Here is a 285,544-nt window from a genome sequence, read left to right as displayed (position 1 = left end):
GTGTGGCCAAAAAGAAAAGAAAAGAATATTTTCTCATTGTTCCTGGTGAATAGAAACACTACTTACTTTTAGGTATTGATTTAGTTTCTGGAAAACTTGAAAACTTGCTACTTGCTAAGTACTAAACTCTACTACTAATGCTGATAATTTATCTTTAGACTCTTTCAAATCTGTGATGTCTTAAAAACATTTCATCAGATTGTAATGATAATAGCTGTGGTGGTTTTAATGTGTCCACAAATTCCTTGCTATTTCCCTTGTTGAGTGGTGGAACTTTTTTTTTCTGGCCATGCCATGCAGCTTGTGGGATCTTAGTTCCCTGACCAGGGATTGAACCCCGGCCCACAGTAATGGAAGCACTGAGTCCTAACCATTGGACCACAAGGGAATTCCTCAGAGGTGAAACTTGATTCCCCTTTCCTTGGAATGTGGTTCTGGCCTGTTGCTGACAGAGCAAAGCAGAACCGATGGTATATTTCACTTGTGATATTGAGTTGTCTAAAGACTGCAGCTCTTGGGGAATTGCCTGGCAGTCCAGGGGTTAGGACTCTGCGCTCTGACTGCTCAGGTGTTTTTGCTGTTCTGTCGCTAAGACCTGTTTGATTCTTTGCCACCCCATGGACTGCAGCACGCCAGGCTCCCCTGTCCTTCACCATCTCCTGGAGTTTACTCATATTCACATCCACTGAGTTGATGATGCCATCCAACCGTGTCATCCATCCTCCTTCTCCTCCTGCCCTCAATCTTTCCCAGCATCAGGGTCTTTTCCAATGAATTGGCTCTTCGCATCAGGTGGACAAAGGATTGGAGCTTCAGCATCAGCATCAGTCCTTCTAATGAATATTCAGGGTTGATTTCCTTTAGGATGGACTGGTTTGATCTCCTTGGGTTCCATCCCTGATTGGGGAACTAAGATCCCAGGAGTTCCTGAGGTGCTGTTACAAAAAAAAAAAAAAAAGACTGCAACTTTCACCTGGGCTTTCTCCATGTCTCTCGGATCACACCCTTTGGGGGAAACCTGCTGCCTCGGAGTTGGTAAAAGACCACTGATTACAAGTTCCATTCAGAAAAGGGAAGAACGGTCAGCACACAGCCACCAGAGTCCACAGGCGGAGGGCAAAGCCCGGCTCAGCCATCAAGCGCCCCCTGCTTTGCTGTGTAAGAGGGCCTATGCAGGGAGGCTCTTCCTTGTCTCTCACCTTCTCAGGCCACAGATGAAATATGCCGTGGGGAGTGCACCCTTTTGGCGCTAATGTAGCTTTGGAAGCCTGCTACTTGCCACTACAAGTGCCAGACTCAGGAGTTCCTCCAGGGTTTAACACACCTGGTCTGGAGTTTCTTTGGCGATGTCATTTCTTCAATACCCAGGGATACTTCCTGTTTACTTCTGGTCAGGTCAATTCTAATGGGAAGGTAATCACAGACAAAAATCTCATGAAGACTCCTGGGTTTTGTTCAGTGGTCTCTGTGCCCTGTCCCTCCCAACTCTTTCAGCCCCGTGATGTCCGAGTGAAGCAGTGGCTTCGATAGGAAGGTGACAGTTATCCTTTGGTCTTTGTTGCTTGGCTGGCATTCACCATCTGGGGAAGCACCTTTAAGGGAGACACTTGAAACAAAATCTTGGGGCCTTGGTCTCATCTCATTGGGAAGACAACTTCTGGAACCATCTCTTATAGCTGTTTCAGGTTGGGGTGCAGAAATCCTTGCCATTGTCCACCCCAAATGACAGTGGTGGTGGCCTCCTAGACCTCCTTCAAGGCAGCTACTCAGAAAACACAGTTGGGTGTCAACCTTCAGCCACAGTTTCTTTTGTTCCACCATACTGTTCATGGGGTTTCCCCGGTGGCTCAGTGGTAAAGAATCCACCTGCCAAGCAGGAGACTCAAGTTCGATCTCTGGGCTGGGAAGATTCCTGGAGGAGGAAGTGACAACCCATTCCATTATTATTATTTTCTTTAACTTTTAAAACATTTTATTTATTTTTAATTGGAGGATAATTGGGGCTTCCATGGTGGCTCAGATGGTAAGGAATCTGCCTGCAGTACAGGAGACTGGGGTTCAATTCCTGGGTTGGAAAGATCCCCTGGAGAAGGGAATGGCTACCCATTCCAATATTGCTGCCTGGAGAATCCCACGGACAGAGGAACCTGGCTACAGTCCATGAGGTCACAAAGAGTCAGACCTGACTGAGCAACTAACACTTTTACTTTCTGCTTTACCATAATCTGTTGGCTTCTGCCATACATCAACATGCATCAGCCACAGGTGTAGGTATGTCCGCTCCCTCTTGAACCTCCCTCCTACTTCCCACCCCAACCCACGCCAGTATTCTTGCCTGGGAAATCCCACGGACAGAAGAGCCTGGCAGGTTACAGTCCATGGGGTCCCAAAGAGTGGGGCCTGACTTAGTGACTAAACAGCAACAATAGTGTTCACACCAAGGGCAGACCCTTCTCCCTCAGGGAGATGGAGTTCAGGACTGCCTGTTACCCTGTTTCTCCCGTGGATGATGCAAGTAGATGTCAGCCTCAGGTGCTATTCTTCTGACAAGTTTCCCATAAAGCTCTCCTCCTCCAAACCCTCTCCTGGGCTTGTTGGAGCTGTGCCTGGCTCACCCACCCCCATCTTGCCCCTGGCTGGACTGTCCATGGAGAAATATGCCAACTTTGTGCTCAGGCCTGTGGAGGGAAAGCTGCTCAGTTCCCTGTGTTCCTAGTGCGTGCTCCTCCCCTCCTTCCCCAGCAGTGGAAGACACTGCTGCTATCTTCCCCGTTGTCTAATGGGACAGACATGCCTTTGGAATGTGCTTGCTGCTCATCTGAGAGTCCTCTTCCTTTGTCATCCTCCAAGCCCCCTCCCCCACTGCACTGGATCCCCCACTCACTGCAGGTTTCCCACCTGGCTCCTGGCCCTCGTCCCCACCCCATACCCTGCCACCATCATCCTAGCTGAGTTCCGTGCTCACACGGCCACCATCCCACACGTGGGGCCCCAGGTCCTCAGTCTCTTTGTATCCAATAAGCGGTTCCCACTAGCTCAGGGCATTGTAAAAAAAAAAAAAAAAAAAAATATATATATATATATATATATATATATCTCTTTCTCTTTCTTCCCTTTGTAGCTGTTTGCTCTACTCTGCCCTCTAATGACCCCAAGGCAAATCTATCCTCCCACTTCCAGGCAGCAGATAAACATATTTTCACCATCTTCCAAAAACAAGCAGGGATTTGTTATCTGCTTAACGCTGTGGCCAGAAAAATCTAAGTCCAAACAGGGCTTGTTTCTGTCACTCACTCCTAAGCATGACTTAAGTCTTGTTACTGCCCCCAAACCTGCTTAGTACCTGCTCAGTCCTCTTTTCTGATCACAACCCCATCCTTTCCACCATTTTCACTATAGTCTCTAGCACCGTTTTACTTTATTTATTTGACTGCGTTGGGTCTTAGTTGGGACACTTGGGATCTTGGTTGCCTCAGGCAGGATATTTCGTTGTGGTGCATGGACTCTAGTTGTGGTGCAAGGACTCAGTGGTTGCGGTGAGCAGGCACTTGGGATTTCAGTTCCCTGACCAGAGATCGAACCCATGTCCCCTGCACTGCAAGGCAGATTCTTAATCACTGGACCACCAGGGAAGTCCCCACTAGCACCCTTTTTAGACCCCACAGGCCCTCAGCTGACTTGAACAGCTTTCTCCCCTGCTCATCCACTTGGTGTGCATGGCCATGGTTGAAACAACACCCTTGTCGTAACCCCAACCTCTTACTCCTCTTTTCTTCTTTTGCCCTTCACTCCTCTCTGTTGAAAAATGCAGCCCTTGATTGATTGGGTGTTGGAACCATCACCAGTGGGGCTCCTGAAAAGCCCAAAGCTTGGGGGGAGTCCAGTCTCAGCTGTTACATGTGGTAAAGAAACTTTCTTTGAAGAGTCAAGGAATATGGATGAGTCTGGGAATAACGGAATGGAGGATTTTATGAGTCACGGAGAGCTTGAAGGAAGAAGGAATGGGGATATAAATCAGGAGAAAAGAACTACAGAGAAAGGGAAATAGAAGGGATCATGGGTGGGGCTTACTTCCAGCAGCAGCAGAAGCAAGCCCTGTTTGGACTTGGATTTTTCTGGTCACAGCATTAAGCAGATAACAAATCCCCACTTGTTTCTGGAAGTGGGGATAAACTCATGTTTATCTGCTGCCTTGAAGGGGGAGGATGGATTTTCCTTGAGAGAAGAGAGGAGAGAGCAGAGGAGAGAAAACAGCTACAAAGGAAAGAAAGAGAAAGATAATTTTTTTTTTTGGACAATGCCCTGAGCTAGTGGGAGATGTGAGGATAAGTGAATATACAGGCCTCAGAGAGAAGGACAAGGCTTTCATCAAAACACAGGAAAGGAAAAGAATGAAAATATCAGTCATCTCAGTTTAGAGTGTGTCATCCTAACAATTTCCAAATCTCAGTGGTTTAAAACAAGCAAAGTTTTTCCTTGTTTGTGCGACATGTTCATCATTGGTCAGCAAGGAACACAGGCCAACAGTCAACCACCATCTGGAAAGTTGTGTCCCTGAGCCAGAAGAAAGAGCTCTGGAGGGTCTCATGTTGGAGAATGTGGCTTGGATGTTTCCCTCACAACTCTCTCTCTCTCTCTCAGACACACACACACACACACACACACACACAGCACTACCATAACTGCCAGGGGCCAGATGCATGCAAGGTGAAGAATTGGAATTTATTTGAACAGTACTCAGGACCTCTATGGTATTTTTATCTCAGATGAGCTTTATGCCAAAGAATTGATGTTTTCTCTTTGTGGTGCTGGAGAAGACTCTTGAGAGTCCCTCGGACAACAAGGAGATCAAAACAGTCAATCCTAAAGGAAATCAACCCTGAATATTTATTGGAAGGACTGATGCTGAAGCTGAAACTCCAATACTTTGGCCACCTGATGTGAAGAGCCGATTCACTGGAAAAGACCCTGCTGTCGGGAAAGGGTGAGGGTAAAAGGAGAAGAGGGCAGCAGAGGATGAGATAGCATCACTGACTCAATGAACATGAATCTGAACAAACTCTGGGAGACAGTGGAGGACAGGGGATCTTGGAGTGCTGCTGTCCATGGGGTCGCGGAGTTGGACATGACTGAGCAATTGAACAACAAAAAGAAGTCACACAGAAACCCAGGGCTGGAAACCTCAGAGACAAGCCAATACTTGCCCAAGATCACAGAGAGTGGTAGTGGGCCACTGGGAGCCAGGTCTCCTGTCCTCCAGCCCCTGGATTCTGAGCTTTTATTTTTGGCAAGGTTAGAAACACTTGACTCACCTCCCTTCACCTGGAGTCAGACTTTCACTCATGCTCCCCACACACCCTGCCTCAGAGTTGAATGTGTCCTTGGCTATTGCCAGTACTTCTGTTGTGTCCACTAGAATTAAATTTTCTTTCTTCCCCGGGGCCATCTCAGCTGATGAAACCAGATGTCAAGGCCTCTGTAGCATGACTTTTTGATCTCCCTAGCCTGATTGTGATCAAGTAGGACCAGTAGACTTTGAACATTCTGCACCTCTCATCAGATGTTCTGTTACGAAATACCATGTTTATCTCCTCCTGAATGCTTCTCCAGACCTCCATGTTCCCACAGCTGTCATGCTTCTTTCTGTAATAGCGCTTTGATAAAAAAGATCACTTTTCACATCTGAGCAAAGATAGGTCCTAGCTTCAGGGGTCTTCTAGCAGAAACCTGTTCAAGGACCCCAACAAGCCTTTTTGCACAGCCGTCCATGACCTACCTCTGAACAGCCTGGGGCCGAGGAGGGACATATGGATCCATGGTAAAAATTCTGGCAACCCTAGTTAGACTTAATCTAACATACAGCCCTATCAAGACTGCCTCTCAGGATGGCTTCTTACCATTCTTTGCTTAGAAAAAGCAAGATTGAATTGCTCCAGTTGCTAGCAAGCCAGGACTGATTTCAGCAAACAGAGAAATTGGGCGGGGGGGGGGGGGGAATTATTGGCTGCACTGTAACTGTTAGTGAAACCACAAGAAAGATGAAGTAAGGAGTGAAAATAATCTAGGACAATTCTCAAACTTCTGGGTATGTAAGAAACCACCTCTGACTTCATAGTTCAGTAAATAAAATTCAGTCTTTAAAAAAAAAATGCCAGCCTGGACGTTGGCTAGGGTTAACTCCCAAACTATAGTTTTAGGTGGAAAAAAAAGTCAAAGGAGTCATAGATCAGTGTGCTCCTATTTATGCAAAATAAAAAGGTTGGAGAGAGCTATATATGTGTATGTTCAGACACACACATTTGGAAAGCTATACAAGGCTGGGAAAGACTGAAGGCAGAAGGGGATGACAGAGGATGAGATGGTTGGATGGTATCACTGACTCAATGGACATGAGTTTGAGCAAGCTCTGGGATTTGGTGGACAGGGAAGCCTGGCGTGCTGCAGTCCATGGGGTTGCAAAGAGTCAGACATGACTGAGCGACTGAACTGAACTGAATTGACTGATAAAAGACACTGGTGAATGGTCATCTTCGAGGGGGACTGGGAAGTTAAGGAGAGGGTCACTTTTCTTCTGAATTCTGTTCCATTTATATCACCTCCTTTAAAAATAAGTCACCAAATGCAATGTGATGTCCTGGCAGAAAAAAAGTGTTACTGGGAAACCAGTCAAATTAGAAGAAGGGGTCGTCTAGTTAGTAGTAACTGTACAGCATTCATGTCCTAGTTTCGGCAAATGTTACCAAATACAGCTTTTTGGGGGGCTCTTTTTCCTGGTTCTTTACTCATCATGACCATGCTTCCCCACTCCTAGAACTCTGGCTTTTTCTCATGCTATTTCCTGTGTGTGGGATGTTCTCATTCTCTCCTGCTCAGAGCTGCACCGATCCTTCAAGGCCAAATTCACCAGTTACTTGTTCTGAAGTGCTTTCCTCGCCTTCCTTCCCTCGGTGCTCTAAGGCACCGAATCTGGCTGTGACACTTGGTTTACTATCTTTTCATACTTGCCATCAACTGGATTCCTCGGGAATTGGACTTTAAGGTGAAGACTGGAGTGCATTTAGGTTCTGCAGGATGCAGAATCGTGGGTGCTGAGGGTTAGAGGGCCGACAGTGCTGTCATCTAACAAGGACCTTGAGTAGCCCTGGATTTGGGCCTGTGGGAAGGTGGGGGTCCTAGAACCACCCCCTCCACCCCCTAGAGTGACAACTGCACTCTTCTCAGTCACATGCAGCAACGAACCTTCCCTACGAACCAGGCTTACTGAGAGCCTCAAAAACCGTAAGCAATGATAACATGAAATTTCATTCTTAAAGAAACAAAACTTATTAGTCAATAAAATCTTGCAAGTCTTTTGTCTTTCCAAGCAAATGAATACTTTTATTAACATGGTAAATTTTTTTTTTTAAACACACGGTAGGGTTTTTGACCTCAAATGCTTGTCAGGTCTGCTATTGAAATGAACTTACAGCTAGACAATTTACGATTCTTGAAGATACCTAGTCCCTGTCCAGTTTAGGGTCCAAAACAGCCCTTGCTTTTCTTCTCCAGACCTTTAAGAGCCTTTGCAAATATCGCTTTCATTTCATGTCCAGAACCCCCTGAAATGTATCAGGGTATCACAACCATTACATAGAATATGGAGACCTAGCTTGTGTCCTATTCTAGGTTCCGTGTCATATAAAGCTGAGTTACCTTTTTCAAACGAGCTGACCAGACAGGTTACATTGGACAGTGTGCCGCATAAAATTTAAAACTTTGAACAAAATACATTTCTCCTCCTTTGGTCTCACACATAAATCAAAGTCCCCAAACAATAATATCATCCTCCAGCCCTTCTTCTGGTTCATCAGTCCCAGCCAGATCAGCTCCAGTCATAGTCCCAGTTGAAGTCTGGTCCCTTCTTCAGCTTCTTTAGCGATCACTGCATGGAGTCATCTTCCAGAAATAATGTAGTTCCTTCAGGACCTTCAGAGCTGGAGAACCCCAACTCTGAGTCTCATTTGTCACACACAGACCCAAAGTTCCAGGGAGCTATCAGGTCACACAAGAAAGATCAAAGCACCTCAAAACTTAGGAACAACGAAAGCCCAGGAACAAATGTGGCTGCTGCAAGAGCTTACAATCTAGGCCCTAACTCTTGTGAGTGCATTTTCCAAATAAAAGTTACCTCCCCAAACAAAAACATTTAACAGTCAAAACTGAAATTGAGGTCATTAACCACAGACCATAGCAGAAACGTAGTGTGAGAACAGAGTGTAGACAGAAGGCGGGGTGGGGGGGGGGGAGGGGGGAGAAAGAAAGAGAAAACAAAAGGCTCTCTGGTTTCAGCTTCTCCAGGGTGTCAGCCAATCTCCATCAGTTGACCAGAATCCATTGGCTGTAAACCTAAAGTGAAAGTGGGAGAAGCTCATCATTAACAGGTCAGTCTGGAGTGGAAAAAAAAAACAACCCAGTAACATTACGAATTCAGCCTCGCAGGAAACCATCTCTTCCGGAGGCTCCTTCCAGCAAAATCTGGGACCGTCCAATAACGGCCTTCTCTCTGCTATTTCTGTTATTTCTATCCCCCTCTGCTTAATGGCCTATATTGTGATTTTTGTTGTTTATTATCCTAGTAGTTACCCTAATGATCGCGATTTTAGCTTTCAATCACTTACTAAGTCAAAACCAACCAACCGGCTTTCCCCCTAATTGCCAGTTTAAGAGTAAACAAACGGTACGCCCTAACACCTCCTCACGTAAAAACTTGAGTAGGATTCTATTTTCCTCTCCCAACTCCCACCCGCCGGGCATCCCCTGTAAACAAACGTCGCAGAGGCCGACCCCCACCCCCGGGCTTACCGCCGACCCTCCTTCAGGACGACTCGCTCTTCTCTATCCGCCGCACCAGCTCCACCAGCATCTCTGCCATCTTCGCGATCTCCTTGGCCTTCTCCTCCGCCTTCTCGCACCTTTTGGTCCCCCGGCCCTCGACTCCGTCGTCCGGATTCTGCAGATGGTTGAGCGCGCTCTCCTCCGAGGCCTCCACCTGCGTCTTTATCTGGATGAGCATATTGTCCATCTCCCACAGCTTGCTCCGGTTCCGCAGGTAGGCCCGCCCGTGCTCGCGGGACAGCGCCGCGATGTCCTCGCGCATCTCGTTGATGACCGGCAGCAGGAACTGTTCGAAGTCCTCCTCAGGCTCCAGCACCTCCACCTCCTCCGGCTCCGCCAGCTCCACGATGTCCAAGGGCCGCATCTTCCCCGCTCTTCCCGAACCACAGGACGCGAGGCGGCTGCAGAGAGAAAATGGAGACCCGCGGGGCTTACCAACACACTTCAAGAATATTCTTTAAAACTTTCACCCCCTTTAAACTTTTCGCCTCACAGAAGCCACGGAAGACGAGCGACTTACGAGCAGAGAAGCGGAGGACAAAATGGAGGCTCAGCCGTCAACCAGCGCCCTGAGTGTTGCTGCCCCTTTCACGACACCGCCGTGCCTCTTTACGGCCGTGCCGCTGGGGGAACTAGCTGCGGGCTCGCGCACGTCAGTAGAGGGCGACGCAATCCGCTTTAGCGCGGCCGCAAGCGCGCACGCCCAAGCTCTCTCTCCCGCTTCGCCTCCCGGCTGCGTCCTTCTGTCACACACGCACGCGCAGATGCGCACGCACGACTCCCTTCTCTCCCTCCCCCATCACCCCCCCCCCCCCCGCCCCGTGCCTCCCGCCGCTGCTAACCCACGCAACGTGCACGTGCGCTCTCGTCTTCTCCCCGCCATTACCCTCGTGCTGCGCTCGCCTCCGCAACCCACGCAGGGGCAGGCAACACTCCCTCTTGGCTCGCTCCGTTTTCATCCCCAAACCTCCATCCCGCTGCTACGCTGGCTTTGGGCCTGGGTCCAAAGTGTGTCTCCTGAAGGACTTTGTGTGTGTGTGTGTGTGTGTGTGTGTGTATGTGTGTGTGTGTGTGTGTGTGGTTGTTATTGTTTAGTCCATATATTGTATTCAACTCTTTCGTGACCCCCCACATTGGACTGTAGCCCGCCAGGCTCCTCTGTCCATGGGATTGTCCAGGCAAGAATACTGGAGTGGGTTGCGATTCCCTTCTCCAGAGGATCCTCCTGACCTGGGGCTTGAAACTCGGTCTCCTGCATTGCAGGCCGATTCTTTACTGTCTGAGCCACCAGGAAGCCCCTTTTATTCATAATTGCTAAAATTTGGAAGCGACCAAGATAGCCTTCAAAAGGTGGATGGAAAAGTGTGGTACATCCAGAGGCATTTAAGTTCAGTTCAGTCACTCAGTCGTGTCAGACCCTTTATGACCCCATGAACTGCAACACGCTAGGCTCTGTCCATCACCAACTCCTGGAGTTCACCCAAACCCATGTCCATCGAGTCGGTGATGCCATCCAACCATCTCATCCTCTGTCGTCCCCTTCTCCTCCTGCCCTCAATCTTTCCCAGCATCAGGGTCTTTTTCCAATGAGTCAGCTCGTCACATCAGGTGGCCAAAGTATTGGAGTTTCAGATTCAGCATCAGTCCTTCCAATGAACACTCAGGACTGATTTCCTTTAGGATGGACTGGTTGGATCTCCGTGCAATCCAAGGGACTTGAATCTTCTTCAGCTCCACAGTTCAAACGCATAAATTCTTTGGCGCTCAGCTTTCTTCACAGTCCAACATGTCACATCCATACATGACCACTGGAAAAACCATAGCCTTGACTAGATGGACCTTTGTTGGCAAAGTAATGTCTCTGCTTTTCAATATGCTAAGTTGGTCATAACTTTCCTTCCAAGGAGTAAGCATCTTTTAATTTCATGGCTGCAATCATCATCTGCAGTGATTTTGGAGCCCAGAAAAATAAAGTCAGCCACTGTTTCCCCATCTATTTGACATGAAGTGATGGGACCAGATGCCATGATCTTTGTTTTTTGAATGTTGAGCTTTAAGCCTTTTTCACTCTCCTCTTTCACCTTCATCTAGAGGCTCTTTAGTTCGTCTTCACTTTCTGTCATAAGGGTGGTGTCATCTGCATATATGAGGTTACTGATATTTCTCCCAGCAATCTTGACTCCAGCCTGTGCTTCCTCCAGCCCAGCATTTCTCTTGTGCTCTGCATAAAAGTTAAATAAGCAGGGTGACAGTATACAGTCCTGATGTACTCCTTTTCCTATTTGGAACCAGTCTGTTGTTCCATGTCCAGTTCTAACTGTTGCTTCCTGACCTGCACATGGGTTTCTCAAGAGGCAGTTCAGGTGATGTGGTATTTCCATCTCTTTCAGGATTTTCCACAGTTTATTGTGACCCACAGAGTTAAAGGCTTTGGCATAGTCAATAAAACAGAAGTAGATGTTTTTCTGGACTCTCTTGCTTTTTTGATGATCCAGTGGATGTTGGCAATTTGATCTCTGATTCCTCTGCCTTTCTAAAACCAGCTTGAACATGTGGAAGTCCATGGTTCACGTATTGCTGAAGCCTGGCTTGGATAACTTTAAGCATTACTTTATTTTTAAAAAATATTTAAAATTATTTATTTATTTTACTTTACAACATTGTATTGGTTTTGCTATACATTGACTTGAATCTGCCATGGGTATACATGTGTTCCCCATCCTGATCCCCCCTCCCAACTCCCTCCCCATCTCATCCTTCTGGGTCATCCCAGTGCACCAGCCCTGAGCATCCTGTATCATGCATCAAACCTGGACTGGCAATTCGTTTCACATGTGATAATTTACATGTTTCAATGTCATTCTCCTATATCATCCTACCCTTGCCCTCTCCCACAGAGTCCAAAAGACTGTTCAATACATCTGTGTCTCTCTTGCTGTCTCGCATACAGGGTTATTGTTACCATCTTTCTAAATTCCATATATATGCATTAGTATACTGTATTGGTGTTTTTCTTTCTGACTTACTTCACTCTGTATAATAGGCTCCAGTTTCATTCACCTCATTAGAACTGATTCAAATGTATTCTTTTTAATGGCTGAGTAATATTCCATTGCGTATATATACTACAGCTTTCTTATCCATTCGCCTGCTGATGGGCATCTAGGTTGCTTCCATGTCCTGGCTATTATAAACAGTGCTGCAATGAACATTGGAGTACACATGTCTCTTTCAATTCTGGTTTCCTCAGTGTGTATGCCCAGCAGTGGGATTGCTGGGTCATATGGCAGTTCTATTTCCAGTTTTTTAAGGAATCTCCACAGTGTTCTCCATAGCGGCTGTACTACTTTGCATTCCCACCAACAGTGTAAGAGGGTTCCCTTTTCTCCACACCCTCTCCAGCATTTATTGCTTGTAGGCTTTTTGATAGCAGCCATTCTGACTGGCGTGTAATGGTACCTCATTGTGGTTTTGATTTATATTTCTCTGCTAATGAGTGATGTTGAGCACCTTTTCATGTGTTTGTTAGCCATCTGTATGTCTTCTTTGGAGAAATGTCTGTTTAGTTCTTTGGCCCACTTTTTGATTGGGTCTTTTATTTTTCTGGAATTGAGCTGCAGGAGTTGTTTCTATATTTTTGAGATTAATTATTTGTCTGCTGCTTCATTTGCTGTTATTTTCTCCCATGCTGAAGGTTGTCTTTTCACTTTGCTTATAGTTTCCTTTGTGCAGAAGCTTTAAATTTTAATTAGGTCCCATTTGTTTATTCTTGAAGCATTACTTTACTAGTGTATGAGATGAGTGCAATTGTGCAGTAGTTTGAGCATTCTTTTGCACTGCCTTTCTTTGGGATTGGAATGAAAACTGACCTTTTCCAGTCCTGTGGCCACTGCTGAGTTTTCCAAATTTGCTGGCATATTGAGTGTGGCACTTTCACAGCATCATTTTTCAGGATTTGAAATAGCTCAACTGGAATTCCATCACCTCCACTAGCTTTGTTCATAGTGATGCTACTTCACATTCCAGGATGTTTGGCTCTAGGTGAGTGATCACACCATGGTGATTATCTCATTCTGCACTAAATGGAAATGAACTATCCGTGGAGGAAATGCAATTACACATCACAAAGTAAGGAAGCCAATCTGAAAAGGCTACATACTGTGTGATTCCAACTATATGACATTCTGGAAAGAAAGCAATGGAGACAGTAAAAAGAGCATTAGCTGTCAGGGGCTTGGAGTCCAGGGTAAGGAATAGGTGCAGCACAGAGGAGTTTTTAGGGCAGTGGGAAAGGAAAATGAGAAAATTTATTCTGTGGGAAAGTGGACAATGAGAAAAATGATGAAGTAAAATATAAACAGAAGAGAGAAGAAGTAAAGGCCAATCAGTGAGCATGCTGACTTTCCTTAAAAGATAGAATTTGGCATTTGGAGTCAAACTTAAAATCCAGGTGTGTGTTATTTACAAGAATCACACCAATGATGAAATGCAATGAAAGTATAAAAATGAAGGAATAAAGTAAAATTGAAGCTCCAAAGTGTGAAAGAGAAACAAAAGACATTGTGCACTGATAAAAGGTGTCTTGTGGCTCAGATGGTAAAGAATCTGCCTGCAATGCAGGAGACCCAGGTTTGATCCCTGGATTAGGAAGATACCCTGAAGAATGGAATGGCTACCCATTCCAGTATTCTTGCCTGGAGAATTCCATGGACAGAGGAACCGGCTACAGCCCGTGGGGTCTCAAAGAGTTGGACATCACTGAGGTACTAACACTTTCACTTTCACTCTATATTTCAGTCATCTACTGCTGTGTTGTAAAGACTCCAAAACACGATGGCCTAGAACCCTAAGGATCACTTGTCAAAATTCTGGAATTCAGGAATCTGGGCAGGGCTCGCTGGTTGCTTCTTCTGTTTCTTGTAGTGTTGCCTGGAGCCACTTCCTCAGCTGCATTGTCGTGCTGGCTGGATGGGCCAGGAGGCCCCCAAAGGTCTCACTGGTTTCTCTGATTACAGTGGTGAGGTTTTATAGGCAGCCTTTGGATGTCACAGAAGCTGGGAAAGGTCTCTGGCTGTGGAGTGTGGAGGGGAAGAATGTATTTTGGTAGAGAGCTGGCCATCTTTGCCACAACAAAAGCATCTTCATCTTGTTTAATATTGGAATGGGTTGCCGTGCCCTCTTCCAGGGGATCTTCCCAACCCAGGGATTGAACCCAGGTCTCCTGCATTGCAGGCAGATTCTTTAATGTCTGAGCCACTAGGGAAGCCCAAGAATACTGTACTGGGTAGTATATACCTTCTCCAGGGGATCTTCCTGACGCAGAGATTGAACCGGGGTCTCCTGCATTGCAGGCGGATTCTTTACTGCTGAGCTACTGGGGGAGCCCAGTTCATACCGTGGAGGGGAAGAATGGACTTTGCTAGAGAGCTGACCATCTTTGCCACAACCAAAGCATCTCCATCTTGTTTAAGTTGGTTTGTGTTAGGCCTGTGTGGTCTGGGTTATGTGAAAAAACCTGTTAGAGGTAAGGTGTGAATTTGGACAATTTTTCTTCTTTTTTCACTTTGACATTGATTATTTTTCACATATTTGTACTTTGAAACATTTTAAATATTTTTCTGTGACAACGACATGTATGTAAATATGTAATATATGTCATATATTTATATAGGGACTACTTTATTACATATATTTGTATATTTACTATAATATGAAGTTTTAAAGGACATGCGGATGTAAACATCAACCAGGTCAGGAAGAAACCATGCCAACAGTCCCAGACATTCTGGGATGTCTCTTCTATTTATTCATTTATTTAATTTTTGGCTGAGCGGGGTCTTCATTGCTGTTCACAGGCTTTCCCTAGTTGTGGCAAGTGAGGGCCACTCTTTTAAAATAAAATTTATTTTAATTGGAGGCTAATTACTTTACAATATTGTAGTGATTTTTGCCATATTTGACATGAATCAGCCATGGGTGTACATCTGTTCCCCATCATGAACCCCTCCTCTCTCCCTCCCCATCCCATTCCTCAGGGTCATCCCAGTGAACCAGCCCTGAGCAGCCTGTCTCATGCATCAAACCTGGACTGGCAATCTGTTTCACATATGATAATATACATGTTTCAATGCTATTCTCTCAAATCATCCCACCCTTGCCTTCTCCCACAGAGTCCAAAAGAGTGTTCTACATACCCTTGTCTCTTTTGCTGTCTTGCATATAGGGTCATCATTACCATCTTTCTAAATTCCATACATATGCATTAGTATACTGTATGGGTGTTTATCTTTCTGGCTTACTTCACTCTGTATCATAGGCTCCAGTTTCATCCACCTCATTAGAACTGATTCAAATGTATTCTTTTTAATGGCTGAGTAATATTCCATTGTGTATATGTACTACAGCTTTCTTATCCATTCGCCTGTTGATGGGCATCTAGGTTGCTTCCATGTCCTGGCTATTATAAACAGTGCTGTGATGAACATTGGAGTACACGTGTCTCTTTCAATTCTGGTTTCCTCAGTGTGTATGCCCAGCAGTGGGATTGCTGGGTCATATGGCAGTTCTAGTTCTTTTTTAAGGAATCTCCACACTGTTCTCCATAGTGGCTGTACTACTTTGCATTCCCACCAGCAGTGTAAGAGGGTTCCCTTTTCTCCACACCCTCTCTGGCATTTATTGTTTATAGGCTTTTGGATAGCAGCCATTCTGATTGGCATGAGATGATACCTCATTGTGGTTTTGATTTGCATTTCTCTGATAATGAGTAATGCTGAGGATATTTTCATGTGTTTGTTAGCCATCTGTATGTCTTCTTTGGAGAAATGTCTGTTTAGTTCCTTGGCCCATTTTTGGATTGGGTCATTTATTTTTCTGGAACTGAGCTGCAGGAGCTTCTTACATATTTTTGAGATTAATTCTTTGTCAGTTGCTTCGTTTGCTATTATTTTCTCCCATGCTAGAGGCTGTCTTTTCACTTTGCTTATAGTTTCCTCCATTGTGCAAAAGATTCTAAGTTTAATTAGGTCCCATTTGTTTATTTTTGCTTTTATTTCCATTACTCTGGGAGGTGGATCATAGAAGATCCTGCTGTGATTTATGTTGGAGAGTGTTTTGCCTATGTCTACCTCTAGGAGTTTTACAGTTTCTGGTCTTACGTTTAGATCTTGAATCCATTTAGAGTTTATTTTTGTGTGTGGTGTTAGAAAGTGTTCTAGTTTCATTCTTTTACAAGTGGTTGACCAGTTTTCCCAGCACCACTTGTTAAAGAGATTGTCTTTTCTCCATTGTATATTCTTGCCTCCTTTGTCAAGGATAAGTTGTCCATAGGTGTGTGGATTTATCTCTGGGCTTTCTATTTTGTTCCATTGATCTGTATTTCTGTCTTTGTGCCAGCACCATACTGTCTTGATGACTCTGGCTTTGTAGTAGAGACTGAAGTTAGGCAGGTTGATTCCTCCAGTTCTATTCTTCTTTCTCAAGATTGCTTTGGCTATTCGAGATATTTTGTGTTTCCACACAAATTGTGAAATTATTTGTTCTAGTTCTCTGGAAAATACCGTTGGTAGCTTGATAGGGATTGCATTGAATCTATAGATTGCTTTGGGTAGTATCCTCATTTTCACTATATTGATTCTTCCGATCCATGAACACGGTATATTTCTCCATCTATTTGTGTCCTCTTTGATTTCTTTCACCAGTGTTTTATAGTTTTCTATATATAGGTCTTTTGTTTCTTTAGGTAGATATATTCCTAAGTATTTTATTCTTTTCGTTGAGATGGTGATTGCAATTGTTTCCTTAATTTCTCTTGCTGTTTCCTCATTGTTAGTGTATAGGAATGCAAGGGATTTCTGTGTGTTAATTTTATATCCTGCAACTTTACTATATTCATTGATTAGCTCTAGTAATTTTCTGGTGGAGTCTTTAGGGTTTTCTATGTAGAGGATCATGTGTTCTGCAAACAGTGAGAGTTTTACTTCTCCTTTTCTAATCTGTATTCCTTTTATTTCTTTTTTTTCTCTGATTGCTGTGGCCAAAACTTCCAAAACTATGTTGAATAGTAGTGGTGAGAGTGGGCACCCTTATCTTGTTCCTGACTTTAGGGGAAATGCTTTCAATATTTCACTGAGGATAATGTTTGCTGAGGGTTTGTCATATATAGCTTTTATTATGTTGGGGTATGGTCCTTCTATTCCTGCTTTCTGGAGGGTTTTTTTTTTTTTAAATCATGAATGTTGAATTTTGTCAAAGGCTTTCTCTGCATCTACTGAGATAATCATATGGTTTTTATCCTTCAATTTGTTAATGTGGTGTATTACTTTGATTGATTTGCAGATATTAAAGAATCCCTGCATCCCTGGGATAAAGCCCACTTGGTCATGATGCATGATCTTTTTAATATGTTGTTGGATTCTGTTTGCTAGGATTTTGTTAAGGATTTTTGCATCTATGTTCAGCAGTGATATTGGCCTGTAGTCTTCTTTTTTTCTGGTATCTTTGTCTGGTTTTGGAATTAGGGTGATGGGGGCCTCATAGAATGAGTTTGGAAGTTTACCTTCCTCTGCAATTTTCTGGAAGAGTTTGAGTGTGATAGGTGTTAGCTCTTCTCTAAATTTTTGGTAACATTTAGCTGTGAAGCTGTCTGGTCCTGAGCTTCTGTTTGCTGGAAGATTTCTGATTACAGTTTCAATTTCCGTGCTTGTGATGGGTCTGTTGAGATTTTCTATTTCTTCCTGGTTCAGTCTTGGAAAGTTTTACTTTTATAAGAATTTGTCCATTTGTTTCAAGTTGTCCATTTTATTTGTATATTGTTGCTGATAATAGTCTCTTATGATCTTTTTATTTTTTTAATCTTTTTATCTCTTTTTATTTCTGTGTTGTCTGTTGCAATCTCTCCATTTTCATTTCTAATTTTGTTGATTTGATTTTTCTCCCTTTGTTTCTTGATGAGTCTGGCTAATGGTTTGTCAGTTTTATTTACCTTCTCAAAGAACCAGGTTTTGGTTTTGTTAATTTTTGCTATGGCCTCTTTTGCTTCTGTTGCATTTATTTCTGCTCTAATTTTAAAGATTCTTTTCCTTCTACTAACCCTGTGGTTCATAATTTCTTCCTTTTCAAGTTGCTTTAGGTGTAGAGTTAGGTTATTTATTTGGCTTTTTTCTTGTTTCTTGAGGTAAGCCTGTAATGTTATAAACCTTCCCTTTAGCACTGCTTTTACAGTGTCCCATAGGTTTTGGGTTGTTATGTTTTCATTTTCATTCGTTTCTATGCATATTTTGATTTCTTTTTTGATTTCTTCTGTGATTTGTTGGTTATTCAGCAGTGTGTTGTTCAGCCTACATATGTTGGAATTTTTAATAGTTTTTTTCCTGTAATTGACATCTAATCTTACCTCACTATGATCAGAAAAGATGCCTGGAGTGATTTCATTTATTTTTTTGAATTTACCAAGGCTAGATTTATGGCCCAGGATGTGATCTATCCTGGAGAAGGTTCGGTGTGCCCTTGAGAAAAAGGTGAAATTCATTGTTTTGGGGTGAACTGTCCTATAGATATGAATTAGGTCTAACTGGTTGTATCATTTAAAGTTCGTATTTCCTTGTTAATTTTCTGTTTAGTTGATCTATCCATGGGTGTGAGTGGGGTATTAAAGTCTCCCATTATTATTGTGTTACTGTTAATTTCCCCTTTCATATTTGTTAGCATTTGTGTTCCATATTGTGGTGTTCCTATGTTGTGTGCATATATATTTATAATTGTTATATCTTCTTCTTGGACTGATCCTTTGATCATTATGTTGTATCCATCTTTGTCTCTTTTCACAGCCTTTGTTTCAAGGTCTATTTTATCTGATATGAGTATTGCTACTCCTGCTTTTTTTTGGTCTCCATTTGCATGGAATATTTTTTTCCAGCCCTTCCCTTTCAGTCTGTATGTGTCCCTTGTTTTGAGGTGGGTCTCTTGTAGACAGCTTATATAGGGGTCTTGTTTTTGTATTCATTCAGCCAGTCTTTGTCTTTTGGTTGGGGCATTCAACCCATTTACATTTAAGGTAATTATTGATAAGTATGATCCCATTGCCATTTACTTTATTGTTTTGGGTTCGAGTTTATACACCCTTTCTGTGTTTCCCGTCTATAGAAGATCCTTTAGCATTTGTTGAAGAGCTGGTTTGGTGGTGCTGAATTCTCTCAGCTTTTGCTTGTCTGTAAAGCTTTTGATTTCTCCTTCATATTTGAATGAGATCCTTGCTGGATACAGTAATCTCGGTTGTAGGTTTTTCTCTTTGATCACTTAAGTATGTCCTTCCATTCTCTTCTGGCCTGAAGAGTTTCTATTGAAATATTGGCTGTTATCCTTATGAGAATCCCCTCGTGTGTTATTTGTTGTTTTTCCCTTGCTGCTTTTAATAATTGTTCTTTGTGTTTGGTCTTTGTTAATTTGATTAATATGTGTCTTTGGGTGTTTCCCCTTGGGTTTATCCTGTTTGGGACTCTCTGGGTTTTTTGGACTTGGGTGATTATTTCCTTCCCCATTTTAGGGAAGTTTTCAACTATTATCTCCTCAAGTATTTTCTCATGGTCTTTCTTTTTGTCTTATTCTTCTGGGACTCCTATGATTCAAATGTTGGGGCGTTTAACGTTGTCCCAGCGGTCTCTGAGATTGTCCTCATTTCTTTTAATTCTTTTTTCTTTTTTCCTCTCTGTTTCATTTATTTCTACCATTCTATCTTCTACCTCACTTATCCTATCTTCTGACTCCTTTATTCTACTGTTGGTTTCCTCCAGAGTGTTTTTGATTTGATCTCATTTATTGCATTATTCATTATATGTTGACTCTTTTTTATTTCTTCTAGGTCCTTGTTAAACCTTTCTTGCATCTTCTCGATCCTTGTCTCCAGGCTATTTATCTGTAACTCCATTTTGTTTTCAAGATTTTGGATCATTTTCACTATCATTATTTGGAATTCTTTATCAGGTATATTCCCTATCTCCTCCTCTTCTGTTTAGTTTCATGGGCATTTTATCTGTTCCTTTACTTGCTGGGTAGTTCTCTGACTTTTCATCTTGTTTATGTTGCTGTGTTTGGGGTGGCCTTTCTGTGTTCTGGCAGTTTGTGGTTCCTCTTTATTGTGGAGGTTCCTCTTTGTGGGTGGAGTTAGATGGGTGGCTTGTCAAGGTTTTCTGGTTAGGGAAGCTTGTATTGGTGTTCTGGTGGGGGTGAGCTGGATCTCTTCTCTCTGGAGTGCAATGACGTGTCCAGTAATGAGTTTTGAGATGTCTATGGGTTTGGTGTGACTTTGGGCAGCTTGTATATATATATATAATTTTTTATTTATGTATTTATTTATTTTTCATTTATTTTTGGGCAGCTTGTATATTAAAGCTCAGGGCTATGTTCCTGTGTTGCTGGAGAATTTGCATGGTATGTCTTGCTCTGGAGCTTTTTGGCCCTTGGGTGGTGCTTGATTTCAGTGTAGGTATGGAGGCGTTTGATGAGCTCCTATTGATTAATGTTCCCTGGAGTCAGGAGTTCTCTGGTGTTCTCAGGATTTGGACTTAAACCTCCTGCCTCTGGTTTTCAGTGTTATTCTTACAGTAGCCTCAAGACTTCTCCATCTATACAGCACCATTGAGAAAACATCTAGGTTAATGATGAAAAGTTTCTTCACAGTGAGGGACACCTGGAGAGGTACACAGAGTTACATAGAGAAGAGAAGAGGGAGGAGGGAGATAGAGGTGACCAGGAGAAGAGGGGGAATCAAAAGAGGAGAGAGCAAGCTAGCCAGTAATCACTTCCCTATGTGCTCTCCACAGTCTGGACCCCTTGGAGAGGTTCACAGAGTTACACAGAGAAGAGAAGAGGGAGAAAGGAGACAGAGCTGGCTAGGAGGATAAAAGGGGGAATCAAAAGGAGAGAGACAGATCCAGCCAGTAATCAGTTTCTAAGTGTTCTCCACAGCCCGGAACACACAAAGAGGTTCACAGAGTTGGGTAGAGAAGAAAAGTGGGAGGGGGCAGATAGAAGCGACCTGGTGGAGAAAAAGGAGAGTCAAAAGGGGGAGAGAGCAATCAGGCCAGTGATCTTGCTCCCAAGTAAAAATGGGTACTGAAGATTGGGTTCTTAAAGGTACAAAGTTAATAACAAATACCAAAAAGCAAAGATTAAAAATCTAGATTAGAGGTTAGATTCTCACAAATACAATATTAAAAAAAAAACACAAAGTCACAAAAATTATAAAATATATATATGAAGTTTGCTTTAAAAATAAGGTCTTTCCTTTTCTTTTTTTTGCAAGGTAATAGTAGGTTATAAAATTGAAAAAGGGTTAATGGGGACTTAAGAATAAAAAAATAAAATAACAAAAAATTTTTTTAATTAAAAAAATGATAATAGTAAAAATATAACTAAGACTTTCTCTGGAGCTGTTGCAGACAGTGTGGGGTAAGTTCATTTTCAGATAGTTCCTTGGTCTGGCCTGTACTTCTCAAGGTCTATAGTCCCCTTCCTATGTAGTAGGTGCTAACTCCACAGTTTTAATCTATTGCACCTGTCACTTCCAAAGCAGTTCCCTCTATTTTAGCTTCTTCTGTTTACTGGTCTCTTCAGTGTCTAATTTCTGCCCTGACACAAGGGGTGCGGTGGCGGTCAATTTTTTTTAGGCTCCCTTGTTCAGTCGTGCTTTGGGGAGGGAGGAACACTGCGAACAAATATCACTGGTGTGTGCTCATAATGATTCAGCTACACTGGGTTTGCCTCCACTCACGGCGTGTGTGCTTTCCCAGTCTACACTGCTCAGACTCTAGGTTGCTCTGCCGTGAACTGTCTGATGCGGGCCTTGGTTTGCATGCACTTTCCAGGTCTAAGCCGCTCAGGTTCAGGGTCTTGGGTACTCCAGAAAGGTGCAGACTTGGTTGGGCCTGCGTTTTTCGCCCGTCCCATGCCCGAGCAGCTCAGGTGACCAGGTACTTGGCGCGTGTAGTTGCCCCCAGTTGGAGGCTGCAACTCATCCCCTCCCTCGTCCCAGCCGCTCAGTTTTCTGGGTGTACAACGGGCGCGCCTTCTCAGGTTTGCCGTGTGTCTATTCTGGGGAGCGGGTCTCTGGCTGTGACCCTCCTGGCGGATGTCAACTGTCCAGAATCCCAAGAAGTCTTGGTTAGCAACGAAGTCTGCTTGCAGTTTGGTATAGGATGCCTCTCTGGGGTCGTGATTGCCCCCTTCCGGCTCTGGCTGCCCTTGTCTGCTTGTGTCCGGTGGGGGACCGGCTGGTCCGCAGCTGGCTAGCTCTGCTCAGTCCTTTGTTCTGTGAGTGGGCCTGGGAGTGTCTTAGGTTAGGGCTTTTCGCGGGATAGCTATCCCACAGTCTGGGTTACTATCTCAAGCTAGTTCCCTCAGATTGCCCTCAGGTCATTCATGCCCAGTCCTTACCCTAAGCAATGCAGCCTGCTCCTCCCTGTCCTGCCACCGCTTGCTAGTGGGGGATGAGAGCGTCTGGGCTGCTGCTCCACTGGGAGTTGCTGTTAGGCACGTAATCTGTGGGTTTTAATTATTTATTTATTTTTCCTCCCAGTTATTTTGCCCTCTGAGATTCCAAGGCTTGCCACACACCCTCTGGAGAGAGTGTTTCCTGGTGTTTGGAGACTTCTCTCTTTTTTAAGACTCCCTTCCCAGGGCGGATCTCTGTCCCTACCTCTTTTGTCTCTCTTTTTCTTTTATATTTTGTCCTACCTCCTTTCGAAGACAATGGGTTGCCTTTCTGGGTGTCTGATGTCCTCTGCCAGCATTCAGAAGTTGTTCTGTGGAATTTGCTCGGTGTTCAAATGTACTTTTGATGAATTTGTGGGGGGAGAAAGTGGTCTCCTGTCCTATTCCTCCACCATATTAGGACTTTCCCCTAGGTAAGTTTTCAACTATTATCTCCTCAAGTATTTTCTCATGGCCTTTCTTTTTGTCTTCTTCTTCTGGGACTCCTATGATTCAAATGTTGCAGCATTTGACATTGTCCCAGAGGTCTCTGAGGTTGTCCTCATTTCTTTTAATTCTTTTTTCTTTTTTCCTCTCTGTTTCATTTATTTCTACCATTCTATCTTCTACCTCACTTATCCTATCTTCTGCCTCCTTTATTCTACTGTTGGTTTCCTCCAGAGTGTTTTTGATCTCATTAATTGCATTATTCATTATTGATTGATTGACTCTTTTATCTTCTAGGTCCTTGTTAAACCTTTCTTGCATCTTCTCAATCCTTGTCTCCAGGCTATTTATCTGTAACTCCATTTCGTTTTCAAGATTTTGGATCATTTTTACTATCATTATTTTGAATTCTTTTTCAGGTAGATGCCCTATCTCCTCCTCTTTTATTTGGTTTGGGGCATTTGTCGTGTTCCTTTACCTGCTGAATATTTTGCTGCCTTTTCATCTTGTTTAGATTGCTGTGTATGGGGTGGCCTTTCTGTGTTCTGGCAGTTTGTGGTTCCTCTTTATTGTGGAGGTTCCTCTCTGTGGGCGGGGTTGGACGAGTGGCTTGTCAAGGTTTCCTGGTTAGGGAAGCTCGCGTTGGTATTCTGGTGGGTGGAGCTGGATTTCTTCTCTCTGGAGTGCAATGAAGTGTCCAGCAGTGAGTTTTGAGATGTCTATGGTTTGGTGTGACTTTGGGCAGCCTGTATATTAAAGCTCAGGGCTATGTCCCTGCATTGCTGGAGAATCTGTGTGGTATGTTTTTGCTCTGGAACTTGTTGGCTCTTGGGTGAAGCTTGGTTTCAGTGTAGGGCTTCCCTGGTGGCTCAGATGGTAAAGTGTCTGCCTGCAGTGCAGGAGACCCAGGTTTGATCCCTGAGTTGGGAAGATCCCTGGAGAAGGAAATGGCAACCCACTCCAGTACTCTTGCCTGACAAATTCCATGGACAGAGGAGCCTGGTAGGCTACAGTCCAAGGGGTCACAAAGAGTCAGACACGACTGAGTGACTTCACTATGGAGGCTTTTGGATGAGCTGTTGTCGATTAATGTTCCCTTGAGTCAGGAGTTCTCTGGTGTTCTCAGGTTTTGGCTTTAAGCCTCCTACCTCTGGTTTTCAGTCTTATTCTTACAGTAGCCTCAAGACTTCTCCATCCATACAGCACCAATGATAAAACATCTAGGTTAATGGTGAAAAGATTCTCCACAGTGAGGGACACCCAGAAAGGTTCGCTGAGTTACATGGAGAAGAGAAGAGGGAGGAGGGAGATAGAGGTGACCAGGAGGAGAAGGGGGCGGGGGTGGCTCAAAAGGACAGAGACAGATATAGCCAGTAATCAGTTCCCTAAGTGTTCTCCACAGCCTGGAATACCCAAAGAGATTCACAGAGTTGGGTAGAGAAGAGAAGGGGGAGGGAGGAGATAGAGGTGACCTGGGGGAGAAAAAGAGTCAAAAGGGGGAGAGAGCACTCAAGCCAATAATCACACTCCTAAGTAAAAATGGGTACTGAAGATTGGATTTTTAAAGGTACAAAATTGATAGCAAATACCAAAAAGCAAAGATTAAAAATCTAGAGTGGAGGTTAGACTCTCAAAAATATAATATTGAAAAAAAATCCAAAAATTATTAAAAATATGTATGAAATTTGCTTTAAAAATACCCTTTTCTTGCAAGGTAATAGTAGGTTATAAAAATGAAAATTAAAGGAGTAATAAAGGACTTAAAATAAAAAAATTAAAAATTAAAAATGATAGTAGAAGTATATCTAGGAATTTCTCTGGAGTGTTGTGGGCAGTGTGCGGTCAGTTCAGCTTCAGATAGTTCCTTGTTTCAGCTTACACTTCTTCTCAAGGTCTATAGGCCCCTTCCAATGTAGTCATTGCTAACTACAGGGTTTTAATCTGTTGCACCTGTCACTTCCAAAGCGGTTCCCTCTGTTTATTTTGGCTTCTTCTGTTTGCAAGTCTCTTCCGTGTCTTAATTTCCGCCCTGACACAAGGGGGTGAAGGTGGTCATTTATTTAGGCTAACTTGTTCAATTGTGCTGTGGGGAGGGAGAAACACTGCAAACAAATGTCACTGGCGTGTGTGGGGAGTGCTCGCACTGTCTGGGCCACAATGGGTTTGCCCCTGCTCATGGTATGTGTGCTTTCCCAGTCTACACTGCTCAGGCTCAAGATTGCTCTGCAGGGGAACTGTCTAAAGTGGGCCCTGGGTTGCGTGCACTTCCCAGGTCTAAGCTGCTCAGGTTCAGGTTCTCGGGTACTCCACAAAGGCACAGACTCAGTTGGACCTGCGTTTTGTACCCTTCCCAGATCCAAGCAGCTCAGGTGACCAGGTGCTTGGTGAGTGCACTCTCCTCATATGGGGCGGTGCGTCTTATCACCTCCCTGGTCCCAGCCCCTCGGTTTCCTGGATGCGCAGTGGGAGCGCTGTCTCAGGTGTGGCATGTGTCTCCTCTGGGGAACTGATCTCTGGCTGCGACCCTCCTGGTGGATGTCAACCATCCAGGATCCCAGGAAGACTTGGTTAGCAACTGGGAGCCTGCTCGCAGCTTGGTAAAGAATGCTGTCTCTGGGGCCAAGATTGCCCCTTTCTGGCTCTGGCTGTTGCCCGCCTGCCTCTCTGCCTCCTGCGGGGGATGGGCTGGCCCGCAGCTAGATAGCTCTTCTCTGGTATTCACTCAGTCCTTTGTTCTGTGAGCAGGCCCAGCAGTGCCTTAGTTTATAGCTTTTCGCGGGAAAGTTCTCTCTCTCTCCTCTATCTCTGTCTCTGGCTATCCCCTAGTTTAGGTTGCTATCTCATCTTAGCTCCCTCAGATTGCCCTCAGGGCATTCAGGCCCAGTCCCTACCCTAAGCAATGCAGCCTGCGCCTCCCTGTTCAGCCCCTGCTTGCTGGTGGCGGATACGAGCGTCTGGGCTACTTCTCCGCTGGGAGTTGCCTTAGGCACGTGATCTGTGGGTTATATTTATTTATCCTCCTGGTTATGTTGCCCTCTGAGATTCCCAAACTCCCCATAGACCTGCCAGTGAGAGGATTTCCTGGTGTTTGGAAACGTCTCCTCTTTTATGACTCCCTCCCCGGGACGGGTCCCTGTCCCTAACTATTTTTTTTTCTAACTCTTTTGTCTCTCTTTTTATCTTCTATTTTTTGTCCTACCGCCTTTTGAAGACAATGGGCTGCCTTTCTGGGTGTCTGGTGTCTTCTGCCAGCGTTCAGAAGTTGTTTCGTGGAATTTGCTCAGTGTTCAAATGATCTTTTGATGAATTTCTGGGGGAGAAAGTGGTCTCCCCATCCTATTCCTCTGCCATCTTAGGACTGCCCCCCGAGGGTGACTCTTTTTTGCAGCACAGACTTCTCAGTGCAGTGGCTTATTTTGTTGCCAAGCATGGATTTTAGAGTGGGAGGGCTTCAGTAGTTGTGGTGCACAGGTTTAGCTGCTCTGAGGCATGTGGGATCTTCCTGGATCAAGGATTGAACACATGTCTCCTGCACTCTCAACCACTGGGCCACCAGGGAAGTCATGAGACATCTCTTCTTAATCCAGCCCTCCCACTCCCCATTAGAGGTAACCCCTTTTGTGACTTTTGGTTATTTATTTATTTTTGGCTTTTCTTTATTGTTTTATCAGCTATAAACGTAATATGGTATAGTTTTCCCCCAACTTTTGAACTTTATATAAGTGGAATCATAATTAGTTTGTATCTTGCTTATTTTACCAGTTTTATATATGAGACTCACCTATGTTGATGTGGGTAGGTATGTGTGTGCGTGCATGTGCGCTAAGTCAATTCAGTTGTGTCTGATTCTTTGTGATCCTTTGGACTCTAGCTCACCAGGCTCCTCTGTCCATGGGATTCTTCAGACAAGAACACTTGAGTGGGTTGCCATGCCCGTCTCCAGGAGATCTTCCTGACCCAGGGATCCAACTCGAGTCTCTTATGTCTCCTGCACTGACAGGGGAATTCTTTACCACTAGCACCACCATGGTAGGGAGTGTTCTCTGGCAGTAGTTCTCAAATTTGAGTGTGCATCAGAAAAACCTGTAGAACTTGCTGAAACACATATTTCTGGGCCCAAACCCTAGAGTTTTGGATTTATTTGATCTGGGGTAGGGTCTGATGGTTTGTATTTCTCACAGCTTCCCAGGCAATGCTGGTTCTGCTGGTCTTGGGGTCACACTTTGAGACTGACTGCACACTTTCCTCATCTGGTTGACAAGGGATCTTTGGATTATTCACAATTTACAGCTGTCATGAACAATGCCACAACTTGCTCAAAAACAAATACCATGATCTGTTAGTCCCATGTGTTCCTGAAAAACAGGTCTTGGGCAGGTCTTAGAAATTTTCGCTGGGCTCTCCCAGAACATTTTGGTGCTTGGAAATCTCTCCACACCCACAGGGACACAAACTATACAATGTAGGGTTGCAGTCCATTAAATTGTATCTCCCCAGAGATTTGCTGGAGCTCTAATGCTCTGGATATGTGAACAGCACCATATCTGGGAATAGAATCTTTGCAGATGTAATCGAGTTAAAATGAGGTCCTGATGGCACAGGGCGGGGCCCTAATCCAATATGACTGTTTTTATGTCCTTAAAAGAAGGAGGGGGGGCGCAAAGGGAAGATGCTGCTGCTGCTGCTAAGTCACTTCAGTCGTATCTGACTCTGTGCGACCCCATAGACGGCAGTCCACCAGGCTTCCGTGTCCCTGGGATTCTCCAGGCAAGAACACTGGAGTGGGTTGCCATTTACTTCTCCAATGTGTGAAAGTGAAGTCTTTCAGTCGTGTCTGACTCGTAGTGACCCCATGGCCTGCAGCCTACCAGGCTCCTCCATCCATGGGATTTTCCAGGCAAGGGTACTGGAGTGGGGTGCCATTGCCATCGCCAAGGGAAGATGGCTATGTGAAAATAGGAGAAGAATGGGAACTGACGTAAGAATTGCTGGGAGTCACCAGACGCTGAAATTGGTGAGAAACAACCTTTCCCACGAACCTCAGAGAATCTGGCTCTGCTGACACTGTAATTTCAGACTTCTGGCCTCCAGAACTGTGATAGAATAAATTACATTTTTTTTTTTTTTTTTAAAACTACCTAGCTTGTAGTACTCTGCTGTGGTAGCCCCAAGAAAACTAATGTGAGGGTGTTCTTGACATGGAGCCAGGGCCTATGGTTCCCTTCCCCCCATGTCCTCTCTTTCCCTTTTGTCTGTGGAAACACTTAGCCAAAACTTAATCACAGAAGTGAGAAAATGCAGAAACAAAGGAAGATAGTCCAATAAGACTAAGTAATTATAGTTTTGTCATTAAGCAGAGCCAGGGACCTTTAGTTCCTTCTTAAAGACTAATATTTTGAGCCATATACTGTGAGCGTTCTCATAGATCCTGAAACCCCCACCGGGTGGAAGAAGGTAACTACATGAAGACCAGACTGTAGCTATGGCATAGGCGGCCACCGTTCTGAGAACTGGCCTCAAGGAAATGGGAACAAACTGCTGCGAGAACTGAAGATTAACTGTGCTTAAAACAATCAAGCTGATGCTAATGAATGAATTTCAAGATGATGGTCAGAGCTGACTGTGTTGTTTCTTCATGTAGCCCCTTCCCTCTGTCTATAAAAGCTTTTGCCCACTGATTGTCAATGGCAGGGAGTCAGCCTTTGGACAGGCATCTGTCCTCCCCCTACCCCTCTGTTTGTGGGGCTCCAAAATAAAGCAAGTTTTACTTTCCACCATCCTTGCTTCTTTATTGGCTTTTGAGCATTGAGCAGCTGGACCTTTGCTTTCGGTTACATCGGATTCGCTTTTTCCTTCAATGATGTGTCAAGCACGTTTTTCTAAGCCAATCAGTGGGTTCCTCCCCACAGGGTCCATCAGAGCCTGATGCTCAGAATACCCTCCCAGCTCTTCCCCTGGAGATTTGTCATGGGTATGAATAAGTTCAAGGACCCTGTGTCACTCTGGTGTCTACCCTTCCTCGGTGATACTTGGAGGAGTTTGTTAACTAAATCCTCTAAAAATTATATAAGTAGAAACTGAGAATTGACTTTAGGTTAATAAGTACATTTTATGATCTATCAGTTACTCTAAATTGGTTATGAATTTACAGTGCTCCGCACCCACTCAGCTGTAATTCTGAAACCTAAAAAGCTCTGAAAATGAAACATTGCTTTTTAACCTCTTTACAGGTAAACATGGCCTGATGGATGTGAGGGCATTTTTAGTACTTATTCAAGCTACTTCCTGTGTATATCATATCCTCACTGTGTAAATGTAAGTGTTTGTGTGACTTTGTCAGGGTCAACATAACAAAGTATCAGGGACTGGGTGGGCCAGCCAACAGAATTTTGTTATCTCACAGTCTGGAGGCTGGAAGTCCAAGACCAAGATGCAGACAGAGTTGGTTTCCTTCTGAGGCCTCTCTCCTGGACGTGTAGATGACCATCTTCTCCCTGGGTCCTCACACGGCCATCCCTCTGTGAGTCTGTGTCCTAGTCTTCTCTTCTCATGAGAACACCAGTCAGCCTGGATTAGGACCCACCCTAATATCTCATTGAAAGAGCTGACTCATTGTACAAGACCCTGATGCTGGGAAAGATTGAAGGCAAAAAGGAGAAGGGGTGGCAGAGGATGAGATGATTGGACGGCATCACCGATTCAATGGACACGAACTTGGGCAAACTCTGGAAGATGGTGAGGGGCAGAGAGACCTGGAGTGCTGCAGTCCATGGGGTCGCAAAGAATTGGACATAATTTAGCGACTGACAACAACAACAACATAAGTTGTTTTATGTTAATTGCCTCTTTGAAGACCATATCTCCAAGTATAACCACATTCTGAGGTGCGAGGGGTTAGGACTTCAGCATACAAATTTTGGGGAGACACATTGCAGCCTGTGATAACGGGTGCTGTCTTAGAGCCACTGTTGGGTGGCTCTGTGATGCAGGACAGGGACTGTTTATCTCTTTCTAAGATCCGAAGAAGCTCTAGGAGCTGGGACACCTGGCTGATCCCAGGCTTGGTGTGAGGACCTCTGTTGCAAGCAGATCCTGACAGCCTGGAGGCTGTGATCTGGTGTCACCCCCAGGTGGTTCTCCAAGGGTCCAGGTGAGGTGTCCTGTTAGAAGTGACCTGGTTAGATATCTCCTGAGAGCCCCCTACAAGCCTGACATTCCCTGCACCCAGGAGTCTGGCTCCACCAACAGCCCAGATGGGAGTTTGGGGTTTTTTCTTGGTATGACTCCCAAAGGCTCTACTTGGCCACCCCACCTCTTGCCACTCCAGGTCAAGGCAGCAAAAGATCAGAGGGTCCCCTTGACCTCAGCCAGCCCCATGAGTGCTCATGGATACCACCCTTCCCAACACTTCATGGTGCTGGAACTGGCTTAGCATCCATCCCAGCTGCCTGCCTCACCTCCCAGAAGACGGTGCCCAGCGGTCTCTTTTCTCAACCATCCTCTGACTTTTTCAAGACTCCTCCAGAAGAGGAGACTGGATGCACCTTCCTGCATGTAGCTGCTGCATTTGCCTGGTTCTGTTTTGGGAAAGACATCCAGCCTGAGAGAGCAGTGGAGCCACCACAAGAAGCCATCTGCTGGGTGCCTGCATCACCCTGAGTGGACTCCTCAATATGTCTGCCCCAGGTCAATGATAGACTTCCTCTCTGCATTTCTTTTTTGCAGGGAGCACAGATGAAATTTCCCAGTGCAGGATCCGGGGGACTCTGTAGGAAGAGGGGGCCTCAAGCTGTGTCTGTGAGGTGTTTCTACAGCTCCAACCAGGAATAACCTTTCCACAGCTTTCCCCAAACAGAAACCATAGGCTGTGAAGTCCTCTTCTCCCCACCGTGCTGGGTCCTGGCACCCCAGGCCACTAGTCATGCAGCAGGGCCACTGGTAACACTGATGGACTTGCTGAGATCTGGCAAGGCTGCAGGCATTTTGGTATCACTGGGGATTATTTCCTTCTGTCTTTGGGAGAACTTCCTGGCTTTGACTCTTGCAAGTGAAGCAGGAGTGTGAGCGTGTGTGAAGCTACCATCTGTGACAGGAGAGGAGAGAGAGGGCCGGCTCCAGTGGGCAGGGTAAGACACAGGTCCTTAATGTGATTTTATTTAAGAAGTCAGAACACCCTCATCCATCCATTTCCTGCCTTTAGCCCACCAGCTTGGCAGCTGTTCCCCTCACCCTCTAGGCTGCCTTTCAGTGTCCTGGGACCAAGAATCTGCCAAGGGCTCACTGCTCCTGAAAGTGAATGAAGAACGTCCGGATCTCCTTCGGGTAGATGGTGATGTTGGGGCCTCCCAGGGGTGGTGAGGGTTGATTGAATTTGCCTGGGAGCAGAGAGGTTCTGTCCAGCACGGCCCCTGGACCACCTGCTTCCTTAGGTCCCCTCATCCCAGCATCCCCCTCACAACACAGCTCCTGCTGTGTCTGTGGCTCCCACTGTGATCAGAGCCCTCAGCTGCCCCTCTTGACAGGACTGCACTGCCAGGGGGCTTCTTTCATTTCTGGCCTCCCCTGAGGGACAGCACAGTGAAGGCATGTACAGGGGGTCCTGGCCTCACTTGGCCTTGTATCTCTATGGGTTGTGGCCCTGTATATGTTCCTAAGAGTCTTCTCACTGAGGCCATGAGGGGGCCCTGGTCCCTCTTGGCCTCCTATTCTCATAGAGTGTGGAACTCAATTCCTAAGAGCTTTCTCAGTGAGGCCATTAGTGGGCCCTGCCCTTGATCTCAATGGACTCTGCTGAGGGGTCACACCCTGGGGTTTAGGCTTCCTCTTTGGGTTGAAACATGCTCATCCATCCATCCTTCCATCCATGCATCCATCTATCCATCAAAACAGTCATCATTTAATCATCCATCCATTCACCATCTACTCCACAATCCATCTTCTATCTTCCTTCCTTCCTTCCATCTTTCCTTTCCTCATCCACCCATCCACCCATCCATTACCCATCCATCTTCTTTTCTTCCTTCTTTTCATCTTCCAACCATCTATCATCCAATCACCCACCTGTCCAGCTTACCTTCCATCCTTCTTTTTATCCTTTTTTCCACAACTAACCAGCTTTCTATCAATCCATCTGTCAAGACTGACAAAGTGTCTACCTACGTAGCCAGAATATGCCATGTGCAATAGACAAAGAGGAGATAAATGGGTCAGAGCAAACTGAAGGAGAGGGGAGAGCAGAGGAGGCCCCAGATTCAGTCCTGGACCTGGAAGAGCCCCATTAGGAGATGCCCAGATAAAGGGGGCAGGGCATTCCAGGGAGAGGGACAGCAGAGATAGAGTTGTAAAGCAGGCTGTGGTTTGCAGGAGCTAACTGTGTGTCACAGTGCAATGCACAGCAGGGAAAATGTCAGAACCCCTGAGGGTATGCTTGCAAGATGAGGCTCACGTAAAGAAAAAGATGAGACTCACCCAAGGCAGGGAGAGAGTGTGTGGTCTGGGACTCATGCACACACAACCTACATACATAGTCTGTGTGATGACTGACTTGAAGACTTTGTGAACCTCCTGCGGTGGATTCAGGAAGACCTAGACTTGGGGCAGGAGGGCACCACTTCCAGGTCACACAGGCCTTAGGGGCAGAGCTGGGGTCTCGATGGGGGTCAGGACCAGGGCGTCTGAACCTCTGTGGCGGTGAGGGTTCTGCGTGCTCCAGGTCCAGCGATGCATCTCGCTCACGTCCCAGGTCCCTGTGAGCGAGCGCTCCTCCATGGACACCACGGAACCCAGTCCCCGCAGCACAGACTGCAGGACAGAGCAAGGGAGGGGTGAGCACCCGGACCCCAGACCTGAGCAGAGACCCCGACGCAGCAGGGCGGCCGCACCAGGGCCCAGGGCCCAGCATCCTCCACATTCATTGTAGAGCAAGTCCCTGCGGGAGAAGGGACAGCCCCATTTTACAGGTGAGGATCTGAGACTGGAGGGAGCTGACCACCCAGGGCTGAGCTGGATTAGCACACCCAGCAGGTGGCAGGCAGGTGGGGCTGCCCCAGCCTCGAGTCCCTGTCTCCCTGCAATGCTCGGTGGAGCCCTGTGTGGTCCTGGGGTGACGAGAGTCTTGGTGTGCATCCCCTTTTTCTGACTGAGTGTGGACCCAGCCTCCAGGCCGAGAGGGGAGGTGGGTGAACACTCTTCCTGGGAAGGAAGGACAGGTGGCTGCCCCAAGAGCGGGGGTTGTTCTGCACGAGCTTCCCTGAGCTGGGGGAGGGGAAGGCGTGGAGGGCAGGCTCCCTGTGCTGCTCCCATCTGCCCTCTGCTTTTACATCTGCTCCTGAGGGCCGTGCCAACATGGGAGGGCAGAGGTCGGGGTCAGGACACAGACACCCATCAGGTGTGCTAGGTGCCAGGCACCTGTGTGCACACAGTCCCACCGCAGCCTCTCAGCATCCCTGTGGGCAAAGACTCTCTCCTCCCCATTTACAGGTGAGGAGACTGAGGCCCAGAACCCAGGGGCCCACGAAGCCCAGAGGAGGCACCCAGACTCGCCCCTGGGCTGTGTGATCACCCACTAGGGAGTCTGAGAGAATCTGTTCACTTTCTTATTATGCATGTAACTTCTGTGTAGTGTAAGAAGATGTGCTACAAGAAAAAATGATAAACAAAATACATCTGTGTTACATGATGGTAAATTCAGAAGACCATCGTGACGGAGGGTGAGGGACCCCCAGGTTCCTTTGTGAGACCACCCTGATGTGGTATTTGCCAGGTGCCATCTGAGTCTGGGTAGTCACACCAGGGTTTGTCTCCCAAGGGTGTGTCCTCCTGGGGGCCTGACTCTGTGATGTCGGAGCAGGCCATGGGAGGGCGGCTTACCTGCAGGTTCAGCGTCACAGGCTGAGACAGCACGGGGTCCTGGTCCACCTCGTACAGGTGCTGGAGCCGCAGCAGGACACGGCGCAGGTCTGCCTTGGCCTCGCGGTTTTGGTCTTAGGGACGGAAGGAAGGTGGCCGTGAGGACAACAGTCTCTGCCTGGCACTTTACACTCTCACCTCCATTTCACAACTTCAACCTCCCTCGGAGGCAGCTAACACAGCCCAACTTTGCAGATGAGCCAAACAAGGCTCAGAGAGGGGCGGACACTTGCCCAGACACACAGCTGATGTGCATCAAGAAGGAGCGGGGTGTGTGGGGGGGGGTGGTATTCCAAGCCAGGTGCACCCAAAGCGACCTCCTCCCACCACCCACACTGAAGCCGGCACTGATTCTTGTTCACTGGTGGGGTCTTCACTGGGCTCATCCTTCCACCTCCCAGTTCTCTGGAAGATTCTCTTTGGCTTGGCCCCTGTGAAGGGTGGTATGGCCTCGTAACCCTGCAGACGAGGTGCCATCGCAGAGCGGATGTGTCAGGTCACTGCCACCAAGACCTAGGAAATATGTTGCGATACAGCTTCCACCTGCTGGGTCCTTGGTGACCAAATGAGATGACCCGTGCTGCCAACCCCACAGAGCACAGAAACATAATGACCTGTGCTGTGTGAGGAAAGAGGGCATGTGGGCTCCTAGTTACTGTAGCCTAAGAGGTCTGCAATGTCTCTTATCTCTATTCAAGGGCTGAGGTTAGGGACTAGAGCTCTAGAATCAGGGAAGGACTTCGTAGAGCAGAACATGAAGTTGACCAGGATAATGGTGATGAAGATGGTGATGTTCGTGATGATGGTGGTGGTGATGATGGTGATGGCGGTCATGGTCGTGATGGTGATGGCCGTGATGGTGATGGTGGTGGTGATAATGGTGATGATGATGGTGGTGATGGTGATTATGTTGGTGATGGTGGTGATGATGATGGTGATAATGGTGATGATGACGGTGATGATGGTGGTGATGGTGATGATGATTTTCATGGTGATGATGGTAGTGATGGTGATCATGTTGTTGATGGTGATGATGGTGGTGATGGTGGTGATGATGGTGTGGTGATGATGATAATAATGGTGGTGATGACGGTGATGGTGATGACGATGTTGATGGTGATGATGGCAGTGATGTAATGGTGATGATGATGGTGATAATGGTGATGATGGTGGTGATCGTGGTGTGGTGATTATGACTGTGATGCTGATGGCAATAATGGTGAAGACAATGGTAATGATGGCAATGATCATGCTGGTGGAGATTCCTTGAGGACTCAAGCATCATGAGAGGCAGCAGGCCTCACGCCATCCCCTGTGGCTCCCCTGATTCAGTCTCTACCAATGTCTCTCTAGGAGGATGGACTTTCCCAGCCCAGCCCCCTTCGCCTCCTCTTTGGTACAAGCTGCCCCTGGAAGATGCGCTCTCAATGCACTTAGCCTGACACATAACAGTAGAGGAGGCTCTATCACTGCAGGTGAGGCTCCCCCATCTCACCTTCTGTGACAAGTGGGCAGGCTGTGGTTCAGTGATGGAATTCTTATGTCTACAGAGTTGAGCCACAGTTGGCAACACCCCTCTATCAGGTACAAAGATGACCTTTGGCCTCTGCCCTTTTCCACCTTCTCCTCATTTCACAGACACTTGGAGTGTGCCTGCCCTAGGTGGGTCTCTTGGAGCAGGGCAGTGGCTGAGGCACAGTCAGTCCATCCTCTGAGAAGCATGGAGTTAAGGGAGCAGATAAGGGGCAGCAGCCCCAATATGAACAATGTGTTCCTGGCAGTTGTTACCTCCTCCAGAAAGCCCTCCCTGATCCCCTGCTGGGGGCTCCCCTCTGTACACAGTCACAGCGTCTGACGACATCCAGACCCACCTTGTTTCTGCTTGCTGAGTGACCTGCCTCCCCGAGGGCCTCACATCCCTCCTTGGACAGTTAAGGGAACCAGGTGACCTCACAGAGCCTGGAGGACTCTGAAGAATGTCCTTCGTCTGCTGAAGGGCTGGGGACCAGGCTGACATGTGGAGGCAAGAGTGAATGTGGACACCTGGCACCTGCGCACCTTTCCGGAGAGTCTGCAGGTGCTCTGTGTGGTTGGAGCTGTACTTCCAGCTGGGGATGCTGAGGATCTGTAGATGGACACTGGAGGGGAGCATCACAGCCTTTTGCTTCCAAGAACCGTTCCAACTGCCTCTGTGGGCAGTTTCTGTAAGGCAGATGAACAACAAGGAGAGGCTTTGGGCCAAACTCTCCTCTCGGCATTCTTAGCTCTCCATACTAAGGCCCCCATTTAGTCTGATCTCTTTCCCTCGACCACACCGCAGGCAGGCTGAAGCCCCTGCTGGTGCAAGTGCCCCAGACTGCCTTGAGTCTCTAGTCCAGCCCTTACAAAACTGCAGACTGGGAGATGGGACCAGAGAGAAGACGCCATTTCCTCCAGAAAATGCAGCGAGTTCACACAGAGACCTGCTGTGTGAACAGTTCTGTGAAGCCAGCTCCCGCGCTGTCATCTGTGGCTGCCTCTGCCCAGAGGGACTCAGCCCTCCACTTCCAGGAGATGCTCTTTTCAGCCCTGGGCTCCAGCTGGAGCCGCCATCCCTCACAGCTCCCAGGCCTCAGTGATTGGTCAGGCCTGGGTCACGTGATTTGATCAGGGCCAATCAGAACCTTTCTCTGGGATCTCTGCCCTTGAAAGAGGAGTTTCAATTCCTCCTACTGGCTGAATGACCTTAAGCAAGTCACTTAAAACTCTTTAACCTCAGGATGCCCACGTTTACAAGGAGGGGCTTAGATCTGAGGTCCCTGGTCACTTTCTGCCCCATAGGAGCCCAGATCCCTGCAGGCACCAGCTCAGCCGCATCCCTAGACAGGGCGGCTCACCCGGGGGCAGTGATGACAGGTGCACTGAAAGGACCCCCCACCTCACCATTCATCTCTCTGAGCATCACGACGGGCCGGTGCTGCAGCGCCAGCCCACTCCTCTGGTGCAGGCCACTGGTGAGGGTCCAGGGTCCCATCAGGAGCCAGAGCACCTGGTGGACGACCGAGGAGCCGTTCAGTGTGAGGTCGTTGTCCAGGGCCCACTTGTCACTGTTCCACAGCCGCCGGTGGAGCATGACCTGCAAAGGACAACTGCCTGACCGGGTCTGCCTGGACCATGGGCTGCTTGTGAGTGACCAGAGGGGCCTCCTACCTCCACCTGCCCGTTCCCTTGGCTGGAGACGCCGTGAGCCTGCTCGGACAGCAGCACCAGCCTGCTTCGTCTGTCCTGAATGAAGGCTGACTGCACCATGGGGTAGTAATTCTGTGGACAGAAACATTGGCAGACTGGTGGTGGGAGCAGTGGGCCAGGTCAGCCAGCAGGTCCAGGGTCTCCCTATGGCCCCAGGCGGCCCCCTACATGGGCGCAGCAGCAGCCCAGGGTGGCATGGTAGATAGGGGGAGGGGCTCTGAGTTCTGAGATGGACACACTGGGATTCAAAGCCAGCTCCACTGCTTCCTGACCTTATGCCCTGGGGGACCCAGCCCACCCAAGCCTCCATTTCCCCATCTGTAAAATGTGCCCAAAAGGTCCCTCTGCTGCAGGGAGACAATTAGGCATTTGTGCCCATCCAGCCTGGGATGCCCTCCAGCCAGGGGTTCCCAAATAGAAAGGGGCTGGTATCTGGGCTGGAAAGCACTCACACAGCCCTGCCCTTTGCTCTGTTGGAGCAAGATGTCCTGGGCTGATGGTCCTGGACCCTTGGAGCTCAGACCACAGTGGGTGTGGACCAGTCACAGAGATGAAGGGACAAAAGCTCATGGAAGACAGAGGAGGGAGGAACCACACCCCTTCTCAGGGCCCCCGTGGAAGGAGAGGGAACTAACATGGATGGTGGCTCAGGAGGTGCCCAGCACCAGACTGCCCCTGAATCATCCCAGCACTCAGCACAGCTCTGGGGCAGGTCACTGTCTTCCCAGGAGAGCACCGAGGCCTAGGGACACCCAGGGACTCGCCTGAGGTCATACTGATGGAGGGAGAGGCCTTGGGAGCCGATTGATTTTGGAGTTCAGCCCCTGCTCAGCCCTACCTGGCAACCAGGCTGTGGCTCAGCAAAGAGAAACTGAGGAGGTCACACCCCATTCAGGCCTAGCCAGGTACCACGTGCTTAATCCTCAAGCAACCCCCAGTGGGTCATGCATTGACTGAGGAGGACCCACGGTGCACACAGGATACCTCAGGGACATGCCTCACAAACGGCGGCCCCAGACTCTGAGACCAGGTATGAACACACCTGGGCTGCAGCCCCTGGGGCAGACAAAGGGCAGAGGGGCTCTGGGAGATGCTCTGGACCTAATGGGTCACTCCTGCCTTCTGGAAAAAGGCCATCAAGACTGGATCTACAGCAGCCACACCCCGGGACAGCTCAAGGCGTACCTGAGCGATGGTGTTCCACGTGTCCTGCCGGTAGGGCCTGCGCTGCATCTGGTAGCCATTGTTGTCAGAGTAGAGGACCTGTCCCGTGTTCAGGTCGGTGCTTGTCCTCAGGATGGCCTCACGGTTCAGCTCCAAGGGGCCCACCCGGTACTCCTGCTCTATGCGATGGCAGAGCAGCTCCCCGTCAGAGCTCTGGGGCCCGTGGGCCAGCCGGGAGTAGATGGTGAACGTGGGCTCACTGTCATCCACCTCCCTGGAGGAGAAGCAGTGCAGGTAGGTCAAGCCCAGGGAGCCTTCTGGTCACCCCGCTCCCCCCTTATTCTTTCCTTCGTCTCCTTCTGTTTCCCTCCCTCCATCCTTCCTGAAGCCAGGGGGATGGGGAGCCTGCTTGGAATAGAAAACAGGAGGGACCCTGTCCTCTGAAGACTTTGGATACCCAGCCATGCCTGGGGGCTCTGTCTGTCCTGCTGATGGAAACACAAGAACTGCTCTCGTGGGTTGGTCACTGTCACCGTGGGCTCCTGTCCCGCCTCTGGACTCAGATGCCCCCAGGGTGACACAGCGCAGGCCAGAGAGCAGGCCTGCAGAGACTGGAGCAGCTCATGACGTCATGGGGCTTCCAGGGAGGAAGGACCGTGCGCCAAGCCCAGGTCCAGGAGCTGGGTGTCTGCAGCAAGGACAGGCCCCCATTGCCTCAGTCACCTGCCTGTGAGCACCTCCACATGCTGAGCACAGCCAGGGGGCCGCCCTCACCTGTAGAAGTACTGCCGGATCTCAGTCACCAGCGGCCCTGCCACGATCTCCATCCTCACAGCCTCCCACGCGGGCTCTGCTCTACCGTCGGGTCTAAACACATAATTGTCTGAAATCTGGTCTTGATTGAAGTGGCTGTTCACGTGATACTCCATGAACTGCTGGGTCACCTGTACCTTTTGGTTACTCTGCCTGCACAGAGAGAAGAGAGAAAACAGTGTCATCATGATGGACAACATGTCATCCTCATGCTGGAACCAGGCTCACAAAGCCTCTATGGAGATGCCAGCCTGGAGCCGGGGGTCAACAGCAGTGGACTCTCCAGAACTAAAGCAATGTACATGTACAACGGAATATTACTGAGTGCTCAAGGGGAATCGGAGAAGGCCATCGCAGCCCACTCCAGTACTCTTGCCTGGAAAATTCCATGGACGGAGGAGCCTGGTGGGTTGCAGTTGGTGGGGTCGTGAAGAGTCGGACATGACTGAGCGACTTCACTTTCACTTTTCACTTTCATGCATTGGAGAAGGAAATGGCAACCCACTCCAGTGTTCTTGCCTGGAGAATCCCAGGGAAGGGGGAGCCTGGTGGGCTGCTGTCTGTGAGGTTGCACAGAGTTACATGACTGAAGCGACTTAGCAGCAGCAAGGAAATGAGGGGTCTCATTTACCCTGCAACATGTATGAGAGTTGGAAACATGATGAGAAGAGAAAGAAGGCAGCCTGCCAAGGACCCATATGGTATAATTTCATTGCATGATTCATCCATGTAGGCCAATCCGGAGAGACAGAAAGGAGGCTCAAGTCACCAGGGCTTGATGCAGGTGAAAGATGCGTGGGGCCTGAGCAATGATGGAGCCTGAGCCCACAGTGCTCACTGCACCTTTCCCAGCCTGACCAGGGAGATTCAGAACGTTCTGGGGCTGCACCCCATTTCTGCTGCTCCCCACACTCTCCACTGACCACCTCTGCTGGATCCTGTAGGTCCTGCCTACTTCTGTGGCCTGACCTAGACTTACACACTTAGAAATACAACCCAATGCACTTCAGGGAGCTTCACCACCATCACACCCTTGCCCTTCAGCTGAGGAAATGGAGATCCAGGTAGGGCATTACTGCCCAGGTCCAGGGTCCTCCTGGCCTCAGAGGCAGCAACGACTGCACCTCACCTCTCCCAGATGCTGTGCATCAGGTTGGTGTCCAGGTCCAGGAAGATGATGTAGCAGTCGTTCACCACAGGCACCAGGCTCTGGCCCATCCGCCTGCCATGTCTCCTCAGTCGGACTGCAAACTGCTGGGTGCTGGCCACAGAGGGCTCAGTCTCCCCAGTGTCCTCCTGGGAACTCCTGCTGGGCCGGATGCTGTAGTGCTGGTAACTGAGTCCTGGGATCGTGGTCAGCACTTGCAGGTCATAGGCAGAGGGCAACTCCTTCGAGCGCTGGACCTGCAAGACCCGAAGAACAGGATGAATGATGCATGTTAGAGATGGAAGATACCTCAGTCTCCTCGGAAACCCTGGGCTTACACACCTGGTGGATGGAGTGCTTGCTCTCCATGGAGACAGCAGTCATCCATCACTGGGGTGCTCTGTGTGCCCCTCCTGGATCCACCCTGCTCAACCAGTCTCCTTCCTCCTTCTCCACCAGGGCTGCAAACCACCTGCCCTCCTCACATATTTCCTCCTGTTCCTGCCTCTGAGCCTTTGCTCACGCGTTCCCTTGACCTCTTTGAAGGGGGCTCCCTTTTCTCTTAATCCTCCAATTTCCCCGAGGAGGGAGGTTTCCAGGTCACCCTGCAGGCCTGTCTCCATCTGCATGTCATCTGATTCAGGGGAGGGAGTTGGGTGAGGACACTGGGTCCATGCAGGGTGTCCTTCACGCTCTAGGGATCAAGTATCATTTCTGGGTCCTGTGGGAGGGTTTGGGGGGCCATGAGCAAACCCATGTGGCTGCTCACAGCTTCCAGCCCAGCCTTTTCTGAACTAAAACAGACACCCGTCCCCACCCCACACCCCTAACCTGTCCTGAAGGTTTTCCTCCACCACAATTGTCATCTGTCACTCCTACACTTTTTGATTTTCTTCTTGCCTGGATCCCCCCACTGAAATAGGAGCCCCCTGAGTGCAGGGACTTTTGTCTACCTGCTTATTAAAGTTTCTCTAGTGCCTAGAGTAACACTTGACACATACTAGATGTTCAGTAGTATTTAAGAGAATTTCGGCTTGATGGTTGGTGCCTTTGGGTAGTGAAGGGGGATGTTATGTGTTGGGTCTACTCCACCCAACACCCTTGCCTCTGCCAACCATGACAGAGAGGAATCTTCCTCCTCTTTCTCAGCTAAGGGCCACTGCCCTGGCTTCCAGGTCATCACCCCATGCCTTAACTTTCCATTTCTGTGTGTGTTCCATGAATCCCAGGGTGGCTCCAGAGTCCAGGAATGAACACTCATCTGGGGCCAGGCCCAGAACAGACATCGGGAGTGTTTGCTGAATGGCGGAGATGGCATTACCTCTCCCACCTCTTCAAGGAAGGGCTGGCTTGGTGACAGTAGGGGCACCTCTAGAACCAAGTCTAGCTCCAGGTCTGGGAAGGAGATGAGGAACGACCACACAGGATGTCAGTGTCTCAGCTGGGGCCTGCCCCTAAAACAGCACTTCCATCAAGATGCATATTGAAGAGTATTGCTGACTTCTCCATGAGAAGTATAAATTTATATATATACACGTGTATGCATAAATTTACACAGGGAGATATATATATATTCCCAGTGGGGAGTGGGGGAGGGTGGATGCCTCCCATGTAGCTGAAGATACCATGAGATCTTCCTTGGTGGGAACAGTAGAACAAACTTCTGGTCAACTCAGATGCCCAAAGCCCAGGGTCAGACCTCTGGGTGGATCCACTGACCCTGATGGTGACTCACCCCATGACACTGTCCTCACAGTGAGGGCAGCCTTTCACATGTTCCCTTTAGATGCCCACTTTTGGGCACTCAGCCCAGAGCAGGGGCAGCAACAGGGCATGCACCATAGATGGGATGTCCCCCTTACCTGTGCAGGCACAGGGTGGCCTGACACATCTGTGACTCTGACACTGGGGAAGTCCATAGTCAGGGTGATGATGGTGGTGATTGTCCAGGTCAGCGGGTTGTAGACCACCACAAGGCGTCCCCCAGGCTCTGGGCCTGCAGACAGAGAACAGGCTCTACTGCTGGACCTGACCCACCCCTCACCCCTGGTGCCCCTCAGAACAAAGGAAACTGAGGCAGGTGAGAGCAGCCCTGCAGAGTCTAGGGGGAAGGATAGACAGACAGACACATGGGCTCTGACGTCCAAACCCATCCTCATCTGTTCAAGTTGGGTCCTGGTTCCCAGGCGGGGTTGGGGAGCATGCCCCTAGAGATGAGGGTCCTTGAGCTCCTCACTCATCTCTCCCTGTCAGCCACTTTACTGGTGAGGACACTTAGGTGCAGAGAGAAGGGTCAGATTTCAAAGGTGACCTGTGTCCTAAGGCCTGCCTCCAAAGCTTGAGCGCTTGGCAATGTACAGCAAATTCTCTGGAGCTTAGAGGGTCAAGGTCAATCACCAAGGTCAGCCCTGGAGGCCTCTTTGGTATGAACCTGGATTCTCTTTCCACTCCTTCCCCACCCCATGTGCCCCAGGCTATGACCACGTCCGATGACTACCAGATCCCTGGACACGGCACACACTGTCCGGTCTCTGGCGTCTGCCCAGGCAGTTCCCATGGCTGGATGCCTTCCTGGGCTCTCCACCTGCCCCTTGCTTGGGGAGCTGGCCCCATGAGCTCATGCGAATGGCTGGCCCTACAAGACACTGGAAGGACCCAGTTCTACCTCCCTTTCTATGACCATCATCCCCTGCTGACTGCAGTCCCCGTGGACAGGATTCCAGTCTGCTGCACCCCTGACCCCAGGGCCCTTCCAGAGTCTGAAGGTAGGATGGGACTGTACACAGACGCAGATCAGAGGTCGGAGCTGGGGAGGGGAGGGAGAGGGCGGAGTGGGGAGGGGAGGGGAGGGGAGGGGAGGGGAGGGCACAGTGACAGAGGGTGAGTATGGGCCCTGGGAAGGTGGGTGGGCCACATGATCCTGCAGGGAGAACACCTATCTCTGATAGCCCAGGATTTGCAGGGGTGAAGCGCATCAGCTCCAGGCAAACGGGGTGACCACTCATTCTCTACCTGTGAAACCCACAAAGTCAAAAGAACATGTGCATCCTGTCTACAGACTTGGGCAGCACAGGGGTATGGGTACCATGCCTACCTGTGTGACCCTGGGCAGCTCCGCGACCTCTCTGTTCCATGTGTGTCCTCAGCAATGAAGTGAGGACAGTGACACTTCCAGCTTTCAGGATGTGTGAGGTTTTACACTAAATTGTGCAAGCAGTGTGCTTGGCAACATCCAGACTGCATTAACATTTATTCCTGCCTCTAGTTGGAGGCAGGAATTACCCCTTCATCAATCACAGAGAGGAAACGGCTCAGTGAAGTGAAGGCACCTGCCCAGCTCACACTGAAATGAGAGCCTCCCCTGGATGGGACTCGAGTCTGAAGTTCAGGTGTCCCAGTCCGTCCCCTGATCCTCAGGCTCTCTTTTCAGGCCAGAGCAGACACCCGCCATAGCCCACTGTGCCCCCAGAGCCTCGCTTACCTGAGTGGGCTGGAGACCTGTCCTGGATGATGGAGGCCATCAGCGTGTGCACCCCTTGCATCCCGGTGCTCAGGTGCTCCACAAACATGTCATCAACCTTGGGGGCGTGAGTCCCGGTGATGGCGTCGTGGTGCTGGACCTGGGCCCCCGCAGGAGCAGGACAAGAGTGAGGTCAGGCCAGCCTCTGCTCAGCACCTGCTGTCCTCAACCCACTGGGCCCTGACTCCTCTTCCCTCTCAGCAGGTGCTGCTGGAGAATTGGGGGTTCCTCCCACTTTACAGAAGAGAAAACTGAGGTCAGAGAGGCTGATGATCTTGTCCAAATGTTGTTGACCTCAGGAAAACACATAACCTGTATCCCTGACCCTGGACAGAAGACAGACCTCTGGAAAGGACCCTGCCAAGTTTCCCACTGTGACCCAGTCATCCCAGAAGTGCTGATAACCTGCTCCAGAGAAGCCCCACACCTGGCCTGGTACTTGACTGCACCATGTAGGGTGGATGACCTCCTCTTCCCAGAAGGGAAACTTGAGTCCCCGTGAGGTGAAGCCACGCGTCTGCCCACCTTGATGGATGCTAAAGTCAATCCCATCTCACACTGCACAATGAGTGGTCCTGCCAGCAATTCCCTTTAGTGACTAAGAATGTCATGGGCTTGTGGCCCATTTCTGACTGGAGAGGAGACAAGTTATAGGAGATCTTGGGTCTCAGTTTCCCATCTGTATAGTGCGGGAACAAGTAAGATACAGATTCATGAGCAACTTTGTTTGTGTCAGCCACAGAGCCCACCACCTTATAAGTACGATCACATTCAACTGTCCCATCAATGTGCTGAGTCAGCATGTGGGTCTCCCTTTCCAAGGAGGAAATGAGAGCTCAGAGAGGGAGAGTCAGTAGCCTCAGGTCACTGAGCTGAGCTGAGATCTGAACCAGCCAGGAGAGTTGGACACCAATGCCGCTCCACATTGCCCTTTCCACTCTGGGGCCAACTGGCTCTAAATCTTGGCAGGCCATGGTGCTAGCCTTGGGGCAGCTTCATCATGCATGGTCTTGTGACCCAGGTGACCTCAGTGTTCTCATCTGTAAAAGGGACCTGTAGTGACCGGGGACTGGGAGGTGTGCTAGGCTGGGAAGGGGGAAGCACACAGCCCAGGATGGTCCGATCCTGTCCTGTCTCTGGGAGGCTTGCGTTACCTCGGAGACTGCCCAGCGGAGCTGCTGGAGCTGCTGCAGGCCCCAGGCCGGGTCCAGGTTTGGGTGCAGAGCCAACAGCATGTAGCGTGTGAACATGGACTCCCCGGCGTACAGCAGAGTGCTGGCTCGCCTTGCCAGCATCTTAAGCCCGCTTCGGGAAGCATAGAATCCAGTCCAGGCATGATACTTGTCTAGGAGCAAAAGGCCAGGAGTGCCTCTGAGCCCGATCTGGGAAATGCTGAGGAAGATGAAGTCAGAGGTGGATCTGCCTGGGTCTCCAGGGACACAGCCTAGGCCTGGGATGATCTCAGGGTTCCTGGTCCAGACAGGTCAGCAGTGGTACAAGATCCCTGGATGACCTGGGTAGCTGTCAGGGTCAGGCTGGGCTGGGGCATGCCTGGAGATACCCGAATGCTGAAAGACTGTGACAAGGACTAGAATTCAATGTGCACCTGGGCATCTGAGACAGCCTGTGGATAAAGGCCCTGGAGGACCTCAGGGGAGGAGGGAGAGGGATGGAGCCAGAAGGGCAGAACACAGAGGGAGGGCTGGAGTGCTGGCAGCCCCTGTGTGCCTCTGGAGACAAAGCAGGTCCTGGACAGGCATGCATTTCAGCAGTTCCCTCTGGTTGTCCATGGGGGAGGGCTGGCAGCTCCCAGTGGGAGCTGAGAGAGCCCTCAAGTCACTTTCCTGACCCTGGATGCAGAGGTCATGGCCTAACTAAGTCCCCAAGAGGCATTACCTACCCTGCCAGTACCCCGCTGGAAACCAAGGTTGCCTCTGGACATCACTCAAGCCTCTCTTGTGAGAGGAGGGAACTGGGGAAGGAACAGTGGACAACACTGAGCCCGCCTACCCTCTATCCCTGCCTGAGACGATCCACGCGAGGCAGGCGGGTGAGGTAGGGCTGCCTGTGACCCAGCGGCCCTGTGGGCTCCACCGGCAGAGCTGAGCAGCCTGGGAAACCGCCTGTCACTGCTTTGGTGACCTCTCTCTGGCACTGAATCCCCCCCCTACCCCCGAGGCTCCTACCCGAGGAATAGGGCAGGAAGTCGTGGTGGTCTCGGACCTGCCAGGCGACTTGGTCAGAGTGCACAGCCCGGAAGTAGTCGCCTAGCGTGGCGTACTCCATTGAGAAACTGAACTCTGATGTGTTGTTATTGATGTATTCCATTATAATGTCCATGTTGGCGAATTGCTGTGAGGCGTTGAAGAACTCCCTGTCACATCCCTGCAGCCGGGGGACAGAAGCAATGCCCCGCCCTTCTGGGTGCAGAGCCCAGCCTGCCCAGTGAGTGCTTCCCTTATCTCCATGACCATTCCCCTCTCCCCATGGTGGACCCTGAAGCCCCCCACGTAGCTCACTAGCTCTCTCCTCTGGGAGCACAGCAGGTGCGCCATCCAGTTTGGCTGTCACCACAATGGTGACTGGGTGTCGGGCACTGTCCCCCGGGGGTGTCTTTCATTATAAGACAAATCCAGCCAATGGAGCAGGTCCTGTCATCCCCATATCACAGATGAGGAAAGTGAGGCTCAGAGTGTTCAGAGTCTCACAGCCCCTGAATAGGGAGCCAGGATTCAGGCCGAGGCCTCTGCTCCCAGCATTGAGTAGGGGAAAGGAGGGGGAGAGCTGGGGAGAGGCTCTAGTCTGCATCTGGGAGGGGATGCATCAGAGGTGGAGGTTGTGGGGTGATACAGGGTGGGGCCGGAGCTGGTAGACTGGGTGAGGACTCGGGGTGCAGGGAAGGAGGACTGAGCTGGGGCTGGGATGGCCCACTGCCTGGATGGACATTGGTCTGGTTAGAGCTGGACACACAATCCTTGGTGGACCCAGGTGCTGGGGTGGGACACATGAGAGCAGTCCCTACACAGAGTTGAGGAACCAGAGCCTGGGACCCCAACTTACCCAGGGCCAGAGGATGTGTGCTGTCTGGAACCAGGAGGCTCGAGCCAACACATTGATCGCTATGGAACTGGAATGAACTGGGACGGTGTCTTCATTGACAGGCATACCCATGCTGGGGTATAGGTAATCCCAGTGTTGACGTGGGAAGACAGGTTTGCCATCCCAGTTAAATCCCTCACTGAGAGAGAGATGAGAATTAGGGGGCCCAGCCCTGAGAAGGGCAGCAGCCTGAAGTCTAGGAGGCAGGCAGAGCTCAGCAAGTCCAGAGCAACTGTGCCTGCAGATCCTGCTCGGGGCCTCTGTCTCCCATCAGAGGGTGGACAGGGTGGTAGTGGGCAGATGAGAGCTGTTGGACAGAAGATGCCCCCATGTCAGCCCTGTGGGCACTTAGGCACATCACCCTGACTCTGCAGGGCACCCAGAACCTGCTAGTGAGTCCCCCCAGCTCTTCTCCCAGCTGCCCTTTCATCCCACCTCCCCTGCTCACGAGGGCTCAGCCCCCACCCACAGCCTCCCAGACACAGAGGGCAGAGGGGACTGGACTCAGGATTGCCCATCAGACAGCCCACAGCGTGGCTGAGGACACGGAGGCCTTGGTGTTGCATCCTGAGTCTAGTGCAGCTGCCCCACAGCTGTTAACACGGGGCCTTGGCTGGGTGTCCAGGCCTCAGCTGTCCTCTCTGTAAGATGGGTGCTCAGTGTGTGCCCTCAGGGTTGGCCATGAAGGCCGTGGCTGAGGTGGTCCAGGGAGGGTGCTGGGACCGGGGCTGGCCCAAGGCAGGTGCTCACGAGCAGTAGCCAAACTGGTCTAGGACGTGTGTGAAGATTTCCTGCTGCGCCGACAGGGATCTGGACCCTCGCCACACGAACTGCAGCTCCTGCAGACCCGGAGGGAACAGAGTGAGGCCCAGGGGCGACGCGGCTTCCGGCTCCCCTCTCCAGACCCGACCCGAGTCTCCTAGCTGCCCACACCCCTTCCTCTCAGTGGTTCATGGTCAAGATCTCGGTCTGCTGCTCCCTCCTCTAGATTCCCCCTGCCCTCCCAAAGCCATATTGGTGGAGGAATTGGCCCTCCAGATGGTGCCTGCCTACACTTTCATCTGACCCTCCTCAGGGCAGGACTCTTTGCCAGGGTCTGCCATCCAGGCTGTTTCTAACTCGGCTTGAATGCCCCCAGACAGCAGGAGCTCATCACCGACCACTAAAGGTGCAGTAGTATTTTTAAATTTTGATGGTTAGAATGTGCTCAGGATTACACGCGGGATACAAAGCCCTGCTTCTATAAGCACTAGCCCTGGCTCCACACACAGGTCACTGACTCCTCTGTGACTTGTTTTCTGCCTGTGACTCTCACGGAGCCACGCCAAGCTCACAGAGTTATCTGCGGGAGAAATGAGGTGCCAGGAGAAGTGCGCTCAGGTTTCAGTGTGGGGCTCAGTGGGGGCTCATTAAAAAGCCTAGTCTTGCCCACCCAGTGCCCAGATCCTCTTTGATAACTCTTACTGTCCATGCAACCACGGCGCCTTGGAACTTCATTAAAAGAGTGATCCTACAGAAAGTACTTACCATTTGGCTTGATTTTTCCATCACTGCAATAGGGCAATTATAGCAGTCCTATGGGTCATTGCGTGAAGAACACCCCACGAAAATACATGCTGAAGTCTTAACCCCAGTGCCTCAGATGTGACCTTATTTGTAAATGGTTCTTTGCACCCAGAACTGAGTTAAAATGAGGTCATGATGCTGGGCCCTGCTCCCATATCAGTAGGGTCCTTATAAGAGGCGGAGTCGCTCCCAGACATGGGAAATATGATCTGAAGACTTGGGGAGAAGTCAGCCATCCCAAGCCAAGGATGTCTGAGGCCACCAGGAGCAGAGAGGTGTGTGGAGCTAGCCCTCTCCTAACCTCCTGAAGAGGCCATGGCCCTGAGCAGGATACACCTCAGACTTCCGGACTCTAGGTCTCTGAGCCACACACAGCTCAAGGTGGCCACAGGAAGTGAGCACTCCGGGCCTAAGGTGACTGTGAAATCAAGAGGGCAGTGGCTCCTGTCAGGCTGGAACCTTGTTGGATGGACAGGCGGCATCTGCTGTGGGTCTTCAGTGTTACCTTGGTGCCTTAGAATGCACCAATACACGGAAGCGTTATGATGTCCCAGATACCCTGAATACCTCCTCCTCTCTGCATCCAGCACCGTTCACTCAGGGCAGGTCTTGGCACAGCCTGTCCCTCTGGAGACTCAGGGGGAAGAAGCCCCACCCCACCCTGCCTAAGGGGGAGGGGACTCAGAGCAGCAGGGTCCCAGCTGGGCCTGCAGGAAGAGAGGGCCACTCGTGCTGGGGGCACAGCAGGGCAAAGTCAGGCCTGGGACACCACATGTCTTAGGCAGCCAAGAGCCCCCCGAATGCTCTGCAGAGCAGCAAGGGCTCTAAGATGCAGGGGGTTAGAGGGGGAGAGGCAGAGGTGAGTAGACACCAGTGGATGCCACTCACGACTCACCCGTTTATATTGCATGGCCTCCTTCATGTTGTAGTCGATCCTGGAGATGACATGGGCATTGAAGCCCGCCAGGGCAAAGAGGGTGGGGGTCGTGGCAGATGCACCAAATGAGTCCACCTGCCAGGAGAACTGTGGCCAGACCCCAAGTGTTTCATAGAGAAACCCGTGACCTTCTGCAAAGAGATCAGCCTCCTCAGTGACTGAAGGGTGGCCCCTCACCCCCTCAAATTTAAGAGCTGGAGCTGACTGTGGCTCAGATCATCAGCTCCTTATTGCAACATTCAGTCTCAAATTGAAGAAAATAGGGAAAACCACTAGGCCACTCAGATATGACCTAAATCAAATCCCTTATGATTATACAGTGGAGGTGAGGAATAGATTAAATGGAGTAGATCTGGTAGGCAGCATGCCTGATGAACTATGCATGGAGGTCCATAACATTGCACAGGAGTGGCAACTAGAGCCATCCCCAATAAAAATAAATGCCCAAAGGCAAAGTGGTTGTCTGAGCAGGCCTTACAGATAGCTGAGAAAAGAAGAGAAGCAAAAGGCAAAGGAGAAATATATACCCAAGTGAATGCAGAGTTCCAGAGAATAGCAAGGTGAGAGAAGAAATCCTCTTAAGTGAACCATGCAAAGAAATTGAGGAAAACAATAGAATGGGAAAGACTAGAGATCTTTTCAAGAAAATTGGAGGTGCCAGAGAACATTTCATGCAAAGATGGGTACAATAAAGGATAAAAACAGCAAGGACCTAACCTAACAGAAGCAGAAGAGACTTTAAAAAAGTGGCAAGAATATACAGAAGAACTGTGTGAAACAGATTTTAATGACCCAGCTAATCAGGGTGCTGTGATCACTCACCTAGAGGCAGACATCCTGGAGTGTGAAGTCCAGTGGGCCTTAGGAAGCATTACTGGAAACAAAGCTAGTGGAGGTGATGGAATTCCAGCTGATCTATTTATAACCCTAGAAGTTGATGGTTTTAAAGTGTTGCACTCATGCCAGCAAATTTGGAAAACTCAGCAGTGGCCACAGGACTGGAAAAGGTCAGTTTTCATTGCACTCCCAAAGAAAGGCAATGCTGAAGAATGTTCAAATTACCGTCCAACTGCACTCTTTTCACATGCTAGCAAGATTATGCTCAAAATCCTTCAAGCTAGGCTTCAGTGGTACGTGAATCAAGAACTTCCAGATGTACAAACTGGATTTAAAAAAGGCAGAGGAACCAGAGACCAAATTGCAACATACACTGGATCACAGAAAAAAGCAAGGGAATTAAAAAAAGAATCTGCTTCATTGACTACACTAAAACCTTTGACTGTGTGGATCAGAAAAAAATGTGGAATATTCTTAATGAGATGGCAATACCAGACCACATTACCTGCCTCCTGAGAAACCTGTATGCATGACAAGTGGCAACAGTTAGAACTGGACATGGAACAAGGGACTGGTTCTAAATTGGGAAAGGAATGCAGCAAGGCTGCTGGGAAAACTGCCATCCCCCCATAGAGATATTCTATCTAAAATGAAGTCTCGAGAGTGTTTATCAAGACCTAGGAGATGAAAACACAGTGACTCAAAACCTATGGGATGCAGTAAAAGCAGTGCTAAGAGGGAGGTTTATACCAATACAAGCCTACCTCAAGGAACAAGAGAACCATCAAATCTAAGTTTGCACCTGAAGCAACCGGAAAAGAAGAACAAAAGACCCCCAAAGGTAGTAGAAGGAAAGAAATCATAAACATCAGAGCAGATAAATGAAAAAGAAATGAAATAGACACTAGCAAAGATCAATACAGGAAAAAGCTGGTTCTTGGAGAAGCTAATCAAAATTGAGAAATCATTAGCCAGATTCATCCAGAAAAATAGGGAGAAGGCTCAAATCAATAAAATTGGAAATGAAAAATAAGTTAGAATATAGAACACAGAAATACAAAGGATCATAAGAGACAACTATGAGGATCTATATGCCAATCAAATGGACAACCTGGAAGAAATGGACAAATCCTTAGAAAAATATTACTTTCCATAATTGAACCAGAAAGAAATAGAAAATATGAACAGGCTAGTCACAAGCACAGATTCACCAAACTCTATTCGCAAAATCTTCCAACAGACAAACACTCAGGGCAAGATAGATTCACAGGTGAATTCCACCAAATTCACAAAATTATCAAAATTCTCTAATTTTGAGAATTGCCGATACCTATCCTGCTCAAACTCTTCCAGAAAATTGCAGAGGAAAAAATCCTCCCAGTTCATTCTATGTGGCCACCATCACTGGGATGTCAAAACCAGACAAAGATGCCACAAAAAAGAAAATTACACACCGATATCTCTGGTGAACATAGATGCAAAAATACTCAACAAAATTCTAGCCAACTGAATCCAACAACACATTAAAAAGATCATACATATTGATAAAGTAGACTTTATCCCAGGCGTGCAAGGATTCTCCAGTATACACAATATTGCCATCACAAGATACACAAATCATTCAACATGACACACCATCTTAACAAACTGAATGATAAAAGCCATATGATCATCTCAGTAGATTAAGAGAGAGTTTTTGAGAAAATTCTACACTCATTTATTACAAAATCTCTCCAGACAGTAGGCATAGAAGGAGCATAACTCACATAATAAAGGCCATATATGACAAACCCATAGCAAACATTATTCCCAACAGCGAGAAACTGAAAGCATTTCCTCTAAGATGAGGAATAAGACAAGGGTGCCTACCCTTGTCAGTATTATTCAACATGGTTTGGGAAGACTTAGCCGCAGCAATCTGAGAAGAAAAAAGAAAAAAAGCAATCCATAGAGGAGATGAAGTAAAATTCTCACTGTTTGCTGATAGCACGATACTATACAGGGAAAACTCTAAAGATGCCACCAGAAAATTACTTGAGGGAATCAATGAATATAGTAAAGTTAGAGGATATAAAATTAATAAACTGAAATCCCTTGCATTCCTATACTGTAATAATGAAAGACACATGTACCCCCAATGTTCACTGCAGTGCTGTTTGCAATAGCTAGGGTATGGAAGCGACCTAGATATCTGTCGACATGGATAAAGAAGTTGTGATACATATGTGCAATGGAATATTACTCAGTAATAAAAGGAACACATTTGGAGGAAAGGAAAGTTCAATGCTATCATGATGTCCTACACACAGTCCCTCTTTAGTGGAGTGCCAACGGATAGAGCTCAGCCCACGCTGCAGTCAATCCTGGCTCATCCACTGACTCTTTGTCCTTCTTGTAGCCTCAGTCTTAGTGTCTCTTCTGCAAAGGAGTCTGAGAGCATGATGCCCTCTGCACACCCTGCCTTTAGTGGTGAGTGAGGTGATATGTGTAGAGAACACTTGTTAAATGGAGAGGAATGTGCCTGTGAGTGGCCAGTGTGTGTGGAGATGGAAGGGATGGTGGTGATGGTGGCAGTGGCATTGGTGTTGGAGGTGGTCCAGGTGTAGATAGTGATGGTGGGGGTAATGGTTGTGATGGTGATGGTGATGGTGTTGGAGGTGCTGGTGTTAGAAGTGATGCAATGACATGCTGAGCTGTTAGTGGTGGTGCTGGTTCTGGTGCTGGTGGGTGAGGTGATGGCAGAGATGGCATCTGACGTTTACTGATCATTTACTAGGGACCCACACACTGTACACTATGTGCTCTGTTGGAATTACCCCAATTTAATCCTAGTAACACCCCTTTGGGGTGGATCTTACATCACTATCAAGCACTTTTCCAGAGGAAGGAACTGAGGCCTAATGAGGTTGCATCACTTGCCCAGGGTTACAGGGCTGGGAAGGAGCAGAGTCAGGAGACAGCCAGGCCGGCTGGTCTAGAATGCACACCCTTATCCCCTGCACTCAGGCACAGACATGGACGCAGTACCAGCAATCACAGTGTTGACTGGTCAGTCTCCTGCTGAGAAGGGAGGATGGAGCCCAGGACAAGGGCTCAGACACCCAGTCCCAGCCCCACAGGAGGCCCCAGGGACCCTGGTCTGGGGAAGGGTAATCAAACCTGTGAGCTGGAGGATCTGGTCATCAAAGTGGGTCACGGCCTCATCATGCATGACCTGGCCTCCGAGCACAAACTCCAGGCGACCCTCAGCCACGAGCTGGTGGACCTTGTCATGGTGGGCAGAGAGAAAAGGCCAGGTTATATCCCCTGGGCTGAGCCAGTTGTATTTTCTGGGCACATGCCTATAGCATCTTGTGGTCCTTCCTTCAAACTCCTCAGCCTCATTTATTCTGCAAATAGCAGGACACTGTCTGTCCTGGTCAGCACTGTGTCCAGCTCTGAGAACAGGACCTGGCCCTGGCTACTGCTTCGTCAGGCATATATATAGGTACATATGTTCACAACTTTTGCTTTTTAAAATTTTTTTATTATTTTATTTTATTTTAAAATGATTTATTTATTTTACTTTATGACATTGTATTGGTTTCACCATACATTGACTTGAATTTGCCATGGGTGTACATGTGTTCCCCATCCTGACCCGGCGTCCCAACTCCCTCACCATCCCATCCCTCTGGGTCATCCCAGTGCAACAGCTCCGAGCATCCTGTATCATGCATCAAACCTGGACTAGTGATTTGTTTCACATATGATAATTTACATGTTTCAATGTCATTCTCCTATATCATCCCACCCTCGCCCTCTCCCATAGAGTCCAAAAGACTGTTCAATACATCTGGGTCTGTCTTGCTGTCACACATACAGGGTTATCATTACCATCTTTCTAAATTCCATATATACGCATTAGTATACTGTATTGGTGTTTTTCTTTCTCGCTTACTTCACTCTGTATAATAGGCTCCAGTTTCATCCACCTCATTAGAACTGATTCAAATCTATTCTTTTTAATGGCTGAGTAATATTCCATTGTGTATATGTACCACAGCTTTCTTATCCATTTGCCTGCTGATGGACATCTTGGTTGCTTCCATGTCCTGGCTATTATAAACAGTGCTTCAATGAACATTGGGGTACACTTGTCTCTTTCAATTCTGTTTCCTCAGTGTGTATGCCCAGCAGTGGGATTGCTGGGTCATATGGCAGTTCTATTTCCAGTTTTTTAAGGAATCTCCACAGTGTTCTCCATAGCGGCTGTACTACTTTGCATTCCCACCAACAGTGTAAGAGGGTTCCCTTTTCTCCACACCCTCTCCAGCATTTATTGTTTGTAGACTTTTTGATAGCAGCCATTCTGACTGGTGTGAGATGGTACCTCATTGTGGTTTTGATTTGCATCTCTCTGATAATGAGTGATGTTGAGCATCTTTTCATGTGTTTGTTAGCCATCTGTATGTCTTCTTTGGAGAAATATCTGTTTAGTTCTTTGGCCCACTTTTTGATTGGGTCTTTTATTTTTCTGGAATTGAGCTGCAGGAGTTGCTTCTATATTTTCGAGATTGATTCTTTGTCCATTGCTTCATTTGCTATTATTTTCTCCCATGCTGAAGGTTGTCTTTTCACTTTGCTTATAGTTTCCTTTGTTGTGCAGAAGCTTTTAATTTTAATTAGGTCCCATTTGTTTATTTTTGCTTTTATTTCCAATGTTCTGGGAGGTGGGTCATAGAGGATCCTGCTGTGGTTTATGTCAGAGAGTGTTTTGCCTATGTTTTCCTCTAGGAGTTTTATAGTTTCTGGTCTTACATTTAGATCTTGAATCCATTTTGAGTTTATTTTTGTGTATGCTGTTAGAAAGTGTTCTAGTTTCATTCTTTTACAAGTGGTTGACCAGTTTTCCCAGCACCACTTGTTAAAGAGATTGCCTTTTCTCCATTGCATATTCTTGCTGCCTTTGTCAAGGATAAGGTGTCCATAGGTGCGTGGATTTATCTCTGGACTTTCTATTTGGTTCCATTGATCTATATTTCTGTCTTTGTGCCAGTACCACACTGTCTTGATGACTGTGGCTTTGTAGTAGACACTGAAGTCAGGCAGGTTGATTCCTCCAGTTCCATTCTTCTTTCTCAAAATTGCTTTGGCTATTTGAGGTTTTTTGTATTTCCATACAAATTGTGAAATTATTTGTTCTAGTTCTCTGAAAAATACCATTGGTAGCTTGATAGGGATTGCATTGAATCTATAGATTGTTTTGGGTAGTATACTTATTCTCACTATATTGATTCTTCCAATCCATGCGCATGGTATATTTTCCCATCTATTTGTGTCCTCTTTGATTTCTATCATCAGTGTTTTATAGTTTTCTATATATAAGTCTTTTGTTTCTTTAGGTAGATTTATTTGTAAGTATTTTATTCTTTTCGTTGCAATGGTGAACGGAATTGTTTCCTTAATTTCTCTTTCTGTTTTCTCATTGTTAGTGTATAGGAATGCAAGGAATTTCTGTGTGTTAATTTTATATCCTGCAACTCTACTATATTCATTGATTAGCTCTAGTAATTTTCTGGTGGAGTCTTTAGGGTTTTCTATGTAGAGGATCATGTCATCTGCAAACAGTGAGTGTTTTACTTCTTCTTTTCCAATCTGTATTCGTTTTATTTCTTTTTCTGCTCTGATTGCTGTGGCCAAACCTTCCAAAACTATATTGAATAGTAGTGGTGAGAGTGGGCACCCTTATCTTGTTCCTGACTTTAGGGGAAATGTTTTCAATTTTTCACCACTGAGGATAATGTTTGCTGAGGGTTTGTCATATATAGCTTTTATTATGTTGGGGTATGGTCCTTCTATTCCTGCTTTGTGGAGGGTTTTTATCATAAACGGATGTTGAATTTTGTCAAAGGCTTTCTCTGCATCTACTGAGATAATCATATGGTTTTTATTTTTCAATTTGTTAATGTGGTGTATTACATTGATTGATTTGTGGATATTGAAGAATCCTTGCATCCCTGGGATAAAACCCACTTGGTCATGATGTATGATCTTTTTAATATGTTGTTGGATTCTGTTTGCTAGAATTTTGTTAAGGATTTTTGCATGTATTTTCATCAGTGATATTGGCCTATAGATTTCTTTTTCTGTGGCATCTTTGTCAGGTGTTGGTATTAAGGTGATGGTGGCCTCATAGAATGAGTTTGGAAGTTTACCTTCTTCTGCAATTTTCTGGAAGAGTTTGAGTAGGAGAGGTGTCAGCTCTTTTCTAAATTTTTGGCAGAATTCAGCTGTGAAGCCATCTGGTCCTGGGCTTTTGTTTGTTGGAAGATTTCTGATTACAGTTTCAATTTTCATGCTTGTGACGGGTCTGTTGAGATTTTCTATTTCTTCCTGGTTCAGTTTTGGAAAGTTGTACTTTTCTAAGAATTTGTCCATTTCTTCCAAGTTGTCCATTTTGTTTGCATGTAGATGCTGATAATAGTCTCTTATGATCCTTTGCATTTCTCTATTGTCTGTTGTCATTTCTCCATTTTCATTTCTAATTTTGTTGATTTGATTTTTCTCCCTTTGCATCTTGATGAGTCTGGCTAATGGTTTGTCAGTTTTATTTACCTTCTCAAAGAACCAGGTTTTGGTTTTGTTAATTTTTGCTATGGCCTGTTTTGCTTCTGTTGCATTTATTTCTGCTCTAATTTTAAAGATTCTTTTCCTTCTACTAACCCTGGGGTTCATAATTTCTTCCTTTTCAAGTTGCTTTAGGTGTAGAGTTAGGTTATTTATTTGGCTTTTTTCTTGTTTCTTGAGGTAAGCCTGTAATGCTACTAACCTTCCCTTTAGCACTGCTTTTACAGTGTCCCATAGGTTTTGGGTTGTTATGTTTTCATTTTCATTTGTTTCTATGCATATTTTGATTTCTTTTTTGATTTCTTCTGTGATTTGTTGGTTGTTCAGCCTCCATATTTTGGAATTTTAATAGTTTTTCTCCTGTAATTGACATCTAATCTTACCGCATTGTGGTCAGAAAAGATGCTTAGAATGATTTCAATTTTTTGAATTTACCAAGGCTAGATTTGTGGCCCAGGATGTGATCTATCCTGGAGAAGGTTCGGTGTGCCCTTGAGAAAAAGGTGAAATTCATTGTTTTGGGGTGAACTGTCCTATAGATATGAATTAGGTCTAACTGGTCTATTGTATCATTTAAAGTTTGTGTTTCCTTGTTAATTTTCTGTTTAGTTGATCTATCCATAGGTGTGAGTGGAGTATTAAAGTCTCCCACTATTATTATGTTATTGTTAATTTCTCCTTTCATACTTGTTAGCATTTGTCTTACATATTGTGGTGCTCCTATGTTGTGTGCATATATATTTATAATTGTTATATCTTCTTCTTGGATTGATCCTTTGATCATTATGTAGTGTCCATCTTTATCTCTTTTCACAGCCTTTGTTTAAAAATCTATTTTATCTGATATAAGTATTGCTACTTCTGTTTTCTTTTAGTCTCTATTTGCATGGAATATCTTTTTCCAGCCCTTCACTTTCAGTCTGTATGTGTCCCTTGTTTCAAGGTGGGTCTCTTGTAGACAACATATATAGGGGTCTTGTTTTTGTATCCATTCAGCCAGTCTTTGTCTTTTGGTTGGGACTGATCAAAGCCACACCAAACTGACTGACATCTCAAAACTTATTACTGGACACTTCATTGCACTCCAGAGAGAAGAAATCTAGCTCCACCCACCAGAACACCGACACAAGCTTCCCTAATCAGAAAACCTTGACAAGCCACCTGCCCAACCCCACCCACAGTGAGGAACCTCCACAATAAAGAGGAAACACAAACTGCCAGAATAAGGAAAGGTCACCCTAAACACAGCAACATAAACAAGATGAAAAGGCAGAGAAATACCCATCAGGTAAGGAACAGGATGAATGCTCACCAAACCAAACAGATGAGGAAGAGACAGGGAATCTACCTGATAAAGAATTCCGAATAATGATAGTGAAAGTGACCCAAAATCTTGAAAGCAAATTGGAGTTACAGATAAATATCCTGCAGACAAGGATCGAGAAGATGCAAGAAAGGCTTAACAAGGACCTAGAAGAAATAATAGCCAATATATAATGAATAATGCAATAAATGAGATTAAAAACACTCTGGAGGGAACCAACAGTAGAATAACAGAGGCAGAAGATAGGATAAGTGAGGTAGAAGATAGAATGGTAGAAATAAATGAAACAGAGAGGAAAAAAGAAAAAAGAATTAAAAGAAATGAGGACAACCTCAGAGACCTCTGGGACAATGTTAAATGCCCCAACATTCGAATTACAGGAGTCCCAGAAGAAGAAGACAAAAAGAAAGGCCATGAAAAAATACTTGAGGAGATAATAGTTGAAAACTTCCCTAAAATGGGGAAGGAAATAATCACCCAAGTCCAGGAAACCCAGAGAGTCCCAAACAGGATAAACCCAAGAGGAAACACCCCAAGACACATATTAATCAAATTAACAATGATCAAACACAAAGAACAAATATAAAATGTAGCAAGGGAAAAACAACAAATAACACACAAGGGGATTCTCATAAGGATAACAGCTGATCTTTCAATAGAAACTCTTCAGGCCAAAAGGGAATGGCAGAACATACTTAAAGTGATGAAAGAAAATAATCTACAGCCCAGATTACTGTACCCAGCAAGGATCTCATTCAAATAAGAAGGAGAAACCAAAAGCTTTACAGACAAGCAAAAGCTGAAAGAATTCAGCACCATGAAACCAGCTCTCTAACAAATGATAAAGGATCTTCTTTAGACAGGAAGCATAGAAAGGATGTATAAACTCAAACCCAAAACAATAAAGTTAATGGCAACAGGATCATGCTTATCAATAATTACCTTAAATGTAAATGGGTTGAATGCCCCAACAACTTTTGCTTTTGAACGATGCCAAAATTATGGAAAAATTACAGGAGCTGTACCAAAAAGCTCCCATGAATCCTTCTCTAGATTATCTCATTGCTAATATTCTTTACCTATTTCTCTTAACACTCCCCAAAGTCATTACACACATCATGCTTTTCCGAAACTATTTGAAAGTACAAGTTAGCAACTGCATGGCTTTATCTGAATAGTTCAGGTCATTTTTGAGAGACATAGATCATTACAACTGCTATGTAATGATCAAAACTCAGGCTATTTCACATTAGTAACAAGTGCATGTGTTCATGCTCAGTTTCTTGGAATGTCCTCCTCTTTGCGACTCCATGGATTGTGCCCCACCGGGCTCCTCTGTTCATGAGCTTCTCCAGGCAGGAATACTGGAGTGCATCCTCTAATATCCAATGCTTCCTGAACATTCCTCTTTCATAAGTTTGATGATTTCAGCCTCATAGTTTTGCTGAATGCTCTTCAAATTGCATTTCACATGTGCCTGCCTAACAAATATTTTTGAATAAACAAATGAAGGAAATTTCCTGGGAATTCAGTGTGTAGGGTACACTTTCAGTGCCAAGGATGTGAGTTTGATCCCTTCTTGGGCTTCCCTGGTGTCTCAGATGGTGCGGAATCTGCCTACAATGCAGGAGACTCAGGTTTGATCCCTGGGTCAGGAAGATCCCCTGGGGAAGGGATTGGCTATCCACTCCAGTATTCTTTCCTGGGGAATTCCACGTACAGAGAAGACTTGCAGGCTACAGTCCATGGGGTCACAAAGAGTGGGACACGACGGAGCGACTTTCATTTCTACATTGACTAGGGAACTTAGATCCTGTAAATCTCATGGTGTGGACGATAAAATATATCCATGAAAGAAGGGAAAAATGGAAACATAAATACAGTCAAGGGCTGTGACACTGAGCACATCATGCTCCTGGGAGACTGTGGTTTTGATTTGATCTGAAAGTACGTGGAATGACATCTACCGTGTATTGTTTCAAATGTGCACCTGCTTCATGTTGGGCACCATTCAGACACTGGGATTCAGCCCAAACAACTCAGGGAAAATTGCTAGTTTCCAGGGACGTACTATTGAGTTGCCTCTCTAGATCTTAGCCAGCGAAAACTTTACTGTGGGAGTAGGATTAAGTGACTTGGGTCTGGAGATGTCCATGTAAAGAAGGAAGAACTGCCCAATGGACACCCAGAGAGCTGTGCTTTGATTCACAATACTGACCCAGAACCCAGCTGTCAGCTATAAGCTGTGTGACCTTCAGCCAGTTGCCTGCCCTCTCTGAACCCGGACCAGCTCTGTGCAGTAGGATCAGTGTCCTCACCATGTGGGTTGTGGGAGGAGTCAGTAGAGTAACCTGTACAGACCTGAGCACAGCACCCGGCTCGCGGCAGAGCCCGTCAGATGGGAGGCTCGTCCTCTCGGCTCCACAGGCTGCAGGTTCGCATCCCCTCTGGGGGCCTGGGGGACACCCAGCTTCACTGTCTGAGCTCTCTGCCTTGAGCAGGTGGCTGAGCCTCTGAGTTTCACCATTGGTGACTGTTCTGAGGGCAGGTGATGCCTGGAGGGGACCATGCCCCTGAGGCACCCTGGGTGCTCACACCATGGGCACATTCTGGGCACAGCCTCTCTGAGGAGGAAGGCCACTCTGTTTCCATATGTGGGACCTGCAGCTGAAGAGCCAGCCCCACCTGTGATCCCACGGGGAACGAGGGGAGGCCCTGGCCCCAGGCTGCCCCTCCTTGGACCAGGGCCTCTGACCCCCTGGACACAGAGTTAATCAGCCCCGGAGGTTAATCCACAGGGCCTCCTGCACCCTGGCTGGTCCTGGGCTCTGGGGCCCATGGGTCCACGCAGATTGACAAATGAAGTCAGAAGGTGTGGACACAGGTCAGCCCGGATTGCCCAGGGTCAGAGGGGACCTCATTCTCACCAGCTGAGTGCCCGGCTGGGCTGCCAGAGCTGCAGTTATTCAGGAGGAACCAGAAAGGCACGATCAAACACAACCCTGTCCCCTGGGCGTGGGGCTGACCACAAACCTGTACTAAACAGACCCTGGGCACAGCTCAGCCGGGTTGGGGCCTCCTGGTTTATGCAGCCCCACCCTGGCCACACAGAGCACAACCCAGGAGCTTCCTGAAGGGTCGTCCCCAGGACCCCCAGGGCATCTGCTCTCATCTGCCTGGTGAGGACCCCCCTGAGGGCAGCATTACCTGGCCTTTCTGCTCATCCGAGGCGACGCCATCCCACCAGAGCCGGAAATACTCCTGCTCCACAGCGATGAACCTGCGCTTCTTCTCAAGGGTCAGCTCCTCCACCACGGTGTTGTAGACATTGGTGACATAAGCCTGCATGCTCTCCTGGGGTGGGGAGGGGGAGAGACCATCACTCCAGCCCCATGGGGGAAACCAGAGGGCGTGGACCAGGGACCGAGGAGGAACGTCCAGGGAGACACGGTGTCTGGGGTCCACTGGCGCTCCCGCCAAGCCTGCCCAAGGCCCTGCCCTAGACTCCCCCTCCTCCTCAAACAAGGGAGCCTGGTGTCCACTCTCTGCTGGACAGGCAGTGAGCCCTGCACTGAGAGAAGGACCCAGGCGGACCCCCTTAGATGAAAGCCTGCCCCTGAGGAGAGTCAAGAGGGGACAGACACTCTGTGACAGAGGGATGTGCCAGCCCAGTGGGGTGAGCTGACCACTCCTGCCTTGGAGGACAGACCAGTTGACAACAGGGCCCCGGGAGTGAGGTCCAGGGACTCAGATGGGCCTTCTTGGGATGAAGCGATTGGGGAAGTGTGTGTCAAGGGCTGAGGCTGAGAGGAGCTGACCCCGCGAGTTGTCTCTCTGGATCTATCTCCTCCCCACAAGGCTGGGAGCCCTCAGGATGGAGCTGAGCCTGCTCCCATCTGGGTCAGGCTGGCTCACCGTGGTGCCTGGATGCTGATAAAGGAATGCAAGGAGCCCTGGGCAGGCGGTTATCAGGCAAGGCGGCAATGTCTGCTGACTTGGGCAGCACCCCACCCTGGGCCTCAGTCAACTGGGGGTGACGAGCCTGCTTCCCACACGTCAGCAGTTCCACACGCAGGTGGGTGACCACCCACAGAGGCTGCCCAGTGAGCCGGGACCAGACTCAACACTCAGCCTCAGGGCCTCTTGCTGCCCGACTCCCTTTAAAGTGAGCGACTCACTTATTAACGTCTCATGGAAACTATTGTATCCATGATCACAGAGTGGTTCTATTCATTTATTTTCTACCTCCTTCCAGAAAGAGCTTGCACAGGCCTGGGTAATCATTTCAGTTACCTGCACCAGAAACTTATGGAAATCAGTCTTTCCCTCGGCGCTGGTGCACTCATTCACTCACTCAACAATTATTCGAGGAACCCCTTCCATCCATTGCAGCTGGGGACACATTCTCACCCCTGTCCAGAGCCCGCACATGTTAGTTGCTCATTTGGGTCCAACTATTTGTGACCCCTTGGAGGATATCCCGCCAGGCTCCTCTGTCCATGGAATTTTCCAGGCAAGAATACTGGAGTGCATTGCCATTTCCTTCTCCAGCATATCTACCTGACCCAGGGATCGAACCTGGTTCTCTTGTACTGCAGGCAGATTCTTCACCATCTGAGCCCCCAGAGCAGTCCTCAGCCAGTCCATAGCCGAGTAGTGATGGACCCCAGGCCGAGAGCCCTGATGGCAGAGACCCGGGACACAAACCCACTCTGGAGTTCAGATGGAAAAAGAGCCGCAGCTTCAAGAGGTGTGCAGGGGTCACTCGGGGCACCTACCTGCACGGTGTGCAGCCAGCCCACGTCCATGTGGCTGTGCGGAACCACGAATACCCTCAGTCGGGGCTCAGAAGGAGCCCCCAGGGGCCACATCAGGCCCAACCGCAGGAGCAGAGGCAGCCGGCCCCGCGGCTCCATCTCCTCGGCCAGCACAGGGGCTGGAGGACGTCTGCCTGCCTGCAGGGCCCGCCTCCTGCCAGCCGATGGGGCCACCACCCTTTGGTGGACGGAGCGGGAAGGAGACCAGGAGTGACGCCCACACAGAGGCTGTCACCTGAGCGGTGCAGGCGGGGGCCCTCGCTCACTGCCCTGCAGCACTCTGCTCCATCTGGGGTTTCCTGACCATCTGCCTTTAGCCAAACCCCAAACACCACCTCCCCAGGGAAGCCTGCCTGCTTCCCTCTGGCTCCCCTCACCCTGGTCCTCATGCCCCTTCCCTTAGGCCTCTCCGGTATTTCCCACTGGGCATCTTACCAATCCCTGCCCCCAACCCACTGGACTGGCTCCTTCACACTGCCCTGCAAATCCTAACTCTCAGTGTGGGGCCTGCCACCACCAGGAACACTCTCCTTCACATGAAACCCCAAGTCTGAGACTTGCAATAGCGGTTGTCATCTCTCTTTTAAGGGGTTTTCACAATAGGACCTGACTATCCCAGGTCGCACAGCTAACGTAGGAGCAAGAAGGCCTGAAAGTTTCAGAATTAGGTCTGGATCATGGATAGTGACCTTGGCAAGATGCCTGAACCCTCTAGGACTCAGCAGCCCATCTGTAAAATGGGACCCATAGAGGAGCTGGGGACCTTAGAGGGAATTCACGGGAGATGACAACAGCGGGGTCTCCTTCCTGGAGGATGGCTGGCATGGCGGTGCAGCCTGCAGGGGTCAGAGTGTTGCCTGGGGGTCTCTGTAACCCTGACTTAGAGCAGGGGTCTGGGAGTAGGTTCTGCTGTCTGACCTTCAAATGCCTGAGCGGCTCTTTCTGCCGCTGCCCGACCTGAGACTCACTCTCCCTTTTGGCCACCTTGTCCCCTCCCCCAGCAAACACATCTGAAGAACACGGTCTCCAAGCAGGTCTTTATCCTTCCTGTATCACCCCCCTCCCTGGTACTCACCTGACCTGACTTGACCTGGACTTTCCTCCCATTTGGGTCTTAACCAGCAGACACATCCCATCTCACATATCTGGAGACCGGAAGGCCCCCGGAGAGATAAGGCTCAGGGCAGATTCTGTGACAGCCTCAGGGGCTCGCTCTCCTTCACTGGGTGCTTACCAAATCGTTTTACTTGTGTCTGATTCTTTGGGACCCTATGGACTCCAGGTCCTCTGTCCCGGGGTTCCCCAGGCGAGAATACTGGACTGTGTTGCCATGCCTTCCACCAGGGGATCTTTCCAACCCATTGATCAAACCTGAATCGCTTACGTCTCTGGCATTGGCAGGCAGGTTCTTCACCAGCAGGTGGTTCAGATGGTAAATTCAGGAGACCTGAATCGCCTACAATTCAGGAGACCTAGGTTCGATCCCTGGGTAGGGAAGATTCCCCTCGAGAAGGAAATGGCTAAGCACCCCATTGTTCTTCCCTGGAGAATTTCATAGCCAGGGGACCCTGGTGGGCTTTAGTTCATGGGGTCACAAAGAGTCAGACATGACTGAGTAACTAACACACTTGTCCTTCAACAGAAGGTAGCATTTCCTGGCAGGGCCAGGCTTCAGCACAGGAGCGGTTCTTTCTAGATCAGGCTCTGTCATGCCCAGTAGCCCAGTGGAAGAGGCTACTTGAGCTTCTGGGACCCGTGACCTTGGTTCCTGGCAGCAAATTGTCGAGCAAAAGGGCCGGTGCACATGTGTTCGGCTCCAAGGAGAACCACCATGAACTCCACACTGAACCCGAGCACCGTGAGAAGAACACGTGGTCCCTGAGGACCCCCAGCAGTGCCAGCTTGTGCCCAGGGTCACACGTGGGCGTGCAGCCTGTGACCTCTTCCTGATCCGGGCCATAGCACCTCATTAGAGTGTGAAGCATAAATTGTGCTGGGTGTTCCAATGAAAGAACAGCCCGACCCTACTCTGTGCTGTGTGGGAGTTTGTAAGGTGGACCCACCAGCACCATTTCCACCTATTCTTTATGACATCAGCGCTGTCTGTCCTCTAGGGTGTGTGACCAGCCTGGGGGCTCAGGATGCCCTGATGGGCAAACTGCCTGGGGCTGCACCCAGTGCCAAGCACCTCCCCCAGCAGCAGGGGCCCGGCATCCTCCAGCTTCCAACCTGCCAGCTCCCATGTCTGCCCTCTGGGAGTCTGACCTGAAGCCCACAACTATATCACCCATCACTTGTCCCCTCTGCCTTTCCGGCCTCAGCTCCCACCCCCTCTTCTGCTCAGTCCATCCTGACGCTGCTGGAAGGCCCACTGCCCCCACCCTCATGACCCTTTTCCTCTGCCGTGTCCTGGCCTGGATGGGGCCCCGTCCTCCCAGCACCACAGCTGCAGGGTCAGGGCCTCCCTACAGGTCGGGCCCTTTCCCAGGTCAGGCCCTTGCACGTGCCGTTCCCTCTGCTGCGAAGCATCTTCCTCCACTTCCTGTCTGGCAGGTTTCTATTCCTCCTTTATTTCTCCCCATCTCTGAGAGACTTTCTCTGGGCCTCCCATCCCACCTCCATAGCATTGACTGAAGAATACAATTCTGTATTAACCTGTGTGCTTGGCCCACACCCTTCTCACCCACCAGACAGACTTCATGGGCTCACTCTGTCCTCTGCTGGATCAGGACTGGGAACAAAGCAGGAGCTCCTGATCTTTGGTGGAAAGAACCCAGGGATGTAACTGTCATGGACATGGCTGCCCCCTCCTAACATGGACGACGTGGGTGATACCCACAGCACGGCATATAAAGCTCAGCTCAGCGGCTCCTCCCAGCTCCACCTCCATCCACTGTGTGAGCCAGCCCCTCATCCCCGGAGCAGGCCAGTGCACACCTCCTGACAGCCTGACGAGACCCCCGGCTCCTGACCTGTATGGGGGGGGCACTTGTAGGTCTGTCCATAGGGTGGTTTGGATACTAAGCTGTTGGAGATGTCAGTGCCTCCCTCAGGGCCCCCCCACCAGGGCCTGACCACAGAGATAACTCTCCTCATACACAGCAGGTCCACCCCACCCCAGGCTGCAAGGCTGCCCTGCGTCCTGTTCTCAAGTTTTGATCAGTAAACAGCCACTGAACTCTGACTCTGTGCCAGGCTCTGTGCTGGGAGGTGAGGGGACAGGAGTCGTGCTGCCCCCAGGATGTCCTTGTGGGGAGACAGGACTTGGCCGTGGTGGCTGTGCCCACAGGACGATCTGCTCTGGTGATCTGGAGGTGCTTGGAGGACCCTGGAGGGCTTCCTGGAGGAGGTTTGGAGGGGACAGGGTGTGGGGGAGATGGCTGGTCCTGGGCCATCGTGTGGGAGGACAGCCAGGGTGAGGCTGGGTCTTGCAGGTTCTTTCCCTCTCTCTGCTCTGGCTTCCTCTCTTTATAACTCCACCTGGTCCCTCTCCCTGGCCACCTCCCCTCTAATCTTGCTCTGGGGCTGGGGGAGGGGCTGGCAGGGTATTCAAGTCCATCCACTCCTGCACATTAGGGTCATTAGTGTCCACAGTGGAGGTTGTTGTTCCCGTATTGGGTGAGGCAGCTGGAATCAGGTCAGTCCTCCACTCATCTGTCAAGATTACATGGGGAGCATCTCTATTGTCCTCCTTGGAACTGGCTTCCAGGGCTTTTTGCAGCTCTATAGGGCATCCCTGGGGAGCAGGGGAGTGCAGCCATCTCTGCTCCCAGCAGAGGGCGTTTGGTGACTGGGGAGAAGGACGATTTTCAGGGCAGTCAAACATCCACCGTTTGTGAATCTTTCTCTCTACCACTTCAGTTTGTCTTGCAAAAAATGGGCTTTATACTAAGGCAGGCGACGCCAGTGCGGAACCTGGGCACAGAGGACACGGCCGAATGGCATCCACACATTTCCATACAGTCATCTCCTCCTGACATCTCTCCTTTTCCCCTTCTTGTGCCAACACTTCCAGGAGAGGCCCCCCCCAGCTCCAGAACCTCTCCATGTCCTGATCTGTCTCATAACGGTCACCGGGGGCCCAGAGTTCTGAGGCAGCTGCTGTTCTTGGTCCCGAAATTATGAGACCAGTGGGATCTTTAATATTAATAATCCTTATCCCAGGTGGTCCGTGTTTCACTTGCTACATGGTTTCCTTCCATCTTTTGGTGGCCTGAGCTGTAGGAACTTCCTGTAGGGCACGTGTGACCAGGGGCCAGGGCAAGAGTATGAGATTGGACACAGAGCTTGGCATCACACATCCGGGTCAGTAGCTCCCTCCCGTATATCTTAGGCATAGCCCTCCACAGCAGGGGCGTCTCCACACTGGGATGAGCCCATGAAGGTACCCAGGACACAGCATGGCCACTGGTAACCCTGGGGGACTTGCTGAGATCTGGCACGATGCAGGCAGATGCATTCTGGTATCCCTGGGGATTATTCCTTCTGTCCTTGGGAGAACACCTGGCTTTGACTCTTGCAGGTGAAGCAGGAGGGTGAGCATGTGTGAAGCTACCATCTGTGACAGGAGAGGAGAGAGAGGGCCGGCTCCATTGGGCAGGGGAAGACACAGGTCCTTAATGCGATTTTATTTAAGAAGTCAGAACACCCCCATCCATCCATTTCCTGCCGTTAGCACACCAGCTTGGCAGCTGTTCCCCTCACCCTCTAGGCTGCTTTTCTGTGTCTTGGGACCAAGAATTTGCAAGGACTCACTGCTCTTGAAAGTGAATGAAGAACGTGCGGATCTCCTTCGGGTAGATGGTGACCTCGGGGCCTCCTGGAGGGGGCGGGGGCTGACTGGAGCTGCCTGGGAGCAGAGAGGGTCTGTCCGGCAAGGCCCCTGGACCACCTGCTTCCCGAGGCCCCCTCCTCCCAGCTTCCCCCTGGCAACACGGCGCCTGCTGCGTCTGTGGCTCCCACTGTGATCACAGCCCTCAGCTGCCCCCTCTTGACAGGACTGCACTGCTGAGCGGCCTCTTTCATTTCCGGCCTCCCCTGAGGGCCCAGCACAGTCAAGGCGTGTGCAGGGGGCTTCGGCCTGCTTGGTCTTGTTTCTCCGTGGGTTGTGGCCCCATATATGTGCCTAAGAGTCCTCTCACTGAGGCCATGAGGGGGCCCTGCCCTTGATCTCAGTGGGCTGTCTTCAGACACACCCTGGGCTTTAGGCTTCCTCCTTGGGGTGAAACTTGCTCCTGCATCCATCCCTCTATCCATCCATCCGTACAAACATCCAATCATCCACCACACACTCTTCCATCCTTTCATACTGCCCTCCATCCTGCATCCTCCGATCCATCTGTTCAACCTCCAGCCGCACAACAGTCCATGTTCCGTCCACTTTCCTTCCTTTCATTCATCATTCACTCATCCTCTTTCCTTCCTTCCTTCCTTCCTTCCTCCCTCCCTCTTTCCATCCATCTGTCACTCAACCATTGAGCTGTCCATCATCCATCTACTTTTCTTCCTTCCTTCCATCTTTTTTTTTTCTATCAAACCATCCCTTCATCCATCTGTCTATCATACATTGACTAAGTGCCTCCTTATGCAGCCAGACTATGCTGTGTGCAGGAGCCAAAACAGGAGATAAATGGGACAGAGCTCACTGAGGGAGAGGGGAGAGCAAGGGAGGCTCCTGACTCAGCCCTGACCTGGGGGAGAGTCAGGGGAGGCCCAGAAAGGGGACAAGTGCTTTCCAGGCAGAAGGAATAGCAGAGGCAAAGATTTCCAGGCAAGAAGCAGTCTGTGTGTGTGCAGTGTAATGCACAGCAGGGAAACTGTCAGAACACCTGGGGGTGCACCTAAAGTTTGGGGCTCACTCAAGGACTCAGAGGGTTGTAGTCTTGGACACACAAGTGCACCCACGCACACACACCACCTGTGTGGAGCTCTGGCACGTGGAGACTGACCTGAAGCTTAGAGTCTATAACCTTCTGTGGCTGATTCAGGAAGGCTGAGACCCAGAGAAGGAGGATGGCCAGCTCCAGGTCACACAGGCCTCAGGGGCAGAGCTGGGGTCTGGCTGGGAGTGAGGCTGGGGACCTGGGGCGGGGCCAGGACCAGGGCATCCGAACCTCTGTGGCGGGGAGGGTCCCGCGTGCTCCAGGTCCAGCGATGCATCTCACTCACGTTCCAGGTCCCTGTGAGCGAGCGCTCCTCCACGGACACCACGGAGCCCAGTCCCCGCAGCACAGACTGCAGGACAGAGCAAGGGAGGGGTGAGCACCCAGACCCCAGACCTGAGCAGAGACCCCAATGCATCAGGGCGGCCGCACCAGGGCCCAGGGCCCAGCATCCCCCACATTCATTGCAGGGCAAGTCCCTGCGGGAGGAGGGGCAGCCCCATTTTACAGATGAGGACCTGAGGCCCGGGGCAGCTGGCCCCCCAGTTCTCGCTGGATCAGCATGCCCAGCAGGTGGCGGGCAGGTGGGGCCGCCCCGGGAAACACCCAGACACCAGGGTTTGTCTCCCGACGGTGCGTCCTCCCGGGGGCCTGACTCTGTGATGTCGGAGCAGGCCACGGGAGGGCGGCTTACCTGCAGGTTCAGCGTCACAGGCTGAGACAGCACGGGGTCCTGGTCCACCTCATACAGGTGCTGGAGCCGCAGCAGGACCCGGCGCAGGTCTGCCTTGGCCTCGCGGTTTTGGTCTTAGGGACGGAAGGAAGGTGGCCGTGAGGACAACAGTCTCTGCCTGGCCCTTTACACTCTCACCTCCACTTCACAACTTCAACCTCCCTCGGAGGCAGCTAACACAGCCCCACTTTGCAGATGAGCCAAACAAGGCTCAGAGAGGGGCGAACACTTGCCCAGAGACACAGACAGTGTGCATAAAGAAGGAGGGGGGAAGATTCCAACCCAGGTGCAGCCAAAGTGACGCCTCCCACCACCCACACCAGGGCCGTTGCACTCGTCTGAAAGTCTTCATTCTTATTCACTGGTGAGCTCCTCACTGGGCCTGTCCTTCTGGCTTCCTGTTCTCTGGAACTTTCTCTCTGCCCTGGCACCTGTGAATGGGGGGTGTGGCCTCATATCCCTGAAGATGAGGCACCATTGCAAAGGTGATGTGTCACGTCTCACAGAAGCTTATTTCTGCCACGAGACCTAGGAAATGTGTTGTAATATAGCCTCTATCTGCTGGTCTTTGGAGACCAAATGAGAAGAGCCACCCTGCTGATCCCACAGAGCAAGGGGTCGAAATGAACTGTGCTGTGTGAAGACAGTGATGCTGTGGGCTCCTTGTTACTTTGCATAAGAAGTCTGCAAAGTCTCTTGTCTCCATTCAAGTGATGGGGTTAGGGACTGGAGCTCTAGAATCAAGGAAGGATTTCTGGCACTGGAAAATGTAGCTAGAGATGATGACAATGGTGATGCAGGTGATGATGACAATGGGGTTGTATGTTTCTGGGGAGGCAGGCGGCCCTCTTAGCATCCCCAGTGCTCCCCTCGTTTGGCCTCTTATTCACCTTCCTGGGAACAGGGTCTTGCTTGGCCCAGCTGGTGTCTCCTTTACTTCATTCAGTACAAACTGCCTCCAGGAGGTACTTTCTCAGTGTCTTGGCCACACACACACACACACACACACACACACAAGTGGGAGCCAAATGACTCTGCTGCTGTTGGGAACCCCGTCCACCCCATCATATGTATCAAGTGGGCAGTGGAGCAGGGATGCTGGAGGTCAGCGTCAGGAAGCCAAGTGGCTTCAAGCTTGAGCCAGTCTTTCAAAGATCCAGTTTATCAGGCACAAAGGTAACATCAGGCCTTGACTTCTTTCTATTCCTCCTTCTTAATTGGGCTGACACTTATATGGAACGTCCTAGGCCCTGAGTGTGGCTTTGGGGACACAGCAGTGGCTGGGGCACAGACAGCCCTGCCCTGGAACTGCTCAGAGTCTAAAGGGGCAGGTAAGGGGTACAGGACCTATTTGTTTCTGGAAGGTGTTGCCTCCACCAGGAAGCCCTCAGTGATGCCTAGCTGGGACTTTCCTCAGATCACTGTCATTACTCTCTGATGAATTGCCTGCTTCCCTCTGTAGACAGGGGCCCACCGAGCCCAGGGATGTTTCCTGCATCATCCATGGTTCAATCCACAGTGCCTGACATTAGAATCATTTTTCAAGGCATGAACGGAACCTCATCAAAGTTATGCCTGAGCCCAAAATACAGGTGGGACACCGGTGTCTGAGGCTCCAGGAGAAGACCCTGGAAGAAGCGGGAACTGAAAGAGCCTGGATGACTCTGAGCCTCTGTCCAGTGATGGGCTGTGGGACCCGGCTGGCATGTGGTGGCAGGAGTGAACCTGGATACCTGAACACCCGCCGCACCTTTCCGGAGAGTCCGTAGGTGCTGTGTGTGGTTTGAGCCGTACTTCCAGCCGGGGATGCTGAGGATCTGCAGGTGGACGCTTGGGGGCAGCGTCACAGCCTCTTGCTTCCTGGGGCCTGAACCACGCTGGGCAATCTCTGCAAGGCAGATGGACAACAAGGAGAGGCCTTGGGCCAAACTCTCCTCCTGACACAGCTCGCCACACTAAGTCCCCCGCTTCATCTGATCTCACTTCCTCCCACCTGTGGTCCACAGGGCAGGCATCCTGAAGCACCTGTTCATGCAAAAGCCCCAGCCTGCCTTGAATCTCTAGTCCAGCCGGTTCAAACTGCAGACCGGGAGGTGGGACCAGAGAGAAGACGCCATTTCTTCCAGAACTTGCAGGGAGTTCACACAGAGACCTGCTCTGAACAAAGTCTCAGACGCCAACTCCCGTGCTGACATCTATCGCTGCCTCTGCCCAGACGGACTCAGCCCTCCTCTTCCAGGAGATGCTCTGGGCTCCAGCTGGAGCCGCCATCGCCTCGCAACTCCCAGGCCTCAGTGATTGGTCAGGCTTGGGTCACGTGATTTGATCGGGGCCAATCAGAGCCTTTCCTGGGATCTCTGCCCGTGGCACAGGCCTCTCAGTTCCTTTGGTCCCAGAGCTGTTCACAGCCACGTCCCAGACAAGAGCAGAAAGAGGGTCTGCAGACAGCGAAGCTCAGGTGACAGAAGGAGGGAGGGACAGCGCATGAGGGGCCCAGCACCCGAGGAAACAATACACGCTCCCCTTCCCTGAGGTGCGTCTACCCGGGAATAAAGGCTCCTCTGGCTCCGTCTCAGACCTTTGGTTTCTCCGTGTGCAGGTGGAAGAGCCCAGGGCCGAACCTGGGACGAGCTGACCACAGCCGTGGACAGGACCGTGGGCGGAGCTGACCCCAGCCGTGGACGGGACCGTGGGTGGCGCTGACCACAGCCGTGGAGTTTCTCTCCGCGGCAACACCCTCTCTGCTGCCAGGAAGGAACTGCTGACTGACAAAGGAGCAGGCCCAGCCCAGCTACCAGACCCGCCCGCCCCTGTCCTCGGAGTCTGCCCCTGGACATAGGCGTGGCTGGGAAGGCAGCTCCTGACCGTCCCAGAAGAGATGGACATGAGCATCTACTCCCGAGAGGCCCAGAGCTGCACTGTCTCCCTCCTGCCCCAGCTTCTTGTCCAGCTCGTCCTTCCATTCCACTGCTTTCCCCACGCCCAGCCCAAGTACCTGCCCCTTCAGTTTCTTCTCTTACAAACAAGAGGTCAACTGTTATCTCTTGAATTTGATCACTGTACACCGACCTTGTCTGGGGTTGCAAACTCCACCAAACATACAGACATCAGGTCTCTCATGACCTCTAATCCCTCTTCACCCTGAAGTTGAATCCCCATGACTTGTCCCCACTTTGAGCCCCTGAGAAATCCTTCAGGACAAGAGCTGGGTCTAATGCAGGTACAGTCTGCAGCATATGGCAGGCACTCAATAAATGCTCAGTGAATGAGTCAGCTACCACCCACCTTATTGCTAATGCCTTGTGAAGTTCTAGCCTAAATCTCAAACTGGGAAAACCTAAAATCATGCCCTCATCAAAACTTGTGCAAGAGGTGAGAAATAGAAAACAGCTTAAGGATTACAGGCAAAATTTGGAATTAATGTGGGTTTGACTGCAACCATTGAAATAAGTCAAATATTGTAATAAAGCCAGACTTGAGTGTCTTGGTTTCATAGTGCATATAAAATTTATGCTTACACTTTACTATAATCTATTGTGTGCAATAGCATTATGTCTAAGGAAAACAGTTTATATATACATTAGATTTTAAAAGCTTTCTTGTTAAAAAGGTTACCTCAGGTGAGACTTCAGTGATTAGCAATCTTTCTGCAAGAACAATGACAAAGATCACTAATCCTATAGTAATTATAGTAATAATGAAAAATATTTGAATACTGTGAGAAATAGCAAAATGTGATACATTGATGTGAACTGAGCAAATGCTGTTGAAAGAGCAGTGCAGACAAGCATGCTGCTGCAAGATTCAGCACACCTTCAATTTGTAAACAATGCAGTATCGTCAATGCTCAAAAAAAAAAAAAAAGAAGAAAACAAAAGCATACATGTAGAGGTATACCTGTAGACAGAATGTACAGATACATACTGTTTATGTCTATAAAATTTTAAAGATTCTCTATAGTTGCATATTCAAATACTTTCAAATGCACTCATTGTTTAAAGTATTTCATGTTCAACTATTTAGCTATGATGCCCAACTGTAGTGAAGGAAACTTATACAAGTCTCAGGAGAGGCAACTCATAAAACTCGCAGATCAGGACATAGAAGACAATCACCCTCACTTGGTGACAGCACACTTAATTCAGATAAAGCCAGTCTTAAATGCTGAGCCTGCAGACCTGAATGGTGACATATATCGTAGGAAGAAGTAGAAAGTGTCCTCAGAGAAGGAAATACAGGAGATTGAGGGAAAAGAGATAAGAAGGGAATGGCTGTAAGTCCCAGCTGTGAATCTACTAGCTGTATGACCTTGAACGAGTCACTGAACCTCTGTGCACCTCAGGTTGCCCACATTTAAAATGAGGGTTTTGGATGAGGACTCTGGTCCCTTCCTACCCCAAAGTAGCCCAGATCCTGGCAGGTACTGAGAGAGTTAATCCTTAGGTAGATTGATAAGCAGTCCAGGGCCCTCAGAAGAAGAAATGGACAAACTTTTTTTTTTCTACATTTCTTCGTCTTAGACACAAAGATGTTGTTACTTAAACTCTGAGGTGTTATGACAACAATCTTTAAGATTAACTTTCTTTAAGCCCAGAGCTAATGATTACACAACAAAACAACTCATCTTGCTCAAGAGTATGCTTTTTTTAAACTCTGTTCTAATGATTATATAATAAAAAAGTATCCTGCTCCAGGACATGTTTCTCCTTCTTAAGAGGTACCTTCTGACTAATCTTAAGACTTACTTGTGGCAGTGGGTCTGGTAAGACCTCTCTATTGTTAGTTCTAATCTTGTTAATTTAAGATGTCTGTTGTGGGAGTGGGTCTGGTAAAAGTATATAAGGCCTTGATATGACTACCAAGTGGGGCTCTCTCCCTGCCCCTTCTGTTGTCTATGTCAGAGGCTTTCTTTGTCATTTTCCAGTGTAATGAGGCTTCTGCCACACAAAAGGTCTGAGTGATCAATCCTGGGACCTGATGCCAAAGCTAAATCTTCTTCTTCAGAGATCACAAATCAACACCATTCACCATTAGCTATCAATACAAGCTCAGCCCCATCCCTGGACAGGTAGGTTCCCTCAGGCAGTGATGACAGGAGCATGTTTACCACTCATCTCTCTGAGCATCACGATGGGCCGGTGCTGCAGCGCCAGCCCACTCCTCTGGCGCAGGCCACTGGTGAGGTTCCTGGGTCCCAGCAGAAGCCAGAGCACCGGGTGGACGACTGAGGTGTCGTTCAGTGTGAGGTCAGCAATGATGTTTGCTGGATCATTGTTCACCAGCCGCCGGTGGAGCATGACCTGCAAAGGACAACTGTCTGACCGGGCCTGCCTGGGCCCTGGGGTCCCCGAGAGTGACCAGAGGGGCCTCCTCTTACCTCCACCTGCCCATTCCCTTGGCTGGAGACACCGTGGGCCTGCTCAGACAGCAGCACCAGCCTGCTTCGTCTGTCCTGGATGAAGGCTGACTGCACCATGGGGTAGTAATTCTGTGGACAGAAACATTGGCAGCCTGGTGGAGGGGGCAGTGGACCAGGTCAGCCAGCAGGCCTGGGGTCTCCCTCTGGCCCCAGGCAGCCCCCTGCATGGGCGCAGCAGCAGCCCAGGGTGGCATGGTAGACAGGGGGAGGGGCTCTGAGTTCTGAGATGGACACACTGGGATTCAGAGCCAGCTCCACTGCTTCCTGACCTTATGGCCTGGGGGACCCAGCCTGCCTGAGCCTGTTTCCCCACCTGTAAAATGTGCCCCCAAGGTCCCCCTGGTGCAGGGAGAGAATGAGGCATTTGTGCCCGTCCAGCCTGAGATGGCCCCAAGCCAGGGGTTCCCAAATAGAAAGGGGCTGGTGTCTGGGCTGGAAAGCACTCACACAGCCCTGCCCTTTCCTATTTTGGAGGAAGATGTCCTGGGCTGATGGTCCTGGACCGCTGGAGCCCAGGGCACAGTGTGTGAAGACCAGTTGGAGATGAAGGGACAGAAGCTCAAGGAAGTCAGAGCAGGGAGGAACCACACTCCTTCTCCAGGTTCCTCTGGAAGGAGAGACAACTATCTATAGGAAGGCTCAGGAGGTGCCCAGCACGGCCCTGCCCCTGGATCATCCCAGGCCTCAGCACAGTTCTGGGGGAGGTCACTGTCTTCCCAGGGGAGCACCAGGGACACCCAGGGACTCGCCCGAGGTCACGCTGATGGAGGGAGAGGCCCTGGGAGCTGACTGATCTTGGAGTTCAGCTGCTGCTCAGCTCTCCCTGGAAGACAGGCTATGGCTCAGCTCTGAGCAGTCAGGGAGAGTCATACCCTGTTCAGGGCTAGACAGGCACCACACGCTTAATACTCAAGCAATCCCCAGTCAGTCATTCATCTGACCAAGGAGGACCCACGGTGCACACAGGAGACCTCAGGGACATGCCTCACACATGGTGACCCCAGAGCTCTGAGGCCTGGTCTGAACGCACATGGCCACAGGCCCTAGGGGCAGACTCAGGGCAGTAGGACTCTGGAGATGCTCTGAACCTAAGGAGACTCTCCTGCTTTCTGGAAAATGGCCATCAAGATTGGGTCTACAGCAGCCAAACCCCAGGACAGCTCAGGGTGTACCCGAGCGTTGGTGTTGTTCTTGTATTTTCTGTAGGGCCGGCGCTGCATCTGGTAGCCATTGTTGTCCGAGTAGAGGACCTGTCCCGTGTTCAGGTTGGTGCTAGTCCTCAGGATGGCCTCTCGGCTCAGCTCCAAGGGGCCCACCCAGTACTCCTGCTCTATGCGATGGCAGAGCAGCTCCCCATCAGATCCCTGGGGCCTGTGGGCCAGCCGGGAGTAGATGGCAAATGTGGCCTCACTGTCGTTCAGCTCCCTGGAGGAGAAGCAAGACAGGTAGGTCAAGCCCAGGGAGCCTTCTTGATGTCCCTCCCTTATTCTTTCCTTTATCTCCTTCCGTTTCCCTCCCTCCATCCTTCCTGCAGCCAGGAAGCCGGGGAGCCTGCTTGGAATAGAGAACAGGAGGGACCCTGTCTTCTGAAGACTCTGGATACCCAGCCACGCCTGGGGGCTCTGTCTGTCCTGCTGATGGAAACACAAGAACTGCTCTCGTGCTGGTCACTGTCACCGTGGGCTCCTGTCCCACCTCTGGACTCAGGTGCCCCCAGGGTGACACAGCGCAGGCCAGAGAGCAGGCCTGCAGAGACTGGAGCAGCTCATGACGTCATGGGGCTTCCAGGGAGGAAGGACCGTGCGCCAAGCCCAGGTCCAGGAGCTGGGTGTCTGCAGCAAGGACGGGCCCCCATTACCTCAGTCACCTGCCTGTGAGCACCTCCACATGCTGAGCACAGCCAGGGGGCCGCCCTCACCTGTAGAAGTCCTGCCTGATCTCAGTCACCAGCGGCCCTGCCACGATCTCCATCCTCACAGCCTCCCACGCGGGCTTTGCTTTACCACTGGGTGTAAACACATAATTGTCTGAAACGGGGAGTTTCCAGACGTCACTGTTTGCGTGATACTCCATGAACTGCTGGGTCATGTATACCTTTCGGTTACTCTGCCTGCACAGAGAGGAGAGAGAAAACAGTGTCATCATCACAGAAAACATGTCATCCTCATGCTGGAACCAGGTTCACAGATCCTCTATGGAGACACCAGCTTGGAACCAGGGATGAATGGAGACCACTTCTACAGAACGAAAGTAGTGTATCTGTACAACAGAATATTATTGAGTCTGCAAGAAGAATGAGGGGTCTCATTCACCCTGCCACATGCATGAAAGTTGGAAACCTGATGAGAAGTGAAAGAAGGCATCCTGCCAAGGACCCATATGGTATAATTTCATTGCATGATTCATCCATGTAGGCCAATCCGAAGAGACAGCAAGGAGGTTCAAGTCACCAGGGCTTGATGCAGGTGAAAGATGCGTGGGGCCTGAGCAATGATGGAGCCTGAGCCCACAGTGCTCACTGCACCTTTCCCAGCCTGACCAGGGAGACTCAGAACGTTCTGGGACTGCACTCCATTTCTGCTGCTCCCCACACTCTCCCCCTGATCACCTCTGCTGGATCCTGTAGGTCCTGGCTGCTTCTGTGACTAGGCCTAGACTCACACACCTAGAAATAGAGCTCGATGCACTGCAGGGAGCTTAACCACCATCACACCCTTGCCCTTCAGCTGAGGAAATGGAGATCCAGGTAGGGCATTTCCTGCCCAGGTCCAGGGTCCTCCTGGCCTCAGAGGCAGCAACAACTGCACCTCACCTCTCCCAGATGCTGTGCATCAGGTTGGTGTCCAGGTCCAGGAAGATGATGTAGCAGTCATTCACCACAGCTACCAGGCTCTGGCCCACCTGCCCGCCATGTCTCCTGAGTCTGCCTCCAAACTGCGTGGTTTTGGCCACAAAGGGCTCAGGCTCCCCAGTGTCCTCCTGGGAACTTCTTCTGGGCCGGATGCTGTAGTGCTGGTAACTGAGTCCTGGGATCGTGGTCAGCACGTGCAGGTCATAGGCAGAGGGCAACTCCTTCGAGCGCTGGACCTGCAAGACCCGAAGAACAGGATGAATGATGGATGTCAGGGATGGAAGATGCCTCAGTCTCCTTGGAAACCCTGGGCTTACACATCTGGCGGATGGAGTGCTTGCTCTCCATGGAGATAGCTGGGTCATCCAACACTGGGCTGTGTTGGGTTCCCCTCTTGCATCTTCCCTGCTCAACTGGGTCCAGCCTCTTCTCCCCCCTTCCTCCTTCTCCTGCAGGGCTGCAAGCCACCTGCTCTCCTCCCAAACTCCCTCCTGTTCCTGCCTCTGAGCTGTTCCTCACAGTGTTCCCTCAACCTCTTTGAAGGGGGCTCCCTTGTCTCTTAATCCTCTGATTTCCCCGAGGAGGGAGGTTTCCAGGTCACCCTGCAGGCCTGTCTCCATCTGCACGTCATCTGATTCAGGGAAGGGAGTTGGGTGAGGACACTGGGTCCATGCAGGGGGTCCTCCACACTCTAGGGAGCAAGTGCCACTTCTGGGTCTTGTGGGAGGATTTGGGGGGCCATGAGCAAACCCATGTGGCTGCTCACAGCCTCCAGCCTGGCCTTTTCTGGACTAAAGCAGATACCAGTCTCCACTCCACACCCCTAACCTGTCCTGATGTTTTTCTCCACCACAATTGTCATCTGTCACTCCTACACTTTCTTATTTTGTTCTTGTCTGGATCCCCCACTGGAATAGGGGCCCCCTAAGTGCAGGGACTTTTGTCTACTTGGTTATTAAAGTTTCCCCAGTGCCTAGAGTAATGCCTGACACATCCTAGGTGTTCAGTAGTATTTAAGAGTGTTTCAGCTCAGTGGGTGGTGCCTTTGGGTGGGGAAGGGGGATGTTCCATGTTGGGTCTACTCTACCCAACACCCTTCCCTGCCCTGACCCTGACATAGAGGAGTCTTCCTCCTCTGTCTCAGCTAAGGATCACTGCCCTGGCTGCCTGGTCATCACCCCACACCTTAACTGTCCATTCCTGTGTCTGCTCCCTGAATCCCAGGATGGCTCCCAAGTCCAGGGAGGAGCACTCATCTGGGACCAAGCCCAGCCCAGGCTTTCAGGGGTGTTTGCTGAATGGCTGACTGATGGCATTACTCAGTCCATCTCCCCAAGGAAGTGCTGGCTTGGTAACAGTAGGGTCACCTCCATAATCAAGTCTAGCTCCAGGTCTGGGAAGGAGATGAGGAGGGACCACACAGGATGTGGGTGTCATAGCTGGGGCCTGCCTCTAAGACAGCACCTCCATAAAGATGCACAACGAAGACTATTGCTGGCTTCCCCATGAGAAGTAGAAATTTACACAGGGTTATATATACATATACACCAAGTCACCTCAATGCTGTCTGACTCTTTGTGACTCCATCGACTATAGCCCACCAGGCTCTATGCCCATGGGCTTCTCCAGTCGAGAATACTGGAGTGGGTTACCATGTGCTCAAGTGGTGCATATTGCTGACCAGGTATCGAACCCATGTCTCTTGTGGCTCTATATCACAGGCTGATTCTGGTCAACTCGGATACGCAAAGCCCAGGGTCAGACCTCTGGGTGGATCCACTGACCCTGATGGTGACTCACCCCTATGACACTGTCCTCACAGTGAGGGCACCTGTCACATGATCCCTTTAGATCCCCACTTCTGGGGGCTCAGCCCAGAGCAGGGGCAGCAACAGGGCATGCACCATAGATGGGATGTCCCCCTTACCTGTGCAGGCACGGGGCGGCCTGACTCATCTGTGATGCTGACACTGGGGAAGTCCACAGTCAGGGTGATGATAGTGGTGATTGTCCAGGCCAGCGGGTTGTAGACCACCGCAAAGCGTCCCCCAGGCTCTGGGCCTGCAGACAGAGAACAGGCTCTACTGCTGGACCTGACCCACCCCTCACCCCTGGTGCCCCTCAGAACAAAGGAAACTGAGGCAGGTGAGAGCAGCCCTGCAGAGTCCAGGGAGAAGGACAGGCAGACACATGGGCTCTGACATCCAACCCCTTCCTCATCTGTTCAAGTCAGGTCCTGATTCCCAGGTGGGGTGGGGGAGCATGCCCCTAGAGATGAGGGTCCTTGAGCTCCTCACTCATCTCTCCTTGTTAGCCCACTTTAATGGTGAGAAGACTGAGGTCCAGAGTGAAGGGTTAGGGGTCCAAGGTGACCCATGTCCTAAGGCCTGCCTCCAAAACTTGAGCGCTTGGCAATGTACAGACAGAATTCTCTGGAGCTTGAAGGGTCAAGATCAATCACCAAGGTCAGCCCTGGAGGCCTCTTTGGTATGAACCTGGATTCTCTTTCTGCTCCTTCCCCACCTCACGTGCCCCAGGCTATGACCACGTCCGATGACTCCCAGATCCCTGGACACGGCACACACTGTCCAGTCTCTGGCTTCTGCCCAGGCAGTTCTCATGGCTGGATGCCTTCCGGGGCTCTCCACCAGCCCCTTGCTTGGGGAGCTGCCCCCATGAGCTCATGCGAATGGCTGACCTCATCAGATACTTGAAGGACCCAGTTCTACCTCTCTTTCTATGACCCTCATTCCCTCCCGACCCCAGTCCCTGTGAACAGGATTCCAGTCTGTTGCACCCCTGACCCCAGGGCCCTTCCAGAGTCTGAAGGTAGGATGGGACTGTACACAGACGCAGATCGGAGGTCACAGCTGGGGAGGGGAGGGGAGGGCGGAGCGGGGAGGGGAGGGCACAGTGACAGAGGGTGAGTATGGGCCCTGGGAAGGTGGGTGGGCCACATGATCCTGCACGGAGAACACCTATCTCTGATGGCCCAGGATTTGCAGGGGTGAAGCCCATCAGCTCCAGGCAAAAGGGGTGACCACTCATCCTCTACCTGTGAAACCCGCGAAGTCAAAAGAACATGTGCACCTGTCTGCAGAGCTGGGCAGCACAGGACTCCTGGCCCTAATCCTTCTGGTGTGGCCCTGCTCAGGTCCATAACCTCTGCCTTCTGTGTGTGTCCTCAGCAATGAAGTGAGGACAGTGACACTTCCAGCTTTTCAGAGATGTGAGGTGCTACACTATATTGTGTAAGCAGTGTGCTTGGCAACATCCAGACTGCGTTAGCATTTATTCCTGCCTCTAGTTGGCATATCAGCCTTTGCTGAATCACAGAGTGGAAACGGCTCAGTGAAGTGAAGGCACCTGCCCAGCTCACACTGAAATGAGAGCCTCCCCTGGACAGGACTCGAGCTTGAAGTTCAGGTGTCCCAGTCTGTTCCCTGATCCTCAGGCACTCTTTTCAGGCTGGGGCAGACACCCGCCATAGCCCACTGTGCCCCCAGAGCCTCGCTTACCTGAGTGGGCTGGAGACCTGTCCTGGATGATGGAGGCCATCAGCGTGTGCACCCCTTGCATCCCGGTGCTCAGGTGCTCCACAAACATGTCACCCACAGTTGGGACATGAGTCCCGGTGATGGCATCGTGGTGCTGGACCTGGGCCCCCGCAGGAGCAGGACAAGAGTGGGATCAGGCTAGCCTCTGCTCAGCACCTGCTATCCTCACACCCACTGGGCCCTGACTCCCCTTCCCTCTCAGCAGGTGCGGTTGGAGAATTGGGGGGTTCCTCCCATTTTACAGAAGAGAAAACCAAGATCAGAGAGGCTGATGATCTTGTCCAAGTGTTGAACTTGGGAAAACACATAACCTGTGTCCCTGACCCTGGACAGAAGACAGACCTCTGGAAAGGACCCTGCCCAGCTTCCCTCTGTGACCCAGTCATCCCAGAAGTGCTAACCTGCTCTAGACAAGCCCCACACCTGGCCTGGTGCTTGACTACACCATGTAGGGTGGATGACCTCCTCTTCCCAGAAGGGAAACTTGAGTCCCTGTGAGGTGAAGCCACGTGTCCACCCACCCTGATGGATGCTAAAGTCAATTCCATCATGCCCCACACAATGAGTGGTCCTGCCAGCAATTCCCTTTAGTGATTAAGAATGTCATGGGCCATGTGGCCCATTTCTGACTGGAGAGGAGACAAGTTATAAGAGATCTTGGGTCTCATTTTTCCCTTCTGCACAGTGGGGAACAAGTAAGATGCAGATTTATGAGCAACTTCATTTGTGTCAGCCACAAAGCCCACCAGCTTATAAGTACGATCACATTCAACTGTCCCATCAATGTGCTGAGTGAGCCTGTAGTTCTCACTTTTCAAGAAGGAAATTAGAGCTCAGAGAGGGAAATCCTGAGCTGGGATTTGAATCCAGCCAGGACTGTTGGACACCAATGCTGCTCCACATTGCCCTTTGTGCTCTGGGACAATCTGGCTTTAAATCTTACTGAACCAAAGCTGAACCCTGGCAGGCCATGGTCCTAGCCTTGAGGCATCTTCATCATGCATGGTCTTGTGACCAAGGCGACCTCAGTGTTCTCATCTGTAAAAGGGACCTGTAGTGACCAGGGACAGGGAGGAGTGCTGGCCTGGGGGGGTGGGGGTGGGTAAGCACACAGCCCAGGAGGGTCCATTCCTGTCCTGTCTCTGGGAGGCCTTGCGTTACCTCGGAGACCGCCCAGCGGAGCTGCTGGAGCTGCTGCAGGCCCCAGGCCGGGTCCAGGTGTGGGTGCGGAGCCAACAGCACGTGGCGTGTGAACATGGACTCCCCGGCGTACAGCAGAGTGCTGGCTCGCCTCGCCAGCGCCTTGAACGCACTTCGGGAAGCGTAGAATCCAGTCCAGGCATGATGCATGTCTAGGAGCAAAAGGCCAGGAGTTGGAGTAAGGGCATGCCCACGGAGGCCCCTGAGCCCCACCTGGGAAATGCTGAGGAAGATGAGGTCAGAGGTGGATCTGCCTGGGTCCCCAGGGACACAGCCTAGGCCAGGGGGTGATCTCAGGGTTCCTGGTCCAGACAGGTCAGCAATGGTACAAGATCCCTGGAAGGCCTGGGCAGCTGGCAGGGTTAGGTTGGGCTGGGGCATGTCTGGAGAGCCTGAGTGCTGAAGGACTGTGACGAGGACAAGAATCCCAGTGTGCACCGGGGTCCCTGGGATGCCCTGTGGGGAAGGGCCCTGGAGGACTTCAGAGGAAGAGGTAGAGGGATGAGGCCAGGAGGTCAGGACACAGAATGGAAGGGCTGGAGTGCTGGCCGCTCCTCTGTGCCTCTGAGGAAACTCAGGGTCTGGAGACGCATGCCTTTGAGCGGGTCCCTCTGGTTGCCCATGGGGGCTGGGTGGCGTGGCCAATGGGAGCTGAGATCCCTGAAACCACTCTCCTCACCCTGGACACAAAGGTCATGGCATGACGAAGTCCCAAAGGGGCATTACCTACCCCCGCCAGTGCCCCGCCGGATACCAAGTCTGCCTCTGGACATCACTCAAGCCTCTCTTGTGAAAGGAGGGAACCGGGGAAGGGACAGTGGACAACACTGAGCCCGCCTATCCTCTGTCCCCACCCCAGGCAATCCACGCGAGGCAGGCAGGTGAGGTAGGGCTGCCTGTGATCCAGCGGCCCTGTGAGCTCCACTGACGGAGCTGAGCAGCCTGGGAAACCGCCTGTCACTGATTTGGTGACCTCTCTCTGGCACCGAATCCCCCCCCTACCCCCAGAGGCTCCTACCCGAGGAATAGGGCAGGAAGTCGTGGTGGTCTCGGACCTGCCAGGCAACTTGGTCAGAGTGCACAGCCCGGAAGTAGTCGCCTAGCGTGGCGTACTCCATCGAGAAATTGAACTCTGATGTGTTGTTATTGATGTATTCCATTATAATGTCCATGTTGGCGAATTGCAGCGAGGCATTGAGAAACTCCCTGTCACATCCCTGCAGCCGGGGGACAGAAGCAATGCCCAGCCCTTCTGGGTGCAGAGCCCAACCTGCACAGGGAGTGCTTCTCTTATCCCCACGGCCACCCCCCTCTCCCCATGGTGGACCCTGAAGCCCCCCACGTAGCTCACTAGCTCTCTCCTCTGGGAGCACAGCAGGTGCTCCATCCAGTTTGGCTGTGACCACAATGGTGACTGGGTGTCGGGCACTGTCCCCCAGGGGTGTCTTTCATTATAAGACAAATCCAGTCAATGGAGCAGGTCCTGTCATCATCCACATTTCACAGATGAGGAAAATGAGGTTCAGAGGGGCCAAGTCTCACAGCCCCTGAGTAGGGAGCCAGGATTCAGGTCGAGGCCTCTGCTCCCAGCACTGAGAAGGGGAAAGGAGGGGGAGTGCTGGGAAGGAGCTGGAGCCTGCGTGGGGGAGGAGATGCATCAGAGGTGGAGACTTTGGGGGTGATCCAGGGTGGGGAAGGAGCTGGTAGACTGGGTGAGGACTCAGGGTGCAGGGAAGGAGGACTGAGCTGGGGCTGGGAAATCCCACCGCCTGGATGGACACTGGAATAGTTAGAGGTGGACACACAATCCTGGGTGGACCCAAGTGCTGATGTCAGACCGAAGAGAGCAGTCCCTGCGCAGAGCTGAGGAACCAGGGCCTGGGACCCCAACTCACCCAGGGCCAGAGGACGTGTGGTGTCCGGAACCAGGAGGCTCGAGTCAACACATTGTTCAACAGGAGACTGGTAAAGTTTGGGATGCTGTCCTCAGTGACAGGGATTTGTATTTGGGGGTACAAGCCATTCAGGGGTGTACCTGGGAAGATGGCTTCGCCATCCCAGTTAAATCCCTCACTGAGAGAGAGAGAGGAGCATTAGGGGGCCCAGCCCTGAAAAGGACAGCAGCACAATGTCTGGGAGGCAGGCAGGGCTCAGGGAGGCCAGAGCATCGGGGCCTCTGTCTCCCATCAGGGGGTGGACAGGGCAGTGGTGGGTGGCAGAGAGCTGCATGGACAGAAGATGCTCCCACGTGAGCCCTGTGGCCACTTGGGCACCTCACTCTGATCCTACAGGGCACCCAGAACCTGCCAGTGAGTCCCCCTTGCCTCTTCTCTCAGCTGCCGCTTCATCCCACCTCCCCTGTTCACGAGGGCTCAGCCCCCACCCACGGCCTCGAGGAACAGAGGGCAGAGGGGACTGGATGCAGGGCCCCCCACCAGACAGCCCACAGGAGGGCTGGTGCCAGAACTCGGAAGCCTCAACTCAATTGCCTGAGCCACTCCAGCTGCCCCATGCTGCTACCGCGGGGCCTTGGCTGGGTGTCCAGGCCTCAGCTGTTCTTTCTGTAAGATGGGTGCTCAGTGCGAGCCCTCAGGGCTGGCCATGAGGGGCGTGGCTGAGCTGGTCGAGGGAGGGTGCTGGGACCGGGACTGGCCCCAAGCAGGTGCTCACGAGCAGTAGCCAAACTGGTCCAGGACGTGTGTGAAGATTTCCTGCTGCGCCGACAGGGATCTGGACGCTCGCCACACGAACTGTAGATCCTGCAGACCCAGAGGGAACAGGGTGAGGCCCAGGGGTGACACAGCTGCCGACTCCCCTCTCCAGACCCGACCTGAGTCTCCTAGCTGCCCACCCGCTCCTCTCAGTGGTTCATGGTCAAGATCTCCCTCTGCTGCCCCCTCCTTTAGATTCCCACTGACCTCCCAAAGCCATATTGGTGGAGGAATTGGCCCTCCAGACGGTGCCTGCCTGCACTTTCATCTGACCCTCCTCAGGGCAGGACTCTCTGCCAGGGTCTGCCAGCCGGGCTGTCTCTAACTTGCCTTGAATGTCCCCAGACACAGGGGGCTCATCACCATCACTAAAGGTACAACAGCGTTTTTCAGTTCTGATGGTGAGAAAGTGGATGACTAGATGCTGCTCACCACTCACCTGGTGTTTCTGCATGGCCTCCTTCAGGTCGTAGTCGATCCTGGAGATGACGTGGGCATTGAAGCCCGCCAGGGCAAAAAGGGTGGGGGTCATGGCAGATGCACCAAATGGGTCCACCTGCCAGGAGAACTGTGGCCGGACCCCAAATGTTTCATAGAGAAACCCGTGTCCTTCTGCAAAGAGATAAGTTTCATCACTCCCTCAGCACCCTGTGCCTTTCTCCAGGGCTGGGATGCCACCTAATAGGCAAGGAGGGTCTTGTGAAATAGATGCTAATATTAGGACTTCTTCCCAGAATCATTGGTCTATTCACATCTTAATCCATAGAAGCAGGAATCAGGGTGACTGCAGAAAGTCCCATATTTGAGATGCCATTGATTTCAGTTCCCCAAGGGTTTGGTGGAGAGCCTGTGTACACCCCCATTTAGAGCAGGGAAGGACGCCTCTGGTGGAAAAAAGCATGGCTGTGGGTGCCGCTGTTTTCTCTCTTACACATGGGAGCTAGCAGTTCCAGAGCCACTCCTTTAGAATGTTTTTCTGTTTTGTTTTGTTTTTTGTTTGTTTGTTTGTTTTTAATGCAGGGAGAAGTTTGATCCCCAGGGGTTAAAAAGACATGCCTGATCTTCTTCTGTGATACGGAATGGTCATGGTATCCTTTGAAAGATGGGGACTCCTGGCTGAAGCGTCTCTTAACTACGATATGGTTTCACAACTAGATTGATTCAGAGGAAAACAAGAGAAATGGGTAGCAGTGCCATCTGTGTTGCCCCTTATCTCTCTGCGACACATTCCAGACTTGTCTCCTAAGGGTAGAGATTTGGGTGTGAAACCTACAGCTCCTTCCTCTTCTCCTACTTTGCCCCTGTCTCTGGGGCTCCCAAATGAACAGGCTGAGAGTCAACTCCCTTCTAGGAGGGGTTGCCTCAGTCTCTGTAGAATATTTAGAGGATCCAAAAGGTACATGGAAGGCTTTATGGCACTAACTTTACCTTATGACCTTACTTGGCGAGATGTAGTACATGTCTTGGAGGGACGCTGACTCCTGACTCAAGAGCTTGAGTTTTGGGGGAAGCTGTTACTTTTGGAGATGAATGGCTTAAGGTAAGGAGAATGTGGGAACAGAAAATAGCCCTCCTCTCTACTCGGAGCCAAGCAGTTCCCATAACAGACTCCCTCTGCTGCATGTATTCTTGCAGGACTCAAGCGACTGTACACTGACTTTTAAATATGCTAAGTTGGCTGACATAGAACAGGGAGAGAAGGAAACTCCTGGTAAATCTCTAGATAATTATGGGAGGCTCTCTACAAGTTTACTGATATTGACCCAGAAAGTTCAAATGGAGAAATGGTCTTAAAAGATAGATTCCTCACTCAGTCAGCTCCAGATATCTGCCATAAGTTACTAAAACAGGCATTTGGACCAAATCAGTCTTTAGATAAACTGTTGCAGCTGACTCAGACAGTATGTTATGGTAGAGAAGATGAGGAGGAAAATAGGAAAAAAGAGCCAGTCAGAAGACTGATGCCCCAACAATGGCTGTTAGACCTGCTCTGAAATAGCCTGAGAAAAATGCCCAGAGGGACCCAGGTTCAAAGCGATGGGCTTGCTATTACTGTGGAAAGGAGAGGCATCTCAAGCGAGATTGCCCTCAGGCATCTAAGCTGCCTTCGGCTCTATGTCTGGTCTGCAGAGGAACATACTGGAAAAGACACTGCCCTCTGAAGTGTAGGCCTGAGGGGTCAGACTCTCAAGACAATCGTGACTAAATGTGCCTTGGGTCCCCACACAAGCTCCCATCCTAATTACCTCTGAGGGACTCCAGGTATTAATAACTGGGAAGGGCCAATCAGTCGATTTCCTTTGGACACTGAGGAAAATTTCTCTGTGCTCACTGAAGCCCCTGGTCCTCTTCTCCCAGGCCACTACTGCAGTGGGACTGTCAGGACGAGTCATGTGCTACTATTTCAGTCATCCTTTAAGCTGCAACTGGGACTCTCTGCTCTTTTCTCACAAGTTTCTGATCATGCTGAAGTTCCCCTCACCCCTTCTGGGGAGGAATATACTGAGCAAGGTCCAGGCCTCTGTTTTCATGAATATGGAGCTTGCTCTTTCTCTCCCATTAGTTGAACAAAGTGTAAATCTCAAAGTGTGGGCTGATGGAAAAACTGTGTGTTGAGCACAAAATGCTGTTCCTGTCTTTATCAAGCTCAAAAACCCTCCTGCATTTCCACATCAAAAACAGTGCCTACCAAAGCCCAAAGTTAAGGAAGGTAAAGCCAACCATTAAAAATGTAAAGGAACAAGAACTAATAATTCCCTGTAAAAGTCCATCCAACACTCCTATTTGAGGTGTAAAAAAAGTCAAATGATAAATGGAGACTTGTTCGGTTCAGTTCAGTCGCTCAGTCATGTGCGACTCTTTGCGACCCCATGAACCACAGCAAGCCAGGCCTTCCTGTCCACCACAAACTCCCAGAGTCCACCCAAACCCATGTCCATTGAGTTGGTGATGCCATCCAACCATCTCATTCTCTGTCGTCCTCTTGTCCTCCTGCCCTCAATCTTTCCCAGCATCAGGGTCTTTTCAAATGAGACAGCTGTTTGCATCAGGTGGCCAAAGTATTGGAGTTTCAGCTTCAACATCAGTTCTAGCAATAAACACTCAGGACTGATCTCCTTGAAGTCCAAGGGACTCTTAAGAGTCTTCTCCAACACCACAGTTCAAAGGCACAAATTCTTCGGTGCTCAGTTTTCTTTATAGTCCAACTCTCACATCCATACATGACCATTGGAAAAACCATAGCCTTGACTAGACGGACCTTTGTTAGCAAAGTAATGTCTCCGCTTTTTAATATGCTGTCTAGGTTTGTCATAACTTTCCCTCCAAGAAGTAAGAAACTTTTAATTTCATGGCTGCAATCACCATCTGCAGTGATTTTGGAGCCCAGAAAAATAAAATCAGCCACTGTTTCCACTGTTTCCCCATCTATTTGCCATGTAGTGATGGGACCAGATGCCATGATCTTAGTTTTTTGAATGTTGAGCTTTAAGCCAACTTTTTCACTCTCCTCTTTCACTTTCAAGAAGAGGCTCTTTAGTTCTTCTTCACTTCCTGCCATAAGGGTGGTGTCATCTGCATATCTGAGGTTATTGATATTTCTCCCGGCAATCTTGATTCCAGCTTGTGCTTCCTCCAGCCCAGCATTTCTCATGATGTACTCTGCATGTAAGTTAAAGAAGCAGAGTGACAATATACAGCTTTAACGTACTCCTTTTCCTATTTGACTTGTTCAAGATATACAAATAATAAGTGCCTAATCCTTATACTTTATTGTCTAAAATTGCTGAAGGAGCCAATTATTTTTCAGTCACTGATTCGGAGGATACTTTCTAGAGTTAAATCTATATTAAGTCATCCCCTACCTATGACTTTAAGACAAGAGATGGTTTTTAGGAATCACAGGGTACTGGCCCATTTGGATTCTGGGTTATGCAGAACTTGCCTGGCCTTTATATAAACTTATAACTGAGACTCAGCAGGTCCAAACTGACAAGCTGGTTAGGTCCCCAGAAACTCAAGAGGCTTTTTAGACTCTTCAGACTGCTCTCTGGCAGGCTCCCGCTTTGAGCTTACCCACAGGATCAGAGTTTAGTTTGTTTGTTACTGAAAAAAAGGCTATGGCTACATTGCTTAAAGGATAATAGATGCTATTGTTTTGCTAGTGCCTAAAGCTCCTAAGCTTATTAATGGAAAAAATCTTACTATACTGACTTCTCATGATGTAAGTGGGATCTTAAACTCTCAAATTCAGAGTGACAATGACTCCATCTTTAAAGCTGCTGTAAGTCAAGGCATGCCAAAAGCTCAAGGGATAGAATATCACTACACTGTTCCTGGAGACCCCAGTCTTCAGAAAAAGTTACAAAGGCTAGTGACATTATTAAGAGGCATCCGTGTAGGATCACTCAGGAAACATGAGACATTTGGTTGAAAGTTCTCCCCATAGCTTTAACCAGGGCTCGAACTGCCCCTAAGAAGAAGGACCTGTCTCTATGACAGACAGGTTTGTGTGCAGATATTGTCATAGATCCTGAAGCCTTAAAATTAACTATGTGACTCATCTTTCAACTTTTCAATCTCCTCATCAATTGAAAGCTTCCCATGGTGGGTTTCTCTGCTTCAAGAAAAAGACTTTCTTCAACTCTTCTTGATCTGATGACATCAAACAATTCTAAGAAGGACTGATATAACATATTGTACCTTAACTGTGGACATAATGTAACTTTTAATTTTGACTTATGTTTTAACTTGGTTTAATGCCTATTTTGCCTTACATCTGAAACTGTTAAACAGGGTTTGTTTCTAACTGTCTGAAAGCTTTTAAATTACAAGTGGTTGTCCAGGCTCCTACAAGTGCCACAAACTCCTCTAACTACTACTTGGGCCCCCTGGATTAGAGACCCTTAATATGAGGGTGAGGAGAATATATTATGTCAACAATTTAGGGACAATGCCGGTCAACAGCAGGAAGTAGTTATGGAATGAAAATGATGCTCCTTGCCCTTGGCAACATAATTCTCCCAAAAGAAAAAGGGGGATTGAGAGAGTCAATCCCTGGGCAGGTTGATCAGAAGTCCAGGGCCCCCAAGGAGTAGACACTGGTCTGGGGCTCTCAAGGAGGAAATAGGGGTCTGGAGTTCTCAAGGAGGAGGAAAGGACAAACGTTATTTTCCTTATGTTTCCTTACTAAGGATTATATAACAATAATGTATCCTGCTTGAGGACATGTATCTCCTTCCTGAAAACCTTCTGACAAATCCTGTTATCTTAAAATGTATATTATGGGATTGGATCTAGAAAGGTCTTTACAACCTTGAGACATTCTTTTGATTTATTGTAATAACCAATTAAAAACTATGCAATTCCCTTGCTTAGACTAGAGAGGGGGGCACTCTCCATCCCCCTTCTGATGTGTATCAGAGGCTTCCCTTGTCCCTTTACATACTTTAATAAAACTGCTACACAAAATCTCTTGAGTGATCAAGACTGGTTCCTGGTCCATAAGGTAAACCTTTGCCTTCAGAAATCACCAATCTGGTATCATTCACAGTAAGCTATCAAGTAGGCTTTAGCTGGCCAGGCTCCTTTATCCATGGTATTTCACAGATAACAATACTGGAGTGGAGTTTTCTCCAGGGGATCTTCCTAACCCAGGGGTGGAACTCACGTCTTCTGTATTGATAGGTGGATTGTTTACCCTTGAGCCACCAGGGAAGGCACCCACCCCACCCAGTTAGGTCAGGGTAACAGACTTCTACCTGGCGCCTGCATTCTCAAGCCTCCCACGGATGACAGACCTTGTAATGAGGTTCTGAACAGTGCACGTGACCAGAAGTGAGGAGCGTAGTTCTGGGTCACCTTCTCAAAGATGCACAGCCCTCTTCTTTTCATTCCCCACCCCTTCCCCAAAGGAAACGACATTTCAAGGGGGTGAGACACCTTCGGCCATGTGAGGAGGGCAAGGACACCCTACGGGATGCATAGCAAACACCCCAGCAACCAGAAGCATCATTGCTCTGTGAATCAGAGCCCCCTGATGGCTCAGAACAGCCTGCAGTGTAGACTCGCCTCTCCCCGACCCCATCCCTAAGAGAAGAACCTTCCTTCTTGCTTGAGTCACGGTCACTCAGTCACCGTCATTGCATCAGAACCAGCTTCCTAATGAATACAATGACCAGGTCAAGATCGACCTGCTTAGGGAATGGAGGGTGGGGCCAGAGTGCCGAGGCCTAGGTGACTGACAGGATGAGTTGTCACTGTCTGTCAGAGGCTGAGTCGGGTCCATCTCTTTGCATTCCCTTGGACTGCTCATATCAGGCTTCTCTATCTTTCACTTTCTCCCAGAGTTTGCTCAAACTCATGTCCATTGAGCTGGTGATGCTGTCCAACATCACATCCTCTGTTGCTCTCTTCTCCTCCTGCCCTCAATCTTTCCCAGCATCAGGCTCTTTTCCAATGAGTTAGCTCTTTGGTTCAGGTGGCCAAAGTATTGGGGTTTCAGCTTCAGCATCAGTCCTCCCAAAGAACATTCAAGGTTGATTTCCTTTAGGATTGACTGGTTTCATCTCCTTGCCGTCCAAGGGACTCGCAAGAGTCTTCTCCAACACCACAGTTAGGAAGCACAAATTCTTCAGCCTTCAGACTTCTCTAATTCCCTCAGCCGTACATGACTACTGGAAAAACCATAGGTTTGGCTATATGGACTTTTGTCAGCAATGTGATGTCTCTGATTTTTAATACTCTGTCTAGGTTTGTCATAGCTTTTATTCCAAGAAGCAAGTGTCTTTTAATTTCATGGTTGCAGTCACCTTCGGCAGTGATTTTGGAGCCGAAGAAAATAATCTGTCACTCTTTTCCATTGTTTCCCCATCTATTTGCCATGAAGTGTTGGGACTAAATGCCATGATCTTAATTCTTGGAATGTTGAGTTTTAGGCCAGCTTTTTCACTCTCCTCTTTCATTTTCATCAAGAGGCTCTTTAGTTCCTCTTCACTTTCTGCCATAAAGGTGGTGTCATCTGTGTATCAAGGTTACTGATATTTCTCCCTGCAATCTTGATTCCAGCTTGTGTTTCATCCAGCCTGGTATTTTGCATGATGCTTTCTACATATGAATGCAATAAGCAGGCTGTCAATATATAGCCTTGGTGTACTCCTTTCTCAATTTGGAACCAGTTTGTTCTTCCATGTCTGGTTCTTACGGTTGCTTCTTGACCTACATACAGGTTTCTCAGGAGGCAGGTCAGGTCGTCTGGTATTCCCATCTCTTGAAGAGTTTTCTGTTTCCTATGATCCACACAGTAAAAAGATTTAGCGTAATCCACAAGGCAGGTGCAGATGTTCTTCTGGAATTCTCTTGCTGTTTCTGTGATCCAACGGATGTTGGCAATTTTTGTCTCTGATTCCTCTGTCTTTTCTAAATTCAGGTTGAACATCTGGAAGTTCTCAGTTCATGTACTATTGAAGTGTAGCTTGAAGGATTCTGAGCGTTACCTTGCTAGTATGTGAAATTAGGGCAACTCTATGGTAGTTTCAACTTTCTTTGGCATTACCCTTCTTTGGGATTGGAATGAAAGCTGACCCTTTCCAGTCTTGTGGCCATTGCTGTTTTCCAAATGTGCTGGTCTATTGAGTCAGCACTTTAACAGCATCATCTTCTAGGATTTTAAATAGATCAGCCAGAATTCCATCACCTCTACTAGCTTTGTTTATACTATGCTTCCTAAGGCCCATTTGACTTCACAATGCAGGATGTCTGGCTCTAGGTGAGTGACAACACCGTCGTGGTTATCCAGGTCATCAAGACTTTTTTCTCCAGTTCTTCTGTGTATTCTTGCCACATCTTCTTAATCTCCTCTCCTTCTGTTAGTTTCTTATCATTTCTTTCTTTTATTGTGCCCGTCTTTTTGCATGAAATGCTCCCTTTGTATCTCCAATTTTCTTGAAGAGACCTCTAGTCTTTCCAATTCTGTTGCTTTCCTCTATTTCTTTGCTTAAGAAACCTTTGTTATAGCTATCGTTGCTATACTTTGGAACTCTGTATTCAGAAGGACATATATTTCCATGAACTCTGCATTCAGATGGGCATATTTTTCCATTTCTCCTTTGCCTTTCACTTCTCTTCTTTCCTAATCTATTTGTAAGACCTCCTCAGGCAACCATTTTCTGTGTTGCATCTCTTTTTCTTGAGGATGGTTTTTGTAACTACCACCTGTCCAATGCTATATATTGAGCCTGCAGGATGGGCACAATCACAGTAAAATGAAATACCATTGCCATGGGATATGTTCTCCACAAACTGGGGAACAGTAATACCAAAGAAGCCCTCCCACTTCTGTGAAGGTTCTCAACCACATGTCATGCTTCTCAGCCTGGGGGAACCAACAAACGGCCTGGGAATCCCCAGGAAATCTGACCTTAAGGCCAGTGGCATTTAATTATAAGACTTGCACAGAAACTGGGGGGAACAGAGGCTCCAGTGTTGGAGGACGCAAACAAAATCTTGCACACACCAAGACCTCCAGGAAAGGAGCAGTTACCCCACAGGACGCTGAACCAAAACTACCTTCTAATGTTGAAGGGTCTCCTGAGGAGGCCTGGGTCAGTCAGGGCTCACCTCAGAGACAGAGGCACTGACAGACGCAGTCCTGGAAGGTCTCCCTTGCCGTAAGTCCTCTTGGAGGTCGCCATTAACCCTACGATAGATCCTGTAGAGCCCAGTGCTTGGTCACCTCAAGCCAAACAACTACCAGGGAGGGAGTGGAACCCTACTCATCAGCAAATAATTGGATTAAAGCAGAGCAAGGATCTGCCCCCTGGAGCACGACCCAGATTTTCACACTGTCAGTCCCTCCCTTCAGGCACCTTACCCAAGCCTCTTGGACCCTTCCATCAGAGGACAGACAGAAAAGGCAAGAAGAACCATAGTTCCACAGTGGCTAGAACAAAAACCACATTACAGAAAGTTAATCAGGATGAAAAGGCAGAAAGTTATGTCCCAGAATAAGGGACAATGTAAAACCCCAGAAAGACAACTAAATGAAGTGGAGATAGTCATCCTTCCAGAAAAATAATTCAGAATAATGATAGTGAAGATGATGCAGGATCTTGGGAAAACAAAGGAGAAGAGCAAGAAATGTTTTCCAAAGCCCTGGAAGAGCTAAAGAACAAACAATGATGAATAATACACTAGAAGGAATTAATCACAGAATAACAGAGGCAGAAGAATGGACAAATGACCTGGATGACAGGATGGTGGAAATCACTGCCATAGAACAGAATATAGAAAAATGAATAAAAAGAAATGAGGGCAGCCTAAGACACCTCTGGGACATCATTAAATGCACCAAAATTCACAGTATAGGGGTCCCATAAGAAGAGAAGAGAGAGTCCCAGGTAGGATAAACCCAAAGAGGAGCACACCAAGATACATAGAAATCAAACTGACAATAATTAAAGACAACAATAAAATATTAAAAGCAACAAGGGAAAAATGACAAATAACATACCAGGGAACGCCCATCAGGCTATCAGCTAATTTCTCAACAGAAACTCTGCAAGCCAGAAGGGAATGGCATGATACATTTAAAGTGATGAATGGGAAGAAACTACAACCACAAATGCTCTATCATCAAGGGTCTGCTTCAGATTTGAAGGAGAAATCGAAAGCTTCCCAGACAAGCAACAGTGAAGAGAATTCACTATCACCAAATCTGCGTTTTTTTTTAAAATTGGAGGCTAATTACTTTACAATATTGTAGTGGTTTTGCCATACATTCACATGAATCAGCCATGGGTGTACATGTGTTCCCCATCCTGAGCTTCCCTTCCACCTCTCCCCACCCATCCCAAATCCCATCGCTCTAGGTCATCCCAGTGCACCAGCCCTGAGCACCCTGTCTCATGCATCAAACCTGGACTGGCGATCTGTTTCACATATGATAATATACACGTTTCAATGCCATTCTCTCAAATCATCCCACCCTTGTCTTCTCCAACAGAGACCAAAAGACTGCTATATACATCTGCGTCTCTTTTGCTGTCTTGCATATAGGGTTGTTGTTACCATCTTTCTAAATTCCATATATATGCTTTAGTATACTGTATTGGTGTTTTTCTTTCTGGCTTACTTCACTCTGTATAGTAGGCTCCAGTTTCATCCACCTCATTAGAACTGATTCAAACGTATTCTTTTTAATGGCTGAGTAATATTCCATTGTGTATATGTACCACAGCTTTCTTATCCATTTGTCTGCTGATGGACATCTAGGTTGCTTCCATGTCCTAGCTATCATAAACAGTGCTGCGATGAACATTGGGGTCCACGTGTCTCTTTCAATTCTGGTTTCCTCAGTGTGTATGCCCAACAGTGGGATTGCCGGGTCATATGGCAGTTCTATTTCCAGTTTTTAAAGGAATCTCCACACTGTTCTCCATAGCGGCTGTACTACTTTGCATTCCCACCAACAGTGTAAGAGGGTTCCCTTTTCTCCACACCCTCTCCAGCATTTATTGTTTGTAGACTTTTGGATAGCAACCATTCTGACCGGTGTGAGATGGTACCTCATTGTGGTTTTGATTTGCGTTTCTCTGATAATGAATGATGTTGAGCACTTTTTCATGCGTTTGTTAGCCATTGTATGTCTTCTTTGGAGAAATGTCTGTTTAGTTCTTTGGCCCATTTTTTGATTGGGTCATTTATTTTTCTAGAATTGAGCTGCAGGAGTAGCTTGTCTATTTTTGAGATTATTTCATTGTCCTTTGCTTCATTTGGTATTATTTTCTCCCATTCAGAAGATTGTCTTTTCACTTTGCTTATAGTTTCCTTTGTTGTGCAAAAGCTTTTAAGCTTAATTAGGTCCCACTTGTTTATCTTTACTTTTACTTCCACTACTCTGGGAGATGGGTCATAGAGGATCCTGCTGTGATTTATATCGGAGAATGTTTTGCCTATGTTTTCCTCTAGGAGTTTTATTGTTTCTGGTCTTACGTTTAGATCTTGAATCCATTTTGAGTTTGTTTTTGTGTATGGTGTTAGAAAGTGTTCTAGTTTCATTCTTTTACAAGTGGTTGACCAGTTTTCCCAGCACCACTTGTTAAAGAGATTGTCTTTTCTCCATTGTATATTTTTGCCTCCTTTGTCAAGGATAAGGTGTCCATAGGTGCGTGGACTTGTCTCTGGGCTTTCTGTTTTGTTCCATTGATCTATATTTCTGTCTTTGTGCCAGTACCATACTGTCTTGATGACTGTAGCTTTGTAGTATAGCCTGAAGTCAGGCAGGTTGATTCCTCCAGTTTCAGTCTTCCTTCTCAAGATTGCTTTGGCTATTCGAGATTTTTTGTATTTCCATACAATTGTGAAATTATTTGTTCTAGTTCTATGAAATATACCGTTGGTGGCTTGATAGGGATTGCATTGAATCTATAGATTGCTTTGGGTAGCATACTCATTTTCACTAGATTGATTATTCCAATCCAAGAACTTGGCATATTTCTCCATCTATTTCTGTCATCTTTGATTTCCTTCATCAGTGTTTTATAGTTTTCTATATATAGGCCTTGTGTTTCTTTAGGTAGATATTTTCCTAAGTATTTTATTTTTTTCGTTGCAATGGTGAATGGAAATGTTTCCTTAATTTCTCTTTCTGTTTTCTCATTGTTAGTGAATATGAATGCAAGGGATTTCTGTGTGTTAATTTTATATCCTGTAACTTTACTATATTCACTGATTAGCTCTAGTAATTTTCTGGTGGAGTCTTTCAGGTTTTCTGTGTAAAGAATCTTGTCATCTTCAAACAGAGTTTGAAGTTTGAGTTTTACTTCTTCTTTTCCAATCTGAATTCCTTTTATTTCTTTTTCTGCTCTGATTGCTCTGGCCAAACTTCTAAACCTATGTTGAATAGTAGTGGTGAGAGTGGGTACCCTTTTCTTGTTCCTAACTTTAAGGGAAATGCTTTCAATTTTTCACCCTGAGGTAAGTGTTTGCTGTGGATTTGTCACATCTAGCTTTTATTATGTTGAGTTATGTTCCTTCTATTCATGCTTACTGGAGGGTTTTAATCATAAATGGGTGTTGAATTTTGTCAAAGGCTTTCTCTGCATCTATTGACATAATCATATGATTTTTATCTTTCAATTTGTTAATGTGGTGTATTACGCTGATTGATTTGCTAATATTGAAGAATCCTTGCATCCCTGGGATAAAGCCCACTTGGTTCATGATGTATGATCTTTTTAATATGTTGTTGGATTCTGTTTGCTAGAATTTTGTTAAGAATTTTTTACATCTATATTCATCAGTGATATTGGCCTGTGGTTTTCTTTCTTTCTTTCTTTCTTTTTTTTTTTGTGGCATCTTTGTCTGGTTTTGGTATTAGGGTGATGGTGGCCTCATAGAATGAGTTTGGAAGTTTACCTTCCTCTGCAATTTTCTGGAAGAGTTTGAGTATGATAGGTGTTAGCTCTTCTGTAAATTTTTGGTAAAATTCAGCTATGAAGCCATCTGGTCCTGGGCTTTTGTTTGCTGGAAGATTTCTGTTTACAGTTTCAATTTCTGTGCTTCTGAGTGGTCTGTTAAGATTTTCTACTTCTTCCTGGTTCAGTTTTGGAAAGTTGTACTTTTCTAAGAATTTGTCCATTTCTTCAAAGCTGTCCATTTTATTGGCATATAGTTGCTGATAGTAGTCTCTTATGATCCTTTGTATTTCTGTGTTGTCTGTTGTCATTTCTCCATTTTCATTTCTAAATTTGTTGATTTGAATCTTCTCCCTTTGTTTCATGATGAGTCTGGTTAATGGTTTGTCAATTTTATTTATCTTCTTAAAAAATCAGCTTTTAGCTTTGTTGATTTTTGCTATGGTCTCTTTTCTTTCTTTTGCATTTATTTCTGCCCTAATTTTTAAGATTTCTTTCCTTCTACTAACCCTGGGGTTCTTCATTACTTCCTTTTCTAGTTGCTTTAGGTGTACAGTTAGTTTATTTATTTGACTTTTTTCTTGTTTTTTGATGTAAGCCTGTACTGCTGTGAACCTTCCCCTTAGCACTGCTTTTACAGTGTCCCATAGGTTTTGGGTTGTTGTGTTTTCATTTTCATTCATTTCTATGGATATTTTCTTTTTTCTTTTAAATTTCTTCTGTGATTTTTTGTTTATTCAGCAGCGTGTTGTTCAACCTCCATATGTTGGCATTTTTAATAGTTTTTCTCCTGTAATTGACATCTAATCTTACTGCATTGTGGTCAGAAAAGATGCTTGGAATGATTTTAACTTTTTTGAATTTACCAAGGCTAGATTTATGGCCCAGGATGTGATCTATCCTGGAGAAGGTTCCATGTGCACTTGAGAAAAAGGTAAAATTCATTGTTTTGGAGTGAAATGTCCTAAAGATATCAATTAGGTCTCACTGGTCCATTGTATCATTTAAAGTTTGTGTTTCCTTGTTAATTTTCTGTTTAGTTGATCTGTGCATAGGCGTGAGTGGGGTATTAAAATCTCCCACTATTATTGTGTTATTGTTAATTTCCCCTTTCATACTTGTTAGCATTTGCCTTACATATTGCAGTGCTCCTATGTTGGGTGCATATATATTTATAATTGTTATATCTTCTTGGATTGATCCTTTGCTCATTATGGAGTGTCCTTCTTTGTATCTTTTCACAGCCTTTATTTTAAAGTATATTTTATCTGATATGAGTATTGCTACTTCTGCTTTCTTTTGGTATCTATTTGCATGTAATATCTTTTTCCAGCCCTTCACTTTCAGTCTGTATGTGTCCTTTGTTTTGAGGTGGGTGTCTTGTAGATGACATATATAGGGGTCTTGTTTTTGTATCCATTCAGGCAGTCTTTGTCTTTTGGTTGGGGCATTCAGCCCATTTACATGTAAGGTAATTATTGATAAGTTCAGAAAACTAAGATCATGGCATCTGGTCCCATCACCTCATGGGAAATAGATGGGGAGACAGTGGAAACAGTGTCAGACTTTATTTTTTTGGGCTCCAAAATCACTGCAGATGGTGACTGCAGCCATGAAATTAAAAGATGAAATGAAAAGACTTTATGACCAACCTAGATAGCATATTAAAAGGCAGAGACATTACTTTGTCAACAAAGTTCCATCTGGTCAAGGCTATGGCTTTTCCAGGGGTCATGTATGGATGTGAGCGTTGGACTGTGAAGAAAGCTGAGAGCCAAAAAATTGATGCTTTTGAACTGGGGTGTTGGAGAAGACTCTTGAGAGTCCCTTGGACTGCAAGGAGATCCAACCAGTCCATCCTAAAGGGGATTAGTCCTGGGTGTTCATTGGAAGGACTGATGCTGAAGCTGAAACTACAATACTTTGGCCACCTCATGCAAAGAGTTGACTCATTGGAAAAGGCCCTGATGCTGGGAGGGCTTGGGGGCAGGAGGAGAAGGGGACGACAGAGGATGAGACGGCTGGATGGCATCACTGACTCGATGGGCAAGAGCTTGAGTAAACTCTGGGAGTTGGTGATGAACAGGGAGTTCTGGCATGATGTGATTCATGGGGTCGCAAAGGGTTGGACACGACTGAGCGACTGAACTGAACTGATGATCCCGTTGCCATTTGCTTTGTTATTTTGCATTTGAGCTAAACATCCTTTCTGTGTTTCCTGTCCAGAGAAGATCCTTTAGCGTTTGTTGGAGAGCTCCACCAAACCAGCTTTACAGCAAATGCCAAAGGAACTTCTCTAGGCAGGAAGCACAGGGAGAAAGAACGATCTACAGAAAATAAACCCAAAACAATTAAGAAAATGGTAATTGGATCAAACATATTGATAATCACCTCAAATGTAAATGCATTAAAAGCACCAACCTCCACTTACCAGGTCACTCTGCTTAACCTGCACAGATAATTTGTACCTATTTTAAATTGCTAGGTAATCATGTTCCCATAATCGTTTGTAATTGTAATTATCTTTTATTTTTTGTCTGGCTATTGATTGTGAAAACTGATAAGAATCTTTTACTTTTGTGATTATGTAACTATTACTCAATACCATTGTCTCATGATTGGTCAACAGAAAAATAATAGAACTCTTTAACATCAAAACTACAATTTAATAGAAAAACCTGTAATCATTTTTAAAAAGCAGATACATATCAGAATTTTCTTGGAATTGTTTTTTAAATACAGATGCCCAGGTATTGATTTTTTTCCTCCAGAGTTCAGATATGATTCTAATGAACCACCGTAGTTAAAAACAACTGGACTATATGATGATCTTTTACTTTTATCTAGTTTGTTTCACTTTTTCTATTTAATATTCAGTGCTCCCATTTCCTTTAGTTTTTCTTTTCCAATTTCTTCATCTCTTTTTTTGTTCTTTTTCACCCCTTCTTCAAGTGTAGTAGAAATGCTTATATATATATATATATATATATACACACACACACACACACACACACACACCTTTTCACCCCTTCTTCAAGTGTAGTAGAAATGCTTTTATATACACACACACACACACACACACACACACATATATAATATGCATAACATATACTTATATATTTTTGAATATTTGTGAATTTATGCCTAACTGAAAAATGTATGACATTTTGATTTCACTTGTTTGGCTAAGTATGAATAGAATGCTGGATTTTTAATTAAAAAATAGATATGCAACAAACAACAAAGGTATACTGTACAGCACAGGGAACTATAGTCAATAACTCATAATAACCTATAAAAGAAAAAAATTTCAAAAATAATATGTGTGTGTATGTATACCTGAATCACATCAATCTGCACCTAAAACCCTGTAAGTCAACCGTACTTCAATAATATATATAATAAGAAAAAGTAAGTAACTTTTTGAAAACAGAATGCGATCATCACCTGCTAGCAGTGTGATTCACGTAAGTTTAAGCAGCATTTTTGCCTGATATTCAGCCTGCAAGAATGGGGTTTTGTAAGTCTCCCCATCCACAGGACTGTGACCAGGACTGGAGGAAGTAAGTGTATGCCTTGTTCTTAGAACAGGAGGTCATCATGAGATGAAGTCAGGGCCCATCCTCTGAGGGTCCCAGGAGCCTGTCTGGCCTTGGAAATGGAGCCTCAGAGAATGTCCTGGGGAGGATTGAGAGGTCCCCAGTCCTTCCTGCCCCAGTGATGGGAACCTGTCTATGCTTGGACTCTGGCTCCTCTGGTCTGGCTTGCAAGGTCAGTGTGCAGTGTTCAGGGAGGTGAGCATGGTGGTCTGAGACCAGAGGTGAGGAACGATCATTCTGTAGGTACCCAGAGGAAGACAGATCAGTGCCCTTTCCCTCCCTCTATGCCCACCAGCCCTGGTCTGGTCAAATCCTGGACTGAGCCTTGGGGACCCAGATGAGAATCAGGCACCGGTCATTGCCAGAAGAGGGGAGGTGCTCAAGCACTGTGGCCCCAGTGGAAGGTTCCAGGACATAAGACTCCCTAGGTGAGTCTGCTGGAAACAACAAGAAACCCTGTTCTGAAAGCGCAGGAGGCCATGTCTTAGGGGCAGATCTGGGAAGCAGGAAGCAGAAGGAACAGGAAGAAGGCAGGAAGTGAGGCCTGAGGCTGCATTTTGCAGACGTGGTAGTTTATATGGTAAAACACAAAGATTCCCATGAGCTTATCACTTACATCTAGAAGTAATGCAGTAGAAACTCAGGAGGAAGGAAGCACAGATTAAAGAGTTGAAAGGAGAGATAGGGTAAGAAAATCCAAAGAGAAAGCCCATTGTGATGTCCTGCACGGGGTCTGACTATAGTGGAGTGACAATGGGCTAATGCCCAGCCCACACTGCAGTCAGCCTGGCTCTCCCACTGACCCTTTGTGCTTCTTGTAGCTTTGTCTTAGCATCCCATCTGTGAAAGAGACTGAGAGCCTGACACCCTCTGGACACCCTGCGCTCCGGGGTGAGTGAAGTGATGCCTGTGAAAAACACTTGTTCAGTGGTGGAGAATGCGCCCTTCGTGACAGTATGTGTGGTGATGGAGGTGGTGAAGGTGATGGTGGTGTGACGTGCCTGTGTCAGTAATGCACATGGAAGAGATGGTGGTGGTGGTACTGATGACGGCCGTGATGGTGACGATGGCTGTGATGACAGTTGTGGTGTTGACAGGGATAACGATGGTGTGAATGGAGTTGGCGGTGATGATGATGGTATGAGGATGGTAGAGGCGCTGGCAACGTTTATCAGTTTCCTGTTACGGTGTTGGCACTGATGATGATGGTGCTGCAGTAGGTGGTAGAGTTACCCTGGAGGTTTTGGTGGTGGTGCTGGTACTGATGGTGCCAGGAGCGGTTGGAGTGTTAGAGGTGACCATGAAGGTGGTCGTTCTGGGGATTCTGGTGGGGCTCGGGTGGTGGAGATAGAGTTGTTGGTGGCAGAGGGTGTAATGTTAGCGGTAGACGAGGTGCTGTTGGTTTTCGTGGTAGTGAGGTGATGAGATTTGGATGGTAGCAGAGGTGTTGGTGTTGTGAGGGTGTGGGTGTAACGGTTGAGAGAGTGGTTGTATGCACTGGTGTTGGAAGTGGTATTGATGTTGGCGGTGAAATGAGAAATGGGGAAAAGAGAAATGAACACATTTTCAATAGGTTTCCCGTATTTTTCAACATTTGTTTCTTTTTGTCCCCCTTCTGTACAAGAATGGTGTTTAAAAAAAGTAATGTACATTTAATTTTTCTGGTGGTGGGAGTGCTAATAGTGGTGGGGAATGTGGTGGTTTTGGAAAAGGTGCATAGTGGGTAGGTTGTGATAATGGTGGTAATTTTGGTGTTGGTGTTGGAGGCGTTGGTGTTAGGAGTGACGCAATGATGTGCTGAGGTGTTAGTGGTGATGATGGTGGTGCTGGAGGACTCATTATGGACTTGGAGGCAGTGGTGTTGGAGGTGGTACAGGTGCAGACAGTGAAGGTGACATTGGTAATGGTGGTGATGGTGATGGCGCTAATGTTGGAGGTGTTGGTGTTATAAATTATGCAGTGATGTGCTAAGATGTTAGTGGTGGTGAGGGTGGTGTTGGGGGCGATCATAACAGACTTGGAGGTGGTGGTGTTGGAGGTGATACAGGAGCAGGTAGTGATGGAGGCAATTGTCATGGTGGTGATGGCGGTGGTGTTGGAGGTGTTGGTATTGCTTGAACAGTTGGTATGTGAGGTGATGGCAGAGATGGCATCTGACCCTTATTGATCATTGACTAGGGACCCACGTGCTGTACTCAAAGTGATCTATTTGAATTATTTCAATTTAAACTTTATAACACCCCTTTGAGATAGATCATGCATCATTATCAAATGTTTTTATACAGGAGGCAACCTAGGCTTAATGAGGTTGCATCACTTGCCCAGTTTCACAGGGTTGGGAGTTAGCAGAGTCAGGACACAGCCAGGCTGGCTGTCTAGAATCCACATCTTTATCTCCTATACTCAGGCACACACATGGACGCAGCACCAGCAATCACAGTTTTGATGGTCACAGTCTCCTGCTGAGGGTGGAAGATGGAGTCCAGGACGAGGGCTCAGATACCCAGTCCCAGCCCCATGGAGGCCACAGGGACCCTGGTCTGGGGAAGGGTAATCAAACCTGTGAGCTGGAGGATCTGGTCATCATAGTGGGTCACGGCCTCGTCGTGCATGACCTGGCCTCCGAGGACAAACTCCAGGCGACCTTCGGCCACAAGCTGGCGGACCTTGGCATGGTGGGCAGAGAGAAAAGGCCAGGTTACACCTCCCAGGCTGAACCGTTTATGTTTGTTGGTCTCATGTCTACTGCATCTCACGGTCCTTCCTTCAAACTCCTCAGCCTCATTTATTCTGCAAATAGGAGGACGTTGTCTGTCCTGGTCAGCACTGTGTCCAGCTCTGAGAAAGCACCTGGCCCTGGCTGCTGCTCCATCAGGCGTATATACAGGTGTGTATGTTCACAACTTTTGTTTTGGGATAATTTCAGACTTATGAAAGCCTTGCAAGGATTGTAAAAAAAAAACTCCCTTCCCATGAATCATTCCACAGATTGTTGTTTTTCAGTTGATCAGTTATCTCTGACCCTTCACAACCCCTTGGCCTGAAGCACTCCAGGCTTCCCTGTCATTCACTATCTCCCAGAGTTTGCTCAATTGGATGTCCACCGAGTTGGCGATGCCATCTAAGCACCTTATCCTCTGTCATCCCGTTCTCCTCCTGCCCTCAATCTTACCCTGCATGAAGGTCCTTTCCAATGAGTTGGCTCTTCACATCAGGTGGCCAAAGAGCTGGAGTTTCAGCTTCCTCAGATTATCCCACTATTAGTATTGTTTATCCATTTCATTAACACTATTTATTTATTTTAATAGAAGATATTGTTTACTTAAACTAATTCAAAGTAAATGTTAGCAGCTGCATGCCTTTAATTCCATAGTTCAGGAAGTGTTGAGCAAGAAGATCACTATAGCTGTTTTATAATTAAGTAAATCAGGAATTTAACATTAATCATGGCCCCAGACTGCCCCTGCAAGGACCATGGCCTCTGAACCTGTGATACAGAGTTAATCAGGACCCGGAGGCTAATCCACACGGACCCTTGCACCCCTGGGTGATCACCGGCTCCAGTGTCCGTGGGAGCCACAAAGATTCATAAGTGATGTCAGAGGGTGTTGACACAGGTCACCCCAGACTGCGCCTCCATGGACCAGGGCCTCTGACTCCCTGGACATGGAGTTAATAAGCCCCGGTGGTTAATCCACAGGGTCTCCTGCACTCCTGGCTGGTCCTGGGCTCTGGTGCCCGTGGGGTCCAAGCAGATTCATAAATGAAGTCAGAGGGTGTGGACACAGGGTCACCCTGGATTGCCCAGTGTGAAAGGTGACCCCATTCTCACCAGTTGAATGCCTGGCTGGGCTGCCAGAGCTGCAACTTTTCAGGAGGAACCAGAAAGGCAGGATCAAACACAACCCTGTCCCCTGGGCGTGGGGCTGACCACAAACCTGTACTAAACGGACCCTGGGCACAGCTCAGCCGGGTTGGGGCCTCCTGGTCTAGGCAGCCCCGCCCTGGCCACACAGAGCACAACCCAGGAGCTTCCTGAAGGGTCGTCCCCAGGACCCCCAGGGCATCCACTCTCATTTGCCTGGTGAGGACCCCCCTGAGGGCAGCGTTACCTGGCCTTTCTGCTCATCCGAGGCGACGCCATCCCACCAGAGCCGGAAATACTCCTGCTCCACAGCGATGAACCTGCGCTTCTTCTCAAGGGTCAGCTCCTCCACCACGGTGTTGTAGACGTTGGTAACATAAGCCTGCATGCTCTCCTGGGGTGGGGAGGGGGAGAGACCATCACTCCAGCCCCATGGGGGAAACCAGAGGGCATGGACCAGGGACCGAGGAGGAATGTGCAGGGAGACACGGTGTCCGGGGTCCACTGGCACTCCCGCCAAGCCTGCCCCAGGCCCTGCCCTAGACTCCCCCTCCTCCTCAAACAAGGGAGCGCGGTGTTCACTCTCTGCTGGACAGGCAGTGAGCCCTGCACTGAGAGAAGGACCCGGGCGGACCCCCTTAGATGGGAGCCTGCCCCTGAGGAGAGTCAAGAGGGGACAGACACTCTATGTGACAGAGGGATGTGCCAGCCCAGTGGGGTGAGCTGACCGCTCCTGCCTTGGAGGACAGACAATTGACAACAGGGCCCCGGGACTGAGGCCCAGGGACTCAGATGGGCCTTCTTGGGATGAAATGATGGGGAAGTTTGTGTCAAGGGCCGAGGCTGAGAGGAGCTGACCCTGCGAGTCGTCTCTCTGGATCTATCTCCTCCCCCAAGGCTGGGAGCCCTCAGGATGGAGCTGAGCCTGCTCCCATCTGGGTCAGGCTGGCTCACCGTGGTGCCCGGATGCTGATAAAGGAATGCAAGGATCCCTGGGCAGGCGGTTAGCAGGCAAGGTGGTGATGTCTGCTGACTTGGGCAGCACCCCACCCTGGGCCTCAGTGTCCCTTCTGTCAACTGGGGGTGACGAGCCTGATTCCCACATGTCAGCAGTTCCACACGCAGGTGGGTGACCACCCACAGAGGCTGCCCAGTGAGCCGGGACCAGACTCAACACTCAGCCTCAGGGCCTCTTGCTGCCTAACTCCCTTTAAAATGAGCAACTCACTTATTAACATCTCATGGAAACTATTGTATATACAGTCGCAGAGTGGTCGTATTATTAATTTCCTTCCTCCTTCCAGAAAAGATCTTGTGCAGGCCTGGGTAATCATTCAGTTACCTGCACCAGAAACTTATGGAAATTAATCTTTCCCTCTTTTCCTCTGTCAAGTTCATTAATTCACTCAATGGCATTTTGAACACCTTCCACACATGCGGATGGGAACACGTTCTCACCCCTTCCCACAGCCAGTCTATATTAATTGCTCATTTGTGTCCTAATCTTTGTGACCCCATGGACTGTAGCCCACCAGGCTCCTCTATCCATGGAATTCTCCAGGCAAGAATACAGGAGTGGGTTACCATCTCCTTTTCCAGGAGATCCTCCTGACCCAGGGATCGAATCTGGGTTTCCTGTCTTGTAGGCAGATTCTTTACTATCTTAGCCACCAGAGAAGCCGACATCCAGTCAAGTAGCCAAGTACAGGTGGGCCCAAGGCCGAGTTCCCTGATGGCAGAGACCCGGGACACAAACCCACTCTGGAGTCCAGAAGGAAAAAGAGCCGCAGCTTCAAGAGGTGTGCAGGGGTCACTCGGGGCACCTACCTGCACGGTGTGCAGCCAGCCCACGTCCATGTGGCTGTGCGGAACCACGAATACCCTCAGTCGGGGCTCAGAAGGAGCCCCCAGGGGCCACATCAGGCCCAACCACAGGAGCAGAGGCAGCCAGCCCCGCGGCTCCATCTCCTCGGCCAGCACAGGGGCTGGAGGACGTCTGCCTGCCTGCAGGGCCCGCCTCCTGCCAGCCGATGGGGCCACCGCCCTTTGGTGGACAGAGCGGGAAGGAGACCAGGAGTGACGCCCACACAGAGGCTGTCACCTGAGCGGTGCAGACGGGGGCCCTTGCTCACTGCCCTGCAGCACTCTGCTCCATCTGGGGTTTCCTGACCATCTGCCTTTAGCCAAACCCCAAACACCACCTCCCCAGGGAAGCCTGCCTGCTTCCCTCTGGATCCCCTCACCCTGGTCCTTATGCCCCTTCCCTAGGTCTCTCTGGTATTTCCCACTGGGCATCTTGCCCATCCCTGCCCCCAACCCACTGGACTGGCTCCTTCACACTGTCCTGCAAATCCTAACTCTCAGTTTGGGGCCTGTCACCACTAGGAAGCCTGCCCTGATACACTCTACTTCTCATGAAACCCTCAGTCTGAGCCTTGCATTATGAATTATAATCACTCTTTTAAAGTGGAAACTCGACTTTCACAAACAGGACCTGACAACCTGAGGTTGTGCAGCTAGTGTAGGAGCAAGAAGGCCTGTAATGTTCAGAATTAGGTCTGGATCAGGGATAGTGACCTTGGCAAGATGCCTAGGCTGTCTGCATCTCAGGAGTCCATCTGTAAAATGGACACATAGATTGCTGGGGACCCGAGAGGGGATTCACGGGAGATGACAACAGCGGGGTCTCCTTCCTGGAGGATGGCTGGCACGGTGGTGCAGCCTGCAGGGGCCAGAGTGTTGCCTGGGGCTCTCTGTAACCCTGACTTGGAGCAGGGGTCTGGGAGTGGGCTCCTCTCTGACCTCCAAATGCCTGAGCGGCTCTTTCTGTCGCTGCCACACCTGAGACTTACCTTCCCTTCTGGCCACCGTGGCCCCTCCCCCAGCAAATACATCTGGAGAACATGGTCTCCAAGCAGATCTTTCTCCTTTCTGTCTCATCCCCTCCCTGGTACCCACCTGACCTGGCTTGATCCTGACTTCCTCCTATTGAGTACAGGACCTGCGTCTTCTCCCTTTGTAGCTGGTGAACTTATGACCGTCTAGGAAACATAGAATGTAGAAAAGATGGCCCGTGTGACTTGGAGGTTGTCAGAAGTGGCAAGACACAGCTTGCCTTGGTCCCTGGTGCGCTCATGTGTGGATCCCAGAGCAGCCGGCTGTGGGGACTCCCTAACTAGGCCCTGTGGGAAGGGGACATGGAGCAGCCCTAGGAGCCCTTCAGGGAGAGGGGCAGGCCAGCCCCTGCCCCGCATGCCTGCGCCCACGTGGAGACATCACCCACATCCCACAGGTGTCCACTCTTGTCCCTTTCACCAGGCCTGTGCATTAGCTGTTCTTGTCGTAGATCATGTGGGATGTGGAAGATACTCATGTCCCTACCTACCATCCATCTCCTTTCACCTCCAGCACGCACCTGTGCTGGTATGATGCTGACCTGGTGGTACCCAGAGCCTCTTTCCTGAGGGCCTGACCTTTGGTCAGCATACCTTCCAGAGCCACAGCCCCTACCTGTCCATTCAGCATCCAGAGCAGGCAGAGAAGACCAGAGATACCCCCGTGAACTCCAAACTGAGTCTTCTCAGCCTCCTTGTGCTCAGCCGACCTGACCTACCTCCTCACATGGTCTGGGTCAGTTTTCCCCACTACACTGATGACTCTTGTCTGCTGGCCTCTTGGTAGGAGTAACCATAGTGACCAGGCAAGCCGGAACTTCTCCCGGGGGGAAGCACTCCCACTCTGAATACCCAGACCTCTGAATCTGCAGTGTCCAGAGTCGTGTATCAGTTCAGTTCAGTTCAATTGAGTTGCTCAGTCATGTCTGACTCATTGCGACCCCATGAATCGCAGCTCGCCAGGCCTCCCTGTCCATCACCAGCTCCCGGAGTTTACCCAAACTCATGTCTATTGAGTCGGTGATGACATCCAGCCATCTCATCCTCTGTCGTCCCCTTCTCCTCCTGCCTCTAGTCCCTCCCAGCATCAGGGTCTTTTACAATGAATCAACTCTGTGCAAGTGGCCAAAGTATTGGAGTTTCAGCTTCAGCATCAGTCCCTCCAAAGAATACCTAGGACTGATCTCCTTTAGGATGGACTGGTTGGATCTCCTTGCAGTCCAATGGACTCTCAAGAGTCTTTTCTAACACCACAGTTCAAAAGCATCAATTTTTCGGCACTCAGCTTTCTTCACAGTCCAACTCTCACTTCCATATATGACCACTGGAAAAACCATAGCCTTGACTAGACATACCTTTGTTGGCAAAGTAATGTCTCTGCTCTTTAATATGCTGTCTAGGTTGGTCATAACTTTCCTTCCAAAGACTAAGCGTCTTTTAATTTCATGGCTGCAGTCACCATCCGCAGTGATTTTGGAGCCCCAAAAAATAAAGTCTGACACTGTTTTCACTGTTTCCCCATCTATTTCCCATGAAGTGATGGGAACAGATGCCATGATCTTAGTTTTCTGAATGTTGAGCTTTAAGCCCACATTTTCACTCTCCCCTTTCACTTTCATCAAGAGGCTTTTTAGTTCCTCTTCACTTTCTGCCATAAGGGTGGTGTCATCTGCATATCTGAGGTTATTGATATTTCTCCCAGCCATCTTGATTCCAGCTTGCACTACTTCCAGCCCAACGTTTCTCATGATAGACTCTGCATATAAGTTAAATAAGCAGGGTGACAATATACAGCCTTGACGTACTCCTTTTCCTATTTGGAACCAGTCTGTTGTTCCATGTCCAGTTCTAACTGTTGCTTCCTGACCTGCACGCAGGTTTCTCAAGAGGCAGGTCAGGTGGTCTGGTATTCCCATCTCTTTCAGAATTTTCCACAGTTTATTGTGATCCACACAGTCAAAGGTTGGGCATAGTCAATAAAGCAGAAATAGATGTTTTTCTGGAACTCTCTTGCTTTTTCGATGATCCAGTGGATGTTGGGAATTTGACCTCTGGTCCCTCTGCCTTTTCTAAAACCAGCTTGAATATCTGGAAGTTCACGGTGCATGTATTGCTGAAGCCTGGCTTGGGGAATTTTGAACATTACTTAATAGCGTGTGAGATGAGTGCAATTGCGTGGTAGTTTGAGCATTTTGGGCATTGCCTTTCTTAGGGATTGGAATGAAAATAGACCTTTTCCAGTCCTGTGGCCACTGCTGAGTTTTCCAAATTTGCTGGCATATTGAGTGCAGCACTTTCACAGCATCATCTTTCAGGATTTGAAATAGCCCAACTGGAATTCCATCACCTTCACTAGCTTTGTTCATAGTGATGCTTTCTAAGGCCCACTTGACTTCACATTCCAGAATGTCTGGCTCTAGGTGAATCATTACACCTTGTGATTATGTGGGTCATGAAGATCTTTTTTGTACAGTTCCTCTGTGTATTCTTGCCACCTCTTCTTAATATCTTCTGCTTCTGTTAGGTCCATACCATTCCTGTCCTTTATTGAGCCCATCTTTGCATGAAATGTTCCTTTGGTATCTTTCTTGATGAGATCTCTAGTTTTTTCCATTCTGTTGTTTTCCTCTATTTCTTTGCATTGATCACTGAGGAAGGCTTTCTTATCTCTCCTTGCTCTTCTTTGGAAATCTGCATTCAAATGGGAATATCTTTCCTTTTCTCATTTGCTTTTCGCTTCTCTTCTTTTCACAGCTATTTGTAAGGCCTCCTCAGAGAGCCGTTTTGCTGTTTTTGCAATTGTTTTCCATGGTGATGGTCTTGATCCCTGTCTCCTGTACAAAGTCATGAACCTCTATCCATAGTTCATCAGGCACTCTGTCTATCAGATCTAGCCCCTTAAATCTATTTCTCACTTCCACTGTGTAATCATAAGGGATTTGATTTAGGTCATACCTGAATGGTCTAGTGGTTTTCCCTACTTTCTTCAATTTAAGTCTGAATTTGGCAAGAAGGAGTTTATGATCTGAGCCACAGTCAGCTCCCGGTCTTGTTTTTACTAACTGTATAGAGCTTCTCCATCTTTGGCTGCAAAGAATAGAATCAGTCTGATTTTGGTGTTGACCATCTGGTGATGTCCATGTGTAGAGTCTTCTCTTGTGTTGTTGGAAGAGGGTGTTTGCTATGACCAGTGCGTTCTCTTTGCAAAACTCTGTTAGCCTTTGCCCTGCTTCATTCCGGACTCCAAGGCCAAATTTGCCTGTTACTCCAGGTGTTTCTTGACTTCCTACTTCTGCATTCCAGTCCCCTATAATGAAAAGGACATCTTTTTTGGGTGTTAGTTCTAAAAGGTCTTGTAGGTCTTCATAGAACTGTTCAACTTCAGCTTCTTCAGTGTTACTGGTTGGGGCATAGGCTTGGATTACCGTGATAGTAAATGGTTTGCCTTGGAAACGAACAGAGATCATTCTGTCGTTTTTGAGATTGCATCCAAGTACTGCATTTCCGACTCTTTTGTTGACCATGATGGCTACTGCAGAGTCGTGTGTATGAGATTCCAGTTCCCAAGGAGGTCCCTGGGAGTGATGACAAATGGGCCCCTCCTGTTTCCTTCCCACATGTTCTACCTCCTGGGAACACCAGGCTCTGGCCATTGGTTTGGGGTGCACATGCCTCCTAGAGGGCGGTGCCACAGTGTCACAGGTGCCATCTCCAAGCTCCTGCTCAACAGACCTCCAACTCATTGCTCCATTCCTCTCTCAGGCTAGCAGTTCACAATCGGAGCAGTAGTCCTCACGGTTGTGTACCCACTACAACACCTCCTTACTAAAATCCATGCCACTGGCTGGCACCCTTTACCTCCCTTCTCAGAGACCATAGTGGGGGTCACCCATGTCATCCGTTCATCTACTTTGCCTCATAAGAGTCCTGGTTCCTTGTAACCATCTGCATAGCCCAGAATGGGCTTGCTGCCCATTTTTTCTTGAAATGTCACAGTAATTTCACTGACTTTTCTTCTGACAACTATGTTCGGGCACCTTACTTCTCACATCGTATTACCTTAAGTGCCACCATGGAGCCACTTCTGTAATCATGTGTCTCCCATCAGCCCCAATCTACAGCCCAGCCCTGTGTCTGAGCTTGTTGGCGATACTAGTGCTTGGTTTACGGAAGGTCCTCTGGGCCTCTGACCTCACCAAGCACCACCATCCAGCCCATTTCTACATCCCTGCATCTTTAATCCTCCCTCCTCCACGTCATGGCAGAGTTGGCATCTCTTTTTCACTCCGTGTAGACCAACCCTGTCCACCTTCAGAGTACTCTGTAGTCTGTTAATGTGCCTGCTGCTGTGAAATCCTTTGTGACTGGTGTTCAATCTGCCAAAACAGGATACCAGAGAAAGGACATAAACAGCGGACATGTATTATCTCACAGATCTGGAGGTTGCAAGGCCCCCTTGGGAGGCTAGGAGTCAGGGCAGCTTCTATGACAGTCTCAGGGGCTCACTGTCCTTCACCATGAGGTAGCATTTCCCTGCAGGGACAGGCTACAGCACAAAAACAAGTCTTTCTGGAAGAGACTCTACAATGACCAGCTTGAATAGGCTACTTGATGTTCTGTGATTCATGACCTTGTTTCCTGGAAGCAAATCGTCAAGCAAAAGGGATGGTTCTGCATGTGTTTTGGTCGCTCCAGTGAGATGCACCAGGAACTCCATATTGAATCCAACCTGGTGAGAAGAACACAAGGTGCGATACTTCCCCCGCAGCAAAGTCAACTTGTTCCCACCTGTGCGCCTGTGGCCTGTGACCTCTTCTTGATTGGACCATAGCAGCTTGCGAAAGTGTGAAGCATGACTTGTGCTGGGTGTTCTAGACAAAGAACAGCCCGACTCTACTTTGTGCTGTGTGGGAGTTTGTAAAGTGGACACACAAGCATCATTCTCGTGTATTCCTTGTGACATCAGCGTTCTCTGTCCTCTTTGCTAAGTGAACTGTCCTGGGGAGTTCAAATTTGTCTTGATGGGCAGACTGCCTGGAGCTGCACCTAGTGCCAAGTGCCTCCCCACAGCAGCAGGGACCCAGTATCCTCTTGCTTCTAACCTTCCAGAGCTCCTGTGTCTGCCGTCTGGGAACCTGACCCTCAGCCTGCACCTCAGACCCTCTAGGACTCATCCACCCGCCTTTCTGGCCTGTTTACAATGAGAGCGCTCTAAAATTTTACCAATTTAGAAATTTATTCCATTTAAGGATCCATCATCTCCCACTGACAAATACCATCTCGATAGCAATTCAAACCAATAAGAGGCAAGAGGTGTCCCTACAAGGGAGTGCAAAGTATATTGCCTTCACAAGCTCTAGAAAACAGCCCAAGAAAGTAAAGGCTTTCATTGCTTAGCAGATTCAATAAAGGTTGAGATGACACAGGCCTTTATAGAATGGGACCCCCTGTGACAAATTTCCCTGAGAGCTGACACAGCCAAGAGACTACTTGGAAACCCAGTTTGTTTGGCTGACTGGAAGCTGTATCCCATATTATGTGTACCTTCTGGATTGCAGAGACCACGCTCTCAAACAGGATGCCTAGCAGTTCAAGTAGAACATATACATCCCAAAGGCACAGGGAGATAAATTCAAGTTCCTCCCAGAAGGGCTTTTGTTCCTTTAAGGTCAGAATTTTGAGAAGATATTTTATAAAGACAACTTTCTGTAACTGCATACACAAAATTCAAAACATGCTTTGGAGTATCAACAGAGCTCCATCTTGGGTGAGTTCTCAATTAAGTGAGTACTTGCAAGTATAAGTTCTGTACATGTATAAACCCTGGGCTGGGTTGGAAGCTGGCAACCCGTCATCCCTCTTCCTTTTGATTTGAAAGGCTTGCTTCCCATTTTAAAGTTGGCTTGCCAGGATAGAATCATACTGATAGCTGAGTGATGGGCCAAGGTGCTATTTGTGAGCATAACTTCTCTTGGAGTCACCCTAGAGTTGTTCAACTCTTTTACATTCCTCAGTTTCTCCCTCCTGCAGTCTAAAACCACTGTGAGTGTTGAGAGCCTCGGGCGTCCAACTTTTTCTGTGTGTCCCTGTGAAAGAGTTAAAGCTTAGGCAGGCAGTCCCTTTAAGGTGGAGATGAACATTCTCTCTCATGCTTTCCTTAATCCTTGTTCAATAATGTCTCTTGCCTGAGAACTGGCCTTTCTTTAGGCCTGGAATTAATGATCACAGAGCACAGTGTCTTACTCATGGAAATACTTTTCTTAGGCTCTATGTTAATAATTATAATTGTAACTAATTTTGCCTGGTAACCTGTTTCTCAAGACTTGTACCCCTGATTACACGGCAACAGTACATCTCGCCCAGAGACATTGCCCAGAACCCATTCTCCCTGGCTAATCTCGTGCCAAAGTTATCTCAGGATGTATGCCTTGGGAAAGGCTCTGGTGGAACTCTTACAACCTTGAGGTATTCTTTTTATCAATTTTCAGCAGCAGGTTGAGAAGTATATAAGGTCCTGCTTAAACTAGTGAGGCGGGTACTCTTTCTACCACCTTATGGAGACTATGTCAGAAGCTATCTCTGTGCTATTACTTTAAGTAAAACTTTGCACACAAAGCTCTGGGTGACTGAGACTATCTCTGGTTCCAGAGTTAAATCTTCTCCTTCGGAGACCACAAATCCGGCAGTACCGTTCACCATAAGCTATTATCTGGACAAGCAAATTTTAAATTAATAAATGAGTTTCTCTGGGGGACCACTACCCAGTATGTGGACTTGCCTCCAACACTCCCACAAGTTTCTTGGTTGCCTGAGAAAGCTATCACCAGTTGGAAGATTTGTTTCATTTCTTTATGAAATGAAGCTGGGAGCTCTCATTTGGTACCTATAATTTTTTTTTCCAACAAATTTTATTAAAGTAGCTGAATATAGGAAAGACATCATCTCAGCCTCCTATTTAGTCACCGAACCCAAACTACCCCCATGTCTCTCAACTGAGCAAAAATCCCTGTAGTTTTAATCCTTGTAAATTTTAATTACATTTTAATCCCTGTAAATCCCAGGGTAAACCAGGGGTCTTTTCTTGAAGTTAAATCCAAGGAGAGCCTACTCCTGAAAGTTAGTTTATCCACCACTGAGTAAAATAGCATTGTCACCAATTATAGAAGACCCAGGGTGCAGAAGGCATCCCCTTTTTCCATCCTGAGTTCTCCTCAGGTGCAGCGTTGGTGGATAGCTTGATCCTTGCAGTACTTAAATAGCAGTCAACATCTTTTTCTTTACAGTTAACTTTTAAAATAAGACCACCTGAGGCTACAGATGATCCTTTTCAGACATCTTTAATGCCTTGGTCAAAGGCCAAACTATAGGCTGTAGTTAAAGAATTTCTTAAAACCAGGATCCTCAAGTTTCTGTAAATGGACAACTTCCTCAGATTAGTGATTAGATATATTTAAAAGGTAGAAAATGAGAGGCAACTGATCTGACTGAACTCATGATCACAGCTGATATTCAGAACCTGGTAGAAATTGTTTTAGGCCACCTCTCATAAATTAAAATAGAACAATATATCTAGAAGGAAAAAAAAGGAGATTGAGAATGATGTACTTGAAGGGCACATGATATTATAAAATGTATTCTAGATATTATAAAATGACATAAAATGTATTCATAAATTTGTTAATCTAATTAATTCTGATATGACAGTTCATATGCCTACTTCTTAGTTTTTATTAGAAATTAAGGTTTCTAAAAGTTCAGAATTCTAATTAATTCCCATTTGATCCAGCAGTCCCACTCCTTGTCATATATCCAGTGAAAGTGAAAGTTGCACAGTCATGTCCAACTCTTTGCAACCCCATGGACTATACAGTCCATGGAATTTTCCAGGCCAGAATACTGGAGTGGGTAGCCTTTTCCCTTCTCCAGGGGATCTTCCCAAACCAGAGATCAAACCCAGGTTTCCCACATCACAGGTGGATTCTTTACCAGCTAAGCCACACCAGAGAAACATACAATTTGAAAAGATATATACACCACAATGTTCGTTTCAGAATTATTTACAATAACCAGGACATGGAACCAACCTATTATATATTCATCAACAGAGGGATAGATAAAGAAGATGTGATAGATATACACAATGGAATATTGCTTACCCATAAAAAAGAAAAAATAATGCCATTTGCAGCAACATGGATGGACCTAGAGAGTGTCATACTGAGTGAAGTAAGTCAGACAGAGGAAGGCAAATGTCATATGGTGTCACATATGTGCAATCTAAAAATGGTACAAATGAATTTATTTACAAAACAGAAATAGAATCACAGATGTAGAAAATAAACTGATGATTGTCAAGGGGGCAAGAAGGGAGAGGGGTGAATTGAGAGATTGGAATTGACACACACACTGCTATATATAAAATAGATGGCTTACTGGAGAGCATAGAGAACTCCACTCGATATTCTGTAATGACTTACATGGGAAGAGAATCTAAAAATACGGGATACATGTGTGCATATACATATACATATAAGTATATGTATATAACTGATTCATTTGCTCTATAGCAGAAACTAACACAACTTCATAAATCAACTATCCTACAATAAAATTTTAGAAAAACAGCAGCAAGAATCAATTACAGGAGACTAAATGATTCAATGAGGATGACTATCATTTTTATGACTTCTTAAGCTGGTTCTCTAATATTTTTTCTAGATATAAGGAAACTTTTCCTCTTAAGCTAAATATGACTTAAAGTAATTTGGTATCTTCTAACTTTGTAGGAAGAACTGAAACATTCGTCTTATTCTCCCTACCTGATCCTTCCAGAATTTGGGAACTCTTAGTGAGTATTCTTATTTTTGTGGCAATATAGGTTTTTGCGTAAGTTCAATAAGATTGAATTTTGTTTGTAACAGAACATAATTGAGAACATTTTTTGTAGTGTCAACACTTTGGTTGGAATACCCAATTTGAAAATGTTCATAAACTCAGATATGAATAGACAACTTTAAGGAGCTGACTGACGTTATGGGATCATAAATGTCCTTGAAGAGATGACCTAGTCCTTTCCCTGTAGGCTTCTCAGGGGCTTTATCAGATGAGTAAGAAAGATCATTTCTTGGTGGCGGCAGGAACCTCAGGGTATTTAAGGGACCTCAAGAAGAGAGGAATTTGCTCCTATCTATAGGCGTTGAAGTTCACAGTTCACGTATTGCTGAAGCCTGGCTTGAAGAATTTTGAGCATTACTTTACTAGTGTGTGAGATGAGTGCAATTGTGTGATAGTTTAAGCATTCTTTGGCATTGCCTTTCTTTGGGATTGGAATGAAAACTGACTTTTTTCAGTCCTGTGGCCACTGCTGAGTTTTCCAAATTTGCTGGCATATTGAGTGCAGCACTTTTACAGCATCATCTTTCAGGATTTGAAATAGCCCAACTGGAATTCCATCACCTTCACTAGCTTTGTTCATAGTGATGCTTTCTAAGGTCCACTTGACTTCACATTCCAGATGTCTGGCTCTAGGTGAGTGATCACACCATCGTGATTATCTGGGTCACGGAGACCTTTTTTGTACAGTTTTTCTGTGTATTCTTGCCACCTCTTCTTAGTATCTTCTGCTTCTGTTAGGTCCATACCATTCCTGTCCTTTATCGAGCCCATCTTTGCATGAAATATTCCCTTGGTATCTCTAATTTTCTTGAAGAGATCTCTAGTCTTTCCCATTCTGTTGTTTTCCTCTATTTTTTTTCATTGATCACTGAGGAAGGCTTTCTTATCTCTCCTTGCTATTCTTTGGAAATCTGCATTCAAATGGGAATATCTTTCCTTTTCTCCTTTGCTTTTCGCTTCTCTTCTTTTCACAGCTATTTGTAAGGCCTCCTCAGAGAGCCATTTTGCTTTTTTTGCATTTCTTTTTCTTGGGGGTGGTCTTGATCCCTGTCTCCTGTACAATGTCATGAACCTCTGTCCATAGTTCATCAGGCACTCTGTCTATCAGATCTAGTCCCTTAAATCTATTTCTCACTTCCACTATATAATCATAAGGGATTTGATTTAGGTCATACCTGAATGGTCTAGTGGTTTTCCCTACTTTCTTCAATTTAAGTCTGAATTTGGTAATAAGGAGTTCATCATCTGAGCCACAGTCAGCTCCCGGTCTTGTTTTTACCGACTGTATAGAGCTTCTCCATCTTTGGCTGCAAAGAATAGAATCAGTCTGATTTTGATGCTGACCATCTGGCGATGTCCATGTGTAGAGTCTTCTCTTGTGTTGTTGGAAGAGGGTGTTTGCTATGACCAGTGTGTTCTCTTGTCAAAACTCTATTAGCCTTTGCCCTGCTTCATTCCGGACTCCAAGGCCAAATTTACCTGTAACTTCAAGTGTTTTTTGACTTCCTACTTCTGCATTCCAGTCCCCTATAATGAAAAGGACATCTTTTTTGGGTGTTAGTTCTAAAAGGTCTTGTAGGTCTTCATAGAACCGTTCAACTTCAGCTTCTTCAGCATTACTGGTTGGGGCATAGGCTTGGATTACTGTGATATTGAATGGTTTGCCTTGGAAACGAACAGAGATCATTCTGTCGTTTTTGAGATTGCATCCAAGTACTACATTTCAGACACTTTTGTTGACCATGATGGCTACTCCATTTCTTCTAAGGGATTCCTGCCCACAGTAGTAGATACAATGGTCATCTGAGTTATATTCACCCATTCCAGTCCATTTTAATTCGCTGATTCCTAGAATGTCAACGTTCACTCTTGCCATCTCCTCTTTGACCACTTCCAATTTGCCTTGATTCATGGACCTAACATTTCAGGTTCCTATGCAATGTTGCTCTTTACAACATTAGACCTTGCTTCTATCACCAGTCACATCCACAACTGGGTATTGTTTTTGTTTTGGCTCCATCCCTTCATTCTTTCTGAAGTTATTTCTCCACTGATCTCCAGTAGCATATTGGGCACCTACTGACCTGGGGAGTTCCTCTTTCAATGTCCTATCATTTTGCCTTTTTGTACTGTTAATGGGGTTCTCAAGGCCAGAATACTGAAGTGGATTGCCATTCCCTTCTCCAGTGGACCACATTCTGTCAGACCTCTCCACTATGACTCGTCTGTCTTGGGTGGCCCCACACGGCATGGCTTAGTTTCACTGAGTTAGACAAGGCTGTGGTCCTGTGATCAGATTGGCTAGTTTTCTGTGATTATGGTTTCAGTCTGTCTGCCCTCTGATGCCCTCTTGCAACACCCACTGTCTTACTTGGGTTTCTCTTACCCTGGATGTGGGGTATCTTTTCCAGGCTGCTCCAGCAAAGCACAGCCATTGCTTCTTACCTTGGACGAGGGCTGTCTCCTCACAGCCGCCCCTTCTGACCTTGAACGTGGAGTAGCTCCTTTCGGCCCTCCTGCACCCGCGCAGCCACTGCTCCTGGGACATGGGGTTGCTCCTCTCGGCTGCTGCCCCTGACCTCAGGTGTAGGGTAGCTTCTCTCAGCCACCGCCCCTGACCTCGGCATGGGGTAGCTCCTCTCGGCCACAGCCCCTGACCTCAGGCGTGGGGTTGCTCCTCTTGGCCACCACCCCTGACCTCGGGCGTGGGGTAGCTCATCTTGGCTGCTCCTGCGCCATTGCAGCCTGGCGCTCTTTGTCGCCGCTCCTGATCTTGGCAAGGCAGAGGAACCAGAGATCAAATTGCCAATATCCGCTGGATCATCGAAAAAGCAAGAGAGTTCCAGAAAAACATCTATTTCTGTTTTATTGACTATGCCAAAACCTTTGACTGTGTGGATCACAAAAAACTATGGAAAATTCTGAAAGAGATGGGAATACCAGACCAACTGACCTGCCTCTTGAGAAACCTATATGCAGATCAGGAAGCAACACTTAGAACTGGACATGGAAAAACAGACTGGTTCCAAATAGGAAAAGGAGTACGTCAAGGCTGTATTTTGTCACCCTGCTTATTTAACTTATATGCAGAGTCTATCATGAGAAATGCTGGGCTGGAGGAAGCACAAGCTGGAATCAAGATTGCCGGGAGAAATATCAATAACCTCAGATATGCAGACGACACCACCCTTATGGCGGAAAGTGAAGAAGAACTAAAAAGCCTCTTGATGAAAGTGAAGGAGGAGAGTAAAAAAGTTGGCTTAAAGCCCAACATTCAGAAAACTAAGATCATGGCATCTGGCCCCATCACTTCACAGCAAACAGATGGGGAAACAGTGGAAACAGTGTCAGACTTTATTTTGGGGGGGCTCCAAAATCACTGCAGATGGTGATTGCAGCCATGAAATTAAAAGATGCTTACTCCTTGGAAGGAAAGTTATGACCAACCTAGACAGCATATTGAAAAGCAGAGACATTACTTTGCCAACAAAGGTCCGTCTAGTCAAGGGTGTATTTTTTCCAGTGGTCATGTATGGATGTGAGAGTTGGATGCTGAAGAAAGCTGAGTGTCGAAAAATTGATGCTTTTGAACTGTGGTGTTGTAGAAGACTCTTGAGAGTCCGTTGGACTGCAAGGAGATTCAACCAGTCCATCCTAAAGGAGATCAGTCCCGGGTGTTCATTAGAAAGACTGATGCTGAAGCTGAAACTCCAATACTTTGGCCACTTCATGCAAAGAGTTGACTCATTGGAAAAGGCCCTGATGCTGGGAGGGATTGGGGGCAGGAGGAGAAGGGGACGGCAGAGGATGAGATGGCTGGATGGCATCACCGACTCGATGGACATGAGTTTGGGTAAACTCTGGGAGTTGGTGATGGACAGGGAGGCCTGGTATGCTGCAATTCATGGGGTCGCAAAGAGTCGGACACGACTGAGTGACTGAAATGAACTGAACTGAACTGATAGGCTGAAAATGAGTCTGATGGCAATCCTTTGGCTTGGCTTCCCGGCAGCAAGACACTTTTAAAGGTTCAGTCTGAGACTCCTTATGAAAAAGTTTCAGGAAAGCAGATTTAAAAGAGCCTATATGACATTTTCAGGTGGCTGACTGGTAAAGAATCTACCGTTCTATACAGGAGACATACGGGATGCGAGTCTAATCCCTGAATTAGGGAAATCCCCTGGAGGAGTAAGTGGCAACCCACTCCAGTATTCTTTCCTGTAAAATCCCATGGAACAAGGAACCTTGTAGGCTATAGTCCATGGGGTCACAAAGAATTGTACATGACTGAGCACCCACATACATATATATGATCTTTCATTATTCCTGTTGTGTGTAAGTCACTTCAGTTGTGTCCAACTCTTTGTGACCCCATGGACTGTAGCCCACCAGGCTCCTTTGTCCATGGGATTCTTCAGGCAAGAATCCTGGAGTGGGTTGCCATGCCCTCCTCCAGCAGATCTTCCGAACCCAGTTATCAAACCCGCATCTCCTGTGGCTGTAGCATTGCAGGCAGATTCTTTTACCACTGAACCACTCGTGAAGCTCTTTCTTTCTGGAATTATGTAAATAAAGAGGATAAATTTGCTGAGTTTAGACTTATCTTGCCAACAAATTAGCCTTAATTTGGCTATCTTTGGTTAAAAGCAGCTGCTTCTAGAGAGAAAAATTACATTTTAGTAATAAACCTTTGTGGCTATTACATTTTAATGCTGTGCAGTCTTTCAACAGTTTGTTTTCCACCACTAAACTCGACTGGATCATGAATTCTAGTTTCCTCCTATCTGGTGACAACTCTCCAAACTGAAATTTTGAATTCTTCTCCCACCTTTCTGACATGCAATCACTAAGAACTAGGACTTGCCAGGTGGCTCTAGTGGTAAGGAATTCTCTTGTCAATACAGGAGATGCAAGGGATGGAAGTTTGATCCCTGCTTCAGGAAGATCCCCTGGAGTAGGAAGTTGCAACCCATTCCAGTATTCTTGCCTGGAGAATTCCATGGACAGAGGAGCCTGGTGGGCTACAGTTTATAAGGTCGCAAAGAGTCAGACATGATTGAGTGACTGAGCACAAACACTCAAACTAACGTTTTTAATTTTTTCTCCCACTTTTCTGATGTAGAATCACTGAGAGCTAAAACTGACTTTTTTCAAAGCTGTTCAAGCTAATGTTGGACAATTGATGTAAACTTCATAGAGGTCAGCATAGTGACTCATGTGTGGACAACCTTTGTGCCTGCTGCTGTGTGGCTGCTCAGAAAGATGACAGAGACAATCCAACTACAAATTAGGAAAACCTATCAATATGTCCACGTCTGCTTCACTCCGTCTGAATGTCCTTTGAGCTGGACATCTAGAAATCTTGGCTGGTTTTCTTCAGAACTCAGAAACCGGGATTATAATTAGCTCCAGTTGGTATTGTTTCCCTTTTGTTTCCACAGAAATTCGTAGTTGCTCAGTTGTGTATGACTCTTTGCTGCCCCATGGACTGTAGCCCTCCAGGCTCCTCTGTCCATGGGATTTTTCAGGCAAAAATACTGGAGTGGGTTGACATTTCCTGCTCTAGGGGATCTTCCCTACCCAGGGATCAATCCCACATCTCCTGTGTCTCCAGAAATGCAGATCGATTACTTGCCCCTTTAGCCATCGGGGAAGCCCTGCCACAGAAATGCCTCTTATTAAGTACCTGAATGCTTGTACCACAGTCCTAACTTTGGGACTAAGTTCATCACCGCCTCTTGAAATGAGACACAGCCATTTGACTGAACTGAACTATTCTGGGGACTAAGAGACTGGTTCAGTAAGATGAAGCGTCTACCAACCCAACTTCTGAACTGTGAATTTCTTGGAGAATTTTCAAAGCCTGGACTGAAGGTGATCAGAACAAGCCTCCCCAAGATGTGCCACTTTGCATGTGGATTATTTTGAGCTAAAAGCTATCAAGACCCTGTAGGCAAGAGACACTTATGCCCTTCACTTAACTACCTGGAAGGATTGAAGTTGCAGGATGGGGCGGGGGTTAGGGGTGGCTGGGGGTGGTGTTTCTCAGAATGAGAATCACTGCCAAAGATAAATTTTATCTGAGTGACCCATCCGTATGGCACATCACACATCTCACCAACAAACACTTGTTCTTCTTCCAATTGTCTTAAATATCTCCCTTTGAAGCCCCAGGCCTCTTTCCTGTCCCCTGGCTCAGAAGGACATGTATGCTTCATTTTACCTACTGTCATTGAACTTCTGAAGTGTGCGGGGTTCCTGATGTCTGAAATTATTTTGCTCCTCTTAATCTGTCTTATGTCTAGTTGATTGTTAGACCAGCTGAAAGAAACTTTGAAGGGTGGAGAAAGCTCTTCCCAACCTACCCCTGCATCTCTTCCCCCATCCACATGGCCTGCCCGCCTCCCTTGGTCTCCACCTCCTGCCCATGATGGTGCTCCGAGCAGGGGGTGGGGAGCATGGGGCACCTGTGGGAGGACAACCCCAGGTGTGGTCACAAGGTGATGGGGAGGATGGAGCCTTGCGTCCCAGATGACAGTGCTCTGCCAAGTCGTCACCATGGCCACCTCTCCAACCCTCAGTTACTGTATCACCTGCCTCTTTATGATTCCCATCTCATGGAGAAGACATGAGGAGAGAGAAAGACAGAGTAACTGGCCAAATCAGAACTCAAGCTGTTCCCACCCAAACATGATGCCTGCTGGGCATGGGGTTACCGTTCTCCCCACCATAAATTTGACATAATCTATAAAGTGCAGCAAGGATTAGGAAGGCAATTAAAAGGAGGAAAAATAGAGGTACCCTAGAATGATCCTGAAGGCCATGTGGTGGACTACCTCATTTAACATGACAGCAAAAGTCTATCATTCAAGACACCAATGTACCTAAAGTCCTGGGATGGATGGACTTGAATACCTTTCCTGCCCCTCCTCCAGCTTCAGTAAAGAAGGAGAGAGGAGATGGGCAAAGCAGTTGGACAACCTGAGCTACGAAAAGAGAGGAAGGAAGAGCAGAGACAGAAAGAGTCTGCAAGACCCAGCCTCACCCTGCCTCTCCTCACACACCATGGCCCAGGACCAGCCATCTCCCCCACACCCTGTCCCCTCCAAACCTCCTCCAGGAAGGTCTCCAGGGTCCTCCAAGCACCTCCAGACCACCAGAGCAGATTCCCCAGTGGTCAGAGCCACCACGGCCAAGTCCTGTCTCCCCACAAAGACATCCTGGGGGCAGCACGACTCCTGTCCCCTCACCTCCCAGCACAGAGCCTGGCACACAGTCAGAGTTCAGTGGCTGTTTACTGATCAAAACTTGAGAACAGGACGCAGGGCAGCCTTGCAGCCGGGGGTGGGGCGGACCTGCTGTATATGAGGAGAGTTATCTCTGTGGTCAGGCACTGGAAGGGTGGGGGCACTTACATCTCTAACAGCTTAGTATCCAAACCATCCTATGGACAGACCTACAGGTGCCCCCCCGTACAGGCCAGGAGCCGGGGGTCTCGTCAGGCTGTCAGGAGGTGTGCACTGGCCTGCTCCGGGGGTGAGGGGCTGGCTCACACAGTGGATAGAGGTGGAGTTGGGAGGAGCCGCTGAGCTGAGCTTTATATGCCGTGCTGTGGGTATCACCCACGTCGTCCATGTTAGGAGGGGGCAGCCATGTCCATGACAGTTACATCCCTGGGTTCTTTCCTCCCAAAGATCAGGAGCTCCTGCTTTGTTCCCAGTGCTGATCCAGCAGAGGACAGAGTGAGCCCATGAAGTCTGTCTGGTGGGTGAGAAGGGTGTGGGCCAAGCACACAGGTTAATACAGAATTGTATTCTTCAGTCAATGCTATGGAGGTGGGATGGGAGGCCCAGAGAAAATCTCTCAGAGATGGGGAGAAATAAAGGAGGAATAGAAACCTGCCAGACAGGAAGTGGAGGAAGATGCTTCGCAGCAGAGGGAACGGCACGTGCTAGGGCCTGACCTGGGAAAGGGCCCGACCTGTAGGGAGGCCCTGACCCTGCAGCTGTGGTGCTGGGAGGACGGGGCTCCTTCCAGGCCAGGACACGGCAGAGGAAAAGGGTCGTGAGGGTGGGGGCAGTGGGCCTTCCAGCAGCATCAGGATGGACTGAGCAGAAGAGGGGGTGGGAGCTGAGGCCGGAAAGGCAGAGGGGACAAGTGCTGGAGGGTACAGGTGCAGGTTTTGGGTCAGACTCCCAGAGGGCAGACACAGGAGCTGGCAGGTTGGAAACTAGAGGATGCCGGGCCCCTGCTGCTGGGGGGAGGTGCTTGGCACTGGGTGCAGCCCCAGGCAGTTTGCCCATCAGGGCATCCTGAGCCCCCAGGCTGGTCACACACCCTAGAGGACAGACAGCGCTGATGTCACAGAGAATACGTGGAAATGGTGCTGGTGGGTCCACCTTACAAGCTCCCACGCAGCACAGAGTAGGGTCAGGCTGTTCTTTCTCTGGAACACCCAGCACAATTCATGCTTCACACTCTCATGAGCTGCTATGGCCCGGATCAGGAACAGGTCACAGGCTGCACACCCACCGTTCACACGGGGGACAAGCTGGCACTGCCAGCAGCCTGCATTCTTCTCACGGTGCTCGGGTTCAGTGTGGGGTTCATGGTACATCTCAATGGACCTGAACACATGTGCACCGGCTCTTCTGCTTAACAACAATTTGCTGCCAGGAACCAAGGTCATGGGTCCTAGAACCTCAAGTAGTCTCTCTGCTAGGCTCCTGGGCATAACAGAGCCTGTCCCAAAGAGAGGGGCTCCTGTGCTATAGCCTGTCCCTGCAGGGAAATGACCCCTGCTGGTGAAGGAGAGAGCCCCTGAGCCTGTCACAAAAGCTGCTCTAATTCCCTGCCTCCCTAGGACCCTTTCATCCTCCAATGCTGTGAGAAAATACATATCTGCTGTTTAGTTCCCATCTCTGGAACAATGTTATGGCAGTTTAAATAGGCTAAGTGCCACTCACAAAGGATTTAACAACAGGAGACAGACTAACAGGCTGCAGAGATGCTCTGAAGGTGGACAGTGTTGATCCGCACTGAGATGCCAGCTCTGCCATGGCACATGGAGGAAGAAGGATTAAGGATGCAGAGATGTAGGAACGGGCTGGATGGAGCTGTTTGGTAAGGTCAGGAGGCCCAGAGGACATCCTTAAATGAAGCACGAGTACCACCAACAAGCTCAGAGATGGGGCTGGCCCTTCAGGTTAGGGCTGACGGAGTGGTGCCATTACAGAAGGTCTCCCTGGCGGCATTGGAATAAGATGCAGAAAGGAGAGGCCAGTCGCCTGCAGGTGGGGGCAGGTCAGTGCAGGCTGTTGGGAGGATGCCATATTGCTGTCTAGTGGCCTCTTATGAAATGCCGGGCTGGATGAAGCACAAGCTGGAATCAAGAGTGCCAGGAGACATGTAAACAATCTCAGATATGCAGATGACTTCACTATAATGGCAGAAAGTGAAGAGGAACCAGAGTCTCTTGACAAAGGTGAAAGAAGAGAGTGAAAAAGCTGGCTTAAAACTCAGCATTCAAAAAACTAAGATCATCATATCTGGCCCCTTCCCTTCATGGCAAATAGATGGGGAAACAATGGAAACTGTGACTGCTTTCATTTTCTTGGGCTCCAGAACCACTGTGGACAGTGACTATAGCCACAATATTAAAAGACGCTTGCTCTTTTGAAAAAAAAAGCTATAATAAACTTAGACAGTGTATCAAAAAACAGAGACATCACTTTTGCCAACAAAGGTCCATATAGTCAAAGCCATGGTTTTACCTATAGGCATGACCAGATGTGAGAGTTGGACCATAACGTAGGCTGACTGCCAAAGAATTGATGCTTTTGAACTGTGGTCCTGGAGAAGACTCTTGAGAGTCCCTTGGGCTGCAAGGAGATCAAAGCAGTCAATCCTAAAGGAAATCAGCCCTGAATACTCATTGGAAGGACTGCTGATGAAGCTGAAGCTCCAATACTTTGGCCACCTTATGCGAAGAGCTGACTCATTGGAAAAGACCCTGATGTTGGGAAAGATTGAAGGTGGAAGGAGAAGGGGATGACAGAGGATGAGGTGGATGGATGGCATCACTGAATCAATGGACATCATCAGTTTGAGCAAACTCGGGGAGATAGAGAAGGACAGGAAACTCTGGTGTGCTGCGGTCCACAGGGTCACAAAGAGTGGGACGTGACTGAGTGACTGAACAGCAAAGTGGCCTCCTCCAAGGCTGCTTGAATATCCTGATGTGGTGGCTTGTTCCTCCAGGGCTAGCAATCCAAGAGAGGACATAGTGACCTCAGGTAAGACACACCCTCTAGTAAGGAGGTGTGGCAGTGGGTGCACAACCATCAGGACTACTGCTCCGATTGTGAACTGCCGGCCTGAAAGAGGAATGGAGCAACCAGTGGAGGTTCTGTTGCGCGGGAGCTTGGAGATGGCACCTGTGACACTGGGGCACCACCCTCTAGGAGGCATGTGCACTCCAAACCAAAGACCAGAGCCTGCTGTTCCCAGGGGTTAGAACATGTGGGAAGGAAACAGGTGGGGCCCATTTGTCATCACTACCAGAGACCTACTTGGGAATTGGAATCTCATATACACGACTCTGGACACTGCAGGTTCAGAGGTCTGGGTATTCAGAGTGGGAGTGCTTCCACCTCAGGAGAAGTTCCGGCTGGCCTGGTCACTATGGGTTACTCCTGCCAAGAGGCCAGCAGACAAGAGTCGGCAGTGTAGTGGGGAAAACTGACCCAGACCATGTGAGGAGGTAGGTCAGGTCGGCTGAGCACAAGGAGGCTGAGAAGACTCGGTTTGGAGCTCACAGGCGCATCTCTGGTCTTCTCTGCCTGCTCTGGATGCTGAATGGACAGGTAAGGGCTGTGGCTCCAGAAGGCATGCTGACCAAGGGTCAGGCCCTCAGGAAGGAGGCTCTGGGTACCCCCAGGTCAACATCATACCAGCACAGGTGCGTGCTGGAGGTGAAAGGAGATGGATGGTAGGTAGGGACATGAGTATCTTCCACATCCCACATGATCTACGACAAGAACAGCTAATACACAGGCCTGGTGAAAGGGACGAGAGTGGACACCTGTGGGAAGTGGATGATGTCTCCACGTGGGCACAGGCGTGCGGGGCAGGTGCTGGCCTACCTCTCTCCCTGAAGGGCTCCTAGGGCTGCTCCATGTCCCCTTCCCACAGGGCCTGGTTAGGGCATCCCCACAGCCGGGCGCCCAGGGATCCACACATGAGCGCACCAGGGACCAAGGCAAGCTGTGTCTTGCCACTTCTGACAACCTCCAAGTCACACAGGCCATCTCTTTTACAATTCGATTGGTTCCTAGACGGTCATAAGTTCACCAGCTACAAAGGGAAAAGACGCAGGTCCTGTACTCAATAGGAGGAAGTCAGGATCAAGCCAGGTCAGGTGGGTACCAGGGAGGGGATGAGACAGAAAGGAGAAAGATCTGCTTGGAGACCATGTTCTCCAGATGTATTTGCTGGGGGAGGGGCCACGGTGGCCAGAAGGGAAGGTAAGTCTCAGGTGTGGCAGTGACAGAAAGAGCCGCTCAGGCATTTGGAGGTCAGACAGCAGAACCCACTCCCAGACCCCTGCTCCAAGTCAGGGTTACAGAGAGCCCCAGGCAACACTCTGGCCCCTGCAGGCTGCACCACCGTGCCAGCCATCCTCCAGGAAGGAGACCCCGCTGTTGTCATCTCCCGTGAATCCCCTCTCGGGTCCCCAGCAATCTATGTGTCCATTTTACAGATGGACTCCTGAGATGCAGACAGCCTAGGCATCTTGCCAAGGTCACTATCCCTGATCCAGACCTAATTCTGAACATTTCAGGCCTTCTTGCTCCTACACTAGTTGTGCAACCTAGGTTGTCAGGTCCTATTTGTGAAAGCCAACATTCCTCCTTAAAACAGAGGTTACAATTTCTATTGCAAGGCTGAGACTGGGGGTTTCATGTGAAGGAGAGTGTATCAGGGCAGGCCTCCTGGTGGTGGCAGGCTCCACAGAGTTACCATTTGCAGGGAAGTGTCAAGGAGTCAGTCCAGTGGGTTGGGGGCAGGGATGGGCAAGATGCCCAGTTGGGAAATACCGGAGAGGCCTAAGGGAAGGGGCATGAGGACCAGGGTGAGGGGAGCCAGAGGGAAGCAGGCAGGCTTACCTGGGGAGGTGGTGTTTGGGGTTTGGCTAAAGGCAGATGGTCAGGAAACCCCAGATGGGGCAGAGTGCTGCAGGGCAGTGAGCGAGGGCCCCCGCCTGCACCGCTCAGGTGACAGCCTCTGTGTGGGCGTCACTCCTGGTCTCCTTCCCGCTCTGTCCACCAAAGGGCGGTGGCCCCATCGGCTGGCAGGAGGCGGGCCCCGCAGGCAGGGAGACGTCCTCCAGCCCCTGTGCTGGCCGAGGAGATGGAGCCGCGGGGCTGGCTGCCTCTGCTCCTGTGGTTGGGCCTGATGTGGCCCCTGGGGGCTCCTTCTGAGCCCCGACTGAGGGTATTCGTGGTTCCTCACAGCCACATGGACGTGGGCTGGCTGCACACCGTACAGGTAGGTGCCCCGAGTGACCCCTGCACACCTCTTGAAGCTGCGGCTCTTTTTCCATCTGAACTCCAGAGTGGGTTTGTGTCCTGGGTCTCTGCCATCAGGGAACTCGGCCTTGGGCCCACCTGTATTTGGCTACTTGACTGGATGTCGGCCTCTCGGGTGGCTAAGATAGTAAAGAATCTGCCTAAAATGCAGGTGACCTGAGTTGATCTCTGGCTCAGGAAGATCCCCTGGAGAAGGAAATGGTAACCCACTCAAGTATTCTTGCCTGGAGAATTCCAAGGACAGAGGAGCCTGGTGGGCTACAGTCCATTGGGTCACAAATAGTTGGACATGACTAAGCAACTAACATATACTGGCTGTGGGCTGGGGTGAGAATGTGTTCCCAGCCTGCAATGTGTGGAAGGTGTTCTTCATAATTCCATTGAGTGAATGAATGAACCAGGGCAGAGGAAAAGAGGGAAAGACTGATTTCCATAAGTTTCTGGTGCAGGTAACTGAAATGATTACCCAGGCCTGTGCAAGCTCTTTTCTGGAAGGAGGAAGGAAATAAGTGAATATGACCACTCTGTGATCATGGATACAATAGTTTCCATGAGACGTTAATAAGTGAGTCGCTCATTTTAAAGGGATTTGGGCAGCAAGAGGCCCTGAGGCTGAGTGTTGAGTCTGGTCCCGGCTCACTGGGCAGCCTCTGTGGGTGGTCACCCACCTGCATGTGGAACTGCTGATGTGTGGGAAGCAGGCTCGTCAACCCCAGTTGACAGAAGGGACACTGAGGCCCAGGGTGGGGTGCTGCCCAAGTCAGCAGACATCGCCACCTTGCCTGATAACCGCCTGCCCAGGGCTCCTTGCATTCCTTTATCAGCATCTGGGCACCACGGTGAGCCAGCCTGACCCAGATGGGAGCAGGCTTAGCTCCATCCTGGGGGCTCCCAGCCTCGGGGGAGGAGATAGATCCAGAGAGACGACTAGCGGGGTCAGCTCCTCTCAACCTCAGCTCTGACACACACTTCCCCAATCGCTTCATCCCAAGAAGGCCCATCTGACTCTCTCAACCTCAATCCCAGGGCCCTGTTATCAACTGAACTGTCCTCCAAGGCAGGAGTAGTCAGCACACCCCTTTGGGAAGCTGGCCTGGGCCTTGGCTGGGCTGGCACATCCCTCTGTTACATAGAGTTTCTGTCTCATCACGACTCTCCTCAGGGGAAGGCTTCCATCTAAGGGGGTCTGCCCGGGTCCTTCTCTCAGTGCAGGGCTCACCGCCCGTCCAGCACAGAGTGGTTACCAGGTTACTTGTCGGAAGAGCAGAGAAAGGAGAAGGGTAGGGCATGGGGCAGGCTGGGCGGGAGCGCCAGTGGACCCCGGACACCGTGTCTTCCCTGCACATTCCTCCTCGGTCCCTGGTCCACGTCCTCTGGTTTCCCCCATGGGTCTGGAGTGATGGTCTCTCCCCCTCCCCACCCCAGGAGAGCATGCAGGCTTATGTCATCAACGTCTACAACACCGTGGTGGAGGAGCTGACCCTTGAGAAGAAGCGCAGGTTCATCGCTGTGGAGCAGGAGTATTTCCGGCTCTGGTGGGATGGCGTCGCCTCGGAGGAGCAGAAAGGCCAGGTAACGCTGCCCTCAGGGGGTCCTCACCAGGCAAATGAGAGCAGACATCCTGGGGGGTCCCAGAGATGACCCTTCAGGAAGCTCCTGGGTTGTGTTCGTGTGACCAGGGCAGGGCTGCCTAGACCAGGAGGCCCCAACCCAGCTGAGCTGTGCCCAGGGTCCGTTTAGTACAGGTTTGTGGTCAGCCCCATGCCCAGGGGACAGGGTTGTGTTTGATCCTGCCTTTCTGGTTCCTCCTGAAAGGTTGCAGCTCTGGCAGCCCAGCCGGGCACTCAGCTGGTGAGAATGGGGTCACCTTTCACACTGGGCAATCCAGGGTGACCTGTGTCCACACCCTCTGAAATCATTTATGAGTCTGCGTGGCTCCCATGGACACTGGAGCCGGTGACCATCCAGGGCTGCAGGAGACCCTGTGGATTAACCTCCAGGCCTGATTAACTCCGTGTCACAGATGGTCAGAGGCCATGGTCCTTTCAGGGACACTACGGAGTGACCTGTGTCCACACCCTCTGACCTCATTTATGAGTCTGCATGGCTCCCACGGACACTGGAGCCAGTGACCATCCAGGGGTGCAAGGGACCCTGTGGTTTAGCCTCCGGGTCCTGATTAACTCTGTATCACAGGGGTCAGAGGCCATGGTCCTTGCAGGGGCAGTTTGGGGCCAGGTCCTCTCCCCCTCTCCACAGGATCACAGGTAGGGGCTGATCTCTTCAGCTGCATGTGAATTCACTGGTAGCATGATTAATGTTAAATTCCTGATTTAGTTAATTATAAAACAGCTATAATGATCTTCTTGCTCAACACTTACTGAACTATAGAATTAAAGGCATGCAGCTGCTAACGTTTACTTTCAAGTGGTTTAAGTAAACCATATTTTGTATTAAAATAAGTAAATAGTGTTAAGGAAATAGGTGAACAATATTAACAGTGAGATAATCTGGGGAAGCTGAAACTCCAGTTCTTTGGCCACCGGACGTGAAGAGCCAACTCATTGGAAAGGACCTTCATGCAGGGTAAGATTGAGGGCAGGAGGAGAACGGGATGACAGAGGATAAGGCGCTTGGATGGCATCACCAACTCAGTGGACATCCAATTGAGCAAACTCTGGGAGATAGTGAATGACAGGGAAGCCTGGAGTGCTTCAGGCCAAGGGGTTGCGAAGGGTCAGAGATAACTGATCAACTGAAAAACAACAATCTGTGGAATGACTTATGGGAAGTGAGCTTTTTTACAATCCTTGCAAGGCTTTCATAAGTCTGAAATTATTCCAAAACAAAAGGTGTGAACATATATACCTGTATATATGCCTGATGAAGCAGCAGCCAGGGCCAGGTGCTTTCTCAGAGCTGGACACAGTGCTGACCAGGACAGACAGCGTCCTCCTATTTGCAGAATAAATGAGGCTGAGGAGTTTGAAGGAAGGACCGTGAGATGCAGTAGACATGAGACCAACAAACATAAACAGTTCAGCCTGGGAGGTGTAACCTGGCCTTTTCTCTCTGCCCACTATGCCAAGGTCCGCCAGCTTGTGGCCGAAGGTCGCCTGGAGTTTGTCCTCGGAGGCCAGGTCATGCACGACGAGGCCGTGACCCACTATGATGACCAGATCCTCCAGCTCACAGGTTTGATTACCCTTCCCCAGACCAGGGTCCCTGTGGCCTCCATGGGGCTGGGACTGGGTATCTGAGCCCTTGTCCTGGACTCCATCTTCCACCCTCAGCAGGAGACTGTGACCATCAAAACTGTGATTGCTGGTGCTGCGTCCATGTGTGTGCCTGAGTATAGGAGATAAAGATGTGGATTCTTACCAGCCAGCCTGGCTGTGTCCTGACTCTGCTAACTCCCAACCCTGTGAAACTGGGCAAGTGATGCAACCTCATTAAGCCTAGGTTGCCTCCTGTATAAAAACATTTGATAATGATGCATGATCTATCTCAAAGGGGTGTTATAAAGTTTAAATTGAAATAATTCAAATAGATCACTTTGAGTACAGCATGTGGGTCCCTAGTCAATGATCAATAAGGGTCAGATGCCATCTCTGCCATCACCTCACATACCAACTGTTCAAGCAATACCAACACCTCCAACACCACCGCCATCACCACCATGACAATTGCCTCCATCCCTACCTGCACCTGTATCACCTCCAACAACACCACCTCCAAGCCTGTTATGATTGCCCCCTACACCACCCTCACCACCACTAACATCTTAGCACATCACTGCATAATTTATGACACCAACACCTCCAGCATCAGCGCCATCAGCATCACCACCATTACCAATGTCACCTTCACTATCTGCACCTGTACCACCTCCAATATCACTGCCTCCAAGTCCATGAGTCCTCCAGCACCACCATCATCACCACTAACACCTCAGCACATCATTGCATCACTCCTAACACCAACACCTCCAACACCAACACCAAAATTACCACCGTTATCACAACCTACCCACTATGCACCTTTTCCAAAACCACCACATTCCCCACCACTATTAGCACTCCCACCACCAGAAAAATTAAATGTACATTACTTTTTAAAAACACCGTTCTTGTACAGAAGGGGGACAAAAAGAAACAAATGTTGAAAAATACGGGAAACCTATTGAAAATGTGTTCTTTTCTCTTTTCCCCATTTCTCATTTCACCACCAACATCAATACCACTTCTAACTCTAGTGCATACAACCACTCTCTCAACCGTTACACCCACACCCTCACAACACCAACACCTCTGCTACCATCCAAATCTCATCACCTTCACCACCATGAAAACCAATAGCACCTCGTCTACTGCTAACATTACACCCTCTGCCATCAACAACTCTATCTCCACCACTGAAGCCCCACCAGAATCCCCAGCACAATCACCTTCATGGTCACCTCTAACACTCCAACCGCTCCTGGCACCATCAGTACCAGCACCACCACCAAAACCTCCAGGGTAACTCTACCACCTACTGCAGCACCACCATCATCAGTGCCAACACTGTAACAGGAAACTGATAAACGTTGCCAGCACCTCTACCATCCTCATACCATCATCATCACCGCCAACTCCATTCACACCATTGTTATCCCTGCCAACACCACAACCACTGTCATCATAGCCATCGTCACCATCACGGCCGTCATCAGTACCACCACCACCATCTCTTCCATGTGCGTTACTGACACAGGCACGTCACACCACCATCACCTTCACCACCTCCATCACCACACATACTGTCACGAAGGGCGCATTCTCCACCACTGAACAAGTGTTTTTCACAGGCATCACTTCACTCACCCCGGAGCGCAGGGTGTCCAGAGGGCGTCAGGCTCTCAGTCCCTTTCGCAGAAGGGACGCTAAGACAAAGCTACAAGAAGCACAAAGGGTCAGTGGGAGAGCCAGGCTGACTGCAGTGTGGGCTGGGTGCTAGCCCATTGTCACTCCACTGTAGAAACTCCTGAGTTTCTACTGCCTTATTTCTAGATGTAAGTGATAAGCTCATGGGAATCTTTGTGTTTTTCCATATAAACTACCACGTCTGCAAAATGCAGCCTCAGGCCTCACTTCCTGCCTTCTTCCTGTTCCTTCTGCTTCCTGCTTCCCAGATCTGCCCCTAAGACACGGCCTCCTGCGCTTTCAGAACAGGGTTTCTTGTTGTTTCCAGCAGACTCACCTAGGGAGTCTTATGTCCTGGAACCTTCCACTGGGGCCACAGTGCTCGAGCACCTCCCCTCTTCTGGCAATGACCGGTGCCTGATTCTCATCTGGGTCCCCAAGGCTCAGTCCAGGATTTGACCAGACCAAGGCTGGTGGGCATAGAGGGAGGGAAAGGGCACTGATCTGTCTTCCTCTGGGTACCTACAGAATGATCATTCCTCATCTCTGGTCTCAGACCACCATGCTCACCTCCCTGAACACTGCGCGCTGACCTTGCAAGCCAGACCAGAGGAGCCAGAGTCCAAGCATAGACAGGTTCCCATCACTGGGGCAGGAAGGGCTGTGGACCTCTCAATCCTCCCCAGGACATTCTCTGAGGCTCCATTTCCAAGACCAGCCAGGCCTGTGGGACCCTCAGAGGATGGGCCCTGACTTCATCTCATGATGACCTCCTGTTCTAAGAACAAGGCATACACTTACTTCCTCCAGTCCTGGTCACAGTCCTGTGGGACTGTGGATGGGGAGACTTACAAAACCCCATTCTTGCAGGTTGACTATCAGGCAAAAATGCTGCTGAAACTTACATGAATCATGCTGCTAGCAGGTGATAGTCACATTCTTTTTTCAAAATGCTACTTTTTCTTATTATATATTTTATTTAAGTACGGTTGACTTACAGGGTTTAGGTGCAGATTGATGTGATTCAGGTATACATACACACACATATTATTTTTGAAATTTTTTTCTTTTATAGGTTATTATGAGTTATTGACTATAGTTCCCTGTGCTGTACAGTATACCTTTGTTGTTTGTTGCATATCTATTTTTTAATTAAAAATCTAGAATTCCATTCATACTTAGTCAAACAAGTAAAATCAAAATGTCATACATTTTTAGTTAGGCAGAAATTCATAAATGTTCTAAAATATATGAGTATATGTTATGCATATTATATACATATATACACATATAGAAAAAAGAATTTCTCTTACACTTGAAGAAGGGGTGAAAGAGAACTAAAAAAGAAATGAATAAACTGGAAAACAAAAACTAAATGAAATGGGAGCACTGAATATTAAATAGAAAAAGGGAAACAAACTAGATAAAAGTAAAAGATCATCATATAGTCCAGTTGTTTTTATCTATGGTGGTTCATTAGAATCATATCTGGAGCTCTGGAGGGAAAAAAAGCAATACTTGGGCATTTGTGTTAAAAAAAATTCAAAAAAAAATTCTGATATGTATCTGCATTTTAAAAAGTGATTACAGGTTTTTCTATTAAATGGTAGTTTTGGTGATATAGAGTTCTATTATTTTTCTGTTGACTAATCATGACGCAATGGCACTGAGTAATAGTTACATAGTCACAAAGGTTCTTATCGATTTTCACAATCAATAGCCAGGCAAAAAATAAAAGATAATTGCAATTACAAATGATTATGGGAACATGATTAACCTAACAATATAAAATAGGAACAAATTATTTTTGTGGGTTAAACAGAGTGACCTGGTGAGTGGAGGTTGGTGCTTTTAATGCATTTACATTCGAGATGATTATCAATATGTTTGATCCAATTACCATTTTCTTAATTGTTTTGGGTTTATTTCCTGTAGATCTTTTTCCTCCCTGTGTTTCCTGCCTAGAGAAGTTCCTTTGGCATTTGCTGTAAAGCTGGTTTGGTGGAGCTCTCCAACAAATGTAAAGGATCTTCTCTAGACAGGAAACACAGAAAGGGTGTTTAACTTGAGCCCAAAACAACAAAGTAAATGGCAATGGGATCATACTCATCAGTAATTACCTTAAATGTAAATGGGTTGAATGCCCCAACTAAAAGACAAAGACTGGATGAATGGATAGAAAAACAAGACCCCTATATATGTTGCCTGTAAGAGACCCACCTGAAAACAAAGGACACATAAAGACTGAAAGTGAAGGGCTGGAAAAAGTTATCCACATAAATAGAGACCAAAAGACAGCAGGAGTAGCAATACTCATATCAGAGAAAATAGACTTTAAAATAAAGGCTGTGAAAAGAGACAAAGAAGGACACTCCATAATGATCAAGGGATCAATCCAAGAAGAAGATATAACAATTATAAATATATATGCACCCAATATAGGAGCACTGCAATATGTAAGGCAAATGCTAACAAGTATGAAAGGGGAAATTAACAATAACACAGTAATAGTGGGAGATTTCAATACCCCACTCACACCTTTGCATAGATCAACTAAACAGAAAATTAACAAGAAAACACAAGCTTTAAATGATACAATGGACCAGTTAGACCTAATTGATATCTACAGGACATTTCACCCTAAAACAATAAATTTTACCTTTTTCTCAAGTGCACATGGAACTTTCTCCAGGATAGATCACATCCTGTGCCATAAATCTAGCCTTGGTAAATTCAAAAAAATTGAAATCATTCCAAGCTTCTTTTCTGACCACAATAAAGTAAGATTAGATGTCAATTACAGGAGAAAAACTATTAAAAATTCCAACATATGGAGGCTGAACAACACGCTGCTGAATAAACAAAAAATCATAGAAGAAATAAAAAAAGAAATCAAAATATGTATGGAAACGAATGAAAATGAAAACACAACAACCCAAAACCTATGGGACACTGTAAACGCAGTGCTAAGGGGAAGGTTCACAGCAGTACAGGCTTAACTCAAAAACAAGAAAAAAGTCAAATAAATAACCTAACTGTACACCTAGAGAAACTAGAAAAGGAAGAAATGAAGAACCCCAGGGTTAGTAGATGGAAAGAAATCTTAAAAATTAGGGCAGAAATAAATGCAAAAGAAACGAAAGAGACCATAGCAAAAATCAACAAAGCTAAAAGCTGGTTTTTTGAGAAGATAAATAAAATTGACAAGCCATTAGCCAGATTCATCACGAAACAAAGGGAGAAGAATCAAATCAACAAAATTAGAAATGAAAATGGAGAAATGACAACAGACAACACAGAAATACAAAGGATCATAAGAGACTACTATCAGCAACTATATGCCAATAAAATGGACAGCTTCGAAGAAATGGACAAATTCTTAGAAAAGTACAACTTTCCAAAACTGAACCAGGAAGAAGTAGAAAATCTTAACAGACCCGGAAGCACGGAAATCAAAACTGTAATCAGAAATCTTCCAGCAAATAAAAGCACAAGACCAGACAGCTTCATAGCTGAATTCTACCAAAAATTTACAGAAGAGCTAACACCTATCCTACTCAAACTCTTCCAGAAAACTGCAGAAGAACGTAAACTTCCAAACTCATTCTATGAGGCCACCATCACCCTAATACCAAAACCAGACAAAGATGCAACAAAAAAAGCAAACTGCAGGCCAATATCACTGATGAACATAGATGCAAAAAATCCTTAACAAAATTCTAGCAAACAGAATCCAACAACATATTAAAAAGGTCATACATCATGACCAAGTGGGCTTTATCCCAGGGATGCAAAGACTCTTCAATATCTGCAAATCAATCAATGTAATACACCACATGAACAAATTGAAAGATAAAAACCATATGATTATCTCAATAGATGCATAGAAAGCCTTTGACAAAATTCAGCATCCACTTATGATAAAAACCCTCCAGAAAGCAGGAATAGAAGGAACATACCCCAACATAATAAAAGCTAGATATGACAAATCCACAGCAAACTTTATCCTCAATGGTGAAAAATTGAAAGCATTTCCCTTAGAGTCAGGAACAAGATAAGAGTGCCCACTCTCACCACTACTATTCAATATAGTTTTGGAAGTTTTAGCCACAGCAATCAGAGCAGAAGAAGAAATAAAACATTCCGGATGGGAAAAGAGGAAGTAAAGCTCTCTCTGTTTGCAGATGACATGATCCTCTACATAGAAAACCCTAAAGACTCCACCAGAAAAGTACTAGAGCTAATCAATGAATATAGCAAAGTTGCAGGATATAAAATTAACACACAGAAATCCTTTGCATTTCTATTCACTAACAATGAGAAAACAGAAAGAGAAATTAAGGAAACATTTCCATTCACCATTGAAACGAAAAGAATAAAATACTTAGGAATAAATCTACCTAAAGAAACACAAGACCTGTAAATAGAAAACTATAATACCATGTTAATTGATTGGAAGAATCAATATAGTGAAAATGAGTATACTACCCAAAGCAATCTATAGATTCATGCAACCCCCCCCCACCCCCCATCAAGCTACCAATGGTATTTTCCACAGAACTAGAACAAATAATTCACATTTTTGTATGGAAATGCAGAAAAGCTTAAATAGCCAAAGCAATCCTGAGAAAGAAGAATGGAACTGGAGGAATCAACCTGCCTGACTTCAGGCTATACTACAAAGCAACAGTCATCAAGACAGTATGGTACTGGCACAAAGACAGAAATATAGATCAATGGAATAAAATAGAAAGCCCAGAGATAAATCCAAGCACCTATGGACATCTTATCTTTGACAAAGGAGGCAAGAATATACAATGAAGAGAAGTCAATCTCTTTAACAAGTGGTGTTGGGACAACTGGTCAACCACTTGGAAAAGAATGAAACTAGAACACTTTCTAACACCATACACAAAAATAAACTCAAAATGGATTAAAGATTTAAACATAAGACCAGAAACTATAAAACTCCTAGAGGAAAACATAGGCAAAACACTCTCCAACATAAATCACAGCAGGATCCTCTATGACCCACCTCCCAGAATATTGGAAATAAAAGCAAAACTAAACAAATGGGACCTAATGAAACTTAAAAGCTTTTGCACTACAAAGGAAACTATAAGTAAGGTGAAAAGACAGCCCTCAGATTGGGAGAAAATAATAGCAAATGAAGAAACACACAAAGGATTAATCTCAAAAATATACAAGCAACTCCTGCAGCTCAATTCCAGAAAAATAAATGACCCAATCAAAAAATGGGCCAAAAGAACTAAACAGACATTTCTCCAAAGAAGACATACAGATGGCTAACAAACACATGAAAAGATGCTCAACATCACTCATTATTAGAGAAATGCAAATCAAAACCACAATGAGGTACCATTACACGCCAGTCAGGATGGCTGCTATCCAAAAGTCTACAAGCAATAAATGCTGGAGAGGGTGTGGAGAAAAGGGAACCTTCTTACCCTGTTGGTGGGAATGCAAACTAGTACAGCCACTATGGAAAACAGTGTGGAGCTTTCTTAAAAAACTGGAAATAGAACTGCCATATGACCCAGCAATCCCACTTCTGGGCATACACACTGAGGAAACCAGATCTGAAAGAGACACATGCACCCCAATGTTCATCGCAACACTGTTTATAATAGCCAGGACATGGAAGCAACCTAGATGCCCATCAGCAGATGAATGGATAAGGAAGCTGTGGTACATATACACCATGGAATATTACTCAGCCGTTAGAAAGAATTCATTTGAATCAGTTCTAATGAGATGGATGAAACTGGAGCCCATTATACAGAGTGAAGTAAGCCAGAAAGATAAAGAACATTACAGCATACTAGCACATATATATGGAATTTAGAAAGATGGTAACGATAACCCTATATGCAAAACAGAAAAAGAGACACAGAAGTACAGAATAGACTTTTGAACTCTGTGGGAGAAGGTGAGGGTGGGATGTTTCGAAAGAACAGCATGTATATTATCTATGGGGAAACAGATCACCAGCCCAGGTGGGATGCATGAGACAAGTGCTCGGGCCTGGTGCACTGGGAAGACCCAGAGGAATCGGGTGGAGAGGGAGGTGGGAGGGGGGATCGGGATGGGGAATACGTGTAACTCTATGGCTGATTCATATCAATGTATGACAAAACCCACTGAAATGTTGTGAAGTAATTAGCCTCCAACTAATTAAAAAAAAAAAAAAAGAGAGAGATGTTTTGGCCAGGAGTCCCCATTTTTCAAAGGATACCATGACCATTCCATATCACAGAAGAAGATCAGGCATGTCTTCTTAACCCCTGGGGATCAAACTTCTCCCTGCATTAAAAACAAACAAACAAACAACAACAAAAAAAAACCAGAAAAACATTTTAAAAGAGTGGTTCTGGAACTGCTAGCTCCCGTCTGTAACAGAGAAAACAGCGGCACCCACAGCCATGCTTTTTTCCACCAGAGGCGTCCTTCCCTGCTCTAGATGGGGGTGTACACAGGCTCTCCACCAAACCTTTCCGTCTCTGGTCAGACTTTGTCAGTCCCTTCCCGACGCAGGCATCTTACCCGTCCTTCTCAGATCTACCACCGAGGCAGGGGGGAGAGCACAAGGGGAAGACCTGAGAGCATCTCAGACTGATGTAGTGCCATACCACCAAAACCTTTGTTTGATAGGCCCTCTTCTCTGAAGCCACCTGGGTTGGAGCAGAGTACTTTTCCCAGAATGTTTCCCAAGCTTGGGCTCCTAGGGAAGGCATCCATCTTTCATGTGCCTGAGTACAGTCCTGACCGCAGTAGAAGCAGTGAGTCATAAAGGGACACACAACAGCCAAGATATCCCATCTGAGAGTAACCAGGCCCGTATATGTATAGCCAAAGAGGTGGTAGGGGGTTGGCCAGAGATTAGATTATATTGGGGGGAAACCCTGGGGGAATTGGAATCAATGGCATCTCAAATATGGGACTTTCTGCAGTCACCCTGATTCCTGCTTCTATGGATAAAGATGTGAATAGACCAATGATTCTGGGAAGAAGTCCTAATATTAGCATCTATTTCACAAGACCCTCCTTGCCTATTAGGTGGCATCCCAACCCTGGAGAAGGGCACAGGGCCCTGAGGGAGTGACGAAACTTATCTCTTTGCAGAAGGACATGGGTTTCTCTATGACACATTTGGGGTCCGGCCACAGTTCTCCTGGCAGGTGGACTCATTTGGTGCATCCGCCACGACCCCCACCCTCTTTGCCCTGGCGGGCTTTAATGCCCACGTCATCTCCAGGATCGACTACGACCTGAAGGAGGCCATGCAGAAAAACCGGGTGAGTGGTGAGCCACATCTAGTCATCCACTTTCTCACCATCAGAACTGAAAAACGCTGCTGTACCTTTAGTGATGGTGATGAGCTCCCTGTGTCTGGGGACATTCAAGGCAAGTTAGAGACAGCCCGGCTGGCAGACCCTGGCGGAGAGTCCTGCCCTGAGGAGGGTCAGATGAAAGTGCAGGCAGGCACCGTCTGGAGGGCCAATTCCTCCACCAATATGGCTTTGGGAGGTCAGTGGGAATCTAAAGGAGGGGGCAGCAGAGGGAGATCTTGACCATGAACCACTGAGAGGAGCGGGTGTGGGCGGCTAGGAAACTCGGGTCGGATCTGGAGAGGGGAGCCGCAGCCACGTCGCCCCTGGGCCTCACTCTGTTCCCTCCGGGTCTGCAGCAGCTGCAGTTCGTGTGGCGAGGGTCCAGATCCCTGTCGGCGCAGCAAGAAATCTTCACACACGTCCTGGACCAGTTTGGCTACTGCTCGTGAGCACCTGCTTGGGGCCAGTCCTGGTCCCAGCACCCTCCCTCGACCAGCTTAACCACGCCCCTCATGGCCAGCCCTGAGGGCTCGCACTGAGCACCCATCTTACAGAAGGAACAGCTGAGGCCTGGACACCCAGCCAAGGTCCAGCGGTAGCAGCATGGGGCAGCTGGAGTGGCTCAGGCAATTGAGTTGAGGCTTCCGAGTTCTGGCACCAGCCCTCCTGTGGGCTGTCTGGTGGGGGGCCCGGCATCCAGTCCCCTCTGCCCTCTGTTCCTCGAGGCCGTGGGTGGGGGCTGAGCCCTCATGAACAGGGGAGGTGGGATGAAGCGGCAGCTGAGAGAAGAGGCAAGGGGGACTCACTGGCAGGTTCTGGGTGCCCTGTAGGATCAGAGTGAGGTGCCCAAGTGGCCACAGGGCTCACGCGGGGGCATCTTCTGTCCATGCAGCTCTCTGCTGCCCACCACTGCCCTGTCCACCCCCTGATGGGAGACAGAGGCCCCGATGCTCTGGCCTCCCTGAGCCCTGCCTGCCTCCCAGACATTGTGCTGCTGTCCTTTTCAGGGCTGGGCCCCCTAATGCTCCTCTCTCTCTCTCAGTGAGGGATTTAACTGGGATGGCGAAGCCATCTTCCCAGGTACACCCCTGAATGGCTTGTACCCCCAAATACAAATCCCTGTCACTGAGGACAGCATCCCAAACTTTACCAGTCTCCTGTTGAACAATGTGTTGACTCGAGCCTCCTGGTTCCGGACACCACACATCCTCTGGCCCTGGGTGAGTTGGGGTCCCAGGCCCTGGTTCCTCAGCTCTGCGCAGGGACTGCTCTCTTCGGTCTGACATCAGCACTTGGGTCCACCCAAGATTGTGTGTCCACCTCTAACTATTCCAGTGTCCATCCAGGCGGTGGGATTTCCCAGCCCCAGCTCAGTCCTCCTTCCCTGCACCCTGAGTCCTCACCCAGTCTACCAGCTCCTTCCCCACCCTGGATCACCCCCAAAGTCTCCACCTCTGATGCATCTCCTCCCCCACGCAGGCTCCAGCTCCTTCCCAGCACTCCCCCTCCTTTCCCCTTAACAGTGCTGGGAGCAGAGGCCTTGACCTGAATCCTGGCTCCCTACTCAGGGCCTGTGAGACTCTGAACACTCTGAGCCTCACTTTCCTCATCTGTGAAATGTGGATGATGACAGGACCTGCTCCATAGGCTGGATTTGAGGTCAAGTGGGGAAGACACCCCTGGGGGACAGTGCCCGACACCCAGTCACCATTGTGGTCACAGCCAAACTGGATGGAGCACCTGCTGTGCTCCCAGAGGAGAGAGCTAGTGAGCTACGTGGGGGGCTTCAGGGTCCACCATGGGGAGAGGGGGGTGGCCGTGGGGATAAGAGAAGCACTCCCTGTGCAGGTTGGGCTCTGCACCCAGAAGGGCTGGGCATTGCTTCTATCCCCCTGCTGCAGGGATGTGACAGGGAGTTCTTCAATGCCTCGCTGCAATTCGCCAACATGGACATTATAATGGAATACATCAACAGTCACGCATCGGAGTTCAATTTCTCGATGGAGTACGCCACGCTAGGCGACTACTTCCAGGCTGTGCACTCTGACCAAGTCGCCTGGCAGGTCGGAGACCACCACGACTTCCTGCCCTATTCCTCGGGTAGGAGCCTCTGGAGTTGAGGGGGGATTCGGTGCCAGAGAGAGGTCACCAAATCAGTGACAGGCGGTTTCCCAGGCTGCTCAGCTCCGTCAGTGGAGCTCACAGGGCCGCTGGATCACAGGCAGCCCTACCTCACCTGCCTGCCTCGCGTGGATTGCCTGGGGTGGGGACAGAGGATAGGCGGGCTCAGTGTTGTCCACTGTTCCTTCCCCAGTTCCCTCCTTTCACAAGAGAGGCTTGAGTGATGTTCAGAGGCAGACTTGGTATCCGGCGGGGCACTGGCGGGGGTAGGTAATGCCCCTTTGGGACTTTGTCATGCCATGACCTTTGTGTCCAGGGTGAGGAGAGTGGTTTCAGGGATCTCAGCTCCCATTGGCCACGCCACCCAGCCCCCATGGGCAACCAGAGGGACCCACTCGAAGGCATGCCTCTCCAGACCCTGATTTTCCTCAGAGGCACAGAGGGGCGGCCAGCACTCCAGCCCTTCCATTCTGTGTCCTGACCTCCTGGCCTCATCCCTCTACCTCTTCCTCTGAAGTCCTCCAGGGCCCTTCCCCACAGGGCATCCCAGGGACCCCGGTGCACACTGGGATTCTTGTTCTTGTCACAGTCCTTCAGCACTCGGGCCTCTCCAGGCCTGCCCCAGCCCAGCCTAACCCTGCCAGCTGCCCAGGCCTTCCAGGGATCTTGTACCATTGCTGACCTGGCTGGACCAGAAACCCTGAGATCACCCCCTGGCCTAGGCTGTGTCCCTGGGGACCCAGGCAGATCCATCTCTGACCTCATCTTTTTCAGCATTTCCCAGGTGGGGATCAGGGGCCTCCATGGGCAGGCCCTTACACCAACTCCTGGCCTTTTGCTCCTAGACATGCATCATGCCTGGACTGGATTCTACGCTTCCCGAAGTGCGTTCAAGGCGCTGGCGAGGCGAGCCAGCACTCTGCTGTACGCTGGGGAGTCCATGTTCACACGCCACGTGCTGTTGGCTCCGCACCCACACCTGGACCCGGCCTGGGGCCTGCAGCAGCTCCAGCAGCTCCGCTGGGCGGTCTCCGAGGTAACGCAAGGCCTCCCAGAGACAGGACAGGATTGGACCCTCCTGGGCTGTGTGCTTACCCACCCCCACCCCCCCAGGCCAGCACTCCTCCCTGTCCCTGGTCCCTACAGGTCCCTTTTACAGATGAGAACACTGAGGTCACCTTGGTCACAAGACCATGCATGATGAAGCTGCCCCAAGGCTAGGACCATGGCCTGCCAAGACTTAGAGCCAGACAGCCCCAGAGTGGAAAGGGCAATGTGGAGCGGCATTGGTGTCCAACTCTCCTGGCTGGTTCAGATCCCAGCTCAGCTCAGTGACCTGAGGCTACTGACTGTCCCTCTCTGAGCTCTCATTTCCTCCTTGGAAAGTGAGACCCACATGCTGACTCAGCACATTGATGGGACAGTTGAATGTGATCGTACTCATAAGGTGGTGGGCTCTGTGGCTGACACAAACAAAGTTGCTCATGAATCTCCATCTTACTTGTTCCCCACTGTGCAGAAGGGAAAAATGAGACCCAAGATTTCCTATAGCTTTTCTCTTCTCCACTCAGAAATGGGCCACACGGGCCATGACATTCATAGTCTAAAGGGAATTGCTGGCAGGCCCACTCATTGTGCAGTGTGAGATGGGATTGACTTTAGCATCCATCAAGGTGGGCGGATGCGTGGCTTCACCTCACGGGGACTCAAGTTTCCCTTCTGGGAAGAGGAGGTCATCCACCCTACATGGTGCAGTCAAGTACCAGGCCAGGTGTGGGGCTTCTCTGGAGCAGGTTATCAGCACTTCTGGGATGACTGGGTCACAGTGGGAAGCTTGGCAGGGCCCTTTCCAGAGGTCTGTCTTCTGTCCAGGGTCAGGGACACAAGTTATGTGTTTTCCCGAGGTCAACAACATTTGGACAAGATCATCAGCCTCTCTGACCTCAGTTTTCTCTTCTGTAAAGTGGGAGGAACCCCCAATGCTCCAGCAGCACCTGCTGAGAGGGAAGAGGAGTCAGGGCCCAGTGGGTTGAGGACAGCAGGTGCTGAGCAGAGGCTGGCCTGACCTCACTCTTGTCCTGCTCCTGCGGGGGCCCAGGTCCAGCACCACGACGCCATCACCGGGACTCACGCCCTCAAGGTTGATGACATGTTTGTGGAGCACCTGAGCACCGGGATGCAAGGGGTGCACACACTGATGGCCTCCATCATCCAGGACAGGTCTCCAGCCCACTCAGGTAAGGAAGGCCCCTGGGGGCACAGTGGGCTATGGTGTGTGTCTGCCCCGGCCTGAAAAGAGAGCCTGAGGATCAGGGGATGGACTGGGACACCTGAACTTCAGACTCGAGTCCCGTCTAGGGGAGGCTCTCATTTCAGTGTGAGCTGGGCAGGTGCCTTCACTTCACTGAGCCGTTTCCACTCTGTGATTCAGCAAAGGCTGATATGCCAACTAGAGGCAGGAATAAATGCTAACGCAGTCTGGATGTTGCCAAGCACACTGCTCGCACAATTTAGTGTAGCACCTCACATCTCTGAAAAGCTGGAAGTGTCACTGTCCTCACTTCATAGCTGAGGACACACACAGAAGGCAGAGGTCATGGACCTGAGCAGGGCCACACCGGAAGGATTAGGGCCAAGAGTCCTGTGCTGCCCAGCTCTGCAGACAGGTGCACATGTTCTTTTGACTTGGCGGATGTCCCAGTTGGTGAATGACTGGTCACCCCAGTTGCCTGGAGCTGACAGTCTTCATCCTTGAAAATCCTGGGCAAACAGAGACAACTGTTCTCCCTGCAGGAGCATGTGGCCCGCCCACCTTCCCAGGGCCTATGCTCACCCTCTGGCACTGTGCCCTCCCCGCTCCGCCTCTCCTTTCCCTGCTCCGCCCTCCCCTCCCCTCCCCTCCCCGCTCCGTCCTCCCCTCCTCTCCCCCAGCTCTGACCTCCGATCTGCATCTGTGTACAGTCCCATCCTACCTTCAGACCCTGGAAGGGCCCTGGGGTCAAGGGTGCAGCAGACTGGAATCCTGTCCACGGCGACTGCAGTCAGCAGGGGATGATGGTCATAGAAAGGGAGGTAGACCTGGGTCGTTCCAGTGTCTGGTGAGGCCAGCCATTCCCATGAGCTCATGGGGGCAGCTCCTCAAGCAAGGGGCAGGTGGAGAGCCCAGGAAGGCATCCAGCCACGGGAACTGCCTGGGCAGAAGCCAGAGACTGGACAGTGTGTGCCGTGTCCAGGGATCCGGGAGTCATCGGATGTGGTCATAGCCTGGGGCACGTGGGGTGGGGAAGGAGCAGAAAGAGAATCCAGGTTCATACCAAAGAGGCCTCCAGGGCTGACCTTGGTGATTGATCTTGACCCTTCAAGCTCCAGAGAATTCTGTCTGTACATTGCCAAGTGATCAAACTTTGGAGTCAGGCCTTAGGACATGGGTCGCCTTGGACAGCTGACCCTTCTCTCTGGACTTCAGTGTCCACACTGAAGTAAAGCGGGCTAACAAGGAGAGATGAGTGAGGAGCTCATGGACCCTCCTCTCTGGGGGTATGCCCCCCCCCCCCCCCGCATCCTTCCTGGGAACCAGAACGCAGCTTGAACAGATGAGGATGGGGTTGGACGTCAGAGAACATGTGTCTGTCTGTCCTTCCCCCTGAACTCTGCAGGGCTGGTCTCACCAGCCTCAGTTTCCCTTGTTCCGAGGGGCACCAGGGGTGAGTGGTGGGTCAGGTCCAGCAGTAGAGCCTGTTCTCTGTCTGCAGGCCCAGAGCCTGGGGGACGCTTTGCGGTGGTCTACAACCCGCTGGCCTGGACAGTCACCACCATCATCACCCTGACTGTGGACTTCCCCAATGTCAGCGTCACAGATGAGTCAGGCCGCCCCGTGCCTGCACAGGTAAGGGGGACATCCCGTCTAAGGTGCATGCCCTGTTGCTGCCCCTGCTCTGGGCTGAGCCCCAAGAAGTGGGCATCTAAAGGGAACATGTGACAGGCTGCCCTCACTGTGAGGACAGTGTCATGGGGTGAGTCATCATCAGGGTCAGTGGATCCACCCAGGGGACTGACGCTGGGCTTTGGGCATCTGAGTTGACCAGAATCCACCTGTAGTTCAGAGCCACAAGAGACATGGTTTCAATACAGGGTCAGGAATATCCCCTGGAGGAGGGCATGGTAACCCACTCCAGTATTCTTGACTGGAATATCCATGGGCAGAGAGCCTGGTGGACTACAGTCCATGGGGTTGCAAAGAGTCAGACAACACTGAGGCAAACTGCTGTATATGTATCCATAACCCTGTGTAAATTTCTACTTCTCATGGGGAAGCCAGCAATAGTCTTCATTGTGCAAATTTATGTCACGTCAAATCGTGGAACATCTTAAAGAGCTGGGAATACCAGACCACATGATCTGCCTCTTGAGAAATCTGTATGCAGGTCAGGAAGCAGCAGTTATAACTGGACATGGAACAACACACTGGTTCCAAATAGGAAAAAGAGTATGCCAAGGCTGTATACTGTTACCCTGTTTATTTAACTTATATGCAGAGTATATCATGAGAAATGCGGGACTGGGTGAAAAACAAGCTGGAATCAAGATTACTGAGAGAAATATCAATAAACTCAGATATGAGGATGATACCACCCTTATGACAGAAATGGAAGAAGAGCTAAAGATCCTCTTGATGAAAGTGAAAGAGGAGAGTGAAAGAGTTGGCTTAAAGCTCAACATTCAAAAAACTAAGATCATGGCATCCGGCCCCATCACTTCAAGGCAAATAGATGGGGAAACAGGGGAAACAGTGGCAGACTTTATTTTTTGGGGTTCCAAAATCACTGCAGATGGTGACTGCAGCCATGAAATTGAAAAACACTTTCTCCTTGGAAGAAAAGTTATGACCAACCTAGACATCATATTAAAAAGCAGAGACATTACTTTGTGAACTAGGTCCGTAGAGTCAAGGCTATGGTTTTTCCAGTAGTCATGTATGGATGTGAGAGTTGGACCACAAAGAAAGATGAGCACTGAAGAATTGATGCTTTTGAACTATGGTGTTGGAGACGACTCTTGAGAGTTCATTGGACTGCAAGGAGATCCAACCAGTCCATCCTAAAGGAAATCAGTCATGAATATTCATTGGAAAGACTGATGCTGAAGCTGAAACTCCAATACTTTGGCCACCTGATGCAAAGAACTGACTCATCTGAAAAGACCCTGATGCCGGGAAAGATTGAAGGCAGGAGGAGAAGGGGATGACAGAGGATGAGATGGTTGGAAGGCATCACCGACTCAATGGACATGAGTTTGAGTAAACTCCAGGAGTTGGTGATGGACAGGGAGGTCTGGTGTGCTGCAATCCTTGGGGTCACAAAGAGTTGGACACCACTGAGAGAATGAACTAAACTGATGGAGCTGCTGTGTTAGTGACAGGCACCAAGCTGGGACACCCACATCCTGTGTGGTCCCTCCTCATCTCCTTCCCAGATCTAGAGCTTGACTTGGCTCTAGAGGTGACCCTACTGTCACCAAGCCAGCCCTTCCTTGGAGTGGTGGAGGAGGTGATGCCATCAGTCAGCCATTCAGCAAACACTCCTAAATGTCTGTTCCAGCCCTGGCCCCAGATGAGTGTTCATCCCTGGACTCGGGAGCCATAGTGGATTCAAGGAACAGATACAGACATGGACAGTTAAGGTGTGGGATGGTGAACTGGCAGCCAGGGCAGTGGCCCTTAGCTAAGACACAGGATGAAGATTCCTCTATATCATGGTCTGGGGAGGGGAGGTGCTGGGTTGAGTAGACCTAAGACATAACTTCCCCCTTCCCCACCCAAAGGCTCCACCCACCAAGCAGATATGCTCTTAAATACTACCGAACACCTAGGATGTGTCAGGCGTTACTCTAGGCACTGGAGAAACTTTCACAAAGAAGCAGACAAAAGTCCCTGCACTCAGGGGGCTCCTATTCCAGTGGGGGGATCCAGGCAAGAAGAAAATAAGAGTATAGGAGTGGCTGATGACAATTGTGGTGGAGGAAATCCTTTAGGACAAGTTGGGAGTGTGGGGTGGGGACGGGTGTCTGCTTTAGTTCAGAGAAAGGCTGGGCTGGAGGCTGTGAGGAGCCACATGGGTTTGCTTATGGCCCCCCAAACCCTCCACAAGACCCAGAAATGACACTTGTTCCCTAGAGAGTGAAGGACCCCCTGCATGGACCCACTGTCCTCAGCCAACTCCCTTCCCTGAACCAATGACTTGCAGATGGAGAAAGGGCTCAGGGTGACCTGGAAACCTCCCTCTTCAGGAAAATTGGAGGATTAAGAGAAAGCGAGGCCCCTCCAAAGTGGTCGAGGGAACAACATGAGCAAAGGCTCAGAGGCAGGAACAGGAGGGAGTTTGGGAGGAGGGCAGGTGGCTTGCAGCCTTGGTGGAGAAGGAGGAAGGGGGGAGAAGAGGCTGGACCCAGTTGAGCAGGGAAGATGCAGGAGGGGAAACCAGCTCAGCCCAGTGATGGATGACCGCTGTCTCCATGGAGAGCAAACACTCCATCCACCAGATGTGTAAGCCCAGGGTTTCCAAGGAGACTGAGGCATCTTCCATCCCTGACATCTACCATTCATCCTGTCCTTCGGGTCTTGCAGGTCCAGCACTCGAAGGAGTTGCCCTCTGCCTATGACCTGCACGTGCTGACCACGATCCCAGGACTCAGTTACCGGCACTACAGCATCCGGCCCAGCAGGAGCTCCCAGGAGGACACTGGGGAGACTGCACCCTTCGTGGCCAGCACCCAGCAGTTTGGACGAAGACTCAGGAGACGTGATGGGCGGGTGGGTGGGAACATGGTGCCTGTGGTGAACGACTGCTACATCGTCTTCCTGGACCTGGACACCAACCTGATGCACAGCATCTGGGAGAGGTGAGGTGCAGTCATTTCTGCCTCTGAGAACAGGAGGACCCTGGGGCCTGGGCAGGAAATGCCCTACCTGGATCTCCATTTCCTCAGCTGAGGGGCAAGGGTGTGATGGTGGTTAAGCTCCCTGCAGTGCATCGAGCTCTATTTCTAGGTGTGTGAGTCTAGGCCTAGTCACAGAAGCAGCCAGGACCTACAGGATCCAGCAGAGGTGATCAGGGGGAGAGTGTGGGGAGCAGCAGAAATGGGGTGCAGTCCCAGAACGTTCTGAGTCTCCCTGGTCAGGCTGGGAAAGGTGCAGTGAGCACTGTGGGCTCAGGCTCCATCATTGCTCAGGCCCCACGCATCTTTCACCTGCATCAAACCCTGGTGACTTGAACCTCCTTGCTGTCTCTCCGAACTGGCCTACATGGATGAATCATGCAATGAAATTATACCATATTGGGTCCTTGGCAGGTTGCCTTCTTTCAGTTCTCATCATGTTTCCAACTCTCATCCTCACTGCAGCGTGAATGAGGCCCCTCATTCCCCTTGAGGACCCAATAATATTCCGTTGTACAGATATACCACTTTAGTTCTGCAGAGGCTGTCTCTTTTCACCCCTGGTTCCAGGCTGGCATCTCCATAGAGGCTCTGTGAGCCTGGTTCCAGCATGAGGATGACATGTTGTCCATCATGATGACACTGCTTTCTCTTTCCTCTCTGTGCAGGCGGAGTAACCAGAAGGTACGCGTGACGCAGAGGTTCATGGAGTATCATGCGATCACTGATTTCAGTAAAGGCCCCTTTGCAGACAATTATGTGTTTAGACCCGACGGTAGAGCAGAGCCTGCGTGGGAGGCTGTGAGGATGGAGATCGTGGCAGGGCCGCTGGTGACTGAGGTCCGGCAGGACTTCTACAGGTGAGGGCGGCCCCCTGGCTGTGCTCAGCATGTGGAGGTGCTCACAGGCAGGTGACTGAGGCAATGGGGGCCCATCCTTGCTTCAGACATCCAGCTCCTGGACCTGGGCTTGGCACACGGTCCTTCCTCCCTGGAAGCCCCATGACGTCATGAGCTGCTCCAGTCTCTGCAGGCCTGCTCTCTGGCCTGCGCTGTGTCACCCTGGGGGCACCTGAGTCCAGAGGTGGGACAGGAGCCCACGGTGACAGTGACCAACACCCGAGAGCAGTTCTTGTGTTTCCATCAGCAGGACAGACAGAACCCCCAGGCGTGGCTGGGTACCCAGAGTCTTCAGAGGACAGGGTCCCTCCTGTTCTCTATTCCAAGCAGGCTCCCCGGCTTCCTGGCTGCAGGAAGGATGGAGGGAGGGAAAAGGAAGGAGACAAAGGAAGAAAGGAGAAGGGCGGGGCGTCCAGAAGCCTCCCTGGGCTTGACCTACCTGCCTTGCTTCTCCTCCAGGGAGGTGAACGATAGTGAGCCCATGTTCGCCATCTACTCCCGGCTGGCCCACGGGCCCCAGAGCTCTGACGGGGAGCTGCTCTGCCATCGCATAGAGCAGGAGTACCGGGTGGGCCCCTTGGAGCTGAACCGTGAGGCCATCCTGAGGACAAGCACCGACCTGAACACGGGGCGGGTCCTCTACTCGGACAACAATGGCTACCAGATGCAGCGCAGGCCCTACCGGCAGGACACATGGAACGCCATCCCTCGGGTATGCCTTGAACTGTCCCGGGGTGTGGCTACACCAGATTGGTGTAGATCCAATCTGATGGCTGTTTTACAGACGGCAGGAGAGCCCCCTTAGGTCCAGAACATCTCCCAGAGCCCCGCTGCCCTATATCTGCCCCTAGGGGTACGTCCCAGGCGTGTTCAGACCTGGTCTCAGAGTCTGGGGCTGCCGTGTGTGAGGCGTGTCCCTGAGGTCTGTGTGCACCGCGGGTCCTCCTCAGTCAAGGGGTGACCCACTGGCGATCACTTGAGGACTAAGTAGGTGGTATCTGGCTAGGCCTGAAAGGAGTGTGACCCTCCTTTACTGCTCTGAGCTGAGCCACAGCCTGGCTGCCAGGTAGGGCTGAGCAGGGGCTGAATTCCAAAATCAGACAGCTCCCAGGGCCTCTCCCTCCATCGGCGTGACCTCAGGCGAGTCCCTGGGTGTCCCTGGGCCTCAGTGCTCTCCTGGGAAGACAGTGACCTGCCCCAGAGCTGTGCTGAGCTCAAGGATGATCCAGGAGCAGTTCGGTGCTGGGACCTCCTGAGCCTCCATCCATGTTAGTTCCCTCTCCTTCCACGGGGGCCCTGAGAAGGAGTGTGGTTCCTCCCTCCTCTGTCTTCCGTGAGCTTCTGTCCCTTCATCTCTGTGACTGGTCCTCACCCACTGTGGTCTGGGCTCCAGAGGGTCCAGGACCATCAGCCCAGGACATCTTGCTCCAACAGAGCAAAGGGCAGGGCTGTGTGAGTGCTTTCCAGCCCAGACACCAGCCCCTTTCTATTTGGGAACCCCTGGCTTGGGGCCATCTCAGGCTGGACTGGCATAAATGACTCATTATTTCCTTGCAGCAGGGGGACCTTGGGGGCACATTTTACAGGTGGGGAAACCGAGGCTTGGGCAGGCTGGGTCCCCCAGGGCATAAGGTCAGGAAACAGTGGAGCTGGCTCTGAATCCCAGTGTGTCCATCTCAGAACTCAGAGCCCCCCCCCCCCCATCTACCATGCCACCCTGGGCTGCTGCTGCACCCATGTAGGGGGCCGCCTGGGGCCATAGGGAGACCCCGGACCTGCTGGCTGACCTGGCCCACTGCCCCCTCCACCAGCCTGCCGATGTTTCTGTCCACAGAATTACTACCCCATGGTGCAGTCAGCCTTCATCCAGGACAGACGAAGCAGGCTGGTGCTGCTGTCTGAGCAGGCCCATGGCATCTTAGCCAGGGAACGGCAGGTGGAGGTAAGAGGAGGCCCCTCTGGTCACACGTGGAGACCCCAGGGCCCAGGCAGGCCCGGTCAGACAGTTGTCCTTTGCAGGTCATGCTCCACCGGCGGCTGGTGAACAACGATACAGCAAACATCATTGCTGACCTCACACTGAACGACACCTCAGTCGTCCACCCGGTGCTCTGGCTTCTGCTGGGACCCAGGAACCTCACCAGTGGCCTGCGCCAGAGGAGTGGGCTGGCGCTGCAGCACCGGCCCATCGTGATGCTCAGAGAGATGAGTGGTAAACATGCTCCTGTCATCACTGCCTGAGGGAACCTACCTGTCCAGGGATGGGGCTGAGCTTGTATTGATAGCTAATGGTGAATGGTGTTGATTTGTGATCTCTGAAGAAGAAGATTTAGCTTTGGCATCAGGTCCCAGGATTGATCACTCAGACCTTTTGTGTGGCAGATGCCCCATTACACTGGAAAATGACAAAGTAGCCTCTGACATAGACATCAGAAGGGGCAGGGAGAGAGCCCCACTCAGTAGTCATATCAAGGCCTTATATACTTTTACCAGACCCACTCCCACAACAGACATCTTAAAAACAAGATTAGAACTAACAATAGAGAGGTCTTACCAGACGCACTACCACAAGTAAGTCTTAAGATTAGTCAGGAGGTACCTCTTAAGAAGGAGAAACATGTCCTGGAGCAGGATACTTTTTTATTATATAATCATTAGAACAGAGTTTAAAGAAAAATATAGTCTTGAGCAAGCTGAGTTGTTTTGTTGTGTAATCATTAGCTCTGGGCTTAAAGAAAGTTAGTCTTAAAGATTGTTGTCATAACATCTCAGAGTTTAAGTAAAAACATCTTTGTGTCTAAGACGAAGAAAGTTTGTGTGCATTTCTTCTTCTGAGGGCCCTGGACTGCTTATCAATCTACCTAAGGATTAACTCTCTCAGTACCTGCCAGGATCTGGGCTACTTTGGGGTAGGAAGGGACCAGAGTCCTCATCCAAACCCCTCATTTTTAATGTGGGCAACCTGAGGTGCACAGAGGTTCAGTGACTCGTTCAAGGTCATACAGCTAGTAGATTCACAGCTGGGACTTACTGCCATTCCCTTCTTATCTCTTTTCCCTCAATCTCCTCTATTTCCTTCTCTGAGGACACTTTCTACTTCTTCCTATGATATATGTCACCATTCAGGTCTGGAGGCTCAGCATTTAAGACTGGCTTTATCTGAATTAAGTGTGCTGTCACCAAGTGAGGGTGATTGTCTTCTATGTCCTGATCTGCGAGTTTTATGAGTTGCCTCTCCTGAGACTTGTATAAGTTTCCTTCACTACAGTTGGGCATCATAGCTAAATAGTTGAACATGAAATACTTTAAACAATGAGTGCATTTGAAAGTATTTGAATATGCAACTATAGAGAATCTTTAAAATTTTATAGACATAAACAGTATGTATCTGTACATTCTGTCTACAGGTATACCTCTACATGTATGCTTTTGTTTTCTTCTTTTTTTTTTTTTTTGAGCATTGACGATACTGCATTGTTTACAAATTGAAGGTGTGCTGAATCTTGCAGCAGCATGCTTGTCTGCACTGCTCTTTCAACAGCATTTGCTCAGTTCACATCAATGTATCACATTTTGCTATTTCTCACAGTATTCAAATATTTTTCATTATTACTATAATTGCTATAGTATTAGTGGTCTTTGTCATTGTTCTTGCAGAAAGATTGCTAATCACTGAAGTCTCACCTGAGGTAACCTTTTTAACAAGAAATCTTTTAATATCTAATGTATATATAAACTGTTTTTCTTAGACAAAGTGCTATTGCACACAATAGATTATAGTTAAGTGTAAACACAAATTTTATATGCACTATGAAACCAAGACACTCAAGTCTGGCTTTATTACAACATTTGACTTATTTCAATGGTTGCAGTCAAACCCATATTAATTCAAAATTTTGCCTATAATCCTTAAGCTGTTTTCTATTTCTCATCTCTTGCAGAAGTTTTTTTTTTTTCCTCCTTTATTTATTTATTTTTTTTTCAGTGGGTTTTCTCATACATTGATATGAATCAGCCATAGATTTACACGTATTCCCCATCCCGATCCCCCCTCCCACCTCCCTCTCCACCCGATTCCTCTGGGTCTTCCCAGTGCACCAGGCCCGAGCACTTGTCTCATGCATCCCACCTGGGCTGGTGATCTGTTTCACCATAGATAATATACATGCTGTTCTTTCGAAACATCCCACCCTCACCTTCTCCCACAGAGTTCAAAAGTCTGTTCTGTACTTCTGTGTCTCTTTTTCTGTTTTGCATATAGGGTTATCGTTACCATCTTTCTAGATTCCATATATATGTGTTAGTATGCTGTAATGTTCTTTTATCTTTCTGGCTTACTTCACTCTGTATAATGGGCTCCAGTTTCATCCATCTCATTAGAACTGATTCAAATGAATTCTTTTTAACGGCTGAGTAATATTCCATGGTGTATATGTACCACAGCTTCCTTATCCATTCATACTAAAAGCAGCAAGGGAGAAACAACAAATAACACACAAAGGGATTCCCATAAGGATAACAGCTGATCTTGCAGAAGCTTTGATGAGGGCATGATTTTAGGTTTTCCCAGATTGAGATTTAGGCTAGACCTTCAAAAGGCATTAGCAAGAAGGTGGGTGGTAGCTGACTCATTCACTGAGCATTTATTGAGTGCCTGCCATATGCTGCAGACTGTACCTGCATTAGACCCAGCTCTTGTCCTGAAGGATTTCTCAGGGGCTCAAAGGGGGTACAAGTCATGGTCAGCTCCACCCACAGTCCCGTCAGCTCCACCCACGGTCCTGTCCACGGCTGTGGTCAGCGCCACCCACGGTCCCGTCCACGGCTGTGGTCAGCTCGTCCCAGGTTCGGCCCTGGGCTCTTCCACCTGCACACGGAGAAACCAAAGGTCTGAGACGGAGCCAGAGGAGCCTTTATTCCGGGCAGACGCACCTCAGGGAAGGGGAGCGTGTATTGCTTCCTCGGGTGCTGGGCCCCTCATGCGCTGTCCCTCCCTCCTTCTGTCACCTAAGCTCCGCTGTCTGCAGACCCTCTTTCTGCTCTTGTCTGGGACGTGGCTGTGAACAGCTCTGGGACCAAAGGAACTGAGAGGCCTGTGCCACGGGCAGAGATCCCAGGAAAGGCTCTGATTGGCCCCGATCGAATCACGTGACCCAAGCCTGACCAATCACTGATGCCTGGGAGTTGCGAGGCGATGGTGGCTCCAGCTGGAGCCCAGAGCATCTCCTGGAAGAGGAGGGCTGAGTCCGTCTGGGCAGAGGCAGCGATAGATGTCAGCACGGGAGCTGGCGTCTGAGACTTTGTTCAGAGCAGGTCTCTGTGTGAACTCCCTGCAAGTTCTGGAAGAAATGGTGTCTTCTCTCTGGTCCCATCTCCCGGTCTGCAGTTTGAACCGGCTGGACTAGAGATTCAAGGCAGGCTGGGGCTTTTGCATGAACAGGTGCTTCAGGATGCCTGCCTTGTGGACCACAGGTGGGAGGAAGTGAGATCAGATGAAGCGGGGGACTTAGTGTGGCGAGCTGTGTCAGGAGGAGAGTTTGGCCCAAAGCCTCTCCTTGTTGTCCACCTGCCTTGCAGAGATTGCCCAGCGTGGTTCAGGCCCCAGGAAGCAAGAGGCAGTGACGCTGCCCCCAAGCGTCCACCTGCAGATCCTCAGCATCCCCGGCTGGAAGTACAGCTCAAGCCACAAAAAGCACCTGCGGACTCTCCGGAAAGGTGCGGCGGGTGTTCAGGTGTCCAGGTTCACTCCTGCCGCCACATGCCAGCTCGGCCCCCAGCCCATCACTGGACAGAGGGGCTCTCCTCAGAGTCGTCCAGGCTCTTTCAGGTCCCGCTTCTTCCAGGGTCTTCTCCTGGAGCCTCAGACACCGGTGTCCCACCTGTATTTTGGGCTCAGGCATGACTTTGATGAGGTTCTGTTCATGCCTTGAAAAATAATTCTAATGTCAGGCACAGGTTGTCATGGTGGGTTGAGTCATGGATGACATATGAAACATCCCCAGGCTCAGTGGGCCCCTGTCTACAGAGGGAAGCAGGCAATTCATCAGAGAGCAATGACAATGATCTGAGGAAAGTCCCAGCTAGGCATCACTGAGGGCTTCCTGGTGGAGGCAACACCTTCCAGAAACAAATAGGTCCTGTACCCCTTACCTGCCCCTTTAGACTCTGAGCAGTTCCAGGGTAAGGCTGACTGTGCCCCAGCCACTGCTGTGTCCCCAAAGCCACACTCAGGGCCTAGGACGTTCCCATATAAGTGTCAGCCCAATTAAGAAGGAGGAATAGAAAGAAGTCAAGGCCAGATGTTACCTTTGTGCCTGATAAACTGGATCTTTGAAAGACTGGCTCAAGCCTGCAGTCACATGGCTTCCTGACGCTGACCTCCAGCATCCCTACTCCACTGCCCACTTGATACATATGATGGGGTGGACGGGGTTCCCAACAGCAGCAGAGTCATTTGGCTCCCACTTGTGTGTGTGTGTGTGTGTGTGTGTGTGTGTGTGGCCAAGACACTGAGAAAGTACCTCCTGGAGGCAGTTTGTACTGAATGAAGTAAAGGAGACACCAGCTGGGCCAAGCAAGACCCTGTTCCCAGGAAGGTGAATAAGAGGCCAAACGAGGGGAGCACTGGGGATGCAAAGAGGGCCGCCTGCCTCCCCAGAAACATACAACCCCATTGTCATCATCACCTGCATCACCATTGTCATCATCTCTAGCTACATTTCCAGTGCCAGAAATCCTTCCTTGATTCTAGAGCTCCAGTCCCTAACCCCATCACTTGAATGGAGACAAGAGACTTTGCAGACTTCTTATGCAAAGTAACAAGGAGCCCACAGCATCACTGTCCTCACACAGCACAGTTCATTTCAACCCCTTGCTCTGTGGGATCAGCAGGGTGGCTCTTCTCATTTGGTCTCCAAAGACCAGCAGATAGAGGCTATATTACAATGCATTTCCTAGCTCTCGTGGCAGAAATAAGCTTCTGTGAGACATGACACATCACCTTTGCAATGGTGCCTCATCTTCAGGGATATGAGGCCACACCCCCCATTCACAGGTGCCAGGGCAGTGAGAAAGTTCCAGAGAACAGGAAGCCAGAAGGACAGGCCCAGTGAGGAGCTCACCAGTGAATAAGAATGAAGACTTTCAGACGAGTGCAACGGCCCTGGTGTGGGTGGTGGGAGGCGTCACTTTGGCTGCACCTGGGTTGGAATCCTCCCCCCTCCTTCTTTATGCACACTGTCTGTGTCTCTGGGCAAGTGTTCGCCCCTCTCTGAGCCTGGTTTGGCTCATCTGCAAACTGGGGCTGTGTTAGCTGCCTCCAAGGGAGGTTGAAGTTGTGAAATGGAGGTGAGAGTGTAAAGGGCCAGGCAGAGACTGTTGTCCTCACGGCCACCTTCCTTCCGTCCCTAAGACCGAAACCGCGAGGCCAAGGCAGACCTGCGCCGGGTCCTGCTGCGGCTCCAGCACCTGTATGAGGTGGACCAGGACCCCGTGCTGTCTCAGCCTGTGACGCTGAACCTGCAGGTAAGCCGCCCTCCCGTGGCCTGCTCCGACATCACAGAGTCAGGCCCCCGGGAGGACGCACCGTCGGGAGACAAACCCTGGTGTCTGGGTGTTTCCTGGGGCGGCCCCACCTGCCCACCACCTGCTGGGCGTGCTGATCAGCCAGCACTGGGGGGCCAGCTGCCCCGGGCCTCAGGTCCTCATCTGTAAAATGGGGCTGCCCCTCCTCCCGCAGGGACTTGCCCTGCAATGAATGTGGGGGATGCTGGCCCCTGGGCCGTGGTGCGGCTGCCCTGCCTCGTCAGGGTCTCTGCTCAGGTCTGGGGTCTGGGTGCTCACCCCTCCCTTGCTCTGTCCTGCAGTCTGTGCTGCGGGGACTGGGCTCCGTGGTGTCTGTGGAGGAGCGCTCGCTCACAGGGACCTGGAACGTGAGCGAGATGCATCGCTGGACCTGGAGCACGCGGAACCCTCACCGCCACAGAGGTTCGATGCCCTGGTCCTGGCCCCGCCCCAGGTCCCCAGCCTCACTCCCAGCCAGACCCCAGCTCTGCCCCTGAGGCCTGTGTGACCTGGAGCTGGCCATCCTCCTTCTCTGGGTCTCAGCCTTCCTGGATCAGCCACAGAAGGTTATAGACTCTAGGCTTCAGGTCAGTCTCCACATGCCAGAGCTCCACACAGGTTGTGTGTGTGCGTGTGTGCACTTGTGTGTCCAAGACCACAATCCTCTGAGGCCTTGAGTGAGCCTTGAGTGAGCCTTGAGTGAGCAAGGCCTAGAGTGAGCAAACTTTAGCTGCACCCTCAGATGTTCTGACAGTTTCCCTGCTGTGCATTACACTGCCCACACACAGACTGCTTCTTGCCTGGAAATCTTTGCCTCTGCTATTCCTTCTGCCTGGAAAGCACTTGTCCCCTTTCTGGGCCTCCCCTGACTCTCCCCCAGGTCAGGGCTGAGTCAGGAGCCTCCCTTGCTCTCCCCTCTCCCTCAGTGAGCTCTGTCTCATTTATCTCCTGTTTTGGCTCCTGCACACAGCTTAGTCTGGCTGCATAAGGAGGCACTTAGTCAATGTATGATAGACAGATGGATGAAGGGATGGTTTGATAGAAAAAAAAAGATGGAAGGAAGGAAGAAAAGTAGATGGATGATGGACAGCTCAATGGTTGAGTGACAGATGGATGGAAAGAGGGAGGAAGGAAAGAGGATGAGTGATGGATGAATGAAAGGAAGGAAAGTGGACGGAACATGGACTGTTGTGCGGCTGGAGGTTGAACAGATGGATCGGAGGATGCAGGATGGAGGGCAGTATGAAAGGATGGAAGAGTGTGTGGTGGATGATTGGATGTTTGTATGGATGGATGGATAGAGGGATGGATGCAGGAGCAAGTTTCACCCCAAGGAGGAAGCCTAAAGCCCAGGGTGTGTCTGAGGACAGCCCACTGAGATCAAGGGCAGGCCCCCTCATGGCCTCAGTGAGAGGACTCTTAGGCACATATATGGGGCCACAACCCACGGAGAAACAAGACCAAGCAGGCCGAAGCCCCCTGCACACGCCTTGACTGTGCTGGGCCCTCAGGGGAGGCCGGAAATGAAAGAGGCCGCTCAGCAGTGCAGTCCTGTCAAGAGGGGGCAGCTGAGGGCTGTGATCACAGTGGGAGCCACAGACGCAGCAGGCGCCGTGTTGCCAGGGGGAAGCTGGGAGGAGGGGGCCTCGGGAAGCAGGTGGTCCAGGGGCCTTGCCGGACAGACCCTCTCTGCTCCCAGGCAGCTCCAGTCAGCCCCCGCCCCCTCCAGGAGGCCCCGAGGTCACCATCTACCCGAAGGAGATCCGCACGTTCTTCATTCACTTTCAAGAGCAGTGAGTCCTTGCAAATTCTTGGTCCCAAGACACAGAAAAGCAGCCTAGAGGGTGAGGGGAACAGCTGCCAAGCTGGTGTGCTAACAGCAGGAAATGGATGGATGGGGGTGTTCTGACTTCTTAAATAAAATCGCATTAAGGACCTGTGTCTTCCCCTGCCCAATGGAGCCGGCCCTCTCTCTCCTCTCCTGTCACAGATGGTAGCTTCACACACACTCACCCTCCTGCTTCACCTGCAAGAGTCAAAGCCAGGTGTTCTCCCAAAGACAGAAGGAATAATCCCCAGGGATACCAGAATGCATCTGCCTGCATCCTGCCAGATCTCAGCAAGTCCCCCAGGGTTACCAGTGGCCATGCTGTGTCCTGGGTACCTTCATGGGCTCATCCCAGTGTGGAGACGCCCCTGCTGTGGAGGGCTATGCCTAAGATATACGGGAGGGAGCTACTGACTCGGATGCGTGATGCCAAGCTCTGTGTCCAATCTCATACTCTTGCCCTGGCCCCTGGTCACACCTGCCCTACAGGAAGTTCCTACAGCTCAGGCCACCAAAAGATGGAAGGAAACCATGTAGCAAGTGAAACACAGAACACCCGGGGTAAGGATTATTAATATTAAACCTCACACACAGCAGAGGAAAAGGGTCGTTAGGATGGGGGCAGTGGACCCTCCAGCAGCTTCTGGATGGACTGAGCAGAAGATGGGGTGGGAGGTGAGGCCAGAAAGGCAGGGGAGACAAGTGCTGGAGGGTCCAGCTGCAGGTTTCAGATCAGGCTCCCAGCAGCAGACACGGGAGCTGAAAGGTTGGAAGCTGGAGGATGCCGGGCCCCTGCTGCTGGGGGAGGTGCTTGGCACTGGGTGCAGCCCCAGGCAGTTTGCCCATCAGGGCATCCTGAGCCCCCAGGCTGCTCACCCGACCTAGAGGACAGACAGCGCCGATGTCACAAAGAATAGGTGGAAATGGTGCTGGTGGGTCCACCTTACAAGCTCCCACGCAGCACATTGTAGGGTCGGGCTGTTCTTTCTCTAGAACACCCAGCCCAAGTCGTGCTTCACACTCTCATGAGCCGCTATGGCCCGGATCAGGAAGAGGTCACAAGCTGCACGCCCGCGTGTGACCCTGGGCACAAGCTTGCACTGCTGTGGGGGCCTCAGGGACCACGTGTTCTTCTCACGGTGCTCGGGTTCAGTGTGGAGTTCATGGTGATTCTCCTTGGAGCCGAACACATGTGCACCGGCCCTTTTGCTCGACAATTTGCTGCCAGGAACCAAGGTCATGGGTCCCAGAAGCTCAAGTAGCCTCTTCCACTGGACTACTGGGCATGACAGAGCCTGACCCAGAAAGAACTGCTCCTGTGCTGAAGCCTGTCCCTGCAAGGAAATGCTACCTTCTGTTGAAGGACAAGGGTGTTAATTCTTCAGTCATGTCTGACTCTTTATGACCCCATAGACTTAGCCCACCAGGCTCCCCTGTCCATGGAATTCTCCAGGCAAGAATACTGGAGTGAGTAACCATTCCCTTCTCAAGGGAATCTTCCCTACCCAGGGAATGAACCCTAGTCTCCTGCATGGCAGGCAGATTCTTTACCTTCTGAGTCGCCTAGTGGTGACGAAGCTGCCTGCCAATGCCAGAGACATGAGAGATTGAAGTTTAAGCCCTGGGTCGGAAGAACTCCTGCCGGAGGCTGGCAGCACACTCTTGTATTCTTGCCCGGAGCATTCCACGGACAGAGGACCTGCAGTCCACAGGGTCCCAAAGAATCGAACTTGACTAAAGCGATTTCGCAAGCACCCAGTGAAGGAGAGCGAGCCCCCGAGGCTGTCACAGAATCTGCCCTGAGCCCTAACTCTCGGGGGCCTTCCGGTCTCCAGATCTGTGAGATGGGATGTGTCGCTGGTTAAGAACCTCACTGGGAGGAAAGTCCAGGTCAAGTCAGGCCACATGGGTACCAGGGAGGGGGGTGATACAGGAAGGATAGAGACCTGCTTGGAGACCGTGTTCTCCAGATGCTTTTGCTGGGGGAGGGGACAAGGTGGCCAAAAGGGAGAGTGAGTCTCAGGTCGGGCAGCGGCAGAAAGAGCCGCTCAGGCATTTGGAGGTCAGACAGCAGAACCCACTCCCAGACCCCTGCTCCAAGTCAGGGTTACAGAGAGCCCCAGGCAACACTCTGACACCTGCAGGCTGCACCGCCATGCCAGCCATCCTCCAGGAAGGAGACCCCGCTGTTGTCAATCTCCCGTGAATTCCCTTTCGGGTCCCCAGCTCCTCTATGGGTCCCAATTTACAGATGGGCTGCTGAGTCCTAGAGGGTTCAGGCATCTTGCCAAGGTCACTATCCGTGATCCAGACCTAATTCTGAAAGTTTCAGGCCTTCTTGCTCCTACACTAGCTGTGTGACCTCGGATAGTCAGGTCCTATTTGTGAAAGCCCCCTTAAAAGACAGATGACAACCACTATTGCAAGTCTCAGACTTGGGGTTTCATGTGAAGAAGAGTGTTCCTGGTGGTGGCAGGCCCCACACTGAGAGTTAGGATTTGCAGGGCAGTGTGAAGGAGCCAGTCCAGCGAGTTGGGGGCAGGGATGGGTAAGATGCCCAGTGGGAAATACCGGAGAGGCCTAGGGAAGGGGCATGAGGACCAAGGTGAGGGGAGCCAGAGGGAATCTGGCAGGCTTCCCTGGGGAGGTGGTGTTTGGGGTTTGGCTAAAGGCAGATGGTCAGGAAACCCCAGATGGAGCAGAGTGCTGCAGGGCAGTGAGCGAGGGCCCCCGCCTGCACCGCTCAGGTGACAGCCTCTGTGTGGGCGTCACTCCTGGTCTCCTTCCCGCTCCGTCCACCAAAGGGCGGTGGCCCCATCGGCTGGCAGGAGGCGGGCCCCGCAGGCAGGCAGACGTCCTCCAGCCCCTGTGCTGGCCGAGGAGATGGAGCCGTGGGGCTGGCTGCCTCTGCTCCTGCGGTTGGGCCTGATGTGGCCCCTGGGGGCTCCTTCTGAGCCCCGACTGAGGGTATTCGTGGTTCCGCACAGCCACATGGACGTGGGCTGGCTGCACACCGTGCAGGTAGGTGCCCCGAGTGACCCCTGCACACCTCTTGAAGCTGCGGCTCTTTTTCCTTCTGGACTCCAGAGTGGGTTTGTGTCCTGGGTCTCTGCCATCAGGGCTCTCGGCCTGGGGTCCATCACTATCTGGCTATGGACTGGCTGAGGACCGCTCTGGGGGCTCAGATGGTGAAGAATCTGCCTGCAATGCAGAAGACACGTGTTCGATCCCCGGGTTGGAAAGATGCCCTGGAGAAGAAAATGGCAACCCACACCAGTATTCTTGCCTGGAGAATTCCATGGATAGAGGAGCCTGGTGGGATATAGCTGATGGGGCCACAAAGAGTTAGACATGACTGAGCAACTCACGTGGGCTGGCTGTGGGCAGGGGTGAGAATGTGTCCCCTGCTGCAATGGGTGGAACGTGTTCCTAAATATGCCTTGAGTGAATATATGAACCAGGGCCAAGGAAAAGAGGGCAAGATGGATTTCCATAAGTTTCTGGTGCAGAAAACTGAAATGATTACCCAGGCCTGCACAAGCTCTTTTCTGGAAGGAGGAAGGAAATAAATGAATAGGACCACTCTGTAATCATGCATACAATACTTTCCATGAGACGTTAATAAGTGAGTTGCTCATTTAAAGGGAGTCGGGCAGCAAGAGGCCCTGAGGCTGAGTGTTGAGTCTGGTCCCGGCTCACTGGGCAGCCTCTGTGGGTGATGACCCACCTGCATGTGGAACTGCTGATGTGTGGGAAGCAGGCTCGTCACCCACCCCCAGTTTACAGAAGGGGCACTGAAGCCCAGGGTGGGGTGCTACCCAAGTCAGCAGACATCGCCTCATTGCCCGCTAACCGCCTGCCCAGGGCTCCTTGCATTCCTTTATCAGCATCCTGGCACCATGGTGAGCCAGCCTGACCCAGATGGGAGCAGGCATAGCTCCATCCTGAGGGCTCCCAGCCTTGGGGGAGGAGATAGATCCAGAGAGACGACTCGCGGGGTCAGCTCCTCTCAGCCTCAACTCTGACACACACTTCCCCATTGCTTCATCCCAAGAAGGCCCATCTGAGTCCCTGGGCCTCAGTCCCGGGGCCCTGTTGTCAACTGGTCTGTCCTCCAAGGCAGGAGCGGTCAGCTCACCCCACTGGGCTGGCACATCCCTCTGTCACATAGAGTGTCTGTCCCCTCTTGACTCTCCTCAGGGGCAGGCTCCCATCTAAGGGGGTCCGCCCGGGTCCTTCTCTCAGTGCAGGGCTCACCGTCCGTACAGCAGAGAGTGGACGCCGTGCTCCCTTGTTTGAGGAGGAGGGGGAGTCTAGGGCAGGGCCTTGGGCAGGCTTGGCGGGAGCGCCAGTGGACCCCAGACACCGTGTCTCCCTGGACGTTCCTCCTCGGTCCCTGGTCCATGCTCTCTGGTTTCCCCCATGGGGCTGGAGTGATGGTCTCTCCCCCTCCCCACCCCAGGAGAGCATGCAGGCTTATGTCATCAACGTCTACAACACCGTGGTGGAGGAGCTGACCCTTGAGAAGAAGCGCAGGTTCATCGCTGTGGAGCAGGAGTATTTCCGGCTCTGGTGGGATGGCGTCGCCTCGGATGAGCAGAAAGGCCAGGTAACACTGCCCTCAGGGGGTCCTCACCAGGCAGATGAGAGAGGATGCCCTGGGGGTTTCCGGGGACGACCCTCAGGAAGGTCCTGGGTTGTGCTCTGTGTGACCAGGGTGGGGCTGCATAAACCAGGGGGCCCCAACCCGGCTGAGCTTGCCCAGGATCCATTTAGCACAGGTTTGTGGTCAGCCCCATGCCCAGGGGACAGGGTTGTGTTTGATCGTGCCTTTATGGTTCATTCTGAATAACTGCAGCTCTGGCAGCCCAGCCGTGCACTCAGCTGGTGAGAATGGGGTCCCCTCTGATACTGGGCAATCCGGGGTGACCTGTGTCCACACCTTCTGACTTCATTTGTCAATCTGCGTGGACCCATGGGCCCCAGAGCCCAGGACCAGCCAGGGTGCAGGAGGCCCTGTGGATTAACCTCTGGGGCTGATTAACTCCTTGTCCAGGGGGTCAGAGGTCCTGGTCCAAGGAGGGACAGCCTGGGGCTAGGGCCTCCCCTTGTTCCCCGTGGGATCACAGGTGGGGCTGGCTCTTCAGCTGCAGGTCCCACATTTGGAAGTAGGAGTGGCCTTCCTCCTCAGAGAGGCTGTGCCCAGAATGTGCCCACGGTGTGAGCACCCAGGGTGCCTCTGGGGCGTGGTCCCCTCCAGGCATCACCTGCCCTCAGAACAGTCACCAATAGTGAAACTCAGAGGCTCAGCCACCTGCTCAAGGCAGAGAGCTCAGACGGTGAAGCAGGGTGTCCCCCAGGCCCCCAGAGGGGATGCGAACCTGCAGCCTGTGGAGCCGAGAGGACGAGCCTCCCATCTGACGGGCTCTGCCGCGAGCCGGGTGCTGGGCTCAGGTCTGTACAGGTTACTCTACTGACTCCTCCCACAACCCACATGGTGAGGACACTGATCCTACTGCACAGAGCTGGTCCGGGTTCAGAGAGGGCAGGCAACTGGCTCAAGGTCACACAGCTTATAGCTGACAGCTGGGTTCTGGGTCAGTATTGTGAATCAAAGCACAGCTCTCTGGGTGTCCACTGGGCAGTTCTTCCTTCTTTTACACAGACATCCCCAGACCCAAGTCACTTAATCCTACTCCCACAGTAAAGTGTCCGCTGGCTAAGACCTAGCCAGGAAATTCAGTAATATGTCCCTGGAAACTAGCAATTATCTCTGAGTTGTTTGGACTGAATCCCAGTGTCTGAATGGTGCCCATCATAAAGCAGGTACACATTTAAAACAGTACATGGTAGGAGTCATTCCACATTTCTCAAATGAATGAACTGCGAAGAGAGTACTTTCAGATCAGATACAAGCCACAGTCTCCCAAGAGCATGATGTGCTTATTGTCACAGTCCTTGATTGTATGCTTCTATTCTTCCCTTCTTTCATGGATGTATTTTATTGTTTGCACCATGAGGTCTGTGGGTTGTTAGCTCCCTAGTTAAAGTAAAAAGGAAAGTAACTCAGTCACGTCCAACTCCTTGCAATCCCATGGACTGTAAGCTGACAGTTTTCTATGTACATGGAATTCTCCGGGTATGAATACTTGAGTGGATAGCTGTTCCCTTCTCCAGGGAATCTTCCTGACCCAGGGATCAAACCAGAGTCTCCTGCATTGTAGACAGATTCCCCACCATCTGAAACACCAGGGAAGCCCAAGAAGGGATCAAACTCACATCCTCGCCACTGAAACTGCATCCTACACGCTGAAGTCCCAGGAAATTTCCTTCATTCCTGTATTCTAAAATATCTGTTAGGCAGTCATGTGACAAATGCAATTTGAAGAGCATGCTACAAATGTACTAGCCTGAAACCATAAAAATTATGAAACAGAAAGTCTCAGAAAGTGTTGTAAATTTAGGGATAAACTCCAGTGTTCTTGCCTGGAGAAGCCCATGGACAGAGGAGGCTGGTGGGGCACAGTCCATGGGGTCGCAAAGAGTTGGACATTCCAAGAAACTGAGCATGAACACACGCACTCGTTACTAATGTGAAATAGCCTGAGTTTTGATCATCATATAGCAGTTGTAATGATCTTTGTCTCTCAAAAATGACCTGAACTATTCAGATAAAGGCATGCAATTGCTAACTTGTACTTTCAAATGGTTTAGAAAAAGAATAATGTGTGTAATGACATGGGGGAGTGTTAACAGAAAGAGGTAAAAAATATTAGCAATGAGATAATCTGGAGAATGATTTATGGGAGTTTTTTGGTACAATTCCTGCAAGTTTTCCATAATTTTGGCATCATTCAAAAGCAAAAGGTGTGAACATATGTACCTGTGTATATGCCTGACGAAGCAGCAGCCAGGGCCAGGTCCTGTTCTCAGAGATGGACACAGTGCTGACAAGGACAGACAGCATCCTGCTATTTGCAGAATAAATGAGGCTGAGGAGTTTGAAGGAAGGACCATGAGATGCTATAGGCATGTGCCCAGAAAAATACAACTGGCTCAGCCCAGGGGATATAACCTGGCCTTTTCTCTCTGCCCACCATGCCAAGGTCCACCAGCTCGTGGCCGAAGGTCGCCTGGAGTTTGTCCTTGGAGGCCAGGTCATGCACGACGAGGCTGTGACCCACTTTGATGACCAGATCCTCCAGCTCACAGGTTCGATTACCCTTCCCCAGACCAGGGTCCCTGGGGCCTCCATGGGGCTGGGACTGGGTGTCTGAGCCCTCGTCCTGGGCTCCATCTTCACCTCTCAGCAGGAGACTGACCAGTCAACACTGTGATTGCTGGTACTGTGCCCATGTCTGTGCCTGAGTGCAGGGGATAAGGGTGTGGATTCTAGACCAGCCGGCCTGGCTGTCTCCTGACTCTGCCCCTTCCCAGCCCTGTAACCCTGGGCAAGTGATGCAACCTCATTAGGCCTCAGTTCCCTCCTCTGGAAAAGTGCTTGATAGTGATGTAAGATCCACCCCAAAGGGGTGTTACTAGGATTAAATTGGGATAATTCCAACAGAGCACATAGTGTACAGTGTGTGGGTCCCTAGTAAATGATCAGTAAACGTCAGATGCCATCTCTGCTATCACCTCACCCACCAGCACCAGAACCAGCACCACCACTAACAGCTCAGCATGTCATTGCATCACTTCTAACACCAGCACCTCCAACACCATCACCATCACCATCACAACCATTACCCCCACCATCACTATCTACACCTGGACCACCTCCAACACCAATGCCACTGCCACCATCACCACCATCCCTTCCATCTCCACACACACTGGCCACTCACAGGCACATTCCTCTCCATTTAACAAGTGTTCTCTACACATATCACCTCACTCACCACTAAAGGCAGGGTGTGCAGAGGGCATCATGCTCTCAGACTCCTTTGCAGAAGAGACACTAAGACTGAGGCTACAAGAAGGACAAAGAGTCAGTGGATGAGCTCTACCCATCGGCACTCCACTGAAGAGGGACTGTGTGTAGGACATCATGATGGCATTTGGCTTTCCTTTCCTCCAAATGTGTTCCTTTTTATGGCTGATAATATTCCTCCTTGGAAGGAAAGTTATGACCAACCTAGATAGCATATTAAAAAGCAGAGACGCTACTTTGCCAACAAAGGTCCAACTAATCAAGGCTATAGTTTTTCCAGTGGTCATATATGGATGTGAGAGTTGGACTGTGAAGAAAGCTGAGTGCCAAAGAATTGATGCTTTTGAACTGTGGTGTTGGAGAAGACTCTTGAGAGTCCCTTGGACTGCAAGGAGATCCAACCAGTCCATCCTGAAGGAGATCAGTCCTGGGTGTTCATTGGAAGGACTGATGCTGAAGCTGAAACTCCAGTACTTTGGCCACCTCATGAGAAGAGTTGACTCATTGGAAAAGACCCTGATGCTGGGATGGATTAGGGGCAGGAAGAGAAGGGGACGACAGAGGATGAGATGGCTGGATGGCGTCACCGACCTGATGGACATGGGTTTGAGTAAACTCCGGGAGTTGGTGATGGACAGGGAGTCCTGGCATGCTGCGTTTCATGGGGTTGCAAACAGTCGGACATGACTGAGTGACTGAACTAAACTGAACTGAATATTCCATTGCATATATGTATCACAACTTCTTTATCCATGTCAACAGATATCTCGGCTGTTTCCATATCCTAGCTAATGCAAATAGTGCTGCAGTGAATATTGGGGTACATATGTCTTTCATTATTAGTGTATAGGAGTGCAAGGGATTTCAGTTTACTAATTTTATATCCTGTAACTTTACTATCTATTCTCAGTATTCTAAGGAATCCCTTAGAAGCAATGGAGTAGCCATCATAGTCAACAAAAGAGTCTGAAATGCAGTACTTGGATGTAATCTCAAAAATGACAGAATAAGCTCTGTTTGTTTCCAAGGCAAACCATTCAATATCACAGTAATCCAAGTCTATGCCCCAACCAGTAACACTGAAGAAGCTGAAGTTGAACAGTTCTATGAAGACCTAAAAGATCTTCTAGAACTAACATCCAAAAAAGATGTCCTTTTCATTATAGGGGACTGGAATGCAAAAGTAGGAAGTCAATAAACACCTGGAGTAACAGGTAAATTTGGTCTTGGAGTATAGAATGAAGCAGGACAGCGTGTAATAGAGTTTTGCCAAGAGAAGGCACTGGTCATAGCAAACACCCTCCTCCACCAACACAAGAGAAGACTCTACACATGGACATCACCAGAAGGTCGACCCCAAAATCAGGTTGATTACATTCTTTGCAGCCAAAGATGGAGAAGCTCTATACAGTCAGCAAAAACAAGACCGGGAGCTGACTGTGGCTCAGATCATGAACTCCTTATTTCCAAATTCAGACTGAAGTTCTGGAGAAAACCACTAGACCATTCAGGTATGACCTAAATCAAATGCCTTATGACTATACAGTGGAAGTGAGAAATAGATTTAAGCGACTAGATCTTGATAGACAGAGTGCCTGATGAACTATGGATGCAAGTTCATGACATTGTACAGGAGACAGGAATCAAGACCATCACCAAGAAAAAGAAATGCAAAAAAGCAAAATGGCTGTCTGAGGAGGCCTTACAAATATCTGTGAAAAGAAGGGAAGCAAAAAGCAAAGGAGGCAAGAAAAGATATATGCATTTGAATGCAGAGTTCCAAAGAATAGCAAGGAGAGATAAAAAAGCCTTCCTCAGCGATCAATGCAAAGAAATAGAGGAAAACAATAGAATGGGAAAGACTAGAGATCTCTTCAAGAAAATTAGAGATACCATGGGAACATTTCATGCAAAGATGGGCTCAATAAAGGACAGAAATGGTATGGACCTAACAGAAGCAGAAGATACTAAGAAGAGGTGGCAAGAATACAGAGAAGAACTGTACAAAAAAGATCTTCATGACCCAGATAATCATGATGGTGTGATCACTCACCTAGAGCTAGACATTCTGGAATGTGAAGTCAAGTGGGCCTTAGGAAGCATCACGATGAAGAAAGCTAGTGGAGGCGATTGAATTCCAGGTGAGCTATTTCAAATCCTGAAAGACGACGCTGTGAAAGTGCTGCACTCAATATGCCAGGAAATTTGGAAAACTCAGCAGTGACCACAGGACCGTAAAATGTCAGTTTTCATTCCAATCCCAAAGAAAGGTAATGCCATTAGTTTTCATTCCAATCCGAAAGAAAGGTAATGCCAAAGAATGCTCAAACTACCACACAATTGCACTCATCTCACACGCTAGTAAAGTAATGCTCAAAATTCTCCAAACCAGGCTTCAGCAATACATGAACTGTGAACTTCCAGATGTTCAAGCTGGTTTTAGAAAAGGCAGAGGAACCAGAGATCGAATTGCCAACATCTGCTGGATCATCGAAAAAGCAAGAGAGTTCCAGAAAAACATCTATTTCTGTTTTATTGACTATGCCAAAGCCTTTGACTGTGTGGATCACAGTAACCTGTGGAAAATTCTGAAAGAGATGGGAATACCAGACCACCTGACCTGCCTCTTGAGAAACCTGTGTGCAGGTCAGGAAGCAACACTTAGAACTGGACATGGAAAAACAGACTGGTTCCAAATAGGAAAAGGAGTACGTCAAGACTATATATTGTCACCCTCCTTATTTAACTTATATGCAGAATACATCATGAGAAATGCTGGGCTGGGGGAAGCACAAGCTGGAATCAAGATTACTGGCAGAAATATCAATAACCTTAGATATGCAGATGACACCACCCTTATGGCAGAAAGTGAAGAACTAAAGAGCCTCTTGATACAAGTGAAAGAGGAGAGTGAAAAATTTGGCTTAAAGCTTAACACTCAGAAAACTAAGATCATGGCATCTGGTCCCATCACTATATGGCAAATAGATGGGGAAACAGTGGAAACAGTGGCTGACTTTATTTTTTGGGGGGGCTTCAGAATCACTGCAGATGGTGATTGCAGTCATGAAATTAAAAGACGCTTACTCCTTGGAAGGAAAGTTATGACCAACCTAGACAGCATATTAAAAAAAGCAGAGACATTACTTTTCCAACAAAGGTTCGTCTAGTCAAGGCTATGGTTTTTCCAGTGGTCATGTACGGATATGAGAGTTGGACTATAAAGAAAGCTGAGCACCGAAGAATTGATGCTTTTGAAGTGTGGTGTTGGAGAAGACTTTTGAGAGTCCCTTGGACTGCAAGGAGATCCAACCAGTCCATCCTAAAGGAGATCAGTCCTGGGTGTTCATTGGAAGGACTAATGTAAAGCTGAAACTTCAATACTTTGGCCACCTGATGTGAAGAGCTGACCCATTGGAAAAGACCCTGATGCTGGGAAAGATTGAGGGCAGGAGGAGAAGGGGCCAACAGAGGGTGAGATGGCTGGATGGCATCACCGACTCAATGGACATGGGTTGGGTAAACTCCGGGAGTTGGTGATGGACAGAGAGGCCTGGTGTGCTGCGGTTCATGGGGTCGCAAAGAGTCAGACACGACTGAGTGACTGAACTAAACTGAACTTAAATTTACTATATTCATTGATTCCCTCTAGTAATTTTCTGGTGGCATCTTTAGAGTTTTCTCTGTATACTATTGTGTTATCATCAAACTGTGAGAATTTTACTTCTTTTCCTGTCTGGATTCTTTTTTTTTTTTTTTTTCTTCTCTGATTGCTCTAGCTAAGACTTCCAAAACTATGTTGAATAATCATGGCAAGAGTGGGCACCCTTGCCCTATTGCTCATCTTAGAGGAAATGCTTTCACTTTCTCACCGTTGAGAGCAATGCTGGCTATGGCTTTGTCATATAAGTCCTTTATTATGTTAGGTTCCCTGGTAGCTCAGACAGTAAAGCGTCTGCCTACAATGTGGGAGACCTGGGTTTGATCCCTGGGTCAGGCAGATCCTATGGAGAAGGAAATGGCAACCCACTCCAGTACTCTTGCCTGGAAAATCCCATGGACGGAGAAGCCTGGTGGGCTACAGTCCATGGGGTCGCAAAGAGTCAGACACGACTGAGTGACTTCACTTTCACATGCTTCTTCTATGTCTACTGTCTGGAGAGTTATAATAAATGAATGTATGATTTTGTCAAAAGCTTTTTCTTAATCTCCTGAGATGACCATGTGGCTTTTATCTTTCATTTTGTTAAGATGGCGTGTCATATTGATTGATTTGTCTCTCCTGTGATGGTGATATTCTCTATACTGGACAATCCTTGCATCCCTGAGATAAAGTCTACTTTATCATGATGTATGATCTTTTTAATGTGTTGTTCAATTCAGTTGGCTAGAATTTTGTTAAGTATTTTTGCATCTATGTTCCCCAGTGATATTGGCATGTAATTTTCTTTTTTGTGGCATCCTTGTCTGGTTTTGGTATCTGGGTGATGGTGGTCACATGGACTGAACTCTGATGATTTTTTCCTGTGTAATTTTCTGGAATAGTTTGAGCAGGATAGGTAACAGCTCTTCTCAAAACTTTTGACGGAATTTGCCTGTGAAGTTCTCCTGCCATGGGTGTTTGTCTGTTGGAAGATTTTGTGAATACAGTTTTGGGAATCTGTGCTTGTGACTGGCTTGTTCATATTTTCTATTTCTTTCTGGTTCAGTTTTAGAAAGTGATATTTTTCTAAGAATGTGTCCATTTCTTCCAGGTTGTCCATTTTACTGGCCTATATTTCCTCATAGTAGTCTCTCATGATCGTTTGTATTTCTGTGTTGTCTGATATAATTTCTTTTTCATTTTCAATTTTATTGATTTGAGTCTTTCTATTTTTTTGATGGGTCTGGCTAATGATTTATCAATTTTGTTTAGCTTCTCCAAGAACCAGCTTTTTGTTTTATTGGTCTTTGCTACTATTTATTTCATTTCTTTTAAAATTTATTTCTGTAGTGATGTTTGCAATTTATTTCCTTCTGGTAACTTTGGGGTTTTTTGTTTTTCTTTTCCATTTGCTTCAGGTGCAAAGTTAGATTGTTTATTTGATGGTTCTCTTGTTCCTTGAGTAGGCTTGTATTGGTATAAACCTCCCTCTTAGCACTGCTTTTACTGCATCCCATAGGTTTTGAGTCACTGTGTTTTCATCTCCTAGGTCTTGATAAAGACTCTCAAGACTTAGTTTTAGACAGAATATCTCTATGGGGGGATGGCGGTTTTCCCACCAGCTCAGAGGACAGGATGAGCTGAGTGTGGGCAGCAGGCCCTGGGGGTGTGAGCTCATCTCCTCCCTGAGCTGACCCGTCCCAGCTGCGATTCTCAGCAGAGGCCTGGAAGGGAGACGGGACACAGGGGGCGTGTCCCCAGCCACCCCACCCTCTGGGAGGTAGCCCAGCTCAGGTCACATGGGGGCTGGGGCTCCCCTAACTGCAGTGACAGAAGCAAATGTCCCCGAGAGGGAAGGACACGGCTGGGACAGTGCTGCGAGGAGCCTGCTGCCCTGGTTTCTCCGGCCCCAGCTCTCGGCCTGTGCCTACCCCCTCCCCCTCCCAATACCAGTCACCCCCTGTCTCCTGGGTGCCCCTCTGTTCCACCTCCCTCCTCTCTGACTCCTCCTCAGCAGAGTTAAAAACTGGAAGGAAGCAGGTCTCTGCAGCTGAGGCAGAGACCACAGTTCCGATGCCCCCTTGGCCTCTCGGGCACCTTGGCCCCTGCGCTCCTGCCCCGCCCTGCATCACTGGGCGGGGAGGTCTTGACCTGGTCTCTGTGCTCATTAGGACGCTGGCTCAGCTGCATGAAGGTGACAGTGACGTGACTCAAGTAAGAGGGAAGGCTGCTTCTCTCAGGGCGGGGGTGGGGTGTGGCGTCTACACTGCGCGCTGCTCTGGGCCATCGGGGTCACTGCTCCACAGAGTAATGGGGCTTCCAGTAGCTGGTGTGTTTCACTCTGCCACCCCACAGCCTGTCCCTGCCTTCCTCGCATGGCTGAAGGTGCCTCACCCCCCTGAAATATCATCTCAGTTGGGAAGAGGAGGGGAATGAAGGGAAGAGGGCAGTACATTCTCGAGAAGGTGACCCTGAACTACCTTCATCGCTTCTGGGCACATCCACTGTTCAGAACCTCATCACGTGGTCTGTCATCCTCAGGAGGCAGGGGATTGCAGGCTTCTGCCAGGAGTCTCTTGCCCTGCCCTAATTAGGAGGGGCGGTGTGGTTCTGTTACTAAAAGGCAGAGGGGAGAGTATATGTTGGGCAAAGATCAATTGTTTTATGCATTAATCACCTGTTCATCTGGACCTCAGGAAGGTTTTCTAACAGCGTTGAGAAAACCTGAGGTACACTGATTTGTCATTAAGATATTTACTGCTTCCTTACAAAGAACAGGGAGAATTTACAGACTGATTCTGCAGCCCACTGATGTTTCTCATATTCTCATATCCTCTCCCACATGATCACAGAACGGCTGCCACAGCTCCAGTCATCAGGAAAGCAAAGGGGAACAAGGGGACATTTCTTGCTGAAACTTTTTAAAACAGGAAATGTGTGAATTCTTGCCCTGAAACCCAAGCCAGCTAATGCCAAACATCTTTTTGGCTATAACTATTTGCACACCCACTTCTAGTTCCCACAGAGATGGAGGAAAGAATCAGGCAGAGGTGGATGATCTTTCCATGACCTGTGACCAGTTATAAGTCATCCCTTGGGTCTGGGTCAGTGTCTCCTGATTGAAGTGAGGATACTGAGTGTGGAATTCAGTTCAGTTCAGTTCAGTTGCTCAGTCGTGTCTGACTCTTTGTGACCCCATGAACTGCAGCACGCCACGCCTCCCTGTCCATCACCAACTCCCAGAGTTTACCCAAACTCACATCCATTGAGACGGTGATGCCATTCAACCATCTCATCCTCTGTCATCCCATTCTCCTCCTGCCTTCAATTTTTCCCAGCATCAGGGTGTTTTCAAATGAGTCAGCTCTTCACATCAGGTGGCCAAAGTATTGGAGTTTCAGCTTCAACATCAGTCCTTCCAATGAACACCCAGGACTGATCTCCTTTAGGATGGACTGGTTGGATCTCCTTGCAGTCCAAGGGACTCTCAAGAGTCTTCTCTTCAGTTCAGCTCTCTTCACTTCAAAAGTGTGGAATCAGTGTCCACCAAGTCAGCAGCTTCAGGCCCGCCCTCCTCAGGCAGACCATATGGGACAGAGTGTGCCCTCAACGGACTACTGAACCCCCGTCTCAGACCCACCATCCCCAGGGCTTCCTCCTCTCCTCCAGCTGCTTCTCCTTGGTCTGCTCTGCTTCCTGAGTCCCCTCTGCTGCTCCCACTGGTCCCCGAGTTCTCAGAGCCCTCTCCAAGTCCAACTGCCTGGCTGTCTCTTTGCAGAAGGGCACAGCTTTCTCTACGAAACATTTGCGGTCCGGCCACGATTCTCCTGGCAGGTGGACCCATTTGGTGCATCCGCCACGACCCCCACCCTCTTTGCTCTGGCGGGCTTCAATGCCCACGTCATCTCCAGGATCGACTATGACCTGAAGGAGGCCATGCAGGATAACCGGGTGAGTGGTGAGCCGTATCTACTCATCCACTTTCTCACCATCAGAACTGAAAAACGCTGCTGCACCTTTATTGATGGTGATGAGCTCCCTGTGTCTGGGGGCATTCAAGCAGAGTTAGAGAGAGACTGGCTGGCAGGCCCTGGAAGAGGGTCCTGCCCTGAGGAGGGTCAGATCAAAGTGCAGGCAGGCACCGTCTGGAGGGCCAATTCCTCCACCAATGTGGCTTTGGGAGGGCAGGGGGAATCTAGAGGAGGGGGCAGCAGACCGAGATCTTGACCATGAACCACTGAGAGGAGCGGGTGTGGGCGGCTAGGAGACTCGGGTGGGGTCTGGGGAGGGGAGCCGGCAGCCGCGTCACCCCTGGGCCTCACCCTGTTCCCTCCGGGTCTGCAGCAGCTGCAGTTCGTGTGGCGAGGGTCCAGATCCCTGTCGGCGCAGCAAGAAATCTTCACACACGTCCTGGACCAGTTTGGCTACTGCTCGTGAGCACCTGCCTCGGGCCAGTCCCGGTCCCAGCACCCTCCCTCGACCAGCTTAGCCACGCCCCTCATGGCCACGCCCCTTTCCCCTACTCAATGCTGAGGGCACGCACTGAGCACCCATCTTACAGAAGGAACAGCTGAGGCCTGGACACCCAGCCAAGGCCCCGCGGTAGCAGCCTTAGGGCAGCAGCACTGGACTCAGTACGCAGCACCAAAGCCTCCATGTCCTCGGTCTCCCTGAGTCTGAGGATTTTGTAACATTGCTCTGTCTCTATATAGAATTCTGTGATTCTGTTCATCATGACGTTTGTTGCATTATTTTTTATTTGAAAAGTGTGAAAATCGCATTATATCGTTACTGAGATTTTTACAAGCACGAAGTTCTGTGTGAAGGTGTGTGTCTCACGTGCCTCATTCTGGTCCCAGCCCTGCTCGGGGTCCTTGGAATCAGAATTGAAGGGCACAGAGATAACCGAAAGAATGAGTGATCGCACGAACTGCTCCTGATCTACGTGGAGGAAGTGGGGCCCAGAGGTGGTGGGCTCCATGGAACAGCTGAAAAATAGGGTTGTAGGGTCACGTGCCCAAGGTCCTGCAGGGCTGAAAGGTGATGCCTTCTGTCCACAGAGCTCATCTGCCCACCACTGCCCTGTCCGCCCTCTGACGGGAGACAGAGGCCCCAAGCAGGGTCTGCAGGGCCAGAGGCTCTGGCCTGGCTGAGTCCTCCCTCTTAGACCTCGGGCTGCTGCCCTTCTCAGGGCAGATCCCTAACACTTGTCTCTCTCTCAGCGAGGGATTTTACTGGGATGGCGAGCCAGTCTTCCCAGGTCCACCCACGGATGGCCTGTACCCCAGCATGGAAATGCCTGTCACTGAGAACAGCATCCCAAACTTTGCCAGTCTCCTCCTGGGCAATGTGTTGGCTCGAGCCACCTTGTTCCGGACACCACACGTCCTCTGGCCCTGGGTAAGTTGGGGTCCCAGGCCCTGGTTCCTCAGCTCTGTGCAAGGACTGCTCTTATGTGTCCGACCTCAGCACCTGGGTCCACCCCTGGACTGTGTGTCCTGTTCTAGCCAGGCCCGTGTCCATCCAGGCAGTGGGCCATCCCAGCCCCGGCTCAGTCCTCCTGCCCTGCACCCCGAGTCCTCACCCAGGCTACCAGCTCCTCCCCCCACCCAGAATCACCCCCACGGTCTCTGCCTCCAATGCAGTCCCTCCCCCACCCTGGCTCCAGCTCCTCCCCAGCCCTCCCCGTCCTTTCCCCTTCTCAAAGCTGGGAGCAGAGGCCTCGGCCTGAATCCTGGCTCCCAACTCAGGGGCTGTGAGACTGGGAACATGAGCCTCACCTTCCTCATCTGTGAAATGGGGATGATGACAGGACCTGCTCCATTGGCTTGATTTGAGGTCAGATGGGAAAGACACCCCTGGGGGACAGTGCCTGACACTGTAACCATTGTGGTCACAGCCAAACTGGATGGAGCACCCCCTGTTCTACGTGATGTATGTGTCTCCCCCATTTTCTCTGCCCCACTGGGCACAGGGGCAGTCCCTATTGGGTCCTGTCTACTCATAAGGGACCGAGAGCCAGAGAGGTTAAGGAAGCTTCCTGACGCCACGTAGGTACCTAGCAGGGCCGCTAAGAGAGTGGAATTTGTGCTCAGAGCTGTCAGAAACGCTCCCAAGTAAGAAAGCATGTGTGCATGCATGCACCCACGGTCACCGTGCTGCACATTACATCCTCATGACTTGTTTCTAAGATGGAAACATAACTTCTGCCCTCTGTCAAGCATTTAGCCTACACTGCAGCCCCTGTCTTTGGATCTACCAATATGTTCTCTCCATACATGAAGTTATTTTCCACATATTTTCTGTTTTCCTTTAATTCACGTATACCTGAGACCATATAGTATTTCATCTTTCTCTGTCTGACTTGTTTCCTGAGCTTAATGCCCTCAAGTTCCATCCATGCTGTTGCAAATGGCAGGATTTCCTCTTTTTATGGTGAATAATACTGTGTACATATATGACATGTTCTTGATCTCTTCATCCATTGATGCACATACAGGTTGATTCCATATTTCTTGCTGATTATAAATACAGCTGCAATGAACATAGGCTTGCAGAAGTCTTTTCAAGTTAGTGTTTTTGTTTTCTTTGAATAAATACAAAGAAGTGGGATGACTGAATCACATGGTAGCTCTATCATTAGTTTTTCGAGGAACCTCCACACTGGTTTCCATAATTGCTGGAACAATTTACGTTTAAATCAACAGTGCATGAATGTTTACATTTCTCCTTATCCTGACATACATTTGTTGTTTCTTTTCTCTTAGATGATAGCCGTTCAATAGGTGTGAGGTGGTACCTCTGCGTGGTTTCGATTTGTTCAACATCTTTTCCTGTGTCTGTTGGCATCTCTGTGTCTTCTTGGACAAATGTCTCCTCAGGACCTCTGCCTATTTTTTACCTGGATTACTTTCATTATTACTACTGATCTATATATGTTCTTTTTATTTCATGTATTATACCTTTTCAGATTTATGACTTGCAAATGTTTCATTTAATAGGCTGTCTTTATTTATGAAGTTTCTTTGCTGTGCAGAGGCTTTTAGTTTGATGTAGTCTTACTTGTTTATTATTCTCTGTGTTCTCTTTCCATGTGATGTCAAATCCAAAAACTCATCACCAAGATCGATGATGAGGAATTTATAGTGTATGTTTTCTCCTGGAAGCTCTTATAGTTCCAGGAGTTACAATCATATCTTTAATTAGCTTGACTTACACTCAATAAGCTCAGATATGCAGATGACACCACCCTTATGGCAGAAAGTGAAGAAGAACCAAAGAGCCTCTTGATGCAAGTGAAAGAGGAGAGTGAAAAAGTTGGCTTAAAGCTCAACATTCAGAAAACTAAGATCATGGCATCCGGTCCCATCACTTCATGGCAGATAGATGGGGAAACAGTGGAAACACTGGCAGACTATTTTTCTGGGCTCCAAAATCACTACCGATGGTGACTGCAGCCATGAAATTAAAAGATGCTTACTCCTTGGAAGGAACGTTATGACCAACCTAGACAGCATACTAAAAAGCAGAGACATTACTTTGCCAACAAAGGTCCATCTAGTCAAGGCTGTGGTTTTTCCAGTAGTCATGTATGATGTGAGAGTTGGGCTGTAAAGAAAGCTGAGTGAGGAAGAATTGATGCTTTTGAACTGTGGTGTTGGAGAAGACTCTTGAGAGTCCCTTGGACTGCAAGGAGATCCAACCAGTCCATCCCAAAGGAGATCAGTCCTGGGTGTTAATTGGAGGGACTGATGTTGAAGCTGAAACTCCAATACTTTGGCCACCTGATGTGAAGAGCTGACTCATTTGAAAAGACCCTGATGCTGGGAAAGATTGAGGGCAGGAGGAGAAGGGGACGACAGAGGATGAGATGGTTGAATGGCATCACCGCCTCAATGGACGTGAGTTTGGGTAAACTCTGGGAGTTGGTGATGGACAGGGAGGCATGGCATGCTGCGGTTCATAGGGTCACAAAGAGTCAGACACGACTGAGTGACTGAACTTAACTGAACTGAACTGTTTGAGTACAGTGTTAGGTAGTGATCTAAACTCATTCTACACCTGAGGATGTTCAGTTTTCATAAGACCATTTCTGGTAGAAGATGTCCTTTCCCCAGTTTATATTCTTGCCCTTTTGCTTTAATGTAATTACCATATACACATGGCTTTATTTCTGAGCTCTCTATTCCATCCCATTGATCTACCTGTATCTTTTTTTGTCAGTACCAGAGTATTTAGATTGCTATGGCTTTGCAGTAAAGTATGAAATCAGGATGTACGATGCTTCTAGTTTTGTTCTTCTTACTAAAGATTGCTTTGACCATTCATGGTCTTTGTGGTTCCCATAAATTTTAGGATTGGTTGTTCTATTTCTGTGAAAAATGTCATTGGAATTTTAAAAGGTTTTGCATTGAATCTTTAGATTGTTTTAGAAAATGCAGCCCTCCTCTTGCAGTCTTGAGCTCAGAATATTTTCCCACTTACTTGCATCTTCCTCCATTTCTATCATCAGTGTCGTCTAGTTTTTAGTGTACAAGGCTGTCACCTGCTCCGTGAAATGTATTCTTAGGTATTTTACCTTTTTGATGTAACTGTAAATAGGATTGTTTCCTTCATTTGTCTTTCTGATGATTTGTTGTTAGTGTGTGGAAACACTAATCAGCACGGGATTGTGTCTATTGATATTTTTATCCTTCAACTTTAATGCTTTTATTAATTTTAAGATTTGTCTCTAGCATTTTCTATAGTCACTATTTTTATGACATCATTACAGCAGCCATTAGTGAGAATTTTATTTCTTCTGTTCCGATTTCCATGCTTTTTCATTACTAATTGCTGCAGGTCTGATTTATAATACCACATTAAATAAGTGGTGAGTGGGATCATCCTTGTCTTTTTCCTGATCTCCCAGGAATAGTTTTACCTTTTATTCCACGAGTTGATGTTGGCTGTTTGCTTGTCATATATGGCCTCTAGTATATTGAGGTAATTTTCATCCACACCCACTTTGAGGAGAGTTTTTATCACAAATGGAATTTGAATTTTGTCTTATGCCTTTTATGCATCTGTTGAGATGATCATATAATTTTTATCTCACATTTTCTCACTGATTGATTTGAGGATGTTGAACGGTCCTTGCATTCGTGGAATAAATTCCTTGCATTCTGCTTTATGATGATGAAATATTGCTGTCAAGTATTGTTGATTTTGTTTGCTATTATATTGTTGAGGATTTTTGCATCTATGTTCCTAGGATATATTCAGCTATAATTTTCTTTTCTTGAGGCTTCTTTGCCTGGTTTGGTGTCAGGGTAATCTTGGCCTTGTAAAATTATATTGAAACCTTTCAGTCCCCTTCTAGTTTGTAAAATAGACTAACAAGGATCTGTATTACCGAATCCTTGATGGCAATACCAGACCAACTTACCTGCCTCCCGAGAAATTTGTATGCAGGTCAAGAGCAACAGTTAGAACCGGTCATGGAACAATAGACTTGTTCCAAATTTGGAAAGGAGTGTGTCAAGGCTATATATTGTCACCCTGCTCATTTAACTTATATGAAGAGTACATCATGTGAAATGCCAGGCTGGCTGAAGCACAAGCTGGAATCAAGATTGCTGGGAGAAATATCAATAACTTCAGATATGCAGATGGCATCACCCTTATGGAAGAAGTGAAGAGGCATTGAGGAGCCTCTTGATGAAACTGAAAAAGGAGAGTGAAAAAGCTGGCTTAAAACTCAACCTTCAAAACACTAAGATCATGGCAGCCAGTCCCATCACTTCATGGCAAAGAGATGGGAAACAATGGAAGCACTGAAGAACTTTATTTTCTTGGGCTCCAAAATCACTGCAGATAGTGACTGTAGCCATGAAAATAAAAGATGCTTGGTTCTTGGAAGAAGAGTTGTCACCAACTCAGAAAGCATATTAAAAAGCAGAGACATTCTTTTGCCAACAAAGGTTCATCAGTCAAAGCTATGGTTTTTCCACTGGTCATGTATGGATGTGAGAGTTGTACCATAAAGAAGGCTGAACACTGAAGAATTAATGCTTTTGAACTGCGGTGTTGGAGACAAATCTTGAGATTCCCTTGGACTGCAAGGAGATCAAACCAGTCAATTGTAAAGGAAATCAGTCCTGAATATTCATTGGAAGGACTGATGCTGAAGCTGAAACTCCAATACTTTGGCCACCTGATGCGAAGACCTGACTCATTGGAAAAGACCTTTATGCTGGGAAAAATTGAAGGCAGGAGGAGAAGGGGATGACAGAGGAGGAGATGGTTGAATGACATCACCAACTGGATGGCATGAGTTTGAGTAAGGTCGGGAGTTGGTGATGGGCAGGGAAGCCTAGTGTGCTGCAGTCCACTGGGTCTCAAAAAGTCAGACACAACCGACTGATTGAGCTGACTAAACAAGGATTTGTATAAATTCTTTAACATTTGATAGACATGGCCACTGAATGTTGATCTTTGCTTTCTTGAGGAGTATTTGGATCCTGGTTCAGTTTGGTTCTAGTATCCATTTGTTCAGGCTTTCCATTTACACATCATTCAGACTGGGCAGGTTATATATTTCCAGGAATTTATCAGTTTTTCTACTTTGACATCTTTCTGAGGATGCTATTAAGGTCAGTAAATTCAAGCAAGCCATTCTGTTTTTAATTCCTGTTTAGTATCTTATCATAATTAAGGTTCTTGATAACTAAGAGCAGTGCTGGGATTAAAGAAACTGTCAGGAGGTGGAATCTGTCAGACACAGAAAACCAAAACCTAAATCATCACACTTATGTGGAATTTTACAAAACCAGTCTCATAGAGAAGGAGATCAGATGTTTGGTGGCCAAAGGTGGGACTGGCGAGTGTGGAGAAGTGGGGGACTGTCTGGAACGGGCACAAACCTGCAGCTGTCAGACCAGCCAGCACTGGGGAACCACCTGAACCCGACAGAGAGAGGGGGACGCGCACAGCACAGGCCCGGGGCCTGTGCCCGCCGCGGGGGGCGGGGGTGGTCCTGGGGAGAAGAGGGGCCCACCATGTGCAGGCTGGGCTCTGCACCCAGAGGCGCAGGGCGTTGCTTCTGTCCCCCGGCTGCAGGGATGTGACAGGCAGTTCTTCAACGCCTCGCTGCAGTTCACCAACATGGACCGTGTCATGGAGGAGGTCAACAAGTTCACCTACCAGCACGGCGTCTCGATGGAGTATGCCATGCTGGGCAGCTACTTCCGGGCTGTGCACGCGCACCAGCTCTCCTGGCCAGTCCGAGACCAGCGAGACTTCCTGCCCTATTCCTCGGGTAGGAGCCTCTGGGTGGAGGGATTCGGTGCCAGGGAGGAAAGGGGCCCCCAAACACGGTGCCTGCTCAGGCCTCTGCTTGGAGCCTGCTCGGGGCCCTGGGGGAGCTGCAGGCCCTGACCCTCCTGCCTGACCCCTCCACACTCTGCCGGATTCCAGGCTCCCAGAGCCTCTCACGCTGGCCACAGGCAGCAGGTCCTGTCTCTGCCTTTTGCTCCAGTGCTGCCGGAAGGACTGCCCCGCGCCCACCTTCGCTTCCCACAAAGTCCTAATTGTCCTGGAGTGTCTCCTCCTCTCATCCCCAGGTGGTGCTTGTGGGCACCTGCCAGTGCAGGAGACACAGGGGATGCGGGTCGGATCCCTGGGTAGGGAAGATCCCTCAGAGGAGGAAATGGCAACCCACTCCAGGATTCTTGCCTGGGAAATCCCATGGACAGAGGAGCCTGGTGGGCTACAGTCTGTGGGATTGCAGAGTTGGACATGACTGAGCATGCATGCATGCATGTCACCTCCTCCAGGAAGCCTTTCCTGATCTGAAGTCTAGACTGTTGTCTCCTCTCCCCCTCAGTGCCCCAGTTTTCACCCGTTGCCACAGAGTCATTTTTGGGGGCCCTTGTCTCCCACAAGCCTGTGTTCGGGAGGCCAGGACGGTTTTGGCTGTGGATGGCACAGCCTCGGGGTGAAAGGTCGTGGAGTGAGCCTTGTGCCGGATTGTGTGCACCCGTGGAACCGTCCTGGGTCAGGAAAGTGGGGACGTTCATCTTGGTTAGTGCATCCAGTGTGAAAATGAAGTGAGATGAGGAGAGCTCATAGCCTGGTGCCTGGGCCAGAGCCAGAGCTCAGCAGAGGCAGCTGTTAACAGTGACAGCAGCATCTCCACCCGGGAGGCTGGGTGCCATCCTGGATGTGGTGAGGGCACTCCGTGTGAGGGAGCTAGTCCAGGGCCTGATCGCCCTGGAGGAAGCCCAGCATCAGCGCCTCTTCCAGGTCCAGCCCCACCCACCTCCAAGCGGACCCCCGTAGAAAATCCAGCTCCCCTATCTGCAAGCCAGACAGGAATTAAGTACACACAGCCTCCCCCTGACAGCTGGGGAGGCAGAAACACCCTCCACACCCCAGTCCAGCCTTGCTCAGGGCATCCGCGGGGGAAGGTATTGGCCAAATTATTGAACATCTGAAACCCTTACTGCATACAATGCCAGAATCCTTGAAGGATCCTTGTGGTCCTGCTCCCTTGTTTTTAAAAAAAAGAGGAGCTAAAGGGTATGAAGAAAGCTGAGGACCGAAGAATTGATGCTTTTGAACTGTGGTGTTGGAGAAGACTCTTGAGAGTCCCCTGGACTGCAAGGAGTCCATCCTAAAGGAGATCAGTCCTGGGTGTTCATTGGAAGGACTGATGCTGAAGCTGAAACTCCAATGCTTTGGCCACCTCATGGGAAGAGTTGACTCATTGGAAAAGACCCTGATGCTGGGAGGGATTGGGGGCAGGAGGAGAAGGGGAGGACAGAGGATGAGATGGCTGGATGGCATCACCGACTCGATGGACATGAGTTTTAGTAAACTCCGGGAGTTGGTGATGGAGAGGGAGGCCTGGAGTGCTGCAATTCATGGGGTCGCAGAGTCAGACAAGACTGAGCGACTGAACTGAACTGACTGAAGGGGTATGGGCATGGAGGGGAGACTGCAGCCAGGACCCCATGAGCCAGAGCAGCCCAGGGACCCTGATCAGGCCCTACCTCCCAGCCAGGTTTGCCCAGCCCTAGGTCCATGGTGGGATCACTCAGCAGGACAGGTCGTTTTAGAAGGGAGAGGTGAGGTATGTGTTTGTCCCCACGGACAGTTAGGAGACCCAGGCTCACAGCAGCATCCACGGGCTGAACATCCCCCAGGGGATCCGGGTGCCTGAGCTACGCCTCTCCGGGGCCTGGCCTCTCCCCGCCCTCACCATTCAGTAGGCACGGTGTCTCAGCAAGGTTGGCCCCAGGCGGTGTCTCAGATGCTCACCTGGGTTGAGATCACAGCTCTTGCCCCCACGGGCTGGATGGCTTTGGGTAAGTGATGTCACCGGTCTGAGGCTTGGTTCTGTCATCTGTGACATGGATTCTAGGAGGACTGGAGGGACTCCCACATGGTGGTCCAAATACAACCACTTCCCTTCTCATTTCCTTCCCTTCCGAAGAGACAGCAGGGTGGGCCCCCAGCTGCAGGGCTGGATCTAGGCTGGGTGCCACCCTGACTGCCCCAGACCTGGATTTGCAGTGCCTCTCAGGCCTTGGTCTTCTGCCTGAGTGGTGAGAAAGAGGAGCTACATACCTCTCAGGACACTTGCCCTTGGACCTCATCAGACTGGTGGAGGGCTGGCTCCTAGAGTAGTTGAGGGCCTGAAAGTAAGTGAGCAGGGTTCCAATCGAGGTGGGTGTGACACTGTCCTGTGGGCGTGGTCACACAGGAGGTGGGAGGGGAGAGAGGGTGTGGGCGGGGTTTCAATTGAGGTGGGTGTGGACACTGCTGGGTGGGCGTGGTCACACTTGAGATGGGAGGGGATAGAGGATGTGGGCGTGGTTACCAGGAGGCAGGAAGGAGTGTCTGGTCTGGGTGGGAGGGTATGCTGAAAGGTCCGGTGAAATGCGAGGTGGGGTGTGGCCACTTAGCCTTCCCCTGGAGAGGCATGGTTTAATCAGAGACTGAACTTCGAGGAGGCTTGGTCCTGACCTGAGCGCAGGGGAATCTATGTAGCTTTGACTAGTTGGGTCCGTGCTTGGAGCTGAGGCTGGGGTCGCCGGTGCCCTGACCTCTGTGCTCAGCTTCCGGGAGGAGCTGTGGAGGGTCCCTGCGTCTGGCCCCTCAGGATGTAGCCTTTCCCCAGTCCTCGCGGCTTCCCTTCCCAGTAGAGTCAAGGTCCTCTAAGGGAAGAACCTAGAATGGAGGCACAACCCAGCCTGGGGAGGAGGCAGGAGGAGGGAACAGCCGGGAACCCTGAACCACCTGCTGAGACCCATCCCAGCCCCAAGGTGCTCAGACTCTTGCCCCTTCCACCAGCCTCACACTCTTAGTCCAGGGTCAGGACAGTGGCTCCAGGGCTCTCACAGCTCCCAACCCCTGCCATCCTTCCCTGCTGAGCGTCCAGAGAGAACTGCTGAAATGCATGCCTTCCAGGAACCACCTTATCTCCAGAGGCACACCGGGGCTGCCAGCGCAACAGCCCTTCCCCTCTGGGTCCTGCCCCCTGGCCCTCATCCCTGTGCTAACTCCCCTGAGGTACTCAGGGCCTTTGCCCACAGGCCGTGCCAAGGGTTGAGGTGCACACTGGGATTCTTGTCCTCGTCACAGTCCTTCAGCACTCGGGCCTCTCCAGGCCTGCCCCAGCCCAGCCTGACCCTGCCAGCTGCCCAGGCCTTCCAGGGATCTTGTACCACTGCTGACCTGGCTGGACCGGGAACCCTGAGATCACCCCCTGGCCTAGGCTGTGTCCCTGGGGACCCAGGCAGATCCACCTCTGACCTCATCTTCCTCAGCATTTCCCAGGTGGGGATCAGGGGCCTCCGTGGGCAGGCCCTCCTACCTACTCCTGACCTGTTTCTTCTAGAAATATTTCACGCCTGGACCGGATTCTACGCTTCCCGAAGTGGTCTCAAGGCGCTGGCGAGGCGAGCCAGCGCTCTGCTGTATGCCGGGGAGTCCATGTTCACACGCCACGTGCTGTTGGCTCTGCACCCACACCTGGACCCGGCCTGGGGCCTGCAGCAGCTCCAGCAGCTCCGCTGGGCGGTCTCTGAGGTAACGCAAGGCCTCCCAGAGACAGGACAGGATTGGACCCTCCTGGGCTGTGTGCTTCCCCCTCTCTAGGTCAGCACACCTCCCTGTCCCTGGTCACTACAGGTCCACTTTACAGATGAGAACACTGAGGTCGCCTTGGTCACAAGATCTGTGCATGTTGAAGCTGCCTCAAGGCTAGGACCATGGCCTGCCAGGGTGCAGCTTGTGCTTCAGTAAGACACAGGGCCAGATTGACCCAGAGGGGAAGGGCAAGGTGGAGAGGCACTGATGTCCAATAGTCCAAGGCTGGGCTCAAACCTCAGCTCAGTTCTGTGGCCTCAGGCTACTGAGTTTCCCTCTCTGATCTCTAATTTCCTCCTTGGAAAATGAGAATCCTATATCCAAATCAATAATACACATAAGTTGTTGGGCTCTGTGCTGCCACAAAGGAAGTTGTTCATAAATCTGCATCTTACTTGTCTCCACTGTACCGATGGGAAAACTGAGGCCGAAGATCTCCTACAACTTGTCTCTTCACTAGTCAGAAATGGGCCACACTGCACATGACATTCATAGCCACTAAAAAGAATTGCTGGCAGGACTAGTCATTGTGCAGGGGGTGAAGGGGACTTTAGTATCTATCAGAGTGGTTGGCCATGTGGCTTCACCTCACAGGGACTCAAGTTTCCTTTCTGGGAAGAGGAGGTCATCCAACCCTACGTGGTACAGACAAGTAATAGGCCATGTGTGGGGCTTTTCTGGAGCAGGTTATCAGCACTTATTGAAAGGTTGTTGCTGAACCATGAAAAACACTGGATTCTTGTCCTCTGGATAAGAAGAAGTCAATCTGGGACCAGAGACGAGGCTTGATCACTCAGAGCTTTTGTGTAATAAAGTTTTATTAAAGTTTAAAAGAGATAGAGAAAGCTTCTGACATAGACATCAGAAGGGGACAGAAAGTATCCCCCTGCCAGTCTTTAGCTGGATGTTATATAGCTACTAGAAATCTGCTAATCAGAGAAAGGAAATGTCTCAAAACTCAGAGAATGGCACCAGGCCCCTCCCCCACAACATTCATTGAGATAATATTAGCACCAGGTGAGTCATCCAGGGCCATGAAACAATTGACATGACTGTTGAAGAAAGGCAGATTTTTATGCACATATACAGTTTCATTAACATAGATTAAGAGAAGAATGTAAGAGTATAACATACTGGTTTGTCAAGTGGGTTCTGAGTCCTTAGGGGGAACCAACTAGAAGACAGAGTCTAGGGTAAATACATAGTACATTAACATAGCTTAAGACAAACATTTCCATAAGAAAAATGCATTGGTTAGCTCAAGGTTGGAGAAAAGTTAAGTTCAGGTGGAACCAGGTATCATTATGGCAACACAGAATTTTAAGAGAAACCTCTTTTTAAATTTGTATAGAGAAGGGGAAAAAATATAACACTAGTTTTTTTCCTCCTGCCCCTTAAGAGAGAGTTAAAAATGTCTGACATTCCTCCGTTTGGAGACCCCTGACCTTCCTACTTGTTACCCTCTCATTATGGGATGACTGGGTCATGGAGGGAAGCTGGGGAGGGCCCTTTCCAGAAGTCAGTTTTCTGTCCAGGGTCAGGGACACATTATGTGTTTTCCCAAGGTCAAAAACACTTGGGCAAGTTCATCAGCCTCTCTGACCTCAGTTTCCTCTTCTGTAAAGTGGGAGGAACCCCCAATTCTCCAGCAGCACCTGCTGAGAGGGAAGGAGAGTCAGGGCCCAGTGGGTGTGAGGACAGCAGGTGCTGAGCAGAGGCCAGCCTGACCCCACTCTTGTCCTGCTCCTGCGGGGGTCCAGGTCCAGCACCACGACGCCATCACCGGGACTCATGCCCTCAAGGTTGATGACATGTTTGTGGAGCACCTGAGCACCGGGATGCAAGGGGTGCACACGCTGATGGCCTCCATCATCCAGGACAGGTCTCCAGCCCACTCAGGTAAGCAAGGCCCCTGGGGGCACAGTGGGCTATGGTGGGTGTCCGCCTGGTCACACTGCCCAGCTCCGCCCTCTGCACTGTGTCTGGGTACAGTCCCATCCTGCCTTCAGAGTCTGGGGACCGGGGGTGCAGCATCCAGGGACTCTGCCCATGCAGACTGGTGTCGGGAGGGGAAGACTTTCTCAGTAAGGGAGTTAGAACTGTGTTCTTCCATTTCCTGGTGGGGCTGGCTATTCCCATGAGCTCAAAAGGGTGACTGACTCCCCAAGTGAGGTGGAGGTGGAGACCCCAGAAAGGCACCCAGCCATTGGAGCTGCCCGTGCAGATGCCAGGGACTGGACAGTGTGTGCAGTGTCCAGGGATCCGGGAGTCATCAGACGTGGTCTTATCCTGGGGCACGTGGGGTGGAGGATGGAGCATAAAGAGAACCCAGGTTCATACCAAAGAGACCTCCAGTGCTGACCTTGGTTATTGACTCTGACCCTTCAAGGTCCAGAGAATTCTGTCTGTATATTGCCAAGTGCTCAAGCTTTGGAGCCAGGCCTTAGGACATGGGTCACCTTGGACAGCTGACCCTTCTCTCTGCACCTAAGTGTCCTCACCAGTAAAGTGGGATGACAGGAGGAGATGAGTGAGGAGCTCAAGGACCCTCATCTCTGGCTGCACACTTACCAACCCCTCCTGGGAACCAGGACACAGCTTGAACAGATGTGGATGGGGTTGCACGTAGGAGCCCACATGTCTGTCTGTCCTTCCCCCTGGACTCTGCAGGGCTGGTCTCACCTGCCTCAGTTTCCCTTGTTCCGAGGGGCACCACGGGTGAGGGCTGGGTCAGGTCCAGCAGCAGAGCCTGTTCTCTGTCTGCAGGCCCAGAGCCTGGGGGACGCTTTGCGGTGGTCTACAACCCGCTGGCCTGGACAGTCACCACCATCATCACCCTGACTGTGGACTTCCCCAATGTCAGCGTCACAGATGAATCAGGCCGCCCCGTGCCTGCACAGGTAAGGGGGACCTCCCATCTATGGTGCATGCCCTGTTGCTGCCCCTGCTCTGGGCTGGGTCCCCAGAAGTGGGCATCTAAAGGGAACATGTGACAGGCTGCCCTCACAGTGAGGACAGTGTCATAGGGGTGAGTCATCATCAGGGTCAGTGGACCCACCCAGGGGGCTGACCCTGGGCTTTGGGCATCTGAGTTGATCCGAAGTCTGCTCTACTGTTCCCACCAAGGAAGGTTTCATGGTATCTTCACCTCCATGGTATCACGTGGTACCATCCACCCACTGTCCAGCTCCCCATTGGGCATATATATATATTCCTGTGTAAAATTCTACTTCTCATGGGGAAGCCAGTGATAGTCCTCACTGTGCATCTTTATGAAGGTGCTGTGTTAGGGGCAGGCCCTGGCTATGACACCCATATCGTGTGTGGTCGTTCCTTCCCAGACCTGGAGCTAGACTTGGTTCTAGAGGTGCCCCTACTGTCACCAAGCCAGCACTTCCTTGAAGAGCTGTGAGAGGTAATGCCATCAGTCCGCCATTGAGCAAACACTCCCGATGTCTGTTCTGGGCCTGGCCCCAGATGAGTGCTCATCTCTGGACTCTGTAGCCATCCTGGGATTCAAGGAACAGACACAGAAATGGACAGTTAAGGCATGGGGTGATGACCTGGCAGGCAGGGCAGTGATTCTTAGCTGAGACAGACGAGGAAGATTCCTCTCTGTCATGGTCGGGAGACACGAGGGTGTTGGGTTGAGTAGGCCCAACACATAACATGCCCCTCCCCACCGATAGGCACCACCCACTAAATCTAAATGCTCTTAAATACTACTGAAAACCTAGTATGTGCCAGGCTTTGCTTTAGGCACTGGAGAAACTTTAATAATCAAGTAGACAATAATCCCTGTTCTCAGGGGGCTTCTATTCTAGTGGGGGACCCAGGAAAGGAGAAAATAAGAAAGTGTAGGAGTGACAGATGACAGTTGTGGTGGAGGAAATCCTTCAGGACAGGTTTGGGGTGTGAGGTAGCAACAGGTGTCTTCTTTAGCTCAGAGAAAGGCTGTGCTGGAGACTGTGAAGCAAAACATGAGTTTCTTCATAGATCCCCCAAACCCTCCGCACAGGACTCAGAAATGACACTTGTTCCCTAGAGAGTGAAGGACCTCTTGCATGGACATAGTGTCCTCATCTAACTCCCTTCCCTGAATCAGATTACATGGAGATGGAAAAAGGCCTGCAGGGCAACCTGGAAACCTCCCTCCTTGGGGAAACTGGAGGATTAAGAGACAAGGGAGCCCCCTTCAAAGAGGTTGAGGGAACAGCGTGAGCAGTGGCTCAGAGGCATGAACAGGAGGGCGTGTGGGAAGAGGGCAGGTGGTTTGCAGCCACGATGGAGAAAGAAGAAGGAGGGAGAAGAGGTTGGACCCGGGTGAGCAGGGAGGATGCAGGAGAGGAAACCAGCTCAGCCCAGTGATGGATGACCCAACTGTCTCTGTGCAGAGCAAGCACTCCATCCACTAGGTGTGCAAGCCCAGGATTTCCAAGGAGACTGAGGCATCTTCCATCCCTGACATCCATCATTCATCTTGTCCCTCAGGTCTTCCAGGTCCAGCACTCGAAGGAGATGCCCTCTGCCTATGACCTGCACGTGCTGACCACGATCCCAGGACTCAGTTACCGGCACTACAGCATCCGGCCCAGCAGGAGCTCCCAGGAGGACACTGGGGAGCCTGAGCCCTTCGTGGCCAGCACCCAGCATTTTGGACACAGACTCAGGACACATGGCGGACAAGTGGGCTCCCACCTGGTGCCTGTGGAGAATGACTGCTACACTGTGTTCTTGGACACAGATACCAACCTGATGCACAGCATCTGGGAGAGGTGAGGTGCAGTCATCGCTGCCTCTGAAGCCAGGAGGACCCTGGGCCTGGGCAGGTAATGCCCCACCTGGGTCTCCATTTCCTCAGCTGCAGGGCGAAGGTGTGATGGTGGTGAAGCTCCCTGTAGTGCAACCAGGTTTATGTCTAGTTATGGGAATCTAAGCCAGGTCCATACAGCCTTTCTTGAACTTGTTCATTCCAGAGATTTTAATCCTCAGAAAATGGGGTATTTACTAACACACCCTGGGAAAATATACTAATCATGAGATCAACTTTTTAAAACTGAGAGCCACATGAAATCCATCTATTCACCCACAGTCCCATCCACCATGCACTCACACAACCACTTATCTATGCATCTAACCTTCCCGGGTTCCATCCGTCATCTGTCCATCCTCCATCCACCCAATCATCCATCCATCCATCCATCTTTCTGTTGATACACCTTAAAGCTTGTTGCTGAACCATGAAAAGATGCTGGGATTCTTGGCCTCCAGAGGAGAATTCAATCCAGGGCCAGAGACGAGGCTTGATCACTCAGAGCTTTTGTGTAATAAAGTTTTATTAAAGTATAAAGGAGATAGAGAAAGCTTCTGACATAGGCATCAGAAGGGGGCAGAAAGAGTACCCCCTTGCTAGTGTTAGCCATGGAGCTATATACTCTCTAATTAGTTATTACAGTGAATGAAAAGAATGTCTGGAGGTTGTAAAGACCTCAACAGCAGGTTGTGAGTGACCCGCCCCCCAGAGTCATGCTTTGAAAGGTGGAGTCTGCAGGCCAGCTTGAGCTCTGTCATCACTCAGGCCCCATGCCCCTTCTGGAGCACCCCTGAACAGCCAGCTCCATCTCGCCACCCCGTTCTTCCCTCTCTCAGGTACCCCATCCCTAAGCCAGGACCCCAGACAGCGCTTCCCAGGGGAAGAGCTCATGTCCCGCTGTCCACCTTCCTTACCCTGGGTGTCTTCAGTTGCTTCTGGCTCAGGGGAGGACAGCGTGTTCCTTATGGGGCTGCCTCACATCCCAGGAGGGGAACTACCAGCGCCTGCTGCAGAGTCAGAGAGGGGAGGCTGTTGGGACTGAGACAGGGTGGTGCAGAGTGGGCTTGGCGGGGATGAGGCCCCTGGAGCCAGGCGTGATGCCTGGAAGGGCGGGAGGAGTCTGTGGGTCAGAGGAGAGGGCGGTGGTTCCTGGGAAAGACCTGCATGTGCAAAGGCCTGAGGCAGGCAGCCTCCATGGGCACAGACCACCCCAGCACAGTTTTGCTTGAGGAGGGCCTTTGTTCTTTTATATATGACAAGGGTGTTGCTGAAATTCACATACCGTCCGAGCCATCACTTTACACTGTACACGTCTGTGCTGTTCCCTTGATTGCAGCGTTGTACAGGCATCTCCACACTCAGGTTAAGACATTTACATCACCCCCAGGAGAATCTTCATATGTCCTCTTTGCACCTCCCTCAGGGACCTGGCTTCCCTGCTGGCTCAGACGGTAAAGAATCCAGCTGCAATGCAAGAGACCTGGGTTCAATCCCTGGATTGGGAAGATTCCCTGAAGAAGGACATGGCAACCCACCCCAGTAATCTTGCCTGGAGAATCCCAGGGACAAAGGAGCCTGCAGGCTAGAGTCCATGGGGCTGCAAAGTCAGACACCACTGAGCATACACACAGGGCTACCTGGCTGGTGGAATCTTCTGGACTTGTTTAGTTTAGACATTTCATTCAATGGAATCACACCCTCTGGGGCCCCTTGGAGCCTGGTATCCTTCACACGGTTGTTGTTGTTCTGTCACTATGGCGTGTCCGACTTTGTGACCCTATCCATTGCAGCGACCCAGGCTCCCCTGTCCTCGACTCCCTCCAGGAGTTCGCTCATATTCATGTCCACTGAGTCAGGGATGCCATCCAACCATCTCATCCTATGTCACCCCCTTCTCCTCCTGCCCTCCATCTTTCTCAGCATCAGAATCTCTTCCAGTGAGTCTGCTCTTCTCATCAGATGGCCAACGTATTGAACCTTCAACTTTAGCATCAGTCCTTCCAATGCACATTCAGGGTTGATTTCCCTTAGGATTGACTGGTTTGATCTCCTTGCAGTCCAAGGGACTCTCAAGAGTCTTCCCAAGCACCACAATTTGAAAGCATCAAATCTATGGCTTTATGGTCCACTTCTTCATGGTCCACTCCTCCCATCTTTACATGACTACTGGGAAAACCACAGCTTTGACTATACAGACCTTTGTCGGCAAAGTGATATCTCTGCTTTTTTAGTATGCTGTCTAGGTTTGTCATAGCTTTCCTTCCAAAGAAGAAGTGTATTTAAATTTCTTGGCTGCAGTCACCATCTGCAGTGATTTTGGAGGTAGAAATGAAGTCTGTCACTGTTTCCATTTTTCTCTCTTCCATTTGCCATGACGTGATGAGAACAGATGCCATAACCTTAGTTTTTTGGATGTTCAGATTTAAGCCATCATTTTCATTCTTGTCTTTCACCCTTATCAAAAGGGTCTTTAGTTCCTCTTCATTCTCTACCATTAGAGTGGTACCATTTGCCTATGTAGGGCTTCCCTGATAGGTCAGTTTGTAAAGAATCCACCTGCAATGCAGGAGACCCAAGTCCAATTCCTAGATCAGGAAGATGCCCTGGAGAAGGAATAGGCTACTCAGTCCAGTATTCTTGGGCTTCCCCTGTGGCTCAGCCAGTAAAGAATCCACCTGAAATGCAGGAGACCTGGGTTCAATCTCTGGTTTTGGAAGATCCCCTAGAGAAGGGAAAAACTACCCACTCCAGGATTCTGGCCTGGAGAATTCCATGGACTATAAGGTACATGGGGTTGCAAAGAGTCAGACACCACTGAGGGATTTTCACTTTCGCTTTCATCTGCATTTTCAGATTGTTGTTCTGCTGGCAATCTTGATTCCAGCTTGTGGTTCATCCAGCCTGACATTTTGCTTGATGTACTCTTTTATGCAGCATCATATTTCCAAGTTTCATTCACATTGCAGCGTGAGTGAGACCCAGTTCCTTTGTGGGGCTGATTTATATTCCATTGACAGATATTCCTTGGTTCATTTATCCAGTCCTCACCTCATGGACATGTGGGTGGTTTTCATTCTGGGGCTTTTGTGAATAAGTTCACTGTGAACATGCATGTACAAGATTTTGTGTTGACAAAAGCTTTCCTTTCTCTTGGGTCATTTCCTAAGAGTGGAATTGTTTGGTCACAGGAAACTCTATGTTTAACACTTTGAGAAACTATTGGACTGTGTCCCACCCAGCTGAACCATTTTGCAATCTTATCCAAAACTATGAGGGTCTGATATCCTCATATCCCCCCTGTATTTGTATTAACTGCCAGTTCCATATAGCTACCCTGGTGTATGTGATGTGCTATCTCATTGAGGCTTTGATTCCCATCCACTATGAACTATAGATGTTGAGCATCTATTCATGGGCCTCTTGGCCATTTGTGCATCTTCTCTGGTGAAATGTCATTTTAGATCCTTTGCCCATCTCAAAATTGAGCTGTTCTTTATTGTGGAGTTGTAAGAGTTCTTTCAACTTAGGAAGAATTACTACGAACAAACCATGTGAAGGTGATGGAATTCCAGCTGATCATTTAAAATCCTAGAAGATGATGTTGCTATAGTGCTGCACTCAGTATGTCAGCAAATTTGAAAAACTCAGCAGTGGCCATAGGACTGAAAAAGGTCAGCTTTCATCCCAGTCCCAAAGAGGGGCAATGCCAGAGAATGTTCCAACTACTGTACAGTTGCTCTCATTTCACATGCTGGCAAGGATGTATTCAAAATCCTTTAAGCTAGGCTTCAGCGGTATGTGAACAGAGAACTTCCAGATGTAGAAGTTGGATTTATAAAGGCAGAGGAACCAGAGGTCAAATTGCCAACATATGTCAGATCAGGGAAAAAGCAAGGGAATTCCAGAAAAACCTCTATTTCTGCTTCATTAATTATACTAATGCCTTGGATTTGGATCAAAAGAAACTGTGGAGAATTCTTAAAGAAATGGGAAGACCAGCCCACCTTACCTATCTCATAAGAAAACTGTATACAACTCAAGAAGCAACAGTTAGAACTGGACGTGGAATAACCAACTGGTTCAAAATTGGGGAAGGAGATCCTCATGGCTTCATAGTGTCACTTTGACTATTTAACTTATATGCACAGTGCATCCTGTGAAATGCCAGGCTGATTTAATCACAAGGGGGAATCTAGATTGCCTGGAGAAATAGCAACAACCTCAGATATGCAGATGATACCACTATAAAGGCAGAAACTGAAGAGGAACCTAAGAGCCTCTTGATGAAAGTGAAAGAGAAGAGTGAAAAAGTTGGCTTACAATTCAACATCCAAAACACTAAGATTGTGGCATCAGGTCCCATCCCGTCTTGGCAAATAGAATCAGGAAAAATGGAGAGAGTGACAGATTTTATTTTCTTGGGCTCCAAAAATCACTGCAGCAGGTCGTGATGTAACATGAAATTAACGATCCTTGTTCCATGGCAAAAAACCTATGTGAAATCTGCACAGTATATTAAAAAAAATAGAGATATCACTTTACCAACAAATATCCATATACTTAAAGCTTTGGTCTTTGCAGTAGTCTTGTGAGGGTTTGAGAGTTGGACCATAAAGGAAACTGAGTGCTGAAGAATTGATGTTTTTGAAGTGTGGTACTGCAGAAGACTCTTGAGAGTTCATTGGACTGCAAGGAGATCAAGCTAGTCAATCCTAAAGGAAATTAACCCTTGATATTCATTGGAAAGGCTTAACTTAACTGAAGCTCAAATACTTTGATAATGTGATGCAAAGAGCCCATTAATTGGAAAAGATCTTGATGCTGGGAAAGATGGAAGGCAAAAGGAGAAGGGGGCAGCAGGGGGTGAGATGGTTAGATAGCATCACCAACTCAATGGACATGAATTTGAGCAAACTCCAGGAGATGGTGAAGGACCGGTAAACCTGGCGTGCTTTAGTGCGTGGGGTCAGAAGATTTGGACATGACTTAGCAACTGAACAAAAGCAACAACCAGGAAAGAGATAGGATCTGATATCATGTGAGCTCTGGTGGGTCCATACCTCTTTTCTCCAAACCAAGTGCATGAGCTTCATTGAGTGAGCTCACAAATGTCACTGGTGCACTTATGAGGTTGTTTGTGCTCCCCGCCTTGTCCCAGGCTGGCAGCTCCAGAGGCTCTGTCAGCCTGGGTCCCAGAATGAGGATGAGATGGCCATGACAATGACACTCTTTTCTCTTTCCTCTCTGTGCAGGCAGAGTAACCGAACAGTACAGGTGACCCAGAGTTTCATGGAGTATCACGCGAAGAGTAATTTTGATCAAGGCCCCATTTCAGACAATTATGTGTTTAGACCCGACGGTAGAGCAGAGCCTGCGTGGGAGACTGTGAGGATGGAGATCATGGCAGGGCCGCTGGTGACTGAGATCCGGCAGGACTTCTACAGGTGAGGGCGGCCCCCTGGCTGTGCTCAGCATGTGGAGGCACTCACAGGCAGGTGACTGAGGCAATGGGGGCCTGTCCTTGCTGCAGACACCCAGCTCCTGGACCTGGGCTTGGCACACGGTCCTTCCTCCCTGGAAGCCCCATGACGTCATGAGCTGCTCCAGTCTCTGCAGGCCTGCTCTCTGGCCTGCGCTGTGTCACCCTGAGGGCACCTGAGTCCAGAGGCGGGACAGGAGCCCACGGTGACAGTGACCAACACCCGAGAGCAGTTCTTGTGTTTCCATCAGCAGGACAGACAGAGCCGCCAGCATGGCTGGGTACCCAGAGTCTTCAGAGGACAGGGTCCCTCCTGTTCTCTATTCCAAGCAGGCTCCCTGGCTTCCTGGCTGCAGGAAGGATGGAGGGAGGGAAAAGGAAGGAGAAGAAGGAAGAAAGGAGAAGGGCAGGGCGTCCAGAAGGCTCCCTGGGCTTGACCTATCTGCCCTGCTTCTCCTCCAGGGAGGTGAACGACAGTGAGCCCACGTTCGCCATCTACTCCCGGCTGGTCCACGGGCCCCAGAGCTCTGACGGGGAGCTGCTCTGCCATCGCATAGAGCAGGAGTACCGGGTGGGCCCCTTGGAGCTGAACCGTGAGGCCATCCTGAGGACAAGCACCGACCTGAACACGGGGCGGGTCCTCTACTCTGACAACAATGGCTACCAGATGCAGCGCAGGCCCTACCGGCAGGACACGTGGAACACCATCGCTCGGGTATGCTGTCCCGGGGTGTGGCAGTCACAGATCTAGTCCTGGTGGCCTTTTTCCAGAAGGCAGGGGAGCCCCCTTAGGTCTAGAGCATCTCCCAGAGCCCCACTGCCCTGTGTCTACCCCTAGGGGCTGTGGACCAGGCATATTCAGACCTGGTCTCTGAGTCTGGGGCCGTCGTGTGGGAGGTGTGTCCCTGAGGTTCTCCTGTGTGCACCGTGGGTCCTCCTCAGTCAACGGGTGACCCGACAGGGGTTGCTTGAGGATTAAGCAAGTGGTACCTGGCTAGGCCTGAATGGGGTGTGACCCTCCTCTGCTGCTGTGAGCTGAGTCACAGCCTGGCTGCCAGGGAGGGCTGAGGAGGGGCTGAATTCCAAAATCAATCAGCTTCCAGGGCCTCTCCCTTCATCAGCGTGACCTCGGGCAAGTCCTTGGGTGTCCCTGGGCCTCGGTGCTCTCCTAGGAAGAGAACTGTGCTGAGTGCTGGGATGATCCAGCTGGGATGATGCATGCTGGCCATCTCCTGAGCCTCCATCTGTGTTAGTTGTCTCTCTCCTTCCACGGGGGCCCTGAGAATGGGTGAGGTTCCTCCCTGCTCTGTCTTCCTTGAACTTCTGTCCCTTCATCTCTGCAGCTGGTCCTCACCCACTGTGGCCTGGGCTCCAGAGAATCTGGGGAAATCAGCCCAGGACATCTTGCTTCAATAGAACAAACAAATAGAACAAAAGGTTGTGTGAGCGCTTTCCAGCCCAGACACCAGCCCCTTTCTATTTGGGAACCCCTGGCTGGGGGTCATCTCAGGCTGGACTGGCATAGATGCCTCATTGTCTCCCTGCAGCAGGAGGACCTTTTGGGCACATTTTACAGATGGGGAAATTGAGGCTCAGGCAGGCTGGGTCCCCCAGGGCATAAGGTCAGGAAGCAGTGGAGCTGGCTTTGTATCGCAGTGCGTCCATCTCAGAACTCAGAGCCCCTCCCCCATCTACCATGCCACCCTGGGCTGCTGCTGCGCCCATGCAGGGGGCCGCCTGGGGCCATAGGGAGACCCCGGACCTGCTGGCTGACCTGGCCCACTGCTCCCACCACCAGCCTGCCGATGTTTCTGTCCACAGAATTACTACCCCATGGTGCAGTCAGCCTTCATCCAGGACAGACGAAGCAGGCTGGTGCTGCTGTCCGAGCAGGCGCACGGTGTCTCCAGCCAAGGGAACGGGCAGGTGGAGGTAGGAGGAGGCCCCTCTGGTCACTCACAAGCAGCCCATGGTCCAGGCAGACCCGGTCAGACAGTTGTCCGTTGCAGGTCATGCTCCACCGGCGGCTGTGGAACGATGACAAGTTGGCCCTGGACAACGACCTCACACTGAACGACTCCTCGGTCGTCCACCCAGTGCTCTGGCTGCTTCTGGGACCCTGGACCCTCACCAGTGGCCTGCACCAGAGGAGTGGGCTGGCGCTGCAGCACCGGCCCATCGTGATGCTCAGAGAGATGAATGGTGAGGTGGGGGGTCCTTTCAGTGCACCTGTCATCACTGCCCCCGGTGAGCCGCCCTGTCTAGGGATGCGGCTGAGCTGGTGCCTGCAGGGATCTGGGCTCCTATGGGGCAGGAAGTGACCAGATGCCTCAGATCTAAGCCCCTCCTTGTAAACATGGGCATCCTGAGGTTAAAGAGTTTTAAGTGACTTGCTTAAGGTCATACAGCCAGTAGGAGGAATTGAAACTCCTCTTTCAAGAGCAGAGATCCCAGAGAAAGGTTCTGATTGGCCCTGATCAAATCACGTGACCCAGGCCTGACCAATCACTGAGGCCTGGGAGCTGTGAGGGATGGCGGCTCCAGCTGGAGCCCAGGGCTGAAAAGAGCATCTCCTGGAAGTGGAGGGCTGAGTCCCTCTGGGCAGAGGCAGCCACAGATGACAGCGCGGGAGCTGGCTTCCCAGAACTGTTCACAGAGCAGGTCTCTGTGTGAACTCGCTGCATTTTCTGGAGGAAATGGCGTCTTCTCTCTGGTCCCATCTCCCAGTCTGCAGTTTTGTAAGGGCTGGACTAGAGACTCAAGGCAGTCTGGGGCATTTGCACCAGCAGGGGCTTCAGCCTGCCTGCGGTGTGGTCGAGGGAAAGAGATCAGACTAAATGGGGGCCTTAGTATGGAGAGCTAAGAATGCCGAGAGGAGAGTTTGACCCAAAGCCTCTCCTTGTTGTTCATCTGCCTTACAGAAACTGCCCACAGAGGCAGTTGGAACGGTTCTTGGAAGCAAAAAGCTGTGACGCTCCCCTCCAGTGTCCACCTACAGATCCTCAGCATCCCCGGCTGGAAGTACAGCTCGAACCACACAGAGCACCTGCAGACTCTCCGGAAAGGTGCGCAGGTGCCAGGTGTCCACATTCACTCTTGCCTCCACATGTCAGCCTGGTCCCCAGCCCTTCAGCAGACAAAGGACCCTCCTCAGAGTCCTCCAGGCTCTGTGAGGTCACCTGGTTCCCTTACCTGCCCAAAGAGGGACCTGAGGCCCTCAGGGAGGCAGGTCACTCAGCAAGCAGAAACAAGGTGGGTCTGGATGTCGTCAGACGCTGTGACTGTGTACAGAGGGGAGCCCCCAGGAGGGGATCAGGGGGGGCTTCCTGGAGGAGGTAACAACTGCCAGGAACTCATTGTTCATATTGGGGCTGCTGCCCTTTATCTGCTCCCTTAACTCCATGCTTCTCAGAGGATGGACTGACTGTGCCTCAGCCACTGCCCTGCTCCAAGAGACCCACCTAGGGCAGGCACACTCCAAGTGTCTGTGAAATGAGGAGAAGGTGGAAAAGGGCAGAGGCTAAAGGTCATCTTTGTACCTGATAGAGGGGTGTTGCCAACTGTGGCTCAACTCTGTAGACATGAGAATTCCATCACTGAACCACAGCCTGCCCACTTGTCACAGAAGGTGAGATGGGGGAGCCTCACCTGCAGTGATAGAGCCTCATCTACTGTTATGTGTCAGGCTAAGCGCACTGAGAACGCATCTTCCAGGGGCAGCTTGTACCAAAGAGGAGGTGAAGGGGGCTGGGCTGGGAAAGTCCGTCCTCCTAGAGAGACATCGGTAGAGACTGAATCAGGGGAGCCACAGAGGATGGCATGAGGCCTGCTGCCTCTCATGATGCTTGAGTCCTCAAGGAATCTCCACCAGCATGATCGTTGCCATCATTAACATTGTCTTCACCATTATTGCCATCAGCATCACAGTCATAATCACCACACCACCATCACCACCATCATCACCATCAACATCACTATCACCATCACCATCATCATCACCACCATCACCAACGTAATCACCATCACCGTCATCATCATCATTATTACCATCATGATCACCACACCATCATCACCATGAAAATCATCATCACCATCATCATCACCACACCATCATCACCATCAGCATCACTGCCATTATCACCATCAACATCATCATCACCATCACCGTCATCATCACCACCATCACCAACATAATCACCATCACCACCATCATCACAATCACCATCTTTATCACCACCACCATCACCGTCACAGCCATCACCATCACGACCATGACTGCCATCACCATCATCACCACCACCATCTTCACGAACATCACCATCTTCATCACCATTATCCTGGTCAACTTCATGTTCTGCTCTGAGAAGTCCTTCCCTGATTCTAGAGCTCTAGTCCCTAACCTCGGCACTTGAATGGAGACAACAGACATTGCAGACCTCTTAGGCTGCAGTAACTAGGAGCCCACATGCCCTCTTTCCTCACACAGCACAGGTCATTACGTTTCTGTGCTCTGTGGGGTTGGCAGCATGGGTCTTCTCACTTGGTCACCAAGGACCCAGCAGGTGGAAGCTGTATTGGAACACATTTCCTAGGTCTTGGTGGCAGTGACCTGACACATCTGCTCTGCGATGGCACCTCATCTTCAGGGTTACGAGGCCATACCACCCTTCACAGGGGCCAAGCCAGAGAGAATCTTCCAGAGAACTGGAAGGTGGAGGGGCAAGCCCAATGAGGACCTCATCAGGGAACAAGAATCAGAGCTGGCCCCAGTGTGGGTGGTGGGAGGAGGTCACTTTGGCTGCACCTGGCTTGGAATCCCCCTGCCCCCCTGCCCTGCTCCTTCTTGATGCACACCAGCTGTGTGTCTAGGAAAGTGCCCACCCCTCTCTGAGCCTGGTTTGGCTCATCTGCAAAGTAGGGCTGTGTTAGCTGCCTCCGAGGGAGGTTGAAGTTGTGAAGTGGAGGTGAGAGTGTAAAGTGCCAGGCAGAGACTGTTGTCCTCACGGCCACCTTCCTTCCGTCCCTAAGACCGAAACCGCGAGGCCAAGGCAGACCTGCGCCGGGTCCTGCTGCGGCTCCAGCACCTGTATGAGGTGGACCAGGACCCCGTGCTGTCTCAGCCTGTGACGGTGAACCTGCAGGTAAGCCGCCGCCCCGTGACCTGCTCCGACATCACAGAGTCAGGCCCCCAGGAGGACACGCCCTCGAGAGACAAACCCTGATGTCTGGGTGTTTCCTGGGGCGGCCCCACCTGCCCGCCTTCTGCTGGGCATGATGATCAGCCAGCACTGGGGGGCCAGCTGCCCCTGGCCGCAGGTCCTCATCTGTAAAATGGGGCTGCCTCTCCTTCTGCAGGGACTGGGCCCTGGGCCCTGGTGCAGTCACCCTGCTGCATCGGGGTCTCTGCTCAGGTTTGGGGTCCGGGTGCTCACCCCTCCCTTGCTCTGTCCTGCAGTCTGTGCTGCGGGGACTGGGCTCCGTGGTGTCTGTGGAGGAGCGCTCGCTCACAGGGACCTGGAACGTGAGCGAGATGCATCGCTGGACCTGGAGCACGCGGGACCCTCACCACCACAGAGGTTCGGATGCCCTGGTCCTGACCCCGCCCCAAGTCCCCAGCCTCACCCCCAGCCAGAACCCAGCTCTGCCCCTGAGGCCTCTGTGACCTTGAGCTTGCTGTCCTTCTCTGGGTCTCAGCCTTCCTGAATCAAACAAAGAAGGTTGTAGACTCTAAGCTTCAGTTCATTTTCCACCTGCCAGGGCTCCACACAGTGTGTGTGTTCATGAGTGTGTAGCTGAGTGAGTGTGTGTGCATGTGTGTGTTCAACACCACACATCCCACCCATGTCTAGATGAACCCAAGACTTGCACGTGAGCTTACACAAACTCATGTGCATTGAGTCGGTGATGACATCCAACCATTTCATCTCTGTCGTCCCCTTCTCCCCCTCCCTTCAATCTTTCCCAGCATCAGGGTCTTTCCCAATGAGTCAGGCCTTTGCATCAGGTGGCCAAAGTACTGGAGTTTCAGCTTCAGCATCAGTCCTTTGAATGAATATTCAGGACTGATCTCCTTTAGGATGGACTGGTTCGATCTCCTTGTGGTCCAAGGGCCTCTCAAGAGCCTTCTCCAACACCACAGTTCAAAAGTATCAATTCTTTGGTGCTCAGTTTTCTTTAAAGTCCAACTCTCACATCACCACTGGAAAAACCAGACAGATTTTTGTTGGCAAAGTAATGTCTCTGATTTTTAATATGTTGTCTAGTGTGGTCATAGACTTTCTTCCAAGGAGCATGTTTTAATTTCATGGCTGCAATCACCATCTGCAGTGATTTTGGTAGGCAAGTAGTCAATGTATTATAGACTGATAGAATGAAGGATATTTACTTGAATAAAAAGGATGTAAGGAAGGAAGGAAAGTGTGTGGATGCAGGAAGATACACAATTGGATAATGGATAGATGAAGGATGAATGGAAGGAAGGAACATGGATGGATGATGTATGCGTGAGTAGATGGATGAAAGGAGAGATGGAAAGAAGTTGGATGTTTGATGGATGACTGGAGGTTGGATGGATTGACAACAATGGATGGGTGGAGGGATTGGATTCAGGAATGGAAGGATGGGTGGACGGATGGATGGTAAGGTGGATGGATGAATGGAGGAACCACTTTAATCCCAAGGTGGGCGCCTAAACCCCAGGGTGTGACCCCTCAATGGAGCCCATTGAGATCAAGGGCAGGGCCCCCTCATGGCCTCAGTGAGAAGGCTCCTAGGCACATACATGGTGCCACAACATGTGGAGAGCCCACTGTACATGACTTGACTGTGCTGGGCCCACAGGGGAGGCCAGCGATGACAGAGGCCCCCCAGGAGTGGAGTCCTGTCAAGAGGGGGTCAGCTGAGGGCTGTGATCGCAGTGGGAGCCACAGACGCAGCAGGAGCCATGTTGCCAGGGGGAAGCCATGAGGTCCTGGGAAGCAGGTGGTCCAGGGACCACACTGGACAGACCCTCTCTGCTCCCAGGCAGCTCCAGTCATCCATCGCCACCTCCAGGAGGCCCCGAGGTCACCATCTACCCGAAGGAGATCCGCACGTTCTTCATTCACTTTCAAGAGCAGTGAGTCCTTGGCAGATTCTTGGTCCCAGGACACAGAAAAGCAGCCTAGAGGGTGAGGGGAACAGCTGCCAATCTGGTGTGCTAACGGCAGGAAATGGATGGATGGGGGTGTTCTGACTTCTTAAATAAAATCGCATTAAGGACCCGTGTCTTCCCCTGCCCACTGGAGCTGGCCCTCTCTCTCCTCTCCTGTCACAGACGGTAGCTTCACACATGCTCACCCTCCTGCTTCACCTGCAAGAGTCAAAGCCAGGTGTTCTCCCAAAGAAGAAGGAATAATCCCCAGGGATACCAGAATGCATCTGCCTGCATCCTGCCAGATCTCAGCTAGTCCCCCAGTGCTGACATTGGCCTTGCTGTGTTCCTGGCACCTTCATAGACTCATCCCAGGGTGGAGATGCCCCTGCTGTGGAGGGCTATGCCTAAGATATATGGGAGGGAGCTACACCACTGACCTGCTGACCTGGGTGTGTGATGCCAAGCTGTGCTTCCAACCTCATACTCTTCCTCTGACCCCTGGAATCACCTGCCTTACACCTGTCCTATAGCCTGGGCCACCAAGAGATGAAAGAAAACCACACAGCAATTGAAACACAGGACACGCAATGTAAGAATTATTAATATTAAAGGTAATATTCATGCCCACGTTTGTGTCCAAATGACTGAAAGCATTCATCAACATGAAACTCTTTGTCCTCCACTATCTCCGGGAGTTTGCTCAAATTCATGTCCATTGAGTCAGTGTTGTTAATCTAACCATTTCGTCCTCTGCCACACCCTTCTCCTCCTGCCCTCGATCTTTCCCAGCATCAGAGTCTTTTCCAATGAGTCATCACCACGTATCAAGTGGTCAAAGTATTTTAGCTTTAGCTTCAACATTAGTCTTTCCAGTGAAGATTCAGGGTTGATTTCTTTAGGATTGACTGGTTAGTCTTCCTGTCGACCCAAGGTCTCTCAAGAGTCTTCTCTAGCATGACAATTCAAAAGCATGAATTGTTTTGTGCTCAGTCTTCTTATGGTCCAACTCTCACATCTGTACATGACTACTGGAAATACCATAGCTTTGACTCTATGGACCTTTGTTGGCAAGTGATGTGTCTGCTTTTAAATACATTGTCTAAGTTTGTCATAGGTTTCCTTCCAAGGAGCAAGCATCTTATAACTTCATGGCTGCTGTCACGATCTGCAGTGAATTCGAAGATAAAATCTGTCACTGTTTCCAAACTTTCTCCTTCTGTTTGTCATGCAAGTGATGGGAGCAGGTGCCATGATCTTAGTTTTTTTAAATGTTGAGTTTCAAGCCAGCTTTTTCACTCTCCTATTTCACCTTCATCAAGAAGTGCCTTAGGTCCTCCTCAGTTTCTGCCCTTAAAGTGGTAACATCTGCATATCCACTGGCAATGTGGATTCCAGCTTGTGATTCATCCAGCCTGGCATTTCTCATGATGTCCTGTACATATAAGGTAAATAAAGAGCGTGACAATATACAGTCTTGTTGTACACATTCCCCAATTTGGAACCAGTCCATTGTTCATATCCACTTCCAACTGTTACTCCTTGACACACATTAGGTTTCTTAGGAGATGGGTAAGGTGTTCTGGTACTTTCATCTCTTTCGTGATTTCCCACAGTTTGTCGTGATCCACACAGTCAAAAACTTTAGCATACTCAATGAAGCAGAAGTAGATGTGTTTCTGAAACTCCCTTGCTACTGAATGCTAATTCAAAGCAGTATTATGCACAATCACCAAATGGTGGACACAAGTCAGTGTCCATCCATGATAGCTGAATACACCAAACTCACCATATGTACACAGTGGAATAGCACTCAGTCATAGAAAGGAACAGTAAAGGAAGACAAATAAAAAGGATACATCCTGTGCAATTATGGTTACATGAATGTCCAGAATCAGTAAATATTTTAGTATATTAAAAGCACCTGGGACTCCACAAAAGATTTCATCAGGATTTAATCCACTCCACAGTGTAAGGTAATCAATATATGAAATTTCCTGCTTTGTGCCACAAAGAGTTGGAGCATAAATGCTGAATGTCAAAGAGTTGATGCTTTTGAACTGTGGTGCTGGAGAGAATGCTTGAGAGTCCCTTGGACAGCAAGGAGATCAAACCAGTCAATCCTAAAGGAAATCAACTCTGAATATGCAGTGGAAGGTCTTTTGCTGAAGCTGAAACTCCAATCCTTTGTCTGCTTGATGCGAAGAACTGACTCATTGGAAAAGACCCTGATGCTGGGAAAGACTGAGGCAAAAAGAGAAGGTGGAAAAGAGGCTGAGATGATGGGATAGCATTACCGACTCCATGGATGTGAGTTTGACAGAACACAAGGAGATAGTGAAAGACAGAAGAGCCCGGTGAGCTACAGACCATGGGGTTGCAAAGAATTGGCCAGGACTGAGCAATTGATATTTTCAACAGTTTTACTTTTCCAACCTCAAAGATGAAAGGAAAAGGATCTAAGTGTGGGAAGCTAAAGTCCTCACTTTACTGAACCTAAATACCTATATCTTCCAAAGAAACAGCTAAAATGTTTGCAGTCACCAAGATTCAAGGAATCTTCAGGACCTCCCTGCTGCTGTCATAATTTCAGGACCAAGAAGAGCAGCTGCCTCAGGACTCTGTGCTCCCTGGTGACCATTATCAGAAAGAGCAGGTCATGGGAGGGGTCTGGAGCAGGCCCTTCCTGGAAGAGCTGGTACAAGGAGGCGAGGAGGAGAAATGGGATCTGGGGATGACCAGACGGAAATGTGTGCGTGCCATGCAGCTGTGTTCCCTGTGCCCAGGTACCACACTGGGGTCGCCGGCCCTAGTAAGAAGCCCATTTTACCAAAGACAAACTGAAGGGGAATGGCTAGACGGGAAGGTTCTCAGACTGTGGATGTTTGACTCTGCCCTGAGAACCTTTTCCTTCTCCCCGGCCCCCTGCTCCCCGAGGATGCCCTGTGCTGCTGCTGCTGCTGCTACGGCTAAGTCGTGTCAGTCGTGTCCGCCTCTGTGCGACCCCATAGACGGCAGCCCACAAGGCTCCTCCGTCCCCGGGATTCTCCAGGCAAGAATACTGGAGTGGTTAGCCACTGCCTTCTCCGAGGATGCCCTATAGAGGAGGACTGAGCCCTGGAAGCCAGTTCCAATGAGATGCTTCTGGTGAGATCTTGACAAATGAATGGAGGACCTTCTGATTCCAGCTGCCTCACCCAATGAGGGAACAAGGACCTCCCCTCTCGACACTAAAGAGCCTAACCTGCAGGAGTGGATGGACTTGAATACCCTGCCAGCCCCTTCCCCAGCCCCAGAGCGAGATTAAAGGGGAGATGGCCAGGGAGAGGGAACAGGGGGAGTTATAAAGAGAGGAAGCCAGAGCAGAGGGAAAGAGTCTGCAAGACCCAGCCGCACCCTGGCTGTCCTCACACACCATGGCCCAGGACCAGCCATCTCCCCCACACCCTGTCCCCTCCACCCCTCCTCCAGGAAGCCCTCCAGGGTCCTCCAAGCACCTCCAGATCACCAGAGCAGATCGTCCTGTGGGCACAGCCACCACGGCCAAGTCCTGTCTCCCCACAAGGACATCCTGGGGGCAGCACGACTCCTGTCCCCTCACCTCCCAGCACAGAGCCTGGCACAGAGTCAGAGTTCAGTGGCTGTTTACTGATCAAAACTTGAGAACAGGACGCAGGGCAGCCTTGCAGCCTGGGGTGGGGCGGACCTGCTGTGTATGAGGAGAGTTATCTCTGCGGTCAGGCCCTGGTGGGGGGGCCCTGAGGGAGGCACTGACATCTCCAAAGCTTAGTATCCAAACCACCCTATGGACAGACCTACAAGTGCCCCCCGTACAGGTCAGGAGCCGGGGGTCTCGTCAGGCTGTCAGGAGGTGTGCACTGGCCTGCTCCGGGGATGAGGGGCTGTCTCACACAGTGGATGGAGGTGGAGCTGGGAGGAGCCGCTGAGCTGAGCTTTATATGCCGTGCTGTGGGTATCACCCACGTCGTCCATGTTAGGAGGGGGCAGCCATGTCCATGACAGTTACATCCCTGGGTTCTTTCCGCCAAAGATCAGCAGCTCCTGCTTTGTTCCCAGTCCTGATCCAGCAGAGGACAGAGTGAGCCCATGAAGTCTGTCTGGTGGGTGAGAAGGGTGTGGGCCAAGCACACAGATTAATACAGAATTGTATTCTTCAGTCAATGCTATGGAGGTGGGATGGGAGGCCCAGAGAAAATCTCTCAGAGATGGGGAGAAATAAAGGTGGAATAGCAACCTGCCAGACAGGAAGTGGAGGAAGATGCTTCGCAGCAGAGGGAACAGCACTTGCAAGGGCCTGACCTGGGAAAGGGCCCGACCTGCAGGGAGGCCCTGACCCTGCAGCTGTGGTGCTGGGAGGACGGGGCTCCTTCCAGGCCAGGACACAGCAGAGGAAAAGGGTCGTGAGGGTGGGGGCAGTGGGCCTTCCAGCAGCATCAGGATGGACTGAGCAGAAGAGGGGGTGGGAGCTGAGGCCAGAAAGGCAGAGGGGACAAGTGCTGGAGGGTCCAGCTGCAGGCTTCGGGTCAAGTTACAAGAGGGCAGACTCGTGAGCTCTGTATGGTTGGAATCTAGAGGATGCAGGGCTCCTGCTGCTGGGGGGAGGCGCTTGGCATTGGGTGCAGCCCCAGGTAACTTGCCCATCAGGTCACACACCCTAGAGGACAGACAGCGCTGATGTCATAAAGAATAGGTGGAAATGGTGCTGGTGGGTCCATCTTACAAGCTCCCACACAGCACGGGGTAGGGTCAGGCTGTTCCTTCTCTGGAACACCCAGCCCAAGTCGTGCTTCACACTCTCATGAGCCGCTATGGCCCGGATCAGGAAGAGGTCACAGGCTGCACGCCAACGTGTGACCCTGGGCACAAGCTGGCACTGCTGGGGGGTCCTCAGGGACCACGTGTTCTTCTCACGGTGCTCGGGTTCAGTTCATGGTGATTCTCCTTGGAGCCGAACACATGTGCACCGGCCCTTTTGCTTGACAGCAATTTGCTGCCAGGCACCAAGGTCATGGGTCCCAGAAGCTCAAGTAGCCTCTTCCACTGGGCTACTGGGCATGACAGAGCCTGACCCAGAAAAAACCGCTCCTGTGCTGAAGCCTGTCCCTGCCAGGAAATGCTACCTTCTGTTGAAGGACAAGTGTGTTAGTTACTCAGTCATGTCTGACTCTTTGTGACCCCATGGACTAAAGCCCACCAGGGTCCCCTGGCTATGAAATTCTCCAGGCAAGAATAATGGGGTGCATAGCCATTTCCTTCTCGAGGGTATCTTCCCTACACAGGGATCGAACCTAGGTCTCCTGAATTGCAGGCGATTCAGGTCTCCTGAATTTACCATCAATGCCAGAGACGTAAGCGATTCAGGTTTGATCAATGGGTTGGAAAGATCCCCTGGTGGAAGGCATGGCAACACAGTCCAGTATTCTCGCCTGGGGAATCCCGGGACAGAGGACCTGGAGTCCATAGGGTCCCAAAGAATCAGACACAAGTAAAACGATTTGGTAAGCACCCAGTGAAGGAGAGCGAGCCCCCGAGGCTGTCACAGAATCTGCCCTGAGCCCTAACTCTCCAGGGGCCTTCTGGTCTCCAGATCTGTGAGATGGGATGTGTCGCTGTTTAAGACCCAAATGGGAGGAAAGTCCAGGTCAAGTCAGGTCAGATGGGTAGCAGGGAGGGGATGATACAGGAAGGATAAAGACCTGCTTGGAGACAGTGTTCTTCAGATGTATTTGCTGGGGGAGGGGACAAGGTGGCCAAAAGTGACAGTGAGTCTCAGGTCGGGCAGCGACAGAAGGAGCTGCTCAGGCATTTGAAGGTCAGACAGCAGAACCCACTCCCAGACCCCTGCTCCAAGTCAGGGTTACAGAGACCCCCAGGCAACACTCTGGCCCCTGCAGGCTGCACCGCCGTGCCAGCCATCCTCCAGGAAGGAGACCCCGCTGTTGTCATCTCCCGTGAATTCCCTCTCGGGTCCCCAGCTCTTCTAAGGGCATCCCAGTTTACAGACAGGCTGCTGAGACCTAGGGAGCTTAGGCATCTTGCCAAGGTCACTATCCATGATCCAGACCTAATTCTGAAATTTTCAGACCTTCTTGCTGCTCCACTAGCTGTGTGACCTCGGATAGTCAGGTCCTATTTGTGAAGCCAACTTTCTTACTCAAAAGAGATGACAACACCTATTGCAAGGCTCAGTCTGGGGATTTCATGTGAAGGAGAGTGTATCAGGGTAGGCTTCCTGGTGGTGGCAGGCCCCACACTGAGAGTTAGGATTTGCAGGGCAGTGTGAAGGAGCCAGTCCAGTGGGTTGGGGGCAGGGATGGGTAAGATGCCCAGTGGGAAATACTGGGAGAGGCCTAGGGAAGGGGCATGAGGACCGGGGTGAGGGGAGCCAGAGGGAAGCTGGCAGGCTTCCCTGGGGAGGTGGTGTTTGGGGTTTGGCTAAAGGTGGATGGTCAGGAAACCCCGGATGGGGCAGAGTGCTGCAGGGCAGTGAGCGAGGGCCCCCGCCTGCACCGCTCAGGTGACAGCCTCTGTGTGGGCGTCACTCCTGGTCTCCTTCCCGCTCTGTCCACCAAAGGGTGGTGGCCCCATCAGCTGGCAGGAGGCGGGCCCTGCAGGCAGGCAGACGTCCTCCAGCCCCTGTGCTGGCCAAGGGGATGGAGCCGCGGGGCTGGCTGCCTCTGCTCCTGCGGTTGGGCCTGATGTGGCCCCTGGGGGCTCCTTCTGAGCCCCGACTGAGGGTATTCGTGGTTCCGCACAGCCACATGGACGTGGGCTGGCTGCACACCGTGCAGGTAGGTGCCCCGAGTGACCCCTGCACACCTCTTGAAGCTGCGGCTCTTTTTCCATCTGGACTCCAGAGTGGGTTTGTGTCCCGGGTCTCTGCCATCAGGGCTCTCGGCCTGGGGTCCATCACTACCTGGCTATGGACTGGCTGAGGACTGCTCTGGGGGCTTAGATGGTGAAGAATCTGCCTGCAATGCAGAAGACACGTGTTCAAGATGCCCTGGAGAAGAAAATGGCAACCCACACCAGTATTCTTGCCTGGAGAATGGACAGAGGAGCCTGGCAGCCTATAGTCTATGGGGTCACAAAGAGAGGGGTACAACTGAGCAACTAACATGGACTGGCTGTGGGCACGGGTGAGAATGTGCTCCCAGCCGCAATTGATGGAAAGTGTTCCTCAATTATTCATTGAGTGAATGAATGAACCAGGGCTGAGGGAAAGAGGGAAAGACTGATTTCCATAAGTTTCTGGTGCAGGTAACTGAAATGATTACCCAGGCCTGTGCAAGCTCTTTCTGGAAGGAGGAAGGAAATAAATGAATAGGACCACTCTGTAATCATGGATACAATAGTTTCCATGAGACGTTAATAAGTGAGTCGCTCACTTTAAAGGGAGTCGGGCAGCAAGAGGCCCTGAGGCTGAGTGTTGAGTCTGGTCCCGGCTCACTGGGCAGCCTCTGTGGGTGGTCACCCACCTGCGTGTGGAACTGCTGACGTGTGGGAAGCAGGCTCATCACCCCCAATTGACAGAAGGGACACTGAGGCCCAGGGTGGGGTGCTGCCCAAGTCAGCAGACATAGCCGCCTTGCCTGCTAACACCCTGCCCAGGGCTCCTTGCATTCCTTTATCAGCATCTGGGCACCACGGTGAGCCAGCCTGACCCAGATGAGAGCAGGCTCAGCTCCATCCTGGGGGCTCCCAGCCTCAGGGGAAGAGATAGATCCAGAGAGACGACTCCAGGGGTCAGCTCCTCTCAGCCTCAGCCCTTGACACACACTTCCCCATCACTTCACCCCAAGAAGGCCCATCTGAGTCCCTGGACCTCAATCCCGGGGCCCTGTTGTTTACTGGTCTATGCTCCAAGGCAGGAGTGGTCATCATGCCCCTGTGGGCTGGGCCGGCATGACCCTCTGTCTCATAGAGTGTCCGTCCCCTCATGACTCTCTTCAGGGGCAGGCTCCCATCTAAGGGGGTCCGCCTGGGTCCTTCTCTCAGTGCAGGGCTGACTGCCCATCTAGCACAGCATGGACACCGGGCTCCCTTGTTTGAGGAGGAGGGGGAGTCTAGGGCAGGGCCTGGGGCAGGCTGGGTGGGAGTGTCAGTGGACCCCGGACACCGTGTCTCCCTGGACGTTCCTCCTCGGTCCCTGGTCCACGCCCTCTGGTTTCCCCCACGGGGCTGGAGTGATGGTCTCTCCCCCTCCCCACCCCAGGAGAGCATGCAGGCTTATGTCACCAACGTCTACAACACCGTGGTGGAGGAGCTGATCCTTGAGAAGAAGCGCAGGTTCATCGCTGTGGAGCAGGAGTATTTCCGGCTCTGGTGGGATGGCGTCGCCTCGGATGAGCAGAAAGGCCAGGTAACGCTGCCCTCAGGGGGTCCTCACCAGGCAGCTGAGAGCAGATGCCTTGGGGGTCCTGGGGATGACCCTTCAGGAAGCTCCTGGGTTGTGCTCTGTGTGGCCAGGGCGGGGCTGCCTAGACCAGGAGGCCCCAACCCGGCTGAGCTGTGCCCAGGGTCCCTTTAGTACAGGTTTGTGGTCAGCCCCACGCCCAGGGGACAGGGTTGTGTTTGATCATGCCTTTCTGGTTCCTCCTGAATAACTGCAGCTCTGGCAGCCCAGCCGGGCACTCAGCTGGTGAGAATGAGGTCCCCTCTGACCCTGGGCAATCCGGGCTGACCTGTGTCCACACCTTCTGACTTCATTTGTCAATCTGCATGGACCCATGGGCCCCGGAGCCCAGGACCAGCCAGGGTGCAGGAGGCCCTGTGGATTAACCTCTGGGGCTGATTAACTCTGTGTCCAGGGGGTCAGAGGCCCTGGTCCAAGGAGGGGCAGTCTGGGGCCAGGGCCTCCCCTCATTCCCGGTGTGATCACAGGTGGGGCTCGCTCTTCAGCTGCAGGTCCCACATTTGGAAGCAGGAGTGGCCTTCCTCCTCAGAGAGGCTGTGCCTAGAATGTGCCCACGGTGTGAGCACCCAGGGTGCCTCAGGGGTGTGGTCCCCTCCAGGCATCACCTGCCCTCAGAACAGTCACCAATGGTGAAACTCAGAGGCTCAGCCACCTGCTCAAGGCAGAGAGCTCAGACAGTGAAGCTGGGTGTCCCCCAGGCCCCCAGAGGGGATGCGAACCTGCAGCCTGTGGAGCCGAGAGGACGAGACTCCCATCTGACGGGCTCTGCCGCGAGCCGGGTGCTGGGCTCAGGTCTGTACAGGTTACTCTACTGACTCCTCCCACAACCCACATGGTGAGGACACTAATCCTACTGCACAGAGCTAGTCCGGGTTCAGAGAGGGCAGGCAACTGGCTCAAGGTCACACAGCTTATAGCTGACAGCTGGGTTCTGGGTCAGTATTGTGAATCAAAGCACAGCTCTCTGGGTGTCCACTGGGCAGTTCTTCCTTCTTTTACACGGACATCCCCAGACTCAATCCCTTAATCCTATTCTCACGGTAAGATGTGTGCTGGCTAAGACCTAGACAGGCAACTCAATAGTATGTCCCTGTTAGCTAGAAATTTTCCCTGAGTTGTTTGGGCTGAATCCCAGTGTCTGAATGGTGCCCAACATGAAGCAGTTGCACATTTACAACAGTACATGGTAGATGTCATTCCACATTTCTCAAATGAATGATCTGCAAAGACAGTACTTTCAGATCAAATAAAAACCACAGTCTCCCAAGAGCATGATGTGCTCAGTGTCACAGCCCTTGACTGTATGTATGTTTCCACTCTTCCCTTCTTTCATGGATATATTTTATCATCCACACCCTGAGGTTTGCGGGATCTTAGTCCCCCAGTGAAAGTGAAGGTGAAAATCGCTCAGTCGTGTCCCACTCTTTGAGACCCCATGGACTGTATCCTGCCAGTCTTCTCTGTCCATGGAATTCTCCAGGAAAGAATACTGGTTTGGGTAGCCTTTCACTTCCCTAGCGGATCCTCCTGAACTAGGGATCAAACCTGGGTCTCCTGCATTGCAGGCAGATTCTCTACCATCTGAGCCACCAGGGAAGCCCAAGAAGTAATCAAGGTCACGTCCTCGGCACTGAAAGTATGACCTGCGTTCTGGACCACCAGGCAATGCTTTTCCTTGGTGTACTTTAAAATATTTGTTAGCCAATCATGTGACAAATACAATCTGAAGACCACTGTACAAAATAAGTAGCCTGAAATCCTCAAAACTGTAAATCTTCTGAAGGCAAAAGAATGGCTCAAGAAGTATTGTAAATTAAAGAATGACAAAGAGAGCTGATCCCAAAAGCAAATCATGAGCCTAGATTGAATCTCACATCAGAGAAAGGCCATTAGTGGAACAAGTGGCAATATTTGAGCAAAGTTTCTTAATTCAATAGGAGACTTATGAATAGGGATTCCCAAGTGGCTCAGTGGTATACAACCTGCCTGCCAATGCAAAAGACACAAGAGATGTGGGTTCGATCCCTGGGGTGGGAAGATCCCTTGGAGAAGGAAATGCCAATCCACTCCAGTATTCTTGCCCAGAACATTCGATGGATAGAGGGGCCTGATGGGCTACAGTCCATAGGACTGCAAAGAGTCAGACACGACCGTGTGACTGAGCACACATACACATATTATTAATGTGAAATATTCTGGGTTTTGACCATTACATAGCAATTGTAATCTTTTGTTCTTATCAAAAGCATACTGAAGTATTCAAATAAAGGCATGCTGTTGCTAACTTGTACTTTTAAAAGGCTTAGGAAAAACATAATATGAGTAATGACATGTGGGAGTGTTTAGGGAAATAGATAAAAAACATTAGCAATCACATAATCTGGAGAAGGATTGATGGGAATTTTGGGTATTTTCCACAAGTTTCCCATAATTTTGGCATCATTCAAAAACAAAAGGTGTGGACATATATACCTGTGTATATGCCTGACGAAGCAGCAGCCAGGGCCAGGTGCTTTCTCAGAGCTGGACACAGTGCTAACCAGGACAGAATAAATGAGGCTGAGGAGTTTGAAGGAAGGACCACAAGATGCTATAGGCATGTGCCCAGAAAACACAACTGGCTCAGCCCAGGGGATGTAACCTGGTCTTTTTTCTCTGCCCTCCATGCCAAGGTCCGCCAGCTCGTGGCTGAAGGTCGCCTGGAGTTTGTCCTCGGAGGCCAGGTCATGCATGACGAGGCCGTGACCCACTTTGATGACCAGATCCTCCAGCTCACAGGTTCGATTACCCTTCCCCAGACAAGGGTCCCTGTGGCCTCCTGTGGGGCTGGGACTGGGTGTCTGAGCCCTGGACCTGGGCTCCATCCTCCAGTCTCGGCAGGAGACTGGCCAGCCAACACTGGTTGTTGGTGCCGTGTTCATGTCTGTGACCTGAGTGCAGAGGGTAAGGGTGTGGATTCTAGACCAGCCGGCCTAGCTATCTCCTGACTCAGCTAATTCCAACCCTGTGACCCTGGGCAAGTGATGCAACCTCTTTAGGCCTCAGTTCCCTCCTCTGTAAAAATATTTGACAGTGATGGAAGATCTACCTCAAACGGTGTTATGAGATTAAATTGGGATAATTCCAATAGAGTGCAGTGAGTAGAATTTGTATTGTTGTTCAGTCTCTCAGTTGTGTCTGACTCTTTGTGACCACATGGACCGTAGCATACCAGGTTTCCCTGTCCTTGACCATCTCCCAGAATTGCCTCAAACTCATTGAGTCCATTGAGTCTTTGATGCCATCCAACCATCTCGTCTTCTGTCACCCTCTTCTCTTCCTGCCCTCAATCTTTCCCAGCATCAGGATCTTCTCCAATGAGTCAGCTTTTCATATCTGGTGACCAAAGTATTGGAGCTTCAGCTTCAGCATCAGTCCTTCCAATGAATATTTGGGGTTGATTTCCTTTAGGACTGACTCATTTGATCTTGCTTTCCAAGATTTTCAAGAGTCTTCTCCAGCACCACGATTTGTAAGCATCAGTTCTTTGACACTGGGCCTTCTTTGTGCTCCAGGTCTCACATCTGTATGTGACTACAGGTAAAACCATAGCTTTGACTATGTGGCACTTTGATGACAAAGTGATGTTTGCCATAGCTTTTCTTTCAAGGGAGGCTTTAAGTTTTATCATATAAACTCCCCAGCCTGCTAAATGCAGCCTCAGGCCTCACTTTCTGACTGCCTGTTCCTTCTGCCTCCTGCTTCCCTTGACCTGCTCCCATAACAGAGCCTCCTGTGCTTTCAGAACAAGGTTTTCTGTTGCTTCCACCCAGACTCAGCTGAGGAGGCTCATGGTCCAGGCACTCTCCACTGGGGCCACAATACTCGAGCACCTCCCGTCTTCACCATGAACTACAGATTGCTTCCACAGTGATCAGTGTCTGATTCTTCTCTGGGTCCCCAGGACTTAATCCAGGGCTGATGAGGGCTGGTGGGCACAGAGGGAAGGAGTAAGCACTGACCCGTCCTCCTCCAGGTGTCCACAGCAGAGGTATCCCTCACCTCTGGTCTTAGCCCACGATGCCCACTGTCCTGAACACCCCAGAGCTGACCCTGCTGGCCTAACCACAGCAGCCAGAATCCAGGCAAAGACAGGTTCCCATGATGGGGACAGGAAGGGCTGTGGACCCCTGGATCCTCCTCAGGGGATTCTCTGGGGCTCCATTTCCAACACCAGCCAGGCTGCTGTGACCCTAGATGATGGGTCTGACTTCATCTTCTGATGACCTCCTGTTCTAAGAACAAGGCATTCACTTAAATCCTTCAGTCCTTCAGTCCAAGAGGCAGTCCTAGAGATGAGGGGTCTTACAAACTCCCGCTCATTGAGGTCCAATTTGAGGCTCAAAAGTTGCTGAATCTTACCCGAGTCCTGCTGCCAGCAGGTGAGGGTCTCATTCTGACCAAGCCTGGCTCAGTCAGTAAGGTGCTTGTGAGCTCAGCCCCTCTCCCAGGGGGATGAGCCAAGTGCTTGCCCATCTGCTTTCTCCTGGGGGCCTCTGAACAGCCTGGTGGCAGCTGGTGTTTTTCAAAGCCCCGTTTTCAAGATGAGGAAACTGAGGCACAGAGAGCTGCAAGGATGTCCATGCAGCCAGCAGTCAAACTGGACTCCAGCCAGGTCCATCTGGCCCTGTCTGTCTGTAACTTGTGCCCCCAGGTATGGGGGTGTGTGTGTAGGGGGCCGGGGTGTGCATCTTACTTTCAATGGGGTCTTCTCAAACCATCATCCCTGATTTCCTGGACCACCACCCGTGGTTGTGTCCACAGTGTGCCGTGTTTCTCTGATGTATTGGGCGGGTCATGCTGGACCACACCTCACCGGTCCTGGATCCATTCCCTCCTCTTCACCTTTGTTGAGCCCCTGCTGAGTGTCAGGCCCCTGGGCAGGAAGAATGAAGCAAGGAGGTCACCATGGGCTCAGGTCTAAGGTCAAGATGATTTCCCAGGTAGGGGTCAGAATGGACAGAATCTTGTTGGGAGAGGACAGGCCTCTGACCTTCTGCTGCTGTAGCACGGCTTCTCAGGCGTGTCTTTTTAAAAAAAAATTATTTAACTTTAATTAGAGGTTAGTTGATTTATAATATTGCGTTGGTTTCTGCCTTATGTCAACATTAATCAGTATGGATGGTGATTGCAGCCATGAAATTAAAAGATGCTTACTCCTTGGAAGGAAAGTTATGACCAACCTAGACAGCATATTAAAAAGCAGAGACATTACTTTGCCAACAAAGGTCTGTCTGGTCAAGGCTATGGTTTTTCCAGTGGTCATGTATGGATGTGAGAGTTGCCTGTGAAGAAAACTGAGCACCGAGAAATTGATGCTTTTGAACTGTGGTGTTGGAGAAGACTCTTGAGATTCCCTTGGACTGCAAGGAGATCCAGCCAGTCCATCCTGAAGGAGATCAGTCCTGAGTGTCCATTGGAAGGACTGATGCTGAAGCTGAAACCCCAATGCTTTGGCCACTTCATGTGAAGAGTTGACTCATTGGAAAAGACCCTGATGCTGGGAGGGATTGGGAGCAGGAGGAGAAGGGGATGACAGAGGATGAGATGGCTGGATGGCATCACCGACTCGATGGACATGAGTTTGAGTAAACTCCGGGAGTTGGTGATGGACAGGGAGGCCTGGCGTGCTGCGATTCATGGGGTCGCAAAGAGTCGGACACGACTGAGCGACTGAACTGAACTGAACTGACTGAATCAGTATACACATGTCTGGTCCCTCTTGAAACTCCCTCCCCAACCCACCCCTCTAGGTTGTCACAGAACACTGAATTTCAGCTCCCTGTATCATATAGCAAACTTCCACTGACTATCTAATTTTACACATGGTGATATATAGGTTTCAATGCCGTTCTCTCAATTCATCCCGCCTTCTCCTTCCCCCGCTGCACTCACGGGTATGTTCTCTATGTCCGTGTCTCCACTGCTGCTCTGGAAACAGGCTCATTGGTACCATCTTTCTAGATGCCATATATATGTGTGTTAATATATGATATTTGGTTTTCTCTTTCTGACTTACTTCACTCTGTATAATAGGCTCTAGGTTCACCCACCTCATCAGAACTGACTCAAATGCACTTTTCTATGACTGAGTAATAGTCCATTGTATGTGTGTACCACAGCTTCTTTATCCTTTCACCTGTTGACAGACATCTAGGTTGCTTACACATCCTACTTACTGTAAATGGTGCTGCAGTGAAAACTGGGGTTCATGTGTCTCTGTATTTCTCACTTTTTTCCCTGATGAGTCTCTCTAATGGATGGTCAGTTTTGTCTATCTTCTTAAAGAATCAGCTTTTAGTTTTTTTTTTTTTAATCTTTGTTATTACCACCTTCATTTCTTTTTTAATTTGTTTCTGCTCTGATATTTATGATTTCTTCCCTCCTACTAACTTTGAGTATGTTTTGTTATTCTTTTCCTATTTGCTTTACATGCCAGGTTCGGTTGTTTATTTGATGGTTCTCTTGTTTCTTGAGACAGCCTTGTTTTGCTGTAAGCGTCCCTCTTAGCACTGCATTTACTGAAACCCACAGGTTTTGAGTGGTCGTGATTTCACTGTCATTTGCCTCTAGGTATTTTTTTATTTTTCCTTGATTTCTTCAGTGATCTCTTAGTTATTCAGAAGCATATTGTTTGGCCTCCATGTGTTTGTGTTTTTTTATAGATTTTTTCCCCTGTAATTGACATCTATTCTTATAGCATGTGGTCAGAAAAGATGCTTGAAATGATTTCAGTTTTTAAACTTCACCATGGTTTGATCTGTTACCTAGGACACGATCTATCTTGTGCATATTCCACGTGCACTTGAGAAAAATGTGAAATCTACTGCTTTTGGATGAAACGATCCAACTGATCCAATGTATCATTTAAAGCTTCTGTTTCCTTGTTAATCTTCTGTCTGGATGATCTGTACCTTGGTGTGAGTAGGGTATTTAAGTCACCCACTGTTATTGTGTTACTGTTGATTTCCCCTTTAACAGTTGTTAGCATTTGCCTTATGTATTGAGGTGCTCCTCTGTTGGGTGCATACCTACTTATAATTGCTGTATCTTCTTCTTGGATTGGTCCCTTGACCATTATGTGGGATCCTTCACTGTCTCTTGTAACAGGCTTTATTTTAAAGTCTATTTTATCTGATATGAGTATTGCTACTCCCACTTTCTTTTGATTTCCATTTGCATGGAGTATCTTTTTCCAGCTTTTCACATTCAGTCTGTGTGTGCCCCTAGGTCTGAGGTTGGTCTCTTGTAGATAGCATGCACACGGGTCTTGTTTTTGTATCAATTCAGCCAGTCCCTGTCTTTTTGTTGGAACATTTAGTCCATTTACATTTAAGGTAATTATTGATATGTGTGATCCTATTATTATTTACTTTCTTGTTTTGGGTTTCTTTTAGGTCTATTCTTTTTCTTGTGTTTTCTATGTCAGTTCAGTTCAGTTGCTCAGTCGTGTCTGACTCTTTGCAACCCTATGAAGTGCAGCACGCCAGGCCTCCCTGTCCATCACCAACTCCTGGAGTCCACCCAAACCCATGTCCATTGAGTTGGTGATGCCATCCAACCATCTCATCTTCTATTTTCTGTCTAGATAAGTTCATTTAGCATTTGTTGAAAAGCTGCTTTGGTACTGCTGAATTCTGTTAACTTTTGCTTGTCTGGAAAGCTTTTGATTTCTCCTTCAAATTGGAGTGCAGTCCTTGCTGGATAGAGTAATCTTGGTTGCAGGTTCTTTCCTTTAATCTACAACCTGCAGATTTAAGTCTATCCTGCCACCACCTTCTGGTCTGCAGAGTTTCTGCTGAGAGATGTGCTGTTAGCCTTACGAGAAATGCCTTGGGTGTTTTTTGTTGCTTTCCCCTTGCTGCTTTTAATATTTGTTCTTTGTGTTTAAAGTCTGGCAGATATGGATGATCTTGCCATGACCTGTGAGACAGGTGATAATTCATCCCTTTAGTCTGGGTCACTGTCCCCTGAATGAAGTAAAGATTCTGAATGTGGAATTGAAGTGAAGGGAAGTTGCTCAGTTGTGTCTGACTCTTTGTGACCCCATGGACTGTATCCCACCAGGCTCCTCTGTCCATGGGATTTTCCAGGCAGAATGTGGAATTAGGGGCCACCAAATCAACACCCATCAGGCCTGCCCTCCTCAGACAGACCATCTGGGGTCAGGGTGTGCTCTGCACAGTTTACTGACCCCCCCATCTCAGACCCAGCATCCCCAGGGCTTCCCCCTCCTACCCAGCTGCTCCTTCTTGGTCTCCTCTGTTTCCCACACCCCATCTGCTGCTCCCATTGGCCCCTGAGTTCTCAGAGCCCACCCCAAGTCCAGCCACCTGATGGACTTCATCACCTTCTCTGCACCAGACCCCAAATCTGCTCCAGGCTCCCCCCAGCCTCCCAGCAGCCATCCACCTCCTGGCTGGGCCTTGTTTGTGGATTTGACCCCATTTCTGCACCAGAATCCTGGAACCTTCTGGGCCAGAGCCAGTGTCCCAGCCTGGTGAGCTCATCAGTGAAGGGACGTTTGAAGCTCATCACCAGGCACTTGAACTCTCTGAGTCTTTGTTCTCTCATCCTAAAATGCAGACTTAGCACCAGCTCAGAGTATTCAGATGTTATATTTCAGGAGCATCTTTGGGAAGTTTAATCAATGGCTTCTCAAATCTGAGGACTTCTGCATTCACCTTGATCTCTGCACATAGGGATGGCATGAAAGACATGAATAAGTAGATGAATATTTAGGTAATTCTGGGATGGACCATTTGACTTCATATCTGTTTCAGCAAGACCCTGCTTGGTCTGGAATAGAATTTCAGCCCTGGAGAAGGGCATGAGGCTTGAGAGAGTGAGTGGGTGAGGGGCCACCATTCAGTCACTGAGGAGGCTTATCTCTTTGCAGAAGGACATGGCTTTCTCTATGAAACATTTGGGATTCGACCACAATTCTCCTGGCAGGTGGACCCATTTGGTGCGTCCGCCACGACCCCCACCCTCTTTGCCCTGGCAGGCTTCAATGCCCATGTCATCTCCAGGATCAACTACAACCTGAAGGAGGCCATGCAGGATAACCAGGTGAGTCATGAGCTGCATCTACTCATCCACATTCGAACCATCAGAACTTAAAAACACTGCTGCACCTATAATGATCCATAATGAGCTCCCCATGTCTGGGGACATTCAAGCAGAGTTAGAGACAGCCTGGCTGGCAGACCCTGGCAAAGAGTCCTGCCCTGAGGACGGTCAGATGCAAGTGCAGGCAGGCACCGTCTGGAGGGCCAATTCCTCCACCAATGTGGCTTTGGGAGGGCAGGGGGAATCTAGAGGAGGGGGCAGCAGACCGAGATCTTGACCATGAACCACTGAGAGGAGCGGGTGTGGGTGGCTAGGAGACTCGGGTGGGGTCTGGGGAGGGGAGCCGGCAGCCGCGTCACCCCTGGGCCTCACCCTGTTCCCTCCGGGTCTGCAGCAGCTGCAGTTCGTGTGGCGAGGGTCCAGATCCCTGTCGGAGCAGCAGGAAATCTTCACACACGTCCTGGACCAGTTTGGCTACTGCTCGTGAGCACCTGTCTCGGGCCAGTCCCCGTCCCAGCACCCTCCCTCGACCAGCTCAGCCACGCCCCTCATGGCCAGCCCTAAGGGCATGACTGAGCACCCATCTTACTGAAAGAACAGCTGAGGCCTGGACACCCAGCCAAGGTCCCGCGGTAGCAGCCGTTGGTCGGCTGCACTGGGCTCTGGTGCAATGACAAGGCCTTCGTGTCCTCAGCCCTGCTGTGGGCTGTCTCGTGGGCAGCCCTGCATCCAGTCCCCTCTGCCCTCTGTGCCTGGGAGGCTGTGGGCAGGGGCTGAGCCCTCGTGAACAGGGGAGGTGGGATGAAAGGGCAGCTTGGAGAAGAACCTGGGGGGACTCACTAGCAGGTTGCTGACATTGGGCTCCACTCTGCACCTGGCACTGTTTCTCAGCTTTTCCACCAGTTGCCTTCACTCAGTCCTCTTAGTGATCTTCGTGCATTTTATGATCAGGAGAATGAGGTTCACAGTGTTTCAAAGCAGTCATTCCTGTGGGCTGGTCAATGGGCCCTCATGTGTGACTCCTTGCTGCCCAGCATGAATGGGGAGACCCTCACCAGGGGCTGTCCAGAGCCCTGAGGTTCCTTCCTGGGGTCAGAGCCTCCCAAGCTATATTGGAGTTGGAGGATTTTGTTCTACTGCTCTACCTTTGTGTAGAATTTTGTGATTCTATTCATCATGATTTTTTTTTTTTTTTTTTTTTGCATTACATTTTATTTCAAAAATGTGAAAATCTCATCATGGAGATTCTGAGATTTTTGCAAGTGCAAAGTTTTGTGCAAAGGCGAGTATCTCACTTGCCTCATTTTGGTCCCAGCCCTGCTTGGGGTCCTTGGAATAAGATTTGATGGGCCCAGAGGTCACCTAAAGAATGAATGATCACATGAATCGCACCTGATCCATGTGGAGGAATTGGGCCCAGAGGGGGTGTGCTCTACAGAGCAGCTGAAAAATCATGGGCCTTTCAGGGTCACGTGCCCAAGATCCTGCAGGGCTGAAATGTGACACCTTCTGTCCACAGAGCTCTCATCTGCCCACCGCTGCCCTGTCTGCGACAGAGGCCCCGATGCTCTGACCTTGCTGAGTTCTGCCTGCCTCCCAGAGCTGGGACTGGGCCCCTTAACACTCCTCTCCCTCTCTCAGTGACGGATTTTACTGGGATGGGGAGCCCACCTTCCCATATCCTCCTGAGAATGGCTGGTACCCTTCCATGCAATTCCCCATCACTTGGGAAAGACTCCAATCCTTTGTTGAGGCCATGTTGTACAGTGTGTGGGTACGAGCTGCCTGGTTCCGGACGCCACACCTCCTCTGGCCCTGGGTAAGTTGGGGACCCAACCAGGCCCTGGTTCCTCGATTCTGCCCAGGGAGTGCTGCCATGGATCCGACCTCAGCACCGGGGCCCACCCGGGACTGGTGCTCAGCGTTAGCCAGGCCAGTGTCCATCCAGGCAGTGGGCCATCCCAGCCCCGGCTCAGTCCTCCTGCCCTGCACCCCGAGTCCTCACCCAGTGTACCAGCTCCTCCCCCCACCCTGGATCACCCCCCACAACCTCACCTCCGATGCATCCCCTCCCAGACGCAGGGTCGAGCCTCTCCCCAGCTCTCCCCTCCTTTCCCCTACTCAATGCTGGGAGCAGAGGCCTGGGCCTGAATCCTGGCTCCCGAGTCAGGGGCTGTGAGACTGGGAACATGAGCCTCACCTTCCTCATCTGTGAAATGGGGATGATGACAGGACCTGCTCCATTGGCTTGATTTGAGGTCAGATGGGAAAGACACCCCTGGGGGACAGTGCCTGACACCCAGTCACCATTGCGGTCACAGCCAAACTGGATGGAGCACCCCCTGTTCTACGTGATGTATGTGTCTCCCCCATTTTCTCTGCCCCACTGGGCACAGGGGCAGGCCCTCCTGGGTCCTGTCTACTCATAAGGGGCCAAGAGCCAGAGAGGTTAAGGAAGCTTCCTGACGCCACGTAGGTACCTAGCAGGGCCGCTAAGAGAGTGGAATTTGTGCTCAGAGCTGTCAGAAAAGCCACACAGCCTGCTTTCTTTGCTTACAACTGTCTCTTTCGGGGGGGTTTAAATGATTTTTAATGTATGAGTGTGTGTGTGTGTGTGTATGTGAGTCACTCAGTCGTGCCCAATTCTTTGTGATCCTGTGTACTGTAGCCCTCTAAGCTCCTCTGTCCATGGGATTCTCTAGGCAAGAATAGTGTAGTGGTTTGCCATTTCCTACTCCAGTATATATGAGCAGATATTAATAAATTTTTAACCAAAAATTCTATATATTAGGTAAACAGGCAAGCTGGTATGACAACTTAAATAAAAATATATTAATTTATGGCAGCTTGACAGGCATATATGTAGGCAGTAAAAAAAAAAAAAAAGAAATGTTTACTGTCTCAAGAATTATACATATGTATGTATGCACATATATATGTATTGTAATATGTTCACCACAAAGATCTCGTTAATATTTGTCACCACAAATAGTTACACAATCTTTTCCTGTGATGCAAATTTTAAGATTTACTTTTTAACAACTTCCAAATAAACAATAGAGCATTGTTCACCACAGCCACCCTTCTGTACACTGCAAGCTTACAACTGTCTAATTCTGTAGATGGAAATTTGCACCTTATGGCCTCCATCATGCCTCCACCCCACCCTCCTGTTTTTGGCATCCACCAGTATGTTCTGTCTGTACATGAACCCATTTTTCACATTTTTTCTCTTTTCCTTTAATTCACATATGCATGACACCATACAGTATTTCTTCTTTCTCTGTCTGACTGTTTCCCTGAGCATAATGCCCTCAAGTTTCCACCCATGCTGTTGTAAAATGCAGGATTTCCTCTTTTGATGGTGAATAACACTGTGTACATATATCACATTTTCTTGATCTGATCATCCATTAATGATTGGTTGATTCCATGCCTTGACTTTTATAAATAATGCTGCCGTGAACACGAGGATACAAAAGTCTTTTCAAAATAGTATTTTTGTTGCCTTTGAATAGTGTGAAGAAAGGGGATGGCTGGATCATCTCTATTATTAATTTTGAGAGGAATCTCCATATTGTTTTCATCATGGCTGGGCCAATTTACATTAAAGCCAACAGTGCCTGAATGTCTCCTTTTCTCCTTATCCTGACGTACATTAGTTGTTTCTTTTCTCATAAACAAAAGCTATTCTAATAGTTGTGAGGCTGTACCTCTGTCTGGTTTGATTCGTTCAGCATCTTTTTCCATGTGTTCGCATCTCCATGTCTTCCTTGGACAAATGTCTTTTCAAGACCTCTGGCCATTTTTTACCGGGCTTGTTTGCATTATTACTACTGATTTGTATGTGCTCTTTATATATTTTGGATATTAACCCTTTTCAGATTTATGACTTGCATATATCTTGTCTCATTTCATAGGTTGTCTTTATTTATGAAGTTTCTTTGCTATCCAGAAGCTTTTAGTTTGATGTAGTCTACTTGTTGACTGTTCTTGTTTATCCCTTTCCACATGGTGTCAATCCAAAAACTCATCATCAAGACCAATGATGAGGAATTTACTGCATACATTTTCTTCTGGAAGTTTTATAGTTCCACATATCCTACTCTTTGTGAACCCTTGGACTATATAGTCCATGGAATTCTCCAGGCCAGAATACTGGAGTGGGTAGCTGTTCCCTTCTCCATGGGATCTTCCCAACCTAGGGATCAAACCCAGGTCTTCTGCATTGTGGGCAGATTCTTTACCAGCTGAACCACAAGGGAAGACCAAGAATAGTGGAGTAGGTAGCCTATTCCTTCTCCAGCGGATCTTCCCGACCCAGGAATTGAACTGGAGTCTCCTAAGGTTCAAACGGATTCTTTACCAGCTGAGCTACCGGGAAAGCCCTTATAGTTCCAGGAGTTACAATCAAGTCTTTGCTTAACCTGACTTACTATTTGAGTACAGTGTCAGGCAGTGGTGCAACCTCATTCTACACATGAGTATGTTCAGTTTTCACAAGACCACTTTTGGTAGAAGATGTCCTTTCCCCAGTTTATATTCTCGCCCTTTTGCCTTGCCCATATACCTTTTGTATATGGTAATATAATTACCATATACACATGACTTTGTTTCTGAGCTCTCTACTCTATCCCATTGATCTATCTGTATCTTTTATTGTTGGTACCAGATTATTTGGCTTGCTGTGACTTTGCAGTGAAGTCTGAAATCAGGGTGCATAATGCTTCTAGTTTTGTTCTTCTCACTAAAGATCGCTCTGACCACTCAGAGTCTTCTGTGATTCTCACAAATTTTAGGGTTGGTTGTTCTATTTCTGTGAAAAACGTCTTTGGAATTTTAATAGGTTTTGCATTGAATCTGTAGATTGCTTTGGGAAAGGAGGCCCTCCTCTTGCAGTCATGAGCACAGAGTATTTTCCCACTTACTTCTGTCTTCCTCCATTTCTCTCATCACTGTGTCGTCTAGTTTTTAGTGTACAGGGCTGTCACCTGCTCCATGAAATGTATTCTTAGGTATTTTACCTTTTTGATGTAACTATAAATAGGATTGTTTCCTTCATTTCTCTTTCTGATGATTTGTTATTAGTGTGTGGAAACACTAATCATCAGGTGATTATGTGTGTTGATACTTTTATCTTGCAACTTTACTGCTGTTATTCATTTAAGATTTGTCTCTAGGGTTTTATATGATCTCTATTTCTATAACGCCATTACAATTGACATTAGTGAGAGTTTTACTGTTTCTGTTCCAATTTCCATGTCTTTCCTTTCCTATTTGCTGTACTCTATGCTTTATAATACCATGTTAAATAAGTGGTGAGTGGGATCACCCTTGTCTTTTTCCTGATCTCACAGGAATAGGTTTTATCTTTTCATCCTTGAATTGATGTCAGTTGTCAGCTGTCATATACGATCTCTCCTATGTTGACATACTTTCCATCCACTTCTTTGAGAATTTGTTTTATCATAAATGGGAGATGAATTATGTCATATGCTTTTTTTGCATCTGTTGAGATGATCATACAATTTTTATCTTGCATTTTCTTAGTGTGTTGTAGTACATGGATTGATTTGAGGATGTTGAACAATCCTTGCATTCCTGGAATAAATCCTGCTTGAAGATGGTGTAATATTGTCTTCATGTATTTAAATTTGTTTTGCTAATGTGTTGTTGAGAATTTTTGTGTCTATGTTCCGAGGAGATATTGAGGCTTCTTTGCCTAGTTTCATGTCAGGGTGATCTTGGCCTTGTATTTGACCAAGAAATTATATTGAAACTTTTCTGTCCAATTCTAGTTTATGGGACAGACTAACAAGAATTCGTATCAGTTCCTCTTCAATACTTGATAGAAATCACCACTGAAAGTTGATCATTGGTTTCTTGAGAGGTATTTGAATTCTGGTTCAATTTTGTTACTAGTAATCCATTGTTCATTCTTTCTATTTATGCACAATTTAGATTATATATTTTCAAGAATTTATCAGTTTTTATACTTTGATATCTTTCAGAGGATGTAATTAAGGTCAGTAAATTCAAGTAAGCCATTGTCCTTTTTATTCATGTTTAATCTCTTAGCATAATTAAGGTTATTGATATCTAGTAATGTGCTGGGGTTTAAGAAACAGTCAAGAAGTGAACTCAGTCAGACACAGAAAAATAAAACCTGAATCATCTCTATTGTGGAATTTTACAAAACCAGTCTCATAGAGAAGGAGATCAGAGTTTGGTGGCCAAAGGTGGGACTGGCGAGTGTGGAAAAGTAGGGGACTGTCTGGAACGGGCACAAACCTGCAGCTGTCAGACCAGCAAGCACTGGGGAACCACCCGAACCCGACAGAGAGGAGGACGCTCACAGCACAGGCCCGGGGCCGTGCTCGCCGCGGGGGGCGGGGGTGGTCCTGGGGAGAAGAGGGGCCCTCCCCGTGCAGGCTGGGCTCTGCACCCAGAGGCGCAGGGCGTTGCTTCTGTCCCCCGGCTGCAGGGATGTGACAGGCAGTTCTTCAACGCCTCGCTGCAGTTCACCAACATGGACCTTGTCGTGGAGGAGGTCAACAAGTTCACCTACCAGCACGGCGTCTCGATGGAGTACGCCACGCTGGGCAGCTACTTCCGGGCTGTGCACGCGCACCAGCTCTCCTGGCCAGTCCGAGACCAGCGAGACTTCCTGCCCTATTCCTCGGGTAGGAGCCTCTGGGTGGAGGGATTCGGTGTCAGGGAGGAAGGGGGCCCCCAAACGCGGTGCCTGCTCAGGCCTCTGCTTGGAGCCTGCTCGGGGCCCTGGGGGAGCTGCAGGCCCTGACCCTCCTGCCTGACCCCTCCACATTCTGCTGGATTCCAGGCTCCCAGAGCCTCTCACGCTGGCCACAGGCAGCAGGTCCCGTCTCTGCCTTTTGCTCCAGTGCTGCCGGAAGGACTGCCCCGCGCCCACCTTCGCTTCCCACAAAGTCCTAATTGTCCTGGAGTGTCTCCTCCTCTCATCCCCAGGTGGTGCTTGTGGGCACCTGCCAGTGCAGGAGACACAGGGGATGCGGGTCGGATCCCTGGGTAGGGAAGATCCCTCAGAGGAGGAAATGGCAACCCACTCCAGGATTCTTGCCTGGGAAATCCCATGGACAGAGAAGCCTGGTGGGCTACAGTCTGTGGGGTTGCAGAGTTGGACATGACTGAGCATGCATGCATGCATGTCACCTCCTCCAGGAAGCCTTTCCTGACCTGAAGTCTAGACTGGGTGTCTCCTCTCCCCCTCAGTGCCCCAGTTTTCACCCGTTGCCACAGAGTCATTTTTGGGGGCCCTTGTCTCCCACAAGCCTGTGTCCTGGAGGCCAGGACGGTTTTGGCTGTGGCCGGCACAGCCTCGGGATGAAAGGTCGTGGAGTGAGCCTTGTGCCGGATTGTGTGCACCCGTGGAACCGTCCTGGGTCAGGAAAGTGGGGACGTTCATCTTGGTTAGTGCATCCAGTGTGAAAACGAAGTGAGATGAGGAGAGCCCATGGCCTGGTGCCTGGGCCAGAGCCAGAGCTCAGCAGAGGCAGCTGTTAACAGTGACAGCAGCATCTCCACCCAGGAGGCCGGGTGCCATCCTGGATGTGGTTCGGGCACTCTGAGTGAGGGAGCTAGTCCAGGGCCTGATCGCCCTGGAGGAAGCCCAGCATCAGTGCCTCTTCCAGGTCGAGCCCCACCCACCTCCAAGCGGACCCCTGTAGAAGATCCAACTCCCCTATCTGCAAGCCAGACAGGAATTAAGTACACACAGCCTCCCCCTGACAGCTGGGGAGGCAGAAACACCCTCCACACCCCAGTCCAGCCTTGCTCAGGGCATCCGTGGGGGAAGGTATTGGCCAAATTATTGAACATCTGAAACCCTTACTGTATACAGTGCCAGAATCCTTGAAGGATCCTTGTTGTCCTGCTCCCCTTTGCAGCGAAAAGGGAGCTAAGTGGAGTGGGAGTTGGGGGAGATGGAGGCCAGGTCCCCATGAGCCAGGGCAGCCCAGGGACCCTGATCAGGCCCTGCCACCCAGCCAAGTTTGCCCAACCCTAGGGCCTCATGGGATCACTCAGCAAGAGAGGATGGTTTGGAATGAAGGCACAGCGCAGTCTGTAGAAGACATAGGAGTGGAGATGAGGGGGAAGTGAAACACTTGCTGAGAGACAACCCAGACCTAAGGTGCTGAGCAAGTCTCCTCCCAATCCTGCTTGGAACTCTGCCAGGGTCAGAGAAGTAGCTACAGGGGTATCTCAGCTCCCACCTCCCTGCCATTCATCCCTGCTAGGCAGCCAGAGGGACCCCCTGAGATGCAGGCCAGTAAAGGATCTCCTTTGTCCTCAGAGGTACACAAGGGCTGCCACACTCCAGCCCTTCCCTCTGGGTCCTGCCATCACAGGGCATCCCAGGCTCCCCGGTGCACATTGGGATTCTTGTCCTCATCACAGTCCTTCAGCACTCGGGCCTCTGCAGGCCTGCCCCAGCCCAGCCTGACCCTACCAGCTGCCCAGGCCTTCCAGGGATCTCGTACCACTGCTGACCTGGCTGGACAGGAACCCTGAGATCACCCCCTGGCCTAGGCTGTATCGCTGGGGACCCAAGCAGATCCATCTCTGAGCTCATCTTCCTCAGCATTTTCCAGATGGGGATCAGGGGCCTCCGTGGGCATGCCCTCCCACCAACTCCTGGCCTTTTGCTCCTAGATATGCATCATGCCTGGACTGGATTCTACGCCTCCCGAAGCGGGCTCAAGGCACTGGCAAGGCGAGCCAGCACTCTGCTGTACGCCGGGGAGTCCATGTTCACACGCCACGTGCTGTTGGCTCCGCACCCACACCTGGACCCGGCCTGGGGCCTGCAGCAGCTCCAGCATCTCCGCTGGGCGGTCTCCGAGGTAATGCAATGCCTCCCAGAGACAGGACAGGATTGGCCCCTCCTGGGCTGTGTGCTTACCCACCCCCACCCCCCCAGGCCAGCGCACCTCCCTGTCCCTGGTCACTACAGGTCCACTTTACAGATGAGAAACCCCCAATTCTCCAGCAGCACCTTCTGAGAGGGAAGGGCAGTCAGGGCCCAGTGGGTGTGAGGACAGCAGGTGCTGAGCAGAGGCTGGCCTGACCCCACTCTTGTCCTGCTCCTGCGGGGGCCCAGGTCCAGCACCATGACGCCATCACCGGGACTCATGCCCTCAAGGTTGGTGACATGTTTGTGGAGCACCTGAGCACCGGGATGCAAGGGGTGCACACGCTGATGGCCTCCATCATCCAGGACAGGTCTCCAGCCCACTCAGGTAAGCAAGGCCCCTGGGGGCACAGTGGGCTATGGCAGGTGTCTGCCCCAGTCTGAGAAGAGACCCCAAGGATCAGGGGAAGGACCGGGACACCTGAACGTCAGACTCGAGTCCCGTCCAGGGGAGGCTCTCATTTCAGTGTGAGCTGGGCAGGTGCCTTCACGTCTATGAGCCCTGTTTCCTGTGATTGAGGAAGGGCTACTGTGAAAACTAGAGGGAGGAATAAATGCTAACGCAGTCTGAATGTTGCCAAACACACTGTTTGCACAGTTTAATGTAACACTTAATGACCTGATAACCACAATGCTGTGATCACGTACCTACAGCCAGGCATCCTGGACTGTGAAGTTAAGTGGGCCTTAGGAAGCATTACTATGAAGAAAGCTAATGGGGGTGACTGAATTCCAGCTAAGCTCTTTTGAATCCTAAAAGATGCTGCTGCTGAAGTGCTGCACTCAATATGCCAGCAAATTTGGAAAACTCAGCAGTGGCCACAGGGCTGGAAAAGTCAGTTTTCATTCCAATCCCGAAGAACGGTAATGCCAAAGATGTTCAAACGATCACACATTTGTGCTGACTTCTCATGTTAGTAAGGTTATGCTCAAAATCTTTCAAGCTAGGCTTAAGCAGTATGTGAATGGAGAACTTCCAGATGTACAAGCTGGATTTAGGAAAGGTAGAGGAACCAGAAATCAAACTGCCAACATCCCTTGGATCATAAAAAGCAAGAGAATGCCAGAAAAACATCTACATCTGCTTCATTGACTACGCCAAAGCCTTTGACTGTGTGGATCACAACAAACTGTGGAAAATTCTTCAAGAGAGAGGAATACCAGACCACCTTACTTGCCTCCTTAGAAACCTGCATGCAGGTCAAGAAGCAACATTTAGAATCAGACATGGAACAATGAAAACTGCTTCAAAATTGGGAAAGGAGCACATCAAGGCTTATATTGTCACCTTGCTTATGTAACTTACACGCACAATACATCATGAGAAATGCTGGTCTGGATGAAGCACAAACTGGCATCAGGATTGCCAGGAAAAATATCAATAACCTCAGATATGCAGATGACACCACCATTATGGGAGAAAGTGAAGAGGAACTAAAGAGCCCCTTGAGGAAGGTAGAAGAGGAGAGTGAAAAAGCTGGCTTACAACTTAACAGTCAGAAACGAAGATCATGGCATCTGGTCCCATCACTTCATGACAAATAGATGGGGAAAAATGAAAACAGTGGAAGACTATTTTTTCGGGCTCCAAAATCACTGCAGATGGTGAGTGCAGCCATGAAATTAAAAGACCCTTGCTTCTTGGAAGAAAAGCCTTGACAAACCTAGGCAGGGTATTAAAAAGCAGAGATATCACTTTGCTGACAATGGTCCATATAGTCAAAGCTATGATCTTTCCAGTAGTCATGTATGGATATGAGAACTGGACCATAAAGAAGGCAGAGCACAGAGGAATTGATGCTTTTGAACTATGGTGCTGAGGAAGACTCTTGAGATTCCCTTGGGCTCAAGAAGATCAAACCAGTCAATCCTAAAAGGTAGCAACCCTGAATACTCTTTGGAAGAACTGATTCTGAAGCTGAAACTCCAAGTCTGTTCACCTGATGTGAAGAGCTGACTCATTGGAAAAGAACCTGATACTGAGAAAGACTGAGGGCAGGAGGAGAAGAGGATGACAGGGGATGAGACGGTTGGATGGCATCATCAACTCAATGGACATGAGTTTGAGCAATCTCTAGGAGATGGTGAGAGATGGGGAAGACTGGCATGCTGCAGTCCTTGGGGTCTCAAAGAGTCACACACTATTGAGCGACTTAACAGGAATCACACATCCTGAAAGCTGAAACTGTTCCTGTCCTCACTTCATAGCTGAGGACACACGCACAACACACAGGTCCTGGACCTGCCCAGGGTCACACAGGTCACACATACTGCTTAAGCCTAGCTTGAAAGCCTAGCACCTTAGCCAAGTGCTCCCCAGCTCAGCAGACAGCATGCAGTTTTCTCAGGGACCTTGGCCAGACTGGCTCCTGCCCTCCCTCCTGAGCTCAGCTTGGAGGCACATCACATCTGGGCTGCCACGTGACCAGCTTCTTGTCTATGAGGGTTTCACAGGTGGAGAGTCAGTATCACCCCGTTTGCCTGGAGCTGACGCGCTTCATCCTTGAAAATCCTGGGCAAACAGAGACAACTGTTCTCCCTGCGGAAGCATGTGGCCCGCCCACCCTCCCATGGCCCATGCTCACCCTCTGGCACTGTGCCCTCCCTGCTCCGCCCTCCCCTCCCCTCCCCTCCCCTCCCCTCCCCTCCCCACTCCGCCCTCCCCTCCCCGCCCCTCCCCTCCCCTCCCCAGCTCTGACCTCCGATCTGCGTCTGTGTACAGTCCCATCCTACCTTCAGACTCTGGAAGGGCCCTGGGGTCAGGGGTGCAGCAGACTGGAACCCTGTTCACAGGGAGTGGGGTCCGCAGGGGATGACAGTAATAGAAAGGGAGGTAGAACTGGGTCCTTCCAGTGTCTTGTAGGGCCAGCCATTCCCATGAGCTCACAGGGGCAGCTCCCCAAGCAAGGGGCAGGTGGAGAGCCCAGGAAGGCATCCAGCCATGGGAACTGCCTGGGCAGAAGCCAGAGACTGGACAGTGTGTGCCGTGTCCAGGGATCCGGGAGTCATCGGACGTGGTCATAGCCTGGGGCACATGGGATGGGGAAGGAGCAGAAAGAGAATCCAGGTTCATACCAAAGAGGCCTCCAGGGCTGACCTTGGTGATTGATCTTGACCCTTCAAGCTCCAGAGAATTCTGTCTGTACATTGCCAAGTGCTCAAACTTTGGAGTCAGGCCTTAGGACATGGGTCGCCTTGGACAGCTGACCCTTCTCTCTGCACCTGAGTGTCCTCACCAGTAAAGTGGGATGACAGGAAAAGATGAGTGAGGAGCTCATCTCTGGGGGGATGCCCCCCCACCCCTCCTGGGAACCAGGACACAGGTGGAACAGATGAGGAAGGGGTTGCACGTAGGAGCCCATGTGTCTGTCTGCCTGTCCTTCCCCCTGGACTCTGCAGGGCTGGTCTCACCAGCCTCAGTTTCCCTTGTTCCAAGGTGCACCAGGGGTGAGGGGTGGGTCAGGTGGCAGCAGTAGAGCCTGTTCTCTGTCTGCAGGCCCAGAGCCTGGGGGACGCTTTGCGGTGGTCTACAACCCGCTGGCCTGGACGGTCACCACCATCATCACCCTGACTGTGGACTTGCCCAGTGTCAGAGTCACAGATGAGTCAGGCCGCCCCGTGCCTGCACAGGTAAGGGGGACATCCCATCTAAGGTGCATGCCCTGTTGCTGCCCCTGCTCTGGGCTGAGCCCCCAGAAGTGGGCATCTAAAGGGAACATGTGACAGGCTGCCCTCACTGTGAGGACAGTGTCATAGGGGTGAGTCACCATCAGGGTCAGTGGATCCACCCAGAGGTCTGACCCTGGGCTTTGGGCATCTGAGTTGACCAGAAGTCCCTTCTGCTGTGTTTACCCTGCAAGGTCTCACAGTGGTCTGGGTTACATGGGGAGCATATATATTTTCAGGAAAATATCCACTTTGCATGAGAAGTCCATCAGGAGTCCTAAATGTGCATCCTTATGGAGGTGTTGTGTTACGGGCAGGGCCCAGCTGCCTCTCTGAGACACCCACATCCTGTGTGGTCCCACCCCATGGCCTTCCCATACCTGGAGCTTGACTTGGGTCTAGAGGTGACCCTACTGTCACCCAGCCAGCCCTTCCTAGAGGAGGTGAGGAGGTGATACCATCAGTCAGCCACTCAGCAAACACTCCTGAATGTCTGTTCTGGTGTGGCCCCTAGCTGAGTGCTTGTCCCTGACACTGAACTCCCCATGGAACTCAAGGAACAGACACAGATATGGATAATTGAAGTGTGGAGTGATGACCTGTTGGCCGGGGCAGTAGTCCTTAACTGAGACAGAGGAGGAAGACTCTTTTATTGTCATCAGGGGCGGGGAGGGGGTTGGGTTGAGCAGACCCAACACAAAGCATCCCTCTCCCCACCCAAAGGCAACACTCCCTAAGTGTCAATGCACTTCAATATTATTGAACACCTACTGTGTGTCAGGCATTACTCTAGGCACTGGAGAAACTAATAACCAAGTAGACAAAAGTCCCTGCCCTCAGGGGGCTCCTATTCCAGTGGGGGGATCCAGGCAGGAAGGAAATAAGAAAGTGTAGAAAGTGACAGATGATAACTGTGGTGAAGGAAAACCTTCAGGAGAGGTTTGGGGTGTGGGGTGGGGACAGGGTGTCTGCTAGTTCAGAGAAAGGCCAGGCTGGAGGCTGTAAGAAGCAACATGAATTTGCTCATAGCTCCCTAAATCCTCCCCCACAGGACCCAGAGATGACATCTGTTCCCTAGAGAGCGAGCCCCACCCCCCACTCCCCACATGGATTCAAGGTCGTCTCTCAGTTCCCTTGCCTGAATCAGATGTTGTGGAGATGGAGAAAGACCTGCAGGGGTGACCTTGCAACCTCCATCCTCAGGGAAGTTGGAGGATTAAGACACAAGAGCCCACTCTCCAAAGACGAGGCTTCCAGGTTGAGGGAACAGCATGAGCGAAGGCTCAGAGGCAGGAACAGGAAGGAGTGTGGGAGGAGGGCAGGTGGTTTGCAGTCCTGGTGGAGAAGGAGGAAGGATGGGGAAGAGGACTGATTCTGTTGTGCAGAGAGGATGCAGGAGAGGAAACCCGCTCAGCCCAGTGATGGATGACCCAGCTGTCTCTGTGCAGAGCAAGCACTCCATCCACCAGGTGTGTAAGCCCAGGGTTTCCAAGGAGACTGAGGCATCTTCCATCCCTGACATCCATCATTCATCTTGTCCCTCAGGCCTTTCAGGTCCAAAGATCAAAGGAGGTGCCCTCTGCCTATGACCTGCATGTGCTGACCACGATCCCAGGACTCAGTTACCAGCACTACAGCATCCAGCCCAGCAGGAGGCCCCAGGAGGACACTCTGGAGCCTGTGACCTCCTTGGCCAGCTCCAGGCAGTTTGGACGCAGACTCAGGAGAAGTGGCGGGCAGACGGGCAGGAGCCTGGTGCCTGTGGAGAATGACTGCTACACCGTGTTCCTAGACAAGGACACCAACTTGATGCACAGCATCTGGGAGAGGTGAGGTGCAGCTGTTGCTGCCTCTGAGGTCAGGAGGACCCTGGGACCTGGGCAAGTAATGCCCTTTCTGGGTCTCCATTTCCTCAGCTGTAGGGTGAGGGTGTGATTGTGGTGAAGCTCCCTGCAATGCAATCAGGTTTATGTCTAGTTGTGGGAATCTAGGCCAGATCTGTACAGCCTTTCTAGAATTTGTTCATTCCAAAGGTTTTGATTCATGGAAAATGGGGCATTGCAGATCACATCTAGGGAATAGGTAATAGTCATGTTATCTACTTTTTAATATTCAGAGCCACAAAAATCTGTCTATTCACCCATACTCCCTTCCATCTATGCACTCACCCACCCACTCATCTATGTTCCTAACCCTCCACATTTCCATCCATCCTACATCAATGCATCCATCCATCCACTCATCCATCCATTCATCCTTCCATCCTATTCATTCATTCATTCATCCATCCTTCCATCCATCCATCCATTCATCCATTCAAGTATTTATTCACTCACCAGCATTCTTTGGCAGCTGAGCCCAGGAAAGGCTCCCAGATTTTGAAGCCACCCTGTGCATGCTCAGGTCTCATCCCAGGCAGTTTCTATTCTTTTTCAGCTTCTTGTCCAACACATCCATTTCTGTTTCCTGATGTGATCTCCTAACAGAAGCAGAAGTCTGTGGGTGGCAGGAGTGGGCAGGAAGCTTGGGGGAGCATCTGGAAGAAAGTGAGGTAAAGAAAGAGAAGGAAGAGGCAGACAGAGAAGGGGAGGAAGGCAGGGTGCCATGCTGTGAGGTGAGTGTCACCTGGAGCTCAGCCCCGTCATCTGTCAGCAGTCTAAAAGAACAGACCAGGACCCCCCTGCCCCTGATGGGGCTTGGTCCTCCAGTCAGCCCACAAGTCCTCCTTGAGAGGGCATGAGGCACGGAGGCAGGACAGACTGCAGAGAGTGTGGGGGAGCAGCAGAAATAGGGTGTCACCCCAGCAGGTTCTGAGTGCCCCCCGCCCTGGTGTCTGGCTGGGAAAGGTGGAGTCTGCAGGCCAGCTTGAGCTCTGTCATCACTAGGGCCCCATGCCCCTTTTGCAGAACCCTGAAAGGCCAGCTCCAACTCCCAGCCCCTTTCTGCCCACCTTCAGATGCCTCACACCTAAGCCACAACCCCACACGTTGCCTCCCAGGAGGAGAACTCATGTCCTGCTGTCTATCTTCCTGACTTTTCCAAGTTTCACCCACACTGCAGTGTGAGTGAAACTATTTCTCTTCAGGGCCCAATAATATTCCTCTGACAGATATCCCTTGGTTCATTTATCTAGTCTTCATCTCATGAGCATGTGGGTGGTTTCCACTGTGGGGCTATGGTGAAAAAGGCTGCTGTGAAAATGAATGTACAAGATTTTGTGTGGACAAAAGCTTTCCTTTCTCTTGGGTTAGTTCCTAGGAGTGGAATTACTAGGTCACAGGAAACTCTTATGTTAAGCTCTTTGTGAAATGGCTGGACTGTTTCCCATGTGACTACACCATTTTGCATTCTTATCCAAGTGTATGAGGGTCCAATTTCTCCACATCTCCACCTACACTTGTATTTATCTGCCTTTTGAATATAGCTATACTAGTGGATATGTTGTGGCATCTCATTGTGACTTTGATTTGCATACCCTGAGAGCTACAGACATTGAGCATCTCTCCACGGGCCTGTTGTCCATTTGGGCATCTTCTCTGGTGAAATGTCTTTTTAGGTCTTTTGCCCATCTCAAAATTGGGTTGGTCTTTATTATGGAGTTGTAAGAGTTCTTTCAACTTAGGAAGAATTACTGCAAACAAAGCTGGTGGAGCTAATGGAAATCCAGTTGAGCTATTTCAAATCCTAAAAGATGATGCTGATTAAGTCCTGCGCTCAATATGTCAGCAAAATTGGAAAATTCAGCCGTGGCCACGGAACTGGGAAAGGTCAGTTTTCCTTCCAGTCCCAAAGAACGGCAATGCCAAAGAATGTTCCAGCTACTGTACAACTATGCTCATTTCACAAACAATTCCTTTTTCTGGTGCAAAAGTATTTGCGGTTTCAGACTGTGGATTTCAAATCCTGACGTGTGTGCATGTGTGCCAAGTCACATCAGTCATGTCCAGCGCTTTTTGGCCCTGTGGATGATAGCCCACCAGGCTCCCCTGTCCATGGGGTTCTTCTGGCAAGAATACTGGAGTAGGTTGCCGTGCCCTCCTCCATGTAATCTTCCCAACCCAGAAATCTAACCCACATGGCTTACATCTCCTGCATTGGCAGGAGGGTTCTTTACCTGTAGTGCCACCTGGGAAGCTTGTTAAATCATTATAACTAGGCTCAAATACATCTTTATTAATCAAAATAGGAACCATTACAGTTAACACATTTTTGCCAATGAGAAAAAAGTTTGTTTATTCCTACAGCATAAAAATCTGTGCTTCAGGATACCATGAACTCTTGGAAAGCATTTTCTGTCTCCTGCTGGTTGTGGAAGCATTTTAGATTTACTGAGCATACTTCTTTGATATAATGGTTTTGATGGGATTCAGAAAGCTGTGGTGGATCAGATTGGCAGCAGGCCACCAAACAGTGACCATGACCTTTCATTTTCAGTGCAAGTTTGGCTTTGGGAAGTGTTTTGGAGCTTCTTTTCAGATAACCGGTGAGCTGGTCGTTGATGGTTGTCATGCAAAATCCACTTTTGCCACACTTCATGATTTGATTGATAATTGGTTCATCGTTGTTGTATAGAATAAGAGAAGATGAGACTCAAAAGGCCAATTTTTTTTATTTTTGGTCAGCTCATGTTCAGTTCAGTTCAGTTCAGTCACTCAGTCGTGTCCGACTCTTTGCAACCCCATGAATCGCAGCACGCCAGGCCTCCCTGTCCATCACCAACTCCCGGAGTTCACTCAAACTCATGCCCATCGAGTCGGTGATGCCATCCAGCCATCTCATCCTCTGTCGTCCCCTTCTCCTCCTGCCCCCAATCCCTCCCAGCATCAGGGTCTTTTCCAATGAGTCAACTCTTCGCATGAGGTGGCCAAAGTAGTGGAGTTTCAGCTTCAGCATCAGTCCTTCCAATGAACACCCAGGACTCATCTCCTTCAGGATGGATTTGTTGGATCCCCCTGCAGTCCAAGGGACTCTCAAGAGTCTTCTCCAACACCACAGTTCAAAAGCATCAATTTTTCAGCGCTCAGCTTTCTTCACAGTCCAACTCTCACATCCATACATGACCACTGGAAACACCATAGCCTTGACCAGATGGACCTTTGTTGGCAAAGTAATGTCTCTGCTTTTTAATATGCTATCTAGGTTGGTCATAACTTTCCTTCCAAGGAGTAAGCATCTTTTAATTTCATGGCTGCAGTCACCATCCACAGTGATTTTGGAGCCCCCAAAAATGAAGTCTGACACTGTTTCCACTGTCTCCCTATCTATTTACCATGAGGTGATGGGACCAGATGCCATGATCTTAGTTTTCTGAATGTTAAGCTTTAAGCCAACTTTTTCACTCTCCTCTTTCACTTTCATCAAGAGGCTTTTTAGTTCCTTTTCACTCTCTGCCATAAGGGTGGTGTCATCTGCATATCTGAGGTGATTGATATTTCTCCCGGCAATCTTGATTCCAGCTTGTGCTTCTTCAGGCCCAGCGTTTTTCATGATGTACTCTGTATATAAGTTAAATAAGTAGGGTGATATATACAGCCTTGACGTACTCCTTTTCCTATTTGGAACCAGTCTGTTGTTTCATGTCCAGTTCTAACTGTTGCTTCCTGACATGCATACAGGTTTCTCAATAGGTAGGTCAGGTGGTCTGGTATTTCCATTTCTTTCAGAATTTTCCAGTTTATTGTGATCCACACAGTCGAAGGCTTTCGTGTAGTCAACTCATGAGGCACCCATTTATTAAGCTTTTTTATCTTTCTAATTTGCTTCAAATGCTGAATGATGGTAGAATATTGACATTGAATTCTTTGGCAACTTCTCATGTGGTTGTGAGAGGACCAGCTTTGATGATGGCTTTTAATTGGTTGTTGTCAACTTTTGATGGCCAGCCAATATTCTCCTTATCTTCAAGACCCTCATCTACCTTGCAAAACTTCTTGAACCATCACTTTACTGTTCATTTGTTAGCAGTTCCTGGGCCAAATGCATTGTTGATGTTGCAAGTTGTTTCTGCTGCTTTACAACTCATTTTGAACTCAAATAAGAAAATCGTTGAAATTTGCTTTTTATCTAACATAATTTCTGTAGCCTAAAATAAATATAAAACAAACAGGAAGTAATGTCATTGGCAGAAAAACATAAAGTGAGAAATGCACATTAAAATGACATATAATTTCATTTATTTAAGAATGTATTCCAATATCAAACTGCAAATTTCAACAATGCAAAAACCACAATTATTTTGCACCAACTCTAGCAAGGTTATGCTCAAAATCCTTCAAGGCAGACTTCTGCAATAAGTGAACCGAGGACTTCCAGATGTACAAGCTCAGTTTCGAAGAGGCAGAGGAACCAGAAATCAAATTACTAACATTTATTGGATCATAGAAAAGCAAGGGAATTCTAGGAAGATGTCTGCTTCATTGACTACATTAAAGCCTTTGACTAGGTGTATCACATCAAATTGTGGAAAACTCTGAGATAGACTGGAATACCAGACCACCTTATCCTTTTCCTGAGAAACATGTATGCAGGTTAAGAAGCTACAGTTAGAAGTGGACAGGGAACAATGGACTGGTTGCAAACTGGGGAAGGAGTACATCTAGGTTGTATATTGTCTTCCTGCTTATTTAACTCGTATGCAGGGTGTATCTTGCAAAATGTTGGGCTGGATGAATCATAAGCTGGAATTGAGATTGCTGGGAGAAATATCAACAACCTCAGGTATGCAAATGATACTACTCTAATGACAGAAAGTGAAGAGGAAGTAAAGAGCCTCTTGATGAAGGTGAAGAGGAAAGTGAAAAAGCCAGCCTGAAACTCCACATTCGAAAAACTCAGATCATGGCATCTGGTCCCATCTCTTCATGGCAAATAGTAGGGGACAAAATGGAAGTAATGACACATTTGATTTTCTTGGGCTCCAAAATCACTGTGGACGAAATTAAAATGAAATTAAAAGACATGTACTCCTTGGAAGGAAAGCTTTGACAAACCCAGATAGTGTATTAAAAAGCAGAGACATCACTTTGCCAGCAAAGGTCCATATAAATCAAGAAGAAGAAGTAGAAGTGAAGTTGCTCAGTTGTGTCCGACTCTTTGTGACCCCCATGGACTGTAGCCTACTAGGCTCCTCCGTCCATGGGATTTTCCAGGCAAGAGTACTGGAATGGGTTGCCATTTCCTTCTCTAGGGGATCTTCCCCACCCAGGGATCAAACCCGGGTCTCCTGCATTGTAGGCAGATGCTTTACCGTCTAAGCCACCAGGGAAGTCCAATATATATCAAAGCTATGGTTTTTCCAGTGGTCATGTATGGATGTGAGAGCTGGAACATAAAGAAGGCTGAGCACCAAACAGCTGATGCTTTTGAACTGTGGTGTTGGAGAAGGCTCTTGAGAGTCCCTTGGACTGCAAGGAGATCAAAGCAGTCCATCCTAAGGGAAATCAACCCTGAATATTCATTGGAAGGACTGATGCTGAAGCTGAAGCTCCAAAACTTTGGCCACCTGATATGAAGAACCAACTCATTGGAAAAGACCCTGATGCTGGGAAAGATTGAAGGCAAAAGGAGAATGGTGTGACAGAGGATGAGTTGCTCGGATAGCACCACTGACTCAATGGACATAAATCTGAACAAACTCTGGGAGACAGCGGAGTACAGGGGAACCTAGTGGGCTGCAGTCCATGGGGTCACAGAGTTGAACTTGACTTATTGACTGAACAACAACAATAATAAGAGTTCTTTCTATTTTCTAGATACACATCCATCATCAGGTGCATGGTTTGTGAATGTCTCCCATAGTGGCGTTTGACTTGCAAGTTTCAACATGGCACTGCGAGGACCTCTTATGAAAGGAAGCTAGGGGCGGGGGCCTGGGGTCAGATGAGAAAGGCTTGGGTTCCAGACTAATGAAAAGGGTTCTTTTCCTCCTCTCCTCTTCTAAGGAGCTCAGGAGGGCATTCCTCCAAGACCTCTTCTTTCCTTGGCCACAAGAACCCTACAGAAATCCACAAAGGGGCACAGACATGTCACTTCTTCAACCCCTGCTGTCAGACAGGGCCAGCTGGGATACGAATGCATAGCTGCGCCTTTGCTTAGGCCACACCCAGGGGGACAATGCAAACCCATGTGTGCAAGGCTCTGAGCCAATTCCTCCTTTATCCCCAGTGTATCCACACCTCCAGTCCTAACCTAAGGGGGTGAGAATGGAGCCTGGGTTTGGAACTGAACCTGAGTCCTCCTTGGCACTTCCTGCGTGTGGGATCTCAGGAAATGAGGTCGTATCTCCCAGTGCGCTATGCCTCCGTCCTGAGATGGGTTCATAATCCCTGCCTGTGGGGGTCCAGAGAAAAGGATGAAGGTTAAGTGAAGGCCCTGGCAAGTGACATGAGGACAGTACCAGAGTGACAGAGTTCCATGATGTCCTGGCTTGATGACCTCCTGAAGGAGTAGGTATCCCCCTGCTGGCATCTAGGATAATGGGGCCAGGCCAATGAAGGCAAAGCCTCTGCAGACATGATACACTCTCGGCTTTGTATCCTCAGGAGCCTGCACTGAAGCCTGTGTGCCCTCCGCTGTGGGATCCACTCCTGGACACAGATAGGGTCTGATGCCGCGTGGGCTCTGGTGGGTCCAGCCAGCTCTCCTCCAAGCCAAGTGCGTGAACTTCACTCAGTGACCTCATAGCTGTCACTGAAGAGCCGAGGAGGTTGTTTGTGTCCACCCCTGGTTCCAGGCTGGCATCTCCATAGAGGCTCTGTGAGCCTGGTTCCAGCATAAGGATGACACATTGTCCAAGATGATGACGCTGTTTTCTCCTTCCTCTCTGTGCAGGTGGAGTAACCAAACAGTCCAGGTGACCCAGACTTTCATGGAGTATCACGCGAAGAGTGATTTTGATCAAGGCCCCATTTCGGACAATTATGTGTTTAGACCCAGTGGTAAAGCAAAGCCCGCGTGGGAGGCTGTGAGGATGGAGATTGTGGCGGGGCCGCTGGTGACTGAGGTCCGGCAGGACTTCTACAGGTGAGGGCGGCCCCCTGGCTGTGCTCAGCACGTGGACGTGCTCACAGGCAGGTGACTGAGGCAATGGGGGCCCGTCCTTGCTGCAGACACCCAGCTCCTGGACCTGGGCTTGGCGCACAGTCCTTCCTCCCTGGAAGCCCCATGACGTCATGAGCTGCTCCAGTCTCTGCAGGCCTGCTCTCTGGCCTGCGCTGTGTCACCTTGGGGGCACCTGAGTCCAGAGGTGGGACAGGAGCCCACGGTGACAGTGACCAACACCCGAGAGCAGTTCTTGTGTTTCCATCAGCAGGACAGACAGAGCCGCCAGCATGGCTGGGTACCCAGAGTCTTCAGAGGACAGGGTCCCTCCTGTTCTCTATTCCAAGCAGGCTCCCCTTGGAGGCATCCCCAAGGATGCTCCCAAGCATCCTTCCTGGCTGCAGGAAGGATGGAGGGAGGAAGACAAAGGAAGAAAGGAGAAGGGCGGGGCGTCCAGTAGGCTCCCCGGGCTTGACCTATCTGTCCTGCTTCTCCTCCAGGGAGGTGGATGACAGGGAGCCCACGTTTGCCATCTACTCTCGGCTGGCCCATGGGCCCCCGAGCTCTGACGGGGAGCTGCTCTGCCATCGCATAGAGCAGGAGTACCGGGTGGGCCCCTTGGAGCTGAATCGTGAGGCCATCCTGAGGACAAGCACCGACCTGAACACGGGGCGGGTCCTCTACTCGGACAACAATGGCTACCAGATGCAGCGCAGGCCCTACAGGAACTACACGAACAACATCATCGCTCAGGTACACCTTGAGCTGTTCTGGGGTAATGGCAGCCAGAGATACAGTCTTGATGGCAGGTTTCCAGAAGGCAGGAGAGATCCCTTAAGCTCCAGCTCATCTCCCCTAGGGTGTCTGCCCCTCGGGCCTGTGGCCCAGGCGTGTTCAGACATGGTCTCAGAGTCTGGGGTCACCGTGTGTGAGGCGTGTCCCTGAGGTCTGTGTGCACCGCGGGTCCTCCTCAGTCAATGGATGACCCACTGGGGGTTACTTGAGGATTAATCTGATGGTACCTGTCTAGGCCTGAATGGGGTATGCCCCTCCTTGGCTGCTCTGAGCTGAGCCACAGCCTGTCTTCCTGGGAGAGCTGAACAGGGGCTGAACTCCAAAATCAATCAGCTCCCAGGGCCTCTGCCTCCAGCAGCATGACCTTAGGCGAGTCCCTGTATGTCTCTGGGCCTCGGTGCTCTCCTGGGAACTGAGTGACCTCCCCCAGAGCTGTGCTGAGGGCTGGGATGATCCAGAGGCAGCACTGTGCTGGGCACCTCCTGAGCCTCTGTCCTTATTAGCTGTCTCTCCTTAAACCGTGGCCCTGAGAGGGGGTTTGATCCCTCCCTGCTCTGTCTTCCATGAGTTTCTGTCCCTTCATCTCTGTGGCTGGGCCTCACCCACCGTGGTCTGGGCTCCAGAAGGTCCAGGACAATCAGCTCAGGACATCTTGCTCCAACAGAGAAAAGGGCAGGGCTCTGTGAGTGCTTTGCAGCCCAGACACCAGCCCCTTTCTATTTGGGAACCCCTGGCTGGAGGGCATCCCAGGCTGGACTGGCACAAATGCCTCATTATCCCCCTGCAGCAGGGGGACCTTTTGGGCACATTTTACAGATGGGGAAACTGAGGCTCAGGTGGGCTGGGTCCCCCAGGGCATAAGGTCAGGAAGCAGTGCAGCTGGCTTAGAATCCCAGTGTGTCCATCTCAGAACTCAGAGCCCCTCCCCCTGTCTACCATGCCACCTTGGGCTGCTGCTGCACCCATGCAGGAGGCCGCCTGGGGCCATAGGGAGACCCCAGACCTGCTGGCTGACCTGGCCCACTGCTCCCGCCACCAGGCTGCCAATGTTTCTGTCCACAGAATTACTACCCCATGGTGCAATCAGCCTTCATCCAGGACAGACGAAGCAGGCTGATGTTGCTGTCCGAGCAGGCGCACGGCGTCTCCAGCCAAGGGAACGGGCAGGTGGAGGTAGGAGGAGGCCCCTCTGGTCACTCACAAGCAGCCCATGGTCCAGGCAGACCTGGTCAGACAGTTGTCCTTTGCAGGTCATGCTCCACCGGCGGCTGTGGAACAACGACAAGTGGGCCCTGGACAACGACCTCACACTGAACGACTCCTCGGTCGTCCACCCAGTGCTCTGGCTCCTGCTGGGACCCTGGACCCTCACCAGTGGCCTGCGCCAGAGGAGTGGGCTGGCGCTGCAGCACCGGCCCGTCGTGATGCTCAGAGAGATGAATGGTGAGGTGGGGGGTCCTTTCAGTGCACCTGTCATCACTGCCCCCGGGTGAGCCGCCCTGTCTAGGGATGCGGCTGAGCTGGTGCCTGCAGGGATCTGGGCTCCTATGGGGCAGGAAGTGACCAGACGCCTCAGATCCAGGCTTCTCATTTTAATTGTGGGCAACCTGAGGTGCAGAGAGGGTTCAACGACTCGTTTAAGGTCATATAGCTGTGTGTGTGTATGTGTGTTAGTCACTAAGTGGTGTCCGACTCTTTGTGACCCCACGGACTGTAGCCCACCAGGCTCCTCTGTCCAAGGAATTCTCCAGGCAAGAATACTGGAATGGGTTGCCATTTCCTCCTCCAGGGATCTTCCTGATCCAGGGATCAAAGCCGGCTCTCCTGCATTCCAGGCAGTTTCTTTACCGTCTGAGCCACCAAGGAAGCCCCAGGGAAGGAGTCTTGAGACTCCTGTTTCAAGAGCAGAGATCCCAGTGAAAGGTTCTGATTGGCCCTGATCAAATCACGTGACCCAAGCCTGACCAATCACTGAGGCCTGGGAGTTGTGAGGCGATGGCGGCTCCAGCTGGAGCCCAGAGCATCTCTTGGAAGAGGAGGGCTGAATCTGTCTGGGCAGAGGCAGCGATAGATGTCAGCACGGGAGCTGGCGTCTGAGACCTTGTTCACAGAGCAGGTCTCTGTGTGAACTCCCTGCGAGTTCTGGAAGAAATGGCGTCTTCTCTCTGGTCCCATCTCCCGGTCTGCAGTTTGAACCGTCTGGACCAGAGATTCAAGGCAGGCTGGGGCTTTTGCATGAAAAGGTGCTTCAGGATGCCTGCCCTGTGGACCACAGGTGGGAGGAAGTGAGATCAGATGAAGCGGGGGACTTAGTGTGGCGAGCTGTGAGTGTCAGGAGGAGAGTTTGGCCCAAAGCCTCTCCTTGTTGTCCATCTGCCTTGCAGAGACTGCCCGGCATGGCTCAGGCCCCAGGAAGCAAGAGGCAGTGACGCTGCCCCCAAGCGTCCACCTGCAGATCCTCAGCATCCCCGGCTGGAAGTACAGCTCAAGCCACAAAGAGCACCTGCGGACTCTCCGGAAAGGTGAGGCAGGTATTCAGGCGTCCAGACTCGCTCCTGCCTCCACATGCCAGCCCGGTCCCCCAGCCCATCACTGGACAGAGGGGCTCTCCTCAGAGTAGTCCAGGCTCTGTGAGGTCACCTGGTTCCCTTTTTGCCCAAAGAGGGATCTGAGGCCCTCAGGGAGGCAGGTCACTCAGCAAGCAGGAACACGGTGGGTCTGGATAACATCAGATGCAGTGACTGTGTACAGAGGGAAGCCCCCAGCAGGTGATCAGGGAGGGCTTCCTGGAGGAGGAAACAACTGCCAGGAACCCATTAGTCATATCACCAAGGCGTCTGCTCCACCCTGCCTGCTCTGTTACACTCCGTGTATCTCAACGGCAGGGCTCACTATGCCTCAGCTGCCCTCCTGCTCTCAGAGACCCACCAAGGGCTGTCACCCTCCAGCGTAAAAGTCTGTGGAATGGGAGAAGGAGGAAAAAGAGGCAGAGGCCAAAGGTCATCTTTGTCCCTGATAGAGGGCTGTTGCTGAGTGTGGCTCAACTCTGTAGACAAAAGTGGCTGGGCTGGTCAAGTCCATCCTGTTAGAGAGAGACTGGTATAGACTGAGCCAGGGGAGCCACAGCCGCAAGGGATGCCGTGAGGCCTGCTGCCTCTCATGATGCTTGAAACCTCAAGGAATCACCACCAGCTTGATCATTGCCATCATTATCGTCACCACCACCTTCATCACCATTATCCTCATCAACTTCATGTTCTGCACCAAGAAGTCCTTCCCTGATTCTAGAGCTCCAGTCCCTAACCTTGGCACTACAAATGGAGACAACAGACATTGCAAACTTCTTATGCAAAGTAACAAGGAGCCCACAGCATCACTGTCTTCCCACAGCACAGGTCATTTTGTCCCTGTGTTCTGGGGGATCGGCATGATGGCCCTTCTCACTGGGTCTCAAAGGACCAGCAGTGACTGTGTACAGTCACATTTGTGATGGTGCCTCATCTTCAGGGTTACAAGGCCACACCCCCCTTCACAGGGGCTGGGGCAGAGAGAATCTTCCAGGGAACAGGAGGCTGGAGGGACAGGCCCAATGAGGACCTCACCTCAGTGAACAAGAACGAAGACTTTCAGATGGCTGGAACAGCCCTGGTGTGGGCGGTGGGAAGCGGTCACTTTGGCTGCACCTGGGTTGGAATCCTCCCCGCTCCTTCTTGATGCACACCAGCTGTGTGTGTCTGGGCACGTGCTCGCCCCTCTCTGGGCCTGGTTTGACTCATCTGCAAAGTTGGGCTGTGTTAGCTGCCTCCGAGGGAGGTTGAAGTTGTGAAATGGAGGTGAGAGTGTAAAGGGCCAGGCAGAGACTGTTGTCCTCACGGCCACCTTCCTTCCGTCCCTAAGACCGAAACCGCGAGGCCAAGGCAGACCTGCGCCGTGTCCTGCTGCGGCTCCAGCACCTGTATGAGGTGGACCAGGACCCCGTGCTGTCTCAGCCTGTGACGGTGAACCTGCAGGTAACCGCCCTCCCGTGTCCTGCTCCGACATCACAGAGTCAGGCCCCCAGTAGGACACACCCTTGGGAGACAAACCCTGGTGTGACTACCCAGACTCATATGGCACCTGGCAAATACCACATCAGGGTGGTCTCACAAAGGAACCTGGGGGTCCCTCGCCCTCCATCACGATGGTCTTCTGAATTTACCATCATGTAACACAGATGTATTTTGTTTATCATTTTTTCTTGTAGCACATCTTCTTACACTACACAGAAGTTACATGCATAATAAGAAAGTGAACAGATTCTCTCAGCCTCCCTAGTGGGTGATCACACAGTCCAGGGGCGAGTCTGGGTGCCTCCTCTGGGCTTCGTGGGCCCCTGGGTTCTGGGCCTCAGTCTCCTCACCTGTAAATGGGGAGGAGAGAGTCTTTGCCCACAGGGATGCTGAGAGGCTAGCACACCTGATGGGTGTCAGTGTCCCGACCCCGACCTCTGCCCTCCCATGTTGGCACGGCCCTCAGGAGCAGATGTAAAGGCAGAGGGCGGATGGTAGCAGCAGAGGGAGCCTGCCCTCCACGCCTTCCCCTCCCCCAGCTCAGGGAAGCTCCTGCAAAACAACCCCCGCCCTTGGGGCAGCCACCTGTCCTTCCTTCCCAGGAAGAGTGTTCACCCACCTCCGCTCTCAGCCTGGAGGCTGGTTTGATGCTCATTCAGGACAAGGGGATGCATAACATAACGGACATCATCCCAGGACCACGCAGGGCTCCTGGGAGAATTGCGGAGAGACAGGCACTCGATGCTGGAGTGGCTCAACGTGCCTGCCACCTGCTGGGCATGCTGATCAGCCAGCACTGGGGCATCAGCTGCCCCCGACCTCAGTTCCTCATCTGTAAAATGGGGCTGCCCCTCCTCCCGCAGGGACTTGCTCTACAATGAATGTGGGGGATGCTGGGCCCTGGTGCGGCCGCCCTGCTGCATCGGGGTCTCTACTCAGATCTGGGGTCCGGGTGCTCACCCCTCCCTTGCTCTGGCCTGCAGTCTGTGCTGCGGGGACTGGGCTCCGTGGTGTCCGTGGAGGAGCGCTCACTCACAGGGACCTGGGATGTGAGGAAGATGCATCGCTGGACCTGGAGCACGCGGGACCTTCACCGCTACAGAGGTTCAGCCTGGTCCTGGCCCTGCCCTGGGTCCCCAACCTGACCCCCAGCCAGACCCCAGCTCTGCCCCTGAGGCCTTGTGTGACCTGGAGCTGGCCATCCTCCTTCTCTGGGTCTCAGCCTTCCTGCATCAACCAAAGAAGTTTGCAGACTCTAAGTTTCAGTTCAGTTTCCATCTGCCAGGGCTCCACACAGTGTGTGTGTCCATGTGTGTGTGGCTGTGTGAATGTGTGTGCACATGTGTGTTCAAGACCACACCCCCCACCCATGTCCAGATGAACCCAAGGTTTGCATGTGTACCCCAAGGGGTTGTGATGCCCTCCATGGTGTGCAGTGTCTGCACACCCAACATTTACTCCTGTGAACCCCAGGCTCCTTCTTGCCTCCCAGCGTTTACTAGTGCTCCCCCCTCCACTTGGTCTGCCTTTGACCTTCATCTGGACCAGCTCCTAGTCAGGCTCCCTGGGGTTCATGTCTGGTCAGGTGCCTCCTCTGCTCCTCCTTCCTTGTCAGTTGGCTCTGAGCTGTTTATCTCTTCTTTATCTACTGCACACAGCATAGTCTGGGTATGTAGGTAAACACTGCAGTTCAGTTCAGTCGCTCAGTCATGTCTGACTCTTTGCAAACCCATGGACTGCAGCACACCAGGCTTCCCTGTCCATCACCAACTCCCAGAGCTTACTCAAACTCATGTCCATCAAGTCAGTGATGCCATCGAACTATCTCATCCTCTGCTGTCCCCTTTTCCTCCTGCCTTCAATCTTTCCCAGCATCAGGGTCTTTTCAAATAAGTCAGTTCTTCACATCAGGTGGCCAAAGTATTGGAGTTTCAGCTTCAACATCAGTCCTTCCAATGAATATTCAGGACTTCCAGTTTCTTTAGGATTGACTGGTTTGATCTCCTTGCAGCCCAAGGGACTCTCAAGAGTCTTCTCCAACACCACAGTTCAAAAGCATCAGTTCTTCGGCACTCAGCTTTCTTTATAGTCCAGCTCTCACATCCATACATGACTACTGGAAAAACCATAGCTTTGACTAGACGGACCTTTGTTGGCAAAGTAATGTCTCTGCTTTTTAATGTGCTGTCTAGGTTGGTCGTAGCTTTTCTTCTAAGGAGCAAGTGTCTTTTAATTTCATGGCTGCAGTCACCATCTGCAATGATTTTGGTAGACACCCAGCCAATGCATTATAGAATGATGGAATGAAGGGTATTTAGTTGGCAAAAAAGGATGGAAGGAAGGAAGGAAAGTATGGATGCAGGAAGATACATGGTTGGATAATGGATGGATGAAAGATGAATGGAAGGAAGAAAGGAACATGGATGGATGATGTATGCATGGGTGGATGGATGAGAGGACGGATGGGAAGAAGTTGGATGTTTCATGGATGACTAGAGGTTGGATGGAGTGACAACAATGGAAGGGTGGAGGAATTGGATTCAGGGGTGGATGGATGGATGGTAGCATGTGTGGATGAATGGATGAACAACTTTCATCCCAAGCATAAAGCCTAAACCCCAGGGTGCATCTAAGGAGAGCCCACTGAGATCAAGGGCAGAGCCCCCTCATGGCCTCAGTGAGAAGATTACTCTTAGGCATATATATGGTGCCACAACCCATGGAGATACGAGGCCAAGTGGGGCCAGGACCCCTGTACATGCCTTGACTGTGCTGTGCCCTCAGGGGAGGCCAGATATGAAAGAGGCCTCCCTGGCAGTGGAGTCCTATCAAGAGGGGGCAGCTGAGGGCTGTGAGCCCACAGACACAGCAGGAGCTGTGTTGTGAGGGGGATGCTGGGAGGAGGGGACCTGGGGAAGCAGGTGGTCCAGGGGCCGTGCTGGACAGACCCTCTCTGCTCCCAGGCAAATTCGGTCGTCCCTTACCACCCCTGGGAGGCCCTAACATCACCATCTACCCGAAGGAGATCCGGACGTTCTTCATTCACTTTCAAGAGTGGTGAGCCCTTGGCATTGGCAGATTCTTGGTCCCAGGATACAGAAAAGCAGCCTAGAGGGATGAGGGGAACAGCTGCTAAGCTGGTGTGCTAACGGCAGGAAATGGGTGGATGGGGGTGTTCTGACTTCTTAAATAAAATTGCGTTAAGGACCTGTGTCTTCCCCTGCCCACTGGAGCCGGCCCTTTCTCTCCTCTCCTGTCACAGACGGTAGCTTCACACATGCTCACCCTCCTGCTTCACTTGCAAGCGTCAAAGCCAGGTGTTCTCCCAAAGACGGAAGCAATAATCCACAGGGATACCAAAAGGCCTGCAACCCTGCTAGATCTCAGCAAGTCCACTACTGCATGCTGGGCACCTACCCCAGGCTGGCGACACTCTTGCAAGGGCCTGGCTCTGCCTACTGTGCAATGAGGGGAGCTGCTGCACAGGCTTGATATGTGGATCAAACTGGGAGTCCAACCCCAGACTCCTCCCCTGCCCCAGGGGACACCTGTCCAGCAAGAAGGCCCTGAAGCTTGGGCCACCAAAAGATGAAAGGAAACCACACAGCATGTGAAATGGAGGACATTTAGTATAAGAATTATTAATGATAATAAAAGTGCAACTTCCTCTCTTAGGAGTGTGCCCGAAGGATTAAAACATTCAACCACCAGGAGCTATTTCATGCATATTCACAGCAGCATTATTCTCAATGTCCAAAGGTCGACACAACTCAAGTGCCCATCCAAGATACCTAGATGCTGAAAAACTTTCCTTATGTACACAGTAGACTATTACACCACCATTCAATTCAGTTCAGTTGTTCAGTCATGTCCAACCCTTTGTGACCCCATGGACTGCAGCACACCAGGCCTCCCTGTCCATCACCAACTCCCAGACCTTACCCAAACTCATGTCCATCAAGTCCGTGATGCCATCCAACTATCTCATCCTCTGTCATCCCTTCTCCTCCTGCCTTCAATCTTTCCCAGCATCAGGGTCTTTTCAAATGAGTCAGCTCTTCACATCAGGTGGCCAAAGTATTGGAGTTTCAGCTTCAACATCAGTCCTTCCAACGGATATTCAGTACTGATTTCCTTTAAGATAGACTGGTTGAATCTCCTTGTAGTCTAAGGGACTCTCAAGAGTCTTCTCCAACACCAGTTCAAAGGCATAATTTCTTCGGCATTCAGCTTTCTTTATAGTCCAACTCCCACATCCATACATGACTGCTGGAAAACCAAAGCTTTGACTAGACGGACCTTTGTTGATAAAGTAATGTCTCTGCTTTTTAATATGCTGTCTAGGTTGATCATAACGTTACACCACAATAAAAAGAACAACAGATCTCCTAACATTGTACATAGTGAAGAAAGTCAGACTTGAAAGATGCATACTGTGCAATCATGTTTAGAAGAATGTCCAGAATTGGTAAATTTTCTAGTACATTAGAAGACTTCTCCGATCCCACATCACACTGCATCAGGATTTCACACACCCCACCATGTAGGGTAGCCACTATATGTAATTTCGTATCAGTGCTTCACTAGCTCTTCTTTATTGCCAGGGTTCCTACACAATACGTGTTTAATGATGATAAAACATATGATAACATTTCAATATCTTCAATTGTGTGCAAGTTATACCTGACCTGGAGAGCAATCAACCAGTCAACAGATATTCATGTAGTGGTTTCCTGTGGTTACTATAAAAGAGAGCCACAAACTGGGTGGGTTAAGCCATAGAAAAGGCCAGATCAAAGTGTCAGCAGGGCAGCTGCCTTCTGAGTCTGTGTGGGATAATGTGTCCCACACCTCTGTCCCAGCTTCTGGAGATGAACGGGCCATCTTTGCACTTCATTGTGTTGTAGAAGCATCACTTGGTCTGTGCCTTCATCTTCCCAAGACCTGTGTCCAAATTTCCACTCCTTGTAATGACACCAGTCAAACTGGATTAGGGACTCACTCTCAAGACCTCGATTAAAGAATTAAATCTGCAAAGACTTTATTTCCAAACATGGTCACTGGGGGTTGGGACTTTAATATCTGAATTTGGGACAGGATACAATTTAACCCATCACAGTACAGACATTCAGGGACAAATCTGAGGTGTACAATAACTTACTTAATAGTGAATTTAGTGTTTATCAGGCAACTGCTTGTGCTAGAACTTGGAAACAGCAGAAAGAAATGCACAAAATCCCCACCTTTGTGGAGCACAGACAACAGGGGCCGGAAGGATATTTCATGATGTGCATCGTTTAGTCAAAGCTATTGTTTCTCCAGTAGTCATGTATGGATGTGGGAGTTGGAACGTAAAGAAGGCTGAGCACCAAAGAATTGATGTTTTTGAACTGTGGTGTTGGAGAAGACTCTTGAGAGTCCCTTGGACTGCAAGGAGATCAAACCAGTCAATCTGAAAAGAAATCAACCTTGAATATCCTTTGGAAGGACTGATGCTGAAGCTGAAGTTCCAATACTTTGGCCACCTGATGCGAAGAGTTAACTCATTGGAAAATGAGTTTCCCTGGTGCAGGGAAAGATTGAGGGCAAAGGGAGAAGGGGGCAGCAGAAGATGAGATGGTTGGATGGCATCACCAACTCGATGGGCATGAATTTGAGCAAACTCAGGGCTATGGTGAAGGACAGGGAAGCCTGGGGTGCTACAGTCCATAGGGTCACAAAGAGTTAGACATGACTTAGCAATTGAACACCACCACCACCACAAGAAAAAAAATTACTGACTACCAGGATGTAGATCATAGATTGTAACCCAGATAACCAACGTCATAAAGTAATATTATGATTAACAGTTTGATTGTGCATGGACTGGGTTGAGGTGCTGTGAGCCTGTCAGCCACCTTGCCGAACAGGAGGAAAAAGCATCTTCTCTGATGGAAGCATCTGCAGGGTTCAGGCCACAACAGGCCAGTGGAGGATGGGATAGATGTGAGCAGTTCTCCTGTGGGTGAGGTTCAACCTGCACAGCCATCTGTGGGAGTCCTGGGAAGGAACCTTAGAAGTCTCGCAAGAAGTACAATCCTGCAGTGGGAAAATGGTGACTTTGACATTGCATACATGGTGGCCGAATCCTTTCTCCATGGTTGATGATTAATGTGGCCTGAGCAAATCACTTGTCTCTCTGAACCTAAAACTGCCCATCTAAAGATGCAGATATTAATATTTATCTTCAATGTGTGTGTGTGTGTGTGTGTGTGTGTGTGTGTGTTCTCAGTTGTGTCCAACTCTTTGCAACCCCATGGACTATAGCCTGCCAGGCTCCTCTGTCTATGGGATTTCTCAGGCAAGAATACTGGAGTGGGTTTCCATTTCCTTCTCCAGGAGATCTTACTGGCTCAGGGGTTGAACCCACATCTCCTGCATCTTCCTGCATTGGCAGGCAGATTCTTTACCACTGAGCCACCTGGGAAACCCCATATCTTCAATAATTGTGCTCAAAATTAGGGAGAAAACATGCCAAGTGCCTGACTCATGCTAGATGGTGCACATTATCATGTAGTACAAGTTTCTCATTTTAGAAATGAGGGAATAGAAATCTGGAAATGGCCAGGCCTCACCCCAGACAGATTAAAAGGTTTTCCCTGTTCGGCCTACAGCCACTGTTGAGCCTCCTTGAAGCATTAAGTGACTTTGTGAGTTTTTTTCCTAGGTGTGAAAAAATATAACCATCTTAATGGGCTCAGAGTCTGAGGTTTTACTTTATACTGGCTGTATACTCACGAATCTTTCTGGTAATTTTGGAAAACAAAGACTTAAATTTCACATGTGTGCTTGTTTATTTATTTAATTTTTTCTTTCTTTACTTTTTTATTAAAATTTTTAAACATGAAGAAAGGTAGAACAATAATGAATTACTGTTGTTGTTTAGTCGCTGTGTCCAACTCTTTGGGACTCCAAGCTCCTCTGTCTATGGGATTCTCCAGGAAAGAATACTGGAGTGAGTTGACATTTCCTTCTCCAGGGGGATCCTTCTGGCCTAAGGATCGAACCAGTGTCTCCTGCATCATAGTTGGATTCTTTATCACTGAGCCACCAGGGATGATCTTATATAACAAATACCCATCTCCTAAGTTTAACAATGGTGAATATTTTGCAAAGTTAATTTTTTGAATGAAGTTTATTTCATATTTAAACTAGGTCATATTAGCAGCAGGGGATTTCTCAAGTCTGCTGTTTTGGGGGAAATAAGAGCCTGTGAACCACCTTAGTTACTTCGTTGGAGTGGATGGAGTGGTATCGCCAGGTACCCTGGGGTAGGATGCTGTATTGACACCAGGTTGGGCTCCTAGGCTGCTGCTGAAGCAGGTGGGTGGCTCTGGAGTGGAGCTTGGTATGGACCAGAGGCAGGTGAGCTGGAGGTTGGACTTGGTGGTCACTCAGGGGACTGCAGCTTGTAGGATCCAAGATGAGGACAAGTCCTCCAGGCAGTGACTGGGCTCTGACCAGTGGGGAGAATGTTTCATATATTATTCCACCCTCAGGCTGTCCTGGGAAGGCTGGCAGAGCAAGCAGCATTTAGAGGAACAGAAGCCCAGTGAGCCCAGACAATTCCCCAGCCCCACAGAACCACCAGGACACCAGGGAATGCGTCCCAAAGATCAGGAGTTGTGTGTGCCTGACTTCCAGCCCATAACCCCAGGACCTTCAGGGGTGATGCAGGGGCAGAGAGGTTATCTGAGGAGTCAGTCACTTTACCCAAGAGAGGCTCAGCATTACCCCTGAGTATAAGCAACCAGAGGGATCCCCGGTTGCTTGGCAGTAAAGAATCTGCCTGAGGTGCAGAAGATGCAGGAGACACAGGTTCAATCCCTGAGTTGGGAAGATCCCCTGAAGAAGGAAATGGAAACTCACTCCAGTATTCTTGCCTGGAGAATCCCAGGGACGGAGGAGCCTGGCGGGCTACAGTCCATGGGGTCACAAAGAGTTGGATAAGACTGGAGAAACTGAGCACACAGGCACACTCACATAAGCAATCAGATCAGGTTACATTTAAACCAAATTAGGGAGGCGGCCCTAAGATGGCGGAGGAATAGGATGGGGAGAACTTTCTCTCCCACAAATTCATCGAAAGATCCTTTGAGTGCTGAGCAAATTCCACAAAACAACTTCTGAACGCTGGCGGATGACACCAGGCACCCAGAAAGGCAGTCCATTGTCTTCAAAAGGAGGTAGGACAAAATATAAAAAATAAAAAGAGAGACAAAAAGTTAGGGACAGAGACCCATCCTGGGGAGGGAGTCATGAAGGAAGAGAAGTTTCCAAACACCAGGAAACCCTCTCACTGGCAGGTCTGTGGGGAGTTTTTGGAATCTCAGAGGGCAACATAACCAGGAGGGAAAGAAAAAAAAAAAAAAAAAAAAAACAACCCCACAGATTACACACCTAATCACAACTCCCAAGGGAGAAGTAACCCAGACGCTCGCATACACCAGAAATGAGTGGGGGCTAATCGGGGAGGCATGGGCTGCATTGCTTAGGGTAAGGACTGGGCCTGAATGCCCTGAGGACAATCTGAGGGAGTTAATGTGAGATAGCAACTGAAACTGTGGGATAGCCAGAGAGGGAAAAAAGAAAGAGAGAGAGCGAGAGAACTTTCCCACAAAAAGCTCTAAGGCACAGCCTGGCGCATTCACAGAACAAAGGATTGAGAAAATACCAGAAGAGAGCAGACTGGCCCATCCCTCTGCCGGAGGCAGAGAGGCAAGTGGGTGACAGCCAGAGTCGGAAGGCGAGGGGCATCTCGGCCCCAGATACGCATCCTCCACCAAACTGTGAGCAGGCTCCCAGTTGCTAACCAAGTCTTTCTGGGATCCTAGACGGTTGACATCCACCGGGAGGGTCGCACCCAGAGATCAGCCCCACAGAGGAGACACACTGCACACATGAGATGGCGCTCCTGCTGCGCACCCAGGAAACCAAGCGAGTAGGACCAGGGAGGTGAAAAGATGCACCGCCCACCTGGGAGAGTGCGCTCGGCAAGCACCTGGTCGCCTGAGCTGCTCAGACCTGGGCAGGGTACAAAACGCAGGCCCAGCTGAGTCTGTGCCTTTGTGGAATATGCAAGAACCTGAACCTGAGCGGCTTAGACCTGGGAAGTGCATGCAACCCAGGGCCCGCTTTAGACATTTCCTCTGCAGAGCAACCTGGAGCCTGAGCAGTGTAGACCAGGAAAGCACACATGCTGTGAGCTGGGGCAAACCCAGTGTGGCCCAGACACTGTGAGTGCTCCCCACACACACCACTGATATTTGTCTGCAGTGCTCCTCTCTCCCCATAGCACAACTGAACAAGTGAGCCTGAATAAGTGACCACCTTTGCCCCCTTGTGTCAGGGCGGAAATTAGACACTGAAGAGACTTGCAAACAGAGGAAGCCAAAATAAACAAAGAAGAGGGAACCACTTTGGAAGTGACAGGTGCGACAGATTAAAACCCTGTAGTTAGCACTGACTACATTGGAAGGGGCCTATAGACCTTGAGAAGAAGTGTAAGCTGGAACAAGGAACTATCTGAAACTGAACTGACCCCACACTGCCCACAACAGCTCCAGAAACATTCCTAGATATATTTTACTATTATCATTTTTTAATTTTTTAAGTTCTTTATTACTCCTTTAATTTTCATTTTTATAACCTACTATTACCTTGCAAAAAAAAGGCCCTATTTTTAAAGCAAACTTCATATATATATAATTTTTTTGACTTTGTTTTTTAATATTGTATTTTTGAGAATCTAACCTCTACTCTAGATTTTTAATCTTTGCTTTTTGGTATTTGTTATCAATTTTGTACCTTTAAGAATCCAATCTTCAGTACCCATTTTTACTTAGGAGTGCGATTACTGACTTGATTGCTCTCTCCCCCTTTTGGCTCTCCTTTTTCTCCCCCAGGTCACCTCTATCTCCTCCTTCCCCCTTCTCTTCTCTACCCAACTCTGTGAATCTCTTTGGGTATTTGGGCTGTGGAGAACACTTAAGGAACTGATCACAGGCTAGATTGGTCTCTTTCCTTTTGAGCATCCCCTCTTCTCCTCCTGGTCACCTCTATCTCCTTCCTCCCTCTTCTCTTCTCTATGTATCTCTGTGAACCTCTCTGAGTGTTTCACACTGTGGAGAGCACATGGGGAACTGATTACTGGCTAGATTGCTCTCTGCCCTTTTGATTCCCCCTCTTCTCCTCCTGGTCACCTCTACCTCCCTCCTCCTTCTTCTCTTCTCCATGTAACTCTGTGAACCTCTCTGGGTGTCCCTCATTGTGGAGAATCATTTCACCATTAACCTAGATGTTTTATTATTGGTGCTGTATGGATGGAGACATCTTGAGGCTACTGTAACAATAAGAATGAAAGCCAGAGGCAAGAGGCTTAAATCCAAAACCTGAGAACACCAGAAAACTCCTGACTCCAGGGAACATTAATCAACAAGAGCTCATCCAAAAGCCTCCATACCTACACTGAAACCAAGCTCCACACAAGAGCCAACAAGTTTCAGAGCAAGACATACCATGCTAATTCTCTAACAATGTAGGAACATAACCATGAGCATTAAAATACAGGCGCCCAAAAGTCACACCAAACCCATAGACACCTCAGAACTCACTACTGGACACTTCATTGAACTCCAGAGAGAAGAGATCCAGCTCCACCCACCAGAACACCAACACAAGCTTCCCTAACCAAGAAACCTTGACAAGCCACTTGTCCAACCCCACCCACAAAGAGAAACCTCCTCAATAGAGGGGAACCACAAACTTCCACCATACAGAAAGGCCACCCCAAACACAGCAATCTAAACAAGACGAAAAGGCAGAGAAATATTCAGCAGGTAAAGGAACATGATAAATGCCCACCAAACCAAACCAAAGAGGAGGAGATAGGGAGTCTACCTGAAAAAGAATTCAGAATAATGATAGTAAAAATGACCCCAAATCTTGAAAACCAAATGGAATTACAGATAAATAGTACGGAGACAAGGATTGAGAAGACGCAAGAAATGTTTAACAAGGACCTAGAAGAAATTAAAAAAGAGTCAATAATTAATGAATAATGCAATAACTGAGATCAAAATCACTCTGGAAGGAACCAACAATAGAATAACTGAGGCAGAAGGTAGGATAAGTGCGGGGAAGATAGGATGATGGAAATAAATGAAGCATAGGGGAAAAAAGAAAAAAAAGAATTAAAAGAAATGAGGACAACCTCAGAGACCTCTGGGACAATGTCAAACTTTTGACAATGCCCCAACATTTGACTCATAGGAGTCCCAGAAGAAGACAAAAAGAAAGATCATGAGAAAATACTTGAGGAGATAATAGTTGAAAACTTCCCTAAAATGGGGAAGGAAATAATCACCCAAGTCCAAGAAATCCAGAGAGTCCCAAACAGGATAAACCCAAGGTGAAACACCACAAGACACATATTAATTAAATTAATGAAGATCAAACACAAAGAACATATTAAAAGCAGCAAGGGAAAAACAACAAATAACACACAAGGGGATTCCCATAAGGATAACAGCTGACCTTTCAGAAGAAACTCTTCAGGCCAGAAGGGAATGTCAGGACATACTTAAAGTGATGAAAGAGAAAAACCTACAACCCAGATTACTGTACCCCATCAAGGATATCATTCAAATATGAAGAAGAAATCAAAAGCTTTACAGACAAGCAAAAGCTGAGAGAATTCAGCACCACCAAACCACCTTCCAATAAATGCGAAAGGATCTTCTTAGACAGGAAACACAGAAAAGGTTTATAAACTCAAACCCAAAACAACAAAATAAATGGCAATGGGATCATACTTATCAATAATTACCTTAAATGTAAATGGGTTGAATGTCCCAACCAAAAGACAAAGACTGGCTGAATAGATACAAAAACAAAACCCCTATATATGCTGTCTACAAGAGACTCACCTCAAAACAAGGGACACATACAGACTGAAAGGGAAGGGCTGGAAAAAGATATTTCATGCAAATGGAGGCCAAAAGAAATCAGGAGTAGCAATACTCATATCAGATAAAATAGACTTTGAAATAAAGGCCGTGAAAAGAGACAAAGAAGGACACTACATAATGATCAAAGGATGAATCCAAGAAGATGACATAAGAGTTATGAATATATATGCACCCAACATAGGAGCACTACAACATGTAAGGCAAACGCTAGCAAGTATGAAAGAGGAAATTAACAGTAACACAATAATAGTGGGTGACTTTAATACCCCACTCACACCTATGGGCAGATTAACTAAACAAAATTAGCAAGGAAACACAAACTTTAAATGATACAATGAACCAGTTAGACCTAATTGATATATATAGGATATTTCACCACAAAACAATGAAATTTACCATTTTCTCAAGTGCACATGCAACCTTCTCCAGGATAGATCACATCATGGGCCATAAATATAGCCTTGGTAAATTCAAAAAAATTGAAATCATTCCAAACATATTTTCTGATCACAATGTGGTAAGATTAGATGTAAACTACAGTAAAAAAAACAAAAACAAAAAACAAAACCTATTAAATATGCAAACATATGGAGGCTAAATAACAACTTTGTGAATAACCAACAGATCACAGAAGAAATCAAAAGAATAAAAATAAAAATATGCATAGAAACGAATGAAAATGAAAACACAACAACCCCAAACCTATGGGATTCAGTAAAAGCACTGCTAAGGGGAAGATTTATAGCCATACAAGAAAACAAGAGAAAAACAAATAAGAAACAAAAACAAGAGAAAAATCAAATAAATAAACCAACTCTACACCTGAAGCAACTAGAAAAGGAAGGAATGAAGAACCCCAGGGTTAGTGGAAGGAAAGAAATCATAAAAATTAGGGCAGACATAAATGAAAAAGAAACAAAGGAGACAACAGCAAAAATCAACAAGGCTAAAAGCTGGTTCTTTAAGAAGATAAATGAAATAGCAAATCATTAGTCAGACTCATCAAGGAAAAAGGGAGAAGAATCAAATCAGCAAAACTAGAAATGAAAATGGGGAAATCACAACAGACAACACAGAAATACAACGGATCATAAGAGACTACTATCAACAACTATATGCCAATAAAATGAACAACTTGGAAGAAATGGACAAATTCTTAGAAAAGTATAACCTTCCAAAATTGAACCAGGAAGAAGTGGGAAATCTTAACAGACCCATCACAAGCATGGAAATCAAAACTGTAATCAGAAATCTTTCAATAAACAAAAAGTCCAGGACCAGATGCCTTCACAGCTGAATTCTACCAAAAATTTAGAGAAGAGCTAACACCTATCTTACTCAAACTCTTCCAGAAAATTTCAGAGGAAGGTAAACTTCCAAACTCATTCTATGTGGCCACCATCACCCTAATACCAAAACCAGACAAAGATGCCACAAAAAAGAAAGAAAGAAAGAAAGAAAATTACAGGCCAATATCACTGATGAACATAGATGCAAAAATCCTTAACAAAATTCTAGCAAACAGAATCCAACAACATATTAAAAAGATCATGCATCATGACCAAGTGGGCTTTATCCCAGGGATGCAAGGATTCTTCAATATTCACAAATCAATCATTGTGATACACCACATTAACAAATTTAAAGATAAAAACAATATGATTATCTCAATAGATGCAGAGAAAGTCTTTGACAAATTTCAACATCCATTTATGATAAAACCCTCCAGAAAGCAGGCATAGAAGGAACATACCTCAACATAATAAAAGCCATATATGAAAAACCCACAGCAAATGTTATCCTCAATTGTGAAAAGCATTTCACAATTGAAAGCATTTCCCCTAAAGTCAGGAACAAGACAAGGGTGCCCACTCTCACCACTACTATTTAACATAGTTTTAGAAGTTTTAGCCATAGCAATCAGAGAAGAAAAAGAAATAAAAGGATTCCAGATTGGAAAAGAAGAAGTAAAACTCTCACTGTTTGCAGATGACATGATCCTCTACATAGAAAACCCCAAAGACTCCATCAGAAAATTACTAGAGCTAATCAATGAATATAGTAAAGTTGCAGGATATAACATTAACACACAGAAATCCCTTGCATTCCTATACACTAACAATGATAAAACAGAAAGAGAAGTTAAGGAAACAATTCCATTCACCATTGCAACAAAAAGAACAAAATACTTAGGAATAAATCTACCTGAAGAAACACAAGACCTATGTATAGAAAACTACAAAACACTGATGAAGGAAATCAAAGATGACACGAATAGATGGAGAAATATACCATGCTCATGGATCAGAAGAATCAATATAGTGAAAATGAGTATATTACCAAAGCAATCTATAGATTCAATGCACTCCCTATCAAGCTACCAACACTATTTTTCAGAGAACTAGAACAAATAATTTCAGAATTTGTATGGCAATACGAAAAACTTTGAATAGCCAAAACAATCTTGAGGAAGAAGAATGGAACTGGAGGAATCAACCTGCCTGACTTCAGGCTCTACTACAAAGCCACAGTCATCAAGACAGTATCGTACTGGCACAAAGACAGAAATATAGATCAATGGAACAAAATAGAAAGGCCAGAGATAAATCCATGTACCTATGGACACCTTATCCTTGACAAATGTGGCAAGAATATACAATGGAGAAAGACAATCTCTTTAACAAGTGGTGCTGGGAAAACTGGTCAACCACTTGTGAAAGAATGAACCTATAACACTTTCTGACACCATACACAAAAATAAACTCAAAATGGATTAATGATCTAAACGTAAGACCAGAAGCTATAAAACTCCTAGAGGGAAATATAGGCAAAACATTCCCTGACATCAATCACAACAGGATCCTCTGTGATCCACCTCCCAGAGTAATGGAAATAAAAGCAAAAATAAACAAATGGGTCCTAATTAAACTTAAAAGCTTTTGCATAATGAAGGAAACTATAAGCAAGGTGAAGACAGCCTTCAGAATGGGAGAAAATAATAGCAAATGAAGCAACTGACAAAGAATTAATCTCAAAAATATGCAAGCAGCTCCTGTAGTTCAATTCCAGAAAAATAAATGACCCAATCAAAAAATGGGCCAAAGAACTAAACAGACATTTCTCTAAAGAAGAAAATGCAAATCAAAACCACAATGAGGTACCAACTCATGCTGGTCATAATGGCTGCTATCAAAAAGTCTACAAACAATAAATGCTTGAGAGGGTGTGGAGTAAAGGGAACCAACCCTCTTACACTGTTGGTGGGAATGCAAACTAGTACAGCCACTATGGAGAAGTGTGGAGATTCCTTAAAAAACGGGAAATAGAACTGCCATATGACCCAGCAATCCCACTGCTGGGCATACACACTGAGGAAACCAGAATTGAAAGAGACACGTGTACTCCAATGTTCATCACAGCACCGTTTATAATAGCCAGGACATGGAAGCAACCTAGATGCCCATCAGCAAACGGATGGATAAGAAACCTGTGGTACATATACACAATGGAATATTACTCAGCTATTAAAAAGAATGCATTTGAATCAGTTCTAATGAAGTGGATGAAACTGGAGCCTATTATACAGAGTGAAGTAAGCCAGAAAGAAAAACACCAATACAGTATATTAAGGCATATCTATGGATTTTAGAAAGATGGTAATGATGACCCTATATGTGAGACAGCAAAAGAGACACAGATGTAAAGAACAGACTGTTGGACTCTGTGGGAGAAGGCTAGGGTGGGATGATTTGAGAGACTAGCATTGAAACATGTATATTATCATATGTGAAACAGATCACCAGTCCAGGTTCAATGCATGAGAAAGGGTGCTCAGGGCTGGTGCACTGGGATGACCCTGAGGGATTGGATGGGGAGGGAGTGGGGAGGGGTTTCAAGATGGGGAGCAGATGTATACCCATGGCTGATTCATGTCAATGTATCGCAAAAACCACTACAATATTGTAAAGTAATTAGCCTCCAATTAAAATAAATAAATTTAATTAAAAAAGTAAAAAAATTTAAAAAATGTAATATTCAAGTCTTCAAGAAAAATAATAAACTGAATTAGGCATTTATTATTTTTTTCTTGACTCATAAAATGACCAGATTAACTATGGTAAGAATAAAGGAGCGATACTTTCTCTGTACCTTTGAGTCTCATGTGAGTGCACTGTGGCTCAGACATGTATTGTCTCCTTTCCTCCTCCCCTCACTCCTAACAAAACTCAGTACCTTCCATATAGGAAGCTCTTCTGTGATATCCCTGAGAGACACCTTTCAGACCAAACGTGACTATCTCCAGCAGCATGGAGGTCACTGCCTGGTGGACCAGGGTTTGAAAATTTTAGCGTGTTATAGACACTTCTGAAATCTTTTGGAAAGCTGTAGATTCTGTCACTGAAAAAATACACACTTACACAAAAGCCTGCCCTTTGACACCATGGAGCAGATGGATCTTGATAAAGGTTGCCATCTTGATAAGGCAATTCTGCTATTAGAAGCAAAACCAAATTCACTCTTCCACCACCTGAGAGTCTGCACAGACCTGAGTCTGATCAGGGTGAAAGCTACAGCTTAGGCTGGCATTTTTTGGGAGCTCACAAGCTGTCACAGATGAGTCACCAATCACCAACACCCACCCAACCACAGCTGCTCAGAGAACAAAATCTCTGCAGGGGCAGGAAGTTTTGTCTGTTCACTGCTCTACTTGCAGAAACTTCAGCACTTGTTCAATGAATGAATATATGTTCCATGACCCTCAGATGTTTATCATATAAACTGTTGCCCAAATTTTGTTTTTATGTTATTGATTGTAAAGAACTGTCCACAGGACTTCATGTTAAACTTGATAGAACATTGACTTTCCCACTGTTTTCAAGACATCACTGCAGCTGCTTCTATCTTTTGGATGCATCTCCTATCACATTTTCTCTTCCTTCCATCGTGCACCATTCTGCATATTTGATGAGTAACAACAGCCCGCTAAGTAGAACTGCAGTTGTGTCCGGGGTGGGGACAGAGGGTTAAAAGGGGCAGGACACAGAGGGAATCACAAGCAATTAGAAGAGATTCCATGGAAACTTTCTGAGTCTCATTGTTAACAGAAGTAGGGTGAGTCCATATCAGGTGTAATTTTAGTGGAAGCTAATCTGCAGGGGGCAGGGGGGATAACTTTTACCTGGCACAAAGACAGAAGGGCTAGGAAAGGATTCACCCCAGCTGGCATAGTGGGAAAATGAATTAATAGAGTTAACAGAGTTATGTTTTTCCAGTAGTCATGTACAATGTGAGAGTTGGAACATAAAGAAGGCTGAGTGCCAAAGAACTGATGCTTTGCAATTGGGGTGCTGCAGAAGACTCTTGAGAGTCCCTTGGACTACAAGAAGATCAACCCAGTCAACCCTAAAGGAAACCAACCCTGAATACTTATTGGAAGGACTGTTGCTGTAGCTGAAGCTCCAACACTTTGGCCACTAGATGTGAAGAGCTGACTCTTGGGAAAGACCTTGACGCTGGGAAAGACTGAAGGCAACAGAAGGGGGTGGCAGAGGATGAGATGGTTGGATGGCATCACTGACTCAATGGGCATAAGTTTGAGCAAACTCCGTGAGATGGTGAAGGACAGAGGAGACTGGTGTGCTGCAGTTCATGGGGTCACAAAGAGTCAGGCATGACTTAGTGACTGAACAACAACAAACAGTTGTATACTAGAGTCATGTGCCAAAGAAACAGAACCAATAGGATGTGTGTGTGTGTCTTTGTATGTGTGTCTGTATGTATTTGTGTGTGTCTGTGTGTATGAGAGAGAGCGAGCGAGAGATATTACAAGGAATTGGCTCCCATGACTGTGGAGACTGGCAAATCCAGAACCTATAGGGTAAGCTGGCAGTCTGAAGACCGAGGGAAGAATTGCAGTTTGGGTCCAGTGGAAGTTTGCTGGCAGAATTCCCTCTCCCTTGGGGGAGTCAGTTTCTTTCTTAGGGCCTTCATCTGATTGGATGAGACCATCCCACATTATGGAGGGCAATCTGCTTTCCTGAAAATCTACTGTTTAACCCCATTCCCCACCCCACCCCCCGCCCCACCAAATACCTTCACAACAGCATTTAGAGTAGTGTTTCTCCAGTATCTCTGCACCATGTCCTAGCCAAGTTGACACATAAAATTAACCATCATCACAGCACCACTTAGGAAAACCTAATACAAAGCATCTGGGTTTGTCCAACAGCTGCATTAGAGCAATATTCTAACCCTGCTGGGCATTCACATACTTTCAAGTTCCCTTTGTAAGGGCATGGCAACCCACTCCAGTATTCTTGTCTGGAGAATCCCATGGACAGAGGAGCCTGGGGGGATCCAGTCCATGGAATTGCAAAGAGTCAGATAGGACTGAGTGGCTAACACACTTAACACTTGTAATGTCATATCCCATGCCTCCTTATCATTACTGACTTGACCTGGAATCCGTCTCCAACCTTGCTTCCTTTACCACTGGAAAAAGTCTCCTCTTCTTTCAAAGTTCAGATCGAGTGTCAACTCTGGGACACACACTGCATCCCCTCCTGAAGCATGAACTCCTTGTTGGGTCCTTTCTCCATATGCTGTTATAACACTGATCCCATTGCCCTGTGATTGTTTATACACCAAACATCAGATTAGCCAAGTGGTTAAACATGTACCCTTTGGCTTCAGACTACCCTCCTTGGCAAGTGATCCGATCTCTTTATGCCTTAGTTTCTTCATCTATGAAATGGGACTTAAGTAGTACTATACCAACAAACTTGTGCTGAGGACCTAATGACTTACTATATGTAAAACTTTTAGAACTGTAGGCAGTAGCCACTCCAAAGAAGAGTGAAAAGTGAAAGTGAAAGTCGCTCAGTCGTGTCCGACTCTTTGTAGCTAGTCCAGGGAATTCTCCAGGCCAGAATACTGGAGTGGGTAGACTTACCCTTCTCCAGAGGATCTTCCCAACCCAGGGATCAAACCCAGGTCTCCTGCATTGCAGGTGGATTCTTTACCAGCTAAGCCACAAGGCAAGCCCCCAAAGAAGGGTGGTTATTTTCATTCTTACTGTTATTGTTGCTCTCTGATTCCTGTGTCCTGTGCAAAGACTAAGTGTCTCTGGAGGTCAGGCATATTATCATCTTCCCCTTAGCATCTTTCCTAGTATTGAGTGAAATATACCAAGAGTCTCTAGACATTTCCTGGAATGTGTAGTGTCTTACATGTACAGGGTGCCAGCCAGTATACAAAGGCTGGCAACACTATCATGCATGTAACATCACTTTGCTGACAAAGGTCCACATAGTCAAAGGTACGTTTTTTCCAGTAGTCATGTAGAGATATGATAGTTGGACCATAAAGAAGGCTGAATACCAAAGAACTCATGCTTTCGAACAGTGGTGTTGAAGACTCTTGAGAATCCCTTGAACAGCAAGGAGATCAAACCAGTCAATCCTAAGGGAAATGAACCCTGAATATTCATTGGAAGGACTGATGCTGAAGTTGAATTTCCAATACTTTGTCCACCTGATGTGAAGAGCCAACTTACTGGAAAAGACACTGATTGCTGGGAAAGATTGAAGGTGGGAGAAGGGGCCAACAGAGGATGAGATGGGTGGATGCATCACCAACTCAGTGGACATGAATTTAAGCAAACTCCAGGAGACAGTGAAGGACAGGGAAGCCTGGCATGCTGGAGTGCATGGGGTTGCAAAGGGTCAGACGCGACTTAGTGACTGAACAACAAAAAAATCTCATTATAACCTTGCAAGGTCATTAATATTCCCATTTTATAGATATTAAGTGAATCATCCAGCATCACAGACAGGTGGCAAGTGGCAGAGTCTCTAACTCCAAGGTCAGTGAGAAAGAAGTACAGAGATGCTAGAAATTCAGAAAGTTTTCTTTTCTGGTGCACGTACTACCCTCCCTCCTTCCACTTCCTTCTTCTTTCTGCCAGTAGCACAGACATTCTGGACTGTGAAACCTGGAAAAAGAAAAGGGAGGTTTCCACTCACACCAAAAACTGGTTTTAGGTGCAGGTCATTAATACAAGATGTCCTCGGCCGTGACCGTGGCCTCTTCGATCTTGGCCTTGATCTCCGGCAGGGGGATCTGACTGATGGCCACCACAATCAGGTTAGTGGCATGGGCTGAGGCGCTGGCCACACAGATCCAGAAGGACTCCTCATACTGTTCCTCCACCATCACGAAGCGAAAGAGCTTCTCCTGGAAGTTGGCGATTCGTTCTGTCAGGTCGTGAAATTTTACCGAGGTCATGAAGCTGGCGATGGCCAAGGCCACGACTCCACCTGAAACCAATCAAGTACACCCTCATACACAGCCCCTTTTTCTGCAGTTCGACTTCTAGAACTGAGGTGGCTCTTCTGGGCACAAGCAACAAACTTTTGGGGTTTAAGTTGCTTGGCTGTGTCTGACTCTTTGCGATCCCATGGACTGTAGCCTGCCTGGCTCCTCTGTTCATGGGATTTTTCCAGGCAAGAATACTGGAGCAGATTGCTATTTCTTCTTCCAGGAGATCTTCCCAACCTGAGGATCAAACCCAGGTCTCCTGCATTGGCAGGCAGATTCTTTACCACTGAGCCACCAGGGAAGCCCCTTAAAGCATTCTGAGGGTGACACAAATTTTAATTTGCTTTTGAAAGCGGCAGATAGTTCACTGTGTGAGGGGCAAGAAGTGTGGGAACAAGCTTCCTATCAGATCAACTTTGAATCTCAAGCCCTTTAATTTTTCCTTTACCCAGTGAAGGGCACTTAGCCACGTTGGATATGCTCCATCTCTAACTAATGCAGCCCGTGTATGCAGACCCTGAGGGCTATAAGGAAAGATGCAAGAGCATCTTATGGGGCAGACTGGAGGATCAACAGAGGGCTAGACGGTTCTCTCCTCTTTAATATCCTCCTTCCAAGCTTAGAAAAGATAAGAGAAGGAGGAAAGGAGAGGAGAGAGGGGAAGACTTCATGTCTTTCCCTACCTGTTGCTTTGGACTTGGACCTTCCGGGTTCTCTCTGTTTCTCTCTCCCCATCTCTCTCTCTTTCGCTCAACTTTTCTCCTACCCTGATTTTAATTAATATTTTAAAAACACATTTATTATTCTCTTTCTTTAGATTATCATTCTTTCCTTGAAAAAAAAACTTGGACATCCAAGAAAATCATAACGATAAAAATACAAATTTGCTTTTCCCCCTAAAAGTCAAATAAAAACACTTGGAACATTTTAATTTATTTATTTACATTTCTCTCTTTTTAACAGAATTAGTTTTATGGTACTCCTACTGTTTTACACTTGATTTTTTTCTAACTTGAATATTTTTTTCCATGTTGCTAAATATTCTGTTACAGCACCACAATAAATTGGTCTATGATGCTTCATTCCAGTCACACACTTAATTAAGTTTAATTAAGGGTGACTTAATTTCTGGATTTCTAGATTGCTTCTAATTTTTGATATTATAAAGTGCAGCAGGAAACACCTTTTAATGTATATTTTTGTGCTCTTTTCCAGTTATTTCCTTAGCATAAATGACGGCTTGGGGTTGTTTAATCAAAGGTTATTCATATTTTTATGCCTTTTGAGAGTCAAGTTTTGTCAAATTGCCTTCTTAAAAATAGTCTGAGCTTGAGAGCACTGCCTCAAGAAGGAAGGAAATTGACCTAGATAAGCATTTATTTAAAGAGTGAGATTGAACACTTTCTACATGCCAGTCACTGTGAGAATTCAGGCAGAGATATGCAAGTCTATATGGGAGTGAGCCATGTTTATAAGAAATTCTACAGGATGGTCACCGTCTGCAAGTATGTAATAACTGATTTACTGACATTAGGTTCTAATGCATGATAAACCAACATTGTTGTCATTGTTCAGTCCCTAAGTCATGTCCAGCTCTTTGCAACCCCATGGAGGGCAGCACACTAGTCTTCTCTGTCCTTCACTATCTCCTGAAGTTTGCTCAAATTCAGGTCCATTGAGTCGGTGATGGTATCTAAACGTTTCATCCTCTGTCGTCTCCTCCCTTTGCCTTCAATTTTGCCTTCTTTTTTTTATAAAGTGGAGAAAACCAACATTACTTGTTTTTATACTTGCTGGTCATCCTGTATAAGGTAGTGAGGTAGTGAGGGGTTATTGACATCAGGGCACCTTCACCATTTGGCCTGGATTTTCTGAAATCATTCTTGGGATTTTGTTACTTTCATTACAGGTGATTTTTTTCAGTGCTGAACTAAAGGTGAATTAATTTCTATATACCAGATATGCTCCTAAATCAACACACCTGCACCCACTTACACATATCTTTTGACTTGGGTTTTGTCTTGGAAAATAGGTCATGGTGGTCATAGATGACACCATGGATTAATGAAAAGACAAAAGGCTTAGACTCAGTAATACCTGGGTCGGAATCTTGCCTCTATTACTCATGACTATGTGTCTTTCAGTGCATCTTTTAATGTCTCTGAGCTTCAGGTTCTTCATTTATAACTATGGGTCTAATAATATGGCAGAGTCCCTTGGGCTGCAAGGAGATCAAACTAGTCAATCCTAAGGGAAATCAGCCCTGAATATCCATTGGAAGGACTGATGCTGAAGCTCCAACACTTTGTCCACCTGATGCACAGAGGTGACTCACTGGAAAAGACCTTAATGCTGGGGAAGATTGAAGGCAGGGGGAGAAGGAAGTGGCAGAGGATGAGATGGTTGGATAACACCATGGACTCTATGGGCATGAATTTGAGCAAACTTCAGAAGATAGCGAAGGACAGGGGAGCCTGGTAGGCTGTGGTCCATGGTGTCCCAAAGAGTCAGACACAACTTAGCTACTGAACAACAACAAACATAGGGAGGTTGTGAGGGTTACAGAAAATAAGGACTGTGAGCCCCCCAGGTTCCTTCTCCTCTGTTCTTTGTGAGGTTCCTCCAGCATCATGGCAGCAGCTCCCCTGCCACTGGTCCCAGGGGCCCCACCTCTCCACCCCATATCTCTGTCTTCCCTTATCTCTCATCTCAACCTTGCTGCTCCAAGTCCTCAGCCTCTCATACATGCTAAGACCTGATTCTTCATGATGACAGCTAGTCTTCAACTTTAGTAAGAAGGACACTGGTGCCCATCAAGAAGGTAACAGACCCAGGGAAGTGAAGCTTGAGGTGGGGTATTTTCATTCCTTCACACCTTCTGCCCACCTACTTGGAACTCAGCTTCCTGATGGCGTGGGCAGGAATCTCTCTCCCCATGGGGCCTCCCTTACCTGCAAGAACATTCCATAGACAGATGCCCCCGGGGCCGTTGACTGCCCGGTATGGAACTTGGATCATGTTGAGAATGGCGAAGCCCATGCTGACCAGAGACAGTGCCAAGGCCAAGAAGAGGAGCAGCAGAACCGTGACGTGGAGGCCCACGTTGAGCTCCTTCACCAGGTGTGGGAAGACTGCAGAGACAAGACACAGCCAACACGTCAGCCTCAGAGCGCAGCTCGAGGGTACACAGCCCAGACCGCTTACCGTGAAGGCGTTAGCATGGCGGAGTGAGGGCAAGGCAGCGAGCACTGGGCTTCCACAAAGCAAGAGTCTTCCCAGATAAATTTACCCCTTCTCCGTTGGCCAGCAACCTTCACTTCCTTGGGGTGGATGCAAAATCAGAACATGCCCCAGCTAGGTGTTTAAGCTGCAACGGCCTTGCGGCTCTGGGATCTGGTGTGAGTTGATCCACACAAGCCTCAGGGGGTGTCTCTTTAGCAAAGGAGCCTGGCACAAGAAGCAGCCTAAGAAGGCCGATCACAAAGCTTTCATCAGGGTCAGAGTCTTGTTGTTTGTCCAGATCTTTTGCAATCCCATGCACTGTAGCCCACCAGGCTCCTCTGTGCATGGAATTTCCCAGGCAAGAATACTGGAGCAGGATGCCATTTCCTTCTCTGGGGGATCTTCCCAACCCAGGGATTGAACTTGGGTCTCACGCATTGCAGGCAGATTCTATCCTGTCTGAAGTACCAGGGAAGCCCCATAGTCCTATACACTACATGGTATATAGAGCTTACAGTCACTGGTTTCATTTCAGTTATTATATATGAATGATTTAAAACAATGAAAGCGGGGACTTCCCTGGTGGTCCAGTAGGTTAAGACTTGCCCTTCCAGTTCAGGGGGTGCAGGTTCAATGCCTGGCTGGGGGAGCCAAGATCCCACATGCCTCATGTCCAGAAAAATAAAACATAAAACAGAAGCAATGATGTAATAAATTCAATAAGACTTTAAAACAAAATAAAATGATGAAAGCTAAAATAAATAAATAAATAAAAACACCTGGGCAAACCCCTTCCTCTGCAACTACTCCGAGGTTTCTACTGAACACCTCCTGGTCTCATCTGGGGCCATCCTGTGCACTCCCGCCTCCCTGCTTCACTACTTGGCACCAAACAGACCAGCCCGTCTCCCACCCCAACTGAGATCCAGGACTCAGAGCTTTCCTGGCTCCACTTTCTGCCTGACCCCGTCCCCTTGCTCCTTTGCTGGCTCACCTGCCCATTTTTATTCAGAGAAGGCTGGTGTCTGCCAAGTCTGAGAACAAGAATTTTGGTCTCACTCCCTTTAAACTGTCCTTTCCACTCAGAGGTTTCCAGACACACCACAGTTACATCTTTAGTTCTGATCTAATTTTCCTTTTAGTTCTGTATTTCCATGTGTATTTATCTCCACGTGGTTATCTCCTCGGCCTGAGAAGGTTTACCCTGGAACATGAACTCCTTCCCATGGGACTTTCCCCTGTAGGGCTTCTCATTTTCATTTCCATTCCTTATATCTTGGTGTCCTTTAGTTTTTTATTTTTTATTGCAAACTCTCAGCATTTTTTTTTTTTCATTCCAAACGTGGTAGCTTGTGCCTGATTATCTAATCATTTCCTTATCCCCTTACTTGCTCACGCAATCCTTAGGACATATGACCAGCATAATAACCCTCACCAAACACTTAAAATAGAAAATCATCACCTATGTGATTGGCAAAGATCAAAGGTTCACTAATATACAGTATTAATGAAGGTATAGGGAAGGAGATGCTGTCAAACCTGGTAGTGATATTAATTCATACAACTTTCTTTGAGAGGAATTTGGCAGCATGTCTCATTTCAATTTCACTTCTAGGAAAAGCACTCCCACATGTGCTTAAAGCTGTATATGTGTGTGTGTGTGTGTGTGTGTGTGTGTGTGTGTGTGTATCAGATATTCATTAAAGTAGCAAAAGGTTGGAGAGAAACAAAACTATGAATCGGTGCTGTGCTGAGTTCTATCCGACTCTTTTCAACCCCACGGACTGTAGCCCGCTAGGCCCCTCTGTCCGTGAAATTTCCCATGCAAGGATGCTGGAATGGGTTGCCATTTCCTCCTCTAGGGGAATCTTCCCAACACAGGGATAGAACCCAGGTCTCCTGCCTCTCCCGCACTGGCAGGCAGATTCTTTACCACTGAACCACCTGGGAAGCCCACGAATCAGCAGGAGACTGATTTAATTAATTAAAGCATGATCCACACAATATAGCTTTTGAAAAGAATTAATCATATCCATGTAATGATATGAAACCATCTCCAGATTTGATTTAATAAAAAATTGAGAAATAACCAATTACTATGATGGGCGAGGGCATTTTGGGGCATATGAAGTGATGTGGGGGCTTCCCAGGTGGCACTGGTGGTGAAGAACCTACCTGCTAATGCAGGAGACGTAAGAGATGCAGGCTCGATCCCGGGGCGGGGAGATCCCCTGGAGGAGGGCATGGTGACCCAGTCCAGTATTCTTGCCTGGAGAATCCCATGGACAGACAGGCCTGGCGGGCCATAGTCCATGGGGTCGCAGAGTCAGACATGACTGAAAAGACCTAGCACATACACACACAGAGCATAGCAGGAAAATCAGATAACTTGGATAAGCAAAGATATAAAAATTTAGTTCTAGCAGAGCTGAAATTCTAGAAGCTTTATTTTGAATTTGAATATTCCTTTTTAAAACAGAAATGTATTATTTATTGGCTGTGTCAGATCTTCATTTCAGCATGTGGGATCTTCCATCTTTAGCTGCTCCCTGGATTGGGAATGTTGAGTCTTAGCTCCCGAACCACCAGGCAAGTCCTGAATTTGAATAAATATTCTTATTGTGTACATATAAAAGCTGCCTTGCTTGAATCCCAGAAGTGATTAATCCACCTATCAGCATCTCAAATTACATAATTACCTAAGTATTATATACTTTTTGATATCTTAGAGAAGTCCAGAGGTCTTTTTTACCCCTAACAAGGCAAAAAATAAAGAAATGATTGATACATTAGATTTCATTAAAATGGAAAGAATTCTGCCCCTGTGAAAGACAGTGTCAAAAAAGCAACAACATGGTCCCTGAACAGGAGAAAATATTTGCAAAAGACACATCTGAGAGAGGACTGTTATCTAAAATAGACAGAAATAAGAAAAGTGTGAGATTTGAAGTCAGCTCCAGGTCTGGCTGTGGACGGAATGTTTGAGGGTGAGAGATGATGAGGGCCCCAGCAAACTGAAAATGGTCAAGCACATACTACCTTTCAGGCACTACATCAGCTGCTTTTACAGAAATTATTTCCCTTATTGGTTTCTCTGATCCTCAGTTTCCTCGTCAGTTAGATGGGCATAACTAAGATCTGTTCTCCAGCACCAAAATGGCTGAAGGAAATGAACTAAGAAGGAAGCTTGTGACAGTAATGTGTCACTGCTCAGGGATCACTTACTGCCTTTCTCTCTCCCAGATGGAAAGCTTCTGGAGGCAGACAGGCCTCTGTTTAGCTCATCCCCTGGGTTTTTCTCAAATGCCAGGCCCACAAATACTCTACAATATGGCTGAATATGTGAATGCGGCTAAATGAGCATCTGTCTCTTTCTTTCCACTCAAATGGTTAGGTTGTTTTGCTTTTATTTCAGAAAGTCTGGGTATAAACAAGGATCTTAATCAAGATTGTGCTGCATATATGAGTGCTTATATATGTGTTTAGTTGCTCAGTTGTTCCAACTCTTTGCAACCTCATGGACTGTAGCCCACCAGGTTCCTCTGTCCACGGGATTTCCCAAGGAAGAATACTAGAGTGGGTTGCCATTTCCTTCTCCAGGGGATCTTCCCTAACCAAGGATTGAACCCGAGGTCTCTTGAGTCTCCTGCATCGGCAGGCAGATTCTTTACTGCTGAACCCACCTGGGAAGCCATCCTATATATATAGCTCTTTGCTTTTACTCCCTGGTTGATTTGGAAATTGACCTTCCTGGGTGACTCTAGGGGCGACCCCTATGAAGGTGGGAATGGAGGCTGTTTGTCTTACGAGACCTAACCAAACCTTCCTACTCCAGTTCACAAAGCACTTTCACACCCACCCCCCAATTCTGATCTGCACACAGGCCCTAGGAGCAGGATTTTTTTAGTTTCTATGGATAGTAGCAGGTAAATCCTGATTCTGTCTTGGGGGTGGTGGGCTCTGATGCACCCCCTAGGTACCTCACACAGGGAGGTGATGTTGGCTCTAGGAGCTGTACATCTAAAGGTATCAAGAAATATATGCTGGTTTCTCTTCAAATCATATAAATCTTTCACCTTTTACTAAAGGTAGTGAGACTCACTTCTGATGCTGAGAATATCCAATATAGAATAAAAATTTTGCAAATTATCTACAACTGTTTAAAAAATTGTGCCATCTCCCACTTAATTTTTTTTTTTTTTGTATAAGTGGTTTTGAAATAACCTTAATGCTACCAATAATTTTTTTTCCCCCTGAACCATTTGAGGGTACATAGCTCCTTCAACCCTGAGTACTTCAAGGGCAATTTCCTCAAAAAGGGCATTCTCGTTGACAACCGTGATACAACTATCAAAATCATTAGGTTAGCACTGGCGTATGACTGCTGTAATCCTGACACCTGGTTCAAGTTCCATCAGTTATCCTAGCGACGTCCTTTGCAGTAAACGGACCCAGCTCAGAACCAAGTAGTGCACACAGTTGTCAGCATTTCCTTTTAGCTTGTCCTATTTCTTTGCTATATTTATTTATCTTAAATGTGTTTTCAGCTTTTTATGTAATCTTTTATTACATTTTATTGGAGTATAGTTGCTTTACAATGTGGTTGCTAGTTTCTGCTGTATAGCAAAGTCAATCAGCTTTGCTGATATATTTTATCCCCTCATATTCTTAAAAGACCTAGTATTTTTTTCAGTATCCCTTGTCCAATTTAATTTCTGGGTAAATATAAATATTCCCTGAGTTTTTTTTTTTATTGCTAGACCTAACAAATTTTAATATGTATATCCTTCATGTATATAAGTGAAGCCACTTTGTATTATTTGTCAGTGGTTCCAGTTTTCTCTCTTTATATGTTTAAGAAGATACTCTGGCTAAAGAAAGAAAGAAAGTGAAGTCGCTCAGTCCTGTCTGACTCTTTGCAACCCCGTGGACTGTAGCCTACCAGACTCTTCCATCCATGGAATTTTCCAGGCAAGAGTACTGGAGTGGGTTGCCATTTCCTTCTCCACTACAATTCTGACATATAGAAATCAAATAATGAATAAAATTCCTTATTCCCTTGATTTTCCATTATGTGGATTAATCATGAATTTGTAGGCTACCGTTCCCACCGGCGATCTGTTTCACTCTGAAGACACGCAGAAAATTGGCCTTTTTGTGCTGGCTTTTCCTTCCCAGAGGGCCCTTCACACGCTGGGCTTGGATTCCTGCTCCGTTTTCACGCAGGGCGGCTCTGCGGTGACCTGGATGTCCGCCGCCCAGGTCAGCACCCGCTCACGCTCACAGACAGCAGCTGTGCCCAAGCTCTCCCTGCCAGGAGACAACGGGTTAGGGCTTTGAATCCGGGTGGTCTGAGTCCAGTGCTCAGATGCAGGGCTCTTTTGCTTTCTCTCAGAATCGGAAGCTTTTATATTAATATAAACAGAAGTGTAAGCCTCATTTCAGCAGGCAGTCTATACTCGCAGGCCAGACTGGCTGAGCACACCCCAGTTGCGGGGCTGCGTCTAAAGTCTGACTCTGTTTCCTGGCTGGTTGACCTCAGGCAAGTTATGTAATAAACTCTCTAATTCTCCGTGTAACCCTCTGCAAAATGGGAATGTTAATAACGCCTTCTTTATAAATTTGTTACAAGGCTTAACAGAGAGAAGCCATGGAAAGCATTTCATAGAATGTCTGACACAAGTAAGCACTCGATATATTAATAGTGATTATTCATAGAGGTAAACTACAAAGACCTACCAAAAAAAAAAAAAAAGATCTTTTCTTGATGCTGAACAAGAGTAAGTCCTTGGCTTACTGTGGATTTTGTCATCATGCCTTAGACTGAAGCAGCTCTTCAATTCTGCATTTAGAGACAAGCCTACTCCAGTATTCTTGCCTGGAAAAGCCCATGGACAGAGGAGTCTGGTGGGTGGGCCACAGTCCATGGGGTCGCAAAGAGTTCGACATGGTGACGGAGCGCGCGTGCACACACCCCATACAAGCATTTACAAATAAGTGTTCTGAAGCAGCTCTTGTGGCCGCAGTATACTCACTGGTGAACTGGGACTGGCGGCCGCCCAGCCCGCACTGCCGCACCTTACAACCGCGGAAGAGTCCGTAGTAAATGTCTCCGACGAATTTGACCAGCTCTGGATCCGTGGCGTTGACGAGGTCCACTCCCGTCTGACAGAGGATTTTCCCACTCAGCCAGCCGGGCAGCGCCAGGGCAACGACGATCAGGATGAAGGAGGAGAAGCTGAGCAGAGAAGCCAGCCCGTACCACGCCTTTTTGAACCATCCAGGCATGCTGCTGGGTGCAGGTCATGCCCCGGGGATCCCAGCAACACCGGGGGTCCTCAGCATCTTCCGGACACGGTGATCCCCTGCTCCAGGGCGGGCTCTCCCAAGCACACCCGCTCAAGAGTTCAGGGGTGTCTCCTGGTCCTCCCTCAGCACCTGCGCCCACAGCCCAGGTTTACTACAACCACATGGCAAGTCTCTACAGAGACGTCTTCACCTGACTGCAGGGTGGAGGAGTGTGTTACCAAGGAAGTAACCCTATATCTCCCACTAGACTAAGGTTTCAGCAGAGAGTTTAACTGTACTCCATTTCGAGTATTTGAATAACCCTACTGTGGCTCTCTTAATGACGAAGGAGCTATTAGCAGGCAAAATCAGGTAGATCTGAGTCTAAAGAGACAACAAGCAGGCTCACAAAATGCAAACGGTAGTAGGAAAACAAAGACTGAAAGAGTAGCCTTTGAATGCTGCCAACAATGCACAGTATCAGATGTTGATTTCTTTGATGCTGCCTGGGCATTTCTTTCTCTGAAATGTCACTGCTGTCAGAACCCCTAGAAGTGTTATTGACACCATGAAATGACCTCTGTTCTCAACCCTTTTAACTGAAATGCATTAGCAAGGCTTTATGATTTTTGAATTTATCACTGGGTGGATCTGCTGTGGGTAAAATTGCAGCTTTGAGATGGCTGGGACAGCCTGGACCCAACACTTGCACACACACATGAACACACACACACACTCCTGGACCCAACACTTACACACCCTGCCCCCCTCCCCATCCCCTTTATCCCTCATAGGTCGTGTCATCTGAATGGGAAAGTGTTTTTCTAATGTTTTAGCAAATAATCTTCTCCCATCACCCTGCTGGGGTCTTTGTCTCTTCAGATAGTGGAGATTCCCTGAAGGAGGAAATGGCAACCTACTCCAGTATTCTTGCCTGGAGCATCCCTCGGACAGAGGAGCCTGGAGGGCTACAGTCCGTGGAGTCGCAAGGAGTGGGACAAGACCAAGAGACGGAGCACACAGTAGTGAAGATATGCTGCATTCTTTTCATTTACAGGCACAAGGAATGCAATATTCCCTGACTTCTGTCTTATACTGTGCATTTAAAATTTTAATTTTTAGACTATTGCCGAATGTCAACTTCACTTCGTGTGAGGCTGGCAACAGCCACTTGGATAGGTTTTGGGGGCAGAGTGGGATTGAAGTGGCCCGGTGAAATTCCTCCTTTGGTCTCAGAGCTCTGGAGGGGGTTCCGGGGTTGCATTGTTAACCAACGGGAGTTCAGGGAACCAGGCTCATCCCTGCTGGTGCCGCAACCCATTGTGGCAGGCAGGGGACGGGCCATTCCAGACACTCTCTCCTGAGGGAATTGAAGGTCTGGGTTGGGGCTGGAGATCAGGTCTTTGAAAGGCTTCTTCATTACAATGACCTTGACATAGCAATTTTTTTTTTTTCTGGTAGTGAGCAACATACTGTGAAACGAAAATATCTCCTGCCATATCAATACACAAGAAATGAAACAGCCATCAGTGATTTCCGGCCTCCAAAGGTGAATGAGGGCCCCTAAAACTAATTGTGATCCGTGTGATCCAGTGGATGTGGTGGGCCCCCCCTCCCTGGGTCCCCCCCTGCCCCAATTGCTGAGGAGCTGGGAGAATGCAAGAAGGTGAATAACGAAACAGGATTGGCCCCAGATAGCTGAGGTGCACATGAAAGGAATGAATTCAGTGAGTACAGAGGCTTGCTTCTTCTCATACATAGAAAGCCAAGTTCCTTAACTTAATCCCTGATCTTTGATGTTCAGACTGCCTGCTCCCTTTGTTGCAAACTTGTAGGTCGCCTGACTTCCCCTCCTGCTTCCTGGGAGCAGTTTTCTCAGAGCTACTGAGATGCTGTCTCCCAGGTTCTGAGTCCTAAACTTGACCACCAAATAAAATAACTCTCTAATTTCAGGTTGTGAAAATATTTTTTAATCAACAATTCAGATAACAGGGCTTCCCAGGTGGCGCTAGACACAGGTTTGATCCCTAGGTGGGGAAGATCCCCTAGAGTTGTTCCTTTTTCAATCTCTAAGCCGTGTCTGACTCTTTGCGACCCCGTGAATGGCAGCACACCAGGCTTCCCTGTCCTTCACTATCTCCCTCATGTCCATTGCGTGGGTGATGTCATCCAACCATCTCATCCTCCGTCACTCCCTCCTCCTCTCGCCCTAGAGCAGGAAAAGGCAACCCACTCCAGTATTCTTGCCAGGATAATCCCATGGACAGAGGAGCCTGGTGGGCTACAATCCATGGGATCGCGAAAGTCGGCAACGACTGAGCGACACACACACATATACAAATACACACACACAACCTGTCACAGGCTTGTCGTGCGGAGGAAAATGGAACAGCACTTGGAGATCACGTCTCCCAGTGGGTGTCACGCCGGAGCGTTACTGAATAAAGAGTGCCCTCCTGCGCGCGGGGCAGGGGGCGGCCGAGCTCCGGCGGGTGGCGCGCGCTAGGCGGCAGCAGCGGGCTGGGCTGGGGCGCGGCCGCCGCGCAGGTCCCTCTTGGCCGGGCGGGCGGGCGGGGCGGGGCGCCGCGTCCGCGCTCGGGGCGGTGGGAGCAGCGGAAGCCGAGCGCAGCGGAGGGATGGCGGCGGCGGCAGCGGGCGAGGCGCGCCGGGTGCTGGTGTACGGCGGCCGGGGCGCGCTGGGCTCGCGATGCGTGCAGGCCTTCCGGGCCCGCAACTGGGTAATTCGGCGGCCGGGCGCGGAGGAGCCTTCGGGCGCAGCGCTGGAGGGCGGTCTGGAAGGGAGCTGGGGGCCCCTGAACCCCCTGAGACGTGATGCTTGCGGGTGCACCCGGCCGAGGTGCAGGGCTTTGCTCTGCCGGGAGGCTGGTGGAGGCGGCTCTGCTCTCCGGCCTCTGCAGGGGCCCGAGTGTCGGGCATGATTCCGGACAGACCAGAACCGGAGAGAGAGGTCACGGGAGGGAAGGAGCTGAAATCACTGCCTTGTTCACGGCCAATGGGGTTACTAGCCTTGTGACTCTGAACCGACCGCTTCATGTTAGCGAGCCCCAGGTTCCCCATCTGTAAAATGGGGGTACTAATTGTATTTATTTCTTAGAGGTGTTATGAGGATGAAATAATTGGTGTCGTTACGCGTAAGTTGTAAATTAACTGACGCTGGTAAAAGCTATTTAAATGTTAGCTACTATTGATATACATATGTTATTGATATATGCCTGCTCAATTGCTTCAGTCTTGTCCGACCCCGTGGACTGTAGCCCGCCAGGCTCCTCTGTGCATGGAATTCTCCAGGCAAGAATACTGGAGTGGGTTGCCATTTCCTTGTCCAGGGGATCTTCCTGACCCGGGCATCAAACCGGCGTCTTTTGCATTGGCAGGCGCTTTTTGTTTTTTGGTTTTTTTAAATCACTAGCGCCACGTGGGAAATCCCCTATTGATATATACCCCTGTTCCATTAGCTTCCCTTGTATGTGATACTTAGAAAGCTTGCAAATGCCTTTTGTTTGGTAAAGACTACTTGGAGTACTTGGTATCATGGGTAGGAGGGGGGGCCTGTCCCCGAGCCAGGGACCCTGCCCCCTGCCCCCAGCCCCCTGCCCCCAGCCTCCAGCCTGCCCCGAGAATTCCAGGTGGAGACTCCGCCCACAGTGTCTTCAGCTGCAGCGGTTTCTGGCTCGGAGACCCCGCTGTAGCCCCGGGAGCTTTCCTGGGGGTTTACTTGCCCGCAGAAGCAGCAGCCTGAGCGTGGTGCACTGGGGCCAGAGAGAAAGGCAGCCAGGGTTTTCATCTCGTGTTAGTAGAGGAATATGCTTCGAAGGGTTCTGAATACACCACCTTCCCGCCATTTAGCTGTCTTGAGATGTCTTCCCAGGTCTGCAGGGGGTGGGTGGGGGCGGGGTGGTGACCTTGGGAACATTTAAGGACTGCCAGCCCAGGACCGGGCATTGAGCTCCTGCATATCAGAGCCCCTACATAGTCTTAGTCCTGTTTAGTCTCTCCAGTAACGTTAATACAGAGTTAATGCATGTATATATAGGATCTAGAAAAAAGGTACAGAACCCTGGAGATCCAACCAGTCCGTCCTAAAGGAAATCAGTCCTGAATATTCATTGGAAGGACTGATGCTGAAGCTGAAGCTCCAGTACTGTGGCCACCTGATGCGAAGAGCCAACTCATTAGGAAAGACTCTGATGCTGGGAAAGACTGAAGGCAGGAGGAGAAGAGGGCGACAGAGGACTAGGTGGACACAAGTGTGAGCAAGCTCGGGGAGTTGGTGAAGGACAGGGAAGCCTGGGGTGCGTGCCTGGGGTTGCAGAGAGTAGGGCCCAGCTGAGCACCTGAAAAAACGAAACAAATAGCTGATTCCCGCTCACACAACATTGTAACGCAATTGTCCTCCTGTTAAAAAAAAAAAATCCAGGGCTCCTGTATCCATTGTTACAGATGCAGGGCTGTGCTTCCTCTCGAAGCCGGGTGTGGGGGCGTGTACAGTGGGTGTCCTTTCACTTGGTGAATCTGGAGAGCTGACTTACCCATGACTGTCTTTGGCTCCCTTCCTTCCTGGAAGCTCCGGGGGTTCTGGGATGGAACCATTTCTTTATCTCAGTACCCTCCTCCCTGTGACACAGAGCAGTGAGTGTTTTGATTGGATACTGTGTTCTTCAAAGCTTGTGGGGGAGATGTTTATCTCTGGGGCCTTCAGACTGCAGGGCCCTGGAGCTTTCTGAGTCAGCACCGTGTGTCAGCAGCCGATGTTGTTCAATCGCTCAGTCGTGTCTGACTCTTTGCCACTCCATGGACTGCAGAACACCAGGTCCTCTGTCCTCCGCTATTTCCCAGAGTTTGTTCAAACCCATATCCATTGAGTCTGTGATGCCACTCATCCACCATAGCATCCTGCATTTCATTTAATTCTCACACTAATCCTGTTGATTGCTGACAGCCCTCATTTTGCAGGGGAGGAACCTCTGCTGAGTGGGTGGATGAGAGAATTGCCGGATGGCAGAATCAGCATTCAAACTCTGACCTGATATCCACGCCCACAGTCATCCTCTTGTGCTCTGGGACAGGGATTGGAAAATTCCAGTTCTCCAGGGGCTGGATCTTGCCTGGCACCTGTTATCACAGAGCCCAAGAGCTAAAAAAGAGTTCCCCATTTTTAATTGGTGAAAAGAAATCCAAAGAAGAGTAGCCACGTGTGAACTTTATATAAAATTAATAATCCAGCGACAGATGTCTTCTCAGCACACAGCCAGGCTCTTTCGTCGATTCCTGGGCTGTTTTCTGTGGCTGCTGTCTATCTGTGATAGCAGAGTTGAGTAGTTGGATGGGGTCACACAGAGTCGGACATGACTGAAGTGACGCCGCAGCAGCTGCAGAGGCCGTGTGGCCATCACAGCCTGAAAGACTTAGCCTCTGGTTCTTTAAGAAAAGGGTTGCAAGTCCCTGGTCTCGGGCATCTCTGCTCCAGCAGGGTTTGGCTTTCAGAGATGACAGTGGAAGGGAAAGAGGTGTTTGGGGGTACAGTGGACTGGCCTGGGGCTCAGGAAGGGGTGTGCTGGCCAACCGGAAAGCCCTGCAAGGGGTGCTAGAGGTCAGTTGCTAGGTCCTTCCTCTAGTGGGTTTTTCTGTAAGCCTCTAACCTGTCTCCACCTCCCCGCATCCCTGCGCATGAATCTGTCCTGCCTGACTGCCTCTTGACCAAACCTGTTTTCTCCTCGCTCCAGTGGGTCGCCAGCATCGACGTGCAGGAGAACGAAGAGGCCAGTGCCAACGTCGTGGTTAAAATGACAGACTCATTCACGGAGCAGGCCGACCAGGTGATTCCAGGGAAGGACCGCACGTGGGGTGGGGAGCCCTGGGGAGAGGGCTCCATGGGTGGTGCATTCTTCCTTCTTTCAGGTGTTGCTTCTCTAATTATGAGAGCCATTGTGCTCATGGAGGGAAATTTGTAAAAAGTGAACAGAAAAAAAAGACAAGTAGCCCATGATCCATGTCTAGTTAGCTCACTAGTTAGTTCACATTTTGGCCCATTTTCTTGTGCTTCCTCTGCATACTATACAAGTCTTACAGGTTGAGATAAATTCGTATTTTATAAGCTATGGTCAGCTTCTCTTTTTTCAACTTACTTAGCTTGAATTCTTCCTCAAAGCACTTAATAAAACCTCTGTGTCAACTCATAATTTTTCTTTGTATGGATTGGTCACAGTTTCTTTGGTTTGTACTTGTACATTTAAACTTTTTTTGCAGTTTTTCTTTTTTCACTCTAACTTCTTTTACTTAATAATGTTAAGAATACTGTGGTGAACATCTTCATCTCCATCTCTTATTTATTGAAGATATGTTCCAGAAAGCAGAGCTCCCCCTACCCAAAGCAAGACTGCTAACAAACCAGGTCGTTTCCAATTATAAAGTGAAAGTGACAGTGTTAGTCTCTGAGTCATGTCTGACTCTTTGCGAACCCATAGACTGTTTTAGCCCACTAGGCTCTTCTGTCCATGGGATTCTCGAGGCAAGTATACTGGAGTGGGTAGCCAGTCCT

At 49.1% G+C, this 285,544-nt stretch overlaps 7 protein-coding genes and 1 pseudogene across 9 annotated transcripts in view; 4 read left to right on the top strand and 4 right to left on the bottom strand.

Moving 5' to 3' along the window:
* Positions 1–7,349: 7,349 nt before the first annotated feature.
* LOC122428226 (MORF4 family-associated protein 1) lies at positions 7,350–9,543 on the bottom strand. Of its 2 annotated transcripts, XM_043448090.1 has the most exons (3): positions 9,395–9,543; positions 8,842–9,275; positions 7,350–8,385 (listed from the first exon to the last, which is right to left on the bottom strand). In XM_043448090.1, exon 2 carries the CDS (start codon positions 9,236–9,238, stop codon positions 8,855–8,857), a length of 384 nt encoding a protein of 127 aa, XP_043304025.1. In that variant the 5' UTR covers positions 9,239–9,275; positions 9,395–9,543; the 3' UTR covers positions 7,350–8,385; positions 8,842–8,854. The 2 variants fall into 2 exon arrangements, with proteins under 2 accessions (XP_043304025.1, XP_043304024.1); XM_043448089.1 differs by having other exon boundaries at positions 8,842–9,422.
* Positions 9,544–31,065: 21,522 nt separating this feature from the next.
* On the bottom strand, positions 31,066–64,563 carry LOC122428161 (epididymis-specific alpha-mannosidase-like). Its single transcript, XM_043447970.1, has 20 exons — positions 64,496–64,563; positions 62,719–62,935; positions 61,148–61,294; positions 53,167–53,272; positions 49,129–49,301; positions 47,418–47,506; positions 46,629–46,806; positions 45,755–45,953; positions 44,723–44,913; positions 43,530–43,668; positions 41,911–42,044; positions 40,031–40,305; positions 38,863–39,054; positions 38,110–38,362; positions 36,886–36,996; positions 36,590–36,811; positions 35,755–35,860; positions 33,658–33,770; positions 32,469–32,589; positions 31,066–31,163 (listed from the first exon to the last, which is right to left on the bottom strand). Exons 1-20 carry the CDS (start codon positions 64,561–64,563, stop codon positions 31,066–31,068), a joined length of 3,132 nt encoding a protein of 1,043 aa, XP_043303905.1.
* Positions 64,564–67,508: 2,945 nt separating this feature from the next.
* LOC122428160 (epididymis-specific alpha-mannosidase-like) lies at positions 67,509–106,952 on the bottom strand. The gene is made up of 19 exons (XM_043447969.1): positions 106,815–106,952; positions 105,235–105,381; positions 103,683–103,788; positions 85,550–85,722; positions 85,070–85,158; positions 84,295–84,472; positions 83,418–83,616; positions 82,361–82,551; positions 81,134–81,299; positions 79,570–79,697; positions 77,604–77,878; positions 76,710–76,901; positions 75,964–76,216; positions 74,750–74,860; positions 74,466–74,672; positions 71,123–71,249; positions 69,334–69,446; positions 68,871–68,991; positions 67,509–67,606 (listed from the first exon to the last, which is right to left on the bottom strand). Exons 1-19 carry the CDS (start codon positions 106,950–106,952, stop codon positions 67,509–67,511), a joined length of 3,012 nt encoding a protein of 1,003 aa, XP_043303904.1.
* A 22,235-nt stretch (positions 106,953–129,187) lies between these two features.
* Positions 129,188–160,935, top strand: LOC122428159 (epididymis-specific alpha-mannosidase-like). The gene is made up of 21 exons (XM_043447968.1): positions 129,188–129,325; positions 130,792–130,938; positions 132,456–132,561; positions 141,414–141,586; positions 141,979–142,067; positions 142,665–142,842; positions 143,524–143,722; positions 144,589–144,779; positions 145,842–145,963; positions 147,043–147,049; positions 147,415–147,428; positions 147,476–147,629; positions 150,366–150,640; positions 151,345–151,536; positions 152,035–152,287; positions 153,410–153,517; positions 153,595–153,801; positions 157,164–157,290; positions 158,987–159,099; positions 159,441–159,561; positions 160,838–160,935. The coding sequence occupies exons 1-21, from the start codon at positions 129,188–129,190 to the stop codon at positions 160,933–160,935; spliced, it is 3,012 nt and encodes a 1,003-aa protein (XP_043303903.1).
* A 2,914-nt stretch (positions 160,936–163,849) lies between these two features.
* On the top strand, positions 163,850–205,090 carry LOC122428158 (epididymis-specific alpha-mannosidase-like). Its single transcript, XM_043447967.1, has 20 exons — positions 163,850–163,987; positions 165,429–165,575; positions 168,073–168,178; positions 176,321–176,493; positions 176,887–176,975; positions 177,765–177,942; positions 183,643–183,841; positions 187,427–187,617; positions 189,438–189,576; positions 190,444–190,577; positions 192,178–192,452; positions 197,743–197,934; positions 198,432–198,684; positions 199,791–199,901; positions 199,979–200,216; positions 200,626–200,630; positions 200,929–201,034; positions 202,998–203,110; positions 203,425–203,545; positions 204,993–205,090. The coding sequence occupies exons 1-20, from the start codon at positions 163,850–163,852 to the stop codon at positions 205,088–205,090; spliced, it is 3,006 nt and encodes a 1,001-aa protein (XP_043303902.1).
* Positions 205,091–211,775: 6,685 nt separating this feature from the next.
* LOC122428207 lies at positions 211,776–252,285 on the top strand (annotated as a pseudogene).
* A 16,804-nt stretch (positions 252,286–269,089) lies between these two features.
* On the bottom strand, positions 269,090–278,985 carry CLRN2 (clarin 2). Its single transcript, XM_043448175.1, has 3 exons — positions 278,733–278,985; positions 272,427–272,606; positions 269,090–269,474 (listed from the first exon to the last, which is right to left on the bottom strand). Exons 1-3 carry the CDS (start codon positions 278,983–278,985, stop codon positions 269,209–269,211), a joined length of 699 nt encoding a protein of 232 aa, XP_043304110.1. The 3' UTR covers positions 269,090–269,208.
* Positions 278,986–281,462: 2,477 nt separating this feature from the next.
* QDPR (quinoid dihydropteridine reductase) overlaps positions 281,463–285,544 on the top strand; it is a 28,662-nt gene continuing 24,580 nt past the window's right edge. Inside the window, exons 1-2 of one of the 2 annotated variants that reach the window (XM_043448173.1) lie at positions 281,463–281,723; positions 284,730–284,822. In XM_043448173.1, the coding sequence (XP_043304108.1) occupies positions 281,622–281,723; positions 284,730–284,822 (195 nt within the window). In that variant the 5' untranslated portion in view covers positions 281,463–281,621. The remainder of the gene's footprint in view (positions 281,724–284,729; positions 284,823–285,544) is intronic. The other variant, XM_043448174.1, reaches the window with a different exon arrangement.

Source organism: Cervus canadensis, chromosome 26 (genome assembly GCF_019320065.1).
Source record: "Cervus canadensis isolate Bull #8, Minnesota chromosome 26, ASM1932006v1, whole genome shotgun sequence".
NCBI classification, from domain to species: domain Eukaryota; kingdom Metazoa; phylum Chordata; class Mammalia; order Artiodactyla; family Cervidae; genus Cervus; species Cervus canadensis.
The sequence above is the reverse complement of the archived record's forward strand: the minus strand, read 5'-3'. Positions and strand labels throughout refer to the sequence as shown.

What these genes read in the sequence shown, in the direction of transcription:
- LOC122428226 (XM_043448090.1), bottom strand. Translation starts at nt 9,238, where the DNA reads ATGCGGCCCTTGGACATCGTGGAGCTGGCGGAGCCGGAGGAGGTGGAG.
- LOC122428161 (XM_043447970.1), bottom strand. Translation starts at nt 64,563, where the DNA reads ATGTGCACCGGCCCTTTTGCTCGACAATTTGCTGCCAGGAACCAAGGT. An exon ending in GACCAGTTTGGCTACTGCTC is followed by an intron (nt 46,807 to 47,417) that starts GTGAGCACCTGC and finishes TCTCTCTCTCAG; the next exon opens with TGAGGGATTTAACTGGGATG. An exon ending in CTGTGACGCTGAACCTGCAG is followed by an intron (nt 32,590 to 33,657) that starts GTAAGCCGCCCT and finishes TCTGTCCTGCAG; the next exon opens with TCTGTGCTGCGGGGACTGGG.
- LOC122428160 (XM_043447969.1), bottom strand. Translation starts at nt 106,952, where the DNA reads ATGGAGCCGCGGGGCTGGCTGCCTCTGCTCCTGTGGTTGGGCCTGATG. An exon ending in GCCGCCCCGTGCCTGCACAG is followed by an intron (nt 77,879 to 79,569) that starts GTAAGGGGGACA and finishes CGGGTCTTGCAG; the next exon opens with GTCCAGCGCTCGAAGGAGTT. An exon ending in AAGGGAATGGGCAGGTGGAG is followed by an intron (nt 74,673 to 74,749) that starts GTAAGAGGAGGC and finishes TGTCCTTTGCAG; the next exon opens with GTCATGCTCCACCGGCGGCT.
- LOC122428159 (XM_043447968.1), top strand. Translation starts at nt 129,188, where the DNA reads ATGGAGCCGCGGGGCTGGCTGCCTCTGCTCCTGTGGTTGGGCCTGATG. An exon ending in AGGCCATGCAGAAAAACCGG is followed by an intron (nt 141,587 to 141,978) that starts GTGAGTGGTGAG and finishes CCGGGTCTGCAG; the next exon opens with CAGCTGCAGTTCGTGTGGCG. An exon ending in CCAGGGAACGGCAGGTGGAG is followed by an intron (nt 153,518 to 153,594) that starts GTAAGAGGAGGC and finishes TGTCCTTTGCAG; the next exon opens with GTCATGCTCCACCGGCGGCT.
- LOC122428158 (XM_043447967.1), top strand. Translation starts at nt 163,850, where the DNA reads ATGGAGCCGTGGGGCTGGCTGCCTCTGCTCCTGCGGTTGGGCCTGATG. An exon ending in CCTGCAGACTCTCCGGAAAG is followed by an intron (nt 201,035 to 202,997) that starts GTGCGCAGGTGC and finishes TCCGTCCCTAAG; the next exon opens with ACCGAAACCGCGAGGCCAAG. An exon ending in CTGTGACGGTGAACCTGCAG is followed by an intron (nt 203,111 to 203,424) that starts GTAAGCCGCCGC and finishes TCTGTCCTGCAG; the next exon opens with TCTGTGCTGCGGGGACTGGG.
- CLRN2 (XM_043448175.1), bottom strand. Translation starts at nt 278,985, where the DNA reads ATGCCTGGATGGTTCAAAAAGGCGTGGTACGGGCTGGCTTCTCTGCTC. An exon ending in CCGCCAGTCCCAGTTCACCA is followed by an intron (nt 272,607 to 278,732) that starts GTGAGTATACTG and finishes TTGTCTCTGCAG; the next exon opens with TCTTCCCACACCTGGTGAAG. An exon ending in TCTATGGAATGTTCTTGCAG is followed by an intron (nt 269,475 to 272,426) that starts GTAAGGGAGGCC and finishes GATTGGTTTCAG; the next exon opens with GTGGAGTCGTGGCCTTGGCC.